The following is a 265097-nucleotide window of genomic DNA, read 5'->3' on the forward strand; positions in this document are numbered from 1 at the left end:
CCTTACCCATGTATGAGTGGCATCCAGGTGCTATCTGTGTAACACCCCCGGTCCCCTAAAGACCCGCAGTTTACGGACTACCCCCATGTGCAAACCTCAGTTTGAGGGATCAGGTAGCGGTCAGTGTTTTACACAAAAAGACGGTCCGACACAGCCACACTACAACCTGAAAAGCCTATGAAAGGGTTAATGCAGACTACTGGCAGATATGACAGTGTGCAACAAGTTAGCAAAATCACATTGGCTTAGGAGCCTAATGGGTACACATCTTATAACATAACGTTACAGAGGTAGATAGGCTACTCAGGGTAGCACGGTAGCAAATGTCTCTTTTCCTGCAAAGGAAAGGCATAAAAAGGTGCAAGCAGAATGTCCATACCTAAAAAGGAAGGCATTAAGTGCAAAATAATCATTTCAATAGCAACTTTTCCTTGGAGTATCTGGCAACAGTCTCTCAGAAGGTCTCTAATGACAAAGTCCATCTTCTGGGTACAGCCCTTGATGTGGGGAAAAGTGCAGTAGAAGCAAAGGGTCTCCTCTATTTGTGTAGAGGGACAGAGTCCTTTGAAGAAATTCTCTGCTGTGGCAGAGGAAGGGTGCTATCACAGCACATGACAGTGTATAATCTCTTGACTGAGATAAATAAGGGTAAGAGTCTCAGGACTGTCTCTGGCTCTTTGGGGAAAATGGAGAAATAAATACACAATATGTACATAGTGCAGTACCTGAAGTGGGCTACAGCCCTTCAGGGGTTAATCTTGCTGCTCAAGAGCAATGGCTGCAGGCATGGGAGCAGGAACTGCAGAAGGGACATCATCAGCCTGGGTGAAGAAAGCAGTGTTGAGATCTGTCACCTGAAGACATCTGGTGGTAGACACTGGAACTGCTGACATGGAACACCCAGAAGCTGGAGCTGGAACAGCAGGGAGGTCATCTGCGGTGGCAGGCATCTCAGCAAAGGAAGGAGACAGGCACTTCTCTGGCTGACCTTCTGTAGCTGGGGGCGCTGTGGAGCGCATGATGATGACCGCAGGAGCTGTAACTTCTCCATTGCTGACAGCTGAAGGATTGTTGTTCCTGGACTGACCTGTAGCTCTTGGGGGCGCTGTTGCGCTGGCGGTGGTAACCTCTGTAGCTGGCAGGGCGTTCTCACCGGACAGCCTGGGCCTCTTAGCAGGTGGTCCTGGATACTCCGCAGGACGATCAGCAGCATTAGATAAGGGGTCAGGCCCCTTTAAGAGAGTCCCTTTTGTAGCCGGGCCTCCTATGGGGAGATGTTGACCCTCTGCAGGGAGGCCGGACTGTACCCCAGCCGGGGTTAAGGGAGATATAGTCACAGTCACTGTGATATAGGCCCTGGGGGCCATGGTACTCACATCCGCGGTGGTCCTCAGGAGGTCCGTCATCGGAGGAGGCAGCCGCTGTGGAGAATCCGCCATTGAAGACTGCGTACGGGAGACAGCAGTAAGCGGTGCAGCAGCTGAAGGTGCCCGAGGCTCGTGGGCAAGCCATGCGACACTTGGTTCCTCATTTCGGCGGCTGTACGGCATGTCGGCAGGACAGGAGACAGCACGTGGAGAAATCCAAGATGGCCGATTAACCTCTCTGATGCTGGATGGCGGCTGCGCTGACTCTGAGGTACCTTGTGGGCTCTCACTGGGGTTGCAGCGCGGGAGAGTTTCGCGCCAGAGGGCGGAGCTTAAGTCCTTCCCGCCAAGAGCTGTGGCGGGCTCTAATTTTTCCTGCGCCACAGGAGGCGGGGTTCGCGCCATTCGCGCGTGGGTGGAGCTTGGTGCGTCATCTGGGTTTCCCGCCAGTGAAGGTTTTGGCGGGCTTGAATTATTGGCTGCGCCACAGTTTCTGAGGTAAAATCTTCAGGCGCGGCAGCGCCGGATGTAGCAGAGCTGGTACAGTTCTTGCAAGGATTAACCTCTTGAGTGCTGGAGCGGCGCTCGACAGCACGTGGCAGCAGTATAACACAGTTCAATCCAGAAACACACAATTACTTGGGCCTAAACCCGGATGGCAGCAGGGTTAGGCAGTACAATCGTTTCTTAATAAAGTACAGTCTTTAGTGCCAGGATAAGGCACAGAAGTAAATATCCTGTTCGTGACGCCACTTGCAACATCCCCCACCGGGGCCTAGCCTTAAAGGTGAGGCCTGGAGACAGCCGGGGCCCGCGGTACCGGAGTGGCTGGCGGTTGCGGCCTAAGCACGCTATTGTCACGGTGCTTGGTACGGGGAACCGGAGGGCTGTCCTACAGCCTGGCAGGTCTCCAGCAGGGTGGTGTTGGCAAGAAATGATGAGGGAGCGGCTGCTATAGCGGATCTCCCTGGGGCAACCCCTTAATGTCCCGAGTGTGAGTCTCTGGGTGATGGGCAGGGTGCCCGGTGATGAAGGCAGCCGTATTAGCAGGGACCAGACGGAGGCAGAAGTTGAAGCAAACAACTTACAGTTTATTGCAACCGGCAGGAACTGCAGAAAACGAGCCTTTAACAGGTAGATGGAGTGCCGAGATGTGATTTGGAGGGAGCCTCAGGAGATAGTTCACCAGCCTGGATGTAGAGGGCAGGCTGGGTGGCAGCTGTGTCCTTATAGGAAGCTTCAGCTTGTCCTGTAGAGCTTCAGGTATCACCCTTGAAGGTAGGAATGATACCCCTTTCCTCACTACACTACTCTAGTCTAATAGCTCCACTCTTCAGAGGCAGGGGCTAGGCTCTTCCTGCTCTGGTATGGGCTAGACAGAGATTTACTCACTCACTCACTACATAGACTGAGAGACTTCTCTCAGTCTAACTCTCTAAGAGTGCTTGCTGAAAGAACTCTGGAAAGACCCAGAACATTCCTGGGCCAGAGGTTTTATTACCTCCCTTTGGTCAGGTGGTGGCTGCTCCTCCAATCACATCTCAGCTACAGAGCACAGGATGTAACACATACATTGGTTGACATAATTACATCATACATTAACATCTGCCTTGCCAGGCAGGATTAACCACTGCAATTTCCCTTTGATCCTATAAGGACCATGTAGTGTAATGTGATGTTACCTACAGGTGGGACGTATTCGCAAGCACTACCTCGCCATTGCATCGGCGAGGGTGTTGCACATTGCCAGTGCTTTATCTGCTGACATGCTCTCTACTCCCATACACATATGAAAGACACAGACATCAGCTAGACAAGGACCTGACCTGCTCTCTTCTCCTATACACATGTGAGAGATACACATATCTGCATTCTTTAGCAGTTGAATCTCTTATACACACAAGTTGCAAGATGCAGGGGCTGCAGTAGCTAGAACCAGGAAGCACATAGAGGAGCCATCACCAGGAGTGTCACATCATTATACAGGATGTCAGTAATGTGTATCGGAGTATCTCATTTACACAGGCTACATTGGGTGAGGCCACCAGAACCAGGAAGTACATAGAGGAGCCAGCACCAGGAGTGTCTCATCATTATACAGGATGTCAGTCATGTGTATAGGAGTATCTCATACACACACAGGCACAAGGAAGCACAAAGAGGCAGAACCAAGAGTGTCACATGATTATGCAGGATACCAGTCATGTGTATAGGACTATCTCATACACACACAGGTTGCAGGGGGCATGGCCGCCAGGAGCAGGAAGCACACAGAAGAGCCAGCACCAGGAGTGTCACATCATTATACATGCTGCGAGTCATGTATATTGGAGTATCTCATACACACACAGGTTGCAGGGGGCGTGGCCAACAAAAGCACATAGAGGATCCAGCACCAGGAGTGTCACATGATTATATAGCCAGATGGTGAACCTTTTAGACACAGAGTGCCCGAACTACAAAAACCCACTTATTTATTGTAAAATGCCAACATTGCAATTAAAGCAGTAGCTTTTTTTAATCTGTCCTGCCTCACCTTTAAATCGTATTAGAGCCCTGGCGATGCCAATACGTTGAAAGAAAGAGGGGAAATTTGAAATATCATTGTAGCATTGAAGGGAAGAATTCAACTGGCTCACAGTAGGTAACCAGCATGGCCACACCTCCTCTCACATCCTGCAGTCTGTTGAATATTTTGTGACTGGGAGTGCAGGAGGAGGCCATGAGTCCTGTCAGTCTGTGCTGGGGCATGGCCTGGGTGCCCACAGAAAGGGCTCTGGGTGCTGTTTCTGGCACCCATGCCATAGGTTCACCACCACTGTTATATAAGCTATTAGTCATGTGTATAGGAGTTTCTCATAAACAGAGGCTGCAGGTGGTGACAGCACCAAGAAGCACATAGAGGAGCCAGCACATCATTATACAGGCAGTCTGTCAAGCACTAAGGGTTGTGGCTGTGCCTCACACTCATGAATAAGCTGGACCGCTGAATATGATAATGGATTTTTGGACCCACCACAGGTCATTTGCATACAACTTAAGGACCTGATTGTTTAAGTTTACAGGCATGAAGAGGGACAATGTAGGGATGGGGCCAATGCTTTCTGATGGCAGTTTATGAAAATATATTAAGTTTTGGGTGGGGGGGTTAATTTGCCTGACAGGTTCTTTTAAAGCAATAACATCACAGGCTTAAATGCACATTGTTTCAAGGCTACGACTTAGGGGTGTCCACACAGCGTGTCCCATCGATGGTAATTTTGCATAACTATTGTATAATACAAATTTCCAAATTTCACTAGTGGAAATTCATAGACATTTACCTCTGAAAAACAGGTTGTGTAGGACATAATAATATGTTATATGGCACCTAAATGTTGTCTTTTAACCTAATAAATATTTTTGCTGTAAAAAGAAGACATGGAAGAAAGATTAGGAAATAAATGCTGGGAATCGTTTAAACACACAAAATGTGGAATCCTGCTAAAATGATTCCCAAGCCAAGCATAGTTATCGTAAATTAACAAAATAAGTCACCAAACAAGAATCCAAACAAAAAGTAAAATGGTGAACTACAAACAATAAAATGTAACATTTAATAAATACATCTAAAATTAATCAAACATATAGTGATATCATATACAAAGTAAAAATGCTGCCTCATGTCCTCTCTCTTCTCGAAATGTGAAATGTAATCTTTCTAATACTGAATTTCTTATCTTTCCACCATCTACTAACCTTGACCTGTCCATTTCTGTCTGCGATATTATCATAACTAGAGATGGGCGAATTTGTTGAAATTTGGTTTGACCCGATTCGCCGAATTTTTAGAAAAAATTTGATTTGACCCGAATCATGACGAATCACATTAAAAAACAGGTATTTGCTGGCTGCGAAGAGCCTGTAGCCTCTTAGAATCGCTTCACTCTTCAATTCCATGTGCACTTACAGAGGCCTACTTTACCAAATATGTAAAGCAGGAACGCAGCCTGACAAGGGAACGTCTGTGCCAGCTCGAAAGGACTAAGCTGAGGGCCAAGATCCCACTATAACATCAAAGAGTGCACTCTTTTTACACTGACATCAGATGACTCCATAGATTACGAGAGAACCTGTTCTGTTAAATGCAGATACATGTAGAAACCCCCCTAAAGAATGCAGAGGGTGTCGGCAGTAATTTTGCATTGACGTCACTGATCATTTTGCCCATCATTTCATCCGTCAGTGTCCACTTTCAATCAGTCAATAATCCATCAGTATTGCTAAAGCCAAAAACAAACAGGAGTGGATCTAAAACAGAGATGACCAGTAAATGGGATATTTGCATGTTCTCTGTGTTCTGTATCCAATCCTGCTTTTGACTGTCAATCCTCAGGCTTTTCATTCCTTCTGACAGATGAAATGAAGGGGAAAACTAAACATGGTGGCAACGTCATAGAGCGGTGGAGGGTGAAAACAGCATTATGGAAATCACAGGGTGTTCCAGGGAGACAACGGTCAGTTGGCAGCAGCATGAGTGGCACAATGGCAAATTATAGAGGTGGCCGAAACATGGTAGGCCACAGAGTGGCACAATGACAGAGCGTGGAGGTGGCGGCTGCAGCAGCAGGAAGCCACAGAATGGCACAATGACAATGTGGAGGTAGCAGCAACCTGCTAGGCCACAGAGTGGCACAATGACAGTGTGGAGGTGGCGGCAACATGGTAGGCCACAGAGTGGCAGAATGATAGAGTGTGAAGGTGGCGGCAGCAGCATCAGGATCCCATAGATTGTCACAATGACAAAGTGTGGAGGAGGCAGCAACTTGGTAAGCCACAGAGTGGCACAATGATAGAGTGTGGAGGTGGCGGCAGCAGCATCAGGAGCTCACAGATTGTCACAATGACAAAGTTTGGAGGTGGCGGCAACCTGGTAAGCCACAGAGTGGCACAATGATAGAGTGTGGAGGCAGTGTCAGCAGCAGGAGCCCACAGAATGGCACAATGATAGAGTTTGGAGGTGGCGGCAGCAGCAGCAGAAGCCCACAGAGTGTCACAATGACAAAGGGTTGAGGTAGCAGCAACCTGCTAGGCCACAGAGTGGCACAATGATAGAATGGAGGTGGCGGCAACCTGGCAAGCCACAGAGTGGCACAATGACTTAATGTGGAGGTGGCGGAAGCAGCAAGAGCCCACAGAGTGGCAAAATGACAGAGTGGAGGTGGCAGCAACATGGTAAGCCACAGAGTGGCACAATGACAGATTGTTGAGGTGGCGGACAATTCCAGTCCCTGGTAAAGATGGTGGGAGGCAGGTGGAGCAACTGGCAGCAGATGTGTGGCATCAGGCAGGTGGCAGCATCAGAATAGTGGCTGAGGCAGGTAGTTAGAATCCAGACTCATTTCTCAATGTTTGGGGGAGGCATCATGGCTGATCTAATCTGATGCATAAGGCATTGGTGTGTTGAAATCATGGCCGATCCAAGCCTGATTCTTCTTGACAAAGGTCAGTCTCTCCATATTACCGAGTTCTCTTTGGGGTAACGATGGCCCCCGCTGCACTGGACAGCAAACTCTGCATGTTGCAGCATCAAGTTTGGCTGCCCAGTAGTCCAGGGGATCCTCTACCTGGGGTGGTAAAGTGCTGTCCAAATCGGCAACGACCTGCTGGCACAGGGTCTGCCTCATGTCCTGCTGCTGCTGGCGGCGGCTACCCTCCTCACTAGGCGGGTGAAGGAAGTTGCTCATTAAGGACTCCAGACTTAAGCTTCTGCTGATGGAACTGCTACTGCTTCTATCCCCCATCTCCCCACAGCAGTCTTGGCAGTAGTATGTGAGCAATCACTGCCAGGAATCCCTTGGTCAGATTTTGTTCGCCCTGGCAAACTAGATGTAGAACTGCATGGCACCGCTGTGCTCTGCACATTTGGTATGATGGAGCAGCACTTAGACTTGTGGAGGCTGAGGTGGTGGTGGAGAGGGAGGAGGCGGACACTGGCGCAGGAGCAGCAATTTGACAATGTGGAGGTGAAAGCGGCGTCTCTTGTTCAAGTTGTTGGCTGGGTGTGGCTGGGTGGGAATCACATTCACCCAGTGCCCTGTAAAAGACATGTACGGGCCCTGACCGTAGTTACAGCTCCACACGTCTGCACTGCCATGCACCTTGTCAGAAACCGATAGGCTCAAGGACTGGCCCACCTTCTGTTCTACATATTTGTAAAGGGCTGAAATTGCCTTTTTGGAAAAAAAATTGCGGCTTGGAACTCTCCACCTCAGTTCGGCATAAGCCATTAGTTCTCTGAAGGCTGCAGAGTCCACGACTTGGATAGGGATGGACTGAGTACCAACAACTTGGAAAAGAGCACGGTTAGCTTCTGCACCTTTGGATGGCTGGACACATACAGTTGTCTCCTTGTAATCGCCTCTTTCAACGACTGCTGGCGCCATGCATAGCGTGGTGCAGGAGCATCTGGACCTGGAGATGTTGTCAAAAGCAAACAACTTTCTTTGGCAGAGGTGCTGGAGCCTTGTCTGGTTGAAATGGCATGTGTGCCACTAGATTCTGCTGCTGCTGTTGCTGCAGTGGCAGGATGGACCTCCATATCTGTTCCACGTTTCTCCCAGGACATTGGATGGCTATGCTGCATGTGTTGACGCAGGGCCGTGGTGCCAACGTTAGCTCCCTGGCCACACTTCACTTTCGCCCCACAGATTCTACATATACACAAGCCCTCTGGTGTCTTAACAAAAAACTGGCACACTGCCGAGGTGGTGATTTTACTGCCAACACAGCACTGAGTGACTACTAATGCCACTGCCTCGCTGAGCCCCTGTACCACAGCTTACCACAGTCACCCCTGCTGCGAAGTCCCCTTACTGTGCTGCGACCTGTGCCTGCTCCACCTACCACCTCTCTGTCTGACATAGTGGTTAATCAACTACGCGGATTTGACACTTATTTCTTGCTCTCAACTTTAGCAACACAAAAGTATGGGAATATGTGTTATACAGATACCCCACAATGGATACTGTGTAATTGGAGCAAAAATCACTCTATAATCTATGTGGATTTGACATGTATTTCTTGCTCTCAACTTTAGCAACGAAAAAGTATAAGAATATGCGTTATACAGATACCCCACAACGGACACCCTGTAATTGGAACAAAAATCACTCTATAAACTACGTGGATTTGACACATATTTCTTGCTCTCAACTTAAGCAGCAAAAACTATTATAATATGTGTTTTACAGATGCCCCAAAATGCACACCCTTGGAGAGGAGCAGAAATCACTACAGCAGCTGTGTGGATATGACACAGATGTCTTCCTAGTCGCTTCAGTAACAAAAAAGAACTGCTATTTGGGGTATACAGATCCCCCTAAATGCACACCCTGGGATTGGAGCAGAAATCGCTACAGCACAGTACAGTAAAAGCAGCAAGATGCTACAGACAGCACATGCAGTGTGAAATGCCGAGATTGCAAATGGCTGACAGTTTTTATAGGACTGTGACATCACATATGCCTGCCGGTCGCTGATTTGTTTACAGGTCTGCAGATTTACCTTATATTCAATCACTTGCACGCTCCTGCTGCATGCATCAAAAACATCTCTAGATTCTGCTCAATTCTTACAATTGAAATCTCTAAAATGATAATTGTTTCTCTGATTCACTCTCGTTTAGACTACCGTAACTCTCTACTAATCAGTCTTCCACTCACTAAACTCTTTCATCTTCAATCTATCTTTAATGCAGCAGCCAGGCTTGTCTTTCAGACCAAACGCTACATGGATGCCGCCAGTCTGTACCAGTCACTGCACTGTTTGCTCATCTGCTTCCAAATACAGATTAAAAATTATCACCACCATCCACAAAGATTTGCATAATGCTGCACCTGTCTACCTCACCGCTCTCATATACGTCTATGACTCAATCGTGCTCTTCACTCTGTCAGCCATCTTAGATTATTCTCTTCCTTAGATTGAACCTCACGTCTCCAGGTCTTCTACTAAGCTGCACCAATTCTCTCAAATTCCCTCAAACCTATCAGTCTAATAATCAACATCCAAAGCTTTAACTTGCTCTTAAAACCATCTCATTAGGCAAACCTATCACATAACCGAATTGCATGAAACTTCATCTCTCTTTACTAGCCTATACTGAGCACTCCCGTCTGTTATCCGGTAGACACCAAATGCCGAGTTAAAGGCTTCTCTGCAGTTCTACTGATCTTAGACTCTGTATATAAGATGGCGGCTGTTAACTGGTTCAAGTAGCAGCATTTTATTTATTAAATGTTTATTCTGTTTCCTTATGAAGAATGGCTGTGTCACGGGTGCTTCCGCGATCCATGCCCCTCTTGGTGGCGTGGCCCCTGCTGCTGCTGCTGGTCCCGCTTCTGCAGTCCCGTTCCCAGGCCTATACTTACCACTCCATGCTCCAGATCCGTCTAGGCCGTGTGCGTTACCGCTCCTAGGGCACCTGCGCACCGCCTCTTCAAGGTATAAAGGGCCAGCCTCCTCCTGATTCATGCTGGTTAATCTGGCGTTGCAGTCTAATCCGGCACCTCCCTTCCTGCCTCGCTGGATGTTCAGCATCAATTCCTGCTAAGTAAAAGCCCTCCAGTGTTCCCTGTGATTTCAGTGTTCTTCCGTGTTCCTGTTATTCCCGTGCCTGCTGTTTTCCCATCATCCTTCCCTGCCTGCCTGTTTGTGTGCCAGTCCGTACCTGCATTCCAGTACCAGTACACCTTGGGTCCCATGGCAGCTTCTATGGATGCTATAAAGGTCGTTATGCCCTTGGACAAATCAGTCAATCTTTTTGACTGCCTGACTGTGTTTTGAGTATGCTCTATCAGTTTTTAATATTTAAGCTTTATACAAGGATATAAAAATGTGATGTGACCATATGATGCATGTGTACTGGAATTTAAAAACCAAATTGTGCCGCAAGATCAGCACCAGGAAGAAGAAGGTGAACTCTGGCGGACCTCAGCGGGGGAAGCGACACATGCAGGAAATTGGAAGCACGATCTTAGTGAATCGCGACAGCTCCGTATCCTCGTCGGACATTCCGGATTGGCGGCGTAAGCAGGATGTGTAAGTAAATGTGCCCCACAGACCTTTAAGGCAATGCAGTTGCACAATGACTGGAGAATGGGAGATATTTTTCAAACAATGTTATCTTGAGAACCTAATGTGTATTATGGATGCATCTGATATGTTTGCATAAAACTGATGTGTCTTAAATATCTGATAAACATTATTCATCAACAACACTTACATGACAAATATAAAAGTAACATGCTCCTGCCAGTGGCATTTTTCCTCACCGATAATGCCTATAAACTGGCTATCAGTGGGCATCTACAACACTCGTTTTTGCTGTTGCTCAACTACTTTTTGTATTTCTCCCACTGAGCAACCACAGCGTCTTTTCAATATTATCTGGTGACTCAGCTAGTGATATGTCTTCGCTAATCTGTTTCTGAGGCACCTCGACCATAGCTTACCCATCCCTAATATCTCTTTCCACAGGGCAATAGCAAACCATAACCCAACCAACATTCCACACAAACCTAGACATTCAAGCACTCAATACCAGTTTGGCCTGTACAACAGTGGCAAGGTCACATGCACCATGCAACACCAATCTCAGCACCATCTCTAACCATACAGACATCAGAGATCAGAAAACATACCAAGCCGGAATGTATAATCACAATCAGCTCTGCCAGCTTAACAGAGCACAAAGAATTGTCAACAGAAAGAATGACTTTAACCACCAGACCCCAACCCATAAAAGCAGCGATTTCAGTGAAGATTTTTATCATCTTCAAACACTTTACCAATGCACATTGATGTTTCAGGACCAAAGATCATTCTCATATGGTTGCATTGCTGTCCCCTCAGATGCCTAATATTTGTATGAATACATATTTGTATTATAATACCCCAGAAAATGTCTAAATATTAAAATCTGCTTCCTGTACTAGCAGGACAGGCCTAATACCTCCATCCGCCCCTTTTTCAAAGAATGCATCTTGAACTCTTCTGCCTCCAAACTCAGTGACCACAAGAACCATTTGAGCAGGGCTTTCATTTCTAGATAATGTGGTCTAATGTTTATTCAACCAGAACACCCTACCTGACTAGCTGTGCCAGTTTAACTGGGCCTCCTTTCCCTAGATGTAAATAGTGCTTGATGTGACAAGAAAAGGACAGTCAAAATGTAATACTGGAAGGTTAGTTCAGATTAAAGCTGCTCACGCATGATTCCAGGACACAGTCAGCACCGTGAGATGATGTTATCACCCTGCATGTTTAGTTCTGCTGGACCCTGGGCAGCAGGGGCGCATATGGATGCTGCAGGAGCCATTCAGGCAAGTTCTGTTTATTAGAACAGATGCCTGTACATATTATCTTAGGAAAGATGATGCCATGAATCTCATAGGAGCGTGGCATAGCCCCTATGTCTCATTAGGGGGACTTTATAGCAATATATAATTTTTCTGGGAAGGAATGATATTGAGGTTGTCACTGTATATAATTTATTAGAAGATTCCATGTATGTTATTGGGAGCACCCCACATCTTACGAGAGGGAACTGCACACATTTGTATTGGGGAGTGTGCTAATAATTTCTTTGGGTAGCTCATTGGGAAGCCTCATATTATATTAGACGCCACTGTGTACCATTTATTATTAAAAGAAAGGAACAGTATATATCAGTAAAAGAGTGAATTGATATCCAGGAGGCTATATAGGCAGGATGGCAGAATATAGGGTCCAACACCTGCAGCATATGTTTTTGTTTGTTGAACAGTTTAAATTTTATCGAACCCAATGTTACATAGAATAATATTGTGGAATTTAGGCACTCACGGTTAGTTGATTAAAAGTTGGAACCACCATAACTATATCAGTATTCATTTCAGGGTTTAATACACATATAAATAATAATGTTAACCCCTTAACGCTCTGCGCCGTAGAGCTACGGCGCAGAGGTATAAGGGATGTATGAAGAGGGCTCACGGGCTGAGTCCTCTTCATACAGAGGTGGGGGTTTTTGCATTTTGCACAAAACCCCCACCGATAATAACCCCGGTCGGTGCTTGCACCGATCGCGGCTATTAACTCTCTAAACACCGCCGGCAAAGTCGCCGACGCGGGCGCCGCCATCTTTTTTTCGATCGCCATGCCCCCGAACGTCATCGGGGGGCGGCGATCAGTTACCATGGTAGCCTCGGGTCTTCTTTTGACACGAGGCTACATGGTTTATGCAGGTTCGTTACAATGAGCCAGTGGCTCATTGTAATGTATGACCTTCAAAAATGCCATATATTGCAATACTGTAGTATTGCAGTATATGGTAGGAGCAATCTGACCATCTAGGGTTAATGTACCCTAGATGGTCTAAAAAATAGTGGAAAAAAAAAGAAAAAAAAAGTTTAAAAAAATAAAAAAAATTAATAAAATATTAAAAGTTCAAATCACCCCCCTTTCCCTAGAACGGATATAAAACATAACAAACAGTAAAAATCACAGACATATTAGGTATCGCCGCGTCCCAAAATGCCCGATATATCAAAATATAAAAACGGTTACGGCCGGCGGTGACCTCCGAGGCGGGAAATGGCACCCAAATGTCCGAAATGCGACTTTTACACCTTTTTACATAACATAAAAAATGAAATAAAAAATGATCAAAATGTCGCACAGACCTCAGAATGGTAGCAATGAAAACGTCGCCTCTTTTTGCAAAAAATGACCCCTCACACATCTCCGTGCGCCAAAGTATGAAAAAGTTATTAGCGTCAGAAGATGGCAAAAAATTTTTTTCTTTTTTGTACACATTCGTTTAATTTTTGAAAATGTATTAAAACACAATAAAACTTATATAAATTTGGTATCACCGCGATCGCACCGAACCAAAGAATAAAGTAGGCATGTTATTTGGAGCGAAGAGTGAAAGTCGTAAAAACTGAGCCCACAAGAACGTGGCACGCGTTTTTTTTTCAATTTTTCCACATTTGGAATTTTTTTTCAGCTTTGCAGTACACGGCATGTTAAAATAAATAACATCACGGGAAAGTAAAATTTGTTACGCACAAAATAAGCCCTCACACAGGTCTGTACACGTTAAAATGAAAAAGTTATGGATTTTTGAAGTTGGAGAGCGAGAAATCAGCCGAAAAACCCTGCGTCCTTAAGGGGTTAAATACACCCGCCCACACAGATTGCATTCATTATATATTTATAACTTAAACCATATTAAGCTCCCACATGAAGTCAATCAGATATGCCCATTCTTTTTTATTGAAAAGCAGGCAAAATGTAATATATTTAACTGATTCAGGACACAATATTCATTCTTGCTACTTTTTTAAGTAGCTCTGACTTTCATTTTTGCAGGATTTTTTCTGGAATAAAAAATGGATTCTTATTTTTTAAAAATTGTGTTTTTATTTTCTGAAAAAATGTGCTACCCTGAAACAGAAAATTCAATAGGGTTTGACAGTTAATGCTGCACATTTTTGATATATCACATGTCTGTTTTAGGATAATGGGCTGTTGTATATGGTGAGTGGGGGGTTTTTTTTCAAAATTTTTTATTTTTACTTTACGTCCTTCAAAGTAAAAAAAAAAAAAAAGAAACCATTTATAAAAATTAGAGTCACCTCCTTTCCCTTAACACATATAAAAATAAAAAATAAAATCATAAACATGTTAGGTATCCCCACAAAATGATCTATCTGATCTATCAAAATCTAAGTGGTATAATCAGAAGGCGGGCAGGAACGGGAATGGCCTCTGGCCCACCTTGTGTACTTTAATCTCCGCCAGTCTTAATACTTTCCCCCCATTGATTTAGAGTAATTAAACTTGACTTTTTTTTATAAAATGAAAAACAATGAAACTGAATACCAATATGAACTTAGGGCTTATTCCGACGCCAGTTCTGAGGCCAGTGATCTGGTCACGTAATTTGCGGCCACATAGACTCCCACGTCTCTTGGTCATGATGCTTTGAGAGACACTAGCACTCATATATATTGTAGATAGTTATGTAGAAAGATAGAAAGATAGATACTACAAATATTGCCCTATATATGTTAGTATACTGTACCTAGTCCACAAAATACAAAAAATGTGGGCATTCTCACCATTCAGATATATGGGCTAGTAATTTAAAGGATCAATGCTATTATAGTCATAACAAATTATTTATAGAAGTCACCTTTTGAACAAATAGTCAAATTAAGTAAAATTGCCTGACAGCAGTTGTTTGTTTTACGTCAACTGTAAAGATGAGCGAGCACTAAAATGCTCGGGTACTCGTTATTCGAGACGAACTTTTCCCGATGCTCGAGTGCTCGTTTCGAGTAACGAGCCCCATTGAAGTCAATGGGAGACTCGAGCATTTTTCAAGGGGACCAAGGCTCTGCACAGGGAAGCTTGGCCAAACACCTGGGAACCTCAGAAAAGGATGGAAACACCACGGAAATGGACAGGAAACAGCAGGGGCAGCATGCATGGATGCCTCTGAGGCTGCTTAAATGCACCATTATGCCAAAATTATGGCCAACAGCATGGCCATGACAGAGTGACAGAATGAAGCTAGATAGCATCTAAAACATCCAATAATTGACCCTGACACTATAGGGGACGGCATGCAGAGGCAGCGGCAGCAGCGGAAGGCTAGAGAGTGGCATGGCGACATACCCTAAATGGACTCAGGCTTCAAACCAATGGGTAGCAGAGAGGAACCAAAGGAGGTGAGCAAGAAGCGCTCAAATAATATTGGTACATGATAAAAGTTTGCCAGTATATTTTGTGGATTACACAGCAGGGTGGCGACAAAGTTAACATGGAAGCCATGAAAACAATCCAAAATTCTGCCTGACACAGCTCGTTTGATAAGGGGACGATGTATGGAGGCAGTGAACTAGTAGTAGATTAAAGGTGCTGCAGTTAAAACTATGTTAGTTGGTTCTTGGCATGGAGCTGGCGCTCCGCTGCCAGGCGAGCTTTCGCCAATCCAAGCCCCTGTCTCTAGGCTACTCCCCAAACAGCACTTCTAAGAACCTTTCGGATAAGATCAAGTGTAGTAGCGTTCTTATAAGTTTGGGATATGGCGGGTGAGGGGAATGTAAACATCTGCGCAAGAAGCGCTGAAATAATATCTGTAAATGAAAAAAGTTTTCCAGTATATTTTGTGGCTTACACAGCAGGGTGGCGACAAAGTTAACAAGTTTGATGTGGAATGCCCTGCAATAGCTCTTGGGCGGTGTGCCTTTTATCACCTAGGCTCAGCAGTTTGAGCACCGCCTGCTGTCGCTAAGCAACGGCACTGCTGCTGTGCCTAGAGCTACCGACTGATGGCGCCATGCCCACGGATGGTAATTCGGAGGAGGAGGAGGTGGAGGAGGGGTGGGAGGATTTGGAGGTATAGTAGGCCTTTGCGACCTGGACCGAGGTAGGCCCCGCAATCCTCTGCGTCGGCAGTATATGACCAGCCCCAGGGTCAGACTCGGTCCCAGCCTGCACCAAGTTAAGTGTAGTAGCGTTCTTATAAGTTTGGGATATGGCGGGTGAGGGGAATGTAAACAGATGCGCAAGAAGCGCATGATGCGCATGGAGCTGGCGCTCCGCTGCTAGGCGAGCTTTCGCCAATCCAAGCCCCTGTCTCTAGGCTACTCCCCAAACAGCACTTCTAAGAACCTTTTGTATAAGATCAAGTGTAGTAGCGTTCTTAAAAGTTTAGGATATGGCGGGTGAGGGGAATGTAAACAGATGCGCAAGAAGCGCTGAAATAATATCCGTAAATGGTAAAAGTTTGCCAGTGTATTTTGTGGATAACACAGCAGGGTGGCGACAAAGTTAACAACTTTGATGTGGAATCCATGAAAACAACCCAAATTTCGGCCTGACAAACCTCGTTTGATAAAGGGACGATGTATGGAGGCAGCTATATGGACGACTTTTGGAGGTAGCAATGGAGACAACGTGTGGAGGCTGCTATGGAGACAATTCAATTTGGATAGTGCCTGTATGTGGCAGTCCAAAAAATGTTTCAAACCAGAGGAGCAGGTAGGTGGCCCTCCAGAAAAATGGAATAGATTGAGTGCCTGTATGGGGCAGTCCAAAAAATTTTTCAAACCAGAGGAGCAGGTAGGTGGCCCTCCAGAAAAATGGAATAGATTGAGTGCCTGTATGTGGCAGTCCAAAAAAGTTTTCAAACCAGAGGAGCAGGTAGGTGGCCCTCCAGAAAAATGGAATAGATTGAGTGCCTGTATGTGGCAGTCCAAAAAAGTTTTTAAACCAGAGGAGCAGGTAGGTGGCCCTCCAGAAAAATGGAATAGATTGAGTGCCTGTATGTGGCAGTCCCAAAAAATTGTTTAAAACAGAGGACCGGAAAGGTGGCCCTCCAGAAAAATTGAATAGATTGAGTGCCTGTATGTGGCACTCCCAAAAATTGTTTAAAACAGAGGACCGTGTCGGTGGCCCTCCAGAAAAATTAAATGCATAAAGTACTATACCTAGAGCCAGTGGGCCCTGTCAAAAAACAGCCAGTTTCCTCTGCTTTACTGTAGAAAGAGGAGGAGAAGGAGGAAAATGAGGAGGAGGAGGAGTGGATAAATTATTCAGGTTGAGCTTCCTTCACCTGCTGGAGATTTGAAATTAGGAGAAATCCATGCTTTATTCATCTTGATAAGCGTCAGCCTGTCAGCGCTGTCAGTCGACAGGCGTGTACGCTTATCGGTGATGATGTCACCAGCTGCACTGAAAACCCGCTCTGACAAGACGCTAGCGGCAGGGCAGGCAAGAACCTCCAAGGCGTAGAGCGCCAGTTCGTGCCACATGTCCAGCTTTGAAACCCAGTAGTTGTAGGGAGCTGTGTGATCATTTAGGACGATGGTATGGTCAGCTACGTACTCCCTCACCATCTTTCTGTAAAGATCAGCCCTACTCTGCCGAGACTGGGGACAGGTGACAGTGTCTTGCTGGGGTGACATAAAGCTGGCAAAAGCCTTGTAAAGCGTACCCTTGCCAGTGCTGGACAAGCTGCCTGCTCGCCTACTCTCCCTCGCTACTTGTCCCGCAGAACTACGCACTCTGCCGCTAGCGCTGTCAGAAGGGAAATACTGTTTCAGCTTGTGCACCAGGGCCTGCTGGTATTCATGCATTCTCACACTCCTTTCCTCTCCAGGGATGAGAGTGGAAAGATTTTGCTTGTACCGTGGGTCCAGGAGAGTGAACACCCAGTAATCGGTGCTGGAATAAATTCTTTGAACGCGAGGGTCACGGGATAGGCAGCCTAGCATGAAATCTGCCATATGCGCCAGAGTACCAACGCGTAAGAATTCACTCCCCTCACTGGCCTGACTGTCCATTTCCTCCTCCTCCAACTCCTCCAACTCCTCTTCTTCTGCCCATACACGCTCAACAGTGTAGGACTCAACAATGGTCCCCTCTTGTGTCTCGCCAACATTCTCCTCCTCTTCCTCCTCATCCTCCTCCACCTCCACCTCCTCCGATATGCGCTGAGAAACAGACCTAAGGGTGCTTTGGCTATCAACAAGGGAATCTTCTTCCCCTGTCTCTTGTGAGGAGCGCAAAGCTTCCGACTTCATGCTGACCAGAGAGTTTTTCAACAGGCCAAGCAGCGGGATGGTGAGGCTGATGATGGCGGCATCGCCACTGACCATCTGTGTTGACTCCTCAAAGTTACTCAGCACCTGACAGATATCAGACATCCACGTCCACTCCTCATTGTAGACTTGAGGAAGCTGACTGACCTGACTACCAGTTCTGGTGGAAGTTGACATCTGGCAGTCTACAATCGCTCGGCGCTGCTGGTAAACTCTGGATAACATGGTCAGTGTTGAATTCCACCTCGTGGGCACGTCGCACAACAGTCGGTGAGCGGGCAGTTGGAGGCGGCGCTGCGCTGCCCTGAGAGTGGCAGCATCTGTGCTGGACTTCCTGAAATGCGCACAGATGCGGCGCACCTTCGTGAGCAAATCAGACAGATTGGGGTATGTCTTGAGGAAACGCTGAACTATCAGATTTAACACATGGGCCAGGCATGGCACATGTGTCAGTCTGCCGAGTTGCAGAGCCGCCACCAGGTTACGGCCGTTGTCACACACAACCATGCCTGGCTTCAGGTTCAGCGGTGCCAGCCACAGATCAGTCTGCGCCGTGATGCCCTGTAATAGTTCTTGGGCGGTGTGCCTTTTATCGCCTAGGCTCAGCAGTTTGAGCACCGCCTGCTGTCGCTTAGCGACGGCACTGCTGCTGTGCCTAGAGCTACCGACTGATGGCGCCATGCCCACGGATGGTCGTTCGGAGGAGGAGGTGGAGGAGGGGTGGGAGGAGGAGGAGGCATAGTAGGCCTCAAACACCTGGACCGAGGTAGGCCCCGCAATCCTCGGCGTCGGCAGTATATGACCAGCCGCAGGGTCACACTCGGTCCCAGCCTCCACCAAGTTAACCCAATGTGCCGTCAGAGATATATAGTGGCCCTGCCCAGCAGCACTCGTCCACGTGTCCGTGGTCAGGTGGACCTTGTCAGAAACGGCGTTGGTCAGGGCACGGATTATGTTGTCTGACACGTGCTGGTGCAGGGCTGGGACGGCACATCGGGAAAAGTAGTGGCGGCTGGGGACCGAATACCGAGGGGCGGCCGCCGCCATGAGGCTGCGAAAGGCCTCGGTCTCTACTAGCCTATAGGGCAGCATCTCCAGGCTTAGCAATCTGGAGATGTGCACATTAAGGGCTTGGGCGTGCGGGTGGGTTGCACTATATTTGCGTTTCCGCTCCAGCGTCTGGGGTATGGAGAGCTGAACGCTGGTGGATGCTGTGGAGGATCGTGGAGGTGACGATGGGGTTTTTGTGGCAGGGTCCTGGGCAGGGGGCTGACTATCAGCTGACACAGGGGAAGGAGCAGTGGTGTGCACGGCCAGAGGTGAACGCGCTTGTTGCCACTGAGTGGGGTGTTTAGCATTCATATGCCTGCGCATACTGGTGGTAGTTAAGCTAGTAGTGGTGGAACCCCTGCTGATCCTGGTTTGGCAAATGTGGCACACCACAGTCCGTCGGTCATCCGGTGTTTCCTTAAAGAACCTCCAGACTTCTGAAAATCTAGCCCTCGCCGCAGGAGCCCTCGCCACGGGAGCTTCACTAGTTGACACATTTGGCGCTGATGCACCAGCTCTGGCCCTGCCTCTCCGTCTGGCCCCACCACTGCCTCTTCCAACCTGTTCTGGTCGAGGACTCTCCTCCGTCTCAGAAGCACTGTGTTCACCCGGCCTCTCAACCCAGCTTGGGTCTGTCACCTCATCATCCTCCGATCCCTCAGTCTGCTCCCCCCTCGGACTTCCTGCCCTGACAACAACTTCCCCACTGTCTGACAACCGTGTCTCCTCATCGTCGGACACCTCTTTACACACTTCTTCCACTACGTCAACAAGGTCATCATCACCCACAGACTGCGACTGGTGGAAAACCTGGGCATCGGAAAATTGCTCATCAGCAACCGGACAAGTGGTTTGTGACTGTGGGAAGGGTCCAGAAAACAGTTCCTCAGAGTATGCCGGTTCAAATGGCAAATTTTGCTGGGAGGGGGCAGACTGGGGGGGAGGAGGCTGAGGTGCAGGAGCTGGAGGAGTGCCGATTTCGGTGACATGGGTGGACTGCGTGGAAGACTGACTGGTGGACAAATTGCTCGAAGCATTGTCGGCAATCCACGACATCACCTGTTCGCACTGTTCTGGCCTCAAAAGTGCTCTACCACGATTCCCAGTAACTTCAGACATGAACCTAGGGAGTGTAGCTCTGCGGCGTTCCCCTGCTCCCTCATAAGCAGGTGGTGTCTCACCCCGCCCAGGACCACGGCCTCTGACCCCTGCAGTAGTTGGACGCCCACGTCCCCGCCCTCGTCCTCTACCCCTAGCCCTCGGGTTAAACATTTTGAAAATGAGAGTTATAACTTGTATTTTTTTTTTACCTTTTTTTTTTTTTTTTTTGTGTTTTTTTTGTGTTTTTTAGTTTTTAAAACCAAACGATGCTATCCTATTGCTATGGCTATTTTCTAGCCAAGTATTACAGCACACTACTATGCCAGATGAGATGACGCTGAGTTATGAAAAAAATAAACGTAAAATAAAAAAGGAAATGGCAGACTGTGCCTATTTGAAATACAACCCCGGGCCCTAATAAATTTTCCCACTTCGGTCTTTGCGATGGATATGTGCGTCACTAAAACACAGTGGTCGCAAGTCTGACTCCAAATTGCTCCCAATTTGATAGTAGATGCACTGCAGCAAGTACAGCCACCAGCAGATCAACCAGAAATCAAATATATATAACGCTACTGTAGGCGTAATTAAGACGTTTGTATTCTCCTATGGCTATTTTCTAGCCAAGTATTACAGCACACTACTATGCCAGATGAGATGACGCTGAGTTATGAAAAAAATAAACGTAAAATAAAAAGAAACTGGCAGACTGTGCCTAATTGAAATACAACCCCGGGCCCTAATAAATTTTCCCACTTCGGTCTTTGCGATGGATATGTGCGTCACTAAAACACAGTGGTCGCAAGTCTGACTCCAAATTGCTCCCAATTTGATAGTAGATGCACTGCAGCAAGTACAGCCACCAGCAGATCAACCAGAAATCAAATATATATAACGCTACTGCAGGCGTAATTAAGACGTTTGTATTCTCCTATGGCTATTTTCTAGCCAAGTATTACAGCACACTACTATGCCAGATGAGATGACGCTGAGTTATGGAAAAAATAAACGTAAAATAAAAAGAAACTGGCAGACTGTGCCTAATTGAAATACAACCCCGGGCCCTAATAAATTTTCCCACTTCGGTCTTTGCGATGGATATGTGCGTCACTAAAACACAGTGGTCGCAAGTCTGACTCCAAATTGCTCCCAATTTGATAGTAGATGCACTGCAGCAAGTACAGCCACCAGCAGATCAACCAGAAATCAAATATATATAACGCTACTGTAGGCGTAATTAAGACGTTTGTATTCTCCTATGGCTATTTTCTAGCCAAGTATTACAGCACACTACTATGCCAGATGAGATGACGCTGAAATAAACGTAAAATAAAAAGAAACTGGCAGACTGTGCCTAATTCTACTCAAACCCCTAATAAATTTTCCCACTTTGGTGTTTGAGGTGGATATGTGTGTCACTAAGAGCTAAACACAACGGTAGCAAGTCCCCCTGCTAATTCCTCACAATATGGTACTAGCTGCAAATAAAAAAAAAAAAAAATTATAACGTTATTGTAGCCCTAAGAAGGGCTGTTGGGTTCTTTTAGAATCACTCCTGCCTAACAGTAAGCTAATAGAACACCCTAACGCTTTCCCTGAGCAGCAGCAGCTCTCTCCCTAGCGGCATCCAGACAGAGAATGATCCGAGCAGCGCGGGCAGCGGCTAGTCTATCCCAGGGTCACCTGATCTGGCCAGCCAACCACTGCTATCTACGTGTAAGGGTACCACGTCATGCTGGGTGGAGTGCAGAGTTTCCTGGCTTGTGATTGGCTCTGTTTCTGGCCGCCAAAAAGCAAAACGGCGGGAGCTGCCATTTTCTCGAGCGGGCGAAATACTCGTCCGAGCAACGAGCAGTTACGAGTACGCTAATGCTCGATCGAGCATCAAGCTCGGACGAGTATGTTCGCTCATCTCTAGTCAACTGTTTTTGTTTTTGAAACTTTTGGGCCTAGTAGCAACTGAGCTTATCGTAGACAATAGTTTGCATAACAAAGAGCAAGTGATGCACCCTGTGATATGTTAAGTGAACAGTGCTTGGATATCTGTTAAAGATATTCTGTTGGTCAACACTATGAAAGCAGATAAACAGGATAACTACAAAACAATTCTAATAATGTTGCAATCATCATGTGCCATTTTCCTGACATAAACTAAGCCAACAAATAAGAGGTGTCAGTTTAGACTAGGCAGGTTTAATTTAGACAAATGTATCGTCCAGACACTTTAATCATGATGAAGGATCATCTTGGTCAGAGACTTGTAAAGCAAACACAGAAGGTGATATAACCTAATTTTTAATTATACTCTGATTTGAAGGATAAAGCTGTACAAATATTATTGGAATGAGTGTTAGATCTGAGAATTTTTTTTCGCTCATATTCTAAAATCAGAATCTGAGACTTTTTATATTCCAAGAACCCGGCAGGTGACTGATGTCATACTTAACAAGCTAGGATTCCAATTACTAACAGTGATAGACAAAGGATGAGCCTCCATGTCTTCTAGCACACTGTTATTACCACAGCACATTTATTGCATTGTCTGCAAGGGAAATTCCTTCAAAGTAATGATTATTGCTGTTTGAAGTGTCACGTAGGCCCATGCAGGATAATATAACATTTATACAATGAAGTGGTACTGCTCGGCATATATATAAAGTGTCCTTACCTCCGCTGGCTCGGTTTGTGACTAGCGGTCAGTAATGAGGCACATATTTTAATATTTGTCCCTGGGATATTTTTCTGTCCTGGGGAAATTTTCTGTCCCGAGAACCAGTTTTTATTCTGCTAGGCCATTTTTCTTTTTGTCTACTCTCCACCACTTTCAGTGGACAAAAATATATTCATTTTGTGGGAGTCTCCACAACAGAAAAACCTCTTTTCGGAGAGGAGTAGAAAATCATATATTTTCTGGCGCCGACCACTAATAAATGGTTTTTAAGGGAGAAAAGGCGGTGGAAGCACCACATAAAAGGTATAAACCGCATAATAAATGTCCTCCAATATCTTCAGCTACCCATTAATGCTATTGCAATCCAGGCCAACTGTTGACCTGACTGAATATTTAGTAAAGCACCAGCAGTACTATAAGAGTTGTTATGTGTTTCCAGGAGTCTGAAATGGGAGGTGGGGTGGGGCGGACTTAAAAACAGTCCTATTGTCCCTCCTCTATTATTCACATGTAGCTTTTTCAACACTCTTGTCGATCACTTCTATCGAGATATCACCTCTGAACACTACTATGCTGGGTACCAAACACTTTTAAACATGGGAATGATATTCAGGATTTATTTGCTGATCTCTGTCTGGTATTTGGAAAAAGCAGTTTCACAAGGTAAGGATAAAATTTTATGTAAACTTGAATTTAGCTTCACGCTGTTATTTTCTATAATGTATATTTCATCTAATTTTTATCATAATCACTAATTCTACTTAGGATTTCTAGTCGCTTTAATAAAAATGATCTGATTTATAATAAAAAAGAAGACACATGGTATTTCATACATAACAACATAACAACAAGAATTCACTTCTTAAAATGCTTGATGTAACAATTTAGTGACACACAGTTCTACAGAAAATAATCTTTTCTAAATAAATGGTGACCATGTGATAAATAAGGTCACATCTAACCCTGAAGTGCAGCATGTGATGGCAATACGTGTAACTTACTAACTGGTTTATTGTACAAATGATGAAATGTTTGTATCTTGTTATATTAGCTAGATAACATCTAGAGCTGTTGTAGGACCTCTCAATGTCACGTCATCAATAGATTATCTGTCAGTCTGTGACCTGGGGCATCTAACAGTGATGATGCAGGTGATCACCAAGGAAACAGACACATAAACATAGGAAACTGTACACAGAAAGAACTGTGACAATTGTAACCACATATGCATATGAAGCTACTGTGTATCCATAATGCAAAGTACCCGACTCAATGTGTTAAGCAGTAGAGTGATAGTTTAATTCAAACATTTGTGATGGATGTTTTAAAATAGCTTTCTACATTGTTCTGCAGTGAAAATATCTATATGTTAGCAGGGCCTTTCAAATCAAAAGTTTCAGGTACTTCATAAGTATCTTTTAAAATTATGATTAGTTAGATGTATTTTCTGCCACATTGACCAATATTTTTTAGGCAGCTAATGTCCTTACTGTATCTTTTTGTGAAAAGTTGTATTATATTGTGTTCCATTTTTACACATTTTAGGTTTTGTGAATATCTAGGTTACTATTTATAACTGCTTTATATATGATAAAATATTCCTTTTTTCCTATGTACTGTTAAAGACTTCTAGTTCAGCCACCAATTTTTATGGTGTCTCTAAAATCTTCAATACTTTGCTCCCTTAACTTGGATCAGGATGGGGATCACAGTACTGGAGTAATGCATAGCCACTTTCAAGCCCCAGTTTGTTCAGTTGCAACACAGAAAATCCTGGCGTTTATTGAAAAGTGACCCAAATTACAGACCTGAAAATAGCATTTTTATTTTCTAACAATTCCCTTTAATTTTTTTGAACCCACCTATAAAAATCTATAACATTTGTATTTTTTCCATTTACAGAGATCTATGAGGCCACAAGGGGTGTAAAACGTAACCTTTATTGGCATATAAATAGAAAACTCCTTGCCAGACTGAAATAGTAGAGACAGTTTTTCGCTCTATAAGTAGTAGCGCTATTCTCGTCACAGCTACTATATAGAATTGTTTAATAGACGATACCAATTGTAAAAGCTCAGCTCCTCTATCAGTATTTGAGTATTGATCAGTATATGCCCGGATAAACAGTTTAATTCATTATAAAACTTAAAGCCTCATGCACACAGACATATGTACAATATGAGGTGATTTTGGATTATATTGCGCAGGTGGACATTGACATAAGAGCACCGATCACCCCACCCATGTCCATAGGAATTGAGCAGCCCCAACGTGGTCATGCACAATAGACTTCTATGGGGGCCGAGAGCTAGCTGCAATTTGAGCGGTTATCTCACAGTCCCCATATACAGTTGTGTGGATGAGACCTTATTGACTTGAGCAGAGTGTACAATGGCCACTTTATCGGTTACTGACTGGTACTGTGGGTCCACTAGGGTTTTCCTTGAAACAATTCTAGAAAACAGTACACAAGCTACTTAATAAACAAATATATCCTGGTGTAAACTGACCAATTATTTCCAAATTTCTACAGAACACACTAGAAAACTGTGTCTGCATAATATTCAAATTTACTAGCTGCTGCTAGAATTGAATTGGAGAAAACCAAATGCTAAACCGTAGCCAATAAAGTGGACTATTGTACCCTCTGCCCAAGTCAGTAAAAACTGAAGCCACAAAAATGAAAAAGGGCTGCAGCAGCAAGGGGTTCAAAATTCTTAATGCGTGGGAGAGATTAAATATTATCTATGGGGGTCATTTTGGCCTTTCAAATGGAAAACTGGCAATCTTTTTCCTTTCTGCACCTCTTGTGCTTTAATTGAATATGAAGTGTCAGCGCCACAATATTGGTGTTTTCCGACACTCTCGACTAGTTCTATTTTTGGGCACAAAATTGTGGTGCTGCTTGTGAATCCAACAGTTTTCTGGTGCTTCTATTTTTATGATTAGTTTTTTGGTGCAATTTGTGGTAGAAAAAGAGAACAACTTAAAGCTGATCTAGGGAATTCTAAACCTTTTAGTCCGTGCGCCAATACTTCAATCCCTTGCATCAAAAACGTACATTCCTCTGAAAGATATAGCACGGTTCTAGTGCTACCCTGCATCAAAATTAATAAATGTCCCTCTATATGTCACATGTTGAGAATTTACCATTATGTTCTATGCATTTTAAGGCTTCTACTTCAACCACAGATTTTCATTAAATGCTTGAATCCATTCCGATATTCTGACCATTTTCAGACACCAAAATTAGGATGTGAATATTTTCTGAATAACTTGGGATGAATCTTGCATATTTGATAATAACAGAAATCTAACGAATCCTTCACTGTGTCAATTGATTTCAATGGATTTATGAAGGTTTCTGTTATAGTCCATTTGCACTACTTCCTCTAGGCTAGGTGCGTTGTCCGACGAGGATGAAGTCTGCCGCAATTCACTAAGATCGTGCGCCAGAGATCCTGCATGTGTTGCTTCCCCGCCCAGGGGAATGTGGCCCAAAAAGGAAATAGTCCGGAAATAGTAGGGAAACCCGACAGAAATGTGGTCTGCGGACCCTTAGTAATTGTGCCCCATAGTATTATGTTGCACAAAAATAACTATTTATGAGGACTAGAAAGGGATAAATAGAAATTTTTGGTATAATTAGAGTAACATTGGTTCAGACCAATAGATTATGAAAAAATTAGTTAAGCTTTGGCAAAGCAAATCTTGAAAGATTCCCTCACTTCTTAATTTTATAAATAAATTGGGTCTCCAATTAATATCTTTAAAGGGTTTTTCTCATGGAGAGGAGCAGTTTGGACATCTCTATGGAGCTGCTGGAGATTGCTGAGTACGGCATAACGATTAATGGGGCAGCCCGACCATGCGTGGACGGCTGCTCCGCTCATCTCGGGAATTGACAAGGGGTCCGACTGGGGTTCACGGTTTTCGTGATCTGTGGGTGTCTCATCACTGAGACCCCCACCGATCAGCAAGTTAGGCCCTATCCTGTGGATTTCCATGTATAATGCAGCGTGTGGCGATTCACTAAGATCATGCGCCAGAAATAATAAATGTGTCGATTCCCTGCACTGGCCCAACCATCTTTTTTGCTGTGCATATTTAACAAAGGGCTTGCAGCACAATTTGCAAGTTAAATACGGTGCTCGGTCCGAATCAGTCTGACGGACCAAAGGCACGTCCCCAAATTCGTGTTGCATGGAAGCCAGCGCAGTTGCACCACAAAAAGGTCACATGCAACTCAACAGCGGCACAGACACTTAAAGGGGTATTCCAGGAATCAGCATAATTCATATACAAGTGGGCACTCAAAATATAAGCTAATGTGTAATTAGTTGTTATTTAAAATTTTGCTCCCCTTAGCAGAAAATGCTGGTGACATAGACTGCAATGAAGAATTAAAATGCTACCGGCCCTTTAATCAGTCCGTTAATTTCCTCCGCGCGGTCCGTCGCAGAAAAGAAGATGGCTGTGGTCACATGTCCACATCACATGTCCTGTACCTGCCTGGGCAGGGTCATGTGATCACCACTATGTTTGGCTGTAGTCGGTTGGTTGCAGTGCATCCAGTATGATCAGTGTTGTGGTGATGGCAGTTACACATCATTACTATGGTAACAGAGCAAGAAAACCTGTTATATCATCACTGGGACCAGAGCATAAGTGGTAGGAGGAGTTACTGAGAACTAAAGGATCATGGAACTTGTAGTTTCCAGTGGCGGCCATCTTAGTGATAACTCCACCTACTTTAGAGAGGCCATACATTTTGTAAATCATAAAATCATATTATTTTAGCTCCGTTTTGTGACTAATGATATTGAGTATTGTTGTATTCATTTACTTATATCATCAAAGGTTTTTGTGTCAGACGTTCATATTCCCGGAATACCCCTTTAAGTTTTACCCTAGAAGAACATGCATGGTCTGTCAAAAGTGTGGCGCAAAGCCCTTAGTAAATATGCCCCATTACTTAATTGCCCATGACTGCCACATAACCACAAAGAATAAAATAACTTCAACTTGTGCTTTGCAATGGCAAGAGTTTTCCTTTTTAACCTTAAGGACGCAGGGTTTTTCGGCTCATTTCTCGCTCTCCAACTTCAAAAATCCATAACTTTTTCATTTTTACATGTACAGACCTGTGTGAGGGCTTATTTTGTGCGTAACAAATTTTACTTTCCCGTGATGTTATTTATTTTAACATGCCGTGTACTGCGAAGCTGAAAAAAAATTCCAAATGTGGAAAAATAGCCCGTTCTTGTGGGCTCAGTTTTTACGACTTTCACTCTTCGTTCCAAATAACACACCTACTTTATTCTTTGGTTCGGTGCGATCGCGGTGATACCAAATTTATATAGGTTTTATTGTGTTTTAATACATTTAAAAAAATTAAACGAATGTGTACAAAAAAGAAAAAAATTTTTTTGCCATCTTCTGATGTTAATAACTTTTTCATACTTTAGCGCATGGGGATGTTTGAGGGGTCATTTTTTGTGAAATGAGGCAACGTTTTCATTGCTACCATTTTGAGGTCTGTGCGACATTTTGATCATTTTTTATTTCATTTTTTATGTTATGTAAAAAGGTGTAAAAGTCGCATTTCGGACATTTGGGCGCCATTTCCCGCCTCGGAGGTCACTGCCGCCCATAACCGTTTTTATATTTTGATAGATCGGGCATTTTGGGACGCGGCGATACCTAATATGTTTGTGATTTTTACTGTTTATTATGTTTTATATCCGTTCTAGGGAAAGGGGGGTGATTTGAACTTTTAATATTTTATTAAATTTTTTTATTTTTTAAACTTTTTTTTTCTTTTTTTTTTCACTATTTTTTAGACCATCTAGGGTACATTAACCCTAGATAGTCAGATCGCTCCTACCATATACTGCAATACTTCTGCATTGCAATATATAGCATTTTTGCAGCACATTCATTACAATGAGCCACTGGCTCATTGTAACGAATCTGCAGATGCCAGATAGTCTCGGGTCAAACGAAGACCCGAGGCTACCATGGCAACCGATCACTGCCCCCCGATGACGGCGGCGTTGAAAGGGTTAGTAGCCGCGATCGGTGCAAGCACCGACCGCGGTTATTAGCGGTGGGGGTTTGCTGCAATATGCGACAACCCCCACCTCTGTATGAAGAGGACTCAGCCCGTGAGCCCTCTTCATACATCCCTTATACCTCTGCTCCGTAGAGCTACGGCGCAGAGCGTTAAGGGGTTAATGGTTTATTTTTAAAGATACGTTTAGAAAGTTGAGTCAAACAGGATCTATCTTTTTTTAATGAAAATGTTGAATGGGCTCTGTACTGTATCCACTATCCCATCCACTATCCTGCTTGTGTACCTCACCGGACCTCAGACAATTCCAATACAGCCAACCCACCCATCCCTGGCTTTTTTAAGGTTGTTTATCATTTTATTAAAATTATATGACGGAGGCATTTGATTGATTTCTTGTTATAGTATATACTGTAAGGGAGAAATATTTTTTATGTGTATAGACATATTTTAAGGTCTTTTTTTTTTTTTAAAAAGGAGGTGATTGATTCAAATTTTTATCTCAGAGAGTAAAAGAATTTGGCTTGTTCAAATCCAGATACACGATCCGTCACACGTCTGCTGTTAGTGGAGTCAGAAGAACACAATTCAATTTAAACAGTTAATGCAGATAAATATAGCAACATTTTTATACTGAAAACTTGTGTCACTATTCTGTGGGTTGAACAGGTGAATTAAATGTCCACTGTGTCCATATGTTTATACTGTATGCTGAGATGTACCAAACTTATATCTATTGCATACCATGATGCCACAACTATTATTCCATTACAAATACACATGTTAATGTTTGCTTCTCTATGCTATATAACACATTAAAAGTATGTTTAAAGTTTGAATGCATATTAATAATGACTAAAATATCACAATTTCTTGATATTTGTCAGATGTCAATAAATGTCCACTTCAATGTGGTACTAATGCGGATTGTGTGAACAACAATGGAACATATACATGTGTCTGCAATGCAGGTTATAAAGGTGATGGATATGTCTGTAAAGGTAAGACTCCTGTATGGACAGCACATTGCATAAACCCTTAAATAATGTTATTATCTGAAATAACTCAGTTTATTTTCATATCCAGAAATAAATTATTGCAAGAAATCTCCCTGCTTATATGGAAAATGCAGGAGTACTCGCAAAGGATTTGAATGCTTATGTCAGCCTGGATGGGACGGAGTGACCTGTAGTAAAGGTATTCTGATTCTGATTGTATATAGGTGTTCTAATTATGTAGAAGAAGGATACTATTTAGCCTAGAACATAAAAGCAACATAACGCAATCTTCTTATCACTATTAGGCTATATTCACACTGCCGTTGCCCATCGTACCTCAGCACGGCGGGTAGCGGCAGCACGCGGGAAGAGGAGGTGAGCACTGCTCACCCCCATCCCTCTCCATAGGGATATATGGATATATATCTTTTCACAGGGTACGGAGTGGTACGGTGCCACACGTCCTCCATGCGACACTGTGAATGTAGCCTTAATTGGAGATAAAAAACTTTACCATTTTAGTTACACATTTGAGTTGCTGAACTATATGGGGGTAATTTATCATTAGGCCATCCCCTTACGACTGTTATATGTATGTTTTTGGAGCTTCACTGCCATCAGATTCATTAAGTGGCTTTTGGCCCCTGATAATTCTGCTGCCAGTGTTCTTATACTATGGGAGTTGTATGCGACAGTCCCATTAAAAGTCATTAAATACTATTAAAAGCCGCAGCACATAGACAATAGTCAGTTTGAGGGAAAATTTGCACCTAAATGGAAACTTGTGCAATTGTATTCGGTTTTGGTTCTTTCAATTTTACACAAAAGGGAAAAATAAATAATTTACTGTATCAGAATACACCAGGACTGTTTGTAGTCCTATATCTTTTTTTTAATGTACAAATAAAGTACTACAAAAATGTAAACTGTGTTAGAGATTTTATTGGATATTTCTATTTTTAATGACAGATGTTGATGAATGCCAGACTGGCCTGAGTATGTGTCACCCTAAAGCCACCTGTTTGAACACTGAGGGTTCCTATTACTGTGTGTGTATAGCAGGATATAGAGGAGACGGATTTACATGTCTTGGTAAGTTAAAAAGATATAATCGGGTTTACTTTTTACAAATATTTTTCCATGACAGCCTCGAGTCTTCGTCAGACCTGAGGCTGCATGACATCTGCAGTTTCGTATCAATGGTCATTGTGATGAATACTGTGTAAAAATGCCATATACTGCAATATAGTTGTATTGCAGTATATGGTAGGAACAATCAGACCTTCTAAGGTTAAAGTACCCTAGTGCAGTGATTTTCAACCTTTTTTGAGCCCTGTTTTTAGTATATGGTGCTGATTATGTGGCTCATATACTGCAAAATAAAGGGGTACAATGAGAAGTACTATGGCCATGAGGCCAGAGTACAAGTACCAGCTCATATACTCAGCATATGAGCTGGTACTTGTAGTACTCCAGCCTCATGACTATAGTATTTCTCATTTTACATTTCTCATTGTTATATGCAGTATACTGCTGGAGTACTAAAAGTACCAGCTCATATGCTGAGTATTCTGCCAACAGTTCATATACTCAGGCAAAAGCTCATATAGTCAGCATTATTGGTGGGCATTACCTTGGCGCTGGGCAAATGCGAGAGTCTCTCCGCTCTCATGATGATGCGCCGGCCTCGGTGCCGTCATTTTGTCGCACGAGGTTCAAAGTGAAGCAAGTGAAGCCTCCTGGTGTGTTTCAATAGATGGGCAACTAGAGTGTGGGTAGCTAACTCCCCAGGCTTTCGATTGTAGAATAATAATAGCTTTATAGTATAACCAATTATTATGAACTCCCATCTCTCCTTTTAACTTTGGAGTTCGAAGGACTACATGTGACACCCTTGGTTTGTGCCCATTCCAGATAAATACAGTCATTTGTTTTTTGAACTTGAGCAACAACGTTTGGGGATTGGAATAACCGATGGTCTCAGAAAATATAAAATTTAGCATCCCTCCCCACACTGAGGCCCTTTTAAAAGGTGAGTTGAGCCCCTTGGTATTTACATACATCACTTTAACTGACATAGGTCACGTTAGGGAGGCACTAGCACCACAGATTTATCTGTACCCAATGTACTAGTCAGGATATCCTGTTGAAAAAGATAATCTAGGCTCCTGCTGCCATCGACTGAGAAACGCTAGGAGAACAGCAGAAATAAAAAGGTTGAAATGTATCAGAATTACAGGAAATATCAAGCCATCTTGGTACATTGGTACATTGGGGGGTTATAGTCTACATGCTGCCTTTGGACCTGTTTCACTTAGGTTACACATGAAGTGTATTTCTCTTGTAGAACAGCAGTTACGCCGTTTCCCAGGCTCATAGGTTTTATTGTTGACGAGAATGTTGCTGTTGCTGTGACAGGTCCGACTCTCCTAAGCCTTATCCAGCTAACAGTGGCAGACTTTCATCGGGGTTCAGCAGGACATGTGTTGCTCCTTCTTTACAGATCAATAGTTTCAGAGGGAAACCTCATTTGTTGCTGTGATCACGCAAAATCATTTCCTAGCTTGTAGACGCACATCTGTGTAGGGTTCCAGAGGAGAGATAGCTTTCCTTGACACAAACATGAGGGCCTCTTTAACATGAAAGTTATGAAGCCTAGCAATGACGTCACGTGGTAGATTCCCAGGCAGAACCTTCGGTTTTGGGAGCCCTGTCAATGATGTGTGCTCTGTCAATCAGGCATTCAGCAGGTGGTTTCTCTGGTAGCACTGCTGTTAGTATTTGGGTCATGTAGGCTCTCAATTCGACCAGAGGGAACGATTCAGTGATTCTGCTGAATTTTACATTATTTTATCTTCCCCTGTGCTCCATATCAGCCATTTTTAATTTAATTCCCTTTACCTTCTCTTCCAGGCTATAATGTGCATCTATAAGCTCATTCTGAGAGCTAGTCATTTCTGAAATCAATTGATACATGCATAGCAGATGTGAGTTGAGAGAGGTGTCTCTACATGCATCCTTTAAGGGGCAGTATCAGGTGCTTTTATAAAGGATTCTGAGGCCACCTGGTCAGAAGAAGGGAGATCTTCAATAGTGACCTCCTGGCCTGGAGTTAGCTTGAATTCCTGAATAGCTATACCTTCTGTGTCTCCAGATAGCTTATACTTCTGTTTATTTGTGCTTTGGTATGAGGTGCACGGGGCTCTTGATCTGATGAGCACATCTTTGGTGTACACTTACTAACGAAGTTCCGACCTGAAGACATGTTAGAAAGAGAAGCCCAAGTGGCATCCTGTGCCTCTGTTCCGCGGTCAGTAGCTGACACTTCTCTTGGAGAGGATGGAGAGGCAGAAGAGTGCCTCCCGGACTGTGGAGAGGTTGAGGTGGGACAATGTCCGTGACCATCTTGGAAAGGCCACGGGTCTTGCACTCGGGAAACAAAGAAGTCTTTAAGGCCCACTTTTTGCTCTACTTCACTCCGGTGAGCACTGGGACTCATGGTAGTTACTAGGAGATAGTTGCTGGCAGGTCTAGAGATGGAGCTCACTTACATGTGTCTGTCTCAGAGATCAGCTGGGCTATGCTCCCTAGAGTTGGTATTCTTAGGAGTGGAGAACTTGACTTAACTCTACATCATCTTGACCTTATACAACCAATTTACATCTCCCTCTAAAGTTGATATTCTAGATGATGCTACAAAAGAAACATGATGGGGCAGATTTATCAAGTGTCTGAAAGTCTTAATATTTCCAGTTGCCCATGACAACAAATCACAGGTCAGCTTTCATTTTACCAGTGCTCATGATATTTTAAAGGGGAGCTGTGATTGGTTGCCATGGGCAACTGGAAATATTCAGACTTTCAGACACTTGATAAATCTGCCGCAATGTGGATGGTGTTAATTGTAGTGGTTAATTGGGTGAATTTCTGCTGACAAGTTCACTTTAATATGATACAAAACAGTACAATGTATTCAGATGAATACCCTGCTCATTGTTAGCCCAGCCTAAAGTGAATTAACCAATTATAAATGTTTTTTGTAATTTCATTTGCAGAAACGAATTATTGTAAAACATCTCCATGCAGAAATGGGCATTGTCGAAGCCTTTCTGGGGGATTTGAATGTTTATGCAATCCAGGCTGGGAAGGAATTACCTGTGACCGAGGTATGCTGATATTTCATTTCAAACAAACATTATAACAATACAGTGCTTACAGTACTAGTAAAAACTAAATCTGCAATCACTCAGTGCTCTGTTCGTGGAAATTGGACAGTGTGCTGGACGGATTCCATGGACTGCGCAAAGTGCTAGAGATGGGAGTCCTTGTTGCTGAGCAGTCAGAGACTCCATGCATCATATTTAACTATAATGCAAGAACTCCTGTCCAAAGACTGGCTAGTCTAATTTTAATCTTTCTTCGTATTTGCTTCTCCAGTATACTTATATCTATAATACTGTACCAAAGTTTTAGTCATGCCCCTATTCCAGGAAACGTACACCACTTTAAACGCAGATAGTTTATGCTTAGTTGTAAAAGTAAACAGGCTAAAACACTTGACAAATCAGTGTACATAGGTGGGTTGAATCATCCGTGAACATCTTCCCATAACTTAGTTAAGAGAAGCTCTTTTCCATAAAGATTGTATGGTTTTAGAAGATGCCTTCTTAGATCTGCATAAATTTACATCTATATGTACAAATAGATGTTTAGCAGCATTTACATAGCTTTAACACAGCCTTAAAGGGGTTTGCCCATGAAAGTAAATTCTCAAATTTTAATCCCCTAGTGATGTTTACACAATAAAGATAATTTTTAACCCCTTGCTTTGGAATGTAACTCAGTTTTATTGCTGTTTTAGTTCCTATCACTCAGTGATGGTCAGTGTAAAATTCCAGAATGTGGGCAGGACTCTCTAAGCAGACACATTATAATCCTTGTAGTTCTGTGTGTTGACAATGTGGTTAGATTATCAGAGTATAGGGTTTATATACATTTTCTACTGGCTTCTGAACATTGTACTAGTATCTGACACATAGAAAGAGAGATGAGATAGATGAGAGATGATGAGATACGTGAGATGCATATTACACATGACTTTCTCCTCTCTGCTATGGCAGCCATTACATACTGTCAGCTATACAGTATACCTCCCTCCCTCCCTCTGCCCTGGATAAAAAAAATGTGCCTGTGGCTTGTCTCTTTCCTCACGTTGCTGTCGGCAGGAAGTTAGTGTCTGTGTCTGTGTGTGAGAGCTGCTCCTGGACTGCAAGGGGAGGGGCCCCTGCAGGTAGAGAAAAGATCCATTAAACCTTAGGCAAGATGGATGCAAATCCTAAATTCAGAAGATACAGGATCGGAAACCAGGGTCAACTGAAATTGTGTACAGCAGGACTGATAGAGACAGGTTGGAATTATATCTGCTAAATGCTGTATTTTTGTTGATTACAGTGAATCGGATAATGTGTTATCTTGTTATGCTGAGTACATTGAATAAACTTGTCTTCATGAGAATACCTCTTTAAAACACAATGAGGTGGTTGTCTTTCATTCGACAATAAAGAAGATTGGGTCAACAAGTCATTTTAAGTCACTTAAAGGCATTTACATTTCTTTAGATATAACCCTTTTTCTTAATGTTACAGATGTGAATGAATGTAGTTCTGGTCAGAGCATGTGCCATTCTAAAGCAACATGTGTAAATACTGTGGGATCTTACACATGTTCTTGTAACCCAGGATACAAGGGAGATGGATTCTCATGTACAGGTGATGTATAAACCAAATAATTTTATTTTAACCATTATTAAAACACTTATACACCATTTATATCTCTGCTGGGCAGCAGCGTATACCAATGTATTCTCATATAGTGGGATACATTCCTCCAATCCCGCTCCTCATCCTGAAAGTGGAATCTAGGAAAGCGGAGGCAGCAGACAGTGTGACAGGGGCGCATAGAGAGATCATACTGTGAATGTACACAGCTGCTTCTTTGACTATGCTGCTGATTGGATAATGTGAAAGAAGCTCATAATAATACACTCCTCCCTCCTTCACTATTTTTTCAAAGTATGTCGCTGGTTGAGGGCTTGTACATATGGGGTTTCTATAATTTATTGATTGAATTTTATTTACTGTGAGCCATTTGGCATGAATAACATGTTATCTTTATTTTACGGGTCAAGATGATTCAGACGATACCTCATTTATGTGTATATATATATATATTGCTAGCATTATACAATGAAAACACTATTCTTAAAAAATAATTTGTATTTGCATCGCCATCCTCCTGAAGTGGGCACTTTCTTTTGCGTGACATGCTGTAATTTTTATTGGTACCATTTGGGGGTTTGCGCTATTCTTTGATTAATTTTTGTAACATCATTTTTTAAAATCTAGGTAACAAAAACACTACTTTTTTGCATAATTTTGGGCAGATTTTTACGGAGCTCACTAAGTGGGTGCTCATTTAAGTGGATTAAATTAAAGATTCGATTTATAGATCGGAGTGTTACAAACGTAGATAAAAAGTGAAGAATGCTGCGGCATGTCCAGTAAAAAAAATTAGCACTTATTTAGACTTCCATAAAAGCAGCTTGGATAAACATATTGGTCTGAGATGACCAGACCTAAGCATTTCAAAGCATGCGGTTCTTAGTCATGGTGTTACAAACACAGCAATACCAAATATGGGGGGATTTTAATAAATTATTTATGTTTTTTATTATAATGAAATAGACTGAATGAAATAGAGGGGATTTCTTGATTTATTTTATTATTTTTCTATTTTGAACATTTTTTTTAGCTTTTTTATTTTGTCCCATGGGGGAACTAGAAAGTGTGGTACCTTGATCACTCCTTTATTACACTGCAATACAATGATGCAGTGTATTCAGTATATTACAGGTTCCTGCTGTGATCGCACAGGTCCTGCTTTTGAGCCCATGTGATCTCTACAATGGTATAGTACGTTGTGGTGGTTTAAAGCATCCCTCACCATGACATACTGTAGTGTTGTGGTATGGCTAGGGGTTAATCTCCACATGTGTGACAGGGATGATGATTTTAATCTCAAAAAGATCACAGACAAATTTTTTTGGTTAAATTACAGTATTGAAACCTGAGTATTCATGCCTGCAACTTCTTAGGCCTATTGCCCATGAGTGAATTTGATGAGTGCAACTTGCATTGTTTGCTGACTGGAATGTCTGGCCCGAACACTCAGAAACCAGAACTGAACTGACATGCTGAGTTTAGTTCCGGTTAATAAGCCTTCGGGTTGCTCATTCCATCAAACTTGCTCACAGGCAATAGGCCTTACAGGTTTTGTAAATCAGGAAGTATTTTTATATCCTTGCAGGAAAGAATTTTTGCAAGAAATCACCATGCAAGAATGGTCAATGTCGAAATGGTGACATAGAGTTTGAATGTGTCTGTAATCCTGGATGGAAAGGAGCCACTTGCAATGAAGGTAACTACAGTGCGTCAAAATTAGCTTATTCATGCTCAACTAGGATTACAGACAGACTTATACAGACTTTTCACATTGAAATCTGGAGTAAAATAACCAGCACCACCACAGATAAGCTCTTCTCAGTGTAGTAGCTGAAGTGAGTCGCTGCAGTCCATCTTCTATTCAAATAATCCGCAATAACCACAACACCTAAAACAAAGCTGTCTGCTTTCTATTTCATTCTCGGTTTATCGGCTACAAATAACAGCTGATCTGTAGGGGTGCTGAACCCCCAGCAATCTGATATTAAGTACCTATCCTATTAATATTTTTACATTATAAGAAAATCAACGCAATGCCATTCAGTTTACGCCCAAATACAAGGTGTCAAGTAATAAGGAACTAGTAACTTATCATCTCCTGCACTGCACGGTCCTGTAGGATCACAACTATATTGTGATGACCCAATTCTGGTCTTTCTTAGCAGTTTTCCATTATGATGTCTGTAACATACAGCAAGCATACATGTCTCTTTTAGAAATGAGAACATGTGACAGGAAGTTAAGGGGTGTGGTTTGCTGGGAGCTAGGAGAAGAAATGATGGATGTCTGATTGCACATGTTATAATAAAAGAAGTTTCTGATGGAATTCATCTGTGCCTGCTGCTATTACATGGAGACATTACAACTGGCGACGAGGATGGGATGGGTGTCCTGCTGCAGTGAGTACTGACTGTATTCTACATGTGCTGAATGCCAAGGTGTGTGAGATAAACACCTACAGACACAGATAGAAGATCTGCCTCCCTGACACTACAGCACAGCTACCTCCTGCACTACTCTACTGAGCAGAGCTAAGATGGCAGATGGCTATCAGCTACATGTGTTCCCCAAATTTGATACTACTGATACCAACAACCTAGCTCACAACTGGAGAAAATGGATAAGCAGATTTGAGAACTTTCTGGAAGCCATAGACATCAAAGATGATAAAAGGAAAAGAGCTTTATTGTTGCACCATGCAGGATCAGAAGTGTATGACATATACTGCACACTGCCTGCTGCAGACACTGACACCTACAGCAGCTGCTGCAAAGCTCTGACAGATTACTTCAACCCTAAACAAAACATCAGATATGAGAGATACAAGTTTAGGATTGCCAAGCAGCTTCCAGAAGAATCCATGGATGCCTATGTGACACGGTTAAGGGAATTAGCACAAGGCTGTGCTTTTGCTGATAATGATGATGAAATTTTAACACAAGTAATTGTTTCTTGCACATCTTCTACAATAAGACGCAAAGCGCTGCAGCAAGACTGCTCTCTACATGATTTTCTCAAAATGGCCCGTGCCATAGAAATAGCAGATCATCAGGCCACTACAATGGAAAAAGGCGACGTCTCCCAGATACATCACATAAAATTTAAAGCTACAGCAGACAACAGAACTCAGAAACAAAAGAAATGTTACAGATGTGGAAAAGACTTTCCTCACATAAATAAATGTCCAGCATTAGGGCAAACATGCAGCAAATGTGGTAAAGAGAACCATTATGCATCTGTATGCAAATCAGCACTTACCAAGCCCCCTCCAAATCCAGCAAAACAGGCCAATGTACAAGTATTACACCAGGATGAAGAGGAGACATCCGCCACAACCAATGACTATGTCTTTATTACCTCTGCACCCAAACCACTGCAGTCTCCGAGCGTAATAATCACTGTTTTCAGTACTGATATTACATTTACAATTGATACTGGAGCATCTGTGAACATCATAGACAACAATACATATGAACAGATGAAGACAAAACCAGTGCTCAGGACTGTTAACACAAAAATCTTCCCATATGGATCTCAGATTCCGCTACCTACTGTGGGAACATTTGATGCTGAAATCAATTACAAAGACAAAACACAGAAAACAAGCTTCTACATCCTACAAGGCTCTGGAGGTTGTCTTCTTAGCTACCATACAGCTATGAATCTTGGTCTCATTCAGATCATTCACACAATAACTGATCCAGCTGACAAGGAAATTCAAACTATGCTTAATTAATTCTCTTCCCTATTTAGTGGATTGGGAAAATTGAAAGATTTTCAAGTGCACCTTCATGTGGATGAAAGTGTCCGCCCAGTTGCACAAGCTCATAGACGCATTCCTTTTCACCTAAGAAAAAAGGTGGAAGAAGAGCTTCAATCCTTAGAGGATCAGGATATTGTTGAAACAGTCACTGGTCCTACCCCATGGGTTTCTCCAATTGTGGTGGTTCCAAAACCAAAGGATTCTGACAAGGTAAGAATTTGTGTTGATATGCGCCTTCCAAATGTTGCTATTCAGAGAGAAAGACATATCTCTCCAACAATGAATGACATCATTCATCTACTAAATGGAGCAGCTATTTTTTCAAAATTAGACCTCATTAAAGGCTACCATCAGCTGGAACTGAGCCCAGAGTCAAGATATTTGACAACATTTTCTACACATTTGGGCCTAAGAAGGTACAAGCGCTTAACCTTTGGCGTCTGTGCTGCAGCAGAAATTTTCCAAGATGCCATTCGAGGTGTAATCCAGCACATTCCCAATGCTTTCAATTATAGTGATGACATAATGGTATTTGGAAAAACCCAGAAGGAACACAATTGTGCATTGCATGCTGTTTTTGAGTGCTTATCAGCTCATGGACTCACATTAAACAAAGAGAAATGTGAATTTAACAAAACTTCTCTAGAGTTTTATGGTCATATTTTTTCTGCTGCAGGAATACAGCCTGATCCTAAAAAGGTAGAGGCAATAAAAATGGCCTCTGTTCCTGAGAATGTCAGTGAAGTTCGTTCCTTCCTTGGGATGTCCAGCTACTGTGCTAGATACATTCAAAATTTATCAACAATTAGCGCGCCACTAAGGGACCTCACCAAACAAGGTTGTGAATTCAAGTGGTCTCCAGAATGTCAAACCTCGTTTGAGACTATTAAAAATGAACTGTGTTCAACTACAACAATGTGCTATTTTGATCCAGCTTTACGCACTGAACTGATTGTGGATGCGAGTCCAGTGGGACTGGGAGCTATTCTAGCACAATACAAACCCAACAGTTCAGATCCAAGTATAATTTCATATGCGAGTAAAGGGTTAACAAATACAGAAAGAAAATACTCTCAGCCTGAAAAAGAGAGTTTAGCTGTTGTCTGGGGATGTGAGCATTTTCATCTGTTTCTGTATGGAGCTCCTTTTACCATTGTCACAGACCACCAGGCTCTCCTAACTATCTTTGGAAACCCAAGAGCCAAGATGCCAGCTAGAATTGAACGATGGGGTCTACGACTTCAAGGATATAATTACAAAATTATTCACAAACCTGGCAAATACAGCAATCCAGCCGACTACATTTCAAGGCATCCTACAGAAGTGGATCAAACTACTCAGTGGTCAACTGAAGAATATATCAATTTTGTTACTGCTCATACAATTCCTAAGGCCCTTTCAGCTGATCAGTTTGTGACAGCAACCGCACATGACAAGACACTCTGTGCCCTGTTACACATTATTCAGAATGGTAAATGGCATGAGATTCAGAGAGCAAAATTTCCAGACCCTGAAATAAGTCTCAAGGAGCTCAAATCCTTCTCATGTGTGAGAGCAGAACTGTCAGTCACAGAGGCCCACCTTATTCTTAGAGGCACCAAACTGGTTGTTCCCAAAACATTGCGTCGCTCCGTAATACAGATTGCTCATGAAGGACACCTGGGAATAGTTGGCACAAAGAAACTTCTACGTGAAAAAGTGTGGTTCCCAAACATGGATCAGCTGGTAGAAGACATGATAAAGCATTGCTCCACATGTCAGCTGGTGACTCATTCATCAAAACCTGAGCCCTTACAAATGTCTCCTTTACCTACAGCTGTCTGGGAAGAAATAGCAGTTGATATCTATGGCCCACTGCCTAATGGGCAATACATTCTGGTAGCAATTGATGAATATTCAAGATACCCTGCAATTGCATTTATTTCTTCGACTTCAGCAAACAGTGTAATTCCAGAGTTGGACAACATTTTCTCAGCATATGGTATTCCCAGAGTAGTCAAAACAGATAATGGACCTCCATTTAATGGCCATACATTTGTACAGTTCTCTGAATATCTGGGGTTCACACACAGAAAGATAACACCGTGCTGGCCACAAGCAAATGGAATGGTGGAAAGATTCATGCGCACTTTAGGGAAGAGAGTTAAAGCCTCTTACTTGGAGCACATACCACTGAAACAGGCGCTCTACAGATTTCTACGCAACTATAGGAGTACACCTCATTCAACTACTAATGCTGCTCCTGCCCACCTACTATTCAACAGAACCCCTCGTATCCGTATTCCTGATGTTACCAGTCACGTCATTCCTGATGATTCTACTGTGAGACCCGCAGATTTTAACAACAAGCAGAAAATGCAACAGTATGCAGACAAGAGACGTCATGCTCAGCCATCTTTTATAAAGAGGGGTGACAAAGTGGTTGTACGTCACAAACAGAACAACAAGACCTGTCCAACGTATGACCCAGCAGAATACCATGTAATAGCCCAGAAAGGAAGTATGATCACAGCTGAGCGAGATGGACATTCTATTACCCGGAATGCCTCACACTTCAAAGTGTTACCAGAAAATAGGTTACCTGACAATGGATTACCAGAAAATGATGCTGGTGAAGCCTCTCAGACCCACATAGAAGTTACTGAGAGTGACAGTTCTCAACAGGACATAGCCAGCTCTTCAGGTAACAGTGTTCTTCAACAACCAAGACGCTATCCAGTGAGAGAAAGAAGAGCCCCATCTAGACTTATTGAGGAGGCGTAATTTGGGGTTTATATTCTGCTTATCTAGAAATGGACCATTAATGACTGTTAAATTGCAACATTCAAGATTCAGTTGTTTTTTTCCGTTAGCAGTTTTAATTTATGTTGTTTCATTTTTTGATTATTATTCATTTAAAAAAAGGGGGGTGATGTAACATACAGCAAGCATACATGTCTCTTTTAGAAATGAGAACATGTGACAGGAAGTTAAGGGGTGTGGTTTGCTGGGAGCTAGGAGAAGAAATGATGGATGTCTGATTGCACATGTTATAATAAAAGAAGTTTCTGATGGAATTCATCTGTGCCTGCTGCTATTACATGGAGACATTACAATGTCCAAATTCTAACCATTGTAAAGAATATTCAGTATGTACATATTATTTCTTCATCTTTATAGTAGATATATCTGACAATTGTTCACTCTTTACTTTCTTATCCATAAATATAATATTGTTTGTTTAGAAATCAATGAATGCCTGAGCAACTCGTGCAGCAATGGTGCCACTTGCATTGATTTGGTAAATAATTTCTCATGCTCCTGTCTCCCTGGATACACTGGAATAACATGTGCTGAAGGTAAGACCTTAAAGGACATCTACCACCAACACCAAGGATTGTAAACCAAGCACACTTACATGCTGGTGTGTACCCCCTTTGCCAGGCTCTGCTCTTCTTTAAGTTTATTATGCCCTTGTTTTTAAGAAAAAAAAAAGCTTTAAATTATGCAAATGAGCATGAGGGGCTCCATGCTCTATTAGGACCTATAGATCCCCTCTGGCTAATTTTCATAATTTAAACTTGGTTTAAATCCTTGTGGTAGATTTTAATGCAAGTCAGCATCTGCTCATTTGAAGTATATTTTATGTCCCGCGGCGTGGTCCGTCTCCTCTGTGCACCGGTTTGATTACAAGGGCGCACAGGGAGCTTCCGGCCGGAAGCTCCCATCTGACACCATCTCCGGGCGCTTACAACGCTGAGAGATAGGGACGCATGGGAGGAGCCGGCCACATCCCGGAGCGGAAGCCCCCTGTGCACGGCTTCTGTGCCCCTATAATCAAACAGGGGCATGGATCGAAGGGAACGCGGTGCGGGACATCGGCGGCGCTGGAGGAGGTAAGTGGATGTTTATTATTTTTAAATAGCCCGCCCTCGCCCGGCCCTCTTTAATTTTTAAAACCTGGATAACCCCTTTAAGACATGCAAAGAACCCACAAATATAAATATTGTTTGTATGATGACCAGTTGCACAATTTTATAATATACTTTCTGTATTGATTCCTCAGGGTTTTCTGATCCCTGCTCATCTGTCATTCTATAGAAATCTTCTTTGTTTACTTCCCATGGACAGAAATCTGATCATGGTCACACAAGTGCAACATAATTTATGTCCACTGTAAGTAAACATAGAAGCTTTCAATAGGACAACAAGCAGAGATCTAGAAAACCATGAGGAATTGATGCAGAAAGTATATTGGTTAGTTGTTTAAAGGGAACATGTCACCAGGGACCTCATTTTCACTAAAGACAGATTGTAAAAGCCCATGACACCTGCAGTACAAATCTGCCTCTCTGCCTTTTCTAAACATTTGCATTACAATATAATTGTGTGTTATAACTTACTCTTGCATCCTGACAAAATCCTGGGGAAGTCACAGAGGCTGGGCTTAGGTTTAGATGCATTTCAAAAAACAACATGTGACTTGTCTGAGCTGCAGGCTGCCTCCGACTTTGTGCTCCTGTACAGCTTGTCCCTCCCCCGCTGATGTCATCTCACCAGGCTGTGACCTCTGAGAAGGAGCAGGAGGTGGAGCTGTACAGGAGCGAGTAACTCAGACAAGTCACATGTTGTTTTTTGAAATGCATCCAAACCAAACCGAAGCCCAACCCCTGTGACTACCCCAGGATTTTGTTAGGGTGCAAGAGTAAGTTATAACACACAATTATATTGTAATGCAAATGCTTAGAAAAGGCAGATTTGCACTGCAGCTGTAATGGGCTTCTGCAACCAGTCTTTAGTGAAAATGCGGTCCCTGGTGACAGGTTCCCTTTAATGTTTCATTAAAGAGACAATAGTATTTCTTTGTCTGAAATGGGAACACCCCTTTAACTTTTTTTACTTGTGGTCTTTGGAAACTCAACAGTAATAAAGCTCTTCTCTGCCAGATATAAATGAGTGTTGGAGCAATCCTTGCTTTAACAGCGGTACCTGCAATGATTTGGTCAATGGTTTCAGCTGCTCCTGTACTTCAGGATTCAGTGGTGGATTATGTGACACTGGTAAGTTTTGAGTAATTTACTTATACATATTTACAAAGATCAGGAAGATTCAGTAAATTGGTAAATTTATAAATATAGACTATGGGGCATAGTCTGAAGCAGTTGGATCATCCGAAGGTATGACACCTGTTAAATACGTTTCCAAGAGTATATAGGATGAGCCCACTCAACTGTAGTTATGATGCTGCTAAATAATAAAAATATTGCTGCTACTTTTTCCTACTTTCTACTTTCATAAATGCTATTGTAGCAGGTGTCATTTTTTCTTTTTCATATCCTCAGAAATTGATGAATGCCTGAGCAACCCCTGTAAAAATGGTGGAACATGCAATGATTTGGTCAATGGATTTTCATGTTCATGTCCTCCAGGGCACTCTGGAATAATGTGTGAAAACGGTAAGTTATTGATCAATATATCACCAGAGCTCGCAGCAAAGCGGGTTGGACTTGCTGCGGTGGGACACCACCTGGTCACTCCACAGTTGCTTGTGGTAGTGGCCAAGGTGAGGCACAGAAATGGCAGAGAGAATCAGAGTCGTAGTCAGGCAGGAGGTTAGGACAGACGGCAGGTCAGGAAATGATGCAGAAGCTCCAAAGGTTAATCACAAGAGTCACAATAACACGCTATCTCAATAGACCAAGGCACAAAGATCCATCAGGGGTCACACGAAGAGGCAGGCAATATATCAGGTCAATTATTGGTGCGCTGGCCCTTTAAATTTTACAGAGGGGGCAGGTACTTGTGCGCCGGATCCATTGCTGGATCTCGGACAGGTAAGAGTGGCTACCGTGCTGGGGTGCCACTACAAGGGGGCACACGGGTGCCTGCATACCTTCAAACCGAGATGTGAGTTGCAGGGCACCCATGACATAAACACACTCCTAAAGGGGTTTCACCATGAAAGAAAGTTCGAAAATTTCTGTCTCCTAAAACATAAGACAAAATGATAATAAGATAATTTTTACTTACTCTACAATTTTACTCAGTCTTATTGCTATTTTAGCTCCTATCACTCAGTGTGGGTCAGTGTTCAGAGATTCCAGAGTGTGGGTGGGGACTCTCTAAGCAGACATTATCCCTCTAGTACTGTGAGATGCTATGTGCTGACAAAGTGGTTAGATATCAGGATCCGGGTTTACGTACAATTTTATTTAGCTTCTGAACATTCACTAATATCTGACACATAGAAAAAGAGAGAAGAGACAGATCAGAGATGATAGATGATGAGATCCATGATATGCATATAACACACAATGACACACTTCATCTCTGCTATCTCAGCTATATCACATATACTGTCAGCTCTGTTACATATCTCCTTCCCCTGCTATAAAGATATTATTTTGCCTGTAGCCTGTAGAGTAAATCTGTGCAGACTGCTTTCTAGAAGGAAGTGTCTGTGTGTGAGATGCTCTAGTAATGCAGGTGGAAGGGGCTAGAGTGCAGAAAAGAGCTCACTGCAGCGTCAGACAGGAGAATCTATTCATGAGAAGAATCTGTTCTGTCTGACCCTAAGTGAGAATACTTACAGTTAGATCCCAGGGAACCCAAAATTGTATACACCAGGACTGATAAAGACAGGGTGGAATTAAATCTGTGAAATGCTGGATTTGTGTTAATAAATTGAAGTAAATTACAGAATGTGTTATTTCCTTATCCTGAGAATATTTAAGAATCCTTTCTTCATGGAAATACCCCTTTAAGGGTTTTGTAACCATTTTCAAAACTTTGGAGTAACAGAGTGCAGGCCGTAACTTTTAGCGTCAAATCATCTGGACAAGATATTTATGAACTATTTTATTTATTGTTATTTCATGTATTATACTGTATGTTTGTTTGTAATCTTTGTGACTTATGTGTACCCTCAGATAGTACGGGTTGTGTGAGTAACCCCTGTTGGAACGGTGCAACTTGCAGTGACTCAGGCAGTGGCTTTTCCTGCTCTTGTGTTCAAGGTTATACTGGTAGATTCTGTGAGATAGGTAAGAAACTTCATGATGCTGGGTTCCACCTGAAGCTAAAAACTAAGGGTGGTTTGAGAAAGAGAAGTGTTGTATTTCCTTTATTAGTAGACTCCTTTATTAGTAGACTATGAAATTATCATTTGCACCAACATACTTTTTTTATTGATAAGATGTTGTTCGCAACACAGATTTGTAATATAATAAAAAAATATTGGTATCATAAATAAGTCTTCCATCTTCTTTGTTGACAGGCATGAAATGTTCTCCCTGCTGACAGTCTCCTGTCAGCACTAATGTTGCTCATGATATGCCTTTAAATATTACAATACATTTACATAATGGCACATTTACTAAGGTCCGAATCACGTTTTTCTCCTGGGTTTTCGAAATTTACCGTTTTGTGCTGAATTGCCCCAGGTTTTTGTTGCACGCGATCGGATTTTGTTGCAAAGGTGCCGGCTTGCATGTAACGAAAAACGGGGGGCGTGGCCGTCTGAAAAATCACACTATTTTTTTTTTTTAAAAAGTGTCACCTGACACACACTTACATGCACCACGGATAGGTTGGTGAACTCTGGCGGACCTCGGCGCAGGAGCGGCTCCTGGTGGACATCGGACGCATGACCTTAGTGAATCGCCAGAAGACCCGAATCCTTGCCGGAAAACGCGCCGCTGGATTATGACAGAACCGGGTAAGTAAATCTGCCCCAATGTGTCTAACAGAATTCAGACTCATGACCATTAGTGTCAGAGGCACCAAACTAGTGTGGTGAGCCACAGAGTTCAAAATGTTCTTCACCAAAGCCTGATACAATCTTCTTTATTACAGGCACAAAATATATGTTACTACTACTGTTAATATGTCTCCATAGTTCTTTATATATTAGTCAATATACTAGTAGTATGTTCATGTAACAGAGAATTGTATAAGTCTTAAAGATTAAGACACTCTTTAGTCTTATTGTGGCTCACCAAACTATGTTACTGATACCAAGGGTCCTGATTTCAAATCCTGTCAAAGACACTGTATAACATAGTCTGTGATATTTATAGCAGAGCCCCCATTAATAATATACCCATAGCAGAGACCCCATTAAAAAAAATTCCACAGAAGAGCCAACATTAATAAAATGGCGGCGCACAAACAATGATGTCAGCAGGTGGCGACAATGTCACGTCATAGTTTGTGTGCTGGCAGATTGCATAGACTTGCTTCTACCATAGATAGTTGAGTATAAACCAAGTGGGGCTTTTTCTAGCACAAAAATTTTGCTGAAAAACTTGGTTTATACTCGAGTATACATGGTAAGATATAAAGTTCCTGTCAACAAAAAGGCGGAAACACACAATGGGGCTTATTTACTAAGGATGGATTGCTTTTCCATCGGACTTCCCAATGTTTTCAGGTATTGCATGGCTGGGACAGGTATTTATAAGGGGATTGTATCGCATGCAATCAGATTTTGGCACAATCGTGCCGGCTTTCATGCAACAGAAATCGGGGGGTGGACCATCGGACGATCCAATGGATTCGGACTGAGCTCGGGATTTAACTTTAAAATTGTGTCCCAAGACATGCTCTTACATACACCGGGAAGAAGAAGGTGGACCTGAGTGGGGAAGCGACAGATGCAGGACATTGGGCACACAATCTTAGTAAATTGCAGCGGAGTGCATTATTGTCGGAACAATGCAGTTAGGGTGAACTCCTCGGACAGGTAAGTAAATGTGCCCCAATATGTCAAAATGTTTATAAAATTACAGGAGAAAAAGTATATTTATTTTTACGTTGTTTTAATTGCTGATATGTTTTCTATAAATTGTAAAGTATATCCATTGAAATAAAATGCAATAACACTCTCTCCATTTTCTTGTTACAGACCTCAACAACTGCAGCAGTACTACTTGTCAGAATGGTGGTGTATGTGTAGACAGGATGAATGATTTCTTCTGCAAGTGTCCAGTGAATTGGAAAGGAAAGACATGTTCCACTGGTATGAAAGACCAAACTATTTTAATAGTAACAGTGACATAATGAAGATGCTGTTGATATCATTATAGGATGTGTTTAAAGGGATTCTGTCATTCCCTCCAGACTCACAGCACCCTCATGTAGGGTATGATATATAATTTTTGTTCAATTGATCAGGTCAGAAGGACTATTATTTTTAGTTAAAAATTAAAGTATTGTTAATTGTTCTCCTGCTAGGTGTACACCACCAAAGAATGCTTATATCTTAGTGTAGGGGAAGGGGACAGAAGAGGGAAGAGTGGCAGTAAAATTTAACTTTTATTTTTTTATATTAAAAATGATACTTTGTATTCAGTGTGGAAGTGATTTAAAAGAATTTAAATCAATTCAAAAACCGTTAGGGAAAGTTTTGGGGATATTATTCCCCTACATGCAAATATAGACCCCTATCGTTGATTTTGCATGTAATACCAAAACATTGAGGGATTGATAAGAGGGTTAGATTGTGTTCTTTCTTTATTACAGTCTTAACTCATGTGCTATTCGGCTTAGGCTTTATTTTTTTTTTCAAATTGTTACACAGTTTTATTGTTAGTATCTCCTTATTTATTTTGGAGATTTAATCAAGTATACTATGTATCATTGAAGAGACAATGTTGCATCACAGTAAACGAAATGTATCCATTAGAACAGAAGCAAGCCAGGTTGCGTGTACAGCTTCCCCGGTAATGCCACCTTGTTCCACGGGGATGCGTGCACAGCGATATATTTTCTTTTGAAAAGCTGTGCAGGAGGTGCATATATGTTAATCTTGTGATGTGGTCTCTTTCATCATTTAGTGATCGCCACTTTTAACCGCTATTTGTAATGCGGGGTTAAATTTATATTAGTCCTGTTTACGCGAGTCCACGCGGTCTTGTTCAATTGTATGCCGCAGGACTCTAATATAAGGTCCGCGAATCGGCACAACGCCGTGCACGGACACATTGGGGGTCATTTACTAAAGGCCCGATTCGCGTTTTCCCGACGTGTTACGCGAATATTTCCGATTTGCGCCGATTGTACCTGAATTGCCCCGGGATTGTGGCGCACGCGATCGGATTGTGGCGCATCGGCGCCGGCATGCGCGCGACGGAAATCGGGGGGCGTGGCCGAACGAAAACCCGACGTATTCGGAAAAACCGCCGCATTTAAAAACCGAAAAAGTGTCGCTTGGGGACCGCTTACCTTCACTTGGTCCGAGGTGGTGAATTCCGGCGCGATGAGATGACTTTCAGCGCAGCAGCGCCACCTGGTGGACGGCGGAAGAACTACATTCATAAATCCCGTCCGGACCCGAATGCAGAGCAGAGAACGCGCCGCTGGATCGCGACTGGACCGGGTAAGTAAATGTGCCCCTGTGTGTGCAGGGAGACGCTCACACACTGGGGCACATTTACTTACCCGGTCCAGTCGCGATCCAGCGGCGCGTTCTCTGCACTGGATTCGGGTCCGGCCGGGATTTAATAAGGTAGTTCCTCCGCCGTCCACCAGGTGGCGCTGCTGCGCTGAAAAGCATTTTAACGCGCCGGAATTCACCGAGGCCGTCTGAGTGAAGGTAAGCGGGTCCCGAGCGACACATTTTCGGTTCTTAAATGCGGCGGTTTTTCCGAATACGTCGGGTTTTCGTTCGGCCACGCCCCCCGATTTCCGTCGCGCGCATGCCGGCGCCGATGCGCCACAATCCGATCGCGTGCGCCAAAATCCCGGGGCAATTCAGGTACAATCGGCGCAAATCGGAAATATTCGGGTAACACGTCGGGAAAACGCGAATCGGGCCCTTAGTAAATGACCCCCACTATCTGTAGTGTGGAGTGCTATGGGTTACTCTTCGCTATTTCCCTGAACTAATAGCGGACTGTGTATCTATTCTTTATGTCCTATCTTAGTAGTGGCTCATAAATTTGAGTTATCTGGCTGTCTTTTCCCTCGATTACAATGTTAGGAACTTTCCCTACTGCTACCCTACGGCCGTTTTACCGCCATGATGCGGCTTCATCATGGAATTTTTGTTCCATCTCTTTTAATCTAATCTTACCTAATTAATGATAAAAAAGGTAAAATAAGCAAACAAAAATTCAGGTTTCCCTGGTGAGAAATGGCAGGTTTAGACCTCCCTATCTAGGGCTCTGGTTCTATAGCATACAGAACTAAAATTTTGATGGCTGATTCTAGTTGCCATAGATAGGGGAGTCTGAACTTCTGCCCGCTTAACAGCTTTAGATTTTTTAGGAAGCATAGGACTAGGTGCTAAAGGTAACAATAAACAGCGTACCTGGAAAGGATGTATCATACCCTACCTGGGAGTCTCTTAAGTTTACTGTTCTAAAAGTTAGTTACAGACTCAAGGAATTCTCCTGTTCACTCTCCTAATCTTAGGTCATTTTATCTTTGCGATTGCTATCAATTATCTTAGTGGCTTGATGTTGCGGATTCGCCCCTTTTTCTCTCTCTACGGTTGGCTGCTTGTTGCCTAATATTTAGGATTCTGGTGCCATATAGCAGCAATGGCTTGACAATCCCTCCACCTCCTATGTGCCTGTAAACAGGATTGTGAGAGCACACATGCATGCAGTGTGGGCACCACTGTTACTGCACATAGAAAAAAACATGGCTCAGTCCTGGGTACCAACTTTGATGACAGCTACTGTTAGGATCAGCTCCAGGTTTCAGTAGACCCCTGGGCAACAGAGCCTCAGTGAACCCCTTTGTAGTGAACTCATGTGGCAGGCTGGCAGCATTAAAAATTCAGAAACTAACTAAAATGTTTCCTAGTTTATCATTCACAAACAGGCCTCTCATGTTTACTTTATAAAATGCACCCCATGGAGTTAAATATATACAGCCCCCCTCACCAGGCAGACACTGCCAGGGGCCCTGGCCCTTGCCCAGGAACGCCTGGTGCTGGCACCAGCCCTGGCTACTGTGGTAATAAAGAAGGATGAATAAGAAATAAATGTTGAAATCAATCTTGTGTGTACTCCCAGTAGGAAAGGATCTCGTCCAACCAGGAGCAAAGTCAAATTAGCAATGATAATACATCTTTATGCTTTATCTTTATGCAGATCTTTACAGATTATTGGATACATATTGAACAAAATAAGACATTGCAGAGTGATAACATGGTCATATAAAACAATAGGATCTTATCATCTATGAGTTCAATAATGAAACAAGCTGACAGTTAAAATTACAAGATGGGAAAGCCCTTAAAGTATTGTGCACAATGCAGCTTTAATTGGTCTGTTTTTTTATCTTTATAAATCGTTACTTGTAATGGTTTCCTCAATGACTATGTATTGTAGGTATTGTTGTCTTTTCTCCTTTACAGATGTGGATGAATGTGAGACTGGACTAAGCAGATGTCACCCCAGAGCAATATGTGTGAATACAAATGGATCCTACTCTTGTGTTTGCACACTAGGTTACAAGGGAGATGGATTTATTTGCAAAGGTATCATACTGTTCTTTAAATGGTGAAATGCATAAGTTTTGCTTTATGTCTTTTTTTATGGTCATCTCTTACTTCTTAGGAGGAGATTTATAAACGATACAAATATGTGCTTCAAAGAATTTATAAAACCCAATTTACAATACACCCATTGAAGTGAACAAGTTTAAGAAAAATAATTGCTCAAATACAGGCTAAAATTCATATTTGAGATGAATACCAATTCAAACATGCAGGGCATAATTATCACAACATCATAACTCCAAAGTTGAAAAAATCTATTCCAATCTTTATTTAAACATAGCAAGGGAATCACAGAAGACTTAAAACAACCAATAAAATCCACAAGAACTAAAGGTGTGGTGGTGGTCTTATAAATCAAATTCATATACATGCACTGTGGCTGTCCAAACATGTAAAAAATGTTACTTATACAATATAACCTGTAAGTTTACCCACCCGGGTGTTGCATGGTAAGACCAAGGTTATCTTGATAAAGGTAGCTAACCTGTGAACTGTTACTGTTAACCGGAAGTCCAGGCCTGCCGCCAGAGGTGAAATTCATCTTTGACGATCTTGGCCCACAAATGACATGACACAAATGACATTTATAGTCTTACACTACTAAATAATTACATAAATGCAATACAATTAACTAAAAGAGGCAATGACTCTCTATGTGTCACTAATTACTAACACTTAAAGGAAACCTACCATCAAAATCCAGCATGATAAAACATGGACACTCACTCATAGGTCCAGGCACTGTGACTGTGGTAATCTTCTTATATTTCTTATATTTCTTATCCATGGCCTGTTAAAATTATGCTAATGAAGCTCTACAGGGGCAGCTCCCAGAGCCCCTCCAAGCTGCAAATTCTCAGGCTGTTACAGTGTGCATGGAGCCCCCCTCCCATTGTGTGATTGAATTCCATCTGCAGCAGTGAAATTACATCAGAGGGATGGGGGAAGTGCTAAGATAGCAGTGGGGGTGGGTGATGCAGTTTAACAGCCTTTGAAGCTACCGTATGGAGGAGTTCATTACCAAAGGTTAATTTTCGAAGGAAGGAGGCCATGGATAACAAATATAAGATGATTACCAATCACAGTGCCTGGATCTATGATTAAAGGGGTTGTGCCACCATAGCGTATAGCTCTAATTGGGTCCAATGCATTGTTAAAAGTACTTTCAGCATTTACTCTTATTAAAAAATCTGCAGCCTTACTGAGATAACTCCTTTTGTTCTGGTTGCTGGTGCCCCCTGGTGGTAGCTGTGTCCCGTCCTCAGTTACAGCTGATTTGGCCGAGTCTGCGCACAAGAATTCACCAGCTGCTCTGCACTACAAATCACTTTGTGGGCTCACAGCTCCTCTCCACACTGAGAGATCAGCTGACACACTGCAGCCAATAGGAAGTGAGAGAGGAGGAGGGGCAGAGATTGTGCTGTGATGGCCACTGCTTACCAACTTCACAGGTGCTTACAGCAGCAGATACAAGGTAACTGCCGCCAGACATGACTAGCTGCTGCACAGAGGAGTCCTCCCCTAACATGAGTTATAGCAGCCATCTCCTCCCTCCACCATTAGTCAGGTCACACTGGAGGCTGCAGAGATAAAAACAAGCAACGGGCTGAGCTCTGACCTCTCCTGAGCTCCAACATGTCTTGCAGTCCTCCTCCTGTATTCTCCACCATTCACTGTCCCTCCATGCTACACTGCTGTCCTGCAGTCCTCCTGTACTCTCCACTATACACTGTCCCTCCATGCTACACTGCTGTCCTGCAGTCCTCCTCCTGTACTCTCCACCATTCACTGTCCCTCCATGCTACACTGCTGTCCTGCAGTCCTCCTCCTGTACTCTCCACCATTCACTGTCCCTAGATGCTACACTGCTGTCCCGCAGTCCTCCTCCTGTACTCTCCACCATTCACTGTCCCTCCATGCTACACTGCTGTCCTGCAAACCTCCTCCTGTACTCTCCACCAAACACTGTCCCTCCATGCTACACTGCTGTCCTGCAGTCCTCCTCCTGTACTCTCCACCATTCACTGTCCCTCCATGCTACACTGCTGTCCTGCAGTCCTCCTGTACTCTCCACCATTCACTGTCCCACCATGCTACACTGCTGTCCTGCAGTCCTCCTCCTGTACTCTCCACCATAAACTGTCCCTCCATACTACACTGCTGTCCTGCAGTCCTCCTGTAGTCTCCACCATTCGCAGTCCCTCCATGCTACACTGCTGTCCTGCAGTGACAGTTTTAGAATATGTTATGGAATATATAGGTGTTCGTGTATATATATATATAATTAATTTTCTTATTCAAGTATACAGTGACAAAGATTAAAAGGAAAAGGAAGTAGTGTCATGGCTTTGGTAGCCCTATAGCATCTATAGCAAATTCCTGCTATGCTAGGGTTCAGTATGTGCAGGGGCTATTTGAACACAGCAGGTGGAAGGAGACTCTGAAGGCTGAGCACTCTGTAGCGCCGTGGTTTGGCCAATGAGTTGTGGAATAACTGCCGCTGTCAGTGCTGTGCATGTGCATGGCTAGGCCCCTCCCACATCTGCTTCTGTGTGGAGCAGAATAGAGGCTTAACACGCATCATAATAACAAATAGAAAGGTATCTTTAATTCCAGGTAACCATTACAAATAGATTTTTGAAATATTTTAACCTCTTTGACAGTTTTTTGGAGTAATTTGTTTTGTGGTATAACGCCTTTAAGTGTCCCTGATTTATCTATCCTTGATTTTGATGGTATTTTTATTCCAATAAGCATACCTTCCAAGTATTAATTCCTGTATAATGGTAGTATAGACAACGGGATCCTGGGACGTTGTCTTAAAACTTCTCTCTTTATTAAAACCGCATAAATGCCACCATTAGAATTCTGCTTACACGTTTATGACTGAGTCTCCAGTTGTCATACACTGCCAGAGACCCTCGAGAGAAGGTAGAAGCAGTTCATTACCACTCCTGCCTTCTCCTACCTTTACTGCATAGCACTATGTCAGAGCTGGCACTACTGCCGCTTCTTTAGATCCAGCAGTCATATGATCTCCAGGTCTGCAGGGATTAATCAGAACTGATGAGTCAGATCAGCCCTGGTACAGCTGTGGTAAGACATCAGCCCCCTTATGGGGTTAGTTTCCCCTGTAAGTAGGACTAGATGCCCCAGTAATCACCAGGTCTGCAATTCAAACAGCTTGCATCTCGATGCACAGTATGATACACATTGGAGGGTTGGTACACTGTATTGGTTTCTGTTCATCTCACCTAGCTCTAGTAATTATTTTAACATTATTTCATTTTATTTTTATGATTTATAAGGAAAGCTAAATTTACTTCTCTTCTAGCACCACTAGGGGGAGCTTTGAGTATTGTTTATACAGTCCTCACTAATCCCAAACAATATAACAAGCTAAACAAGGTAATGGGGAGAAAATAATATAAGAAATATTAAAAAATAAAATTAGGTTTTACTTAAAAAAAAAGAAAACATTAAATTCACAGATATTTTGTAGTTTCCCATCTGTAACAATCCAGGCTAGAAAATTATAGCAGCATTTATCACATACCTACATTCATTTAAGAAAATAAAGGAAAGCCCATCAAAATTAGATTAATTGCAATCAAAAAGCTTTATGAACCCCAAGTATGTATGTACAGGTCTCCCCCTAAAAATTTGCCCTTTTTGGTACAAAACGCTTTTCTTCCGAGCTTCATGCAAATGAAGGCCATTTTTAAACAGAACCCTATAAATTTGGTATCACTGTATTTATATTGACACATAGAAAAAAGTTTTTGTGTTATTTAGGGTCCACAATAAATGTAGACATGCTCAAAAGAATCTAGGAGGGAGGGGGGGGGAGCATTCTATATCATGATGGTAGTGGTCAGTTTACCATCAATAACAATAACCACTATTGATTTGTACACTTATTGTATGAGGAAAATACAGTTTATGTATTTGTGGGAGCTGGTCAGCCAGTCCCCTATAAGTAAGCCATTAGTCCCATACCTTGTTGTAGCTGCTTGTTGAACCCTGAATTTCTCTAATGATAGCCTGAACAGCTGGGATTTCTTGAAATTTCTATGGAGTAGCAATACTGAAGTCCAACTCTGGTGGTAGTAAGAAAAGAAAGAGATCTGTCAAACCTTAGAAAGGGGACACAAAGAAGCAAGGGAGCCACATAAGGGAGAGAATTGAAGAGCTGATGATATCAAAGTTTTATTAGAATAAGGCTGAACAAGCTCACCATACATGTAAGAAAGAACCAATTTCAGATTTGCATCTCCAGCATAGATTGGACAATGAAAAAATTAATTTTGGGGAGGTTTCCATGTGATGTGTGCATTTAGAGGCCTTAGCACTTGCCACGGGGTGTCAGAGAAGGTTTGCCCAACGCCAGATTCCCATTTGGAGTAAATTGTCAAAGGGGGTTGGGGTGTAGAAGGAAAAGCAGCTGAAATAACCTTTCTCCTTACTTTGGGAGCGTAAAAAAGAAAATCTTGTATGTGGTGTACTTTGGATTGGTTATTTTGCATTCTTATATTTGCATTTATTTTTAAAATATATCTACCACTAGGATAATGGATTGTAAACCCAGTCTTAAACCAAACAATGTGAAGCGTGATCTCATACACAGAGATAAATATCGCAGTAGCCAACACACTTATAAACAATATTAAACCAAAACAGAGAAGAGAAAGCAATTGTGTAAAGGCTAGAAGGTCAAACTTTATTACAATTCATGAGCAAAGAAGATCCTACATACATGGTTAAAAACATTTAAAAGTGTACAAAAACACATAAACACAACAAGGTGGGTCAAGATAAGGTAAGCGAGACCCACACACGGCCACAGGTCTACACAAAAAGTATGTGGATGCAATACCCTCACAATGATAAGATGCGGCTAAAGCCCTGTAAACTATATCTGATCACTGTCCTGAGAAGATATAAAGATAAGTCAGATAATAAAAGTTCATCAGTATGACATATGCAACCTAAAATTGTACTATTAAAAAATACATTTTGTCCCAAAAAAGACCCCACAAAGCTAAATGGACAGAAAATAAAAAGTTATAGCTTTTTGTTATAACTACCCCTGAAAAATGTTGTTTGTGCAACGATAAGCTCGGGGAGCCTACCACGCCAGTCAGTGTCTGGATAAGTTGTCTGCCTTGTCAGGTCTTTTTTATTGATCATGCACTTGGTCCTTGGTATTTATGTGTTTATATGCTCGGCCCATGTGGCCAGGTCCCTTAGGACTTTAAAGGTTACACCTTATAAAGGAATTTTATCTGTTATCTCATGTTATGTCTGGTTCCTGACTGAATTGTTTTAGCGCTCTTGAGACTGTTTATGTGGCTACTTATCTAAAAGGTGATCTTTTTGCTGCATACCAGGGACAAGTACATCCTATACAATTAAGGTACAAATAACAAAGCAAAAAATGCAGTGGTATATGCTCACCCCTGAGTTTGTAGTAAGCTCGTGTATGCCGTGCACAGATGGTTTGGTTGCTGGTCCGGTTCCAAGCACATGAGATGAGAATGAATGAAAAAGTGATGTCCATCGGCAACAGGCGAAAAAAGTCAGTGGCTGGTAAAAAAAGGCTTTATTGAAAAAACAATGGTTAAAACAAGGATACCATGGTAGCAGGTTACGCGTTTCAGACCCTAGAGAGCGGGTCCTTAGTCATACCTAGGAGGTAAAGCAATGAACTGGTATTTAAAGGAAAAGGAAGTAAACCATTGAGGGTTACGCCTCTTCAATACTCAGTAACAGGTGATATTTCCCTATATTCTGATACACTTGCTTCCAACTGACCTGCACCTACCAGACTGCTTTATCTCTAGGGCTAGGGGTGGTGGGTTCAGGGGTGTTACCAGGCCCACTGTTTCTGTTTTTGTTGGGTGCATGTTTGTACTTTTTAATTGTGTTATGTCTCTGTATTTGATACAGAGAACTACTAATAATACAGTTGTTTTATTTTTTTCAGAGCAACGTTTATTTGAGTATAAAAATGATATCCGGATTACTCAGCTTACTAAAGATTTCACCTCTCCTTTGATAAATGTCCCCATTGGATTCCCGTTTGACTCCAAGTTTTATTATAACCTATACGTAAGTAGCAAATATCAGGAATCAGGAGTTAAAACCTACATTGAAAAAGAAATTGCTCATTTAAAGTCTGCTGATTTCTGACTGCCAGGAACTAGTGAACACTAAAATAGGGGGTTTCGATTAGGTAGTGGACAAGCAATCATGCTACTACTCCATTCTGATTAGATTAACAGTATTCAGAGTCCAAACAATCAAAAATTACGTTCCCTGTCAGGTAAATAGTTAAAAAATATTTCACCTTTTAGATATTAAAGGAGTTGTCCACTTTACCTCATGTTTTTTGTGTAATGCATGTGTGTACGTGTGGGGTGCAGGATATTACTGGTAGGTAATTTACCAATATACATCTATTAATAGTTCTGCTAGTACCGGCAGATGGAGGGTCATGTGATCTCTTACTGTTCATGCAATCGCCAGTTAGAGATCACATGACTCTCCATCTGCAGCCATGTTATGGACAGGAATGTCTGGCTGATGAGGTAAAAGACTGAGGTAAAAGACATTTAAAATAGATGTATTTTAGTAAATTACTTAATATCCTGTTCCCAACACATACACACACACATAAAAACATGAGGCAAAGTGGCCAACCCCTTTTATAGTCCATCTATAGACTATAACTGCAGCTAGGCATCATATCTTTATCAATCTTACATTAATAACTGGTCTTGTTTAAAGGTCATTAAAGGAAATATACCACCAGGATGAAGGATGTAAACCAAGCACACTGATAAACTGGTGTATGTCCCTCTGTTCTTCTTTCAGCATCTTGTGCCCTTGTTTTTTATGGAAAAGGGCTTTAAGAATTATGGAAAAAGTAACGGGGAGCTCCAAGCTCAATCAACAACCATGGAGCGTATGTCAGCATGTTTGTTTTACAGTCCTTCATCCTGGTGGTAGATTTCCTTGATATCTCATTGACTTACTATAATATTGTTATAGTCCCATAGCAATTCCTTAATTTACCATTGTGCTCTGAACAGAAACATTTCCTACTGCAGAGCTATACACTCACCGGCCACTTTATTAGGTACACCTGTCCAACTGCTCGTTAACACTTAATTTCTAATCAGCCAATCACATGGCGGCAACTCAGTGCATTTAGGCATGTAGACATGGTCAAGACAATCTCCTGCAGTTCAAACCGAGCATCAGTATGGGGAAGAAAGGTGATTTGAGTGCCTTTGAACGTGGCATGGTTGTTGGTGCCAGAAGGGCTGGTCTGAGTATTTCAGAAACTGCTGATCTACTGGGATTTTCACGCTCAACCATCTCTAGGGTTTACAGAGAATGGTCCGAAAAAGAAAAACATCCAGTGAGCGGCAGTTCTGTGGGCGGAAATGCCTTGTTGATGTCAGAGGTCAGAGGAGAATGGGCAGACTGGTTCGAGCTGATAGAAAGGCAACAGTGACTCAAATCGCCACCCGTTACAACCAAGGTAGGCAGAAGAGCATCTCTGAACGCACAGTACGTCGAACTTTGAGGCAGATGGGCTACAGCAGCAGAAGACCACACCGGGTGCCACTCCTTTCAGCTAAGAACAGGAAATTGAGGCTACAATTTGCACAAGCTCAGAAAAATTGGACAGTAGAAGATTGGAAAAATGCCGCAATTTCTGCTGCGACATTCGGATGGTAGGGTCAGAATTTGCCGTCAACAACATGAAACCATGGATCCATCCTGCCTTGTATCAACGGTTCAGGCTGGTGGTGGTGGTGGTGTCATGGTGTGGGGAATATTTTCTTGGCACTCTTTGGGCCCCTTGGTACCAATTAAGCATCGTTGCAACGCCACAGCCTACCTGAGTATTGTTGTTGACCATGTCCATCTCTTTATGACCACAATGTTCCCAACATCTGATGGCTACTTTCAGCAGGATAATGCGCCATGTCATAAAGCTGGAATCATCTCAGACTGGTTTCTTGAACATGACAATGAGTTCACTGTACTCAAATGGCCTCCACAGTCACCAGATCTCAATCCAATAGAGCATCTTTGGGATGTGGTGGAACGGGACATTCGCATCATGGATGTGCAGCCGACAAATCTGCGGCAACTGTGTGATGCCATCATGTCAATATGGACCAAAATCTCTGAGGAATGCTTCCAGCACCTTGTTGAATCTATGCCATGAAGAATTGAGGCAGTTCTGAAGGCAAAAGGAGGTCCAACCCGTTACTAGCATGGTTTACCTAATAAAGTGGCCGGTGAGTGTATATATATAGATACATATATATATATATATACCACATATGTTTAAAATTAGAGATGAGCGAACATAGTCGTCCGAGCTTGATGCTCGTTCGAGCATTAGCGTACTCGAAACTGCTCGTTGCTCGGACGAATACTTCGCCCGCTCGAGAAAATGGCAGCTCCCGCCGTTTTGCTTTTTGGCGTCCAGAAACAGAGCCAATCACAAGCCAGGAGACTCTGCACTCCACCCAGCATGACGTGGTACCCTTACACGTCGATAGCAGTGGTTGGCTGGCCAGATCAGGTGACCCTGGGATAGACTAGCCGCTGCCCGCGCTGCTCGGATCATTCTGTGTCTGGATGCCGCTAGGGAGAGAGCTGCTGCTGGTCAGGGAAAGCGTTAGGGTGTTCTATTAGAATAGTGTTAGGCAGGAGTGATTCAACAAGAACCCAACAGCCCTTCTTAGGGCTACAATAACGTTATACTTTTTTTTTTTTGTTTGCTTGTGGCTGGGCTTGCTGGCACAAGTAGGAATTGTGAGGAATTGGCAGGGGGACTTGCTACCGTTGTGTTTAGCTCTTAGTCAGGGCCGGTTCTAGACAAAGTGGGGCCCTGGGCAAAACTAAAAGTGGGGCCCCAAAATAAAACTATTTTATGACCAGTCACAGTCAGCAAGAGGCTCCTTTAGTATGGTAAAACAAACTGTAATATGGGAGAATTTTAAAGGAGATAGATAGATGATAGGGAGATTTATGGGCAGCATGGTGGCTCCGTGATTAGCACTACAGCCTTGCAGCGCTGGTCAACATCTGCAAAGATTTTGTATGTTCTCTCTGTGTCTGCGTGGGTTTCCTCCGGGTCCTCCGGTTTCCTCCCACACTCCAAAAAATTTGAGGAGGGGAACCGATATTTTCTGAAAGCAGACACTTGCCCCATTTTCAAAATTGCATCAAAGATTTTATAGACATAGGCGCCTTCATGCAATTTTGATTCAAATTGAAACATTTTATTAAAAATACTTAAAATTTGACTTTGATGGCAAAAAATTTGATCCAAACAGAAAATATTTACCTTCACATCTCCTAAATGTAATACATGGACATTTGTAGAGTTCACAAATGTGCCCTATTGATATGTTCACATGAATAAATCCACATAATATCATTAACACTGTAATAACTAGATATCTGCTTTTCAGCTAGACATTTTTAGACAGTCACAACCTGCAAAATATATCAATAAAACAGAATAAAAAGTAAAGGCGCCATAAAACCTATAGAATTTTGAAAGCAGACAACTAGGTGATGCATTTGGCAATTAACATTCAAAATGTCCTCTAAAATATGTACAAATCCAGAATACTCTACTTTCCTAAAACAGTAAGATGTGAGGAGATCATACAGACCCCACATGTGTATATTCACCAAAACATGCAGCAAAGGGAACTGCAGAAAATTCACACAGATCTATCATTGTCTGTTCCTTACACAATGGTTACCCAAATAAATAACTATATATCCATAAACCTCTCTAATGAGATAATAAAAGTCACGTTTAGATGTCGCCATTGTATTATCACAATAACAGAACCCTCCCCGCTTCATAAGAATGAAAGTGAGAATGTCATAACATAGGTGTAAATAATGGAGGATGATGGGAAATAAAAACTTTATACCAGGACATGTGTGTGTTTTTGGTGTTACATATAACTTTATGGACATGTTCTGGTCGCGGTGTAGTCACATTAGGCGAAGAGGATTGAATGTTCATCGTATCAGTCAATTTTCCCAACAAAAAATAACTATCACAAAATAAAAGGGAATAAGAGAGAATGGGCCACATTTATCACTTTTGTGCGCCTAAGTGTAGTAGTTGTGCCTAAATTCTGATGCACTGTTTTCCAGAATTATCACAAGCTACAACCATCTGTGATAAGGTAATTTCCTGCCTCTTATTAATCACTTTACTTTAACACAGTTTAGGCACAATTTTGGCACAGTTTCGGCGTAATGTTAGATTCAGGCACTTACATGTGATCCTGCTACAAGCTCCTCTCTGCTTCTCCCACAGCCCAGAATGAAGATAACACTCACAGCAGCACCCAGGTGTGTGACACCCTGCACCCAGTGACCTCCTCAGCAGGGGCTTCTCCTGGAGGGGATCCCCCAGGGCTGGTCTCCTGCTGCACCCCTGTAATTCTGCACAGTATCCCCCTCCACTGGTGATACTGTGCAGAATGACATGGGGGACACCTGTCAGTACTATGTGCAACATTCTGTAACGTTCTCTTCTCTCTTGCTGTGAGCTCAGGATTCTGCAGAATGTTTTGTAAATAGAAGGTGATGAAGTGTAAATAGAGTCTGCAGCTCCTGTCTGCAGAGTATCTAATGACTGTATTATCTGTACTAGTGTCTGCAGAGTATCTCATGTCTGTATGATCTGTTCTAGTGTCTGCAGTGTCTGGATGAGCTTTTCTGCTAGAAATGAGCTGTTCTGCAAAGGGGCTCAGTGCTTTCTTCTCAGTTAACGCCAGCTCCGGCCTGGAGTGTTTTTGCGCCCGTTTTTGCGCCTAAATGAAAAGTCGCAAGTGATGAATATCATTAGGCGCATCAAAACATCTGGATTGCTAGGATAAATGAGGGAAAGCTGGTTATTTTTTGCTGCCCAGCTAGCATTTAGTCACATTTAGTCGCAAAAATGGCACAAAAAATGGTGCGCCTGAATGAAAAGGCGCAAAAACAACAGAAAAAAACGATTGATACATGTGGCCCAAAGTGTGTTCTTAGATTTGCATAGAGAAGGGTTAAAAACATGAGTATTAGTTGATATTATCCCATCTCAAAATGTAGTACTAGTAACATATAAAGTGAATATTTCCATTATCTCTGAGGTGCAGCAGCTCCTGTGTGCAGCTAATGCTCCCTGCAGCCTGATGGCTAAGAATCTGGAGATAGGGGAGACACTTCAGGGGGCTGTATCTCTGGTTCTGTGACTCATAGAACCTCACTTCTTTTTTCCTATGAAAGAAGAGAGTCTCCTCTTTTATATGAATCTAAATTTGTGTTTCTAAAATGCAGAAAAACTGAGATATTAACTGTTAAACTGCCGTCGGAAGTGATATTTATATATAAAATATGGCACCTGATATTCTCACTTTAAAGGAAACCTACCACTTCTGACGGTAGGTATGAGATACAAACACCGGGCACCAGCTCAGGGTGAGCTGGTGCCGGTGCTTAGTCTCGTTAGTGTTAAAACCGCGGTATCGCGGTTTTAACACTTTTGAAACTTTCTAGCAGAAACTGCTTCGGCGCTGCGCGCGATCGTGCGCGCGCAACGCCTGCGGCGTTTCCAATGTAGGCGCGCGCACGATCGTGTGCACGAAGCGCCGAAGCAGTTTCTGCTAGAAAGTTTCAAAAGTGTTAAAACCGCGATACCGCGGTTTTAACACTAACGAGACTAAGCACCGGCACCAGCTCACCCTGAGCTGGTGCCCGGTGTTTGTATCTCATACCTACCGTCAGAAGTGGTAGGTTTCCTTTAAACCTGAATATCTCTGGATCCAGAGCACCTAGAAACACAATTCAAGATTCATTTGAAAGAAGAGATTCTCCCCTTTCTCCCTGGGGGCCCTGGGCAATTGCCACCTTTGCCTACCCATAGCGCCGGCCCTGCTCTTAGTGACACACATATCCACCTCAAACACCAAAGTGGGAAAATTTATTAGGGGTTTGATTTCAATTAGGCACAGTCTGCCATTTACTTTTTATTTTACGTTTATTTTTTCATAACTCAGCGTCATCTCATCAGTGTGCTTTCATACTTGGCTAGAAAATAGCCATAGGAGAATCCAAACGGCTTACTTACGCCTACAGTAGCGTTATATATATTTGATTTCTGGTTGATCTGCTGGTGGATGTCCTTGCTGCAGTGCATCTACTAGCAAATTGTGAGCAATTTGTAGAGAGAGTTGCGACCGCTGTGTTTTGCGCTTAGTGACGCACATATCCATCGCAAAGACCGAAGTGGGAAAATTTATTAGGGGTTGGATTTCAATTAGGCACAGTCTGCCATTTCCTTTTTTATTTTACGTTTATTTTTTTAATAACTCAGCGTCATCTCATCTGGCATAGCATTGTGCTTTCATACTTGGCTAGAAAATAGCCATAGGAGAATCCAAACGGCTTACTTACGCCTACAGTAGCGTTATATATATTTGATTTCTGGTTGATCTGCAGGTGGCTGTCCTTGCTGCAGTGCATCTACTAGCAAATTGTGAGCAATTTGTAGTGAGACTTGCGACCGCTGTGTTTTGCGCTTAGTGACGCACATATCCATCGCAAAGACCGAAGTGGGAAAATTTATTAGGGGTTGGATTTCAATTAGGCACAGTCTGCCATTTCCTTTTTTATTTTACGTTTATTTTTTTAATAACTCAGCGTCATCTCATCTGGCATAGCAGTGTGCTTTCATACTTGGCTAGAAAATAGCCATAGGAGAATCCAAACGGCTTACTTACGCCTACAGTAGCGTTATATATATTTGATTTCTGGTTGATCTGCTGGTGGCTGTCCTTGCTGCAGTGCATCTACTAGCAAATTGTGAGCAATTTGTAGTGAGACTTGCGACCGCTGTGTTTTGCGCTTAGTGACGCACATATCCATCGCAAAGACCGAAGTGGGAAAATTTATTAGGGGTTGGATTTCAATTAGGCACAGTCTGCCATTTCCTTTTTTATTTTACGTTTATTTTTTTAATAACTCAGCGTCATCTCATCTGGCATAGCATTGTGCTTTCATACTTGGCTAGAAAATAGCCATAGGAGAATCCAAACGGCTTACTTACGCCTACAGTAGCGTTATATATATTTGATTTCTGGTTGATCTGCTGGTGGCTGTCCTTGCTGCAGTGCATCTACTAGCAAATTGTGAGCAATTTGTAGTGAGACTTGCGACCGCTGTGTTTTGCGCTTAGTTACGCACATATCCATCGCAAAGACCGAAGTGGGAAAATTTATTAGGGGTTGGATTTCAATTAGGCACAGTCTGCCATTTCCTTTTTTATTTTACGTTTATTTTTTTAATAACTCAGCGTCATCTCATCTGGCATAGCATTGTGCTTTCATACTTGGCTAGAAAATAGCCATAGGAGAATCCAAACGGCTTACTTACGCCTACAGTAGCGTTATATATATTTGATTTCTGGTTGATCTGCTGGTGGCTGTCCTTGCTGCAGTGCATCTACTAGCAAATTGTGAGCAATTTGTAGTGAGACTTGCGACCGCTGTGTTTTGCGCTTAGTGACGCACATATCCATCGCAAAGACCGAAGTGGGAAAATTTATTAGGGGTTGGATTTCAATTAGGCACAGTCTGCCATTTCCTTTTTTATTTTACGTTTATTTTTTTAATAACTCAGCGTCATCTCATCTGGCATAGCAGTGTGCTTTCATACTTGGCTAGAAAATAGCCATAGGAGAATCCAAACGGCTTACTTACGCCTACAGTAGCGTTATATATATTTGATTTCTGGTTGATCTGCTGGTGGCTGTCCTTGCTGCAGTGCATCTACTAGCAAATTGTGAGCAATGTGTAGTGAGACTTGCGACCGCTGTGTTTTGCGCTTAGTGACGCACATATCCATCGCAAAGACCGAAGTGGGAAAATTTATTAGGGGTTGGATTTCAATTAGGCACAGTCTGCCATTTCCTTTTTTATTTTACGTTTATTTTTTTAATAACTCAGCGTCATCTCATTTGGCATAGCAGTGTGCTTTCATACTTGGCTACAAAATAGCCATAGGAGAATCCAAACGGCTTACTTACGCCTACAGTAGCGTTATATATATTTGATTTCTGGTTGATCTGCTGGTGGCTGTCCTTGCTGCAGTGCATCTACTAGCAAATTGTGAGCAATTTGTAGTGAGACTTGCGACCGCTGTGTTTTGCGCTTAGTGACGCACATATCTATCGCAAAGACCGAAGTGGGAAAATTTATTAGGGGTTGGATTTCAATTAGGCACAGTCTGGCAGTTTCTTTTTATTTTACGTTTATTTTTTCATAACTCAGCGTCATCTCATCAGTGTGCTTTCATACTTGGCTAGAAAATAGCCAAAGGAGAATCCAAACGGCTTACTTACGCCTACAATAGCGTTATATATATTTTATTTCTGGTTGATCTGCTGGTGGCTGTCCTTGCTGCAGTGCATATACTAGCCAATTGTCAGGAATTTGGAGTGAGACTTGCGACCGCTGTGTTTAGCGCTTAGTGACGCACATATCCATCGCAAAGACCGAAGTGGGAAAATTTATTAGGGGTTGGATTTCAATTAGGCACAGTCTGCCATTTCCTTTTTATTTTACGTTTATTTTTTCATAACTCAGCGTCATCTCATCAGTGTGCTTTCATACTTGGCTAGAAAATAGCCAAAGGAGAATCCAACGGCTTACTTACGCCTACAATAGCGTTATATATATTTTATTTCTGGTTGATCTGCTGGTGGCTGTCCTTGCTGCAGTGCATATACTAGCCAATTGTCAGGAATTTGGAGTGAGACTTGCGACCGCTGTGTTTAGCGCTTAGTGACGCACATATCCATCGCAAAGACCGAAGTGGGAAAATTTATTAGGGGTTGGATTTCAATTAGGCACAGTCTGCCATTTCCTTTTTATTTTACGTTTATTTTTTCATAACTCAGCGTCATCTCATCTGGCATAGCAGTGTGCTTTCATACTTGGCTAGAAAATATCCATAGCAATAGGATAGCATTGTTTGGTTTTAAAAACTAAAAAACACAAAAAAAAACTAAAAAACACAAAAAAACACAACAAAAAAGTTAAAAAAAAATTAAAGTTATAACTTTCATTTTCAAAATGTTTAACCCGAGGGCTAGGGGTAGAGGACGAGGGCGGGGACGTGGGCGTCCAACTACTGCAGGAATCAGAGGCCGTGGTCCTGGGCGGGGTGAGACACCACCTGCTGATGAGGGAGCAGGGGAACGCCGCAGAGCTACACTCCCTAGGTTCATGTCTGAAGTTACTGGGACTCGTGGTAGAGCACTGTTGAGGCCAGAACAGTGCGAACAGGTGATGTCGTGGATTGCCGACAATGCTTCGAGCAATTTGTCCACCAGTCAGTCTTCCACGCAGTCCACCCATGTCACCGAAATCGGCACTCCTCCAGCTCCTGCACCTCAGCCTCCTCCCCCCCAGTCTGCCCCCTCCCAGGAAAATTTGGCATTTGAACCGGCATACTTTGAGGAACTGTTTTCTGGACCCTTCCCACAGTCACAAACCACTTGTCCGGTTGCTGCTGAGCAATTTTCCGATGCCCAGGTTTTCCACCAGTCGCAGTCTGTGGGTGATGATTACCTTCTTGACGTAGTGGAAGAAGTGTGTAAAGAGGTGTCCGACGATGAGGAGACACGGTTGCCAGACAGTGGGGAAGTTGTTGTCAGGGCAGGAAGTCCGAGGGGGGAGCAGACTGAGGGATCGGAGGATGATGAGGTGACAGACCCAAGCTGGGTTGATAGGCCGGGTGAACACAGTGCTTCTGAGACGGAGGAGAGTCCTCGACCAGAACAGGTTGGAAGAGGCAGTGGTGGGGCCAGACGGAGAGGCAGGGCCAGACCTGGTGCATCAGCGCCAAATGTGTCAACTAGTGAAGCTCCCGTGGCGAGGGCTCCTGCGGCGAGGGCTAGATTTTCAGAAGTCTGGAGGTTCTTTAAGGAAACACCGGATGACCGACGGACTGTGGTGTGCAACATTTGCCAAACCAGGATCAGCAGGGGTTCCACCACTAATAGCTTAACTACCACCAGTATGCGCAGACATATAAATGCTAAACACCCCACTCAGTGGCAACAAGCCCGTTCACCTCCGGCCGTGCACACCACTGCTCCTTCCCCTGTGTCAGCTGATAGTCAGCCCCCTGCCCAGGACCCTGCCAAAAAAACCCCATCGTCGCCTCCACGATCCTCCACAGCATCCTCCAGCGTTCAGCTCTCCATACCCCAGACGCTGGAGCGGAAACGCAAATATAGTGCAACCCACCCGCACGCCCAAGCCCTTAATGTCCACATCTCCACATTGCTCAGCCTGGAGATGCTGCCCTATAGGCTAGTAGAGACCGAGGCCTTTTGCAACCTCATGGCGGCGGCCGCCCCTCGGTATTCGGTCCCCAGCCGCCACTACTTTTCCCGATGTGCCGTCCCAGCCCTGCACCAGCACGTGTCAGACAACATCATCCGTGCCCTGACCAACTCCGTTTCTGACAAGGTCCACCTGACCACGGACACGTGGACGAGTGCTGCCGGGCAGGGCCACTATATATCGCTGACGGCACATTGGGTTAACTTGGTGGAGGCTGGGACCGAGACTGACCCTGCGGCTGGTCATATACTGCCGACGCCGAGGATTGCGGGGCCTACCTCGGTCCAGGTGTTTCAGGCCTACTATGCCTCCTCCTCCTCCCACCCCTCCTCCACCTCCTCCTCCGAACTACCATCCGTGGGCATGGCGCCATCAGTCGGTAGCTCTAGGCACAGCAGCAGTGCCGTCGCTAAGCGACAGCAGGCGGTGCTCAAACTGCTGAGCCTAGGCGATAAAAGGCACACCGCCCAAGAACTATTACAGGGCATCACGGCACAGACTGATCTGTGGCTGGCACCGCTGAACCTGAAGCCAGGCATGGTTGTGTGTGACAATGGCCGTAACCTGGTGGCGGCTCTGCAACTCGGCAGACTGACACATGTGCCATGCCTGGCCCATGTGTTAAATCTGATAGTTCAGCGTTTCCTCAAGACATACCCCAATCTGTCTGATTTGCTCACGAAGGTGCGCCGCATCTGTGCGCATTTCAGGAAGTCCAGCACAGATGCTGCCACTCTCAGGGCAGCGCAGCGCCGCCTCCAACTGCCCGCTCACCGACTGTTGTGCGATGTGCCCACGAGGTGGAATTCAACACTGACCATGTTATCCAGAGTTTACCAGCAGCGCCGAGCGATTGTAGACTGCCAGATGTCAACTTCCACCAGAACTGGTAGTCAGGTCAGTCAGCTTCCTCAAGTCTACAATGAGGAGTGGACGTGGATGTCTGATATCTGTCAGGTGCTGAGTAACTTTGAGGGTCAACACAGATGGTCAGTGGCGATGCCGCCATCATCAGCCTCACCATCCCGCTGCTTGGCCTGTTGAAAAAATCTCTGATCAGCATGAAGTCGGAAGCTTTGCGCTCGTCACAAGAGACGGGGGAAGAAGATTCCCTTGTTGATAGCCAAAGCACCCTTAGGTCTGTTTCTCAGCGCATATCGGAGGAGGTGGAGGAGGATGAGGAGGAAGAGGAGGAGAATGTTGGCGAGACACAAGAGGGGACCATTGTTGAGTCCTTCACTGTTCAGCGTGTATGGACAGAAGAAGAGGAGTTGGAGGAGGAGGAAATGGACAGTCAGGCCAGAGAGGGGAGTGAATTCTTACGCGTTGGTACTCTGGCGCATATGGCAGATTTCATGCTAGGCTGCCTATCCCGTGACCCTCGCGTTCAAAGAATTTATTCCAGCACCGATTACTGGGTGTTCACTCTCCTGGACCCACGGTACAAGCAAAATCTTTCCTGGTGCACAAGCTGAAACAGTATTTCCCTTCTGACAGCGCTAGCGGCAGAGTGCGTAGTTCTGCGGGACAAGTAGCGAGGGAGAGTAGGCGAGCAGGCAGCTTGTCCAGCACTGGCAAGGGTACGCTTTACAAGGCTTTTGCCAGCTTTATGTCACCCCAGCAAGACACTGTCACCTGTCCCCAGTCTCGGCAGAGTAGGGCTGATCTTTACAGAAAGATGGTGAGGGAGTACGTAGCTGACCATACCATCGTCCTAAATGATCACACAGCTCCCTACAACTACTGGGTTTCAAAGCTGGACATGTGGCACGAACTGGCGCTGTACGCCTTGGAGGTTCTTGCCTGCCCTGCCGCTAGCGTCTTGTCCGAGCGGGTTTTCAGTGCAGCTGGTGGCATCATCACCGATAAGCGTACACGCCTGTCGACTGACAGCGCTGACAGGCTGACGCTTATTAAGATGAATAAAGCCTGGATTTCTCATAATTTCCAATCTCCACCAGGTGAAGGAAGCTCAACCTGAATAATTTATCCACTCCTCCTCCTCCTCATTTTCCTCCTTCTCCTCCTCTTTGTACAGTAAAGCAGAGGAAACTGGCTATTTTTTGACAGGGCCCACTGGCTCTAGCTATAATACTTTATGCATTTAATTTTTCTGGAGGGCCACCGACCCGGTCCTCTGTTTTAAACAATTTTTGGGAGTGCCACATACAGGCACTCAATCTATTCAATTTTTCTGGAGGGCCACCTACCTGCTCCTCTGGTTTGAAAACTTTTTTGGACTGCCACATACAGGCACTCAATCTATTCCATTTTTCTGGAGGGCCACCTACCTGCTCCTCTGGTTTGAAAACTTTTTTGGACTGCCACATACAGGCACTCAATCTATTCCATTTTTCTGGAGGGCCACCTACCTGCTCCTCTGGTTTGAAAACTTTTTTGGACTGCCACATACAGGCACTATCCAAATTAAATTGTCTCCATAGCAGCCTCCACACGTTGTCTCCATTGCTACCTCCAAAAGTCGTCCATATAGCTGCCTCCATACATCGTCCCTTTATCAAACGAGGTGTGTCAGGCAGAAATTTGGGTTGTTTTCATGGATTCCACATCAAAGTTGTTAACTTTGTCGCCACCCTGCTGTGTAATCCACAAAAGATACTGGCAAACTTTTATCATTTACCGATATTATTTCAGCGCTTCTTGCGCATCTGTTTACATTCCCCTCTCTCGCCATATCCCAAACTTATAAGAACGCTACTACACTTGATCTTATACAAAAGGTTCTTAGAAGTGCTGTTTGGGGAGTAGCCTAGAGACAGGGGCTTGGATTGGCGAAAGCTCGCCTGGAAGCGGAGCGCCAGCTCCATCCCAAGATACAACTAACATAGTTTTAAGTGCAGCACCTTTAATCTACTACTAGTTCACTGCCTCCATAATAATAATAATAATAATAATCTTTATTTATATAGCGCCATCATATTCCGTAGCGCTTTACAAATCATAGGAAACAAATACAAATGTAATGTAACAGAGCACAACATTTGTATGGAACAACAGGAGTGAGGTCCCTGCTCGCCAGAGCTTACGGTTTATGAAGATGATGGGGTAACACGAGGTAAAAGAATTTTTAATGGTCAAGCCATTCTTCTTAGGGAATAGAACAAAATATAATAAATGGAATTGCTGTCGCTTGAACCACTCAGCCGTCACCAGGTCCAGGGTGAATGGGACTGCATAGAAGTCTGGTGCCTGTTGGTTGCTGGATAACAGATGGGAGGACGACACAGGACGGGTTAGTAGGAGAGTTAAAACTTCATGCAGTTAATGAGTGTTATAGGCTTGCCTAAAGAAATGGGTTTTAAGAGCACGTTTGAAACTTTGGAGGTTAGGTATTAGTCTGATAGTCCGGGGCAGAGCATTCCATAGAATTGGTGCAGCTCTAGAGAAGTCTTGGAGACGCGAGTGGGAGGTCCGCACTAGGGTAGAGGTTGATCTAAGATCACTGGCGGATCTAAGAGCACGGGTTGGGCGATAGACTGAGATAAGAGAGGAGAGGTAGGGGGGTGCAGCATTATACAGAGCTTTATGGATGAGGGTTATTATTTTAAACTGTATTCGAAAGGAGACTGGCAGCCAGAGCAGCGACTGGCATGAACTGTAGGCATACATGGTCCCCTTATCAAACGAGCTGTGTCAGGCAGAATTTTGGGTTGTTTTCATGGCTTCCACAACAAACTTGTTAACTTTGTCGCCACCCTGCTGTGTAATCCACAAAATATACTGGCAAACTTTTATCATTTACCAATATTATTTCAGCGCTTCTTGCGCATCTGTTTCCATTCCCCTCACCCGCCATATCCTAAACTTATAAGAACGCTATTACACTTGATCTTATACAAAAGGTTCTTAGAAGTGCTGTTTGGGGAGTAGCCTAGAGACACGGGCTTGGATTGGCGAAAGCTCGCCTGGCAGCGGAGCGCCAGCTCCATGCCAAGATCCAACTAACATAGTTTTAACTGCAGCACCTTTAATCTACTACTAGTTCACTGCCTCCATACATGGTCCCCTTATCAAACGAGCTGTGTCAGGCAGAATTTTGGGTTGTTTTCATGGCTTCCATGTTAACTTTGTCGCCACCCTGCTGTGTAATCCACAAAATATACTGGCAAACTTTTATCATGTACCGATATTATTTGAGCGCTTCTTGCTCACCTCCTTTGGTTCCTCTCTGCCACCCATTGGTTTGAAGCCTGAGTCCATTTAGGGTATGTCGCCATGCCACTCTCTAGCCTGCCGCTGCCTCTGCATGAAGTCCCCTATAGTGTCAGGGTCAATTATTGGATGTTTTAGATGCTATCTAGCTTCATTATGTCACTCTGTCATGGCCATGCTGTTGCCCATAATTTTGGCATAATGGTGCGATTAAGCAGCCTCAGAGGCATGCTGCCCCTGCTGTTTCCTGTCCATTTCCGTGGTGTTTCCATCCTTTTCTGAGGTTCCCAGGTGTTTGGCCAAGCTTCCCTGTGCAGAGCCTTGGTCCCCTTGAAAAATTGACTTCAATGGGGCTCGTTATTCGAGACGAGCACTCGAGCATCGGGAAAAGTTCGTCTCGAATAATGAGTACCCGAGCATTTTAGTGCTCGCTCATCTCTATTTAAAATCTAAAACAAGGATCCATATTTCACCTCCTACTATGCTTGGGCTCCTTGCACATAACCTTAGGGTTAGAGTAACCCATTGAGGTCTATTACATCCTGTCATAGTGCAGTGAGCACAAAGTGTCTTCCCGCGTTGTGACAGACCTGTGCAGCCGCAGTCCAAAATATTGAGCAGGTCATATCTGTGGACCAATTTGCAGTTTGAGACTTTTTAGGTGCAGAATCAAGCAGTGTACCAAAGTTAGCTGCCTTAAGGTTGTAATGCAGTGGCCAGATTTATCTTTGTAGCCCAGATGTTTGTTCAACTTGTGAGACTTTTGGGCTCTAGAATTGTCCCATTCTTGCACCTATAAGTTCTAAAACAGAGCATGCTAGACCCAGACCCACAAAAAGTTGCAAAAGTGAGACTAAACAGGCAACCCATCACATGTATCACAACGGGAAGAAGTTAAGATAAATTGCAATGATTAAGTAGCCAAGTTCAGGAAAATTCACAGAAAAAGGCAGCCTAAAAACTATGATACATGTGCCCCCCTGCGTCTTTTGCTCAAATCCATTGGACTTTAGCATTCACTTATTCTTACATGTTGACTTCTTGAATACCTTTTGTTCTTATTTCAGTTTTCTGACAATGGCATCATTGCTTTCCAAAGAAATTCTTATGATCCTCTCTACACAATGAGGTACCCCTATAGTTATTTTAACAGCAGTGCCTCGCATACGACACCCATGATAGCTGCATTCTGGGCCGATGCTGATCTCTCCATGGGAGTTGGTGACATATATTACCAGGTAAGGCACAATTTCAGTATGGTAGGGATCATAGAGTCTATGAAGATACTTTTAGTGAATATAAAACTAATATAATAATTTCATAAAATACATATATTTTCATACTGTAAATTATACTGTAAATATGCTGTGTTGAACGCATATTAACACACTTTTTTTTACTCAGGTTTATAATTTTATAGAATTTCCACTAATAAATGCAACATTCAGGAATGAAATTGAAAATGAAGTCAAGAACTATTTTGACATACCTCCATCGTTCCGAGCTCTATGGGTGATCAAGATAACATGGGAAAATGTACCTCCATATCCAGCTGTATACTTTACCAAAGCAGATGTAAGTACCTTAGTTTAAGGTACTAAAATGTGGTTAATTCAACAATGCACATCATTATTTATATAGTGGCTTTACTTCAGGCTTCTTTTGGCATATTTCATAATCATAGCTAAAAACCTGTCTGGTTTTAACCTATTCATTACAATGTGTGATTTGCCCATTGTAAGGAATGATGAGGAAAATCCCCATATACTGTCATACTGTAGTATGGCAGTATATGGTAGGATCAATCAGACAACCTATGGTTAAAGTACCCTAGGGGGTATGAAAAATAGTAAAAAATAAAATAAAAATAGTGTTAAAAATTGCATTAAAAAAAACCTAAAAATTAAATTCGCCCCCTTTTCCCTAGAACTTATATAAATAAAAATAAACATTAAAAATCATTAACAGGTTAGGTATCGCCACGTACCAAAATGTCCGATTTATCAAAATTTAATAACGGTTATTCCCACTTTCTCATGGTTTTTTTCTTTTGCAACTGGTCCAACAGTTTTCAAACATATTGGCCCACATTTATTATAGCGTTTGTGCCAGTTTTCTGTCTGACTTTGCACTGAAAAGAACATACAAACCATTTGCACTTGTAGTTATAAAGTATCTGCAGCAGTATTGTGTTTCCACAAAAGTCTGCACCTAAGGAGTCGGACCACACACCACATTTATTATAGCAATTCAACAGAATTGTGTTGCACACTACCGTGTTTCCCTGAAAGTAAGACAGTGGGGCACATTTACTAAGGGTCCGCAGCCGCGAATCCATCGAGTTTTTCCCGAATATTTCCTCTATGCGCTGTATTTCACGGAATTGTGGCGCACGCGATCGATTTTTGGCGCAATCGCGCCGACTTTCGCACGACAGAAATCGGGGGGCGTGGTCACCGGACAACCCGAAGGATTCGGAAAAACCGCAGAATTTAAAAAGCCATTTGTGTCGCAAGATCAAGCACTCACATACACCAGAAAAAAGCAGGTGAACTCCAGCGGACCTCGGCGCAGCAGCCACACCTGGTGAATATCAGCGCACGGACCTTAGTGAATCCCAGCAGAACCTGAATCAGCGTCGGAGAACCCGCCGCTGGATCGCGACTAGACCGGGTAAGTAAATGTGCCCCAGTGTCTTACATTCTTTTTACCCTCAAAAGTCCCACTATGTCTTACTTTCGGGGTATGTCTTATATTGGGAAAAAATGTTGATTTTTGTTTTAACCATAAAATTAACATTTATTAACAACCACCTGAACAGTACGGTATTCACCACAAAACAGTTTTATAAAAGCAAGTGCCAAAAATTATACAGTGTAGGGGGTGGTTATACAGTGTGAGAAGGGGCATTATACAGTGCAGGGAGGTTATACAAAATTGGGGCTTTATACAGTGCAGGGAGGTTATACAGGGTAGGGGCATTATACAGTGTGGGTGGGTTATACAGTGCAGGGGGGATGGTTGTTTTAACACAAATCATAGAACTGTGCAAGCAAACACACTGCCACACACTACATTCATACATTATACATGTGAATAAACATGCACACTATGTTCACATATAGATCAGACATCACACCTACATACAAAATACAAATAAACATACATACTTTTCAATGTTCCTGATGGGCACTGACTGCAGGGCTGAGTAGAGGCTGATCCAAGCTGACATGTGCTCCCTTGCCCCTTCCCCTCCTGCTCCGACTGATGTAGCAGAGTTTAGCAGCTACACAGGCGGGGGAGGAGCTGCTGCAGTAACACAGACGGCAGCACAGAGCAGGAAGCTGCTGCAGAGTGCACAGTGTGCAGCCCTGTCTCCTCTGTCATGTGATCGGAGCCTGTACGGAGGAGCTGAGCTCCGATCTTATAGTCTTCTATCGGGCCAGGAGCTACAGCAGTGACATGAAGAGGCTGCAGTTCCCGGCTCTGTCCGCATCCGTCGGAGTACCGCTCTAACTATGTCTTACTTTTGGGGTACGTTTTACATTAGCCGACCCCCCTAAAACACCCACTACGTCTTACTATCTGGGGTGTTTTACTATTAAGGAAACACGGTATATGCACCAAAAAAGTTGCAGTGCAGCGTGTACCAAATTAATGAAGAATGCGTTCATGGTGAACCTTGTAGAGACCGAGTGCCCAACCTACAACAAAAATCCACTTATTTACTGTAAAGTGCCAGCATAGAATTTAAAGCAGCAACTTATTGCTATCGTATTGGCCCCCTGAGGACACAAATACAGTTGAAAGAAGAAGGGCAAATAAAGACTATCATTGTAGCTTCTCTCCAGGGTCTCTCTGTACAGGAAGAATGGTCGGGTCCAGCATGATGACCTCCAAAGATAATGCAGTTCTGTCAACACCTTCTCACTTTTCCTACAGTTCCAGTCAATGATTTGTCGCTTTAAAATAGCGCTGAGAGCAGCATCTCTTAAATTGCATGGGATTGCAGGAAGATTTAGTGTTTAGTGAACTCTGTCCTGGGGCGATGGCCTGAGTGCCCGCAGAAAGGGCTCCGAGTGCCACCTCTGGCACCTGTGCCATAGGTTCGCCACCACTTTTATAGAGTCTGTTATAAAACTGCACATTTTTGCACAGGTTTTTGTGGCACCAACATTGACCCACACTTTTACACTTTTAATGTATGTGGGCCATTGTCGGTGCCATAAAAGAACTTTCAGTTTCTCAATACATGTGTTACCACAAATTTGTTCGACATTTAGAACAAGAAAAATCAAGCCTAGCAATTTCTAAACCCCTCCCTGAAAGTGGAAAGTAATTTCTGACTCCCTTTTTTTCTTCTTGCAAAGCCCCCCCACCTTCCCCATCCACCAGGGCTCACTACACACTGCTGGGAGGGAGTCAGATACATGACAATGGCATGTTTTAAATCAATATTTTAAACTTGTCATCATGTAATGACCTCCCTGACGACAGTTTCCCTTTAATGCGTTCCTCCCATTGTATCACTGTTATGTTTCACAACTGATGGTATTTCTCTTTCCTGCAGACCAATACTTTTCAAGCCATTTTACTGACGGATGGAATTTACTCCTTCTGCCTGTTAAGATTTGAAGATGGAGGGATGAACTGGAAATATTATGCTCTTCCTACAAATCACTTGCCAATAATGGGTTATTTCAGGTAAATTAATACTTATTGACTAATAAGTAATTACAGTACATGCCTGGACAAGTTGGGGCAGATATATCATTAGGCAAGATCTTACTCCAGCTTTAAGACTCTGGTAGGATCCATGGGGGAGATTAATCAGAACTGAGGGGAACTAATCAGAGCTTAGCTTTCATTTTATAAACAACTGTGGGAAAATGAAAGCTGAGCTCTGATTGGGTGCCATGGGCAACTAGAACAGTTCTGCTCTCATACACTTCTGATAAATCTCCACTTATGTGAATGTGTTGGATATGCAACGTTAAAAAGTTAAACAAAAATCTCAAATTTAAGGACTAGAGTCTAAATTTACATCACATATGGGTTAACATAAATGTGAATTTATCTGAAGAGAAAATGGATTGGGTTATTTGCTATTTAGTATTAGCAATATTTGGCGCATGATAGACCAGGAAAAAATTGGTCAGATAGCAAAATTAAGGCGCACTCCATGTAAGATTTTGGCGCACATCTCATTGATGTCGGCATTTTTATGGCGCCCGACTGATCAGTTCCATCTACCCATTAATTACTAACAGCCTTGCCCCACTTAAATAAATCGGGCTGTGCTTTGCAAAGACTGGTCTCCGATTGCCGACAGACGTTCTTACACCACAATTAGTAAATCCCCCCATCGTGACAGATGATAATGGTTCTGTCATATCTATTTTATATCTACCATAGATAGAAGCCAGAATCCCAGTATGAGCAAAATTACACACTTCTACAGACTTTCTGCACTTCAAATTCATGCTTAGAACTTATAACCCGTCCTCCATCTCGGCAAACAGGTCTATTTGACTTATCTAATATCCTCTCTCTCTAACAATCCTAAAAGGCTCTTCGATACTCTTCATTCTATACTAATATCAAAGTTTAGGCCACCTGTTACAAACCTTTTAAAGGAAACCTACTAGTTCAAATGGTAGGTGTAAGCTGTAAGTACCGAGCACCAGCGGTTTTAACACTTTTTAAAGTTTATAGCTGTAGCAGCTTCAGCTATAAACTTTAAAAAGTGTTAAAACCACGATACAGCGGTTAATAACACTAATGAAAGTAAGCACCGGCACCAACTCACCCTGAGCTGGTGGTCGGTATTTACAGCTTACCCTTACCATTTGAACTGGTAGGTTTCCTTTAAAGATAAAATTGACTGCATTATCCAGGAAATAATATCGCAATCCACTCCCCCCACTAATCACCTTCCCTCTGGTACCTTACTTTGTTCACTCTCTTCCTTTGAGCCAGTCACAGAGGACGTCCAGGCTCCTCTCCTCTGCTCGACTCATTACCTGCACTAGTAACTCCATCCCTTCACATCACGTACAGTCTCTCTCACCAGTGGTCACTTCTTACCTCACTGAAATCTCCAACCTCTCTCTCTCTCTTCTGGTGTCTATCCCTCTTCCTTCAAGCATGCTGTTGTCACCCCATTACTAAATAAAGCTTCCCTGGACCCATCCAGTGCTGCTAACTACAGACCAGTCTCTAATCTCCCTTTCGTATCCAAACTCCTGAAATGCCAGGTCTATCTCTCAGCTAACTCTCTCTTTGACCCCTATAATCTGGTTTCTACTCTATGCATTCCACTGAAACTGCTGTTTCTTAAGTCTCCAATTATCTCCTCACTGCCAAATGCAAAGGGCACTATTCTCTTCTCATCTTCTGGATCTCTTAGCAGCGTTTGATACTGTGGACCACCAGCTCTTCCGCGGGATGCTTAGCTCCATTGGCCTTAAGGACACAGCACTCTCTTGCCTACTCTCTGACCCTTAGTGTCTCCTTCTCTGAATCTCTCTTTTCTTCTCTTCCTCTCACTGTCGGGGTTTCTCAGGGCTCAGTTCTAGGTCCTCTTCTCTTTGACCCTCCATTCTTTCCCCATCGGACAAACCATCAGCAGATTTGGTTTTCAGTATGGTATTCATGATGATGATATCCAGCTAAATAAGTCTGTATGTAATATCACTCCTGCCTTACTGCAGAACACCAGTGACTGTCTCTCTGCCATCTCTAACATCATGTCCTCTCTCTTCTCGAAACGTAATTCTTCCAAAATGGAACTTCTTGTCGTTCCACCGTCTACTAACTAACCTTACACTGATCTCTCCATTTCTGTCAGTGATATCATCATAACCCCGAGGCCCCAGGCCTGCTGTCTTAGTGTAGTCCTGAACTCCAACCTCACCTTAAAAGCATATTTAGATAATTTCAATTGAAACCTCTAAAACTCTAATTGTTGCTCTGATCCACTCTCGTCTAGGCTACTGTAACTCCCTATTAATCGGTCTTCCACTTACTAAACTCTCTCCTCTACAATCCATTTTCAATGCAGCAGTGAGGCTTGTCTTTGAGACCAAACGTTAAACGGAATCCTCCAGTCTTTGCCAGTCACTGCACTGGTTGCCCATCTCCTTCCGAATACAGTTTAATCACCCTCATCCACAAAGATCAACATAATCCTGTACTTCCCTACCTATCCTCTCTTATCTCACTCTATCGTCCAACCTGTGCTCTTCGATTTGCCAGTGACCTTAGATTATTCTTGTCTTTTATTCAAACCTCCCACAATTCGAATACCCAACCCCAAAGCTTTAAGTGTGCTATTGAAACCCATTTATTTACACAGCCCTATCACACTCACTAACTCTTTGTAGTCCCACTGACTTTGGACTTTGTATGTGAGATTGTGGCTGATGGCTGGTTCAAGCAGCAGCATTTTTATTTATTAAATCATTTTTATTCCACTCCCTTTTAAAATGTCTGGGCCATTATGCAAGCTTTCATACCTCTAGTGTCACCCCCTTCATCCTGAAATTGTAAGCTCTTGTGAGCAGAACTCTTACTCCTATTTTTTCATATGACTGTCATTATTGTAATTACTGTAATGTCTTATTTCATTTGTACATGTTCCCCAGTATCTGTAAAGCACTACAGAATTTAATGGCGCTATATAAATAGAGATTATTATTAATATTAAAGAAGTAACAATTGTAGGATGTTTTCCATTGTTTTTGCTCTTTGATTATTTCCAGCGGAAATTCAGCTACATCCAGTATGAAACCTGGTTTTCCAGCTTTCAATGACCCTCAAACAGAGCCCTCAGTAAGCCTTCAGCAGAGATACACTCCTGACCAGTACGAGGGATACAACACACGTAAGACACATCCATTTTTTAGCAGTGTTAAGAATGCAATGTATATTATTGCAAGAATTTGGACAAACACTGGAGCTATTTTATGTTATCATAATTTTGGGGTTGGTTAATGTTATTTATATAATCTTCCATGGTAATGTAATGTAATATTTGCTGTAAATGTATTTCTAACAAATCCATAAATAATGCAGCTTCCAGTTTTAAAATTGAAAACTAATCTTGTTTATTGAAGGGACAGTACTTTTTCTTATGAAGATAACAGGCTGGCTTCAACTAGGCGTAACTTAAGGAAACGCAGAGTGTACAGTCTCACCCAGGCACAGGAATCTACAGAGCCTATAAAATAAGGCCTAGCAGTTGTGCCTCTTGTTGGATCGTATGATGTTTCATTTTAAATTGCAAATTTTAAAATTTTATCTTTCAATTATATTTTCTGAGCATTATTTAATACAATCCTCAGGTGTCACTTAGTTATACATTGTGCTATGCAAATATATTGCTCTAAAATATGTTTTACAGCACAAATAGTTATTAATGCAGTTTATAAAGTTCTAAAAGGCATTAAACCTTAATTATGTTGTGTAAGTAGGTGTTTTGTGCACTTTTATAGATAAAAAAGGCTTATGGGCATATCGACTAGAAACCAACTCTCAGAACATCACTAATGCTCGTCGGCAATGCCTGATTTGGTACTACAATGAACCATATCCGTCATGGGCATCAGTAACTCCTCCTTGTCCGTGTTCTTGGGGTCAAGCCTCATATGATTGTTCATTTACATCATCAACCAGACTGCAAGGATATGGTTTCCAGTTGAAAATTGCAGGTAACTTCTCCAAAATTATTCTTTATCACTGTGGGTCTTATACTATATACCATATACCATATACCATACTATATACCATATACCATGTGCATAGTGTTTATTTTGTCTTGTAGATTTTTCCTTCTCTGTGCAGAGTGCATATGCTTCTTCAAAGGGTGGTGGAACAAGGTGTTATTATAACAGCAATGGCTCCCTGAAATATGGAGAGAAGGAGAGGTACCTGCCGCTTCCATGGACATCTGAAAATGTTTCTTCAGTCAGAAAGCAATATCAAGGTAAGGTTTCACATAACTTTTGATGAAATATTTACATTGATGTAGTTTTTACTATATTACATAAAAAATGTAAATAACGGTATAGGACTAAACATATTATTGTAACCCTCGAACCCACAGTATGGACAGGTTTAGTTTAACTTTTTGGAAGATCACAGCTACATTTTAATAATCTTGCACTATACAATTTAAATGACATTTTATTTTGATTTTAAGTTAATGAATTAGATCCATACAACAACTGCTGCAGGGATTCTGGGTCGGTTTCTCTTTGTTCCAAGTTTAAAGAAAAAAGGCCAGTGGACAACTGTCAAGGCTATGTCCCACCACATACAGGTAAATATCATCAGATCCTGTTTATATGATCCTAGACTGTTAGAAATGCATATCTCGTAAGTCCAATAGGTTCTTTTTAAAGGGAACCAATGACTGCTGTTGATGACCTAAGGGCACCATATTTTTAACTAACACGATGGTCTTAAATGGTGGATAAGGCACTAGGCAGGAGGTTTCACTTTATCAAGAAAGCAAAGAAAAACTTTTAATAGATGTATATTGATAAATTACTTAATATCCTGCTCTCTCCACACTTGCACACATTACAAAAAACAGGAGGTAAAGGGGCCAACACCTTTAAGTTTCAACACTGTGCCTATTCAACACTCCTATTGTTCCATATGACTGTTTGTCCTCTGTTATATAATATTTTATTTGCATATGTTCCCTATGATTTGTAAAGCGCTATGGAATATGCGCTACATAAATAAAAATGCAGTTGAGTACCTTGATTGTTGCAAGACTTGTCTGCCCCAATCTTTTCTTACCTATTCTGTAGACTAGGTGAAGTAAATGAACCTGTAAAGATCATTCCTTTGCATGGTTAGGGAATTTCTGTGCCCCTGTGTCACAGTGAGGATACCGCTGTCTCGTCACATGACTTGGGTTGCAACTGTACGGGTTAATTTAGCCTACTCAAACTTGCACTCATCTTTCACTCAGGACACAAAATAAGTATAAATCACACCACATGCAGCTCCAGCACCCCAATTATTAAACTGCCGCCAACACTTATTGCATTTATACTGGGACCAATAAGTATATCACATACTACATCCACTCTTGCTTCTCAAGCAGTCACCTTGTTACACCAGTGGATATGCACCCTCAGCACTCTAGCAGTCATACAGCTAACCAGACTTTACAAGGCAATGAGTTCATACAGGGAGCAAAATTAAAGTAAACGCTTTAATTACAGGTGATCAGTGCGTAATTAAAAGATGTTAAAAACAAAAGAATTACAAAATAAAATGACACACAACACGGCAAAACAGTTATAAAATAAAAAGGGAGAAAAATAACAGAAACTTACAACTTAAATACATTTCTGATTCCCTGGAGGTGGGAGAAATATGGAACACACTCAGCTTGTCAAGCAGACCCCAAAGAGTGAACACTGTTTCCTGAATCTCATATTGTGTTATATGTTCTCTGTTTAGTTCAGGTTTCAGAACCTCCCATTGATTAATTAGTCCACAGGGTCATTTAGGATTGGAGTGTTAATGAGGGAAAGAGTCCAGGAATATTTAAACAGTTCTTTGTTTCCAAGTCCTGATGCTGGAAGGGGGGTGAACCAATGTCCTTTGGGGTCTGCACAGACCAATCTTCACGTCTTAAAACGCTGCCTGGACACTTCAAAGATGCCAATTGTCATATAGGTCAACAAAGTTAGTAATTGTCCTATAGTTAAACAAATCTTACACCTTCAAGAATAATATTTCCTTGGTACCACAATAATTATTCTGTCCATTGACATGATGGCTATTTAGATCTGCTATTATTATACACTGTTTAAAAAGGGACATGATATTTTTATGGCCCTATAGTAATAAACAGATTTCTGAACTATTATCATACTACTAAAAACTTTATATGTCTATATTCTTTTAAGGATTTCTATATGGTGACCCCCACATTAACACTCTAGATGGTATTCGGTACACATTTAATGGTTTGGGTGAGTTTATTCTGGCCAATATAAAGGATGAAAATGGACTTGACCTCTTCAAGCTTCAAGGACGCACAGCCATCATTAGAAACAGTACTGCAACTAACTTTGTGAGTCTAGCAGCAGAACTTACAAACATAATTAAGGTAAGCTTTTGTTTTTACATAATTAACTTTGGGAAACTCCTATCTGCGATGTAATAGACTTAAAATAAATCATAAACTCTGAATTATCTAGACGCATCTTCAGGTGGTTGGATTGGTCAACATGGTGACAGGAAATGGGAACTATTTCCATTTACTAGCACATATTTATTAGAAAAACAAAAGAGAGATAGTAATGAAAGGCTCCTAAAATCTGTAATGAGTAATTAAGAAATTTTATAGCTAGACTTTCATGATTATAAATCCTTGTATTATACCTACAGACTACCATGATGTTGCCATTATATTTCCATTTGCAGGTGGAGTGGATAGTGTCTGAAATGACTAATATAGTTGTGAAGGTTAATGGAAGTGCTATTACTTTGACTGGTGAGATATTTGATATATATTTCATAAACCAAGCCACCTCAGATATATTTCTTTAATATATACCTAACATTTCATTTTTTCATTCAGAAGATTCTACATATGTCAACAAGGTCACATTAGAGAAGACAAGTTTGAATGAAGTCAAGGCCACTTTTGATGGTGGAATATCCATCACAGTATCTGCAAGATTAGGATATTTAAGCTTTGTAACAACTCTGCTTTCATCATTCCAGAATAAAACACAGGGGCTTCTTGGTAAGAATATTAATAAAATAATTTATTGCTGTGACCTGCAGTGAAAGTAGACACATCTATATGATTTTCAGCAAATTAAATGTGAGATAACAAAAGGAATATTACATCCACCATCTGTCCCAGATATAATTTGCATAGATTTGTATTGTACGGAAAGAATTTGTCACTGATTCCATTGTAGTTTAGGCATAGCCAATTAACCATAAATAAAATTTAGGGTTGCCCTCAAGAACTCCTTCTCTCCCAGACAGGTGATGAGCAAATGGTGGAAAAAACAAAAAATGCAATTTCACGTCCGGAGTAGTGCATTGACTTTTTTTAATCTAATAGGCCTTTTTTATATATACCTTTGCGAGTATATTTTTATTCAATAAATTGGTGAATTACCTTTGGATAACTGCATGTTGCTGCCTATGATTTTCATCTAGTGGATACGGACAAAGTATTTTTGTCCACATGGGAGACTTGTGTGCATATAGAAAGTAATCCGTTTAAGGGCATGAACATAGAAGTATTTTATCCTCTCAACTATCCTCCAGACGTTAAATTGCCTTTTCGTTTTTTTTCCACCATTTCCCCATCACCTGTCTGGGAGTGAAGGAGTTCGAGTATAACCCCTCATTTCATTTGTGAACTTACTGTATATTGAGGCATTATTGGGTCAATCTCCGGGTGTGCAGCTCCTCCGATAAGTATCCCCTCTTTTTAGTCAGAAAATTGTAAAGTTTTATTGCATAGATCAATGCCATGCCATATTTCTTTTTAAAATATAATTCCTCTAAGGCAGTGATGGCTAACATATGGCACTAGTGCCAGAGGTGGCACTCAGGGCCCTTTCTGTGGGCGCTCAGGCCATCACCAGAGATGACTCCAGGTATATTCCTACAGTCCCAGACAGCCCAGGACTTGCTGTGCACAGAGCTATTTTAAAGTGACAGCTGTACCTGGGAGCATTTTCTCCTTTATTGGTGTCCTCAGGGGCTGCTATCAAAACTGTGACACAGAAGGGAGTATAAATCACTAATTACATTTCTGTGTTGGCACTTTGCGACAAATAAGCGGATCTTTGTTGAAGTTTGGGCACTCGGCCTCTAAAAGGTTTGCCATCACTGCTCTAAGGTCTCCCTTAGATGAAAATAGACTACTGGAAAATGCTAGAGCAAATGTTACAATTTAGGTCTATGAACACACAGCTGTCACCCTGTTGAAACAAAAACTTTATTACTTTTAGGAAGTTTGATAACCTAAGTAGACCTAATATTCATGTTCTCTCTTTGTAGGTGTCTTCAATGGGGACATATCTGATGATCTCATGTCTATAAATGGATCGAAATTGTCTTTCAATGGAGAACATCCAGCTGAATCACTGATATATGAGACTGCAATGACATGTACAATTCCTATATTACTATGAGCATAATAGAATCTGCTTTCAGTATGAAACACAGAGGCTAATCTTGAGTTTTTCTGTAAAACCCAGTTCACACCTGTGTCTGGACTTGCCTTCACCCTAATATGGAAGATGAGTGGAATGTCTTCCATTCACGTTATGTTACTCATAGACTAAATGGACCTTCCATCATGGATAGCGAGAAATAAAATGTGGGCTGTTGATATTTTTTTGCAGCCATTAAACACTGGAGTGAACTTGCCAACTTGACGGCTGTAAAGTCCAGGGCTGTGAATCAATTTGAATGAATTGAGCGGGTTCATTCCCGTCATAAAAATAGGTTGATGACCACAAGTAACACTTTTATTGCAGGAACTCCTGAAAGCTCATTGAGACACTTTTGATAGTAGGCCAAACAACTTTAGTAACCCAGATTGCTAGTAAAGATAGCCTACTTCGGCTGATTTATCCAAAAATGTGGCATTTCTCCTATCTTTAAATTTTACAATAAATCCTACAATAAGCAGCATCTAGCATTTCTTGCGCTTTCACAACCTAATAATAGCAGCTTGCGCCCCCCCCCCCCCCACTAACTGTTCAGCTCTAGATGTTCAAGTAGAAGATGGTAGGCAACTCTTTTTATTACCCTTGTTGGTGGTGGGTACTAGAGTAAGGCAGTCAGTGTTAACCTTTTTAAAACTAAGCCATAAACTTAAAAACAGATGCTATCAGACAGCTCTAAACTAAGATACTAAGAGAGTAAGGATGTATATAAACAAAACATTTGTTCAAGTATTTTAGAAAAGTATTTATTCCCTGCCAAGCCCTGCTAGATTATTTTAGCTTATATTTACCTTATAAAAGGTAAAAAGAAATGTAATAAATAACAAACTGGTCAGGATTATTAACGTTTACATAAAGTAGAACAAAAACATTAGCAACTTTGACCGTTTCTGGTGCAAGAGAGACCCAAGATTGTGCCACATTTTTGAGCCTTATGCAACATTTCCTGACTTTTGAATGCATATATGGTTAGCAACAACTACTTGTTTTAGGCATATTGCAGGGACTCCCTTAGGGAATGGAGGAATCGGTCATCCTCATAGAGTTTATTTTTTTTGAAACATTTGTCCAGTTTACCTTGTGCTTTGCATTTATGAGGCACATAAAGGATTTGCTCTCCAAGATCACAGGCAGCTTCTGTTTGTTGATTCTGTAATGTATCCATGTTAAATAGCTTTTAACTGAATTTTTCAGACATTATTTTGTAAGGAAATGAAACTACTGTATTACCTTATGCTGTATATTTTATATGAACAGCAAACTGATAAGTCATTGTCTTTTCACAGGGAAAACCACTGCAGAAAACAGTATATTTACTTACAATTCCTCAGCGGGGGAATCCTGGGATACCTACAACAACAACAGCTTTGTACCCAGATTCTATGATGAGCTGCTCCTAACCAGTGACCCCAGCATGGTCCAGAGAGCAAATGAAACTTGTAAAGGGATTGACGAATGTATTTTTGATATTCTGAGCACTAGAGATTTTTCAGTGGGAGAAGCTACACTTGAAAGTATAACATCATTAAAGTATCAAATGGATCTAATGGGTAATGCTCCTTATTATTGTTCTGACATTTACAGATGTAATTATTATTCTTAACATGGAGTAAAATATAGAAATAGTTGCAGACATACCATATGTGTAGGGAGTCTTAATATCACCATAACAGCAGATAGGATATTCCCAATGTATATTAGAATTAGATGCAAACCTCATGCCTCACAGGAACTAGTGGTTAATTTGTAAAATAATGGGGTTGCTATACAAAGAGCTTTCAGATATGTTTATAGATAAAGGAAACAGATGCAGCCAGGAGATTCCCAAATAACTATACTACTCCCATCTACTTTTACTAGAAACAACTGCATGTTATGCTGCCACTGCATTAAAATTATTTTAAAGGACACCTGTCATCAGGTCTCTGCCACTTGTCCTGTTACTACTACCTGTTGGAGCAGCTCACAAGGATCCCATCCCAGCCTTTATCTAGTTATTTCATACATTATTCATTGTAAAATCATCTATTTTTTATCATGTAAATGAGGCTGGTCACATGGTCAGAGGCAGTGATGTCACCCCTTTTACCCCTCCCCCTGCTCATGTCTGTGTGTAATGTATAGTAAAGCATTGCTAGTGTGTGTATGTCATCTGCTGACATGCTGCATCCTCCTAATATACAGGTGAGAGACACAGACATCAGCTACACATGAATCTGACATGTTCTGCTGTAACATGGCTGCCTGGAGCTGCTGTATCTCTCCTAAACACACACACACATGCACACACAGGCTGCAGGGGGCGCCAGCACCAGGAAGCACATCATTATACAGCCTCACATCATTATACAGCCTCACATCATTATACAGCCTCACATCATTATACAGGCTGTCAGTCATGCACTGGGGGTGTGGCTGTGCCTCCCACTCATGAATAGAGTGGACAACTTGAATATGCTAATGCTTCATTGGACATTTCACAGGTCATTTGCATACAGCTTTAGGACCTCATTGCTTAGGTTTACAGGCATGTAGAGGGACAATGAAGGGATAGAGGCAATGCTCTCTAATGGCAGTTTATGAAAATATATTTAGTTTAGGGGGGTTATTTTGCATGACGGGTTCTCTTTAATAATATTTTAGAGTAAGCTAATTTAAATAAATGATATTATAAATTTATTTTTTTTAGGGAACTACCCGCCTAATATTTCAGGTCCTACTGTCATTAGCACAAAAGTGAACCAATCAGTGACAGTGAGTTACACAGCAACTGACCAAAACAATGACACTGTGATCTTCTCTCTGCAGACAGATTCCCAGGATATAAACATAACAGGTAAAGATGTGCCAACGTTGTTGTGAAAATTCTTTGTCAAACTGCAGTCTACAAAGAATTAAGACTGATAACAAAGTGGAACAAATCATTTCATGTTCTGCTTTTAGAATATATCTGTTAGGATTGGGTAACACAGAAGACAGGGGATAGTGTGCCCTGAGCTTGCCCCAACCTCTGTCCTTTCCTATAGCCCCCCCCCCCCCCCCACGCTAAACTGAGGGGCAACTACTTGAAGACTCGAAATACACTGGATAAGTGTGGGAAGGGAAAACACGAACAGACTGACAAACATAAAACACAAAAGAATGGTAAACTAGCCGGAGTCACAACGAGAGGGTACGTCAATAGCAAAATCAGTAAGCAAAGAGTCAGTGTAAAAAAACTAGCCGAGATCACAACAATACAGACACAGAGCAATACAACCTAATGCAGAGAGCAAGTGGAGAAAGGGATTTCAAACACTGGCACAGGTGACTAGTGAAGCTGCAATTTATTCAGCCAGAACCCCACCTCCAGAACCTGATAGGAACTGGACAACTTCTGGGAATCAACCCCTCATGGTGCAGAATAAGCAAGCACAATAACAGGCACCATGCAGAGGTACCACAAGTCCCAGCAGTTCAGGACACAACCCCTAGATAGCGCAAGGTCTTAGCAGCCGCTGCCCGGGGCACACGCCAGAGACCACTGGTAGCAGACGAGAGGTGGAGTTTGCGCGGATACGCACCAGAGGTCGGAGAACCCTGCTAGCACCACCAGAAGAACCAGAAGTCCCAGCATTCTCCCCAGCGAACCTGACAATATCATAACTGTGATTGAGGCTATAGCTTGAGAGCAGCTTGTAGCTGGCCAAGTTCCCCTAAAATCCCACTTAACTTGGGTTTGGCATGTGGGGGGGGGGGGGTAAAATTCATGGCTGTGCTTGGGGAATTGTTCCTATTTCAAGGTTCTTATGTCAGATTTCAGACATCAAAGCCCCGATAAATCTGCCCAATTTCCCAAATAAGCTGGTGGAAGAGGCAAGGCAGAGATCTACTTGCTTGCTTTGGTTTGCTAATTCCAGACCATATATTAATTGACACTTTTGCCTGGAATAGTGGTGTCAGCAGTCAGAAATTACACAAGCACCAATATTCCAATATTTCAGGGCCAGCGGAGTGTTAACAGATAAACTAGACTGTGTTGCTGGTAAAGGGAGCCCTAGCAGATTAGGTAGCTTTAATTGTTTTTTCTCCCTTCTATCCAGCCAGGGGGTTTCCAAATAAGATGGAAGACCCCTTTTAATGACTCATTTTTAATTGTCAGTACTTTTACATGAGGTTCTTAAGCTGTTTGAGTTCTCTAAATGGAAACCCCCACCAAGGTGTATGCTCTGCACAGGGCTGGTTGATTGACAATTTAATAGCCTCTATTAGCTGGGATTGTGTTTCCATTCTCTGCTTTCATTCTGTACTGTACGTTTGTCTGTGCCTTGACTAGTCTTCTGCCTTAAGATTTTGTATCTCACTGCCATATTGGTTTTGACTTGGTTTGCCTGACTTTTTTTTCTTGTCTGTCTTGTCTCTTTTGTTTGTCTGTTTATTGTTCAGGTATACAGGGTAGGGACCGCCGCCCAATTGTCACAGGTGGTTTAGCACGGACCGGCAAGTAGGCAGGAACAGAGGTTGCAGAAAGCACAGGGCTCACACTTCTTCCCTGTCTTGGCATAAATATATTTAAACTTGATATTTGTTATACCACAGAAATGCAGACATTTCACAGTTTGGTAATATAATTATTTGGGTAATTATAGTTCTGTGGACAATGAGTATAGTTATTATTTTTATGTTATATATATAATAAGATATATAATAAGATAATAAGATATATTTCAGGGCAAAGCTTTCCTTTTTATATCCAGGAAAACATAGTTGCATATTTTTATCCTAATGCATTAAAGTTTAGTAAACTAACGCTCACTTCGCACTTAGTTTCCATAATTTAAATTAGACTCATATGAAATATTGATAATGAACAGTGTACTGTATATATTATTTGATTTCTGTTCTAAAGATTGGGGCGTCCTCATATGGAATCCACGAAGTTCCACACCAGTTATGGCCATTATTCAAGCTAATGACTCAAAAACTGTTTTTGAAATGCCCCTGACTTTGGTGTTGTGCAACTGCACAAACAATGGACAGTGCCTGTATGAAAATCCAACAAATGCTGAAAATAGTACAAACTTCATGGTAAGTGATGTTTAGAGAAACTTTTTACAGAAAAAGTATAATTTAAGATACCTGTTATATCACATTCACTAAGGGGAGTTGGTTTACAGCTTTGAATATGTTCACATCAGATGGGATCTCAGCAGATTACCTTTTTCACTGTGGATTAAATCCTTTTCAAGATATAGGGCCAAGCCCACAGCATACCTGCAGAAATGATACTATAAGTTCTGCAAAAGTACACGTTTATCAGGGAAACTCGCAGCTCATTTCTCATAAACCATTCCCATGTGAACATTCCCATGTGAAGGTTCTGTGTTTTTAGAGGAAGTTTCCCTGGCGGGGAGTTGTCGGAAATGGGAAAAATAAATGCAAGTGCTTCCAAGTTTCTTGGTGCAAAAGCCCTGATAGCCCCGACGTGCTTTTCGCCTATTGCTTCCTCAGGAGGCAATAGGCGAAACGCGCGTCGGGGCGAGGGGCAGATGGCAGCCACTGCAGTAAGGTAACTATCAGCCTAATCTTTATCATGGAAAGAAACTGCGTTTATCAACCAATGGGGATGCCAACATTTGATACTGTAATGTAATGTAAGATTGACTTCTTACAGCTGGGTTGCCGGCTCCAACTTATTCTTGGGATCATTTTAAAATCTATGTAACTGTTAACGTATGTCTTCATTTTAATATTGATGCAATAAAAAGAAAAAAAATTTTATAAATACATTTTGTAAGTTCCCCTATTTTTTAGGGTGTTGTGATTTAGGCAGGCAGGGGGGGAAGTTACCCTTACTCCTATGTAGGACGTAGCTAATTTGGGTTATACTATATATATATTGAAATATAAATGTTTAACCAATGTAAAAATAAAAGCGTGTACTTATTAGGCTCATTTCAGATTGCAAGTTGTGCTTGTAATGATTCATGGACGGGGAGCTACTGTGATCAAAATATTGATGCATGCATAGAAAACCCATGTTTCACAGACACTTGTTCTGATAACTTGGCTCCTGAGGATGGCTATACTTGTGGTTCATGTCCAGAAGGATTAGTTGGAGATGGTGAAAACTGTTATGGTAGGTTATTTAACTGATCCATGGAAAATGAATAATTGACATTAATTTCTTGTATGTGGTAATATCTACTGTATAAATAAACATAAAATCCATGATTATAAATTTGCACACTTTATTATTGTGTATGTACTCTACCTTTACGTGGAAAGCTTAAAGCAAGTCCTTAATTTTTAGCAATGGATATATAATATAGAATTATCCATACTTTTGCTTGAGATAATTATTAATATTGTGTCAGGAAAGGTGGGAACATTCTCCCCCATGGTTACATGTTGTCTGCCTGATGATAAGAAAATCCTGCTTTGTATAATGTCTGCAATATGTGTATGCTTATCCTCTCTGCCTGGCCATTGTCTTCTATGTCTTCTAACATATCAGTTTACTTCTCCCTGCTTATCTCTTACATTCATTTTGCTCTTCATAAGAAGGGATATACTGAGCAGGGAAAGTCTTCTTTTAGTTACCTTATGAGGCAGCTCCCTTGACATCAAGCATGATCTTCAAGAGACCTTTTGACATGATGCGGGATTAAAACCAAACCAGTATATTTATTCCAGAAGGAACAGACTCCCAACTGTAGACCGCACTGTTTCGACCTGATTGCTTGATGTCAAGGGAGCTGCCTTACAAGGTAGCTAAAAGTTTTCACATCTTGGAAAACCTTGCATATTTTCCTAGAATCCTCCTAGTGGAGCATCCATGACTATAAGACTCCACACGCCTACATGGTGGCCTTAATTGTCATTCTCCGTAAGCATCTTACTTCCCGACCCCAGGGAAAGTCTTAGAAGATAGTGATTGTAGAAAACTATAGCCAGGTAGAGGGCAGAAAGGGTTAAATGAACTCGCCCATGCTCTATAAACAAACATCGTTAGGGAAGCTCTATGTGCACAGATATACAGGCTTAAATACAAGATTTCTTTAACAGAGAGATATAAGCTGCCTGGGGCATTTAGTACTATGAAATCTGAAACGACTATTACATTAGAAAGTATTTTCTGTTCTCCATAGATTACAATGAGTGCTATTTCAATACGTCAAGTTGTAAGCAAATTTGCATCAATGTCCTGGGTGGATACAACTGCAGCTGTATACCAGGATATATAGTAAATCCTATGAATACCTCCAGCTGTGATGGTATGTATATATTGATTGTACAAACAACATTGATGTAAGATGGATAAAAAGGTTGATCTAGACCAGTGATGGCTAACCTATGGCACTAGTGCCAGAGGTGGCACTCAGAGCCCTTTCTGTGGGCACTCAGACCATCACCAGAGATGACTCCAGGTACCTTCCTGCAGTCCCAGACAGCCCAGGACTTGCTGTGCACAGAGCTATTTTAAAGTGACAGCTCTACCTGGGACTATTTTGTGCTTTATTGGTGTCCTCAGGGGCTGGTATCAATGAAAACTGTGACAGAGAAGCGAGTATAAATCTTAAATTAAATTTCTGTGTTGGCACTTTGCGACAAATAAGCGGGTCTTTGTTGTAGTTTGGGCACTCGGCCTCTAAAAGGTTTGCCATCACTGATCTAGACCATTTTCTGTCTATACCATCAGTTTTTGCCCCAAATGTCAACCTTCACAGTAACACCTTGAATGTGGAGTCATAATTCAGATGTCTCCTAAACGCTTCTAATAAGTTCTTACTTTTTTAGATATTGATGAGTGTGCACATATAACCTCTCCATGTGCGGAAAATGCTATATGCATAAATGGTCCTGGAAATTTCACTTGCATGTGTAAACCTGGCTATGGTGGGGATCCATACCTCTTGTGTACTGGTGAGTGTTTGCAGCATGCTTTAGAATTTATGCAGAACCATTTCAAACAATTGTGGCTGTCAAATATAAACTTTATGTACAGCTACAGAGTGATCTTCTTCCATTAACATTTGCATAAATTTGCTCAGCTACCCCTGCTCTATCAATTTTCCATGTGAAATGTCCTTTAATGTATGAGGAAATGTCTCTTGAAATCACAGTATCATTGCATTTGAACAAATGAATGAAAACATAAATTTTTTGTCTGAAAGCATCTTGCTGTTACTAAGCATGAAAAATATATTATACTACTCCTCTTCGCACAAGTCAAATAGCCGTTTGTAACTTGGCTCTTGTGTATTGCTTAGATGAAAATGAATGCGCTGCATCTGAACCAGCAAAATGTCCTGCTCAGTCTATTTGCATCAACACAGCTGGATCATACAAATGTGAATGCCTCCAGGGGTACAGCGGAGTCAACTGTACAGGTAGGAAGAATAACTTGTAGGGTATGTAGGGTTCCTAAGGCATACTTAGCACAAGGAAAACTTCCTCATGTGGAAATTCGATTCTTGGTGCAGATTTTAGATTGTAGGGAATCCCCACACAGTTTATGTAGCTTATAACACCCATGAGCAAAAAAAATGGAAAGGCAGATTCAAGGTGCTTTAATTCAGGATTAGATTGTTTAACTGGGTATAAAAATACTTTTTGGATATGCTGCTGGCTAATGCAAACTATATGGGGATGCATGATTATATGAATGTAATTTTCGCATTAACAACATCCATGACATACCCACATAGTGGGTGAAGTCGGTATTTGAACAAACCACCATTTCTAAAGATGCTATTGACTTGAAATACTCACCAACCCAATCCAATCCACACTGGCAAGAAAAGGTCAAATCACAGAGGAGAATTTTATGTCCGTAGCACCTTAAGAAATGTATTTACTTGGTGACATGTTCATTATTTGTTTCACCTACTGTAAATAAATGAGAGCTTTTTCTGTTAATGCCTTAAATGTTTTTCAACAGAAATTGGGAAAGGGAAACTATCACCGCATTTCAAAAATAGGTGATGATGGCAGGTTTTCATAGAGCCCCATTAACTAACTGACACCTTCCATATAGCTAAAAATTGTTCCCCTACATCCCCATAAATCAACTATCTTATATTATCTTGCATCTGCTTGGCCAGCCCCTCCCATCTACTCCTCTCTATGTCCAATGCCTCTTCTCAGCATGCCATGTGACCAGGGTGATGTCATCTAAGGTCCTTTGCCCAATATCTACCCAACGTATGTATCTGATCACATGAAATCACCATGCTTCCATGGACTTCTTGTCCTCCCCATGCCTCTGTAGAGGCCTGCTTTGATCAGATACATACACAGGGTAGATGTTGGAAATCTTACTGGGTAAAAGACCTTAAATGACATCACTGTGGTCACATGGCATGAACTGGTAATTGATGTAACAGAGCTCTTTCTCAATGTTCTATACAGCAGCATGTCGTAGTAGTGAGACCTGTCATGCAAAAGGAGGAAAAATAATACGCAAGACTCAGTGTAATTTGACTCACAAGTGATTTGTACTATATATTTATTTAGAAAATGTTTTTTTCCTGTTGCAGCCATGGAAAGGAATTGTTTAGGGATATTTAAAGGCTATGCTTTTTAATCATAGTTTTTAATTATTTATTTGGGATGGGTTAATTTAAATGGCAGGTACTTTAACTCTCATTTATCCCCATGCTAATGATCATTGCTAAATATAAACACCATTTAACAAGGAGCTATCAAAATGCTGTGCTGTGCTGATGTCAGGAAGGCATTTTTTAAGGTATTTGTTTAAAAGAGAGATATAAAGAGACCATTTTGCATATTGGGTCCATTTACACAGGTCAGATCAGGGTAATTCTTGGGAACAGTGCTATGAACTATAAATCCAAAGAAGTAAATTGTGCAAAAGGGTTGCGTGTTTGCTACAAACACAGACACATTTTTCTTTTATCGATAATCAGCTGCAATTGCTACAAACTTGGTTATACTTGTCATCTTTGAATCTGCATTTCATCTTGTTTCAGAAACTAAATCAGAGTTATTAAGTACTACATCTTCATCATTTGGCCAGGCTACATCTGAAATCATGAATAATGGATTTTCAACAACAGTTTCAGAACTAGGAACTGCAACAAGCTCACCTTTTCACATTACAGCATTAAGAACATCTTCCAAAAAAGTTCCTGAATATTCCATAACACATGCTTACAACTACATATCTACTGCATTGAAAGAAGACCCTACTTCTGACACAGGTCCTTCTTCAACATACACAACAACAGACAATCAAACCCAGATAACATTTCAAACTGAACATACAGCTGCAACTACAGGACATAGCATTAACAGTAACATGCCTGAAATCACCTATTCATCTACTTCAAATACGGAAACATCGAATCCCAACACACTAAATGAACAGAAAAGTTCTAGCTTAGTAACTGAAAATGTACATGATGTTACACGTGTGGTAATTACATCATTATCTTCGGAGATACTATCTTCAATCATTTTGACAACTAGCAATTTGGAAACAAGCCACCTTGGTTCATCAGCAAACACTGTCACGTATGCATTCCCTAATAGTCCATCATCCGTAACACCATCAGAGACAATAGAAAACGGTAAAGGAACTTCCACACTGGATGTGAGAAGATCTGACAGAGAGCCAATGACTAGTTCAAGAATATCAGAATCTGAAGAACCTATAAGGTCTTCTGTAAGTGTGGCACCATCTGGCCAAAACAGCATTTCTTTTAATGTTTCTCCTGTAAACACAGTGTTTCTGACCTCGAAAAAAGTAGACTTATCAACTGTCTCTGACACATCACTGAAAAGTAGTACTGATAGTGTAACATCATCCAACTATGAGACATCAAGTGATTTTAAAGCTTTAACATCAGAAAATCGAACCATTACAAACACTAAAACTTTGAACCATACCATCTCTGAGACACTAAAAACTAAAATTACCTCCTTATACCAAACTACATTACATTCATTTGACACATCTGAAACACAAGATAAGTCATCTTTTGTAATGCAAACAACTAGTACTTTATCAGAAAGTCAGAAAAAAATTACCTCCCAAGAACAAGATCAATTAACAACATTCAAAGGCATCAGTAACAATTCTGAAGTGAATACATACAGAAATTCAGTCAAATCAATAACTGCAGAAGTAACTACAGCATCTCCTGAAGTTGTCTCTGAAGTTTCACTGGCATCCCTGCATGGCTCCACAGATATTTCTTCAATTTCATTCAATGAGATATTTTCTCACACCACTAGCAGTAGAACTGGACAGTCAACATACAAAGATCAGAATACAGTATTTACCCCCGCATCACCAACATCACTTCATGACATATCTCTAACACGTGTCAAACCTGAAGAAAGTTCAACTTCTGTAGACAAGACTCTCTCAGCAAGTAAAGTTCTAATTACTACAGGGTTAAGTGAACATAGTGAATTTACTGTTGCCACAAGTTCAACAAAGAATATTACAGGACAATCACGTTTTGAACCATCTGCCATAAGTACTTCTGGCTCTTCTGAAAATGATATTGTATCCCTACCAACATTGGATATCTTGGTCCACACACAGAAAAGTTCTAGTACATCGGGTTCAGAAGTCATTGAAAATTCCAGTAAACCCTCAACAAAGAACCTTATTTCTGAGCCTACAAATACAGACATTATCCCTACAACAGAAACACCATATAGTTGGTCTAGCAGAAACATAAATTCTACTTTCAAAGGAACCTATGCGTCAAGAAGCTCATTCCCTGTCACAGAGCATTATGAAGAGCATTCCACTTATAAAAACAAAAACACAATTTCAGAAATGGATACAAGCATTTTTCTACTGACATCTCCAATTCACACAGAGACAAACACAGAACCTGATACCACAAATTCCAAAGAAGTCATGACTTCTGTACCAGTTACCAGTGCCACTATTTCTACTTCATTCGTTTCTTCAAAAACCAAAATCTTTAGCTCAGCAGAATCCAGCACTGTAACATCTGCTACAACAGAAACGGACACTAAACAGAATGTCACTACAGATAATTTTGTAAATAATAATAGTTTGGGAAATTCTGCAAAAATCCCAAGCACGATGAGTGACAGTCTAGCTACATTAAGTAGATCAAAAACATTAAGCTCTACTTTAGAAGATGTTAACCATGTGCCAACAACAGAATCTGATCTCCAAAAAGTTGAAAGTCAAAGCACATCACCATTGTACTCTACCACTAGTACTTCAGAAATAATCACAGATATTCCATCTAGTTCCTTTTCTGGAACCAACCAATTTATGCCATCACTGATAACTAAAATAAACACATCTTCCATTACAAGAACAGTTTCATCCCTTCCTTTCCTTAGCCAAATGATGACTACATCAAAGAATTTAGGAGTAGAAAGCACCACAAGTCCCAAAATTAGTTATCTAATCACTGATTCCAAAAGAGGGACAACAGAATCTAGAGGAGTGCAAGGTACACATTTAGTTCCAACTGAAACAGTGACTGGAAGCAGATCTACTGTTTATGAAACAGAAACATACTTATCTTCTTTTACAGACAATTCCCCTGTTTCTTCAAGAACTTCAGCTTATTCAGATGATAAAGAGTTGGAACCTTGGACCAACAGTTATATAAAGTTTTCAAACCATACAACGTTAAATACACTGCTAACTACAAATTTGACAACTAACACTCCACAAAATCAGTTAAACAGTACAACTCAAAATGCAGCAAGTTCACCTAGAACATATTCAGATAGTAGAAGTACTGGTGTTACAAACCCAGAACAAGAAACTAGAAATGTTTCAAGTTCAGGTGAAGTTTTAAAATCCTATTCTACAAACAAAGAAGCAAATGGTATAACAAAGTCTCTGGCAACAAACATAAGTATGGCTGATATATTCTTCGAAGGTACACAAAGTAAAAATCCACTTATTTCATATTCTGAGGATACAAAAATTGATAGACCTTATGTCACATACTCAGATGTAACAACAAATAAAACACTAAAAATTACAAGAAGTTTAGAGGAAACAAGAAACACTCAAGATTTTACACATTTGATAAGTAAAATAAATACAGGAGAAACAACCAACAGCATCGATTATGTGACATATTCAAATGAAAAAAGTGCAGTTCCAGTTATTACCTATTCTAAAGAAACAGGAAGTGACATATTAAATTCTACAAATTCTATGAAAACATTAAATACAAATGTTACACAAACTACAATTACCCTATTACATACAGCAGCAAGTGGAAGACATAGTAATACACAAATATCAAATACATTGCCTGAAGAAATATTAAGCAGCAGTCCAAATGTAGCATACCTTGGTTTAGTTAGTACAAGTCCAAACACTAATGATCCAGAACAAAAAACAACTATTAAAACAGAAGTCTCATATTCTGAAGTAACCCATACAGATTCTATAAGTAAGGTAGAAGCAACAAACAAAGCTGTAACAAAGTCAGATGAGGCAGAAACTACAAGACAAGGCACCACATACTTAACTAAGGATCCTGGCATTACAGCTAAAGAAATGACAAGCATACATAGTATATTCTCAGGAATAGTTTCAAATAAAGGAGCAACATTTACTTCATCTGAAAATATAAGTAAAGTTCAAGATTTTACATACACCACAATAAAGGCATCTAAATGGACAGATAATTCATTGTCATCAGATAGGTCACAAAAAAGTTACTTGGGTAAAACAAATGATATTCCAAGTGTAACTAACCCAGAAGAAACAATGAGAAAATCATCAGATAAATATTCAGAAGGAATAGTGACTGAAAGGATAAATGTTACACATTTGGATGAAGTTTTAAGTACACCCACAAATATTCCATATGCTGAAGAAACTGCAACTAAACAGACAGATGTTGCAAAGGAAAGAAGCAGTTCCTCAGCTGTTGTTACATTATTAGAAGAAAGAAGAAGTAAGGAGCCAGATCTAACACTTACAAGTAGATATGTCACTCAGTCAGAAAAGACATCAAATGAAATTCCACACATTACAATCTTATCAACCGATAGAAATCCAGGTGGTACATACACATCAAGCAGATTAAGTACAAGCTTGGATATTACGTACAAAGAAGAAAGAAGTGAAAGCCAAACAGAAGACACAACAAGTAGACGTACAGATACTACTAAACGAGAAGAAAAGAGCAATACAAAGACATACCTGACAGTACCACAAGAGACAAGTATACAAATAGGTGGCACACAATCAGAAGAAACCAAAAGTAGAACAACTGATGTGACAGAAAAATCTATTGAAACAAGCAGTAGCGGGACAGTTGGCATGCCCTCAAGTGCTGCCAAACCTGGGGTTACCAATTCCGAAAACACAACAAGTAAAGTGATTGATCTTACAAACTCAGGAGGAAGTAGGTCTACTAGCCCTGATCTTTTATTCTCAGAAGAAACAACCACTAAACATGCAAATACTGTAAACGCTCTGGAAACAAGTAAAATACTAGATTACACACAAATTCAGGAAACAAGCAAAATTGATTATGTCACTGGGTCAGAGAAAACATCAAGAACAAAGCAAGATGGTACACTGACAGTTCCAGATGACAAATTGTTGACAACAATTAACAAAACAGATAGGGCATATATAGATGAAACCAGGGGAACTAAAGACATAACATACTCTGCGGGGACAATCAGGCCAGGTGATGGAACAATAAGTGAAAGTGCAGATGTTCATAACCTCAGTTCAAGGCCATACATCACACTACTTCAAAGAACAAGTAGCATGTTGGAGGCTACACAGTCAGAAATTACAAGAAGTCATCAGCAAGCTACACAATTACAAAAAACAAGTAAAAGCAAAGATGTCACACAACTAGAAATAACATCAAGTAAAACTTTATTGGATCTTTCATATAGTAAAAGTCAACATCCCACTTTCTCAGCATCCACAACAAGCCACACACTGGATCTTACATTCTCAGAAGAAACAAGTACAAGGTTCGATATAACACAGTTAGAAAATAAAAGTAGAATAAAAAGTGTTAGCGGGCTAGATGACAAGACCAGTGCAGGGTCATTGGTTACACAACTACTAGTAACAAGCCAACAGATAGGTGGCACAGAGTCAGATGTAATACAAGGAAAACCTACGGATGTCACAAACTCAGAGCCTTCAAGGAACAATCGGAATGTGACATACATAGGAAAAACAGTGGATAGAAGGTCAGAGGGCATATATTCAGAAGGCCTAACAAGTGAAATGCCGGTTGTTAAATACTCTGAAGATGCAGTGGGCAAAACTCCCCATAGCATACACCCAGAAGTAACTCCAAGTAATCCTATTGTAACGAACATGAGAATAACAGTAACCACAAAGCCAGATGGTATATATTCAGGAGGAATAACAAGTGATGTACGGATTCTTACATACTCTGAAGACAGAATAAGCACAACTCCAGATGCCACATACTCAGAAGTAACCGCAAATAACAATACTAATGTAACAAACACACAAATAACAGTGAGTAAAAGACCAGATCATATTCACTCAGGAGGAATAACAAGTGATGTGCCAATTAAAACATATTCTGAAGACAGAATAAACAGAACTCCAGATGCCACATACTCAGAAGTAACCGCTAGCAACAAAACCAATGTAACTAACACACAAATAACAGCGATTAAAAGGCCAGATGACATTTACTCGAGAGGAATAACAAGTAATGTGCCGATTATTACATACTCTCAAGACAGAATAAGCACAACTCCAGATGCCACATACTCTGAAGTAACCGCAAATAACAATACCAATGTAACAAACACACAGATAACAGTGAGTAAAAGACCCAATAATATTTACTCGGGAGGAATAACAAGTGATGTGCCGATTATTACATACTCTGAAGACAGAATAAGCACAACTCTAGATGCCACATACTCAGAAGTAACCGCAAATAACAATACCAATGTAACTAACACGCAAATAACAGTGAGTACAAAGCCAGGTGACATTTACTCGGGAGGAATAACAAGTAATGTGCCGATTATTACATACTCTCAAGACAGAATAAGCACAACTCCAGATGCCACATACTCAGAAGTAACCGCAAATAACAATACTAATGTAACAAACACCCAGATAACAGTGAGTAAAACGCCCAATAATATTTACTCGGGAGGAATAACAAGTGATGTACGGATTCTTACATACTCTGAAGACAGAATAAGCACAGCTCCAGATGCCACATACTCAGAAGTAACCGCTAGTAACAATACCAATGTAACTAACACGCAAATAACAGTGAGTACAAAGCCAGGTGACATTTACTCGGGAGGAATAACAAGTGATGTGGCAATTAAAACATATTCTGAAGACAGAATAAGCACAACTCTAGATGCTACATACTCAGAAGTAACCGCTAGTAACAATAACAATCTAACTAACACACAAATAACAGTGAGTACAAAGCCAGGTGACATTTACTCGGGAGGAATAACAAGTGATGTGCCAATTAAAACATATTCTGAAGACAGAATAAACAGAACTCCAGATGCCACATACTCAGAAGTAACCGCTAGCAACAAAACCAATGTAACTAACACACAAATAACAGCGAGTAAAAGGCCAGATGACATTTACTCGAGAGGAATAACAAGTAATGTGCCGATTATTACATACTCTGAAGACAGAATAAGCACAACTCCAGATGCCACATACTCAGAAGTAACAGCAAGTAACAATAGCAATGTAACAAACACGCAAATAATAGTGAGTAAAAGGCCAGTTCTTACATATTCAGAAAACACATTTAGCAAAACTTCAGGTATCACATACTCAGAAGTAACTGCAAGTAACCTTCCTAAAGTAACAGAAAAAGAAATAACAGTCAGCACAAGACCAGACGGTATATACTCAGGAGGCATAACAAGTGATTTGTCAGTTTTTACAAACTCAGGAGACACATTGAGAAGAACTTCAGATATCACATTTACAGATGTAACGGCAAGTAACCATCCTAATGTAACAGACAAAGTAACAGTGAGTACAGGATCCCATACAATATACTCAGAAGATAAAACAAGTGATAAGCTAGTTCTTACATTTTCAGAAGACATGTTGAGCAAATCTCCCACTGTCACAAACTCAGATGTAGATGCAAGCAAAAATGCTAATATTACAAACATAAAAAGTGAGTTCCCTTCTGTTACATACTCTGCAGTTACAGTGAGTAATACTCCACAAGTTTCATACTCAGCGGTAACTACAAGTAAGACTCCTAATGTTACAAACACAGAAAAAACTATGAGTATGAGCACAGAAGGTAATTTTTTGGGAGGCATAACAAGTGAGGTGCCGGTTGTTACATACTCAGAAGAAAAGATGAGCAAGACTCCTGAAGACATATACACGGAAGAAACTGCAAGTAAAGATCCTAATGTTACAAATATAGAAATAACAGACTCAAAGGTAGTAAGTAACACATCAAATGTGACACAAAAGACAGCAAGTACTCAGTCAGAGGAGTCAACTAGGGATCAAGTGACGACCTCAGAAAAATTAATAAGAACATTCACAGGATTTAAACCAGTTGCAAGTGTAGATATTACATACTCAGGAGAAACACATAATACCCAAAATGTTACCTACTCTAAAGAAACGATGAACAACTCGGAAGGAACAAGTAAATGGTTATATATCACACCCACTGACAAATCAGCAAGTGTATATACAGATGTGCCAGATACCACAGATATATCGGAAACAGCAGTGAGTGGGTCATATATCATACAAGTAGAAACTACAACCGGCAAGTCACAATTAGAAACATTCAGTAAAAGGCAAGATGCTGCCAATTCAGCAAGCATGTTAAATAAAAGTCCTGATGTAACCCATTTAGTAGCAAACAATACGTGGCCACCTATTACACATGGACAGGTAGCAATCACTCAAGTTACCGAGGCCAGAAGATCAACTGCTATAAAGGGGATTGATACAAAATCAGAGAAAACAACAAGCAGTGGGCAAGATGTTGCATATTCGGAAGGAACAACGGCAGATACAGTATCACATGGTACTTTAAGCAGAAGTATATCTACAAATTTAAATGTTACAAAAAGTGTTGTTTTATCTGATGGAACAAGGACAACAGATGTCACATATCCAGAAGAAATTGCTAATAATCAAAATGTTACTACAAATGGTTCAGCAAATGTTTCACTTCCCAAAACATCTACAATTAGTTCATTAATTTTTACATACTCAATGGAAGCAACTAGCATGGGACAAGATGATACATCTTCAAAAACAAGTAGACAACCAATTGTTACACATAGCAGAACAACCAATGATACAGACTTAGCATTTACTAATGGCACCACTAAACTTTCTACTTATATGAACACTCACGAGTTTACCACGTTAGTACCACACATAACATCTGAGAAAACTCTTACCAATACGGCTGATGATGCTGTGGTTAGTAAGGAAATCTCTTCCAAGTCTCCAATGAATTTTGAGGGAAGTACATTAACCACCAATTATAATAATACCACAACATATCTACCTTTATATACCTTACATGTATTATCAAAAGTGACAAGTTCTGCAACTACACCTAGTCTACCCATCTACCAATACACTACATCTGAGACATCCAATGTGCCCTATAGAACTCTAACCACCACACAACGAAGCAGTTCACATAAGCAAAGTGTCACCGGCACAGAGACAGAAGGTCACATATCAGTTCCTACAACTGCAGCGGACACAGTTTCTGTTCATACTACGGCTCATACAAGTAATAAATCTTCATCATATGGTACGGCTTCAAGAAGCACTATACTTAGCTCCGTGGCAGAAACTACTACAACCACCCAAGGTAAGTTATATTTTTAGTATCTTTTTATATTTAATGTCTCCAATTCAGAAACTGTGGACTGTGGGACATTTCAGCCCTATTCAATTGAATAGGATTGAGTTGCAATATCAGACACAACCCATGGACAAAAGTGTTGCTAATTCTGGAAAGAGAATACCTATTTTTCTGTTCACAGACAGTGTTTCTATTAATTTATGATCAATGGTTTGAATACATAACATGTTGTATATATTTTATGTTTCAGCTGTTTCTTTGTTTGCTTATGGAGAAAGTGCTGGTGACATACCTTATGTCCTGAGAAGAACAGATTTCACTTCTCCTCTCTTCCAACCAGTTATGGGATTTCCATTTGGGAACAAGCTGAGAAACTTTTTGTATGTAAGTACAGTACTACAAACTGACATGCATTAATGAACCAAAATTATTGTTTTATAGGAACAACTGGCAAAGCAAATACACTGGGCCAGATTTACTACCCCAAGGCAGATATTTCTGTGGCTAGTTCAACAAGGGAGTATTTCTTAGAGAAAAGTGGGCTTGGATAATTAAAAGTTTTAAGTGGCTAAGTTTTAAAGGATATCTACAATCAAAATCCAGCATGGATAAATCAGGGACACTTACTAACAGATCCAGGCATAGTGACTGTGATAATCTTCTTATGTGGTAATATTCTTCTGTTATCCATGGCCTCCTTCCTTCTGAAATCAACTTTTAAAATTATGCTAATGAGATTGAAAGGCTACTGGGGTTGTTACCAGAGCCACTACTTGCTGTAGCTTCACAGGCTGTTGTCTCTCCTCCCTTTCTGCTCTCTCAGCACTTTAACTCCCCCCTGTTAAGTAATCTCACCTGAGGCTCTCACCGATCATGGATGTTAACCCTGTAAATGCCTCCAGAAAAGTTATTAGAGCCAGAACATGGCAAAGTGAAGAATTTTTTTTGTACTGGAGGTTTTAATTTTTGTAAATACATGATAACATTACAAAACTATATAAATTTGCTATCCCCGTAATCATACCAACCCAAGGAATAAAGTAGACATGTTAATTGGGGCGCAGAGTGAAAACTGTAAATTCCAAGCCCACAAGAAAATGTTGTAAATGCATTTTTTCAGCATTTGGAATTTTTTATCCTGCTTCCCAGTACATGCCATGAAATATTTAGTACCATCACTATGAAGTGTAATGTAATTTGTTATGCAGAAAACAAGCCCTCACACTGTTCTCTAAATGGAAAAATAAAAAGTTATGGATTTTTGAAGGCGGTGAGGGAAAAATGAAAACGCTAAATCGAAAAAGGGCCTGGTTATTAAGGGGTTAAAAGACAAATAATAATCCTCTTCTTTCAATCATCTTTTGATTTTGGCTTGCAATTCTAAATAAAAATCTAAACATGTGACCATACCCATACATTGCTATGTATCCTGTATCATAGTGTACATGATACCATCATATAGTGCCTAATACAGTATCTAAATGCAGATGGTAAGTTAATTATGGGGGTTTTCCTTCCTTTAGTGGACCACAAGTAATTTACCAACAATTATCTCCTTAAACCAGACTTTACTAATCCTTATTTTAAAATTGAACAATATATGGTAAGAATATAAATGCATGAGATAAAATTATTTTAAAAAAAAAGTATCAAGGAAGGAGTCAAATCACTATAATTATTCATTAAGCACAAACTATGTCTTGTCACAGAATATAACAATAAATGATCCATACAGATGATTAAAATACTAAAATGATGTATTCCTTTGATTTTTCTAGTACACAGACAATGGACAAATCATATTTCCACTATCCAGAAGTAGTGTCTTCTCCTACACTAATCCACCTGCCAATGGGTTTAAAGCAGATTATAATGTGGCTACAATTGCAGTTTTTTGGGATGACGCTGACTTCTCCAAAAATGTGGGAACAACTTACTACAAGGTAAAGAAGAGTAATAATATAGCAAAATGTTGAGCAGAAAACATGATATATGTAGTATATGCATATATGCTTTGCAGTCTAGATATACCATAATATCATGAAACAACTGGTGCCCTAATGACTGACTTATAGTGATGTAGCTGTTGCCTCCATTGGAGCACCTCCAAGTTGCACAGTACCTATTCTAAATCTGAATGTTAATGTGAAGTATACAAGGTGTGCTATCTTGTGCAAACAGAAATGTTATAGACTATATTTTTAGTTATACTTAGAACTAATATTTTCCCATATTACTAAAATAACAGGAATACATGAAGAGCACCTCAGCCAAGGACAGCTTTATAACGGAAGTAGAGGAAATGATAAGGAGATACATGAACACTTCATATACTGCTCAATGGACACTGAAGATCACCTGGGACAATGCTCCTTCATATCCAGCCAAGGACAACGATAACCAGGTAGAATCATGGAATTTTATGATTTATGTAGTATTTATGGATGGTTTTATGAAGCATCTTCTGCCAGGATTAGAAATGCTTATAGTTTTTTATTTAGTGTAAAGCTCATAATAGGACGGATATTTTAAGAGCCATGCTTTACACACCAGTCTTAATTACTGTAGATTTCAGCTATAGCTTTTACAACCATAGCCTCCTGATGTTGCATGGGAGGGGGGTTCTGTAGCAGGGAGTACATCATGCACTATACACTCACCGGCCACTTTATTAGGTACACCATGCTAGTAACGGGTTGGACCCCCTTTTGCCTTCAGAACTGCCTCAATTCTTCGTGGCACAGATGCAACAAGGTGCTGGAAGCATTCCTCAGAGATTTTGGTCCATATTGACATGATGGCATCACACAGTTGCCGCAGATTTGTCGGCTGTACATCCATGATGCGAATCTCCCGTTCCACCACATCCCAAAGATGCTCTATTGGATTGAGATCTGGTGACTGTGGAGGCCATTTGAGTACAGTGAACTCATTGTCATGTTCAAGAAACCAGTCTGAGATGATTCCAGCTTTATGACATGGCGCATTATCCTGCTGAAAGTAGCCATCAGATGTTGGGAACATTGTGGTCATAAAGGGATGGACATGGTCAGCAACAATACTCAGGTAGGCTCTGGCGTTGCAACGATGCTCAATTGGTACCAAGGGGCCCAAAGAGTGCCAAGAAAATATTCCCCACACCATGACACCACCACCACCATCCTGAACCGTTGATACAAGGCAGGATGGATCCATGCTTTCATGTTGTTGACGCCAAATTCTGACCCTACCATCTGAACGTCGCAGCAGAAATCAAGACTCATCAGACCAGGCAACATTTTTCCAATCTTCTACTGTCCAATTTCGATGAGCTTGTGCAAATTGTAGCCTCAGTTTCCTGTTCTTAGCTGAAAGGAGTGGCACCCGGTGTGGTCTTCTGCTGCTGTAGCCCATCTGCCTCAAAGTTCAACGTACTGTGCGTTCAGAGATGCTCTTCTGCTCGGTTTGAACTGCAGGAGATTGTCTTGACCATGTCTACATGCCTAAATGCACTGAGTTGCTGCCATGTGATTGGCTGATTAGAAATTAAGTGTTAACGAGCAGTTGGACAGGTGTACCTAATAAAGTGGCCAGTGAGTGTATAGTGATGCTTAATATCATTCTTTACTAATTGATCTGCTTGTAGTTGAATTATTTTTATTTTATTGATTTTATATTAGTTAAAGGACATCTACCACCAGGATGAAGGACTGTAAACCAAGCACACTGACATACTGGTGTGTGCTGCCCCTTCTGGCAGGATCTGCTCTTCTTTTAACTTCCTATGTCCTTTTTTTAAGGCTTTTAAATTATACAAATGAGCCTGAGGGGTGTTAATAAAAAAACCTGGAGCCCCTCATGCTCATTTGCATAATTGTTAAGGCCTTTTTTGCTTAAAAACAAGGGCATAAGAAGCTAACAGAAGATCAGATCCTGCCAGAGGGAGCACATACCAGTATGTCAGTGTGCCTGGTTTACAATCCTTGATACTGAATCCATTACTGAATATCATGGACTCAATCGAAAATGAAAAGGTCCTTCTAGGACACCATTCCAGGCCTAGGAGTGTCTGATATTTACATACTAAGTTATGTGGATGTGATTTAATGTTATCTCAATAAAATCATATGCTTTACATTTGTTTAGACCAACACATACCAAGCAGTGCTGACTACTGATGGATTTGTTTCATATATCCTGATGCTGTATAAAGATGCGAAAATGAATTGGAATTTGTCAAATCGTCTTTCTCGAGTTGTTATTGGATATTCTAGGTAACAATATCTTACAGTAGACATAAAACTATATTTCACCTAAAGCTAAGAAGGTGAATTAAAATGGTTTATTGTCTCACATATAAGTTAGAATAATTTTTTGTATATTTAACCCTTTAACAGCAAGCTGTTTAACAGCTGTATCACATGCCCTGGTTCCTGCTCTATCTGCCCTTAATCAATAAAGCTCAGTTCTGGCAGAGATTAACCTCCTAACTGAAAGGCAAAAGATTGGAAACAAAGGCGCAAATAGGCACTCAATATAGCGAGTTTGGTAAGAAAGTTTCCAATGAAAATGTATTCATACTGATTTTAATATTCATACTGATTTTTATATTGATGATTGCTATATGCATTTTTTAAAGAATACATTTTATTGGAACCTTTTTTACCAAACTTGCTATATTGAGTTTCTATAAGCGCTATTGTTGCCATTCACTTAGTTTTTTATGCATGTGATTTTCTGGCCAGTATTGTTGGTGGCTCTGAGTTATAGATGGCAGGCTGCACTTTGGCACCAAGAACTTGTTGTTTTGGTATATTGTGTCATGGATCTAACTGACATCTGTTCACCCCTGATGGGGTTATTTGCATCCAGGGCCGGATTAAGGTTGGTGGGGGCCCCTGGGCACAAAATCTGGTGGAGGCCCCCGACTTATCATTTTAATTTCTTTAAGACATTGATGTGCGTTTCTGGAATTCGTTTACAAACGCATCCAAAATTGCAAGGCTTCGTAGAATGTGTTTGCGCCCCGTACTTGCAGAAAAATATAGAGCAAGCTCTTTTTCCCGTGGACAGCATGGTACAATGACACATGTTGTGTTCACCATACCATAGGTGTCTATGGGGACAGATATTGTACGGGCAGATACACATCCCCATAACGTTCGTGTAAAAGAGGCCCAAGGATGCTGTCACATGTTTGCGTTTTGAGAATATAATACTATAATACTGTGTACAAGAATATAACTACTATAATATTGCCCCCTATGTACAAGAATATAACTACATTAATACTGCCCCCTATGTACAAGAATATAACTGCTATAATACTGCCCCCTATGTACAAGAATATAACTACTATAATACTGCCCCCTATGTACAAGAATATAACTATAATACTGCCCCCTGTGTACACGAATATAACTACTATAATACTGCCCCCTATGTACACGAATATAACTACTATAATACTGCCCCCTATGTACAGGAATATAACTACTATAATACTGCCCCCTGTGTACAAGAATATAACTACTATAATACTGCCCCCTATGTACAAGAATATAACTACTATAATACTGCCCCCTATGTACAAGACTATAACTACTATAATACTGCCCCTATGTACAAGAATACAACTACTATAATACTGCCCCCTGTGTACAAGAATACAACTACTATAATACTGCCCCCTGTGTACAAGACTATAACTACTATAATACTGCCCCCTATGTACAAGAATATAACTACTATAATACTGCCCCCTATGTACAAGAATATAACTACTATAATACTGCCCCCTGTGTACAGGAATATAACTACTATAATACTGCCCCCTATGAACAAGAATATAACTACTATAATACTGCCCCCTATATACAGGAATATAACTACTATAATACTGCCCCTATGTACAGGAATATAACTACTATAATACTGCCCCCTATGTACAAGAATATAACTACTATAATACTGCCCCCTATGTACAAGAATATAACTACTATAATAATGCCCCTATGTACAAGAATATAACTACTGTAATACTGCCCCCTATGTACAAGAATATAGCTACTATAATACTGCCCCCTATGTACAGGAATATAACTACTATAATACTGCCCTCTATGTACAAGAATATAACTACTATAATACTGCCCCCTATGTACAAGAATATAACTACTATACTACTGCCCCCTATGTACAAGAATATAACTATAATACTGCCCCCTATGTACAGGAATTATAACTACTATAATACTGCCCCCTATGTACAGGAATATAGCTACTATAATCCTGCCCCCTGTGTACAAGAATATAACTACTATAATACTGCCCCCTATGTACAAGAATATAACTACTATAATACTGCCCCCTATGTACAAGAATATAACTACTATAATACTGTCTCCTATGTACAGGAATATAACTACTATAATACTGTCCCCTATGTACAGGAATAAAACTACTATAATACTGCCCCCTATGTACAGGGTTATAATCACTATAATACTGCCCCTATGTCCAGGGATATAACCACTATAATACTGCCCCCTATTTACAGGGATATAACTACTATAATACTGCCCCCTATGTACAAGAATATAACTACTATAATACTGCCCCCTATGTACAGGAGTTATAGCTACTATAATACTGCCCCCTATGTACAGGAATTATAACTACTATAATACTGCCCCCTATGTACAGGAATTATAACTACTATAATACTGCCCCCTATGTACAGGAATATAGCTATTATAATACTGCCCCCTGTGTACAAGACTATAACTCTTATAATACTGCCCCCTATGTACAAGAATATAACTACTATAATACTGCCCCCTATGTACAAGACTATAACTACTATAATACTGCCCCCTATGTACAAGAATATAACTACTATAATACTGCCCCTATGTACAAGAATATAACTACTATAATACTGCCCCCTATGTACAAGAATATAACTACTATAATACTGCCCCCTATGTACAAGAATATAACTACTATAATACTGCCCCCTGTGTACAAGACTATAACTACTATAATACTGCCCCCTATGTACAAGAATATAACTACTATAATACTGCCCCCTATGTACAGGAATATAACTACTATAATACTGCCCCCTATGTACAGGAATATAACTACTATAATACTGCCCCCTATGTACAATAATATAACTACTATAATACTGCCCCCTATGTACAAGAATATAACGACTATAATACTGCCCGCTATGTACAGGAATATAACTACTATAATACTGCCCCTATGTACAGGAATATAACTACTATAATACTGCCCCCTATGTACAAGAATATAACTACTATAATACTGCCCCCTATGTACAGGAATATAACTACTATAATACTGCCCCCTATGTACAGGAATATAACTACTATAATACTGCCCCCTATGTACAAGAATATAACTACTATAATACTGCCCCCTATGTACAAGAATATAACTACTATAATACCGCCGCCTATGTACAAGAATATAACTACTATAATACCGCCGCCTATGTACAAGAATATAACTACTATAATACTGCCCCCTATGTACAAGAATATAACTATTATAATACTGCCCCCTATGTACAGGAATATAACTACTATAATACTGCCCCCTATGTACAGGAATATAACTACTATAATACTGCCCCCTATGTACAAGAATATAACTACTATAGGAATACAATATGCATAACACAAATATCTGCACCACCACTGCAGGAGTGGTGTGTAAGATATGGCATTACACAAAGGACTGCTGCAACCTGTAGCCCTGTACATTACAAAGTTCTGCCCTGTGTACTAGAATACAACAATGTTACACCTGTGCGCTTCACATAGAGGGAATGGCAGCAGTCCTGTCATAACATAGGAGGTCAGGCTGCAGGAGACCATTGTAAAATATGGACCTATGGGGTGCAGCAGACCTTCCACAGGAATTATGCTGCTACCTTGTGTGAAGCAGAAAGTGACATTTAGCAACTCACAGGTGATGATCTGCTCCATCAGGTATGGAAGTGCATAAAGATTCTCCAGGCCATCACTTGTCGATGAAGAATTCACACTCGGCTGTAGTTGGCTCCTTGCATCACCTCTGTGATCCTAAAGACACTACAGTCACTTACACTATAGGGTCACCTGAATAACACCGTGCTCCTAAATTATATAATATATACCCCTCACACCACAACTGACCACACTGTGCCCTAGGATGTGTGTACTAAATTAATAATTATATTTACATTGCCCCTTTTAATTTGCTATAATACATTCAGCTCCCAACTACATTAAAATAACTACAATCTACATGAAAAATGATATATACTGTACTGTGAATACAGAATTATATTCTGTAATGTTTCCAGTGGCACATTGTAATAGATTATGTGTAGAGATGAGCGAACACTAAAATGCTCGGGTACTCGTTATTCGAGACGAACTTTTCCCGATGCTCGAGTGCTCGTCTCGAATAACGAACCCCATTGAAGTCAATGGGAGACTCGAGCATTTTTCAAGGGGACCAAGGCTCTGCACAGGGAAGCTTGGCCAAACACCTGGGAACCTCAGAAAAGGATGGAAACACCACGGAAATGGACAGGAAACAGCAGGGGCAGCATGCATGGATGCCTCTGAGGCTGCTTAAACGCACCATTATGCCAAAATTATGGGCAACAGCATGGCCATGACAGAGTGACAGAATGAAGCTAGATAGCATCTAAAACATGCAATAATTGACCCTGACACTATAGGGGACGGCATGCAGAGGCAGCGGCAGCAGGCTAGAGAGTGTCATGGCGACATACCCTAAATGGACTCAGGCTTCAAACCAATGGGTGGCAGAGAGGAACCAAAGGAGGTGAGCAAGAAGTGCTCAAATAATATCGGTACATGATAAAAGTTTGCCAGTATATTTTGTGGATTACACAGCAGGGTGGCGACAAAGTTAACATGGAAGCCATGAAAACAACCCAAAATTCTGCCTGACACAGCTCGTTTGATAAGGGGACCATGTATGGAGGCAGTGAACTAGTAGTAGATTAAAGGTGCTGCAGTTAAAACTATGTTAGTTGGATCTTGGCATGGAGCTGGCGCTCCGCTGCCAGGCGAGCTTTCGCCAATCCAAGCCCCTGTCTCTAGGCTACTCCCCAAACAGCACTTCTAAGAACCTTTTGTATAAGATCAAGTGTAGTAGCGTTCTTATAAGTTTAGGATATGCCGGGTGAGGGGAATGTAAACAGATGCGCAAGAAGCGCATGATGCGCATGGAGCTGGCGCTCCGCTGCCAGGCGAGCTTTCGCAAATCCAAGCCCCTGTCTCTAGGCTACTCCCCAAACAGCACTTTTGTATAAGATCAAGTGTAGTAGCGTTCTTATAAGTTTAGGATATGGCGGGTGAGGGGAATGTAAACAGATGCGCAAGAAGCGCTGAAATAATATCCCTAAATGGTAAAAGTTTGCAAGTATATTTTGTGGATTACACAGCAGGGTGGCGACAAAGTTAACAACTTTGATGTGGAATCCATGAAAACAACCCAAATTTCTGCCTGACACACCTCGTTTGATAAAGGGACGATGTATGGAGGCAGCTATATGGACGACTTTTGGAGGTAGGAATGGAGACAACGTGTGGAGGCTGCTATGGAGACAATTTAATTTGGATAGTGCCTGTATGTGGCAGTCCCAAACATTTTTCAAACCAGAGGAGCAGGTAGGTGGCCCTCCAGTAAAATGGGATAGATTGAGTGCCTGTATGTGGCAGTCCCAAAAATTGTTCAAACCAGAGGAGCAGGTAGGTGGCCCTCCAGTAAAATGGAATAGATTGAGTGCCTGTATGTGGCAGTCCCAAAAATTGTTCAAACCAGAGGAGCAGGTAGGTGGCCCTGCAGTAAAATGGAATAGATTGAGTGCCTGTATGTGGCAGTCCCAAAAATGTTTCAAACCAGAGGAGCAGGTAGGTGGCCCTCCAGTAAAATGGGATAGATTGAGTGCCTGTATGTGGCAGTCCCAAAAATGTTTCAAACCAGAGGAGCAGGTAGGTGGCCCTCCAGTAAAATGGGATAGATTGAGTGCCTGTATGTGGCAGTCCCAAAAATGTTTCAAACCAGAGGAGCAGGTAGGTGGCCCTCCAGTAAAATGGAATAGATTGAGTGCCTGTATGTGGCAGTCCCAAAAATTCTTCAAACCAGAGGAGCAGGTAGGTGGCCCTCCAGTAAAATGGGATAGATTGAGTGCCTGTATGTGGCAGTCCCAAAAATGTTTCAAACCAGAGGAGCAGGTAGGTGGCCCTCCAGTAAAATGGAATAGATTGAGTGCCTGTATGTGGCAGTCCCAAAAATTCTTCAAACCAGAGGAGCAGGTAGGTGGCCCTCCAGTAAAATGGAATAGATTGAGTGCCTGTATGTGGCAGTCCCAAAAATTGTTCAAACCAGAGGACCGGGTAGGTGGCCCTCCAGAAAAATGGAATAGATTGAGTGCCTGTATGTGGCACTCACAAAAATTGTTTCAAACAGAGGACCGGGTAGGTGGCCCTCCAGAAAAATTAAATGCATGAAGTATAGCAAGAGCCAGTGGGCCCTGTCAAAAAATAGCCATTTTCCTCTGCTTTACTGTACAAAGAGGAGGAGAAGGAGGAAAATGAGGAGGAGGAGGAGCAGTGGATCAATTATTCAGGTTGAGCTTCCTTCACCTGGTGGAGATTGGAAATTCTGAGAAATCCAGCCTTTATTCATTTTAATAAGCGTCAGCCTGTCAGCGCTGTCAGTCGACAGGCGTGTACGCTTATCGGTGATGATGCCACCAGCTGCACTGAAAACCCGCTCGGACAAGACGCTAGCGGCAGGGCAGGCAAGAACCTCCAAGGCGTACAGCGCCAGTTCGTGCCACATGTCCAGCTTTGAAACCCAGTAGTTGTAGGGAGCTGTGTGATCATTTAGGACGATGGTATGGTCAGCTACGTACTCCCTCACCATCTTTCTGTAAAGATCAGCCCTACTCTGCCGAGACTGGGGACAGGTGACAGTGTCTTGCTGGGGTGACATAAAGCTGGCAAAAGCCTTGTAAAGCGTACCCTTGCCAGTGCTGGACAAGCTGCCTGCTCGCCTACTCTCCCTCGCTACTTGTCCCGCAGAACTACGCACTCTGCCGCTAGCGCTGTCAGAAGGGAAATACTGTTTCAGCTTGTGCACCAGGGCCTGCTGGTATTCATGCATTCTCACACTCCTTTCCTCTGCAGGGATGAGAGTGGCAAGATTTTGCTTGTACCGTGGGTCCAGGAGAGTGAACACCCAGTAATCGGTGCTGGAATAAATTCTTTGAACGCGAGGGTCACGGGATAGGCAGCCTAGCATGAAATCTGCCATATGCGCCAGAGTACCAACGCGTAAGAATTCACTCCCCTCACTGGCCTGACTGTCCATTTCCTCCTCCTCCAACTCCTCCAACTCCTCTTCTTCTGCCCATACACGCTGAACAGTGAAGGACTCAACAATGGTCCCCTCTTGTGTCTCGCCAACATTCTCCTCCTCTTCCTCCTCATCCTCCTCCACCTCCACCTCCTCCGATATGCGCTGAGAAACAGACCTCAGGGTGCTTTGGCTATCAACAAGGGAATATTCTTCCCCCGTCTCTTGTGACGAGCGCAAAGCTTCCGACTTCATGCTGACCAGAGAGTTTTTCAACAGGCCAAGCAGCGGGATGGTGAGGCTGATGATGGCGGCATCGCCACTGACCATCTGTGTTGACTCCTCAAAGTTACTCAGCACCTGACAGATATCAGACATCCACGTCCACTCCTCATTGTAGACTTGAGGAAGCTGACTGACCTGACTACCAGTTCTGGTGGAAGTTGACATCTGGCAGTCTACAATCGCTCTGCGCTGCTGGTAAACTCTGGATAACATGGTCAGTGTTGAATTCCACCTCGTGGGCACGTCGCACAACAGTCGGTGAGCGGGCAGTTGGAGGCGGCGCTGCGCTGCCCTGAGAGTGGCAGCATCTGGGCTGGACTTCCTGAAATGCGCACAGATGCGGCGCACCTTCGTGAGCAAATCAGACAGATTGGGGTATGTCTTGAGGAAACGCTGCACTATCAGATTTAACACATGGGCCAGGCATGGCACATGTGTCAGTCTGCCGAGTTGCAGAGCCGCCACCAGGTTACGGCCGTTGTCACACACAACCATTCCCGGCTTGAGGTTCAGCGGTGCCAGCCACAGTTCAGTCTGCGCCGTGATGCCCTGTAATAGCTCTTGGGCGGTGTGCCTTTTGTCGCCTAGGCTCAGCAGTTTGAGCACCGCCTGCTGTCGCTTAGCGACGGCACTGCTGCTGTGCCTAGAGCTACCGACTGATGGCGCCGTGCCCACGGATGGTAGTTCGGAGGAGGAGGTGGAGGAGGGGTGGGAGGAGGAGGAGGCATAGTAGGCCTGAAACACCTGGACCGAGGTAGGCCCCGCAATCCTCGGCGTCGGCAGTATATGAGCAGCCCCAGGGTCAGTCTCGGTCCCAGCCTCCACCAAGTTAACCCAATGTGCCGTCAGCGATATATAGTGGCCCTGCCCGGCAGCACTCGTCCACGTGTCCGTGGTCAGGTGGACCTTGTCAGAAACGGCGTTGGTCAGGGCACGGATGATGTTGTCTGACACGTGCTGGTGCAGGGCTGGGACGGCACATCGGGAAAAGTAGTGGCGGCTGGGGACCGAATACCGAGGGGCGGCCGCCGCCATGAGGTTGCGAAAGGCCTCGGTCTCTACTAGCCTATAGGGCAGCATCTCCAGGCTAAGCAATCTGGAGATGTGCACATTAAGGGCTTGGGCGTGCGGGTGGGTTGCACTATATTTGCGTTTCCGCTCCAGCGTCTGGGGTATGGAGAGCTGAACGCTGGTGGATGCTGTGGAGGATCGTGGAGGCGACGATGGGGTTTTTGGGCCAGGGTCCTGGGCAGGGGGCTGACTAGCAGCTGACACAGGGGAAGGAGCAGTGGTGTGCACGGCCGGAGGTGAACGGGCTTGTTGCCACTGAGTGGGGTGCTTAGCATTCATATGCCTGCGCATACTGGTGGTAGTTAAGCTAGTAGTGGTGGAACCCCTGCTGAGCCTGGTTTGGCAAATGTTGCACACCACAGTCCGTCGGTCATCCGGTGTTTCCTTAAAGAACCTCCACACTTCTGAAGATCTAGCCCTCGCCGCAAGAGCCCTCACCACGGGAGCTTCACTAGTTGACAGTGGCGCTGATGCACCAGCTCTGGCCCTGCCTCTCCGTCTGGCCCCACCACTGCCTCTTCCAACCTGTTCAGGTCGAGGACTCTCCTCCGTCTCAGAAGCACTGTGTTCACCCGGCCTCTCAACCCAGCTTGGGTCTGTCACCTCATCATCCTCCGATCCCTCAGTCTGCTCCCCCCTCGGACTTCCTGCCCTGACAACAACTTCCCCACTGTCTGACAACCGTGTCTCCTCATCGTCGGACACCTCTTTACACACTTCCACTACGTCAAGAAGGTCATCATCACCCACAGACTGTGACTGGTGGAAAACCTGGGCATCGGAAAATTGCTCAGCAGCAACCGGACAAGTGGTTTGTGACTGTGGGAAGGGTCCAGAAAACAGTTCCTCAGAGTATGCCGGTTCAAATGGCAAATTTTCCTGGGAGGGGGCAGACTGGGGGGGAGGAGGCTGAGGTGCAGGAGCTGGAGGAGTGGGGATTTCGGTGACATGGGTGGACTGCGTGGAAGACTGACTGGTGGTGGACAAATTGCTCGAAGCATTGTCAGCAATCCACGACATCACCTGTTCGCACTGTTCTGGCCTCAACAGTGCTCTACCACGAGTCCCAGTAACTTCAGACATGAACCTAGGGAGTGTAGCTCTGCGGCGTTCCCCTGCTCCCTCATCAGCAGGTGGTGTCTCACCCCGCCCAGGACCACGGCCTCTGACCCCTGCAGTAGTTGGACGCCCACGTCCCCGCCCTCGTCCTCTACCCCTAGCCCTGGGGTTAAACATTTTTAAAATGAGAGTTATAACTTTTTTTTTTTTTTTACTTTTTTTTTTTTTTTTGTGTGTTTTTTTTGTGTTTTTTGTTTTTTTTTGTGTTTTTTGTTTTTTTTTGAGTTTTTAGAACCAAACAATCCTATCCTATTGCTATGGCTATTTTCTAGCCAAGTATCAAAGGAAGCACACTACTATGCCAGATGAGATGACACTGAGTTATTGCCTAATAGAAATCCAACCCCTACTGAATTTTGCCACTTCAGCCTTTGCTATGGATATGTGCGCCACTAAGCGCAGAACACAGCGGTCGCAAGTCTCACTACAAATTGCTCAGAATTGGCAAGTACATGCACTGCAGAAACTACAGCCACCAGCAGATCAACCAGAAATCAAATATATAGAACGCTACTGTAGGCTTCAAGAAGCTATTTGTATTCTCCTATGGCTATTTTCTAGCCAAGTATCAAAGGAAGCACACTACTATGCCAGATGAGATGACACTGAGTTATTGCCTAATAGAAATCCAACCCCTACTGAATTTTGCCACTTCAGCCTTTGCTATGGATATGTGCGCCACTAAGCGCAGAACACAGCGGTCGCAAGTCTCACTACAAATTGCTCAGAATTGGCAAGTACATGCACTGCAGAAACTACAGCCACCAGCAGATCAACCAGAAATCAAATATATAGAACGCTACTGTAGGCTTCAAGAAGCTATTTGTATTCTCCTATGGCTATTTTCTAGCCAAGTATCAAAGGAAGCACACTACTATGCCAGATGAGATGACACTGAGTTATTGCCTAATAGAAATCCAACCCCTACTGAATTTTCCCACTTCAGCCTTTGCTATGGATATGTGCGCCACTAAGCGCAGAACACAGCGGTCGCAAGTCTCACTACAAATTGCTCAGAATTGGCAAGTACATGCACTGCAGAAACTACAGCCACCAGCAGATCAACCAGAAATCAAATATATAGAACGCTACTGTAGGCTTCAAGAAGCTATTTGTATTCTCCTATGGCTATTTTCTAGCCAAGTATCAAAGGAAGCACACTACTATGCCAGATGAGATGACACTGAGTTATTGCCTAATAGAAATCCAACCCCTACTGAATTTTCCCACTTCAGCCTTTGCTATGGATATGTGCGCCACTAAGCGCAGAACACAGCGGTCGCAAGTCTCACTACAAATTGCTCAGAATTGGCAAGTACATGCACTGCAGAAACTACAGCCACCAGCAGATCAACCAGAAATCAAATATATAGAACGCTACTGTAGGCTTCAAGAAGCTATTTGTATTCTCCTATGGCTATTTTCTAGCCAAGTATCAAAGGAAGCACACTACTATGCCAGATGAGATGACACTGAGTTATTGCCTAATAGAAATCCAACCCCTACTGAATTTTCCCACTTCAGCCTTTGCTATGGATATGTGCGCCACTAAGCGCAGAACACAGCGGTCGCAAGTCTCACTACAAATTGCTCAGAATTGGCAAGTACATGCACTGCAGAAACTACAGCCACCAGCAGATCAACCAGAAATCAAATATATAGAACGCTACTGTAGGCTTCAAGAAGCTATTTGTATTCTCCTATGGCTATTTTCTAGCCAAGTATCAAAGGAAGCACACTACTATGCCAGATGAGATGACACTGAGTTATTGCCTAATAGAAATCCAACCCCTACTGAATTTTCCCACTTCAGCCTTTGCTATGGATATGTGCGCCACTAAGCGCAGAACACAGCGGTCGCAAGTCTCACTACAAATTGCTCAGAATTGGCAAGTACATGCACTGCAGAAACTACAGCCACCAGCAGATCAACCAGAAATCAAATATATAGAACGCTACTGTAGGCTTCAAGAAGCTATTTGTATTCTCCTATGGCTATTTTCTAGCCAAGTATCAAAGGAAGCACACTACTATGCCAGATGAGATGACACTGAGTTATTGCCTAATAGAAATCCAACCCCTACTGAATTTTCCCACTTCGGTCTTTGCTATGGATATGTGTGCCACTAAGAGCTAAACACAACGGTAGCAAGTCCCCCTGCTAATTCCTCACAAAATGGTAAAAGATGCAAATTAAAATAAAAAAAGTAGAACGTTATTGTAGCCCTAAGAAGGGCTGTTGGGTTCTTTGAGAATCACTCCTGCCTAACAGTAAGCTAATAGAACACCCTAACGCTTTCCCTGACCAGCAGCAGCTCTCTCCCTAGCGGCATCCAGAGACAGAATGATCCGAGCAGCGCGGCCAGCGGCTAGTCTATCCCAGGGTCACCTGATCTGGCCAGCCAACCACTGCTATCGACGTGTAAGGGTACCACGTCATGCTGGGTGGAGTGCAGAGTCTCCTGGCTTGTGATTGGCTCTGTTTCTGGCCGCCAAAAAGCAAAACGGCGGGAGCTGCCATTTTCTCGAGCGGGCAAAGTATTCGTCCGAGCAACGAGCAGTTTCGAGTACCCTAATGCTCGACCGAGCATCAAGCTCGGACGAGCATGTTCGCTCATCTCTAATTATGTGTTAAATCCACATATACTGCCATACTGTAGTAGGGCAGTGTATTGTAGGATCAATCAGACAACCCAGGGGTGTGAAAAATAGTAAAAAAAAAATGTTATTATAAAAACAACAAAAAAATTTAAATCACAAATCCTCTAGAACTGATATAAAAATAAAAAACAGTAAAAATCATAAACATATTAGGCATCCCTGAATCACAAAATGTCTGATCTATCAAAATATAATAATGGTTATTCTCGGCATTGGACCCAGTAACGCAAAATGGCGGCCAACTGTTCAAAAGCCACTTTTTTGCCATTTTGCAACATAAAAAATGTAATAACAAGTGATCAGCAGGTCATACAGTTCCCAAAATGGTTTCAAAGAAAACATCGGCTCATCTTACAATATTTCACCTCTCACATATCTCCATATACCAAAGTATGAAAAATGTATTTGCGCCAAAACATAGCGAAATAGAGAATTTTCTTTTTGTACAATTTTTGTGTTTTAATTTTTTCAAATTTATTAAAACACAATAAACTAATACCAATACCAATTAATTTGGTATCCCAGTGATCGTACTAAGACGAAGAATAAAGGAAATTGCCTTGAAAACCAAGCTAAGTAGAAAATGCAAATTCTAACACAAATGCGTTTTTTCACCAATTTCACTGCATTTGGGATTTTTTTTTTCCCGCTTCCCAGTACACAGCATGGAATATTAAATATCGTCACTATGAAGTGCAATTTGTTACGCAGAAAACAAGCCGTCACACAGCTCTGTATATGGAAAAATAAAAAAGTTACAGATTTTTAAGTTTGGGAGTGAAAAATGGAATTCAAAAAAATGAAAAAGGGCTGCGGTGTTAAGGAGTTAATAACAATAGATCTAGTGACAACCTAATACTACACAACAACAATAAAGTGCTCACTTTAATTAGTATTTGAATAATTAGTGCTCAGCCCTCCTAATAATAATCTAATGTAGTTTTACTTACAAATAGTGAGTTCCTCGTCTGCCCCAGCAGTGCCCCCTCCCCCACCTACACTTAAAGTCTCACAGGGATAGATAACCTCTGCTGCCCAATTGTTTATGTTATTTAATACATTACCCTCCTGCCTTTAAAGCTGCTGTCACCTCTGGCCTTCTCCACACTGTTAATGTTACTGGAGTCCTTGGCCCTATCATTCACTCTACAGCTGGGGGCGGCCGGGCCCGCGCTTCGGAGCGCAGCACACATCGTAAGTGCCGACACTCCTCCACGCTACACAGGTCGCGCAGTGACGTCACTAGCGCGACCTGTGTAGCTGATATACGTCCTCCCTTGCTTGGAGGGATCGATGCTCTGCAGTCAGAGGACTGTCACTCACAGTTAACTGTTCAAGGACTGGACCGGGTATCCTCAGTTGCGAGCCGGCGCCATGTCACTGAGCTGTTTTTCACATGAGTGGGAGCGATGCAGAGCTGTCACTCATGTCTCACAGCTTGGCTGACAGGAAGCATCGGCGCCAGTGTGCGGCGCGGAAGCATATAAAACTACAGGACCCGATACTTAATGTCTGTGCCGGCAGACATAGTCAGCTGGTGGTGGCCCCCTGGGGGGGGCAAGGTGGTGGGGGCCCCGGGGCTCGAGCCCCGGGAGCCCCGCCTATGATCCGGCCCTGTTTGCATCCCATCAAGTGGTATTCAGGTGAGCACCCAATTTGGGGTTTTACAATGGGATAACTTTCTGAGATTACCCGATTATGTTTTTATGTTTTGATTATCTTTGAGACATGCAGAGGGAAGGGGGTTTCCTCTGTTGCCCCCATTGCCCCTAGTGACAAGATCATGATCGTGGGGTGCTGTTTGGTTGCTTTAACACCTTGTGCTGTAACAATGGCTTCTGAGACTGACATCTATGGCAGCCTATTAATCTAATCTTATAGGCTTTCCAGGGTTACAGTAGTATTGCCATGTATTATAAAAGCGCTCATGGTAAGTCCACTAGTGGGACATTTTGAAAAAAGTAAATAATGTTAAAAATTTTAAAAATAAATAAAAAGGAAGTCAAAAAATAAAATAGCATTTCCCTTACATAAACATATCTGAATAAAGTCCCACATAATGAGAATTATTGCATTAGTAAAAAGGCAGACTAAAATAAAATGCTATTACTAATATTTTGCCTATACAATGAAAATATTTTTGTGCAAAAGTAGTATAATGTAAAAAATAAAACTATTTGATATCTTTGCAATTATAAGGGCCCACAGAAAATTGTTGGCATATTATTTATATGATAAAAACAAGCATCAGAAATACATCAGAAATACATCAGAAATGCTTCAGAAATACATCAGAAATACAATAACAGTTAATCAATGTTGTTTATTGTGGAAACTTTAATCTAAAAGCTGCACTTTTGAAAAATACAACTCTCTGATAAAATTTACTGAATGAATACTGCCATTTTAAATGTCAGTCTTAAAATTGCTCTTGTATCTTCTAAGATGCTCTAGCCTCTTAGAAAACTGATACAGAAGGCATAATAAACCTACCCCATTGTGTCTCCAAACCACAATCTCCCTTACATCATCTTCTAACTTCTTAATAACTATCATAATGATTGTTATAAAACTTTTAAAGCAAACTATACATAATAGGCAAGTCATTAATGAGAATAATTATCAAGACTGGCCTTTTTTGTACTGACTTTATCATCAGGCCTCCAGTAAAATATATGAAATACTGTATATACCAGCTCATAGCAGTCATATGTTTCAGTTATCATTTTCAACAGAAAAAAAGGAAAATTAAGATTTAGTGAATAAGCACATCAGCATGATATAAAGACAATTAAAATAAAACATTTTTATGCCATTGGAGTAGCCTAAAAGCCAACTAATTGATTTCTTTCCTTTTGGCTAGTGGAGCATCGAACAACTTTTTCAAAAATGATGACATCATGGGGAGACCAATATATGAGAAATATCGTCCATCAAGATATATTGGTTATAATTCAGGTATGGCCTATTCCACTTTTTCTTTCTAATTACAGATATAAAACATTTGGTCAATTTTTTAATTTAAAGTATTAAGTATTGAGATGTGTTTATAATCTTATTCTCATGTTCTAGATATGAAAGGTCTCTGGATATATACACTGAATAGTAATCCTGTAAACAACAGTCAAATGAAATGTCTCAGTTGGTACATTGCCCAACCATCATCATCTCAGTGGAATTCCGGTTTATTGTCCTGTCCATGCTTATATCAGCAGGGGCTTGCTGACTTCCGATACAGAGCAACCAAAGCAGGTAGGATAAGATTTTGTTTTGAAAATGAAACTACATATAGACTACACAAACATTTGTTCGCAAGCCTAAATGTGTGTCTTTAACCGAAAAAAAGCCCCACATATATACCAATAATTAGAGTCAAAGGGCTATGTATTGACAGTATTATTTCTCATACTGAGTCTAAGGCTTCATGCACACAAATAGATGCTCACCCAGGCTACGGCATCCAGCTGTGTGCAGGGAAAACATGTGAGCGCTCATTACCTCCCCCATCTCCATTGAAACCCAAACCGCAGGTGCCGTAATATGGCAAAATATATGACATGTGGGACAGCATGCTCACAGCACCGCGACTGGGCACTGTAGAAAGCCTTCCATTTATGTGCATGAGGACTGAGACTGTAAAATTTGTACACATACTTGGAGTCAATAATGTCTACGTTTTATTATTATTTTACTATTAGGTTACAAAGTTTGTGCTGACTCTTTTATTAAAGTATCTTGATAGTGGTTGAAGCTATATGTACAATAAAACAAGCTGCATAGGCATAGAATAAATTACAGACGGTCCCCTACTTAAGAACACTCGACTTACATACGACCCCAGGTTACAAACGGACCACTGGATATTGGTAATTTATTGTACTTTAGTCCTAGGCTACAATGATCAGCTATAACAGTTATCACAGGTGTCTGTAATGAAGCTTTATTATTAATCCTGATTCTTATGACAACCCAACATTTTTAAAATCCAATTGTCACAGAGACCAAAAAAGTTCTGGCTGGGATTACAATAATAAAGTATACAGTTCCGACTTACATACAAATTCAACTTAAGAACAAACCTACAGACCCCATCTTGTATGTAACCCGGGGACTGCCTGTACTTTGGTATGCCTTTAGCCACCACCACAGGGTGCTTAAACTTAATGTGGGAGGTTTGAGAAAGTGTAGCTGAATAGACTAATGTGGATATCAATTGGTCCGCATGACCAGGAGTGAATCTTGTGCCTCAGTCTAGAGATCCAACCCCAAATTCATCAGTGAAGACTGAGTATAAATTAAATAATGTTTTTTTTCTCTTTAATTACAGTGTAAAGTTGTACAAACAATGTATCACTGTGACAAACCAGCCTGCATAAAACACAGTTCCATGTATATGTAAGTTTATGCGCTACGTAATGTGCATCTGCACTCCGAGTAACAAGCAGCCGCACATAACCTAGTGCTGAAACATACATATAAACGACACTATGATTGATGAAGGTGATACATTGTTTGGGAAACTTTATGCCGCAATAAGAGAAAAAAAAGCATCTCCCAGTGGCTGGACAGACTAGTACACATCCCATTAGCCTCTGTGATTGATTTACATATTTCTAAAATTAAAATAAAGTTTTTAAGTAAATTAGGTTACGATTCAGGATTATTAAATTATCGATTATGGCAAAAGCAGCGAGGAGGAATCTACCATCAGATCTACTTCCTTTCCTTTAAATGGATTTGCACATGAAAGAAAGCTCTCAAATTTTTAATCCCGTAGTTATGTTTACACAATATAGCTCATTTTTAATCCCCTACTTTACAATTTTACTTTTATTGCTTTTGTAGCTCGTATAACTTAGTGCTGGTCAGTGTAAGATTCCAGGGTGTCGGCGGGGGCTCTCTAAGCAGAAACTTCATGATCCCTCTAGTGCTGTGAGATACTATATGCTGACAATGTGCTTAGATTGCCAGGGTCCAGGGTTTATCTACACTTTTATGTAGCTTCTGAACATTGTACTAGTATCTGACAAATAGAAAAAAAAATGAGACTGATCAGAGAGGAGAGATGAGAGATCCATTAGATGGATATAACACACAATGATACACTTCCATTCTGCTGCATCTCAGCTATAACACAAACTGTGTTCTGCTACATCTCAGTTATTGAGTTAGAGAGTTTTAATCATTTATCATTCAGCATTAGACTAAATGTGGTGCAGCAGAAAAAGGAATATTACAAAGGAATAAAATAAGAGCCTCATTGTATATGTTATATATCTGAAGCGAGACCTTTCACATTACCACCTTAATTTGTGGTTCTAGCTCAATCTCCTACAATAAGGATGCTCCGGACAACATTCCCCAGTAACTATAAGGCTGGTGTGAGGTGTTTGTACAACTTGAAAAGACAGTTTCAAGAAGGTTTTCAAGAACGGACATGGACATTTGTACCTGCTACCCCTGGTAAGCAACCTTTTCATCTTGGAACCAGGCTTTTGAAATACCTTTTTAATTATTAATTATTATTTGTGGATATTTTATACTTTCTTTGGACCGTGTAAAACCATATACAGTGTTAATGACTAGTCATGGGGAGTATGTCACAATATTAATCTGTGAAGGTGATGAAAGTGTATTAAGCTGAACAAACACATTGGGGCCTATGTATTAACACTGGCCCTTTGTGCGTTATACTTATTGATCACCTACACCAGTTTTCTATCGCAGCGTATAGTAAATTTGATACTTGTACTAAGAATGCATCATCGGCCCAATCTCGTTATCTGTTGATTCTCCAAAACTTAAATATCTAAATAAATCCACATCTAACATCTCTACAAGTGACTGAAAATAATCTCTATAATACAGCTAGATTTACTCAGAAAATTTGTATTTGTCCAGAAATGTCGATAATAATTACGTTTTTATCCGGTGTAATATTTTAATAAGTATCTTTTACAAACATGTACTTTTTTACATTCTGTAGATATAGAAATCCAGGCTAAGGAATGGTGCTGCAATGAGGTTGACAATCCTAAATTCTGTCAAATGTACAGTGAAAAAAGACCCATGGTGAATTGCTGGGATTACAAATCCTTGTTTCCAGGTGCGCATGGTTTACTTGCATATATTAAAGTCTAGTAGTGTCACAGTGATGTGCAGACAGCTGGGTGAATTTTTCAATGTTTTACTGATATTTTCACACCTATAAAAGGTATTAGCAAAAGTATTAACAATAGTCATTGTGAGCTTCAAGGGTCTGTAATTCATGCTTGGGTGGCAAAACAGACCAGAATTTGCACAAAACTCACTGGGGTGAATTCATTATCGTTTGAAAGGCACTTTTCTCATACTCTCCCTACCCCCTTTGCTACTTCAATGCCAAGTGAGTGGGGAGGGGTGCATTTGCACTTTTAGTAGAATGTTGTCACAGGCTGTAGCAGAATTTGAGAGTTCTACAATAGGCCGGGATGGATACGCATGCACTATATATATATATATATATATATATATATATATATATATATATATATATATAATATATGTGTCAGGTTTATAGCATAATATCTCTCTCTGTGGAGACCTGTAGAAAAACTTTTTGTGGGGCAGGACCTGGGCTTGGTTAGTTATGGATAAAGAGGTAATGCCGATAGTTCATTGGCTAGAAAATTATCACATGGGAATCACTTTCCTTGGAATAGGTATCCGTAAATCACTGGTGGCATATGTAAAACATCAGCCCGGGAGTTTTGCATGCTTCGGTACAGAAGAGGGCCCTGTGATCTGCTTTCATCCACAGTCGAGCATCCTCTTAATTTCAGCATATTCGGCAAGCATATAAAAATAAAAGCAGTTTCATTAAGCAAACAGCAATGCTATATATGTGTGTGTGTATATGTGTGTTACTTAACTTATTTTATCATCATACAATAATTATGCATTGATTATACAATAAGAATACATTAAAAGTTATTTTTGTCTTTTACAGGATGGATGTACGGAGATCCTCACATTACAACTTTAGATGGATTAAACTACACTTTTAATGGACTTGGAGATTTCATCCTGCTTAATGCATCAGATTCAGACTCCTCTTTAGTCTTACAAGGCCGTACAGTTCAAACTGGAACAGCAATGGCTACCAACTTCCAGGCATTCGCAGTGCAGTACATATCGAATAGCACTAATGTTAAAGTGAGTAAAATACAACCTTAAAAGTCTAATATGCAGTTCAGTGCTCTTTCATAAATAATACATTGTACACACGAGACAATGACACATTTGTATTTATAAACAACAGGCACAACAACAATAAGCTGTGGCAAATATACAGTTTCCCAAAAATTTCAACAAACAGGTAGTGCCCGATCACTAAAATTGATCGAATGGTAATAGCTCCTAAATTGTATATTGCTGGTGCATAGAACTGAAAGTAATATTGCTTTCCACAACAGAAACATTGTCCCCTTGCCTGACCCTTAAATAAATGAATACAGTGGACCCTGAATTAAACAGATCCCAAACCATTTCCTTGAATACATAAATTGGAACCCTAATGGCAGAACTGTACACACCAAATGAGCTTACACAGGGCACACTATGAAAATGGATATACATCCCAAAAAGATACATAAGTTAGACCAGACTAGAGACTAATACAAACCCTGGAAAAAACTGAGATCATAGAATGGATAAAAAGACCCAAAAGTAACCATTATAATTAAAGGACATGGCAGTGTACCTTAACCTAAGCCTCTGAAGAGATCACTGAATACATAGATTCCTTAGAATATGTACAGAACTATATCAGTGACATTATACAGCTGAATACCATCTGTAAAAAACATTGGGGCACATTTACTTACCTGGTCCGCGGAGTTCTCCAAAAATGCATTGTCTGACAATCATGCACTCTGCCACTATTCACTAAGATCATGCGCCAATATCCTGCATGTGTCGCTTCCCCGATCAGGTTCGACAGAGTTCATCTTCTTCTTCCTGGTGCATTTAAGTGCATTGTCTTGCAACACAATTCGAAAGTTAAATCCCGCGCCCAGTCCGAATCAGTCGGATCGTCTGATGGCCTGCCCCCGATTTCTGTCACATGAAAGCCGGCACAGCTGCACCAAAATCCAATCACGTGCAACCCAATCCCCAGCTGAATACCCTTCACAGAGGCACGTAGGAAAGTCAACTAAAAGTGCGATCCGCGGACCCTTAGTAAATAAGCCCCATTATGTAATCATTTTGAAAGTAATTTGTGAATATGTTTAAACAATATATGTCTGATCCACATGGTACCCTGCTTGTTACCTTGCAGTATACTTGGGCAGCATGAAGATGAGACAAGACCTTTCAATTAATTGCTTGTAGAGACACTTACATAAATGTAGATCTATCTTATTTTTTGCCTATTATGTTAGAATCAAAAACTTGCAAATTTTGGAGCAGTGAGACTTATTAAAAAGTTGCAAAACAATATGCAGAAGCTTGCCCATACTCAGCCTATGAACTTGGCTGTAAGAAACAGAACAAACCCTTGCAACTTTTTTTGTACAAAAATTGACACCAAAACATGTTTTAATAACAAGCTGAAGTTGTGTTGAACAAAAGGTAAAAGACCAATATTTTAGACCAATATTAGACCAAGAAACAAGCCAAAAAAGAAACTGGTGTGACAGGAAAAGTAGTAAGAGAAAGATACATTTACACCTTAGTCTTAACGCCAATGCTTTCTGCAAAAAGGGTATGCACATTTTTTTATACATTTTGTTCTTCATTGTATTTTGTTCTTCATTTTGTTCTTCAATATATTTGGGGGATATTTGGCCAATAACACATGGTAAGCAAACCAGGGACAACAAGCTTGTTGTCTACAGCACACAAACAGCTTATCACCATGACACCTTGTTATGTCGATGAAAAATTAAGAATAGTATAAGACTGTGGAATCGTACTTTTCTCAACTATTAGTTGTTTTTTGTACTCTAGAAAACTGTCCCAAAATTGCAGAGTTGCATAATTTTTGGCATATTAAATTTTTGACACAAAGCCATGCCACATCTTTTTTGTAAGACAGAAACCTTTAATAAATGTGGCGCAAGGTCTTCCAGACAATTTTGTCACAGACAGCTGGATAATTCTCCCACAATGCGTTGTTCATTTACAGGTTTTACACTGTTCACATTGCATGTGCTTTCTATTCTTTCAGGTGGAGTGGTATATAAGTAACAATATAATAAATACTTACATTAATGGCCAAGTAGCCGGCTTCAGTTACTCAGAAGGTAATCCCATAGAAATGCTTACACTATATTATGTTACATAATTAAACATAATTGACTGATAATATTGTCCTACATTGTAGATATGGATGCACTGATTAATAACAGCTATTCCAGTGTCTTCCTAATAAATGATGGCTCCATCACTGCAACCTTTGAAGGACTAATATCTATATCTGTCTCAGCTTACTCTGGAATACTGAATGCAATAACCAGCCTTCCCAACCAGTTCTTTAACAAAACTCAAGGTCTTCTAGGTGAGTATCTTTATAACTAATGGTATTCATTTGTGAATAGTTTGTATTTTATAACTGTATTACCATTAGAATTATGATGTCTGTATCTTACAAAAATCATATCTAACATTGCAATCTTTGCTTAAAGGTGTTTGGAATCAGAATATGAATGATGAATTTATGAGGCCAGATGGTTCTTATATTTCCATCAAGAGTACAGCAGATGACATCTATCATTTTGGGAAGACATGTAGGTGCTTTAGAAAGATACTTTTAATACATTTTCAATCTATGTTTATTTCCTATACATTTAAATTATATACTTACTCGTATAGATAGACAAATAGATATGTAGATAGATAGATAGGCAAATATATATGTAGATAGATAGATAGACACATAGATATGTAGAGAGATAGATAGATAGATAGACAAATAGATAGATATATAGATAGATAGACAAATAGATATGTAGATAGATAGATAGATAGATAGACAAATAGATATGTAGATAGATAGATAGATAGACAAATAGATATGTAGATAGATATGTAGATAGATAGATAGATAGATAGATAGATAGATAGATAGATAGATAGATAGATAGATAGACACATAGATATGTAGATAGATAGATAGACAAATAGATATGTAGATAGATAGATAGATAGATAGACAAATAGATATGTAGATAGATAGATAGATAGATAGATAGATAGACAAATAGATATGTAGATAGATAGATTGGCAAAGAACTGTCATTTCTTAATTATCTACTACATAATCTACTCCAGTGATCTTGTCCTACTGGAATGTTGTACACCAAGAAAAGCAGGGCCAAGTGTCTGGACCGAGTTATCAATGCAATCAATTAACAAAGGGATTGAGAGAGTAATTGTCCTGTGTGAAAGAGCAAAACCATCATATCTACAAAAACTGTCCTTATCTTTTGTTAAGTTGGATGATGTGAATTTTTGTCATAAATAGCTGCATGTATAGGAAAATTGTAATGAGGGTTATGTCATCCAATCCAATCCTTCTTTCAACACAAACAGACTTTTGAATGTGGCTTAAAGAACTGCCTCAAGGCAACCCCTCTAACCTGCACAATTAGCTAACACAATTGTGGAAAAAAAAACATTGGGGGACATTTTCTTATCCTGTCCAATATTTAGACAACATTAACAGATGAAGCAGTCTACAGTTGTTCCTGATTTATTAGAGTTGCTCATACTTTGGTTCATCTTGTCTTACCACCTCGTAATGGTTGTCTTATTTTTACACAATTTAGATTCTTCCCATTGCCTTTTTCTTTCCTACTAATCCATACCCCTTGTCAAATTACATTCTTCTTTTTCTTGTGTACCAGGGGAAGTAACTCAGGATACTTTATTCACTTTAAATCAATCAACACCCAAACCAAACAACTTTACTCCAATATTTTACAATGATCTTATATCATCAAATATGGCAAAGTACCTGGAATTGTCATCTATCTGTGCCAACAAGACAGAGTGCATTTATGATGCCCTCAGCACTGGAAATCAGACAATTGGATTATTAACTCAGAAAGTGGTCACAGAGTTTCAAAGCTTAAACACCAGCCTCAGTAAGTTATCTAATAAGCAATTATGTGTTCTTTATGTTATGTTACCTCTCAAACTATAGGAATGCGGTCATTGTAAAGATATTGGCCCACATTTATCAGTACTAGTGTTGTATGTACTATATGCAGTTTACCTGTAGAGTGTGCAGAGTGCACCAGATTCATCAAAACTCTGGCATGCTCTTCACTAATATGGCGCCCCCTCCACTGCTCTGGAAGTGAGCACAATGCTGCACTGTACATGCTGCAAAATTGGGGCACAAACAGAATTATGGCACATGTCAATAAGAAATGTAGTGCAAACTTCAACTAAGCACTAACATGACCCTTAAGATCCACATTTTTTTTATCTTGATGGACACAGTGCAGCCACAAAACAAAAAAACTGGTGCAGACACTTTATAAATAAGCGGTTTGCACGTTCTTTCTAGTGCAAAGTCAGACAGGAAACTGGTGCAAATGCTTAAATAAATTTGGGCCATTGTTATCATTAAGTTTTTGGAGTATATAAGGAAACCTACATAAGTGTGGGGTAAACATACTAAGCCTAACAAACCTTCCTGCTCAGATTTAAACCCAGAAACCAAGTACTGAAGCGGTTGTTCAGAGGTTGAAAAACCTGGATGATTTCTTCCAAAAACAGCGTCTCACCTAACAATGGGTAGTGTTTGGTAACAGATGAGCTGCAATATCAGCACTAACCATAGTCCGTAGACTAGCTGACTTTGGAATAAAAATCATATTTTTTTCAACCTGTGGACAACCCCTTTAATGACAGTTACTTAGACCTTCTGCGTTTTCTCTAGCCAGCAACACTTCATTCATCATTCACCACTGCATTCTACCCTCTCAAATGAATAGAATGCTTAATATGCGCATGTGCTTATAGTATTATATTTTTTGCCATTCATTTCTGTAAGCCAGCATTTAGCATTCTGGCACAGAGTTATAATAGCTGAACATAGATGAGTTACAGGACCTGCACTGCATTTTCCAGTCTCTTTAGTCTCTTTGCTCAGTGATCTAAGGCAGTGGTCCCCAACCTTTTTTTGCCCAGGGACTGGCTGTAAACATATATTTCCTCCAGGGACCAGTAGGTGGGGGGGATACAGTCTGGTTTTTGTTTCATAGCCAAAAATGTAAGTTTGCATGCCCCACATAACTCCCTGTGTGCCTAGCTTATATTGTCCAATTTCCTGAAGAAGCCCCCCCCACTCTCTATTTTCCCAGCTGAACTAAAAACAAAAAAAATACTCACCTTCCTTGTTCCCCTGCAGCAGTCTTCTCTTCGCTCACTGTCAATAGAACAGCACATTTACATGGAAATTAAGTAATGGGACAGAAGACTGCTGCAGGGGAATGGGGAAGGTGAGTATATTTTCTTTTGTTTGTTTTTACAGAGGTCCAACGCGGCCTGGAACCAGGTGTTCCATGGCCCGCTCTTGGGCCATGGACCGGTGGTTGGGGAACACTGATCTAAGGGGTCTTAGTTGTGAGTCCCCATGATTAGATAGTATTTTTATATCTAACTAATTGGGTAAAACTTGCTCTTCAGGGCATTGGGAAAAGCATTAGCGCTCTTCAGAGATGTTTAGCGTACATGTAACAGAATGTAGGAGCTCTGTTTCACCAAACTGACATGCATTATTGCTATTATGTACAGGTGTGTATTATATCCTATGCTTTTTTTCAGGATTGATGCCTCCTAAGATCATTGGAGACAGCAATATTCAGACATTTAAGATGGAGAGAGTTCAGAGGCTGTATGATGCCACTGGAGCAGGAGTTCAGTTTACTGTATATACATCCAGTGATCTCAATGTTACAGGTCATTATTTTAGAACGTAAACATATGTACTGTACATACAATTATATATATATATATATGTAAATATATATATAAAAATATTGTCTTCCCTCATTATTACCTGTTAACCTTATTATCTAATGGTTTTACATTTTGGTATCATTTAGAGACGGGACTCTTGACCTGGATCCCTTCTAGCACTGATGGCTTTACTTTCCAGTTAGAGGCTATAGATACATATAATCTCTCCAGTATCTTCTCCATAAAGTTTACTGTCTGCAATTGTCGGGTCAGTAGCGAGTGTGACTACACACAGATTATACGAGTAAATACCAGCTCCCTTTATGTAAGTTAAAGACAATTTGTATTTTACTAATAATACATAGTATCAAATAGTTGGTATGATATAGGAATGTCCCGAATATGAATAAGTGAATATGATGTTTTCTGTAAAAATTAGGTGGCAGGCTGCAATTGTACAGATAATTACACAGATATCTACTGCCACGAACCTATAAATCCTTGCACTCAAGGTTGCTACATGAATGTAAGTTGTGACCCAGTGAATGGCTGCGGACCATGCCCTGCAGGACTATCTGGAGATGGCCTTCATTGTTCAGGTATGGACCAATAAATAGGCAACAATAAATAAAAAGACGCTTATCCATTGATACCTTAATATTAGAAAACACATTTTAGTAACAGATATTGTTTATTTAACTAACAACTTTTAAGTAAAATTGTAAACATGCCTAATAATGGATCAAGTTCCCTAATGTCTGTTATGTTGGAAAATTATAAACTCGTCCATATACCAATCCCCCTTGGAAATTGTCCTGCACCTACCATACAGCAAGGGGAAAGAGGGAACTTCAATCTTAAAGTGCTAATGATATTTTCTTTTCAGATATTGATGAATGTTCTCATAACGTATGTTCTCCTAATGCTGTCTGTACAAATACATGGCAAAGTTATAACTGTACCTGCATGCCGGGATTTATTGGTAAGATGAAATGATGACTACTGTCCATAAGATAGAGATATAGTTATAGAGATAACTTTAATTATATCCACTAAGTAGCCAACAATTTTAATATTTGGTTAAGACAACTCCATAATTAATAATGTTCAAAGTATTACCCATGTCAAAATGTTTAAAAAACAATTTAATATAAATGTATCAGTAATATACCCGATTCAGTTTTCTAAAATTCGAAAACCACAGCAAAGGCATTTTATGGTAAATATGGTCAATGGCATTCTTTTTACAACTTATGACACCTCAAATTGACCTCTCTATTTTTGTGGATCATATGGTAGATTGGGAGGAATTTATTAAGAGTTAAGAAATAATTAATAATTAAGGTCCAGCCTCCTAGTAAATCTGGATGTGTGCTTGGCCGCAGGATTGAAATTTCTTTCAGAGTTTCTGGAGGAGATTTCAGATGTAGTCTCTGCCCATTATAATAAGTACAGCATAGTATTGTCCCCCATTGTCTTTGGTCACAAGTCTCCATTTTCTATTTCGACTATGTATTATTTCTAACAGTGTATTACATATTGTGAATATGGAAATTATTGTTGTTCTTACTGAATTTCATGTATATTAGGTAATGGTACCCACTGTGAAGATTTGAATGAATGCTTGACTAGTCCATGTTCTCCTTATGCAACGTGTACAAACACCATAGGAAGCTATATATGTTCATGCAAAAAAGGTTTCACAGGTAATTAATACTACTTTATAGAGACACCATTCTAAAAATATGCAATTTTTTGTAAATACACAAAATTGTAAGATATGCAGTATTTTATCAAGGTTAGATCTCTATATAGAGTGACATTATATCACGCCACTTCTACAAAATTACCTCAAGTACTCATCTTATTTCCATGTCTACCATAATGGAAAGCTGCAGTTTAGGGAATTTTAATTATTGAAGCAGTTGCCACATTAAATCTTTAATGCCTTTAAATCTCACCTCAAACAGTTATCAAGATTGTCTAATAATATATTGCAATAAGTGTACCCGGATATTAATTTTAACCTTCCGGTCAGTGAGACACCATTATGAAAATAGAGCATTCTTTTTGTATTACATAGCATGAAATTTAGCACCTATATAGAGACTCAACAAGTTTTATCGGAAGGTAAGTTATATGTTTTGCATTCCAAGGCAGTGGCAATTGTTGCCCCATTGTTGTCATCCAGACTTTATGAGAAACTGGTGCTAAAGCTTTGCCTTTACTGTATACTATTTAAAGTAGTCTCTTTTGCATTATTTTGTTAAATTGTAGACATAAAACATATCTGAGATGTCAGAAGACTGAAGTGGCACAGACTTAACAATGCTTATTTGAAGTGTTTTATGTAGATATATGATGTATGTTTTTGTTTCAGGTGATGGAACATATTGTAATGATGAGAATGAGTGTCTGAACAATCCATGTGCTTCCAATGCATACTGCTCCAATACATTAGGCAGCTTTGTGTGCTCATGTAATGTTGGCTATACAGGTAATATGGACAAAGAATACATACCGAGCATTTATTATGTTATACTCAAAAATAATAGAACATATTTTAGATTTCCTTGAAATAAGGGGTAAGACTGTATTCACACTGTAACTAGGGTGTAACAGAGATACAAAAAAGCTATACATCAGCTATAAAAGCATGATGTAATAATCAAATATCTAAAAGTCAATTATGACCTTAAGAGGGGCACAAAGTGAAAAAAACCTGTATGAATAAAAAAATAACACCGCCAATAAATTACATCATGGAGAATTCTAAAAACAAAACTAATTTGAAAAATTATGTTAGCAGCATTTTGTGTTTAAAAAAAAAAAATTTGTAAATACAAAATAAAGTATTACTTAAAAATAAAACTACACACATCACTGGAAAAAAACGCACACTTTTCTCAATCACATGTATCATATATACTCAATTATAAGATACGTTTTTCAGAAAAAAAACAACAACTCAGTACTCACCTTTCCGATGCCCCCCTGCAGGTCCTCTACTTTCTTCTGGCTGCGGCAGTTAGGTGCGCCATGGCCCTTCACATACTATGATGTCCGGTGCTGCTGACATCATAGTGTGTGCATGGCCAGCACGCACAAACAAGTTGCTGCCAGAGCACAGGTAGTGAGAAGAGGATCTGCAGGGGGCCATATTGTTAATTATGGTTAAGTTAATTTTTTGACATACTGGGGGCTGGCTTGATGTATACTGGGGACTGGTTGGCTATATACTAGGGACTGGCTGGATATATACTGGTAACTGGCTGGCTATGTACTTGGGGCTGGCTGGCTATATGCTGGGGACTGTCTGGCTATGTACTGGGGGCTGGCTATATACTGGGGACTAGCTGGCTATGAACTGGGGCTGGCTGTCTGTCTGTTCGGGGCTGGCTATATATTGTGAGCTGGCTATATACTGTGGGATGATTGGCTATACACTGGGGGTTTCCTAAATACTGTGGGCTGACTGGTTATATACTGGGTGCTGGCTATAAAGTGGGGGCTGGATATATCCCAGGGCCTGGCTGGCTATACACTGGGGTGGGCTGGCTATATACTGGGGACTGGCTGGTTATTTACTTGGGGCTGGCTGGCTATTTACTGGGGGCTGGCTGGATATTTACTGGGGGCTGGCTGGATATATACTGAAGGCAGGCTGGCTTTATTCTGGGAGCTGGCTTGCTATATACTACTGGGGGCTTCCTGACTATATACTGCAGGCTGGCTGACTTTATACTATTGGGGCTGACTGGCTATGTACTGGGGGCTGGCTGACTATGTCCTGGGGACTGTATGGATATATATTGGGGAATATGTGCTGGCTGGCAATATACAGGGGTAGAGGCTGGCTATATCCTGGGGGCTGGCTGGCTATATACTAGGAGCAGGGATATGGCTGGTTATATATTGTGGGAGGAGGCTGGCCTCCTGTATACTAGGATGGGGAAGGGGGCTGAATAGCTATAAACTGGGGGTTGGCTGTCTTGCATGCTATATACTGGGTGGAGACTGTGACCAATACATTTCCTACCCTAGGCTTTTCTTCTAATCAATAGGTTTTCCCAGTTTTTTGTGGGAAAATGAGGTACCTTGGCTTATACTTGGGTTTCCTTATACTCAATATATATGGTACTAAAAAAAATTAAAAAATGGCATCCGCACAAACTGGTTAAGTTTGCCCTGGTCATTGCTGATCAAATTCTTTCAGTTGATTACAAGCTGCAGTAATGTATATTGAGGAAATTCCAGTGTAGCAAACTTTAGCAAATAGCTGTATTACAGTGCTAGCACAATTTTAATATGTGTTTTCAGAAAATTTGTAGTACCGTACTTGAAAGTCTTAACTAATTCTCACAAAAATATTTGCAAACATGTTTGCCGTACATTTTTATTCCAGGGTCACAATTTTAAATTCCATTTGTGTCATTTGCAGGGAATGGCTTTGACTGCACTATTTCATGTGGACAATGTATTCCAAATTACTGTGGAAATGGGCAGCTGTGTAGTAGGGAGGGCAGCACGTGTGCACAGAAATGTAGCTGCCATCCAATGTTTTCTGATGATCGATGCATAGAAGCTGGTAACAGTTACATTCCAGAAGCTGCTGAGAGTAAGTTATGAGTAACTTCTCCCTTAATGTAGGATGCAGAAAAGATAACAGTTCTAGCCTACCAAGAAATTCACAGTTGTAGCCTACTGAGAAAAAGGAAGACAGTTACAGTTGAGGTTACAGCAATACACCTAACAATGTTCTATCCACAGTAAATTAAATTGTTAAATTAGCATACTAGATGTAGCCTATGAACTGTATATTACACCACTGGAGAAAACAATGGGGGCAATGTATCAATGTTATCTTTTATCTATGTTTGGCATTGTTTTGGCACAGTTGTGGTACAAATGCGGAATTCATGATTTTGCAACTTTCCGTTTAGGCACAATTTTTGGCATAAATTGACTCCAGTTTTGTACAACTTTAAATATTTTGTGACTTTTTATGCAACTGTTCCAAGCAATCCCTATAGCATAAAACACTGCCAACAGATTTATCAGGGGCCAAAGACACTTTAATGAATTCACAGTACCAATGGAGAACTGTAACAATTAAATTATTTTTGGCATATCCTATGAATATTCCCGAATGTTTCTGAGATGTTGCTATTAAATGGTTTTAAGGTTTTAAAGTCGATTGGGGTAATTTATCGTAAAGCCAACTCCATGCAACAGTTCTATGTCTGTTTTTGGAGCTCTGCTGCTGTCAGATTTATGAAAGTGGCTTTGGCCCCTGGTAAATCTGCTGGCAGTGTATTCTGCTATCTGGGTTGTTTCTATCGCTCAAAATATAGCAAAAAAAACATCAAAAGTCACAGAACATAGACTAGGATAGGGACTGGAGTCAATTTGTGCCAAAACTTGCACCTAAACGGAACATCACAAATCATGAATTCAGTCCTAATGAGAAAACTATGCAAATAATGAATTTGGTAAAGCAGGGTCTATGTCAAAGGGATTTTCATATGTTTATTCGGTGCAATGGAAAGTCACAAACAGCATTTGCACCACAAGTGCACCAAAACAACAGCACACATAATCAATGATACATCACCCCCCTTGAATTTTTACTTTTTTGTGAAATATGTTTTGTGACACCTGATGATAATGACTACCAGAAAAACTATTTTAAAATCAAGATGTAACTATTCAACATTTAACCAAATACATCCATGAATGATGTTGTACATAGTTAATCTTCATTATATTAAAGTGTTTTTGGTACCAGTGTAACCTCTGTGTTTACAATTGTCAGATACACCACAACGAACTATACACTTAAGAATGAGTTCAAGTATAAATATTACAGCCGAAGAAGCTAACAGAACAGTAAGTAGATAGTACATTATTTTCATTCTCTACTTCGGATGAGTAGACCTTAACCTGATTCACCCCCAGGGCCGGCGTTAAGGCCCGTAAACTTGCCATTTGCCCAGGGCCCCTGTATGTGAACTTTTGCGGGCAGAGGATTTATTGCTCCTTTAATACCCCTTGGTTGAATGGCCATCATCTATATGTTGTCTATATATCTATCTGTCTACTTATCTACTTCCTATTATTTGTCTATTTCCGATCTATATATCTGTCTATGTAACTATTTATTCATCTAGCTTTGTGTCTATCTATTTATCAATATATCTTCTATCTACCTATCTATTTTCTATCATATCTATCTCCTATTTAGCCATCTATCCATCGATCAATCTTCTATCTCTCTTCTACTGTATCTATCTCTCATATCTATCTTCTATCCTCTATCTAGCTATCTATATACAATCTACTTTATATTTCTGCAATTAGAAATCTATCTATGAATCTATCCTATTTCATATTTATCTTCTATCATCAATCTACCTATCATCTGTCTATCTCCTGTAAAATTCTATAAAAGTTTGCAAACTACAAAGATTATTATTGTGCAGGGCTAAAGGGAGCCTCTTACTGAAAGTGACTGTTTATAAAATAGTTTTATTTTGGGGCCCCAGTTTTAGTTTTGCCCAAGGCCCCACTTTGTCCAAAACCGTCCCTGATCACCCCCATCGGTAACACCAATGATCTTGTTGGTATTTACATTTAAACATTGTTAGGCCAGATGCAATGCTAATTTGCTAACGATTGTCTCTCCCTTTGATGTCATCAAGGAGCGATGCTCCTACAATGAGTGGCGGCATGCCACCACCAATCACGGTGGTTACTAATGGATGGGGTGAGCCAAACATTGAACCTGAACTTCTGGCTGAAATCTGAGTACATGGATCTGAAACCGCAAGCTTCAGGAGAGACCCAAAAACTGGAAATTGTAGTGTAGATAATCATGAAGTTGTTTGGCTGTTTGTGTGGCGTATCCACCCTCAAATGTTCCTCAAATGTGTCATATGACCAACCCAAAATACTCTTCAACTTTCAATGAGTGAAGAGGAAGTAAGCTTCTCTATAAGACACATTCAGGCTCTCCTAGCGAGGTATAAGGAAGCTGACTTTACGGCCACACAAAAAACTCATAAGACCCAGCTGAGGACCTGCAGAGAATGGATAACACAAATACAGCCCCCCATAAAAAGATCATCTTCAATTTTTTATCACGTGTCTTCTAACAGAAGACGATGTGGCACTATCTCCGCCTGGAGAAATCAAGGTTTAATCACCAGAGGCGACAGGCCTTTTTTACTATGAGAACTGTCAATCTGTGGAATAACCTGCCTCAGGCGCTGGTCACAGCAGGGACAGGAGAGAGCTTCAAGAAGGGTCTAGATGCCTTTTTACACCTAAATAACATTGATCATTATGTTATATAGAATTGTTTCCCCTAAATACCTTCTTCATGCACTCCCTTCCCTTCCGTGGTTGAACTTGATATGCAAGTGTCTTTTTTCAACTGTATAAACTATGATAGATGAGGAAATACAAAATGCTTCTAAGGCTAAATTCAATTCCTATATTCCAGACAGCCTAGGTTAACAGTGACGGGAACAGTTACTTTTCCCTGTGTTTTAATATAATTCAATCTAAAGAATGCACCTCACTAAATGCATTTAATCATATAAGCCACTGTATAAAGGAATTATCAAGGAATTTCAGTCCTAAATCGCCTAACTTATAAATGCAGCTCCGTGTCGTATAGTCTCTAACACAGTAATAATACTAATGTAATACTGAAACAAAATCCATCAGAATAATCTAGGTTGATCTCTATAGCTGAGCAATAACATTTTGGTATTTTGATCTTGTAGGTAACAGAGTTTATGAGACTGATGCAAGTGAACCAATTTGTGAATACCAGTAATTTTATAATATAGTAAGTACACATTGCCCATTTTTTTGGAGTAAATAGGATTTGTGCTCTATTTTTAATTATATAATAATCAATATAAATAAAAGACAAGTCATTTTATAATTTCTATTAAAGTTAATTGTGCAAAATAATTAAATTCAATGTGATGCAGAGTTGAAATAATGCATATACAAGGGCAGTAAAATTCCATCTGACTGATATTATTTATAGAAACAGGCTCTGAATGCTTCAAAAATTTTACTTATTTCCTGTCTCTCCCATTTTAATGCTGCACCGGTCCCCCAGTGTTGTCTGCTCCCTGACCTTTGTGGACACAGAGGAAATGCTGCTTAGTCAATCACTGGCCTTGGCGGTTTCTGTTAGGAAAAGTTATACAACTTTCCAGTATACTTTATGTATCAATTCCACAAAGTTTTCTAGATCTCCGCTTGCTGTCCTTCTATAGAAATCTTCTATGTTTACTTCCTGTGGATATAATCTGTCCATGGTATTGTTATAGACATGCAGGAGCATGAGCCGCTATTATCACAGAGAGTATTAAGAGCCATGTGATAACAGCTCATGGACAGATCCCGAGCATGGGGGATCCGATGTCCCCCGCCTGACCCCTTGTAGCTCCCCGAGATGAGCGGAGCAGCCAGTCGTGCATGGCCATGCTTCCCCATTCATCTCTTTGGAGCTGACAGAGATTGCCGAGTGCTGTACATTGGGTACATCGGACCCCATCAGACCTCCCGTTTTAACGTGTTTGTGGGAAAACCCCTTTAAGTGATCTTCTGCAGTGTTGTACACTGGTGCAGAACCCTAATGTACTAGTATTCCTAGCATTGTCAGATGTAGGTGCCCACAGTACAGTCACGGTGGTTGAATAAATATATGAAATATAGTTTCTTATAACTCCCTAAAATAGGGTTTACGCTGGCACCAAAGTAAAATTTACTCAAATGTATCTTATATTACAGTTTGCATCACTTTCGATGTTGGTGTACAGAAGACCAAAAAATTTATATAAATTCCCCAATGTTTGATGTACAATATGTAATTGTCACGGCGAAGACGCCGCCGCCTCGTCACGTGACGTGGGGTGCAACTGTACGGGTTAATTTAGCCTACTCAAACTTGCGCTCACCTTTCACTCAGGACACAAATTGAGCATAAATCACACCTCATACAGCTCCAGCACCAGAACCAGACCCGCTGCCACCACTTATTGCATTTATACTGGGACCAATAAGTATCCCACTCTACAACAACTCTTGCTTCTCAGGCAGTCACCTTGTCACACCACTACACATGCACACTCAGCACTCTAGTAGTCACACAGCTAACCACACTTTACAAGGCTATGAGTTCGCAGAGCATACAGGGACCAAAATTAAAGTGAAAAGCTTTAATTACAAAAAGTTGATCAGTGCATAAAAAGATATTAAAAACAAAAGAATTACAAAATAAAATGACACACAACACGGCAAAACAGTTATAAAATAAAAAGGGAGAAAAATAACAGAAACTTACAAACTTAAAGTAAATCCTGATCCCTGGAGGTGGGAGAAATAAGGGACACATTCAGCTTGTCAAGCAGCCCCCAAAATGTGAACCAATTCTTGGATTTCATATTGTTTTATAACTTCTCAGGTTGGTTCAGATTTCAGAGCCTCCCATTCATTAATTAGTCCAGAGGGTCATTCACGATTGGGCAAAGTGTTAATGAGGGGGGAGAGTCCAGGAATAATTAAACAGTTCTTTGTTTCCAAATTGCTAGATGCAGGGGTGGGGGTAGGTGCAGAGGAGAGGTGACCAAATGGCTTTTGAGGTCACCACAGAACATTCTGCAGGTCAGAGTTTATCAGGTTGTAAGGATCTCCAGGATGTTGTAAAAGAGGCCTGGATGCTTCAATGGATGCCACATATTTCAACCAAGTTTGTAATTGCCCAATAGTTCAACAAATCTTACACATTCAAGAATAGTATTTCCTTGACACCTCCCCCTTTCAAGATTGGGCAAATTTGAAATGACCCACGCCATTTTAAATTTTCCCAAGCCAATTACCAATAATACATTGCAGAAGTTCAGTACCATAAAAATCATTGCCATAAGATGTGATTACCTGGGCACATCAACCATCTGGTCCTTTGTCCTGTGTATAAGGCCAAGTACTATCTCCCCTGGTCACTAGTACACTGCTGTGCTGGGACCCCCTGCTGACTTTATGGCTTTGTGCTGCAGAAACACTAAGTTCTGTGTCCCCTCTCCCAAGTGTGAAACGTTTAACCCTCTCCCTGCTGGATGAAATACCAATGTAGTTAAGTGTAGGACTACTGTACCCAATTACATTATGCTTTGGTTTTCCAGCTGTACAGCTATTAGGGTTCCTCTCGTTACCATTTATACTACAGGGATTAGGTTGGACCACTGACTGAACGCTCTCCTGAGAGTCCCTATGCCCCTGCTCCCCTTTCTGATCGCTCCCCAAAACTGCACTGGTAACACTCATCACTGGGAACCCGACCTCACTGTGGACCCCAGTCTCCTCTCTCAGCACTGGTTCTAATGTACACGCTGTCTGTGGCTCATAGACACACTGCATCTCCCCAGTCTCCTCTCTCAGCACTGGTTCTAGTGTACACGCTGTCTGTGGCTCATAGACACACTGCATCTCCCCAGTCTCCTCTCTCAGTACTGGTTCTAGTGTACACGCTGTCTGTGGCTCATAGACACACTGCATCTCCCCAGTCTCCTCTCTCAGTACTGGTTCTAGGGTACACGCTGTCTTTGGCTCATAGACACACTGCATCTCCCCAGTCTCCTCTCTCAGCACTGGTTCTAGTGTACACGCTGTCTTTGGCTCATAGACACACTGCATCTCCCCAGTCTGAGTAGAGGCATCTTTGTGGCTCATGCTCTGAGCCTTATTCATCTTGACACCTCTTGTCTGCTCTAGGACCTCTCCTTGAGTAATGGCCTCCGCCAGATCCACACTCAGGACCTTAGAGCTTTGAGGTGCAGATTCAGAGACTCCATCTTGGCAGCCTCTCACACCCTTCACCATATCTGCTGACTGCAGGGTTATCTCTGGAGGCCCATTCACCACCCCCTCCCCCGTAGCTTCCTCATACTGGGACACCTCTGGTTCTGGAGCAGGCATAGCCTTGCTCTTGCTATCCTGTCCTCCCTCCCAGACCAGTCCCCTTGGGCTGCTGCCCATTTTCTCATATGATTGTTGTACATCAGGCACATACACAGTTGTCATTTTTCCCAAATAATTTCCCAACAATACATCCACAGGCAATTCTTGTGACACTCCCACTTGTCTGATACCTCTACCAGAACCCCAGTCCATAAAAACCTTGGCAACGGGCACTCCTGGATGGCATCCGGTTATCCCCTTCACAGGCAAAGTCTTTTCTGGAATGATGTCCTCAGGGTTTATAACCTCAGGGCGAACCAATGAATAACTTGCCCCTGAGTCTCTTAATCCCTGGGTGACTCTATCACCCACTATCACAGTCTGCATGTGGTGCTGTAACTTGTCCATATCACCAGAAAGCAGCATGACTACTGGTGCTGTAGAGTAGACAGTCACCCCTCTCTCTGGGCACGCAGACCTCAGATGACCCACTTTGTTACAATTAAAACATTTGCGCATATCCCCCTGATTTATGGACTCCCTCAGTGTAATGTTCTCACCCACTTTGGAGACAGAAGGTTGTGATGTTGTCCTGGCTTGTTTCTCCTTGCAGCTGGTGGACCTTTGGGGGGAAGTTTCCCTCTTTGCTTCAGGCATCCGGTTGGCGGTGTAGGAGTCTGCAATCTGCGCAGCTTCATCCGCAGTTTTAGGCTCCCTGTCACAAACAAACTGTCGTACATCCACAGGACAAATGTGCAGAAAATGATCTTTTATCATGAGATCCTCCAGGTCCTCACGGCTGTTGACAAAAAGTCCTCGGGTCCACTGTAGAAAGGTAGTCCGTAAGTTGCCTACTGTATCAGCGTAGCTCTCAGTTGTTTCTCGCTTTACACTCCGGAATTTCTTGCGATACACCTCTGGAGTTAAGTTGTACTTTTTAATCAAAGCAGCTTTTATAGCATCATAGTCCTCATCAAGCTCAAGAGGAAGGTCAGCAAATACTTCCAGGGCTTTGCCTCTTAGCCCTGGGCTTAAATACTGTGCCCACTGCTCACGGGGCAGATGGTATTGTCTGCAGGTCTTTTCAAACGACCGCAGAAAAATGTCCAAGTCCCCATCCTTGTCCAGTACTGGAAAACGTTCTTGACAAGGTCTTTTGGGGTCTACATCTTGGGATTGGGGTTGCACAGAATTGATACCCCTTTCAATACGCGCCATTTCCAGCCTGAATTCTCTATCAGCCTGGCGCTCACGCTCTGCGGCCTCTCTCTCTTTCTCTCGCTCTGCGGCCGCCTGATTAAACTGAAGGATAAGCTGCATACGCAGGCTAGGATCACATTCACCTAGCTGCTGTAGGGCCATTTGTAGAGACACATCCATGCCTACCTGAGGGCTCCTGCTGTGGGTTGCCTCAGGGGAAACTCTTCCAGGATTAATGTCCATATCTTGGCTCCCTTGAGCCGTGCCAGATCCTTGCTCTGCATCTTGCTCCATCAAAGCACAAACCAGCAGCTCTTTGGACTTGTCAGCCGGGTCGATGCCTCTCTGCTCACAGAGGTGGACTAGATCCTCCTTGCTCTTTCTCTTGTAGATGGTTGCCATCACTGAGTGCAACCTTTGCCAAATAAAAGATAGAAAAGGAAAACGGGAAAGGGAAACTGTTTGCACGTGTGTCTTAGAACAGCACTGATTTGGTCCGTGTAAAACTAGGGTACTCCTCGCAAGGATTCCACTAGTCCTTAAGTGCAGGGGTTAGTTACTTAATCCCAACACTTAATGCTCTGACAAAAATGAATTTATCCCACCGCTGCCACCAATTTGTCACGGCGAGGACGCCGCCGCCTCGTCACGTGACGTGGGGTGCAACTGTACGGGTTAATTTAGCCTACTCAAACTTGCGCTCACCTTTCACTCAGGACACAAATTGAGCATAAATCACACCTCATACAGCTCCAGCACCAGAACCAGACCCGCTGCCACCACTTATTGCATTTATACTGGGACCAATAAGTATCCCACTCTACAACAACTCTTGCTTCTCAGGCAGTCACCTTGTCACACCACTACACATGCACACTCAGCACTCTAGTAGTCACACAGCTAACCACACTTTACAAGGCTATGAGTTCGCAGAGCATACAGGGACCAAAATTAAAGTGAAAAGCTTTAATTACAAAAAGTTGATCAGTGCATAAAAAGATATTAAAAACAAAAGAATTACAAAATAAAATGACACACAACACGGCAAAACAGTTATAAAATAAAAAGGGAGAAAAATAACAGAAACTTACAAACTTAAAGTAAATCCTGATCCCTGGAGGTGGGAGAAATAAGGGACACATTCAGCTTGTCAAGCAGCCCCCAAAATGTGAACCAATTCTTGGATTTCATATTGTTTTATAACTTCTCAGTTTGGTTCAGATTTCAGAGCCTCCCATTCATTAATTAGTCCAGAGGGTCATTCACGATTGGGCAAAGTGTTAATGAGGGGGGAGAGTCCAGGAATAATTAAACAGTTCTTTGTTTCCAAATTGCTAGATGCAGGGGTGGGGGTAGGTGCAGAGGAGAGGTGACCAAATGGCTTTTGAGGTCACCACAGAACATTCTGCAGGTCAGAGTTTATCAGGTTGTAAGGATCTCCAGGATGTTGTAAAAGAGGCCTGGATGCTTCAATGGATGCCACATATTTCAACCAAGTTTGTAATTGCCCAATAGTTCAACAAATCTTACACATTCAAGAATAGTATTTCCTTGACAGTAATGAATGCAGAGTATATAATCAAATTTTACTTTCTTTCTTTAGCCCATATATCAACGCCATGTTTCATATAAAACTGACATCTATGTTCACCTACACGGGAAACATTACCATCATAAAGTTCCTGAATGAAAAGTTGATAACCACTATCAGAAGTATGATCTCCAGTAACAGCACAATGGCCCTCCGAGCAGCAGTGATCGGCAACATTACATTTCAAAGAGTCCGAGATGGACAATATTGTGAGTTAATACTTTGATTTTAAAACACAGGGGTGACAGAGATGTAACTTTTGCAGGCCACCTTTGTAGGTGTAACTGTTATAACAGATCGCAGGGGCAGGAGACCCCTGGATGAGGATAGAAGCTGTTTATTACCCCTTCTGCCTTCTCTTTCCTCACTACATAGCAATAAAGTAGCCAATAGAGAAGGTGGCATTGCTGTCAGCTCTGCAAACCCAGCAGTCACATGATCATTGGGTTAACCAGTGCTGTTGATCAGACCCAGTACAGCTCTGTCTGTGAAATCTGCCCCTTAGGTGGCCATTGCCCCCTGTAACTGTTGAATTTTGTTGTATGTGTGTATGTATGTATGTATGTGTGTATGTTTGTATGTATGTCCACTAAAGGAATCTACACCATCCCGTTTACAAACACCTACTCATAGATCCAGGCACTGTGACTGTGATAATGTTCTTATATTTATTATTCATGGCCTTCTTCCTTCTATAAACAACTTTTAAAATGATGCTAAGAAGCCTGAAGGGTTTTTGGAGCGTTACCAGAGCCACTCGGTGCTGAATATTCACAGGCTGTTACAATGAGCAGGACATATCTTATGCAACACCTTGATCTCTCCCTTTTTCCCCTGCTTGTATAATCTAGTAGCAGCAGGAAGTTCAGGGGGAGGGGAGACCTGCTATGCTCATTGTAACAGCCTGTAAAGCTTCAGTACTGAGGGGCTCTGGTAACACCCTACAGAGCCCTTTTTGATTATTAGCATAATTTTAAAAGTAGATTTTAGAAGGGAAGAGTCCATGTAACAAATATAAGAAGATTACCACAGTCATGCCTGGATGTATGAGTAAGTGTGCCTGGTTTATCATGCTTGTTTTCGATGGTAGATTTTCTGCAACAGTGTTGAATTGTAGATATAATAATAAAAAATGTTATTCCATGCAACATGGTCATGGGGCTCTTTAAGTTGCAGGGCCTACAAGCTTCCCTGTATGGTTATACTGTATTAGGAACAATATTTATGTGTCATTGCCTTATGTTGCAGTGTGGCTGATAGAAATAAAACATATATGTATCTTTAGTAACTGTTGATATTTCTTCTTTCTTTGTTAGACACTGTGGACCAGTTAGCACCCTACTTTACATGCTCTTTATATGGCTACTCAGAATACACTCTTAATAAAGAAACCTTTACATGTGACTCTAATTGTAAAAACACCTGTCAGAATAATGCAACCTGTGTCCATATGAAGGATGAACTTATATGTAGGTGAGTACATAAATTGCTGGGTAAAAAATAGCTGATTTCTGATGTAATTCGAGCAAATACGCAGGCTAATATGTATGACCTTTTTTATTTATTTTTTTTCACTGCAAATAAGAAATCGGGTCAGAACCATATTTGGGCCACTATTTGCAATCTTATATGTAAAGCTGAGTGTATGTGTATGTATGTATGTGGTATGTCCGCGAAAAGAATCTGTACCATTGCGTTTACAATCACGTTTACAATCACCAAAATTTGCACAACCATTCTCTGTGACTTAGGGAACGTCATAGACTAGGTGCTGAGATGAAATTTTCACCCTGTGCTTTCCAAAATCCCTTTTAACCACCATATAGAGGAGTCAATGTTGGCTGCTGTGGCAGTTAGAAGCTGAGCCATGATTGTTGCTATTCTGCCACAGGTCATTAATATGAACTCTGAGCTTTGATTTGTTACTATAGGCAATGAGCATAAAACAGCTTATGTGTGAGGTAAGATGGATACGGATACAGAAAAAGAGACAGGCAGAGAGAGTGAGTGAGAGAGAGAGAGAAAGGCAGAGAGAAAGAGAATAAGAGACAGGCAGGGAGAGTGAGTGACAGATAGACAGTCAGGGAGAATGAGAGACAGAGAGACAGCCAGGGAGAGTGAGTGAAAGACAGAGAGACAGGCCAGGAAAGTGAGTGAAAGACACGCTGGGAAAGTGAGTGACAGAGAGACACGCAGGGAGAATGAGAGAGACAGTCAGGGAGACAGAGTGAGAGCCAGAGAGACAGGCACGGAGAGTGAGTGAGAGACAGGAAATAAAGTGAGTGAAGGAGAGACAGTCAGGAAGAGTGAGTGATAGAGAGACAGTCAGGGAGAGTAATTGTCAGAGAGACAGTTAGGGAAAGAGAGGGACAGTCAGGGAGAGTGAGTGACAGAGAGACAGGCAGGAAGATTGAGTGACAGAGACAGTCAGGGAGAGTGAGTGACAGAGAGACAGCCAGGGAGAGTGAGTGACAGAGAGACATTCAGGGAGAGTGGATGAGAGACAGGCATGGAAAGTGAGTGTCAGAGAGATAGGCAGGAAGAGTGAGTGAGAGACAGGCAGGGAGAGTGAGGGAGAAACAGAGACCAGGCACAGAGAGTGAGTGAGAGAAAGAAAGGGAAAGTTTGTGAGAGACAGACAGGGAAAGTGAGTGACAGAGAGACATACACAGAAAATGAGGGACAGAGGGACAGTCCGAGAGAGTGAGTGACAGAGAGACAGTCAGAGAGACAGAGTGAGAGACAGGTACAGAGAGAGTGAGTGAGAGACATTCAGAGAGCGTGAGTGACAGAGGGACAGTAAGTGAGAGTGAGTGACAGAGAGACAGGCAGGGAGAGTGAGTGAGTGACAGAGGGACAGTCAGGGAGAGCGAGAAACAGAGAGACGGGCATGTTATGTGAGTGAGAGACAGGCAGGGAAAGTGAGTGACAGAGACAGTCAGAGAGACAGAGTGACAGAAACAGAGAGACAGGCACAGAGAGAGAGAGACAGTCAGGGACAGTGAGTGAGAGACAGAGAGACAGGCACGGTAAGTGAGTGAGAGACAGGCAGGAAAAGTGAGTGACAGATAGACATTCAGGGAGAGTGAGGGACAGAGGAACAGTCCGAGAGAGTGAGTGACTTTACTATTACAACCTGGCAGACAGGCTTTAGAGGTGATGTATGAATGACAGCCATGGGAGCCTTAGCTCCTAGCAGTTAAAGCCTTAATTAATTCCCCTGATGATGTCATTGTGGGAGGGCCAATGATTGTCTCCAAGTTGGGGGTGGGCTGGTTACTAAAAATGCAGACACCTGCCCTGTATGGAGTGACCTCAGCCTGAGAGTGCTTGCACAGCATTAAAAGGTTAAAGGAATTGTCACACAGACATAAAAGAAGAAAGTAGATTTTTTTCAGAGAAGCCATAGCTAGTAGGTAATTTGAAATAGGAACTGCAGTGGTGAATCCACTAGAGTAGGAGATGGTTCTTGGAGTTAACCTACATATGTACTATTAGGGCATGCAGTTATTGTAATTATATCATAAACCATATTCTTGTGAGTTAAAGGGGTTATCCGGGTTTAAAAAATTTTTTATGTCCGGGCTGGGGAGGGCTATTTAAACATAATAAACATCTACTTACCTCCTCCGGTGCTGCCGATGTCCCGCGCCGCGGCCCGTCTTCTGTGTGCGCCGGTTTCATTACACCGGCGCACAGGGAGCTTCCGGCCGGCCGGAAGCTCCCATGCGCACCATCTCCCAGCGCTTACAACGCTCCCTGTGCGCGGCTTCCGTGCCCCTGTTTGTTTACAGGGGCATGGATCGAAGTGACCGCGGCGCGGGACATCGGCGGCGCCGGAGGGGGTAAGTCCATGTTTATTATGTTTAACTAGCCCTCCCCAGCCCGGCCATAAAAAAAAATTTAAACCCGGATAACCCCTTTAATAGCAGAACAATACAAAACATTATAGAAAATGTTGGTCCAGTTTTACATTAAAATGAATTTCTCTCTCAGATGCAATCAGTTCAGCATATACAGTACATCAGGGACACATTGTGAGAACCTCTCTATGAATCTGAATGCTTTCTTTGGAATATTATTCGGTGCTCTCGCGTTCCTTGCTCTACTTCTCCTGGGCATTGGACTGTGTGTCTGTTATTGCAATAAAAGACGTGGTCAAGAAAAAGATGCTGAAAGGTAAGTAGGAATTTGACTTAATTTCATTTCTTCATGAAAAATAAACCCATAAAACAAAAAATCTATGTAGAAATAACGCTGCCAAATGAGTTTTCCCATAATGACACTCAAACCGTATTCACGGGATTAGAGTGTCAAATTGCAAGCAGTTTTCTTTGGGAAATTTTAAAAAATTGGAAACATATTAAAAATTCCTTTTTAAATAGGATGGACCCATTGGAATTTCTGTGGATATCACGTTATATTCATGATATCATTTCCATGATTATATCCATGATTTAACTTTATGCTACAGGTCCTTATTGCAGCATTTAGATGGTATTTATATAACCTGCAGACAACCCACCCCAAATGTCCATTGCCCAAAGAGGTTCCCTGGGTTCTAAAAATTAATGACTTGCCTGTCAGCCAGCTAAATCCATCGTATAGAGGCCATCCTGGTTCACAGTATTATGTCAATCAGCTGATTAGCAAGGATTAGTACTCTCAGCAATACCCTATTGAAGGTCTGGTAATAGCTAGACCCTTGAAAATCTATTTCATTATATTTTCCATGTTCATTTTCTTTGTAAAATGTTACTAAACTGGAACAACAAAAATGGTATTTATCTTTCTTTACAGATGCATTAAAGACAATATTTTCCAGAAGAAAAACATCTTGTCTAGTAAGTATTGGTATTGAAGTTTTTACATTATATTGCTCCTAACATATATGTGTATTATTAACAGCTTTTCTTTTAGCTTTCTAATATTTTTTAATTGCCACGTTTATTTTTAGAGTTCACACCTGCTATTGTTGGATTTCAGTTGTTATTTTTCCTTATTTATAAAAGGAAAATATCAATATCAAGCAAATCAATTCACCCATTATAATTAATGTAAGCTTCTCTTCCATAAATGTAACTGTGTGAGGATGTAAGGTGAACAGAAGATCTTCTGTATCTAGCTCTTGATATATTCTCTAACAGTAAATCCCAGCGCAAAGTGCAAATGTAATTAAAAAAAATAACTGCTTTCAAGATTTCTTATAATATTGAATATGGTATAACAATAGTTTTAAATTATTAGTAGGAAGTAAAAAAAACATCAAATTTAAAGGGGTGTTCCTATTTCAGCAAATTCTTGTTATTGTTTGTATTTTAAAAAGTTATACAATTTTCCAATATACTTTCTGTATTAAATCCTTGTTGTTTTTTAGTTCTCTGCTTGCTGTCATTGTATAGAAAGCTTCTATGTTTACCTGTGGACAAAAATTTGACCACGGTCACACAGGTAGAAAGCTTGTTAGTATCACAGACAGTAATCAGAGCTGTGTGTTATAACGAGCTGTGCACCTGTGTGATCATGGTCAGATTCCTATACACTGGAAGTACGTAAACATAAAAACTTTCCATAGAATGACAGTAAGAAGAAAATCTAGAAAATCTTTAGTAATTCATACAGAAAGTATATTGGAAAATTGTATAACTTTTTATAACACAAACAATATTATTTTTTGAAATGGGAATACCCCTTTTAAGGCATATTTTCAGTAGTAAATGTGCTCCACTGTTATTTTTACTGCGTTTCATCATCATGTCCATGTGCTTTCCACTACTACAGGCAATTTTTGCAAGCTTCATGTGAAATATGTTCTGATCAAAATTAAGAAAGCATGTCTAATGTCATATGTAACAAATAAATACACAACAATATAATGTAAATATGGAATACAGTTTTATAAAAAATATTAAAGCATTTTGCAAACATAAGAAAATACAATGCATGAAGTAAATGGAATCTTACATATTTTTAAGTTTCTAAAATTCGGAGGCCAACAATCCCAGCTGTAGTGGTTCCACCTGAAGAGCCAAGTCTGGTGAAATGGAGTCCAAATTTGAATCAGCATTCAGGGGTAAATACATTTCATTAATTTAACCAAACATGAAACAGGTAGGCAGCACAGTGAGAAGTAGAAGGGGATTCAATCCGTGTGGGTGCCTGCTACATTGGTCTGACCCAAGACCCAATTGTATGCAGGTTATAGAAGAAATAGCGGCACTCCGACTTCCTATTCCAGGATATATTTATTCACATGTGGAAAACCAAGCTACGTTTCGGCTAGCTCAATGTAGCCATTTTCAAGCTGTGAAAATGGCTACATTGAGCTAGCCGAAACGTAGCTTTGTTTTCCACATGTGAATAAATATATCCTGGAATAGGAAGTCGGAGTGCCGCTATTTCTTCTATTACCCTCATTAACTTAACCTGTACTATATTGTGAGCAAGTCAGTCTCCTATTCTTTCTACACTAGATTTTTCATTAGATATTTAATAGGTTGATTTTTAGTGATTAATAATGTTTAGCAATTTGTGCACATAAAATTGTCACGGGCAGTCTCTTTCATTGTCTGTTGCTGTCAGTCTTTCAGTTACTGTATGTCACTGTCAGTCTTTCAGTGACTGTATGTCGCTGGCAGTCTCTTTCAGTGAGTGTCTGTCACTGGCAGTTTCTTTCAGTGATTGTTTGTCGACAGTAGTCTCTTTCAGTGACTGTCTGTCGACTGACTGTCTCTTTCAGTGACTGTCTGTCGACTGACTGTCTCTTTCAGTGACTGTCTGTCGACTGACTGTCTCAGAGCTCAAGTTTCATTTTTGCACAGCTGTTTTTAAAATTACAGCTGATCTCTGATTGGTCTTCATGGGCATCTGGAACAGTTTTACCTCAGGCATTTCTGCTAAATCTCCCCCTATCTCTGTATCCCTATTTATCTTACCTCACAAATAAGAGTCTTCTACTCATTGCCTATAGTAATCAATGAAACTTTATAAATGTCTTTTGAGCAAAACCACTATGTTTCTGCATCAGTGTAGCCACAGCATTTCTTCATGATTCATAAAAATAAATGGTAGATTTCCTTTAACCCCTTCACGCTCCGTGGCGGATATATCCGCCACGGAGCGCAGTGACTTAGCGCTCAGTGGCGGATATATCCGCCACGGCGCTTATGCCGGCTCGGCTCTGGATCAGAGCCGAACCGGCATCGGGAGACACGGGGTGCCGGCTGTAACTAATAGCCGGCACCCCAGTGTAACACCCGCGATCGGAGTTGTCTCCGATCGCGGGTGCTTAACCCGTTAAATGCCGCGGTCAGCGCGACCGCGGCATCTAACATGCAGCTGGGGGATCTTTCCCCCACGATCGGCACCCCCGAACCGTTTTCGGGGGGCGCCGATCGTTGCTATAGTAACTCTGGGGTCCGATCTGGACCCCAGAGTTACCTGCAAGAACTGCCAGTAAGATGGCGTCTGTGACGTCATCTTACTGGCACAGTGCCAGCCTATGCAAGTGTATAGGCTGACACTGATAATACTCTGCAATACATGAGTATTGCAGAATATTATCATGAAGAAGCAATCAGATGATTGCTTCTTCATGTCCCATGGTATAAAAGTGAAAAAGTTAAAAAAAAAAAGTTATTCAATAAAAAAATAAAGTCATAAATCACTAAAAATGCCCCAAACTCCCATAACATATAAAGAGACATATAACCCCAAAAAAGTCTAAATCATAACACAAACCCCACATATATAGTATCACCGCGTCCGTAACAACCCGTAGAATAAAAGTAAATCATTATTGAACCCCCACGATAAACGCCGTAAAAAAAAACTGCTATAAACCTTCCAAAAATTATGATTTTTACCTTTTCAATCCCACAAAAAATGCTATAAAATGCGATCAAAAAACCATATGTACTCAGACATGATACTGGTGCAAAGTACAACATGTCCCGCAAAAAACAAGCCATCAACCAGCTCCGTAGCCAAAAATGTAACAATGTTATGCCACTTGGAAGACGGCAATACATAAATGATAGATTTTTCCCCACATTAGGGTTTTGTTTGACAAATTTAGTAAAACGTAAGAAAATATATTCATGTCTGGTATCCCCGTAATCGTATCGACCCATAGAATAAAGATAACATGATTATTAGTCTATACGGTGAACACCAAAAAAAAAAAAAGTAAAAAATCCAGTACAGAATTGATGCTTTTCTACTCCTGCCCTCAAAAAAAGTTCCTAAATTTTCAACAATAGGTGATACCAACCCCAAAATGGTAACAATGGAAAAAGCATCTCGTCCCGCAAAAAAAATGCCGTCACATGGCCCCAATAACGAAAAAGCGAAAATTTTATAGCCTTCAAAAGGGGCCAATGAGGAAACTAAAATCCTGGCAGCTGCAGCGCCCTCCTTCCCTTCTGCGCCTCGCTGTGCCCCCATAACACAAGTCACAGCCACATGTGGGGGGTCTTTGTACTCAGGAGAAATTGCAGAACAAATTGTATGGTGGGTTTTCTCTTTTTATATTTTGGAAATGTGTAAATTTTAGTGCTAAATGAACGTATAAGGGAACAATATGACCATTCTAAATTTCACCTCCATTTTGATTCAATTACTATGAAGATCTCAAGGGGTTAACAATCTTCGTAAAAGCTGTTTCTGATAGTTTGAGGGGTGCAGATTTGAAAATGGGTAGATTATATAGGGGGTTTTGATGCTAAATATGTAAAATTTCATTCAAAACTGTATTTATCCCCAAAATAGTCAATTCTGAAAATCCGGAAAAGCGATATTCTATTTGCAAGCCGCGTGACATCAAAATAAATTATCCAAACATTTCAGAAATTATGAAAATGTAAAGTAGACAAATGGGAAATGTTATTCAGCAACTTATTTAGGTGGTAAATCGTTCTGCCTGAAAACGCAATGACTTAGAATTTCGAAAATGGCAAATTTTTCTAAAAATTTATCATATTTTCTTTTTTTTGGTAAATAAACGCAAAACTTATCTGCCAAAATTTACCACTAAAATGAAGTACAACATGTGGGGAAAAAACAATCTCAGAATCGCTTTGATAAGTAACAGTGTTCAAAAGTTATAACCATATAAAGAGACGCAGGTCAGAATCCAAAAATCGGGCTGAGCCTTAAGCTACAAAATGGCTGCGTCCTTAAGGGGTTAAACAACTTCTTAAGTGGTATTTAAAGTCAACTATGAGCTGTCTGCATTCAGTGCATAATTGGAGAAATGTAGAAGTCCCATGAAATAATCTAAAGTTAATAATGAAGGAGTAAGACAAGGAGATGCATTGTGAGCAGGATACACTAAAATGTTTGGTTGCTGTGTTTGTGGAGCCAAATGTGTTATCCCTAGAAATGAAAAAGTTTCTGCAAAGAAAGTGGTCAACTACAGTATGTTTGCAGAGGACATGGGACAAACGCAAAAAGATCTCATGAAGTTTTACCAGTTTGTCCCCAAAAAACCGCATAATTCTTGTCTGTGTCTAGTATAGTATCTTATAGCATAGCGCTATTGATATTTTCATTTGACATCTCTCTTTGCACTTGCTATATGTCAAGACAAAAATCAATTAATAAAGTACATTTTCTCTTTTATTTTAGCTACACATGTCAAGACCAAATGGAACAAACATATATGAGCCATATACAGCAAACTGTGAAGTGATCAGAAATTTCAACTGACAACTCTGATATTGATGATATTGATTATACAATTCATAAGTGTATTTATTTTGTACTCAGATTTGGCACATATTATATTTACAGTGTTATTTTTAAAATATGGGGAACATCTATTTTCCTAATTTTGAAGCCGTATCTAACATTATAAAAGTGCTGCTGGAAAACATATGTGCTACTTGTATAGAAAAGAATATTAAATAGTGCAATATCTACTCAATGTAGATAAAATTATTTGTTTTATCTTTTTTTGTTAAACTGAAGATATGTCATTTCATAGCCTATATATTCTCTTCTTCCCTCCACATGTATACCTAGAAAACTCTCTAAAGACCTTAAAGAGTATTCAGTTTTAAGTCTATTTGTGCCATGAGGCTGCTGTAAAGCATATCAAAATATGCTGTTAAAAGAACAGATAAGGAGCCCCCTCATAATAATATTATAAATGTATATAAAATTTAGTATATATATATGTAGTCTGAAAAAATTATATATTTAGACTGGCCTCACATCTTTGGTGCCTTTTCAATTGTTTAGTTTTGTCATGTATTGTAACGTAGAAATGGATCTCCTCTATGTCAGACAAAAAACCTGGGAAGGTCAAAAATGAAACCTGGGAAGTTACTGGGATGCCCCTGAGGTTTCTGTTAATAAATAAAATATAGACGGACACCACAAGTAGATGGATAAAGATATCCGTAAAATAGGTATTTCTTAACTGTAAAATGTTAAAAAGTTCAACTTTCTTTCACAAAAGAGATTATTGGTATTTGAATCTCCAAAATATGTCCAATATGCACAAAGGATATGATGTAGCCAAATGTTGTATTAACTCAGTTCATAAGAAAAGAATAAAATAACTCGATTGATACGAAAAGATGTCCATACATTTGTGAAATGGGTACTGGTAAAGTCTTATATACAGTATTTCCATTGTGGTGGATTATTAATCAAATCTGGTAAGCTTCAATTAAAAAATATTGTTAGTATAGTAGGATAGCCACATTGATTGGTAGAACACAAGCATAAAACCCTTAATTCTAGTTCTTTCTCTAATTAATTGTGCGTTGCAGCATCCCGGAGCAAGTGAGATCCAGGAGATACTGGCACACATGCTTATTGCTCACATGTGTAGTAAATACTATAGACGCACCACAGGTCACAGTGGATCTAGCTAGAACGGCGGTCCCCAACCACTGAGCCATGGAACACTCAGTCCCGCGCCAAGGCCTAAGAACTTACACTTAAAATAAACTTGGTGCTTAACTCCGGTGCTCCCTGCATCTTCATCTATTTTCTCAAACACATAGCACTCTGCTACAACCATTCCCTCAACCACTTATTGGATTTGGTGAAACTCCCTGCTGTGCTGGAGTTGCCTTCCTAAATGTAATTCTGGTGCAGAATGTGAACGCAGCCGGAGGACGCATTCTGATGATACATTTGCAATTCAAATGCATCAGGCAAAGCAAAGCGCATCAAATGCATATGTGATTTGTAAGTAGTAACATGTGTTTTTCCTTTTATAATTAATAGTGATATTGTGACTAACAATGTCATACATCGCACGCTGCTGCTACAAAGAAAATGTATTTACATGTGATGAAGTATTTTGCCTAATGCATGTCAAAACACAAGGCAAACTCATAGTGTGAACAAAGCCTGAAGTAGTTTTTTAATCTAATGCTTACAGTGTATCATTGGAGAGACTGGGTCATTTTTTTCCGTACAGAACAGCTGCAACCAGTTGTTGTTAAATATGAGTGAATCAATGCAGGCAAAGTGGAATTTAATCCAAACTTCAGGAAAAGTTTATCATGAATATGAATTTCTTGGTGATTTGTGGTTACAAAGTTTTTCCTAGAATGGTGACTATCATGCTTTACTTTACAGGTTATGATCTGTAGTGATATAGAAGACTTTACAGCCACTATAAATGCCTAATCCCACACAGTCTCTGCTATTTGATTGCTGCTTGAGACTAGGGACTATCAGGGCTGAGAGAAGGGGAAAAAAAAGTTTATGCAGTGCAGGGAGCACCAGATTCATAAAGAACATTCAGGATTTCTGGCGCACCCTGCACTATACACATTTTCCAGGAAAATGCATTTAGTGCAGTTTGCACTACTCTTAGTAAATGTCCCCCAAAATCCATTCTGTACCGGGTACCCAGCATGCCCCATTGGTGTGCAAGATTTTCTTTCAAATGATGTATCCTCCTTTCCATTTTTTGGTGTCCTAGTAACAAGACTTCCCCATACCTACACATATTGTTTATCCCTATCCTGTGTGACCCACATAAGTTAAATGTATGAAAAGTTTCTAGTAATTACAGATCACACTTTGTAGCACATTTTGTATCCAGCATTGAACAATAGGTGCATACACAATGAATTCTCGGTTAAAAAGGTCAAGTTATTTATGTGTGATCCATAAAAGGGTAGAAAATAGTTCACAGTCTCAAAGTTCAAAATATGATGACACCTGTACACGATGGGGGGCATGGATCATAGTTTTTTAAACAGTTTATGCAGTTTTTTTTGCACTTAGTGGTTTTGAGTGTCTGCACCTTATCTGACATAGTGAGTGGCTGTTATACAGATGTTTGCGCGGCATCTATTACAATTTTGCGCCTAAAAAGTCGCAAAAATACACCTACTCTGAGGCAGCGTTCTGGAAAGAAAACACAATTTTCATTGCTGAAAACAAAGGAAAAAACAACTCTATGCAACATGAAAAATACTTCAGCGCAGTTTAAAAATGTAAAATTTCTCCAGTAACGACTTCATAATTTTCTATAGGATGATCTCTCTTAGTGGATTATTGTCTATGTTAATGTGCAGATCTAAAAATGTCATCAAACTCCATTTCCTATACTTTATAATAAAAAAGGCAAAGACTCATTTGAGCAAGAATTCTTTTTTTTATATATATTTATATCTGTAACGTTTAGTCTCTGCTCTAACAACACAATGTAGTCTGGACATTGTACAGTTCATTTTATGCGCAAAAATGAAGCCGTGAACATTTGGTCACTTTTTCTCAGTCTCCTTTCAGTATTGGTCACAAATGAGATCTACTTTGTATGGAAATAATTTGACATAAATTTTGTAGCAAATGAATCGGACATGCAACAATTCCAAAACACATTTACTAAGGCAAAACTAGATCATTCATAGTTGGGAAAAAAACTTGACGTGTTTGGTCACTGTCGCTTGAGACAGATTGTGGACAATAGAAAGACAGGAGAGAGGACAAAAAAGTGCTCATAGGGGGACATTTATCATTATTTTTCTTCCTGTTTTTTCTTTCTTCTCTGAGCCTTTTTTGGGACATTTTGAAATGTCTGCCAGACATTTGTTTTTCGTCAGTATGATACATTTATTTTCTATTCCGGATATGCTAAATGTCGTACATGACATTTATCATATCAAATTGTCTAATATTTTCAACAGTTTTTGACGCAAAAAACACCTGACCAAACCATACTTAAGGAAAACTAAGAAAATGGGAAGAAGTAACTCGCAACATTTGTGCAACATTTTTGCGACATTTGTAACAAATGTCTCAAAAAGAGATTGGAAAAAAAAAACATTTAGCACAAGGAAAAAGTGAGATTGATAAATTACCAAAGAAGCAGACAGAAAAATGACAGGCAAAAACTAGCAAGATAAATGATCCACATAGAGTGTTAATGTTGAACAAGTCAGGATACTAAAGGAAAAAGTAGGAGTGAGGCTCACTGGAATGAGTTTTGCTAAAATTAGGGACAACGCTAGTTTTTCCACTAATGGTGATACTGATAGGTGCTGCCTTTGGACAGGCTTATACGGTCACAGTCACCACAGTTCTCCGGATCAAACCTCAATGGATACAATCGAGTTGTCAGAGGTATTCAGGAGGTCAAAGGTTTTTCTTAACAAGGAACCATTTTATTAATTTCTCAATAACACAATGCAGTCATATAAGACCACTTTTTCAAGGGCAAAAGACTGATGCTTGGGTAACATTGGAGCTTTGGGTCCTCCAAACGTTACCCGAGCATCAGTCACTGAAGGGGTCTTATTTGACTCTGTTGTGTTAATGAGATATTACTAAAATGGTTCCTTGTTATGAAAATCCTATGACCTCCAAATTACCTGTGTGCACCAAAAAGACAACCCCATTGTATCACTTGAGGCAGATTGGAATCTGAGCTGCTGCCCAATGGTTTGTATAACCAAATTTACATTAACTACAATCTATGACATCGAGCAGCAAGACGCAAGACGATGAACACTCCATCGCAGTTCTTACAAGTGATGGTGATTGCCTTCAACTCCCTTATAATATCCCTACTACGGGGTATCATATGGGCATCTATGATTCTGACAAATGCTGCAAATTCCAGGATGGAAGGGTGAATCTATACCATTGTATGTGGGACTGCTCGATTATTTAATCATTCTGGGACAAAATGATTGCTCTCACCATTAATGATTTTATTTATTACATTAAAAGAACCACCTGTGGACACTTCTTGGCTACTGTGATCCAGATGTAAGTCTCTTTGGATATTTAAAACCACGAACGGTACTTCCTAAACATAATAATAATAATTCTTTATTTATATAGCGCACACAGATTACGCAGCGCTGCAAAAAGCATTTCAAATTGGTCCCTGTCCCCATGGGGCTCACAATCTAAACAACCTACCAGTACGTTTTGGAGTGTGGGAGGAAACCAGAGTACCCGGAGGAAACCCACGCAAACATGGAGAGAACATACAAACTCTTTGCAGATGTTGACCTGGGTGGGATTTGAACCCAGAACTCCCGTGCTGCAAGGCAGAAGTGCTACTTACTCAGCCACCATGCTGCAAACAAATGACAATAATTGCTGATAAATAAATATGTATGACCCAGCAACTTGCATTTTTAAAGAAAGCTGTATGTATGACATGAATTGCAGATCCAAGATGGTAAAATTAGTAAACAAATGTAGCAGCAATCTAAGGGTGAGGGTGAGACTTGTTGCACAGGTTTCAGATTCAGATCAGGACGGTTGCTGGGGCATGGAGTTCGGAGATGAGTTGTTCTCCATTTATTAATTTCCCTTCCTTTTTCCCTCATTGTACCTGTACTATCCACCTCACAATAACAGGACTCTGGGGTTTGGATCTTCCTGACCTCCAATCATGTTTGATTTGGAAGGGGGATTATACAGGGATGAGTGTCATATAAAGAGTGGATTTATATGGGGGCAACTAAGAAGGGCTTTATACAGTGTGGAGGTCACTGAGTTGGAAGAATAGTGTGCATACACTAGGGGGGGCATAAATTAATACATAAACTTCTTTATGACATCTTTTTTCTTGGTATCAATTTCAAAAACAGAATCACAATTTCTCTTACCATAACTCCTTAACACTGCAACATTTTTAGGTTTTAATTTTTTATCTCAATGAGGGTCATTTATCATAGTTATTTCTCTTTTGTTCTGGTTTCTTCTTTTTTTTCCTGTTTGTGCTTTGTACATGCGCATGTGTTAACATTGCGTCTACATAGTATTTTGTAAACAAAATGTTAACAGTAATGTAATTAGGCAAATCATCTCTCCTCAGCTGTTCTAATGTGTTTCAAAATACCAAATCTGACCTTACCCTTAGACGTAACCAATAACTTAAAAAAAATGTTAATGCAAATTAACTTAAGTATGAATTTAAAAAAAACAGGTTAATGTGCAAAATTTTAAAGCAACATTTAAAGCATGTAAAATAATTACATTTAAATATTAAAACAGGGTCCTTGCTTTTCACCTGCCCAGGTGCAGATTTGCTCCTAAAAAGTCGCAAAAATAAGCATCTCGGAAAGCGACAAGTGGTCCAACTGGGGTACATTGGACCCCCGGTCTCGTGATCTGTGGGGGTCCTATTACTAAGACACCCACCGATCAGCAAGTTAGGCCCTATCCTGTGGTTTGTAATAGAAATAATACCATACCATCCCTATTACCCTAAAGGTGGTGGAGAAATTTTGAGTGCCAAAATAACCTTACTTTCCTAGATGACCAAAATAGATAAATAGTATACAAAGAACGTGTAAATTTGAGTATATCATGCAATTAATCGTATAGCCAACACACCCTATACAACATCAAATCAAAACAAAAAAAAAACAAGTTGGTGTGTAAAGGCTAAATGGTATACAAATTTTATTTATTTAGAAAATATGGGACACACATGTGAAAAATGCCATGCATCACATTGCATAAAAATGTAAAGTTAAGAAAAATATATAGCCAACAATAAATACAAAATGGCACAATGGTCTATCAAGTATTTGAAGAAATAGGCAAACTCCTAAATAGAGACATGAAACCCAGGAAATGGACAAAAAAAGGGGGAGTAAGCCAATAAATGGTAACTGGACCAGCCAAAAGATAATTGAATGACTAAAAAGATACGAAGTAAACCATGGGGGGACAAAGGTGAAAAAAGGCGAAGGACGAGTGGCCGGAGGCACCCCACGCGTTACGTCGCGAGCCTGCGACTTCCTCAGGGGTCTGTGCACAGGCCTATTGGCTATATATTTTTCTTAACTTTACATGGGGGCTACCCTTCTTATTCAATGGTGACTGGTGGCCGTGTGTGGATCGGTTGGATTGGCACCGTTCCACTTGTTATGTATATTTTATACACTTTTTAAATGTTTTTATGCAATGTGAAGCATGCATTTTTCACATGAGTGTCCCATATTTTCTAAATAAATAAAATTTGTATACCATTTAGCCTTTACACACCAACTTGTTTTTTTTGGTTTTGATTCAAAATAGATACAACATTTATGAATATTAGGATCTCTAATTTACAAAAACTTGTATTATATAAAAATTAAAAATAAAGATTTGTGCTAAAAAAGTGTTTCTTATTACTTAAATAACATACTATAGATCAGTGGTGGCGAACCTATGGCACGGGTGCCAGAGGCGGCACTCGGAGCCCTCTCTGTGGGCACTTAGGCCATCACCCCAGCATGAAGTTCACCAGACAGGACTGAAAGAATCTTCCTACAATGATAGGCAAATTTGCCCTCCTCCTTTCAACTGCGTTGGTGTCTTTAGGAGGCTGAATGATTAAAAGTTGTCAAAGAACAAGGAGAAAAAAATTGCTGCTTAAATTGCTGTGCTGGCACTTTACAATAAATAAGCGGCTTTTGGTGGAAGTTTGGGCACTCAGGCTCTAAAAGGTTCGCCATCACTGCTATAGATGATATGTGTAATGACACTTAGTGCATACTATCACATTCTCCCGATCTTGATGCCAACCTGTAAGGTACGTTTGGATTAAATGCTTCTACCAGTGCTGAGAGTGGTCAGATGGTAAATGCTTCTAATTTGTGGGGGTGGGCAGTGGTTAAACCCAGCTGCCATTGTGGAGGCTTGGAAGAAGTGAATGCTGCTGCCCCTGTAGGGGTAAAGTGGAGCTGCACTGGCATTTTCTCTGTATTTGTAGTGAAATATTTTATGCTGAATGCAGATGTGCTTCCTGCTGGTATTAGGTTTGGGGCTGGTATGGAAATATTTGTTCTACATGAAAGAATTGGCAATTCTAGAGCCACCTTTAGTGTTGTACTGTGGTATTATGGGGAAGAACTTTTGACTGTGCTGATTACTGTTAAATATGAAGAGGGGTATTCATATCTTTGTAAATGATGGAAGGGTAATCAGTCTTCCATAAAATATGGAGGGAGTTAATAAAATATAAAAATGTGAACTCTTTTCTAATTTCTGATGTGGGCTTCGGTAACCCATTTTATTGGTCATGCACCCACCATTACATAACACATTTTCATCCCTCACTCCATAAATGTTCTGGCACATAATACAGAAGTATAAGAATATGACACTCTGTTCCCTAGTGTATGCTTGCCTGGACTATACAGCATGGTCATGCACTGTTTAACATGACTATATGATAAAAATAATTTAGAACAATAACAATATTGCAGTGACTTTTATGTTTCTGGTATAACCGGATATATATGTTAAAGTATGTTTTGTTAGCAGAATTCTTTACCTAGCAACCTTTGTTACATTATAACTGTAAATGTAAGCTACATACATCTCAGTGGGTAAAGGCATCAAATGCATCAGTGAAAGTTTTGTGTTGTTCAAATATTTCCTGAATAGGTACAAAGTGTTTGACTTGTGTTTTTTTTATTTATAAATTTTTAATCTTTTAAAATACTTATCCATACAGCAACAGAAAGAATATGAGTAAGAGGCATTCCAACAAAGAAGCAGGTTCCATAAGCAAATCAATACAATATCTGATCTACACAAGCACCTTCACACGGGGTAGATATGCCCATGCAGGGCACTGCCATCCTCTACAGTAAGACCGACTCATAGAAGCCAAAGGAATAGTAGGCGAACCTTAGTTTCCAGGTGTGTGTATTGTAGTAAGCCTATGTTAGTGGAGTTACAGTGGTTGAAGACATAGGGGGAATGGGGGTAAAACTTCCAAAATGTGCGTTTCTACTCAGGGGTGGAGCCTGAATCTTGTGGTGCAGCCATGGGGCCCATATTTTGAGAAAGGTCGAGTGCTTCCTGAAAATCTTACTTAGGAGTTTCCCTTCGGCTACAGATTTCATTCACTTTGGTAATCCATCTTGCAGGTGTGGGAGCATTTTGGGACCTCCACAGTTGTGGGATTAATGAATTAGCTGTTGCCAAAAGGAATGCTGTCAGATTAGTCTTATTAGGAGCAAAAGTGGAGCTTGGTCTAGCTAGTATTACTACGTCCGACGACAAATTAATAGGTTTAGAGGTTACCACCCTAATGGTAGCTTCTACTTTCTTCCAATATGTGATTAATTTTGGGCACAACTACCAGATATGTGAGCATGTGCCTACTTTTGTTTGACACCAGGACAGGTTTAAATCAACAAGCCTATGGAAATGTAGGAATTAAGGTGTTCTGTACCACCATGTGGTTTTCCTGCAGTTGAACAAATGTAGAGAAACCATGTGATGCAGAATACCTTTCTTCCTAATACTTTCCTAATTTCTGTTTCCACTTGGAAATAAGGGGTGAGATGTCTGTTTGGGGGAAACAAAGGCCTTACAGATGCTTCCTTGGTCCATCACTCAGTGGCCCAAGCAATTTTTCAAACTCTGTGGGAGCTTTAGAGTTTCTGTGAGCCACAGCCACAGGAAGAGTGAATTTACTGGAAATGATGCAGATGAAGGGAGGTGAGGTTTAGATGGGAGAGGTATGTATCAAAAATGTATTGAGCTGTTTTTTTCCTGGGATTGAATAAGGTAGCTCCCGCAATGTCACCTATAGCAACTCTTTGCCCAAGATAATGTGTGGGAGGCGTCTTGTAGGTACCCAAGGTAGGTGCTAAGGATCTCCAAGTATCCTGGGCTCCTGAGAGTAGCAGGTCTTTTTGGGGCCATACACAGACGAGGTCAGGGCCCTTCATCTCCCAATTTTTATGTGGGTTTACCAAAGAAAGCCATCTATTCAATTGTATTGCTTTGTTGTAGAAGTGTAGGAGGTCAGATAATCCCATACCCCCTAGGTTTTCAACTTACTTAATAAAGAGTGAGCCACTTGTGGTCTTTTTTGTTGCCACATGAATTTTGAGAGGATAGATTTCATTTTGGTGAAAAAGGCAGCCAGTAAAGCAATAGGAATCATTTGCATGACATATAAAATTTTTGTCAGAATGTAAGCCTTTATTAGATCACTCAGTACCATCCATGAGATAAGTGCAGTGTCGGACTGGGGTACCTTGGGCCCACCAGAGAAATAAATTCAAAAGGGCCCACCATTCACTGTTATTCATTTGATACTTAGAAACTTAGATATGATACTTGCTATGGTGCAGAAAAAGAACTTCTATACACTTCTATGGGCTCATGGCCCTGTACGGGAGCGGTACGCTTCAGCACACGTCTGGCACCGTACCACTCCTTAGCACGTAGAAAGCTAGCCATGGACTCATCCCCTGCTCCTCTCCGCAGCGCCAATGTATGCCTGCCGCCTTAGACTGGTTTCAAGTTAAAGTTGGAAGTTTCACTTATTCTGTCCTATGAAGGGAGCAGATAAAAAATCCTAACATAAAAGACCAAATGCTAAGTACAAGCGGTCCAATACTTAAGGACACACAACCCCTAGTTACAGACGGACCCCTCTGCCCACTGTGACCTCTGGTTAAAATCTCTGCATGCTTTACTATAGTCCAAGGCTGCAATGATCAGCTGTAAGGAGTCTGTAATGAAGCTTCATTCATAATACTTGGTCCCATTACAGAAAATAATTTGAAAATCCAATTCGCTTGGGCAAAAATTTATTTTGTCTGGATCTACACTGATAAAATATACAGTTCTGACTTGAGTAAAAATTCTACTTAAGTACAAACCTAAGGAACCTATTTTGTATGTAACCCTGGGACTGCCTGTATGTGCCAATGCTTCCAATGTACCCATGAAGCACTACTACTGTATTAGCCAAATATGTTAGTGCCATTTGGACTAATTCTAGTGTTATTCTCTTTCTGCCATTTTTAAATTCAGGGCCAACTCCACATCTATGTGGACCCTTAGGCAGCAGATTTTGTTACTGCCACAGAAAAAAATTTGTGTTACAACAAAGTATATATCACAATGTAATGTATGTAATGGAGCATTTTACAGAGGTGATACAATATTACTATCTAGCACGAATTCACATTCACATGCCCGGCCATACCCAAGCTTAGTAAATACAAAATCAGACATATGCATAATGTACAGTATGCTGTCAATCAACTTGGGACTCTAAACCACCCACATCTGTTATGGACTAGTGGTTTGGCACCCCAAATCGCTGTGTTCTATCCGTTATAAAAAACCAAACATTTATACCAACAGTTAGCCCAGAGGTCTCAGCACCCGGCTTAGTGCACTCTGTCTTCAATGGACTCACATCTGGGGGGGGGCAGAGCAGTGATTCCTGACAGTCATAGTATACAGTAGCATATGTACAGGTATATACTTATGTATGTACAAATATATTCTCATAACACATACATAAGCACACACAAATCTACTTACAAGCAATTTATTACACTTTGCATACTACACACTTGTGTTTTACACAGATACTTGCATTCCAGCAGGATGGTTGGGTGTAGCTGAGGCTGACCAGAGGCTGCAGAGCTTCTCACTATTCCTCCGGACTCTGAGGAGGTGGGGGAGGGGAGCTTGCAGCAGCTTAGTGAAGTGGACACGATGTTTAGCCCATCTTGCAGTCTGCTGTCTATGCTTTGCTGGGGGTGATGTGCCACTTGCACGATGCAACTATGTGATGAATGGGAGCTACTGACTCCGCTCCTATTTTCTCACCTGGGCTCCTACTTCATACCAGCCTGAATTCCGGGAACTGGAAGTTATGCAGTGCTAAATAATAAGATGAATCAGTGGAGCGCTGAGACGCCCCAACATTCACACATCCTGCAGTGAAGCGACGGGGCCTCTAAACAGATCGTACAAAGCTTCCTGCTCCGAAGCTTTTACACCTTGAGCAGTGGGGCCTACCGGAGGATGCTCCGGTGCTCCGCTGGGCCAGTCCGATGCTGGATAAGTGGAAGGTCATACGTATTAAGTAGCTTCTCAGTTTCACCAAATGTATGACTTGGCTATGGCTATGCATAGGTCAAGGAATCAAACTATTTGGTCTGACTACAGAATTACAAAGTACTGGGTCTCCATTGAGTTACATCATAATTAGATGGTGGTCACAGCAGGAGATCCTACAAGGACTTTGAAATTTGTTGTGGAATACATGAATGCATTTTGAAGCACGACATTTCTTCATAAATGTGTAAGCATTGTTATATCGTGTTACTTTTCCAGTTAGGGTGTACCACAATCTCCATCATACATGATAATCTTATTATTCACAGCTGCAGTGGTGTTATAATCATAAAACAAAATCCTATTCTAGACATCCATATATACTGTCGCAATTTACAATGTACCAGATACTACTATAGCACTACCTCTACATGGAGGGCATCCATACTATAAAGCCACCTATATTCTATATGGCATTGATCTTATTTTTTAATTCCTACGGTAAATCAATCAAAACCTTTATGTAAAAGCTTACTACGTAGTGCAAAACAATGACCGATTCCCCTATTGTTTTATAGTCCTTGGTACTAAAAAGTCACTTAGCAGAAAAACATGTCTGTCTACATTCAACAGAAATGACTCATAATAACAAGAGATGTGCAAGCGAAAATGAAAAATGCTTCCAAACATCTAGGTAACCGTATAGCACAATGTGCTATCAGATGTCTACCATCACAATGTAAATAAATATAACCATAGATTATATTACTAGCATTTCAATGTATGGCAAAGTGCCTAGTTCCTGTTTTTAGTAATCTGTTGTTATCAATGTAACCATCGATTGCAGCCACAAAGAACCCACTTCATCAGTTTTAATTTAAGATAGTTATAAGAGGAACTCCATCATAAAATAAGCTACTCAGAGGTGATCAGGAAAATGCTGTGTGTCAGACTGGTAAAAAGATTCAAGAAATTGCATGTTAATTATTTGTGGCACAATCCTCCACACCAGGAGAATCTTATCATACAAATAGTTATTTTATTGTAGTAAAACACATGAATAGTAAAATAGCACTATATGGCGTACAAAACAAAATTAGACGGGCATATCACAGACCACATCTTGTAATATGAAAGAATGCACCTGTTACATTATACTGTATATAATATGTAAAGAACAAATGATTCCAAACTAACACGTGTATGTCAGATGAATAGTACATATAATGAGTATATATATATATAATGAGTACATATAATAGTACATATATTATTACTATGTAGCAGCAGATCTTGCAACAACGGTGGTCATTTATCATCGCCTTTCAAATAGAAAACTGGGGGGGGGGGTATTTTTTTTCATTTGCGGCTCTTCTAGCACCTTATTTTTGAAGTATCGGCGTCACAACTTTGGTGGTTTTTGAACACTCACAACTTCCTGTTTTTGGACAAAATTGTGTCCCCGCTTGTGAATCCAAAACTTTTTCGGTGCAACTTTTTATTTGTGACACAATTTTTGCCACACAAATAGAGCACCTAAAAAGCTGGTCTAGGGAGTTCTATTCCTGACTAGGGAGACAGTTGTAAACCTTATTGTTTGTGTCCAAAATCATTAAGCTCTTGAGCCAAAAACTTACATCCCACTGAAAATTGTAGCACACTTCCAGCGCCACCCTGCGCCCAAATTAATAAATGCCCCCTAATATGTTGTTATAATATTATCAATATATTTATATATAACTAACAACTATACTGTTATTTAACCCTCCCCCCCAGTGACTACCCATTCAGGTTTTTACATCAGTCACTAAGGGACCTTAGGCTAGTCCATTGGGCTTCTCCGTCAGCCTAGCCTAAGTTCTGGGTGGAGTGACCCAGCTGTCATATGACAGCCAGCCCCTGCTCTAACAGTCCGGATCAGAATGACATCCGATCTGACTGTTAAGCCATTAGATCCCGCAGTCACAGTATTGACTGTAGGATCTACGTACCTGGTGACGGAGGGGACTCCCTCCCTCGTCCTTCCGGCACCCCAAGACTGCATTGCAGGGTGCTGTCTTGTCAAATGGACAGCCGGGGACCTAGGCAGGATCAAGCAGTCTGCATGACAGCCTATGTAAATGTATAGGCTGACATTTGTAATGCACTGCAATACACAGTTGAGTAAATAAAGTGTAGTAATTGGTCACATGACACATCCACAGCATATAAAAAAATCCAATGCATGAATTGAATAAACATGAATAAACATGGCATTATTTTTTTTTATTTGACAGTATTTATCCTAGAGAAATTATTACATTGCCTTACAGTCAGTTTTCAATAGTTAAAAGAATTACTATTTATCTGCAGAAAGTTAAAGAAAACATAAACACAATAAGGAAAATTTATCTTTAGGCAGGCTCCTTGCGATAGTTTTATATCTGCTTTTGGAGTTCCGCTGCTTTCAGATTTATTAACCCCTTAAGGACTAAGCCACTTTAGGGCTTTCAGACCATGCCCAATTTTTAAATCTGCCTTGTGTCACTATGAGTGGTTAGAACCTTTGAACACTTTAACATATCCAGGGGATTTTGAGATTGATTTCTCATGACACATTGGGGGATATTTATCACACTCCAGTGCTCATGCGCCCTGCCTGGCGCAGAAATAAACGCAACCGGCACCTTTTTCTTTTTTGAAAAGTCAACGGCTGCAGCGAGTGGGCAGGCGCTGGGACAGTAACACCCCACTCTGGCCCAATACTGGCTGGCCATGCCCTTCTCTCGGCCAGCCGTGCCCCCCCCTTCGCGCCCCACTGGCATGAAGGTGGCGAGAGGGCTAAATAATCACAAGTGCTAGCAATAAGCTAGCATTTGCAATTATTTTAGGGCTTCTACGCCACTGATGTGGCACAGAGGCCCTGATAAATATGCATCATTGTATTTAAATTAGTTGAAACATTTGGATGATATCTTTGGCGTTTAGTTATGAAAAATCTTAAATTTTGCAAAAAATTTGAAAAATTCTAAATGCTTTGCTTTTCAGGCAGATAGTGATACCACCCAAATAACGTCATAACTAATATTTCCCTGATGACTGCTTACGTTATGTTAGCATGGTTTCTTATGCATCCTCTCATTTTTCTAGGATCTTAGGTGTGCAATTTTTCACATCATCAAACCATATATTTTGAGGGACCTGCTCAGCTTTGAGTAACTTTGAGACCCTTTAGGTGTTAAATAAATAAAATAAAACATTCACAATTGATTAAATGACTAAAAGTTCCACAAAGTTTGATATACAATTTCTCCCGAGTTTGCAAATACCCCATATGTGTTCATAAGTTGCTGTATGGGCAAAAGACCAGGCATAGAATGGAAGCAACGCCATTCAGATCAGATCTGATCCTTTTTACACCTAAATAAAATAACATTGATGGTTATGTTATATAGAATTGTTTCCCCTAAATCCCTTCCTCATCCAATCCCTTCCTTGGTTGAACTTGATGGACAAGTGTCTTTTTTCAACCGTATAAACTATGAAACTATCTGCATTGCCACATTTTACTGGATATAAAATGTTAATTTTTTTGTAATGTGGATATATGGGGGTATATTTTTTTCAGGATGAAATCCACTTTTTGGAACTTCATTTAGGGTGGTTAAATAGCTAATTTATGAGATTTTATTAACTCTTTCTTGGTGGGGATATTCAAATTCTGAATTCTGATTTAGGGTTTTTAGTTTTCCTTTTGTTGGTCATAAAAATAATATGTTATCTTTATACTCTGTGTCATCACGATTACGTGGATACCACATTTATTATACCACTGTTAGGATCAGTGGATCCTCTGGACCACCGCGGGAGATGTAACTAACCAACACCCGGAACCGGAGCCTAGCGGCACCTGGTGTTCACCAGAGCCCGCCGCAAAGCGGGTTGGACTTGCTGCGGCAGGATACCACTAGGTCGTTCCCAGGTGTGACTAGCCCACGGTGGCAGCCGAGGTCAAGGTACCTTAGCGGATGACAATCTCGTAGACAGGTCCAGGCACAGGGTCAGGGCAGGCGGCAGAGATGCAACGTCAGGTCCAAGTCCGGGGTCAGCAACAGGAGGTCCAGGCAGGTGGGAACGGGAACACAGGCACACGGAACACAGCAACACGGAGGAACTCGGGTAACACAGGACACAGGAGCGGGAACACACAGGAATACACGGGAACGCAGGAATACACAGGAACGCAGGAATACACAGGAACGCAGGAATAATCGCTAGTAAGCTTTCTCTAAGGCTATGAGGCACAAAGATCCGGCAAGGGTAACAGGAAGAGGCAGGCTTATAAAGATTTGGGCAATATGGCCAGCGCCAATTAATGGCGCGCTGGCCCTTTAAATTTGGAGAAGGTGCCGTCAGGGACGCGCGCGCACAGCGGAGGGGAGCGAGCCAGGAGCCGGGACGGGTAATATGCGCTGGCGGCGCGCTGGCGGGGGCAGGGCGGCACGGGTGAGCCCGCGACCCGCGATGTGGGTCGCGGGACCACCCGTGACAACCACATTATATAGCTTTATTATGGTTTACATATTTTGCAGAATATATAACTCATTTGTTGAGAAATTGACTGTATGGGTTCAGTAACAATTTTATTTCATTGTACGGGCTGTTATTGACAGGGCAATGGCAATTATGTAGTGGTTCTGTGGTGATATTCACTTTTCTATGAAATATGTTTTTAAACACTGTACTGGGGAATTTTGGGACTTTTATTGATTTAGTGATTTTTTTATTGGTAAGTTTTTTTTTAACTTTTTTACCTGTTGTCCCAGTGTGGGACATGACTTGATCACTTGTTCAATGTAATATACTGCAATAGGCTTACTGGAGCACTGTTACATGGTCCTGAAAGCACCAACTAACAGCAATCTACTGAAGGCAAGCTGGGGTCCGTGATAGGAGCCGCTTCAGGGTTGCCATGGAAGCAGTCAGCATGGCCGTGTATGTACCCCGTACTGCCCGATAGGCGCCCTGATCATGTTGTCCGCAGCATTTATGGGGCAATACTGGATACTTATAGGGTTAAACAGCACAGATCGCAAGTATGGCACACGGTCTGGCTCCCACAGCGATCGCGCAGGCTCTGCTTCTAAGCCCGGGCAATTGCTAAGACGAACATATACAATGGGCTGCGGAAATAGACTGCATTTCCAAAAATATATGCATGTATTATTGCACTATGTGGTTAAAGAGGTGTTGTCTCTGGGATTTTTAAAAAATTATTATAAAATAATTGCAAGAAAAGTAAAATAATCACTACAGCAAATATGCCAGGAAGGAAGTTGCGTGACATTGTTACTTTTTTGTAATTGTTTTTAAAAAATTGCGATAAATCTTGCTTTACACAGCATTGCACTAGCAGTTCAAGCCACTATTTCTAAGTGGCAGGGAAAAGCCCTTGCAATTTTTTTTTACTCAAATCACAAAAAAAAAAAAACCTTTGTATATGGATTTTCCCCCCACTTTTTTACACAAAAAAGTTATTGATGAATAACCCCCATTGTCAGATAAATTTGTCACACAAGGTTACCCTAAAAGTATAGAATGAAACAATGTAGAGAAATCAGACAGGATGGACAGGAAAGACCTATTGTATCCTAAAAAAAGAAAAAACTTCTCTTACCATTCTTATCTAAACTACTATATTGAGGAAGCATTGGTCAAAATTAACGGGTGGACAAAATATTATTCCTGAATTTCAGAGCCCACCTATATTTTCCTACTGAAATTCATTAAGTATAAGAGACAGGTTAGTACTGGACTGGACTAATTTGGAATGGATGTTTCACGTGCTGTAATTGTATCAGTTGCAACCAGATGGACAAATGTAGCACATTCACCCATAATGGTGTTACATATCCTATCAAATACTTTCTTACATTTACCAGCCATTTTGTTGTATAAATCTTGAGTGGCCCTTGTTGGAGAGACCAAATTGAAATTCAAGACAAGGTTTAATCAGCATTGTTATAGTATTAGAATCAAACGCCAAGATCCAAGCGCCCAAAGACTGCCAGTGCCCAAATATTTCATAGAAGCTTGTCATCTTTAGAAACAAAGGTTCAAAATAATTCACCATGCACCATTACCAAGTAGGGGAGGAGATAGAGATTGCATCTTTAAGCATAAGAAATTATTTTGGATCTTTAACCTGGAGACTCGTAAACCTAATTCCTTAATGTAGATTATAAACTCAATGCTATGTAAACTGGAATTGGTTCTTCATGATGTATTTCCTATGATTTCTGCAACAGCACTGAAAGTGGAATCTTTTACATTTTTTTTGTTATTAAACATAGATTTTTTTCTTCTTTTCTGACTATAGAATATATGGTCTCACAGAAGCTTAGATTGATTTGTTCTGTTGCTCTTTCTACATTAAACCTCTGTTCAGACTTCTACATCTTCCCTGCAATCATGCAGCTATTATGAATTTTACTGCTTTGGTCAAGGGACATTCATGTTAAAATGCATTCTTGTTCATCCTGGTCCTTATACAGTTGGTATATACCGTTGTTGTGGTTATGTTTTGTGACATTAGAAAAACGTACTCGTTTATTCACACATGTGTCAAGGCTACGTTTCGGCTCCTTAGATCTGGAGCCTTTCTCAAGCAAAGGTGCATGTAACACAGTGAAAGATTTATATAAAATACACAGGAAGTGACATCATCTTACAAGTCATGTGATCACAGAAATACCAAGTTTAAATCACATATTTGAATACAAAAAGGACTTCACAATTACATATAAACATTAAGTTAGAGACCTAGTGCAGTCATGTGCATAATAAAAAGGAAGATCTAGCGCCTACCTAAGGATCAGTAGCTGTCAGGATGTGGAATAGTAGCATGCCCCCATGGAGCACCGCGTCTGACACAATCATGTGACTCATATATATAGAGCTGGCAGTCACGTGAGCACGTCAGCCCGTGCACATGCGCACTCGGCAGCTGAGGTCCGTGACGCCATCTTGTGAAAGGGAGAACTATGCAGTATATAGTAAATGCGAGATTATTGTCTCAAAACGGGTGCCGGGTCTCAATGGGTCCACAGAATGCCATGCACAGACATCAGTCACATTATCGTGACTGAGTTATCAGCACGGCCCAATCCGTAGCTACCCTTTCAGGACCGGAGTTCAGCGGGTGCATAATGCGGGTCAGGTTATCACTCTATATCTGGCCCATAATAGAGACCATTTGCAACCCAAAATAAGTGCAGTCTCCCTATATATTAATAAAGGTTACTGAAAGAGGTGAATCATGTAGTGTCTGATCCTTAGGATAATCAGCGGAGATCACATCTGCAGAGTGAAGAGAACAGTGGGGTGCCTCTAATGAAGTGTTTACGAGATCTAAAAAAGAAGAAAAAGTGGTATGTATATGGCTTGGTAGGAAATAATAATTATAAATATACAATATCATACACCAATGTTTCACTTATTTAGATAAGGTGACCAAGATTCCAACTTACATAGGTTTACGCCCATTATAGAGCAACCTCCGTGGTTCTAAATTCAATATTGAGACCCTTAGGTTTCAGAGTGTCCAATCTATGGATCCTCTCTAATTCCTTCCTACGAAGTCTATGTAGCCTATTTCCCCCTAATCTATGAGGTGGGACATGGTCAATAATTCTGACTCGTAGCTGGAATTCCGTATGTTTGGCCTCCACAAAATGTTTTGAGACTGGTAAGTCAACTCTCCTGTCCCTGATGGACTGCCTATGATTATTCAATCGAACTTCAGTTCTGTGCTCGTTTCCCCAACATACCAAAAGCCACAAGGGCATTCCAAAAGGTATATAACATAAGATGAGGAACAAGTGAGATAGTGTCTGATAAAGAACTCCTTGCCAGTATGCCGGTTGGTGAAAGTATTCCCTTTAACATTGGTTTTGCAATTAACGCAATTCAAGCATTGAAAACATCCCTTCTTCCTAGTGGTTAAGAAGGATTGTACGATTTTTTTCTTTGGGCCAATGTCAGATCTTACTAACTCGTCCTGTAAGTTCCTCACTCGTCTGTATGCGAATACAGGAGGTTGGTCAAAGATGGTAGGAGTACCTAAACCATCTCTCAAGATGGGCCAGTGTTTTCTAACAATGTTAGAAATAAGTGGGCTGGTCTCAGTGTAGGCAGTGACAAATGTGAGTCTGTCAGTCTCCGATCTGTGGGATGTACTACTTAGGAGTTTTTTTTCGATACATATCTGTCACCTTCTTCTTATGGGTGTTTAGAATGTGCGAAGGATAACCTCTCTGGCGAAATTTATCTGCCATGTCATCTAGTCTGTTTTGTATTGGGGGTCCCCATCAACAATCCTCTTCACCCGTAGCAACTGACTGTAAGGCAAAGATTTAATCATCCGTCTCGGATGGCAACTATGAAAGTCTAAAATGTTGTTCCTGTCCGTTTCTTTTGTGTACAGATCTGTGTTAAGTATATTATTCTCAAGTGACACTTTGACATCCAAGAATTGAATCTCCTTCTTGGAGTGAATGTAGGTGAATTTCACAGTGGGATCAATACAGTTCAGGAAGTCAAAGAATGTATGTAGTTGTGTCTCATCTCCAGACCAGATGATGAATGTGTCATCTATATAACGCCACCAACATGAGACCTGTCTAAAGTGGTGCGAACCATAAATATGATGTTCCTCCAAAAAACGCACATACATATTTGTGTAAGTGGGCGCCACATTCGACCTCATGGCAGTTCCTTGGGTTTGCATAAAGAACTGATCTCTGAATAGAAAATAATTGCAAGTCAGTATAGCCTCCAAGAGCGCCAAAATGAATGTATTGCACTCCTCCGAGTATTCAGAAGACTCAATGAGGAAGTGTTTCACTGCTGCAATACCCCTAGCGTGGTCTATTGAAGTGTATAAGCTCACTACATCAAAGCTTATACACTTCAATACACCACGCTAGGGGTATTGCAGCAGTGAAGCAGTGAACCTTTATTAATCTATAGGGAGACTGCACTTATTTTGGGTTGCAAATGGTCTCTATTATGGGCCAGATATAGAGTGATAACCTGACCCGCATTATGCACCCGCTGGACTCCGGTCCTGAAAGGGTAGCTACGGATTGGGCCGTGCTGATAACTCAGTCACGATAATGTGACTGATGTCTGTGCATGGCATTCTGTGGACCCATTGAGACCCGGCACCCGTTTTGAGACAATAATCTCGCATTTACTATATACTGCATAGTTCTCCCTTTCACAAGATGGCGTCACGGACCTCAGCTGCCGAGTGCGCATGCGCACGGGCTGACGCGCTCGCGTGACTGCCAGCTCTATATATATGAGTCACATGATTGTGTCAGACGCGGTGCTCCATGGGGGCAAGCTACTATTCCACATCCTGCCAGCTACTGATCCTTAGGTAGGCGCTAGATCTTCCTTTTATTATGCACATGACTGCACTAGGTCTCTAACTTAATGTTTATATGTAATTGTGAAGTCCTTTTTGTATTCAAATATGTGATTTAAACTTGGTATTGCTGTGATCACATGACCTGTAAGATGATGTCACTTTCTGTGTATTTTATATAAATCTTTCACTGTGTTACATGCACCTTTGCTTGAGAAAGGCTCCAGATCTAAGGAGCCGAAATGTAGCCTTGACACATGTGTGAATAAACGAGTACGTTTTTCTGATTTCCACAAACCTCGGAGTGCTGCCGCTTTTTTGCTGTTCTATGTTTGGATGGACCTTGGTTCAGGTCCTGGGAATTGCACCCGAGTTCACAACTTTTGCCGAGTGCTGCCTCACCTCTTTGCATTTTTACATATATATATATATATTACACATACATGAGGGGCATACATTCAAGATTTCCCCTGACCCACTTCTATTTATTGCAGGATGCTGAATTGACAATTGTGTGATGATATAAGATATAAGTCTCTATAGGTTATGTGCCAATTGATAACAGTGTTGATTTCACAGGTACTGAAGTGGTGTGAGGTCTGCTACAGAGCAGTCATCAAGTTCCTTTACTTCAAAGGCCACACTCTAAAGGAGAAGTTTGATGAGATTTATAGTGACGATACCTCATCATATTGAACTGTCACATCAATTTAAATGTGGTCAGTTTTCAGTGCAAACAGCACAAATTCCAGGGAGACCCCACTCTGCCAAGTAGCAGTCGCCATTTTGGAAAATTGCCTGGTAACCATTTGTCACCTAGTCCAAAATGTCAAGATTAATGTGGGGTTCATGGAAAAAAATCATCCAAGACCATCTTCACATACATAAGGTATCCGCTCCATGGGTTCTCCAGCTGCTCACACCTTTCCAGAAGCAGGATTAAGTTGAATACTCTCAGTCACTATTGGCAATGTGCACTGTATACCAGGAGGACTTTTTCAACAGACAGACCACATAGCATGAAAGCTTGGTCAAGCACTATGATCCTGCTGATGATCGATGTGAATGGATGCATCCACCCCCTCCAAAAAAGGCAAGTGCCCAAACCTTGGCAGGCAAGGTCATGCTCACAGTATTTTGGGAGCAGTATGGAGTTGTATTGATGGACTTCCTAGAAAAATGCCCCATAATTATTGGGACATACTATGCTTCACTACTGCAGAAATTGTGGGAGGCCATCAAAACCAGGAGGTGTAGCACGCTCACCAAAGGTATCTTCCATCTGCAAGACATTGCATCAGTTCACATCTCACATGTTGCCCGAATGGACAGACGCACCAGTGGATTTGAAATTCTAACACGTCTACTTTATTCACCTGACCTCGCACCATTGGACTTCTACCTCTTTATGACAATTAAGTTATTTTTGAAAGGAAAGCATTTTCCAGATTATTAGACTCTGAAGTCACAACATGGCTTTTGAAACAACCTGTCAATTTCTACAAGAGAGGTGTTTACAGCTACTTAACAAGATGGGAGAAGTGAGTGTCCCTAAGTGGCACCTATGTAGAGAAGGACTTATAACTGTGACAAGTTTCATTGCCCTCAGTCCACAAGAAGTGGTTCGGGGGAAATCCTTGATGAAAACCCCTTGTACTTACACGATTTCCCTGAAAATAAGATCCTGCTCGTACATTAGACCTAATGCATTTTTTTCCAAACTTAAATATACTATACATATACTATATACTAAATATACGGCCTCCCCTGAAAATAAGACTTGGTGAAAGTTACTGCTACAGTTACCTGCATGCCGTAGATTAGGATTAGCAGATTATTTAGATGCTGCAAGAGGTGGTAACATGGCTGAAGAATTCATGGGAATTCCAAATTGAGCAAAGATTAATGCACTAACTTCCTCTCTTCTTCTCTCTTGACGTAAACCTGTTTTTGCACATTTACATTGAAAATCTGTGAGAAAGGTAGAAAATAGGACCTAATATAATTACTAGTTAAAGCTCTTGTCATTTGTCTACTCACGTAGACAACACATTTCCGATAAGTCTCTTGACAAATGTCTTTTTAAGTACAGCATCTACAAAGCTCCCTGTTGTGTAATCCTCTATGGAAATACTATAGAAATAGTGATATCTTAAACACATATAATTTTTAGTGGTAGTTTTAACACAACTTACCCTGTTTCCCCTAAAATAAGACACCCCCGAAAATAAGACCTAGTACAATTTTGTTCAGGGTAAGAAATATAAGGCCTCCCCTGAAAATAAGACCTAGCGGCAGTCATTGCAGCAGTTCCGCCCAAGCCGTTACATTACTATTAGGAAATCCTTATAGATGCTGCAGAAGGATGTAACATGGGGAAGAATTCATAGAATTAAATCACTGACTGTTGTGCTGCAAATGTGATCCCAGCAGCTACCAGGATAAGAAGGGTTCATTTATGGAAAGGGAAAGTGAGACGGGGGCCAATGAATCTAATAGAAATGGAGTCACAAGAAATACAGCATGAAATTTAGAGTTTGGAGAGTCATAAGGATGTTAGAGAAGTTGATTTTTTGTTCAATGATAAATGTAAATTCTTGATCATGGAAAAATAAGACATCCCCTGAAAATAAGACCTAGCGCCTCTTTAGGAGCAAAAATTAATATAAGACACTGTCTTATTTTCGGGGAAACAGGGTATTTAGGTTATTCTTTTGCTTGGTTGGCTAAAGAAGCTAAAGAAGCTAAAGAATTAAGGACCAAAACATAGAACAAAAACTGTGGCCTCGATCAGTAAAGCTGTTCTAAAAAAAAAAATAACAAATTTAGAGATGCCTTAAAATGGTTGGCTCATCTTAACAACCTCTTTTCATATGTCAACAGAAACCTCTTCAAGATTGGTTTATGGAGAGTGGTTTGTAGACATCCATGTATTTCATGCATGACTATTTGTTTGAATATTCCAGTGTAAAACTATTTGTGTCCACTGTCGGTGAAGCGAGGAGCCAATATAACTTTCCAATGAATGGCAATTGTTGAGGAAACTGTCTGCCCCCATTGATGAGACTTGGCAATTTTATCAGCTCAGTTACTATAGAATAGGACAGAGCTGTTTAAATGTAGTGCATTCAGGGAGCCTGGGACATACCCTTCTAATTGCCAAACTGTAATGCACAGATTACTAATTCATAATTGTAAAGAGAAGGTTTTACGGTTACTGACACAAATACTTAAGAAAATGAGAATTTATTAAATGGGCAGGTATCGGAAGGGAACAAGCGCCAAAGAACAATGCACCATGGTTATTTTGATTGGGCTAAAGAGCTTTCCTGTGAACAATCATTCTTCATGTACACAGGGAACCTAAAACATACTTTAAGATATTCTGTAATTAGCTTGTCCCTCAAGGGTGTATGGTTGTTGTTGACATACACTTTAATCATATTGATCTACAAGACAACAAACAAGAAATTCCTCCTCTATTAGGACACAGTGCACCATATAGCTACCTGGTTCCATTTTGTTTCTATGTCATTTAAAGCTTTATTTGACTATTGTTCAAAGTAACTGATTAAAAATTCCCAGCTTTTAGAATTATTAATAATTATACATATATGATGATAGAACATGTAATTTTGTATATAAAAAAATATGTTAGACATAGTTATAAATGCTATCTTAACTCAAAAGAAGACACACACACATTTGGTTATGAAAGTGGTGCCATATATAGTAGTGACAGGGTGCTGCTGTTCAATCGGTCAATTAATGAGGGGATGCAGTATCTGAATATTATTCTGATAATAGAAGAACCTTGTTTAAGCTGTTGTGCTCCCAACTTTCTGCTACACACATGGGAAAGACAGTTAATGCCCGAATGTGTGCCAACATGGATTATACAGATTTGCACTAATGGTTTAGCACCTATTTAATGATGCAGAGAGTAGTCGTTGATGGAGATGGTGAAAGATCCTTTTTAGGGAAAATCCAAACACTCTTTTGACCACACAAAGCTGCAGGAATAGGAAGCAGCCCTAGAGAATCGTACAGTCGTACCTTTGTGTCTGTTGTTACTAGCAGCAGGACTGTGCGACTATAAAATGCATTTATATTATTCCCTTACAGACATGTGACATACTATTACTTCACATGCCGGCTGTGGGTGTACAGAGAGGGCTCACAGGCTTTGCTTTCACCATACAAGGTGGGCGTTTGCTGCATATCGAAACAAATACCCACCGGTAACAGATGTTGGCGTGCAAGACTGTCTGGTTTTAATCTATTTATTACAATGTGTGATTTTCACATTGTTATGAATGATGTGGTAAATCCCCATATATTGAAATACATGGAATATTAAATACCGTCACTATGAGGTGCAGTTTGTCATGCAAATAAACAAGCCATCACAGAGCTCTTTCCATGAGAATTTTAAAAGTTATAGATTTTTGAAGGTGGGGAATAAAAAATGGAAACGCAAAAACGAAAAATGGCCTCAGCGTTAAGGGGTTAAAGGATTGTAGTTGGAATTGGAGCACTCCGGCGCACTGGTGTGTGTTCTCTTCACTAAACACCCACTATAAGTCAGAGCTGTAGCAGGGTTCTGTTTGAATTCTAGTTCAGTTGGGGGGGGGGCAGTCTCTACTGTGTTCAGTGAAGAGATTGAACTTTTGACTGATTCCCTTGACTACATTATTTATTAAATCTGAAATGGTTATTCTGAATTCCTTTAAGATGTTTTTATAACATGTATACAATAACGTTTATTGCATTTTATATTGTACCTTGGCTTTAATTCTTTCCCAAAATTGGGATATATTTGGTATCAATGGTTATTCTGAACCAAAGGTTATGAGTATATTCTCACGCAGATTTTTCTGGCTGTTAGGCCGTTACAATCTAATACAATGTTGCACATGGAAACATTTGGGCACCAAAGCTCCAGCTCCGAATGACTTAACTTTATCCAATATTCACCTTCTATTGTTTATGTTACTGAAGTAGTCATATTATCTTTCCTTCCCTGATAGTTTGTTTCATGTATACGTCCTGTGTGGCAATCTATTAGTTGCCATTGTATGTTATGTAATTTGTGTTGGGGTAAACACGTTTTAGGAAATGCAGCTGAATATTTAGCAAACCTTCTTAATGTAATAGACAGGACAGTACAGGGATTGAGATTTCTTGGCTGTAAATGTGTGGTGCTTTCAGTTGGTAACCCACGGTGATGACAATAAAAGTAACAAGTCATTAGGTCTGTTGAGAAAGCAGCCAGATTCAACAGAAATCAGAGAAATTGTAGATTGAAGGTAAAACTGATATGGTGGTTTGTATATGATACAGTGTAATTGTGCACTGTACACATGAAAAATTTACTTTGTGTTAAAGAGAAATAAAGAAAAAAACAAAACAAGATAAAAGAAAATAAACTTTTGATTGTAATATTGTGAAAAATACAGCTGAAAGAACTCTCTTAGTAAGGTATCGCTACAGATACCTTGCTGCAAAACACTTTAGTAAACTTCTGTTTGTTTGCTTAATAATGGGACAGATCCTGCAGAGTAGAGTCTTGGAAACACCCCTCCTCCCTCTCTCACACCCTCAGTTACAAATTGTGTAGCATGCATAGCATCAGTGCTATTGTGATACACCTCCACCTGTGGACACCTTACTGGCTTTTGTGAATTACAATTTTTTATGTAACTTCAGAGAAAATAGTGCGAGCTGGGTAGCACACATACGTTTCTGCAATGAAGAAAAAACATAAAAATTCTCCATTTTGGCTTCTATTATTATGTATTTGGGCTATTCCAACCATTCAAGAAACATCAACAGGTAGGACTGAATAATTTGATCTTTATTAGCCAATGAAATATGTTTCAGTTATGTGCATGTACATAAACTAAACCATCGTAATTAGCATTTGTGCATTTTTAATTTATTGTTTTTAATTAGGATAGATAAATGGTCATCTGTAGTACCGCAACTGATTTTGAGAGTAGACATAGATCATAGGTGATGCTAAAATGTAAAATAGTTGTAAATTTCTTTAACTTAAAATATAAAAGATTCTGATTAAAAGGTCACTATATTTCAGGAGATTTCACTGCAAAAACATATCACAGAGCTCACGCACTGAAATCTTTCATAGTGTCGTGACCTCTTCATTTATACTGTATGTACTGGGACATACATTTATAAATTTATGTTCTGTAATGGTGTTATATTTGTAGGATATTATTGTGACATAGACAATAAAATGATGATAATATATAGCTGTTTATTACATATTATTACAGTGATAGTGTCTCGCTATCACATACTTTTGATTGAAAACAAAAGAACAAGATTCTGCTCTTCTTTTTCCTCCAGGATAAGCATGTTGTCAGCCCTACCAGCCAACAGTAATGCCCCTTTATCACTGACGCTTGTTTTTCAGATTAATGACCAGTCTAGATTTTTAGAATCTGACATGTGTCACGATAATTGGTTATAACTTCGGAATGCTTTAACATATCCTGGTGATTTTGAGAATGTTTTCTCATGACACATTTTACTTCATGTTAGTTATAAAATTAAAGTGATAAGTTCCGCGTTTCATTCTGAAAATTTGGCAAAAATTCGGAAAAATTCTTTATTTTCAAAGTTTGAAATGTTCTGGTTTCCAAACTACCCAAAAAGCTTGATAACTAACATTTCTGGAATGTCTGCTTCATGATGATATGTTTTTTAACTGTCCTCTCATTTTTTTAAGATGTTATGAGGCGCAGAACTTTAGATGTGATTTTTCTCAATTTCATGAAACTTGCCAAAACCCCAGTTTTGAGGGAGAACTCAGCTTTCAAGTGACTTTGAAAGGCCTAAATAATAGTACAGCCCCATAAATTACCCCACTATAGAAACACTTCTATTAAGTCTTTTAACCCTTGTGTTTTACATGGGTTAAAACAAAATGGAAGTGCAACTTTTTAATTTTTTTTGGAAAATACATTCATTTAGGCTAAAAATGACACTTTTATAATGGATTACATGTAAATGGATTACTCTGCAAAATTTGATGCCCAATTTCTCCCAAGTGTAATGATACCCCAAATGTGGTAGTAAACTGCTGTTTGGGCACATGGGCGGGAATGGAATAAAAGCAGCGCCATTTACAGCAGATTGTTTTGTTTGCACAGGCTATAAAATTTTTATTTTTTTGGTAATGCGAACATATGAGGCTTAATATTAGCAGGGTGAGAGACTATATAGATAATTCATTTTGGGGGTCTATAGCATATTCATGAGATTTCAATAACTATTTCAAGGGGGACACAAACAAAATCATCAATTTTTATTTTGGAGTTTTAGCACTTTTTTTGCCCACTCGCCATAACATAAAAATAATATTTTACCTTTATTCTCTGGTTCACTTCAAATAAGGTGATATCTCATTTATATAGTTTCACTTATCTTTGCTCAATTTTACTGAGGAAAACCAATATTGGAGAAAATAATTTTTTTTTAGTATTGACTACTTTTCAGGGACTTAAAGGGAACCTGTCACCAGGGACCTCATTTTCACTAAAGACAGGTTACAGAAGTCTATCACACCTACACTGCAAAATGCCTCTCTGCCTTTTATAAAAATTTGCATTACAATATAATTGTGTGTTATAACTTACCTTGCACCCTGACAAAAAATCCTGGGGTAGTCACAGGGGTTGGGCTTTGGTTTGGATGCATTTAAAAAAACATGGGACTTGTATGTTTTACTCACTTCTCAGATCTAAGCCCCCACCTTTCTGCTCCTGTACAGCGTTGTTGTTCTGTGGTGGTGATCACTGATCAATTGCTTACTATGCAACATTCTGGTTGGTAGATCGCTTTTGGTATTTGGTTTGTACCGTGAGTATTTGGCTATGTGAACTAGGTCTATATGGGGGTCCATTGAACACTTAATATTTGGATATTTCTGACGCTATGTATGGTAAGGCCTGTTGTGTTATAGGTCTGTTACAAGAACCATCTGTTTCTAATCTACTCTAAGTATATTTTATGTTTTATATTTTTGTATTCAGATCAATACTAATGTGACCACCACCACATGTCTAGATGTCCAGTTGATTTTATATTGTGTATCAATAAAGAAAGTTACAATTTCTTTTATTGTAATGCTGCTGTATTACCTTGCATTTTGAGGATTATTGATATCCAGTTTTAATGTTGGAATTTATTCACGGTTTAATATAGTTGTAACTGGACACTGTAATAGCTTGTTTTGGGCTCATGTTCTATTTTACGTTTTGAGTTTCTGAAGAATAGATAATCCATATATGGTCTTCAGCACAGAATACATTTCAGAATGATCAATCATTTTGTTTCAATGTTGAGACCCTCCAGTAAGTAGTGTTCCAGGATGAACTTCTGTCCCACAACAGACTTGCTCAATTCTATACATTTTTGCTTTATGTGTAATGCTACCACAAAGTCTGGAAACATTGGACTTTTTTATAAGGTTTTGTGCTTGCCTGATTTATCTTGATAGTAGTTAATAAATGAGTCATGTCAGTCTGTTGGTTCTTTGAGACTTTCGTTTTTTTGAGACTCAATGACACCAAAAATTGCAACCTTTTCAGACATCCTCATATGGATTTTTATGGTAAATCAGGTGCAGCAGTCTAAAACTCTGTGACAGTGAGCCTGCAAAACAGGTGTAAAAATCACAAATTTAGCTGCAATGAAACTAAAACGTTGCTAAAAAAAGAGCTTGGTAAATGACGTTTTGATATTTTTGAGATCATTATATTTTAGGTATAGTTCTCTGAACAAGGCCTGATGGATTATATTTTCTTAAAAAGCGTGTGGTGAGATAATTGCTGTAAATTTCTATTGGTAAAGACTTGTGTTAAAACTTTTGTCACCTTAAAGGACATCTACCATCAGATTTACTGATGGTAGAGGTCCCAAACTTACTTGCTCGTCCCCCTATCATGGGATTGTCTCACTTTTAAGTCCTGGGACAAGGGCATTGTTTTAAAAAAGACTTTATAAAGATATTCAAATGAGCTGGAGGTTCTGCTAATATATGCATGCCCCCATCCATGTTCATGGCGCCTGGTGCAATCTACCATCAGTAAATCTGTATTACTGATTAAAGCAGTATTCCTCAACCACCGGGCTGTGGCCCAAGCCCGGGCTGCGGATTACCTGATCCCGGGCTGCGGCCCAACACAGAAAGGAGAAAAGTCCAATACTCACCTTCCCTGTTCCCCTGCATCATTTCATGCTACAGGAAAGGATCGTTGGAGGGGGGCAGCTGTAGGGGAGGCATTGAACAGGAAAGGGTAAAATGAAAGCTATACATTTTTGGCTAGATACCACCTACCTACCCATGTCCATCGCTCCATGGAAAAAATGTATGCTCACAGCTGGTCCCTAGGCAAAGAAAGGTTGGGGACCTGTCAGCACCTGTCCAGCAAATGCACAACCACAACCAGGCTTGGCGCTAGCTGTCAGACTAGGTAAGTGGTGGCGAACTCATCCTGCGACATCCCTGCATGCTAAGGCCCTGCCTAAAGCAGATAAACCGCCCTGATAAGGGCGAACCCACTATCAGGAACCTAAGTGATGGTCCTTGAGCGACCCTCCAAGATGACAGGGAAAACTTACTTCGTCTGGCAGCTGCTGGATGGTGGAGCGGACAGGAAACCAGAATACAGGAATAGACCAGTGTTCACACTGGTGCACAGAATACTAACACAGGTCTAAGACAGGGAAAGCTGGATAACACTAGGAGGTAAATGATACTTGAAGGAAATCTATTAGTTTCCTAGTATTGTCAGAGGCCTGTCTACCTGGGGTGAATCCTGATTGATCATGGCTAATAAGTGTGGGGATTACACTTTTTAATCTGTTTGCTAGGATTCGGGCATATATATTAATGTCTTTGTTTAACAAAGAAATAGGGCGATAGTTAGCTGGATTTGTCTGTGGCTTTTTTTTGGCTTTGAAAGGGTTACTATTATGGAGGAGAGCATGGCTTCAGGGAATTCTCCTCGAGAGGATGCAGCTTCAAAAACTCTTGTTAGGTAAGGGGCAATTGTGCAAGAAAATTTTTTGTAATATTCCCCTGGGAGGCCATCTGGACCAGGCACTTTATTGGCAGGTGACAATTGTATGGTCTTCATTACTTCGTCACTTCATTTAGGAGAGTTAAGTTTTGGAGCTGTTCCGGAGAGAATTTTGTGAGGGAAAGGGAATCTAGATAATTCTGCATTTGCTCAAGGGTTTAATAGTAAGGGTATCTTGTTTTAGGTTAGATAATTTCTCATAAAATCCCATAAACGTACTAGCTAAGTCTCTTGGGTTCATTCTTTTTTTTTGCCTGTCTGAGGATGTTTTATATATGGAATGTTTTAAATATTTCTGAATTCCCTAGCGTGTGACAGCCATTTTGATAGGAAATATGTATAGCCTCAGGCAAATGGGGCGACTATGGTGATGTTCTTTACAGTGTAGCGAGAGATTTTTAACATTCTCATTGGGAAATATTAATGTATATTTCTATATAGTAATTCATATTTTATGTATGTGCTTTTTATTTGAGGTCATAAAAGACAAGGGGAAATTTTTACCAGTTTTATTTATTTATGCCCCAGTTACAGGGGTAAACTTGTAAGAAAAAAAATGATGAGGGGCAAATGACCCCTGTGGGGGCAGCTATATTAACCAGAGCTGTACTGGGCCAGCAGCTCTAAAGAACTCTTTCAGACCTAGAAATCACTTAACCACTGGGTCCATGGAATCGGTGGCTAGCCGGCTTCTATTTTCACTACATCATTACTTCAGCACTATGAAGTGAGGAAATGAGAAAGTAAGAACAGTAATAAAACACTTCTAGCTTCTATGCGTGAGCAGGAGAAACAGCATGCGATGTTAACAAAAAGCATTACTGCAGATTCAGGACCTGCGCCAGTTGATCTCAAAAGACGGTGGAGGGGCGGCAGTTATCTGGGTCAATCATTCTTACACTATTGGCGCCTTGCGCAGTAAAATAATAAAGAAATTATACTTGCCTCTACTTCCATGCTTTTGTTACTACTGGTAGTGGATGGTAGGCGCATTGTTTGATAAAGTATGTATAAGTTATAAATTATTTTTACATTGCTTGGAACAGGGGAACAATGCCCAAATTTTGCCCAAGTCCTTCCATACAGAACATAAATATAAAAAAGCATTGTGTTTCTGATAATTATTTGCAAGTTTTCTTAGCATTTTTCCATTTAATTTCCATCTTCTCTACAATGGAAAATTCCTATATTACAACACTGGGAAATTTGTCAAGGTTATTAGGTTTCAGGTAATTGTCAGGTTTGTGTTTTGTACCCATATAGAATTGTAATGTTTGACGTTATTATTTGTGGTATAGAATTTAGCTTTCAGTCTATACGATAATGCTTTGGTGTTCTGCCTTCACTTCTTCCTCAGGAGAAACTTTATGCTGGTGAAATGGTTTGCAGTTTAAGGGCACTGACATACCCAATTGTTTTGCTTTGTCCTTTACAACTAGAAGAACTATGTGTACTAATTGTTGGTAGCCGAGATACCTGTAAATATACAGTGAATTGTTTTAGACATTTCTAGCAACTACTAGAAACTACTAAACTGGTGACTTGAAGTTCCTTTGTCAATCAGATGTTGACTAACTCACTGAAGAGCATAAAGGGAAATTATCAGGAAGATTTGCGACATTTAACCACCCACAGTTCCTTATGGACCGGTGATTAAGTGTCCCAAATTGTCTAGTATCATTCCCTTGTTGTCAACAGCAAAACAAATGAAATCTTGTATATATTTATATTGTTCCAGAGTTATTGGCACCTGCACAGTGATGCAAAGGCAGACCATTAGAGATGTGCGAATCGATTCTAATGATTTTAAATTCGCTTAGAATTTCTGGAAAACTTTGATTGAATGAATTAATTTTGAATTTGCCCCCCACTCCCCCGTTTATTAGCAAAACGACCATGGCGGTAGGGATACTAAATTTGTATAGGTTTTATAATGTATTCATACATTAACAAAAATTAAAACCTCCTGTACAAAAACAATAAATTATTTTGCCATCTTCTGGCACTAATAACTCTTTTATACTTTACGGAGCTGTGGGTTGTGTCATTTTGTACGAATTTTGATGATGTTTTCATTACTATCATTTTAAAGACTGTGCGACCTTTTGGTCACTTTTTATAGAATTTTTTTATTTCTTTCAAAAGTGCCATTTTCAACTTTTTTTTCCGTTACGGGGCTAAACGCAATGAAAAAACGTTATTATATTTTGATAGATCTGGCATTTTCGGACTTGGTGATAGCTAATATGTTTATGATTTTTACTGTTTATTTATTTTTATATCAGTTCTAGGGAAAGGTGGGTGATTTGAATTTAATTTTTTTTAATCTTATTTTAAATTTTTATTTTTACTATGGTACTCCCTATGGTACTTTAACCCTAGGTTGTCTGATTTATCTTATCATATACTGCCATACTACATGGCACTATATGGGAATTTCCCTCCTCATTCATTACAATGTGCTGATCGTACATTGTAATGAATGGGTTAAACCGAGGCAGCTTCGGGTCTTTGTCATGATAACAAATCGCCGCTCCCCGTTGACGTCACCGGAAACAACGATCTTCGACAGCAATAATAGAAGGCAATTTGGGACACTAAACCACAGGTCCACAAGGACTTGTAGTTGGTTAAGTGTCCGAAATCGCTTACGCTGATCACTTTCTGCCAACAAACACATCATCATCATCAGAGAAGCTGCAAACTACAAACTACAATGGAGATCCGGGGGAAGAGGGCGAACAGAGATGTAGAAGAGCTGACAGTGTTAAAGTCTGTCAGTCTCTGTCTGTCATGCCTCTATGTAATAGGTATCTTGTCCATCTTATCATCTCTCATCTGTCTCATCTCTCTTTCTATGTGTCAGTGTGTTTGTACAATGTCAGAAGCCAGATGAAAGTGAATATACACCTGTACCCTGATAATCTAACCACATTGTCACCCCACAGAAGTAGAGGGATAATAATGTGTCTGCTTAGAGAGTCCCTGCCCAAACCCTGGGATCTTTTGTGGAAAAACCCCTTTAACCATTTATCTAATTAAATAAAATGCGCTGCTGTCAACACCATTCAAGAACATAAAACATATGTTTTTTTCATAAAATATGCCTCAACTATGAAGAGTATGTAAAGTGTGACATAAACTTTTCATATTTGATATCTGAAAATTTGTAATGATCTTTAGAATAAAGTAATCATATTATTTTTAAGAGCACAGTGATTATATATGAAAACCATACCACAACTATAGGAGGTTTACTTTTTTAATAATGCATTAAAAAAATTAAAGTTAAAGCGTAATCAGCAATTCAGATAATTTTTAATATTGTGTGTGTGTGGGGAGGGGGTGTTGTGAATGATTTCCTACTAAAATGTCTTAAGAAATTTAGCTTAGATTGTAAAAAACATGCACCAATGCTCCCTTCCTAAGGTACCCTCATTCCAGCCCATATAGTGAATGTCTATAGAGAGTGACAATAAGCTTACACCTAATCAACCTTTGTATGTCTACACAGCTGTGAGCAGTGAGAATTAACCCCTTCACTTTCAACTTTAATTTGAAAATAATTTGAAAATAATGCTCTCTGTAGAAAGAGAGCAGAAAGGGTTAACACTCTCTGAGTTGTGTAAATAAGCAAGAGAAGAGAAAAGTAATCCTGTCTTCAATCTGCTAGACAGACATCCCTTCACAATGAAGGAGTAAAGCTGGTACAAAGGGGCACTTTACAAACTAAGCAGAATTTGTTTATGAAGTACAGGCAGTCCCTGGGTTATGTGCAAGATAGGTTCTGTAATCCCAAAATGTTTTTGGTCTCTATGACGATTGGATTTAAACCCCTTCCCGCTCTGCGACAGATTTATCCGCCGCATGGCTATGAAGGGTGTATGAAGAGGGCTCACGGGCTGAGCCCTCTTCATACAGAGTTGGGCTTTGCTGCATATTGCAGCAAAGACCCGTCGCTAACACCCGCATAGTTTCTCCAGATTCATTACAATGAGCCAGTGGCTCATTGTAACGTATACTGTGCAAAAATGCCATATACTGCAATACAGTAGCATTGCACTATATGGTAGGAACGACCTGACTACCTAGGGTTAATGTACCCTAGAGGGTCTAAGAAATAGTGAAAAAAAAGAAAGAAAAAAGTTTAAAAAAGGTAAAAAATGTATAAAATATTAAAACTTCAAATCACCCCCCTTTCCCTAGAACTGATATAAAATATAAAAAATCTGTAAAAATCACAAACACATCAGGTACCGTCGCGTCCCAAAATTCCCAATATATCAAAATATAAAAATGGTTCTAACCAGCGGTGACCTCCGAGACGGGAAATGGCAACATCCAAAAGGTCATCACATTTTCCACAAATGCAGCTAGTGGCAGGTTCCCATAGAGCCCCAGTAACTAATTTACATCCTTCTTTTAGCTAAAAATTGTTCCCCTCAGATTCCCATGTATGCAAATCAGGGGCGTAACCAGCAGAGGCTGGGCCCCATAGCAGACCTTTGAATGGGGCCCCCTTCTTTACACAAGTGCAATCATTTTTACACACGTGTCTACAAATTCATACATTTATACACACATATAGTATATAGTCATCAAATTTACAACATATACAACATACACACAGATATACAGCACATATACACGCAGATCCAGTATATACTTACAGATATAGAGCATATATACACACACACACATTCAGTATATACAACATACACACACATATACAGCAAATACACACACGCATCCAGTATATACAACACATACATACAGATATACAGCATATATACACACACATCCAGTATATACAACATACACACAGATATACAGCATATATACACACATCCAGTATATACAACATACACACACATATACAGCAAATACACACACGCATCCAGTATATACAACACATACACACAGATATACAGCATATATACACACGCATCTAGTATATACAACACATACACACAGATATACAGCATATATACATACACGCATCCAGTATATACAACACATACACACACATATACAGCTTACACACATTTCCAGTATATACAGCACATACACACAGATATACAGCATATATACACACGCATCCAGTATATACAACACACACATATACAGCACATATAAACACAAATCCAGTATATACAACACATACACACAGATATACAGCATATATACACACACATCCAGTATATACAACACATACACACAGATATACAGCACATATAAACACAAATCCAGTATATACAACACACAGATATACAGCACATATAAACACAAATCCAGTATATACAACACACACATATACAGCACATATAAACACAAATCCAGCATATACAACACATACACACAGATATACAGCATATATACACACGCATCCAGTATATACAACATATATACACACACATCCAGTATATACAGCATATACACACACATCCAGTATATACAGCATATACACACACATCCAGTATATACAGCATATACACACATCCAGTATATACAGCATATACACACATCCAGTATATACAGCATATACACACACACATCCAGTATATACAGCATACATACACACATCCAGTATATACAGCATACATACACACATCCAGTATATACAGCATATATACACACGCATCCAGTATATACAGCATATACACACATCCAGTATATACAGCATATACACACACATCCAGTATATACAGCATATACACACACATCCAGTATATACAGCATATACACACATCCAGTATATACAGCATATACACACACACATCCAGTATATACAGCATACATACACACATCCAGTATATACAGCATACATACACACATCCAGTATATACAGCATATATACACACATCCAGTATATACAGCATATATACACACGCATCCAGTATGTACAACATACACACAGATATACAGCATATATACACACACATCCAGTATATACAGCATATATACACACACATCCAGTATATACAGCATATATACACACACATCCAGTATATACAGCATATATACACACACATCCAGTATATACAGCATATATACACACACATCCAGTATATACATACACACATCCAGTATATACAGCATATATACACACGCATCCAGTATATACAGCATATACACACATCCAGTATATACAGCATATACACACACATCCAGTATATACAGCATATACACACACATCCAGTATATACAGCATATACACACATCCAGTATATACAGCATATACACACACACATCCAGTATATACAGCATACATACACACATCCAGTATATACAGCATACATACACACATCCAGTATATACAGCATATATACACACATCCAGTATATACAGCATATATACACACGCATCCAGTATATACAACATACACACACATCCAGTATATACAGCATATATACACACACATCCAGTATATACAGCATATATACACACACATCCAGTATATACATACACACATCCAGTATTTACAACATACACACAGATATACAGCATATATACACACACATCCAGTATATACAGCATATACATACACACATCCAGTATATACAACATACATCCAGTATATACAGCATATATACACACACATCCAGTATATACAGCATATATACACACACATCCAGTATATACAGCATATATACACACACATCCAGTATATACACACACAAATATTCACACACACATCCAGTACATACAACATACACACAGATATACAATATATATACACATCCAATCAGTATATACAATATACACACACATATACAACATATATACACATCCAATCAGTATATACAATATACACACACATATACAACATATATACACATCCAATCAGTATATACAATATACACACACATATATACACATCCAATCAGTATATACAATATACACACACATATATACACGTCCAATCAGTATATACAATATACACACACATATATACACGTCCAATCAGTATATACAATATACACACACATATATACACATCCAATCAGTATATACAATATACACACACATATATACACATCCAATCAGTATATACAATATACACACACATATATACACATCCAATCAGTATATACAATATACACACACATATATACACATCCAATCAGTATATACAATATACACACACATATACAACATATATACAAATAAACACATATACATGCATTTACAGTTTACATATGTATTAATTATACTTACCCACGGTCATCGCGTCGCGCCTGGAAAGTGGGTCGGGACGTGGTGGCGGGGTCACAAAGCAGACGAGGTGGGCGGGCCGCGGGTGATGGGGGCGGGCCGTGGGTGAGGGAGGCGGGCCGCGGGTGAAGTGGGCGGCCACAGGAGAGGCAGGTGGGCGGGAAGCCATAGGAGAAGCGAGCGGGCCAGGCCGCAGGAGAGCCGCAAGTGACGAGGGCGGTACGGACCGGTTGTGAGCTGGGCATGTCATATGTTAGGTGGGCGGGGCAGGCACCAGTTTCAGCAGCAGAGGTAGTGGGGAGGCTCCTGAGCCCGGGATGGACAGCCAAATTATAATTTATTAATGTGTCCCCGGGCCCGTCCCACTGCCTCTCCGCCCACTTCATATGCGGCCTGCATGGCAGTGGAGGCAGTGGCACGGGCCCGGGGGCACATCCATAACAAATTATAATTCGGATGTCGGTCCCGAGCTTCCTGCCCGTCCATCACGGGCCCCCCATGAGCCTGGGCCCCGTAGCAGCTGCTACGTCTGCTACGGTGGTTGTTACGCCACTGATGCAAATGTATAATTTTACCTGGTATCCAAGGATGTCTACAGCAAGTCAAAGTGGGTGTGGCTTCCTAAGGCTGAATTGAGCAGATCCTACCTTTGCTTTCTATTCATGCAGCAGTCATGTCATGTGACCAGGGTGACATCACTGCAGATCCTTCAGCCTTAAAACATTAGCAAACTATACACTAAGCATATATCTCATGAAATCACAGCATATCACATTAAATCACAACAGCCTGCATGGAGAGAAGTAGAAGTCTTCACAGGCATGCTGTGATTTTTTATGTAGTTAGATGTGCATGGAGTACAATTTGCTAATGTTAAAAGGTTGAAGGACCTGTGATGATCTCACCCTGGTCACATGACATTAGGCCACTCCCCTTGACTAGCTCTATAGATCCCTAGATACCAGGCAAGTTTATAACTCTGATTTTATGGGGGTATGAGGAAACCAATTTTTAGCTAAAAGAAGTTTGTCAGATAGTTACTAGGTCTCTAGCTACTAGGCCCCTTCCGGGGACCGCCTGGAATTAGAACAATGTTTATAACACTTGTCCACACAATATCAAAAATTACCTGAAGTGACAATTACACTTTACTAAATGAAAGCACATGGGCTCTGTGGTTTCTCTGGATGCATGTGTGAGAAGATTGTGTTTGGAGTTTGGGCAGTCTTTTCTATTGTCATCGGCAAGTGAATGGACATCACACACACCAAAAACAAAGGGGCCACGGAAAATGGACAATTGATCCCCCGTTGTGGTTTGAGAAAGCACACATACGTTTGCAGGTAGCCTTAGGTCCAAAATTACCAGATGCCTTAGTAATTGTATCTTGTGTTGAAAAAAAAATCACAGATAATATCTGCATGAACAGTTGGACTATTGGGAGCAGTTCTGATGTTGTATGCCCAGGGTACACTAGTCTGACACTAGTGTTTCCAGCTAACAGTGACTTTTGTCTGACAAAGCTCTCATGGACAGAATGATTCAAGTTCAAACTGTGCATTTATTACAGGAAAACACCAGTATCAAACACTATACATTCGGCGGCCCTCACTAGCCACTGGAGGCTTCTCCCTGCCAGCATAGAAAATACGTTCAGTAACCCCGTGTCACTCACGTGTGGCTCTCACACAGTCCAGCTTCTGTGTCTCCACGTAGAGAGTCCCTTCTGGCTGCTCCACATCCTTCTTTAAGGAATTGCACACCTGGTGCATTGTTAGACCCATTAGAATCTGGAATCTTTGGTCTGGAGTGGTGATCACACAGAGTCCTGTACCAGGTCTTCCAAGAGACAAACACATGGAAAACAGCTTCCAGTGTGACCTAATTCACATTCTGGTCGCTGTAATACACATATACACACACATATATATATATATATATATATATATTTATATATATATGTATATGTGGAGGATGGTAGGGTGCACTCTATGAATTAAAAGGGAGGACTACATGTATTCATTCATTACTAGAGGGCTCTGCACATTAGTAAAATCATTTAGAATACTGTATATATGTACGTAAATCGCTATTATAATAATTCATAACACTACACTATAATCCATGTCTCTAATGTTTTAAATTTTGTGGTGGAGCTGTTTATGCTAAAATCAGGGCCCATTGTGTATATTTTAGTGATCTCTGGTGGTGGTGGGGGGTGAACAAAGTATCTAGAAGGTGCCATGTGACCATGGTATGATTGTTCTCCTTGCAATGTAAGATAATGTAAGCAGCTGTAGAATGGGGCTTCTATGGGGCCTGTGGATTCAGGTGGGGTCTGGCCTGCAGGAGCTTGTGAGGGGAGGGCTGTCATAAAGCTCCAATAATTATCTCTCCTCTGTTTTGGAGGAGAGATAATTACTGTGTCCAGCAGGTGGCAGCATCGATCAGTCATGCTACTTCCTGCTGGAACTGAAGAACTACAACATGGAGCCACATGGAGGGGGAGTGGAGAAGGGTGAGGAGGGAAAAGAACAGTATTCCTCCCTCAGCCAGGACATGGAGAAGGAGCTGCTCCTCTAGATATGGTCAGTTACTGCAGTATAATGGAAAGATTTTGCTCCTGCTTACCTACACACAATGCTGTAGCTTCAGTACAAAGCTATATTTATTCCATACCTCCCAACTTTTGAGTGAGAGAAAGAGGGACAAAAAGCCCCCCCCCCCCCCCTTTTCTAAACCATGCCCATTATCCCACCTGCAAGCATAGTATAATATGAACCATAATGTCCCCTACATAGTATAATGCCCCTTACTTTGGCCAACACCCCCTATGGACTCGTATAATACTAATGTAACTCTGCAACATATAAAACCCCTCTTTAATTTTATTCTCCCTTTACATTTAGTTTTCCACTTTTATTTATCTGCCCAAACTCACACATAATGCTATCTGTTCTCCTAACCCTTACCCCTACTTACATGGTGTGGCCTCCTGTCCTCTATCCTCCTCTACATGTGACCTCCTGTCCACCATCCTCTTCATACTGTGGCCTCCTGTCCACCATCCTTCTGTCCTCCAGCCTTCTCCTTTCCTCCAGCCTCCTCCTTCCCTGTATCCTCCTCCTGTCCTCCAACCTCCTCCTGTCCTCTATTTTCATCCTGTCCTCCGGCCTTCTCCAGTCCTCTATCCTACTCCTGTCCTCAGCCTCCTCCAGTCCCATAGCCTCCTCCTGTGCCCCAGCTTCCATCTGTAACACAGCCTCCTTCTGTCCTTCTCCAGCAGCCTCCTGTCCTCTATCCTCCTCTTGTCCTCCAGCCTCCTCCTTCTGTCCTCTATCCTCTTCCTTTCCTCCAGCCTCCTCCTGTCTTCTCTCCTCTTCCTGTTCTCTAGCCTCCTCCTGTCTTCTATCCTCTTCCTGTCCTCCAGCCTCCTCCTGTCTTCTATCCTCTTCCTGTCCTCCAACCTCCTCCTGTCCTCTAGTCTCCCCCTGTCCTCCAGCCTCCTCCTGTCCTTCAGCCTTTTCCTGTACTCCAGCCTCCTTCTGTCCTCCTCCAGCCTCCTCCTCCTGTCCTCCAGCTTCCTCCTGTCCTCCATCTTCATCCTGTCCTCCAGATTCCTCCTGTCCTCCAGCATCTTCCTGTCCTCTATCTTCCTGTCCTCCAGCCTCCTCCTTCTGTACTCTATCCTCTTTCTGTTCTCCAGCCTCCTCCTGTTTTCTATACTCTTCCTGTTCTCCAGTCTCCTCCTGCTTCCCAGCCTCCTGCTGTCCTCCTTCAGCCCGCTCCTCCTGTCCTCCAGCCTCCTCCTGGCCTCCAGCCTACTTCTGTCCTCAAGCCTCCTCCTGTCCTCCAGCCTTCTACAGCATTCTTCTGTCCTCCAGTCTCCTTCTTTCTTCCAGCCTCCTCCTGTCCTCCTCCAGCCTCCTTCTCCTGTACCCCAGCCTCCTCCCCTGTCCTCCAGCAGTCTCCTGTCCTCAATCCTCCTCCTGTCCATCAGCCTCCTCCTGACCTCTATCCTCCTCCTGTCCTCCAGCCTCCTTCTGTCCTCAAGCAGCACCTTGTCCTTAAGCAGCACCCTGTCCTCTATCCACCTCCTGTCCTCTAGCAGCACCCTGTCCTCTATCCTCCTCCTATTCCTGTGGCCCCATGTAAACAAAAAAAACCCCTTTTTCTTACCTTCTGTCGTTCCCCCGCAGTCATTCTATCTTCTCCCGGGTTCCGAGCCTCTGACTGACTTGCGGAGGGGGCGGGGCCAGATGAGGGAGTGAGCACGACCGCAGCATTTAATTTGCCTTTGGGGGGTCTTTCCTCCATGATTGCCCCCCCCCCCCCCGAGCCGTTTTCGAGGGGAACTGACGTCATCTTAAAGGCACAGTGTCAGCCTATGAATGTGCATAGGCTGACACTGCTAATACTTTGCAATACAATCAGTATTGCAGGATATTATCATGAACCAGTAATCAGATGATTGCTTGTTCATGCCCCATGGTGGAAATAGTAAAAAAGTTAAAAAAAAATATTTTTCAATAAGAAATAGTCATAAATCAATAAAAATGTCCATAAAATCTAAAGAGACATATAACGCAAAAAAAAAATCTAAATCTAAATCAAACCCCACATATATTGTATCACCGCATCCATAACAACCCATAGAATAAAATTAAATAATTATTGAACCCGTACAATGAATGCTGTAAAAAAAAACGCCAAAAATTATTATTTTTACCTATTTAATCCCACAGAAAATGCAAGAAAAAGTGATCAACAAACCAGAACGATACTGTTGCAAAGTACAACATGCCCCACAAAAAATAAGCCATCAACCAGCTCTGTAGCCAAAAAATGTTAAAAATGTTATGCCACTTAGAGGATGGCGATGCAAAAATGATAGATTTTTCCACACATTAGGGTTTTATTTGGCGAATTTAGTAAAATATAAGAAAATTTTTTTAAGTCTGGTATCACCCTAATCGTACTGACCCATAGAATAAAGATAACATGATTATTAGGCTATACGGTGAACACCAAAAAAAAAAGTAAAAAATCCAGTACAGAATTGATGCTTTTCTACTCCTGACCTCAAAAGAAAGTTCATATATTTTCAACAATAGGGGATACCAACCCCAAATTGGTAACACTGGAAAAGCATCTCGTCCCTCAAAAAAATGCCATCACATGACCACAATAACAAAAAAAGCTAAAATTTTATAGCTTGCAAAATGGGCCAATGAGGAAACAGGGCTGCAGGGCGCTCCTTCCCTTTTGCACCTCGCTGTGTGCCCATAAAACAAGTAATAGCCACATGTGGGGGGTCTCTGTACTCAGGAGAAATTGCATAACAAATTTTAAGATGAGTTTTCTATTTTTATCTTTTGGAAATGTGTAAATTTTAGGGCTAAATAAATGTATAACCGACAAAACTTGACCATTCTAAATTTCACCCCCATTTTGATTCAATTACTATGAAGATCTCAAGGGGTTAACAATCTTTATAAAAGCTGTTTCTGATAGTTTGAGGGTGCATATTTGAAAATGGGTTGCTTATGTAGAGTGGTTTCAATGCTGAATATTTAAAATTTCATTCAAAACCATAATTATCCCCAAAATAGTCAATTCTGAAAATACGGAAAATCGATAATCTTTTTGTAAGCTGCGTGACATCAAAATAAATTATCCAGACATTTCGAAAATAATGAAAATGTAAACTAGACATATGGGAAATGTTATTCAGCAAGTTATTTAGGTGGTAAATCTATCTGCCTGAAAACGTGATGGTTTTGAATTTTGAAAATGGCAAATTTTTCAAAAAATTTCAAAACTTATCAGCCAAACTTTACCACTAAAATGAAGTACAACATGTGGGGAAAAAAACAATTTCAGAATCGCTTTGATAACTAACTGTGTTAAAAAGTTCTAACTATATAAAGTGACCCATGTCAGAATACAAAAAATGGTCTAAAGCTGTAAAATGGCTGCATCCATAAGGGGTTAAACCAGCGTTTCTCTGATTGCTGCTTCAAGGCTTAGACACGGCACTACAATACTGCATCAGGCAGCCCCAAAGCACTTGGCAGACCTTGGGGCTGCCCTGTAGAGGATCGGATCATGTGGTTAGCATGGGGGATTAGATCCCTAGGGGGAAGACGCTTACACACTGCGGTTATGCAGTTCTTAGTATACGATGTCAGCTGTGATATACCCTCTGCTTCTGATGTTCCCAGGTGTGGAAAGGGGTATTCTTTTTATTTTTCATAATTTTTTTTCCTGTGAATCTTATTGAAATTAAGTTTAAAGCCTGGAATATAAAGGGTATAAGAGAACGCACTAAAAGTTGTATTATTTTTGATTATAGCTCTAAACAACTTACAGCAATTGTGATATTGCTGTAAACTCATTTAAATAGGGATTAATTCCCTCACCATTCAGATTTGATGTGCGTAAAAAAAATGTTGCAGTTCCTGAACAAGGTGGGAGAATGTCCAGTGGCTAACTTTAAGGTTTGATAGATCAAGGGTAACTTGTTACCTGCCAGTCAAAAAGAACACATTTTGTTAAATTGTGCAATGAAATTGGTTTTGTTGACAGATAGAGGAAGTTAACCCCTACGGGCACCAGGACGTTATAGTATGTCCCTACGGGAAGACACTTCCTGCACAGGGACACTCTATAACATCCCGCTTCTGTCACCGGCTCATGAACAGAGCCGGCGCCAGAAGCAGCAGTTGTCAGCTATATATTACAGATGACACCGCGCTCTAATACCTGCGATCGGAACGAGTTTTAACCCCATACACACCGCGGTCAAGCATGACCGCTGCATGTAAGGGCCTTTCCCCTATGAATCGGATCCCCCGTGCCGCTTACTGGGGGATACGATCCGTACAAAACAACTCCAAAAAACTCCTACTCGTACAAAAAAAACATCATTTTTAATTAATACCCTTTAAAAAATGCTGTTAAAGGTGATTAAAAAAGTTATGCACTCTAAAATAAGACCACTAAAAATAACAACTCTTCTCACAAAAAATAAGCCCTTAACCAGATTTGTCAGCCGAAAATATATGCTTATGCATATGAAAGACGGTGATGCTAAAATTAACAACATTTTCGCCACATTACTTTTTATTCAGTAAAAATAAAAAAAGCTTTATAAATGAGGTATTTTCCATAGAATATGACCCATAGAATAAAAATAATATACTATTTTTATGGTATGGTAAACGGCCCAAAAAAACCCCAAAAAAATCTTCCTAAACATGACTGATTTTCATTTTCTCCACCAACAAAGAGTTAATAAAATCTCACCAATTAGCTATAGATGCCTCAAAATTATGTATCAGAAAAGTGCATCTCCTGTGGCAAAAAAAGTAAGCCCCTATAGGTCCGCATTAAAAAAAGAAAAAAAAATTTGACAAAGCAAATCTGCTCTGGATGGCGCTCCTTCTATTCTATGCCCGGCCGTGCGCCCATACAGCAGGTTACCACCACATATGGGGTATCAGTGTACTTGGGAAAAAATGGATATCAAACTTTGTGGAGCCTTTTTTCATTTAATCCATTGAAAATGTTTGATTTTCCACCCAGAATGAGTGTATTGTCAAAAATATTACAATTTGTAGACGCCACTTCCATTTTGTTTTAACCCGTATATAACACTCAAAAGTGCTTTGTCATACGTTGAGGGGTGTAGTTTCCATAATGGGGTAATTTACGAGTCAATTACGCTATTATTCACAGTCAATTAAAAGTTGAGCAGGTCCATATAAATACGGCTTGTGGTGATTTTCAAAAAAAATTGAAAAATGACACTTAAATTATAAGCCTCATAACATTCTAGTAAAATATGTGGAAACTTAAAAAACCATTCCAACATAAAGCAGACATTTGATAAATGTAATTTATGAATTTATTTGGGTGCTATGACTATCTGCATCAAAAGTAGAGAACTTTGTTTTCTTTCATAACTAAACACAAAAGATATCATCCAAATTTTCAAACTAATTTAAAGTACAATGTGTCGCGAGAAAACAATCTCAAAATCCCTTTGATATCTCATAGCGTTCCAAAGATATAAGCCCTTATAGTGACACAGGGCAGATTATGGGGCTGGGATGGGATTAAAGGGGGACTCCCAGACTTACTATTGCTACAATTTTACACATAAATCCCTTTCAAGAATTGGTTTAGCACTTGCTAATGAATCAGCTGGCAGTTGGGTACACAAAATTCTCTATGATAGCCGCATAGTATCAGATCCTTCTCCTATGATTGTAAAGTTATCCCTAAGATACATGAACCCCTTAACTCTTAACTTTTCTGCATCTCTTTATATGGTTATAACTTTTAAACACTGTTACTTATCAAAGTAACTTCATTTCAGTGGTAAATTTTGGCTGATAAGTTTTATGTTTATTTACAAAAAAAAAAGAAAAAAATTAGGAATTTTTAGCAAAATTTGCCATTTTCGAAATTCGAAATCACCGCATTTTCAGGCAGATCGATTTACCACCTAAATAACTTGCCGAATAACATTTCCCATATGTCTACTTTACATTTTCATAATTTTTGAAATTTTTGGATAATTTATTTTGATGTCACGCGGCTTACAAATCGAATAGCGATTTTACGTATTTTCAGAATTTACTATTTTGGGGATAAATACTGTTTGAAATTTAATTTTACATATTTAGCAATAAAACCGCCTATATAACCAACCCATTTTCAAATCTGCACCCCTCAAGCTATCAGAAATAGCATTTACAAAGATTGTTAACCCCTTGAGATCTTCATAGTAATTGAATCAAAATGGCGGTGAAATTTAGAATGGTCAAATTTTGTCGGTTATATGTGCATTTAGCCCTAAAATTTATACATTTCCAAAAGATAAAAAGAGAAAACCCACCATAAAATTTGTTCTACAATATCTCCTAAATGCATAGATCCCGCACATGTGGACATTACTTGTGTTATACGTGCACAGCAAGGCGCAGAAGGTAAGGAGCAGCCTGCAGCTGCCAGGATTTTAGTTTTCTCGTTGCCCCCTTTTAAAGGCTATAAAATTTTCACTTTTCCGTTATTTGGACCATGTGACGGCATTTTTGCAGGATGAGATGCTTTTTCCAGTGTTACCATTTTAGGGTTGGTATCACCTATTGTTGGAAATTTAGGAACTTTTTTTGAGGTCATGAGTAGAAAAGCATCAATTCTGTACTGGATTTTTAACTTCTTTTTTTTTTTTCGTGTTCATCGTATTGCCTAATAATCATGTTATCTTTATTCTATGGGTCAGTACGATTACAGGGATACCAGATATGAATATTTTTTCTTATGTTTTACTAAATTTACCAAATAAGACCCTAATGTGGGGAAAAATCTATCATTTTTGGATCACCGTCTTCCAAGTGGCATAACATTGTTTGGTTTTTGGCTACAGAGCTGGTTGATGTCTTGTTTTTTGTGGGACATGTTGTACTTTGCAACAGTATCATTCTGGAGTACATATGTTTTGTTGATCACTTTTTATAGCATTTTTAGTGGGATATGATAGGTAAAAATCATAATTTTGGCGGGTTTTATAAGTTTTTTTTTACGGCGTTCATCATATGGGTTCAATAGTTATTTCCTTTTATTCTATGGATTATTACGGACGCGGTGATACTATATATGTGGGGTTTGTGTTATGATTTAGACTTTTTTGAGCGTAATATATGTCTCTTTATATGTTTTGGGGCTTATGGGCCTTTTTAGTGATTTATAAAGTTATTTTTTATTGAAAAACATTTTTTTTTTTACATTTTTTATTTGATCCGCCATAGGACATGAACAAGCAATCATCTGATTGCTTGTTCATGGTAATGCTCTGCAATTCTGATAAGCATGCGTGCACATCATAAGAAAGTAATTCAGACACATTTGCTGATTTAAATCTCACTCATGCGATCATGGCCATGGCAAATCTGCACTGCTAGAACTTTATTTGGTTTCACAAAACTATATAGAAATTATGGAAGAAGCAGAAGGGGCGGAGAATTCCCAGCTCATGTGGTCTCTTGATTGGAGAACTTCCTTGCTGTTGCTAAGTGACGTCAGGATTGAAGTCTTGTTGACATTCTTTAGCCTTAATTGTTTTCAATATGATCACGATGCCGGCGCCATCTTATAATGAAGTCTCTGTTACAATGATTTTAGGAAAATAGGACAAGTAGAAATGACAGGATTTGATCTATCAGCAGGTTTACCTTAACAGTCCCCCCTAAATCCTGGAATTTCTCTCAGCTACTCTTAGTCTAGAAGGACCTACAGATCTGCCCATATGTGCTTCGTTCTCCTCTTCACCAGTTGGATGACAGCAGACCCCTTGTGGAGTGTGCCCCCATTTAGTGGACTTTCACATATGGGAATCAAATCTCTACTCTACCTCTCCCTACTCCAGGGGGCTGTTTGATATGTTTCAGGGGTGGTTGATCTTAGAGGGATATCTTCATTATGCAAATTTAGGTAACTTGAGTAAGGGGTCTTTGGCTTGTCTAACTACTGATACCCATGATACTTGGTGGACTTGATGGGGGGGACCACATAACACACAATAAGTGACAAGAGCAAAATCACAATCCCCAATATCACCCGCACTTAAAGGAAACCCTTCCAATCCCCCATCCACAAAGTGAAGGATATAGCGTCCACTTCTGAGTTTCTTTTGAGTTCCCTGGACAGTCCTTCAATCTTTTCAAGAGCATGGGTAATCGATCCATAGGGGGCGATGTCATCCGGGATGTACATGCAACAAGCCACTCCCACCATCTTACAGACTCCTCCCTTCTCAGCAAAGATCATGTCCAAAGCCATGCGGGTCTGGAAGCTTCTCTGATATAATTCACAAATCTCTGTTGATTTCAATAAAAACAGTTAACCCAACCAACATCTTTGCTCATAGCTATCTGGGTAATAATGGACTCTAGACCTGCCCATATCTGATTGTGGGCCTTTTACACATCTGGGACCCCCTTGGTGCTCCCACTGTATCTATATAAACATTGTCATCTAGGTGCTTCTCAGACCTTCAGAATCCTTTGGGATTCTCTACCTTTTCTTATGTGTCTTATCAACCTTATCCCTGGGGATCACGAGGAAGGAATGCACAAGTGTTATCACCGTACACTCACCTTCCCAACCTCTAGGCTGACCTGACTCTCCTATCCCCACAAATCCTGTACACATCAGACACTGCTAATACAGGGTTACCTGTGGTGTCAATGTTAAAGAAGGTCATTGTCCTGGTCAGCCCTATAGATACAGTGATAGTCATGGTTGGGGTGTCCCTGAAAATACAGTCAGTCAGAAGAGACCAGCTAGCAAGAAGAATAAGTAAGTTTGCAATAGAAAGCGTGGAAGCAGGCTGACTTCCATCTAGCTTCACAGACGTGGCACTGGTCAGCAGGACTTGGAAAGGACCGTCGTTGCAAGGCTCCAGACTCTCTCTCTCTGGTGTCTCTTTACCACCACGTAGTCTCCAGGCTTTAGGTTATGCGTCCTGAGGTCTCTGTCTGGATCTGAAAAAAGGAATCAGAAACACTTTTGCTGACCTTTTCCATGGCCTGGCTTAACTGTGTGACATGTTCCACCTGATTTCCTGCCATCAGTTATAGGGTCTATGGGAAGTAGGGGTTTAGTCTGGGTGCACAGCCAAAAAAATACTTCAAAGGGAGGCAATCCCATCTTTCTGTTGGGGGTGGTCCTAACTGAATGGCCTCATGGATCTCTAACTTAAGAGTGCCATTTAGTCTTTTAATCCCACCACTAACTTGGGAATGGCAAGGGGTAGGCAGGGCCTGTTCTACACCCAGGAGGAACAAGGCTTCAGGTCTTTACCTGTCCAGTGAAGTGGGTTCTGCGACCGGACTCTATGGTTTCTGGAAGTCCAAACCTGCAGAAAAATCTCACTCACCAACTTCTTGGCTGCAGCTCTGGCAGTAGCCTTGGTCATGGGAGAAGCTTCCGGCCACCCTGGAAAGAGATCAATGCACACAGGCACGTATTCCTACGTACCACTTTTTGGTAGCTGGATAAAATCCATCTGCAGTCTTTGGAAGGGATACAGCAGCTTGGGTGTCACCTTCTGTGGGGTCTTTACCACCTTACCCGGGTTGTGGCGGGCACAGACTATAAAGGCTTTCACTAGTCTAGTGACGGGGGAAGTAACGCCCGCGGCAAACCACTTGCGGTTTATGAGCGCTAGCATGGCCATCTTGGATATGTGTGTGTGTCCGTGGGCTACTTGACTTACTGTCGGGTGCAGGGCTCTGGGCAGGCACACCCTCTCTCCCAGCATCCTGGTCCCATTGGCATCTGGGCTACAGCTTTCCTCCACACTTCCTTCACCTCTGATGACACTCGGGCCACCAGGGACTGGAACACCTGTGGATCAAACTTTCAGCTCAGAACTCACTGCTGAGACTTCAGGACAGTCTCTGGGTTCCATCTGTGCAGCTGCCTTCGCCATCCCGTCAGCCACATACTTGCCCTTGGCTTGTGGAGTTACCAAATTGTGTGTGCTTTTACTTTTACTATCCCCACCTCTTTAACCAGCGTGCCAAAAGGTGGTCCCTGCAGAGGTGAAGAAATATCTAGTCTTCCATATGGGTTCATAGTCATGTTTAGACCCCAGGACTATACCTTGAGTATAGATATTTGCCCTTTTACGTTCCACCAGCTGTAGCACTTTCCTGAGTGCCGTCACTTCACCTCCTGCGCTGACCTGTGTAAAGGGAGTGGTTCTGCTTGTACTACCTCATGTGCGCCACTGACCACTGTATATCCAGTGTAGAACCGTCTGTCTTCTCCGGCAGACCTGTAGCCATTTATGAGAAAAATTTAACATCTGGGTTAATCACTCTTCTCTCCCCCCCTCTCTGAATCCGGGAAGACTGGCGATAGAATGAAGGATTCAGAGCTGTGCACCTTATCAGTGTATCTTGGGGCATCAGGAGTGCACACTGGAGTCTGAGCTGTCTGGCCTTTGCTCAGATGCTTGGGCTGTACTTGGGTGAGGACACTGTGCAAGGTATGTGGGGTTCACACTAACTGAGTGATCTAGGGTCTAGGATCAGCTCACTGGCCTTGCTGAGCAGATTGGTGGCTGCAGCTACTGACACATGAGGGGCTCCCCTCAAGACTGAGTCTTACCGGGCCTAATAGTGGGCCACTGGGGAGGCCACCACGTTCCTGGGCTAAGACCTGTGGCCTAGATACTCAGTGCAAAATAAAATAAAAGGTCTGGTTCAATAGGATGAGCTTAGGGCCGGGGCAGACAGGATTTACCAGCTTAAGGATATGGAATGCATCAATTGCCTCCTGACTAAGGGCAAATGGGGAAGAGGCAATGCAGTCAGAAAGGGGCAACATCAGGTTGGGGGCAGCAGACCTTTATCCCAGGCCTGCAGGAGCTGGCCAGTCCTAGAATCATGTGAAGAGGCGTAAAGCCTCAGGGCAGGGGCACATTCTGGACTGCCAGCTTTCTTTCCTCTGTCAGATATCTGCCTGTGGCTGAGAAGTAATGGCCTAGGAAGACCACCTTCTCCTGGCAGTACCGGAGTTTGTCTCTGGAAACTTTGCAACCCTTCTGGAACAGAAAACACATAAGGTCAATAAATGCATCCTGGCAAACAAAAACAGTAGGTCCTCTGCATACTGAAAAGGAGAACATCCAGTAAGGGGCAGTCTGTCAGGCTACTCCCTGTAGGGCCGTGGGGTATTGGCTGGATGAGTTTTACCCCCCCTTGTGGGAATCTACATCAGGTATACTGGAATACTGAACTGGTAAAGGCAAATAGGTACTGGCAATCTTCATGTAGGGGCGCAGAGAGGAAAACATTTGCCAAATAAATAACAGTGAATAATATGTCACTCTCAGGGATTGCTGCCAGTTTGGGCTAGGGGCCACTGGGCTTCAGTACACTCATTGGCAACTTGGAGATCATGGACCATGCTACATGTGTCCGGCTGTTCTTTCTGGGTCTTTTCTTGACCTGAAATGGGTTAAAATCATCTTCGGGCTAGCAGGGGAGGGGCCGTCTCCGCCACTCACTATAGTAATGTTTCCGCTTTTTCTCATCCAGACATATAGGATTCTCTTAACTATCTATAAACTTCTGGCCAGACTCCAACATCTCAACAAAATCCAGGTACACTTGGTTTTTTAGTCATAAAAGGAATAAAAGTCAGTCCTAGTCTCTGTAATACAGTTGGGGGGCTCGTTCTTGCTTAGTCTGTTCGTGGGGTACACAGGAGGACATCACATCATACTGTATTCTTGTTCCACAATCAAATTCCTTCGAGCCTCTTTTTTTTTTTAGATTGTCAGGGAGAACTATAAACGCAGCCATCTGCCCCTGCCAATTGAAAATATTAGCACTAGCCTGTGAACCACAAGATAACAGAACACAGATTCCAGGCAACTCAATATGGAGAAATTCAGTTTTCCGTGAACATCAAGGTCACTGTCTCTCTCGTAGATAAGACAGACACAGCATTCAGGCAAAGCCCTAGACTTACATGTCAGTCCTTTACAAAACAAAACGCAGCTCCAACAGCCCCCACCCTTTTGTTAACCCCTTAAACGCCAGAAAGCATGTACCGAACACATTGCAACACTTTTTATAGTAATTTTTCTCTAATAAATTTTAATAATACTCAAACAAACAACATCCCACACTCCAGGACCCTTAGCAGACGCCCGAAACGGTGAAATATCACCAGCCGGCATTTTTTTTCGAACGTCTACTCAGAATCCAGTGTGGGGGGGGGAGGTTCAGCTACTATCCTCAACCACTTTCAGGGACTTGAAGGGAATATAACTTAAGATGGCCGCCACTGAAAAATAAACTGTCTTGAGATGGACGCCACTGAAGGATGGTAGGGCGTGTCATCTTTTCTAACCACCAGATACAGGGGTGGAGTCTGCATTACAGAGGCAATTTTTCTCTCCCTAAAAAATATAATAAAATCTCTTTTTCTCAAATTCTCTCCACATCAAAAACTTTGAAATGTCCCTTATCACCTGTCTCTTTCTTCAATGGGCACTCTGAAGGATCCCTGTCACTCTGTCCTGGTCCGTCAGTCAAAGTTAGAGGTTCTCAGAGTCTGTTTGCATGTTTACAAGTTGTACAATCATCAGATCCTCTAACACATCCCAAAACTCTCAAACCTTCATTATTACTTTTTATTTCACCGCAAACCTACCAGCGCTTCTGTTCCATTATATCAAATTGCACTTTTCCAACAGTCCTACTTAATTCATCCTTCTTGACTCAACAACCTTCTCTCTACTTACATCAAGCCAATCTTCTGTCTACCTCATTTTTCACTTCTTTGCACTGAACTATCGCTAGCGCACCAGTGGTTCCCTCTGGGAGGACGTCCTTTCTATTCCGAAACCGCAGCATAATTTGTCCGAGACCCTTACCGTGCAGCTGCTCACGGCTTAAGGGCTGACCTTCAAGCTCCCCGATCACCAGTTACAGAGACTTAGCTCACTGCGTTTCGGTTAGAGGTTTATCAGAAGGTCCCCGCTTAACGATCTCCCTTTTTCTCCTAATTCCTGTCAAATCCCCAGACACCCGTTCTTTACCCATTCTCCTATTCTGGCGGCCTATGTTTGGCGGGCAAACATCCGTCCTTTTTCTCCTTATTCTGGCGGCCTATGTCTGATGTGCAGACATCCGTCCTTTTTCTCCTAATTCTAACGGCCCATATGTCTGATCTTTACTGCGGCTTCGCTACACTCCTCTCTATATGAACTTCGAACGTCCTCCCCCCTCCCTTTCTGTTCTGGCTCAGCAAAGCGCATACACACAGCAGCCAAGGAACTTCTCATACAGTGCTATATAACAATTCAGACCCCGATGAAGGACACCAGGTGGCTATACACATTTACCCTCCAATCCCAGCCGTCTACAGCCACAGGTATCACCATTCCCCGAGTCACAGGCAAGTAGCAGAATATATGTAATCTGAAACCTACCGTGATCATGGGCTGATCAGACCCAGTCGGGAAATGGTGACCCCAAGACTGCAAATAGTGCTGGAACGAGGGGGCGTCCTGGTCGTCCTGATCGCAAAATCTCAGCAGTGCCTCCAATGTTAGGGTAGGATTCAAGACATCCTCTTTTAGTGTGCGTTGGCTGCGTGTTTCTAATCAATAAGCATGCGTGCACATCATAAGAAATTAATTCAGACACATTTGCTGATTTAAATCTCACTCATGCGATCATGGCCATGGCAAATCTGCACTGCTAGAACTTTATTTGGTTTTACAAAACTATATAGAAATTATGGAAGAAGCAGAAGGGGCGGAGAATTCCCAGCTCGTGTAGTCTCTTGATTGGAGAACTTCCTTGCTGTTGCTTATTGACGTCAGGATTGAAGTCTTGTTGACATTCTTTAGCCTTAATTGTTTTCATTATGATCACGATGCCGGCGCCATCTTATAATGAAGTCTCTGTTACAATGCTTTTAGGAAAATAGGACAAGTAGAAATGACAGGATTTGATCTATCAGCAGGTTTACCTTAACAACGCCATCTTAAAGACACTGCCTTCAGGCTTCTCTGGGGTCCCGATCGGACCCCAGAGGTGCCATAGCAGCTATCGGCGCCCCCGAAAACGGCGCAGGGGGGGGGGGCGATTGTGGGGTAAAGACCCCCGGAAGGCATGTTAAATGCCGCGGTCGCGTTGACCGTGGCATTTAACAGGTTAAACACCCGCGATCGGAGCCCACTCTGTGTATAGCTGAAGCGGCATCGTCTCTGCGCAGTAGCTGTACTGTGCTGAGCGCTATTCGCGGGACTCAGCGCAGTACAGCTACGGCGCAGAGGGGGTTAGGACTAGAGATGAGCGAGTATACTCGTCCGAGTATACTGCTCGGTCGAGTATTAGCATACTCGGACCGGCTCGTTACTCGGACGAGTATCTCGCCGGCTCGAGATCGAGCAGTAAATTAATAAAATAAATTGAATAAAAGTATTTTTATTGTAAAAAAAAATATTACACATGTTTGCAGATGTTTTACTTGTAAGAACACATTGAAATAACACTATTCTTCACTTTCCAGGTGTTCGCGCGTGTCTCCCGCTAGGTTCGGAGATGTTCGGAACATCTGGAATGTGAAGAATATTGTTCTTTCAATGTGTTCTGCACTTAAATGGTCCTGTATTCACTGTTTTTAATGTTTTAATTCTATTCTTCACTTTGCAGCTGTGCGCGCGTATCTCCGAAACTATGGGGAGACACGGGCGAACACCTGCAATGTGAAGAATAGAATTAAAACATTAAAAACAGTGAACACCGGAGCATTTAAGTGCAGAACACTTTGAAAGAACACTATTCTTCACATTCCAGATGTTCGTGCACATCTCCTAACTTAGCGGGAGACACGCGCGAACACCTGCAAAGTGAAGAATAGTGTTATTTCAATGTGTTCTTACAAGTAAAACATCTGCAAACATCTGGAATTTTTTTTTTTGCACTGTTCTTTTACTGTTCAGTTTTATTAAAAAAAATGCTCGGGTCTCCCATTGACTTCAATGGGGCTCGTTATTCGAGACGAGCACTCGAGCATCTGGAAAAGTTCGTCTCGAATAACGAGCACCCGAGCATTTTAGTGCTCGCTCATCTCTAGTTAGGACGCAGGGTGTTTTCGTTGTTTTTTTGCTCTCCACCTTCAAAAGTTCATAACTTTTTCATTTTTCTATGTACAGAGATGTGTGAGGGCTTATTTTCTGCATAACAAATTTTACTCCTCAGTAATGTTAAAAATTCCAAATGTGGAACTGATTTGCCTCACTTTATTGTGGGCAGACTGCAACACTTCTGCTTTACTCTTTGGTTCAGTACGATCAGGGTGATACGAAATTTATGCAGGTATTATTGTGTTTTAATACATTTTCAAAAATCTTCCAACTTCTGACGCTAATAACTTTCATACTTTCATGTGTATGGAGCTATGTGAGGTGTAATTTTTTCTAAAAAGAGCTGACATTTTGATCACTTTTTCTTGCATTTTTTAAATGATGTTAACAGGTGTAAATGTAGCATTTCCGAAATTTGGCCATTACGTTCTGTTATTGGGTTTACCGGCGGCAACAACCGGTTTTATATTTAACTAGATCGGGCAATTTGAGACGCCGCAGTACCAAACATGTTTGTGATTTTACTGTTAATTGCGTTTTATATCAGTTCTAGGCAAACGGGGGTATTCGAATTTTTAGCTGGTTAAAAAAAATAACTATTTTTTAGACCCTCTACTATATTGCAGTATATTGCATTTTTACACAGTATTCATCACAATGATCATTGATACGAAACTGCAGATGCCATGCAGCCTCAGGTCTGAAGAAGACTCGAGGCTGTCATGGAAACTTATTGCTGCTCCCCGATGATGTCCCAGAGAGCAACGATGCAATGCTGTCTGTTACATACCGCCGGCAGCATTGGAAGGGTTGATACCCGCAATCGGTGCCAGCACTGATCACGGGTACTAGGGGTGGGTGTTTGCTGCAGTATGCAGCAAACCTTGACTCTGTATGAAGAGGGCTAAGCCCATAAAATAACACATTCCCATGCAAACACTTAATAAAGTTTAAATAACACAAATACAAATAAAAACACATATTTGGTATTGTTACTCCCCCGTAATAATCTGTATAATAAAATAGAATCATTATTGGACCTGCACAGTGAACACTGTAAAAAAAAAACTTAAAAACAGAAAAAAAGAAATTTTTTTATTAATACCCTTGAAAAATGCTTTGAAATGTGTTAGAAAATTTTACGTGATCCAAAGTAAGACTGCTAATAAGAACAATTCTTCTTGCAAAAAAAGCATATAATTAGATTTGTCGTCCAAATTAACAAGATTTTATCCAAATTAGTTTTTATTCAGCAAAATTGGGAAAAAACAAAAAAATCCATATAATTGACGTTTTTTGTAATAGTGGCAGCCCATAGAATACAAATAACATTTTATATTGGGCACTGCTTTGCTTTGGCATAGTGTAAACCACTGCATATGGTTTTCACTATTCGCTCCGAATGTCACCTCCCCTTTATTCTGTGAGGTGGTATGATCACGAATATATTAAACATTTATATGTTTTATCAGGTTTTCAGAAATTCAAGACATGAAAACTTTTTTTGTGAAAGAAAAAAAAATTCATCCTTTTGCCATATTCGGAGGCCAACTTTTTCATACTTTGGTGCATGGAGCTGTATGATTTTTTTGGTGACAAGCTGACCGTTTAAATACTTTTACTCCAATATTTACGTGTGCAGAAAAAACAAAAAAGATGCAATTTGGAAATTTGAGCTCTACAGGGTTCACCGTCGGGAATAATCTTTTTTATGTTTTGATAGATTGGGACGTTTGGGGACGTTTCAAAACCTAATATTCTTATGGGTTTTTTTTTAAAGTGAATATTGGTTCTAATTAAAGGGAGTGATTTAAAACATTTAAATAATGAATCATAACCTGTTTCCACAGAGCCAACAACAGAAGAAACAACTGAATCTTCAACTGTAACATCAGTAACACCAGATAAATCTACAACATCACCAGACATTACATTAGCAATGTTGGAATCTGTCCACAGTTCCATAATGTTAACTGCATTTGAAATTAATACTACAGTAAATGACAGCACAAAGATTTCTTCAACAGAAGAAACAACAGTTGTGACTTCATGGAAAACTACTGAGATGCAATCGTCAACAAACACTGGAGCTACTATCCCAGAAGAACTAAACCAGACATCCTTTGAGACAAGGTCTACCAAAGAGTCGTCCACCACACAACTTTTACAGTCATACAGCACACCTTTGGAACCTGCAGGCACAAATTCTAATACCTTGTCAACTGGAAGTATTGGTGAATCAAAATCATCATCTTCAGGATTGTTGACAGAACAAACATCTGAATTTACGTTTGTAACATCAAGAATGCCAGACAATTCTGAAACATCCTCAAACATTGAAACCTCTACATTACTCTCATTGCACAGTTCAGATACCACAACAACTGAACGTTCAACAGAATTTGGGATAAATACTAGCAAATTACAAAGCACATTATTTTCATCCGCAATGGAAACAACCTCAGTCACTACACCAGAAATTACTGTGGTAAATTCATCCACTGATAGCTCATCAACCACAACATCTGCAATTTACAAGACTGAAGATTTCAGTGTAACTGCTTCTTCTATTTCTGGTACTGCAACTGCTACATCTAATGAGTCAAAACCTAGTGAGGTCCTTTCTTCTACACAATTTTCCCACTCACCTAGTACTCCAATGGAACTTGCGTTCACAACTTCTAATGAAATATCAACTGTCCATCCTAGTGAATCGCAACCGGTTTCTACAGAGCAGACAACAGAACAAGCTTCTAAATCTTCTACTGTAACATCAGGAACACAAGAGAAATCAGTAACCTCAACATTTACTGAACCAGCAACTTTGGAATCTTTCCACAGTTCCATTATATCAACATCTGAATATTCAACTACATTTGAAATTAACACTAAAGTAAGTGACAGCACAAAGATTTCTTCTACAGAAGAAACAACATTTCTGAATTCATGGAAAACTACTGAGATGCAATCGTCAACAAACACTGGAACTACTATGCCAGAAGAACTAAACCAGACATCCTTTGAGACAAGGTCCACCAAAGAGTCCTACACCACACAAATTTCACAGTCATACAGCACACCTTTGGAACCTGCAGGCACAAATTCTAATACCTTGTCAACTGGAAGTATTGGTGAATCAAAATCATCATCTTCAGGATTGTTGACAGAACAAACATCTGAATCTACGTTTGTAACATCAAGAATGCCAGACAATTCTGAAACATTCTCAAACATTGAAACCTCTACATTACTCTCATTGCACGGTTCAGATACCACAACAACAGAACGTTCAACAGAATTTGGGATAAATACTAGCAAATTACATAGCACCCTATTTTCATCCACAATGGAAACAACCTCATTCACTACACCAGAAATTACTGTGGTTAATTCATCCACTGATAGCTCATCAACCACAACATCAGCAATTTACAAGACTGAAGATTTCACTGTAACTGCTTCTTCTATTTCTGGTACTGCAACTGCTACATCTAATGAGTCAAAACCTAGTGAGGTAATTTCTTCTACACAATTTTCCCACTCACCTAGTACTCCAATGGAACTTGAGTTCACAACTTCTAATGAAATATCAACTGTCCATCCTAGTGAATCGCAACCTCTTTCTACAGAGAAGACAACAGAACAAGCTTCTAAATCTTCTACTGTAACATTAGGAACACAAGAGAAATCAGTAACCTCAACATTCACTGTACCAGCAACTTTGGACTCTTTCCACAGTTCCATTATGTCAACTTCTGAATATTCAACTGCATTTGAAATTAACACTACAGTAAGTGACAGCACAAAGATTTCTTCTACAGAAGAAACAACTGTTCTATATTCATGGAAAACTACTGAGATGCAATCTTCAACAAACACTGGAACTACTATGCCAGAAGAACTAAACCAGACATCCTTTGAGACAAGGTCCACCAAAGAGTCGTCCACCACACAACTTTCACAGTCATACAGCACACCTTTGGAACCTGCAGCCACAAATTCTAATACCTTGTCAACTGGAAGTATTGGTGAATCACAACCATCATCTTCAGGATTGTCGACAGAACAAACATCTGAATCTACGTTTGTAACATCAAAAATGCCAGACAATTCTGAAACATCCTCAAACATTGAAACCTCTACATTACTCTCATTGCACAGTTCAGATACCACAACAACTGAACGTTCAACAGAATTTGGGATAAATACTAGCAAATTACATAGCACCCCATTTTCATCCACAATGGAAACAACCTCATTCACTACACCAGAAATTACTGTGGTAAATTCATCCACTGATAGCTCATCAACCACAACATCAGCAATTTACAAGACTGAAGATTTCACTGTAACTGCTTCTTCTATTTCTGGTACTGCAACTGCTACATCTAATGAGTCAAAACCTAGTAAGGTCATTTCTTCCACACAATTTTCCCACTCACCTAGTACTCCAATGGAACTTGCGTTCACAACTTCTAATGAAATTTTAACTGTCCATCCTAGTGAATCGCAACCGGTTTCTACAGAGCAGACAACAGAACAAGCTTCTAAATCTTCTAATGTAACATCAGGAACACAAGAGAAATCAGTAACCTCAACATTTACTGAACCAGCAACTTTGGAATCTTTCCACAGTTCCACTATGTCAACATCTGAATATTCAACTGCATTTGAAATTAACACTAAAGTAAGTGACATCACAAAGATTTCTTCTACGGAAGAAACAACAGTTCTGAATTCATGGAAAACTACTGAGATGCAATCGTCAACAAACACTGGAACTACTATACCAGAAGAACTAAACCAGACATCCTTTGAGACAAGGTCCACCAAAGAGTCCTACACCACACAAATTTCACAGTCATACAGCACACCTTTGGAACCTGCAGGCACAAATTCTAATACCTTGTCAACTGGAAGTATTGGTGAATCAAAATCATCATCTTCAGGATTGTTGACAGAACAAACATCTGAATCTACGTTTGTAACATCAAGAATGCCAGACAATTCTGAAACATTCTCAAACATTGAAACCTCTACATTACTCTCATTGCACAGTTCAGATACCACAACAACAGAACATTCAACAGAATTTGGGATAAATACTAGCAAATTACATAGCACCCTATTTTCATCCACAATGGAAACAACCTCATTCACTACACCAGAAATTACTGTGGTTAATTCATCCACTGATAGCTCATCAACCACAACATCAGCAATTTACAAGACTGAAGATTTCACTGTAACTGCTTCTTCTATTTCTGGTACTGCAACTGCTACATCTAATGAGTCAAAACCTAGTGAGGTAATTTCTTCTACACAATTTTCCCACTCACCTAGTACTCCAATGGAACTTGAGTTCACAACTTCTAATGAAATATCAACTGTCCATCCTAGTGAATCGCAACCTCTTTCTATAGAGCAGACAACAGAACAAGCATCTGAATCTTCTACTGTAACATTAGGAACACAAGAGAAATCACCAACCTCAACATTCACTGTACCAGCAACTTTGGACTCTTTCCACAGTTCCATGATGTCAACTTCTGAATATTCAACTGCATTTGAAATTAACACTACAGTAAGTGACAGCACAAAGATTTCTTCTACAGAAGAAACAACAGTTCTGAATTCATGGAAAACTACTGAGATGCAATCGTCAACAACTACTGGAGCTACTATACCAGAAGAACTAAACCAGACATCCTTTGAGACAAGGTCCACCAGAGAGTCCTACACCACACAACTTTTACAGTCATACAGCACACCTTTGGAACCTGCAGGCACAAATTCTAATACCTTGTCTACTGGAAGTATTGGTGAATCACAACCATCATCTTCAGGATTGTCAACAGAACAAACATCTGAATCTACGTTTGTAACATCAAAAATGCCAGACAATTCTGAAACATCCTCAAACATTGAAACCTCTACATTACTCTCATTGCACAGTTCAGATACCACAACAACTGAACGTTCAACAGAATTTGGGATAAATACTAGCAAATTACATAGCACCCCATTTTCATCCACAATGGAAACAACCTCAGTCACTACACCAGAAATTACTGTGGTAAATTCATCCACTGATAGCTCATCAACCACAACATCAGCAATTTACAAGACTGAAGATTTCACTGTAACTGCTTCTTCTATTTCTGGTACTGCAACTGCTACATCTAAAGAGTCAAAACCTAGTGAGGTCCTTTCTTCTACACAATTTTCCCACTCACCTAGTACTCCAATGGAACTTGCGTTCACAACTTCTAATGAAATATCAACTGTCCATCCTAGTGAATCGCAACCGGTTTCTACAGAGCAGACAACAGAACAAGCTTCTAAATCTTCTACTGTAACATCAGGAACACAAGAGAAATCAGTAACCTCATCATTCACTGAACCAGCAACTTTGGACTCTTTCCATAGTTCCATTATGTCAACTTCTGAATATTCAACTGCATTTGAAATTAACACTAAAGTAAGTGACATCACAAAGATTTCTTCTACGGAAGAAACAACAGTTCTGAATTCATGGAAAACTACTGAGATGCAATCGTCAACAAACACTGGTACTACTATGCCAGAAGAACTAAACCAGACATCCTTTGAGACAAGGTCCACCAAAGAGTCCTACACCACACAAATTTCACAGTCATACAGCACACCTTTGGAACCTGCAGGCACAAATTCTAATACCTTGTCAACTGGAAGTATTGGTGAATCAAAATCATCATCTTCAGGATTGTTGACAGAACAAACATCTGAATCTACGTTTGTAACATCAAGAATGCCAGACAATTCTGAAACATTCTCAAACATTGAAACCTCTACATTACTCTCATTGCACAGTTCAGATACCACAACAACAGAACGTTCAACAGAATTTGGGATAAATACTAGCAAATTACATAGCACCCCATTTTCATCCACAATGGAAACAACCTCAGTTACTACACCAGAAATTACTGTGGTAAATTCATCCACTGATAGCTCATCAACCACAACATCAGCAATTTACAAGACTGAAGATTTCAGTGTAACTGCTTCTTCTATTTCTGGTACTGCAACTGCTACATCTAATGAGTCAAAACCTAGTGAGGTAATTTCTTCTACACAATTTTCCCACTCACCTAGTACTCCAATGGAACTTGAGTTCACAACTTCTAATGAAATATCAACTGTCCATCCTAGTGAATCGCAACCTCTTTCTACAGAGAAGACAACAGAACAAGCTTCTAAATCTTCTACTGTAACATTAGGAACACAAGAGAATTCAGCAACCTCAACATTCACTGTACCAGCAACTTTGGACTCTTTCCACAGTTCCATTATGTCAACTTCTGAATATTCAACTGCATTTGAAATTAACACTACAGTAAGTGACAGCACAAAGATTTCTTCTACAGAAGAAACAACAGTTCTGAATTCATGGAAAACTACTGAGATGCAATCGTCAACAACTACTGGAGCTACTATACCAGAAGAACTAAACCAGACATCCTTTGAGACAAGGTCCACCAGAGAGTCCTACACCACACAACTTTTACAGTCATACAGCACACCTTTGGAACCTGCAGGCACAAATTCTAATACCTTGTCTACTGGAAGTATTGGTGAATCACAACCATCATCTTCAGGATTGTCGACAGAACAAACATCTGAATCTACGTTTGTAACATCAAAAATGCCAGACAATTCTGAAACATCCTCAAACATTGAAACCTCTACATTACTCTCATTGCACAGTTCAGATACCACAACAACTGAACGTTCAACAGAATTTGGGATAAATACTAGCAAATTACATAGCACCCCATTTTCATCCACAATGGAAACATCCTCAGTCACTACACCAGAAATTACTGTGGTAAATTCATCCACTGATAGCTCATCAACCACAACATCAGCAATTTACAAGACTGAAGATTTCACTGTAACTGCTTCTTCTATTTCTGGTACTGCAACTGCTACATCTAATGAGTCAAAACCTAGTGAGGTAATTTCTTCTACACAATTTTCCCACTCACCTAGTACTCCAATGGAACTTGAGTTCACAACTTCTAATGAAATATCAACTGTCCATCCTAGTGAATCGCAACCTCTTTCTATAGAGCAGACAACAGAACAAGCATCTGAATCTTCTACTGTAACATTAGGAACACAAGAGAAATCACCAACCTCAACATTCACTGTACCAGCAACTTTGGACTCTTTCCACAGTTCCATGATGTCAACTTCTGAATATTCAACTGCATTTGAAATTAACACTACAGTAAGTGACAGCACAAAGATTTCTTCTACAGAAGAAACAACAGTTCTGAATTCATGGAAAACTACTGAGATGCAATCGTCAACAAACACTGGTACTACTATGCCAGAAGAACTAAACCAGACATCCTTTGAGACAAGGTCCACCAAAGAGTCCTACACCACACAAATTTCACAGTCATACAGCACACCTTTGGAACCTGCAGGCACAAATTCTAATACCTTGTCAACTGGAAGTATTGGTGAATCAAAATCATCATCTTCAGGATTGTTGACAGAACAAACATCTGAATCTACGTTTGTAACATCAAGAATGCCAGACAATTCTGAAACATTCTCAAACATTGAAACCTCTACATTACTCTCATTGCACAGTTCAGATACCACAACAACAGAACGTTCAACAGAATTTGGGATAAATACTAGCAAATTACATAGCACCCCATTTTCATCCACAATGGAAACAACCTCAGTTACTACACCAGAAATTACTGTGGTAAATTCATCCACTGATAGCTCATCAACCACAACATCAGCAATTTACAAGACTGAAGATTTCAGTGTAACTGCTTCTTCTATTTCTGGTACTGCAACTGCTACATCTAATGAGTCAAAACCTAGTGAGGTAATTTCTTCTACACAATTTTCCCACTCACCTAGTACTCCAATGGAACTTGAGTTCACAACTTCTAATGAAATATCAACTGTCCATCCTAGTGAATCGCAACCGGTTTCTACAGAGCAGACAACAGAACAAGCTTCTAAATCTTCTACTGTAACATCAGGAACACAAGAGAAATCAGTAACCTCATCATTCACTGAACCAGCAACTTTGGACTCTTTCCACAGTTCCATTATGTCAACTTCTGAATATTCAACTGCATTTGAAATTAACACTAAAGTAAGTGATAGCACAAAGATTTCTTCTACAGAAGAAACAACAGTTCTGAATTCATGGAAAACTACTGAGATGCAATCGTCAACAACTACTGGAGCTACTATACCAGAAGAACTAAACCAGACATCCTTTGAGACAAGGTCCACCAGAGAGTCCTACACCACACAACTTTTACAGTCATACAGCACACCTTTGGAACCTGCAGGCACAAATTCTAATACCTTGTCAACTGGAAGTATTGGTGAATCAAAATCATCATCTTCAGGATTGTTGACAGAACAAACATCTGAATCTACGTTTGTAACATCAAGAATGCCAGACAATTCTGAAACATTCTCAAACATTGAAACCTCTACATTACTCTCATTGCACAGTTCAGATACCACAACAACAGAACGTTCAACAGAATTTGGGATAAATACTAGCAAATTACATAGCACCCCATTTTCATCCACAATGGAAACAACCTCAGTTACTACACCAGAAATTACTGTGGTAAATTCATCCACTGATAGCTCATCAACCACAACATCAGCAATTTACAAGACTGAAGATTTTACTGTAACTGCTTCTTCTATTTCTGGTACTGCAACTGCTACATCTAATGAGTCAAAACCTAGTGGGGTCCTTTCTTCTACACAATTTTCCCACTCACCTAGTACTCCAATGGAACTTGCGTTCACAACTTCTAATGAAATATCAACTGTCCATCCTAGTGAATCACAACCGGTTTCTACAGAGCAGACAACAGAACAAGCTTCTAAATCTTCTACTGTAACATCGGTAACACAAGAGAAATCAGTAACCTCAACATTTACTGAACCAGCAACTTTGGAATCTTTCCACAGTTCCATTATGTCAACATCTGAATATTCAACTGCATTTGAAATTAACACTAAAGTAAGTGACATCACAAAGATTTCTTCTATGGAAGAAACAACAGTTCTGAATTCATGGAAAACTACTAAGATGCAATCGTCAACAAACACTGGAACTACTATGCCAGAAGAACTAAACCAGACATCCTTTGAGACAAGGTCCACCAAAGAGTCCTACACCACACAAATTTCACAGTCATACAGCACACCTTTGGAACCTGCAGGCACAAATTCTAATACCTTGTCTACTGGAAGTATTGGTGAATCACAACCATCATCTTCAGGATTGTCGACAGAACAAACATCTGAATCTACGTTTGTAACATCAAGAATGCCAGACAATTCTGAAACATCCTCAAACATTGAAACCTCTACATTACGCTCATTGCACAGTTCAGATACCACAACAACAGAACGTTCAACAGAATTTGGCATAAATACTAGCAAATTACATAGCACCCCATTTTCATCCACAATGGAAACAACCTCGGTTACTACACCAGAAATTACTGTGGTAAATTCATCCACTGATAGCTCTTCAACCACAACATCTGCAATTTACAAGACTGAAGATTTTACTGTAACTGCTTCTTCTATTTCTGGTACTGCAACTGCTACATCTAATGAGTCAAAACCTAGTGAGGTCCTTTCTTCTACACAATTTTCCCACTCACCTAGTACTCCAATGGAACTTGCGTTCACAACTTCTAATGAAATATCAACTGTCCATCCTAGTGAATCGCAACCGGTTTCTACAGAGCAGACAACAGAACAAGCTTCTAAATCTTCTACTGTAACATCAGGAACACAAGAGAAATCAGTAACCTCAACATTTACTGAACCAGCAACTTTGGAATCTTTCCACAGTTCCATTATGTCAACATCTGAATATTCAACTGCATTTGAAATTAACACTAAAGTAAGTGACATCACAAAGATTTCTTCTGCGGAAGAAACAACAGTTCTGAATTCATGGAAAACTACTGAGATGCAATCGTCAACAAACACTGGAACTACTATGCCAGAAGAACTAAACCAGAAATCCTTTGAGACAAGGTCCACCAAAGAGTCCTACACCACACAAATTTCACAGTCATACAGCACACCTTTGGAACCTGCAGGCACAAATTCTAATACCTTGTCAACTGGAAGTATTGGTGAATCAAAATCATCATCTTCAGGATTGTTGACAGAACAAACATCTGAATTTACGTTTGTAACATCAAGAATGCCAGACAATTCTGAAACATCCTCAAACATTGAAACCTCTACATTACTCTCATTGCACAGTTCAGATACCACAACAACAGAACATTCAACAGAATTTGGGATAAATACTAGCAAATTACATAGCACCCTATTTTCATCCACAATGGAAACAACCTCATTCACTACACCAGAAATTACTGTGGTTAATTCATCCACTGATAGCTCATCAACCACAACATCAGCAATTTACAAGACTGAAGATTTCACTGTAACTGCTTCTTCTATTTCTGGTACTGCAACTGCTACATCTAATGAGTCAAAACCTAGTGAGGTAATTTCTTCTACACAATTTTCCCACTCACCTAGTACTCCAATGGAACTTGAGTTCACAACTTCTAATGAAATATCAACTGTCCATCCTAGTGAATCGCAACCTCTTTCTACAGAGAAGACAACAGAACAAGCTTCTAAATCTTCTACTGTAACATTAGGAACACAAGAGAAATCAGCAACCTCAACATTCACTGTACCAGCAACTTTGGACTCTTTCCACAGTTCCATTATGTCAACTTCTGAATATTCAACTGCATTTGAAATTAACACTAAAGTAAGTGACATCACAAAGATTTCTTCTATGGAAGAAACAACAGTTCTGAATTCATGGAAAACTACTGAGATGCAATCGTCAACAAACACTGGAACTACTATGCCAGAAGAACTAAACCAGACATCCTTTGAGACAAGGTCCACCAAAGAGTCCTACACCACACAAATTTCACAGTCATACAGCACACCTTTGGAACCTGCAGGCACAAATTCTAATACCTTGTCTACTGGAAGTATTGGTGAATCACAACCATCATCTTCAGGATTGTCGACAGAACAAACATCTGAATCTACGTTTGTAACATCAAGAATGCCAGACAATTCTGAAACATCCTCAAACATTGAAACCTCTACATTACGCTCATTGCACAGTTCAGATACCACAACAACAGAACGTTCAACAGAATTTGGCATAAATACTAGCAAATTACATAGCACCCCATTTTCATCCACAATGGAAACAACCTCGGTTACTACACCAGAAATTACTGTGGTAAATTCATCCACTGATAGCTCTTCAACCACAACATCTGCAATTTACAAGACTGAAGATTTTACTGTAACTGCTTCTTCTATTTCTGGTACTGCAACTGCTACATCTAATGAGTCAAAACCTAGTGAGGTCCTTTCTTCTACACAATTTTCCCACTCACCTAGTACTCCAATGGAACTTGCGTTCACAACTTCTAATGAAATATCAACTGTCCATCCTAGTGAATCGCAACCGGTTTCTACAGAGCAGACAACAGAACAAGCTTCTAAATCTTCTACTGTAACATCAGGAACACAAGAGAAATCAGTAACCTCAACATTTACTGAACCAGCAACTTTGGAATCTTTCCACAGTTCCATTATGTCAACATCTGAATATTCAACTGCATTTGAAATTAACACTAAAGTAAGTGACATCACAAAGATTTCTTCTGCGGAAGAAACAACAGTTCTGAATTCATGGAAAACTACTGAGATGCAATCGTCAACAAACACTGGAACTACTATGCCAGAAGAACTAAACCAGAAATCCTTTGAGACAAGGTCCACCAAAGAGTCCTACACCACACAAATTTCACAGTCATACAGCACACCTTTGGAACCTGCAGGCACAAATTCTAATACCTTGTCAACTGGAAGTATTGGTGAATCAAAATCATCATCTTCAGGATTGTTGACAGAACAAACATCTGAATTTACGTTTGTAACATCAAGAATGCCAGACAATTCTGAAACATCCTCAAACATTGAAACCTCTACATTACTCTCATTGCACAGTTCAGATACCACAACAACAGAACATTCAACAGAATTTGGGATAAATACTAGCAAATTACATAGCACCCTATTTTCATCCACAATGGAAACAACCTCATTCACTACACCAGAAATTACTGTGGTTAATTCATCCACTGATAGCTCATCAACCACAACATCAGCAATTTACAAGACTGAAGATTTCACTGTAACTGCTTCTTCTATTTCTGGTACTGCAACTGCTACATCTAATGAGTCAAAACCTAGTGAGGTAATTTCTTCTACACAATTTTCCCACTCACCTAGTACTCCAATGGAACTTGAGTTCACAACTTCTAATGAAATATCAACTGTCCATCCTAGTGAATCGCAACCTCTTTCTACAGAGAAGACAACAGAACAAGCTTCTAAATCTTCTACTGTAACATTAGGAACACAAGAGAATTCAGCAACCTCAACATTCACTGTACCAGCAACTTTGGACTCTTTCCACAGTTCCATTATGTCAACTTCTGAATATTCAACTGCATTTGAAATTAACACTACAGTAAGTGACAGCACAAAGATTTCTTCTATGGAAGAAACAACAGTTCTGAATTCATGGAAAACTACTGAGATGCAATCGTCAACAACTACTGGAGCTACTATACCAGAAGAACTAAACCAGACATCCTTTGAGACAAGGTCCACCAGAGAGTCCTACACCACACAACTTTTACAGTCATACAGCACACCTTTGGAACCTGCAGGCACAAATTCTAATACCTTGTCTACTGGAAGTATTGGTGAATCACAACCATCATCTTCAGGATTGTCGACAGAACAAACATCTGAATCTATGTTTGTAACATCAAAAATGCCAGACAATTCTGAAACATCCTCAAACATTGAAACCTCTACATTACTCTCATTGCACAGTTCATATACCACAACAACAGAACGTTCAACAGAATTTGGGATAAATACTAGCAAATTACATAGCACCCCATTTTCATCCACAATGGAAACAACCTCAGTTACTACACCAGAAATTACTGTGGTAAATTCATCCACTGATAGCCCATCAACCACAACATCAGCAATTTACAAGACTGAAGATTTCAGTGTAACTGCTTCTTCTATTTCTGGTACTGCAACTGCTACATCTAATGAGTCAAAACCTAGTGAGGTAATTTCTTCTACACAATTTTCCCACTCACCTAGTACTCCAATGGAACTTGAGTTCACAACTTCTAATGAAATATCAACTGTCCATCCTAGTGAATCGCAACCTCTTTCTACAGAGAAGACAACAGAACAAGCTTCTAAATCTTCTACTGTAACATTAGGAACACAAGAGAAATCAGCAACCTCAACATTCACTGTACCAGCAACTTTGGACTCTTTCCACAGTTCCATTATGTCAACTTCTGAATATTCAACTGCATTTGAAATTAACACTACAGTAAGTGACAGCACAAAGATTTCTTCTACAGAAGAAACAACAGTTCTGAATTCATGGAAAACTACTGAGATGCAATCGTCAACAACTACTGGGGCTACTATGCCAGAAGAACTAAACCAGACATCCTTTGAGACAAGGTCCACCAGAGAGTCCTACACCACACAACTTTTACAGTCATACAGCACACCTTTGGAACCTGCAGGCACAAATTCTAATACCTTGTCTACTGGAAGTATTGGTGAATCAAAATCATCATCTTCAGGATTGTTGACAGAACAAACATCTGAATCTACGTTTGTAACATCAAGAATGCCAGACAATTCTGAAACATTCTCAAACATTGAAACCTCTACATTACTCTCATTGCACAGTTCAGATACCACAACAACAGAACGTTCAACAGAATTTGGGATAAATACTAGCAAATTACATAGCACCCCATTTTCATCCACAATGGAAACAACCTCAGTTACTACACCAGAAATTACTGTGGTAAATTCATCCACTGATAGCTCATCAACCACAACATCAGCAATTTACAAGACTGAAGATTTTACTGTAACTGCTTCTTCTATTTCTGGTACTGCAACTGCTACATCTAATGAGTCAAAACCTAGTGGGGTCCTTTCTTCTACACAATTTTCCCACTCACCTAGTACTCCAATGGAACTTGCGTTCACAACTTCTAATGAAATATCAACTGTCCATCCTAGTGAATCACAACCGGTTTCTACAGAGCAGACAACAGAACAAGCTTCTAAATCTTCTACTGTAACATCGGTAACACAAGAGAAATCAGTAACCTCAACATTTACTGAACCAGCAACTTTGGAATCTTTCCACAGTTCCATTATGTCAACATCTGAATATTCAACTGCATTTGAAATTAACACTAAAGTAAGTGACATCACAAAGATTTCTTCTATGGAAGAAACAACAGTTCTGAATTCATGGAAAACTACTGAGATGCAATCGTCAACAAACACTGGAACTGCTTTGCCAGAAGAACTAAACCAGACATCCTTTGAGACAAGGTCCACCAAAGAGTCCTACACCACACAAATTTCACAGTCATACAGCACACCTTTGGAACCTGCAGGCACAAATTCTAATACCTTGTCTACTGGAAGTATTGGTGAATCACAACCATCATCTTCAGGATTGTCGACAGAACAAACATCTGAATCTACGTTTGTAACATCAAGAATGCCAGACAATTCTGAAACATCCTCAAACATTGAAACCTCTACATTACGCTCATTGCACAGTTCAGATACCACAACAACAGAACGTTCAACAGAATTTGGGATAAATACTAGCAAATTACATAGCACCCCATTTTCATCCACAATGGAAACAACCTCGGTTACAACACCAGAAATTACTGTGGTAAATTCATCCACTGATAGCTCATCAACCACAACATCTGCAATTTACAAGACTGAAGATTTTACTGTAACTGCTTCTTCTATTTCTGGTACTGCAACTGCTACATCTAATGAGTCAAAACCTAGTGAGGTCCTTTCTTCTACACAATTTTCCCACTCACCTAGTACTCCAATGGAACTTGAGTTCACAACTTCTAATGAAATATCAACTGTCCATCCTAGTGAATCGCAACCGGTTTCTACAGAGCAGACAACAGAACAAGCTTCTAAATCTTCTACTGTAACATCAGGAACACAAGAGAAATCAGTAACCTCAACATTTACTGAACCAGCAACTTTGGAATCTTTCCACAGTTCCATTATGTCAACATCTGAATATTCAACTGCATTTGAAATTAACACTAAAGTAAGTGACATCACAAAGATTTCTTCTGCGGAAGAAACAACAGGTCTGAATTCATGGAAAACTACTGAGATGCAATCGTCAACAAACACTGGAACTACTATTGCAGAAGAACTAAACCAGAAATCCTTTGAGACAAGGTCCACCAAAGAGTCCTACACCACACAAATTTCACAGTCATACAGCACACCTTTGGAACCTGCAGGCACAAATTCTAATACCTTGTCAACTGGAAGTATTGGTGAATCAAAATCATCATCTTCAGGATTGTTGACAGAACAAACATCTGAATTTACGTTTGTAACATCAAGAATGCCAGACAATTCTGAAACATCCTCAAACATTGAAACCTCTACATTACTCTCATTGCACAGTTCAGATACCACAACAACAGAACATTCAACAGAATTTGGGATAAATACTAGCAAATTACATAGCACCCTATTTTCATCCACAATGGAAACAACCTCATTCACTACACCAGAAATTACTGTGGTTAATTCATCCACTGATAGCTCATCAACCACAACATCAGCAATTTACAAGACTGAAGATTTCACTGTAACTGCTTCTTCTATTTCTGGTACTGCAACTGCTACATCTAATGAGTCAAAACCTAGTGAGGTAATTTCTTCTACACAATTTTCCCACTCACCTAGTACTCCAATGGAACTTGAGTTCACAACTTCTAATGAAATATCAACTGTCCATCCTAGTGAATCGCAACCTCTTTCTACAGAGAAGACAACAGAACAAGCTTCTAAATCTTCTACTGTAACATTAGGAACACAAGAGAATTCAGCAACCTCAACATTCACTGTACCAGCAACTTTGGACTCTTTCCACAGTTCCATTATGTCAACATCTGAATATTCAACTGCATTTGAAATTAACACTACAGTAAGTGACAGCACAAAGATTTCTTCTACAGAAGAAACAACAGTTCTGAATTCATGGAAAACTACTGAGATGCAATCGTCAACAACTACTGGAGCTACTATACCAGAAGAACTAAACCAGACATCCTTTGAGACAAGGTCCACCAGAGAGTCCTACACCACACAACTTTTACAGTCATACAGCACACCTTTGGAACCTGCAGGCACAAATTCTAATACCTTGTCTACTGGAAGTATTGGTGAATCACAACCATCATCTTCAGGATTGTCGACAGAACAAACATCTGAATCTACGTTTGTAACATCAAAAATGCCAGACAATCCTGAAACATCCTCAAACATTGAAACCTCTACATTACTCTCATTGCACAGTTCAGATACCACAACAACTGAACGTTCAACAGAATTTGGGATAAATACTAGCAAAATACATAGCACCCCATTTTCATCCACAATGGAAACATCCTCAGTCACTACACCAGAAATTACTGTGGTAAATTCATCCACTGATAGCTCATCAACCACAACATCAGCAATTTACAAGACTGAAGATTTCACTGTAACTGCTTCTTCTATTTCTGGTACTGCAACTGCTACATCTAATGAGTCAAAACCTAGTGAGGTCCTTTCTTCTACACAATTTTCCCACTCACCTAGTACTCCAATGGAACTTGCGTTCACAACTTCTAATGAAATATCAACTGTCCATCCTAGTGAATCGCAACCAGTTTCTACAGAGCAGACAACAGAACAAGCTTCTAAATCTTCTACTGTAACATCAGGAACACAAGAGAAATCAGTAACCTCATCATTCACTGAACCAGCAACTTTGGACTCTTTCCACAGTTCCATTATGTCAACTTCTGAATATTCAACTGCATTTGAAATTAACACTAAAGTAAGTGACATCACAAAGATTTCTTCTACGGAAGAAACAACAGTTCTGAATTCATGGAAAACTACTGAGATGCAATCGTCAACAAACACTGGTACTACTATGCCAGAAGAACTAAACCAGACATCCTTTGAGACAAGGTCCACCAAAGAGTCCTACACCACACAAATTTCACAGTCATACAGCACACCTTTGGAACCTGCAGGCACAAATTCTAATACCTTGTCAACTGGAAGTATTGGTGAATCAAAATCATCATCTTCAGGATTGTTGACAGAACAAACATCTGAATCTACGTTTGTAACATCAAGAAAGCCAGACAATTCTGAAACATTCTCAAACATTGAAACCTCTACATTACTCTCATTGCACAGTTCAGATACCACAACAACAGAACGTTCAACAGAATTTGGGATAAATACTAGCAAATTACATAGCACCCCATTTTCATCCACAATGGAAACAACCTCAGTTACTACACCAGAAATTACTGTGGTAAATTCATCCACTGATAGCTCATCAACCACAACATCAGCAATTTACAAGACTGAAGATTTCACTGTAACTGCTTCTTCTATTTCTGGTACTGCAACTGCTACATCTAATGAGTCAAAACCTAGTGAGGTCCTTTCTTCTACACAATTTTCCCACTCACCTAGTACTCCAATGGAACTTGCGTTCACAACTTCTAATGAAATATCAACTGTCCATCCTAGTGAATCGCAACCGGTTTCTACAGAGCAGACAACAGAACAAGCTTCTAAATCTTCTACTGTAACATCGGTAACACAAGAGAAATCAGTAACCTCAACATTTACTGAACCAGCAACTTTGGAATCTTTCCACAGTTCCATTATGTCAACATCTGAATATTCAACTGCATTTGAAATTAACACTAAAGTAAGTGACATCACAAAGATTTCTTCTACGGAAGAAACAACAGTTCCGAATTCATGGAAAACTACTGAGATGCAATCGTCAACAAACACTGGAACTACTATGCCAGAAGAACTAAACCAGACATCCTTTGAGACAAGGTCCACCAAAGAGTCCTACACCACACAAATTTCACAGTCATACAGCACACCTTTGGAACCTGCAGGCACAAATTCTAATACCTTGTCAACTGGAAGTATTGGTGAATCAAAATCATCATCTTCAGGATTGTTGACAGAACAAACATCTGAATCTACGTTTGTAACATCAAGAATGCCAGACAATTCTGAAACATTCTCAAACATTGAAACCTCTACATTACTCTCATTGCACAGTTCAGATACCACAACAACAGAACGTTCAACAGAATTTGGGATAAATACTAGCAAATTACATAGCACCCTATTTTCATCCACAATGGAAACAACCTCAGTTACTACACCAGAAATTACTGTGGTAAATTCATCCACTGATAGCTCATCAACCACAACATCAGCAATTTACAAGACTGAAGATTTTACTGTAACTGCTTCTTCTATTTCTGGTACTCTAACTGCTACATCTAATGAGTCAAAACCTAGTGAGGTCCTGTCTTCTACACAATTTTCCCACTCACCTAGTACTCCAATGGAACTTGCGTTCACAACTTCTAATGAAATATCAACTGTCCATCCTAGTGAATCGCAACCGGTTTCTACAGAGAAGACAACAGAACAAGCTTCTAAATCTTCTACTGTAACATCAGGAACACAAGAGAAATCAGTAACCTCAACATTTACTGAACCAGCAACTTTGGAATCTTTCCACAGTTCCATTATGTCAACATCTGAATATTCAACTGCATTTGAAATTAACACTAAAGTAAGTGACATCACAAAGATTTCTTCTACGGAAGAAACAACAGTTCTGAATTCATGGAAAACTACTGAGATGCAATCGTCAACAAACACTGGAACCACTATGCCAGAAGAACTAAACCAGACATCCTTTGAGACAAGGTCCACCAAAGAGTCCTACACCACACAAATTTCACAGTCATACAGCACACCTTTGGAACCTGCAGGCACAAATTCTAATACCTTGTCTACTGGAAGTATTGGTGAATCACAACCATCATCTTCAGGATTGTCGACAGAACAAACATCTGAATCTACGTTTGTAACATCAAGAATGCCAGACAATTCTGAAACATCCTCAAACATTGAAACCTCTACATTACGCTCATTGCACAGTTCAGATACCACAACAACAGAACGTTCAACAGAATTTGGGATAAATACTAGCAAATTACATAGCACCCCATTTTCATCCACAATGGAAACAACCTCAGTTACTACACCAGAAATTACTGTGGTAAATTCATCCACTGATAGCTCATCAACCACAACATCTGCAATTTACAAGACTGAAGATTTTACTGTAACTGCTTCTTCTATTTCTGGTACTGCAACTGCTACATCTAATGAGTCAAAACCTAGTGAGGTCCTTTCTTCTACACAATTTTCCCACTCACCTAGTACTCCAATGGAACTTGCGTTCACAACTTCTAATGAAATATCAACTGTCCATCCTAGTGAATCGCAACCGGTTTCTACAGAGCAGACAACAGAACAAGCTTCTAAATCTTCTACTGTAACATCAGGAACACAAGGGAAATCAGTAACCTCAACATTTACTGAACCAGCAACTTTGGAATCTTTCCACAGTTCCATTATGTCAACATCTGAATATTCAACTGCATTTGAAATTAACACTAAAGTAAGTGACATCACAAAGATTTCTTCTACGGAAGAAACAACAGTTCTGAATTCATGGAAAACTACTGAGATGCAATCGTCAACAAACACTGGAACTACTATGCCAGAAGAACTAAACCAGACATCCTTTGAGACAAGGTCCACCAAAGAGTCCTACACCACACAAATTTCACAGTCATACAGCACACCTTTGGAACCTGCAGGCACAAATTCTAATACCTTGTCAACTGGAAGTATTGGTGAATCAAAATCATCATCTTCAGGATTGTTGACAGAACAAACATCTGAATCTACGTTTGTAACATCAAGAAAGCCAGACAATTCTGAAACATTCTCAAACATTGAAACCTCTACATTACTCTCATTGCACAGTTCAGATACCACAACAACAGAACGTTCAACAGAATTTGGGATAAATACTAGCAAATTACATAGCACCCTATTTTCATCCACAATGGAAACAACCTCAGTTACTACACCAGATATTACTGTGGTAAATTCATCCACTGATAGCTCATCAACCACAACATCAGCAATTTACAAGACTGAAGATTTTACTGTAACTGCTTCTTCTATTTCTGGTACTGCAACTGCTACATCTAATGAGTCAAAACCTAGTGAGGTCCTGTCTTCTACACAATTTTCCCACTCACCTAGTACTCCAATGGAACTTGCGTTCACAACTTCTAATGAAATATCAACTGTCCATCCTAGTGAATCGCAACCGGTTTCTACAGAGCAGACAACAGAACAAGCTTCTAAATCTTCTACTGTAACATCAGGAACACAAGAGAAATCAGTAACCTCAACATTTACTGAACCAGCAACTTTTGAATCTTTCCACAGTTCCATTATGTCAACATCTGAATATTCAACTGCATTTGAAATTAACACTAAAGTAAGTGACATCACAAAGATTTCTTCTACGGAAGAAACAACAGTTCTGAATTCATGGAAAACTACTGAGATGCAATCGTCAACAACTACTGGAGCCACTATGCCAGAAGAACTAAACCAGACATCCTTTGAGACAAGGTCCACCAAAGAGTCCTACACCACACAAATTTCACAGTCATACAGCACACCTTTGGAACCTGCAGGCACAAATTCTAATACCTTGTCAACTGGAAGTATTGGTGAATCAAAATCATCATCTTCAGGATTGTTGACAGAACAAACATCTGAATCTACGTTTGTAACATCAAGAATGCCAGACAATTCTGAAACATTCTCAAACATTGAAACCTCTACATTACTCTCATTGCACAGTTCAGATACCACAACAACAGAACGTTCAACAGAATTTGGGATAAATACTAGCAAATTACATAGCACCCTATTTTCATCCACAATGGAAACAACCTCAGTTACTACACCAGATATTACTGTGGTAAATTCATCCACTGATAGCTCATCAACCACAACATCAGCAATTTACAAGACTGAAGATTTTACTGTAACTGCTTCTTCTATTTCTGGTACTGCAACTGCTACATCTAATGAGTCAAAACCTAGTGAGGTCCTGTCTTCTACACAATTTTCCCACTCACCTAGTACTCCAATGGAACTTGCGTTCACAACTTCTAATGAAATATCAACTGTCCATCCTAGTGAATCGCAACCGGTTTCTACAGAGCAGACAACAGAACAAGCTTCTAAATCTTCTACTGTAACATCAGGAACACAAGAGAAATCAGTAACCTCAACATTTACTGAACCAGCAACTTTGGAATCTTTCCACAGTTCCATTATGTCAACATCTGAATATTCAACTGCATTTGAAATTAACACTAAAGTAAGTGACATCACAAAGATTTCTTCTACGGAAGAAACAACAGTTCTGAATTCATGGAAAACTACTGAGATGCAATCGTCAACAACTACTGGAGCCACTATGCCAGAAGAACTAAACCAGACATCCTTTGAGACAAGGTCCACCAAAGAGTCCTACACCACACAAATTTCACAGTCATACAGCACACCTTTGGAACCTGCAGGCACAAATTCTAATACCTTGTCAACTGGAAGTATTGGTGAATCAAAACCATCATCTTCAGGATTGTTGACAGAACAAACATCTGAATCTACGTTTGTAACATCAAGAATGCCAGACAATTCTGAAACATCCTCAAACATTGAAACCTCTACATTACTCTCATTGCACAGTTCAGATACCACAACAACAGAACGTTCAACAGAATTTGGGATAAATACTAGCAAATTACATAGCACCCCATTTTCATCCACAATGGAAACAACCTCAGTTACTACACCAGAAATTACTGTGGTAAATTCATCCACTGATAGCTCATCAACCACAACATCTGCAATTTACAAGACTGAAGATTTCACTGTAACTGCTTCTTCTATTTCTGGTACTGCAACTGCTACATCTAATGAGTCAAAACCTAGTGAGGTAATTTCTTCTACACAATTTTCCCACTCACCTAGTACTCCAATGGAACTTGAGTTCACAACTTCTAATGAAATATCAACTGTCCATCCTAGTGAATCGCAACCTCTTTCTACAGAGAAGACAACAGAACAAGCTTCTAAATCTTCTACTGTAACATTAGGAACACAAGAGAAATCAGCAACCTCAACATTCACTGTACCAGCAACTTTGGACTCTTTCCACAGTTCCATTATGTCAACTTCTGAATATTCAACTGCATTTGAAATTAACACTACAGTAAGTGACAGCACAAAGATTTCTTCTACAGAAGAAACAACAGTTCTGAATTCATGGAAAACTACTGAGATGCAATCGTCAACAACTACTGGAGCTACTATGCCAGAAGAACTAAACCAGACATCCTTTGAGACAAGGTCCACCAGAGAGTCCTACACCACACAACTTTTACAGTCATACAGCACACCTTTGGAACCTGCAGGCACAAATTATAATACCTTGTCTACTGGAAGTATTGGTGAATCACAACCATCATCTTCAGGATTGTCGACAGAACAAACATCTGAATCTACGTTTGTAACATCAAAAATGCCAGACAATTCTGAAACATCCTCAAACATTGAAACCTCTACATTACTCTCATTGCACAGTTCAGATACCACAACAACTGAACGTTCAACAGAATTTGGGATAAATACTAGCAAATTACATAGCACCCCATTTTCATCCACAATGGAAACAACCTCAGTCACTACACCAGAAATTACTGTGGTAAATTCATCCACTGATAGCTCATCAACCACAACATCAGCAATTTACAAGACTGAAGATTTCACTATAACTGCTTCTTCTATTTCTGGTACTGCAACTGCTACATCTAATGAGTCAAAACCTAGTGAGGTCCTTTCTTCTACACAATTTTCCCACTCACCTAGTACTCCAATGGAACTTGAGTTCACAACTTCTAATGAAATATCAACTGTCCATCCTAGTGAATCGCAACCTCTTTCTACAGAGAAGACAACAGAACAAGCTTCTAAATCTTCTACTGTAACATTAGGAACACAAGAGAAATCAGCAACCTCAACATTCACTGTACCAGCAACTTTGGACTCTTTCCACAGTTCCATTATGTCAACTTCTGAATATTCAACTGCATTTGAAATTAACACTACAGTAAGTGACAGCACAAAGATTTCTTCTACAGAAGAAACAACAGTTCTGAATTCATGGAAAACTACTGAGATGCAATCGTCAACAACTACTGGGGCTACTATGCCAGAAGAACTAAACCAGACATCCTTTGAGACAAGGTCCACCAGAGAGTCCTACACCACACAACTTTTACAGTCATACAGCACACCTTTGGAACCTGCAGGCACAAATTCTAATACCTTGTCTACTGGAAGTATTGGTGAATCACAACCATCATCTTCAGGATTGTCGACAGAACAAACATCTGAATCTACGTTTGTAACATCAAGAATGCCAGACAATTCTGAAACATCCTCAAACATTGAATCCTCTACATTACTCTCATTGCACAGTTCAGATACCACAACAACTGAACGTTCAACAGAATTTGGGATAAATACTAGCAAATTACATAGCACCCCATTTTCATCCACAATGAAAACAACCTTAGTCACTACACCAGAAATTACTGTGGTAAATTCATCCACTGATAGCTCATCAACCACAACATCAGCAATTTACAAGACTGAAGATTTCACTGTAATTGCTTCTTCTATTTCTGGTACTGCAACTGCTACATCTAATGAGTCAAAACCTAGTGAGGTCCTTACTTCTACACAATTTTCCCACTCACCTAGTACTCCAATGGAACTTGCGTTCACAACTTCTAATGAAATATCAACTGTCCATCCTAGTGAATCGCAACCGGTTTCTACAGAGCAGACAACAGAACAAGCTTCTAAATCTTCTACTGTAACATCAGGAACACAAGAGAAATCAGTAACCTCATCATTTACTGAACCAGCAACTTTGGAATCTTTCCACAGTTCCATTATGTCAACATCTGAATATTCAACTGCATTTGAAATTAACACTAAAGTAAGTGACAGCACAAAGATTTCTTCTACAGAAGAAACAACAGTTCTGAATTCATGGAAGACTACTGAGATGCAATCGTCAACAAACACTGGAACTACTATGCCAGAAGAACTAAACCAGACATCCTTTGAGACAAGGTCCACCAAAGAGTCCTACACCACACAAATTTCACAGTCATACAGCACACCTTTGGAACCTGCAGGCACAATTTCTAATACCTTGTCAACTGGAAGTATTGGTGAATCAAAACCATCATCTTCAGGATTGTTGACAGAACAAACATCTGAATCTACGTTTGTAACATCAAGAATGCCAGACAATTCTGAAACATCCTCAAACATTGAAACCTCTACATTACTCTCATTGCACAGTTCAGATACCACAACAACAGAACATTCAACAGAATTTGGGATAAATACTAGCAAATTACATAGCACGTTATTTTCATCCACAATGGAAACAACCTCATTCACTACACCAGAAATTACTGTGGTTAATTCATCCACTGATAGCTCATCAACCACAACATCTGCAATTTACAAGACTCAAGATTTCACTGTAACTGCTTCTTCTATTTCTGGTACTGCAACTGCTACATCTAATGAGTCAAAACCTAGTGAGGTAATTTCTTCTACACAATTTTCCCACTCACCTAGTACTCCAATGGAACTTGAGTTCACAACTTCTAATGAAATATCAACTGTCCATCCTAGTGAATCGCAACCTCTTTCTGCAGAGAAGACAACAGAACAAGCTTCTAAATCTTCTACTGTAACATTAGGAACACAAGAGAAATCAGCAACCTCAACATTCACTGTACCAGCAACTTTGGACTCTTTCCACAGTTCCATTATGTCAACTTCTGAATATTCAACTGCATTTGAAATTAACACTACAGTAAGTGACAGCACAAAGATTTCTTCTACAGAAGAAACAACAGTTCTGAATTCATGGAAAACTACTGAGATGCAATCGTCAACAACTACTGGAGCTACTATGCCAGAAGAACTTAACCAGACATCCTTTGAGACAAGGTCCACCAGAGAGTCCTACACCACACAACTTTTACAGTCATACAGCACACCTTTGGAACCTGCAGGCACAAATTCTAATACCTTGTCTACTGGAAGTATTGGTGAATCACAACCATCATCTTCAGGATTGTCGACAGAACAAACATCTGAATCTACGTTTGTAACATCAAAAATGCCAGACAATTCTGAAACATCCTCAAACATTGAAACCTCTACATTACTCTCATTGCACAGTTCAGATACCACAACAACTGAACGTTCAACAGAATTTGGGATAAATACTAGCAAATTACATAGCACCCCATTTTCATCCACAATGGAAACAGCCTTAGTCACTACACCAGAAATTACTGTGGTAAATTCATCCACTGATAGCTCATCAACCACAACATCAGCAATTTACAAGACTGAAGATTTCACTGTAACTGCTTCTTCTATTTCTGGTACTGCAACTGCTACATCTAATGAGTCAAAACCTAGTGAGGTCCTTTCTTCTACACAATTTTCCCACTCACCTAGTACTCCAATGGAACTTGCGTTCACAACATCTAATGAAATATCAACTGTCCATCCTAGTGAATTGCAACCGGTTTCTACAGAGCAGACAACAGAACAAGCTTCTAAATCTTCTACTGTAACATCAGGAACACAAGAGAAATCAGTAACCTCAACATTCACTGAACCAGCAACTTTGGAATCTTTCCACAGTTCCATTATGTCAACATCTGAATATTCAACTGCATTTGAAATTAACACTAAAGTAAGTGACAGCACAAAGATTTCTTCTACAGAAGAAATAACAGTTCTGAATTCATGGAAAACTACTGAGATGCAATCGTCAACAAACACTGGAACTACTATGCCAGAAGAACTAAACCAGACATCCTTTGAGACAAGGTCCACCAAAAAGTCCTACACCACACAAATTTCACAGTCATACAGCACACCTTTGGAACCTGCAGGCACAAATTCTAATACCTTGTCAACTGGAAGTATTGGTGAATCAAAACCATCATCTTCAGGATTGTTGACAGAACAAACATCTGAATCTACGTTTGTAACATCAAGAATGCCAGACAATTCTGAAACATCCTCAAACATTGAAACCTCTACATTACTCTCATTGCACAGTTCAGATACCACAACAACAGAACGTTCAACAGAATTTGGGATAAATACTAGCAAATTACATAGCACCCCATTTTCATCCACAATGGAAATAACCTCAGTTACTACACCAGAAATTACTGTGGTAAATTCATCCACTGATAGCTCATCAACCACAACATCTGCAATTTACAAGACTGAAGATTTCACTGTAACTGCTTCTTCTATTTCTGGTACTGCAACTGCTACATCTAATGAGTCAAAACCTAGTGAGGTCCTTTCTTCTACACAATTTTCCCACTCACCTAGTACTCCAATGGAACTTGCGTTCACAACTTCTAATGAAATATCAACTGTCCATCCTAGTGAATCGCAACTTGTTTCTACAGAGCAGACAACAGAACAAGCACCTGAATCTTCTACTGTAACATTAGGAACACAAGAGAAATCAGCAACCTCAACATTTACTGAACCAGCAACTATGGAATCTTTCCACAGTTCCATTATGTCAACATCTGAATATTCAACTGCATTTGAAATTAATACTACAGTAAGTGACAGCACAAAGATTTCTTCTACAGAAGAAACAACTGTTCTGAATTCATGGAAAACTACTGAGATGCAGTCGTCAACAAACACTGGAACTACTATCCCAGAAGAACTAAACCAGACATCCTTTGAGACAAGTTCCACCAAAGAGATGTCCACCACACAATTTTTACAGTCATACAGCACACCTTTGGAACCTGCAGGCACAAATTCTAATACCTTGTCAACTGGAAGTATTGGTGAATCACAACCATCATCTTCAGGATTGTCGACAGAACAAACATCTGAATCTACGTTTGTGACATCAAAAATGCCAGACAATTCTGAAACATCCTCAAACATTGAAACCTCTACATTACTCTCATTGCACAGTTCAGATACCACAACAACTGAACGTTCAACAGAATTTGGGATGAATACTAGCAAATTACATAGCACCCCATTTTCATCCACAATGGAAACAACCTCATTCACTACACCAGATATTACTTTGGTAAATTCATCCACTGATAGCACATCAACCACTATGTCAGCAATTTACAAGACTGAAGATTTCACTGTAACTGCTTCTTCTATTTCTGGTACTGCAACTGCTACATCTAATGAGTCAAAACCTAGTGAGGTCCTTTCTTCTACACAATTTTCCCACTCACCTAGTACTCCAATGGAACTTGAGTTCACAACTTCTAATGAAATATCAACTGTCCATCCTAGTGAATCACAACCTCTTTCTACAGAGAAGACAACAGAACAAGCTTCTAAATCTTCTACTGTAACATCAGGAACACAAGAGAAATCAGCAACCTCAACATTCACTGTACCAGCAACTTTGGACTATTTCCACAGTTCTATTATGTCAACTTCTGAATATTCAACTACATTTGAAATTAACACTACAGTAAGTGACAGCACAAAGATTTCTTCTACAGAAGAAACAACTGTTCTGAATTCATGGAAAACTACCGAGATGCAATTGTCAACAACTACTGGAGCTACTATGCCAGAAGAACTAAACCAGACATCCTTTGAGACAAGGTCCACCAGAGAGTCCTACACCACACAAATTTCACAGTCATACAGCACACCTTTGGAACCTGCAGGCACAAATTCTAATACCTTGTCAACTGGAAGTATTGGTCAAGCACAACCATCATCTTCAGGATTGTCGACAGAACAAACATCTGAATCTACGTTTGTAACATCAAGAATGCCAGACAATTCTGAAACATCCTCAAACATTGAAACCTCTACATTACTCTCATTGCACAGTTTAGATACCACAACAACTGAACTTTCAACAGAATTTGGGATAAATACTAGCAAATTACATAGCACTCCATTTTCATCCACAATGGAAACAACCTTGGTCACTACACCAGAAATTACTGTGGTAAATTCATCAACTGATAGCTCATCAACCACAACATCAGCAATTTACAAGCCTGAAGATTTCACTGTAACTGCTTCTTCTATTTCTGGTACTGCAACTGCTACATCTAATGAGTCAAAACCTAGTGAGGTCCTTTCTACTACACAATTTTCCCACTCACCTAATACTCCAATGGAACTTGTGTTCACAACTTCTAATGAAATATCAACTGCCCATCCTAGTAAATCGCAACCGGTTTCTACAGAGCAGACAACAGAACAAGCTTCTAAATCTTCTACTGTAACATCAGGAACACAAGAGAAATCAGTAACCTCATCATTCACTGAACCAGCAACTTTGGAATCTTTCCACAGTTCCATTATGTCAACTTCTGAATATTCAACTGCATTTGAAATTAACACTAAAGTAAGTGGCATCACAAAGATTTCTTCTACAGAAGAAACAACAGTTCTGAATTCATGGAAAACTACTGAGATGCAATCGTCAACAAACACTGGAATTACTATGCCAGAAGAACTAAACCAGACATCCTTTGAGACAAGGTCCACCAGAGAGTCCTACACCACACAACTTTTACAGTCATACAGCACACCTTTGGAACCTGCAGGCACAAATTCTAATACCTTGTCTACTGGAAGTATTGGTGAATCAAAACCATCATCTTCAGGATTGTTGACAGAACAAACATCTAAATCTACGTTTGTAACATCAAGAATGCTGGACAATTCTGAAACATCCTCAAACATTGAAACCTCTACATTACTCTCATTGCACAGTTCAGATACCACAACAACAGAACATTCAACAGAATTTGGGATAAATACTAGCAAATTACATAGCACCCTATTTTCATCCACAATGGAAACAACCTCATTCACTACACCAGAAATTACTGTGGTAAATTCATCCACTGATAGCTCATCAACCACAACATCTGCAATTTACAAGACTGAAGATTTCACTGTAACTGCTTCTTCTATTTCTGGTACTGCAACTGCTACATCTAATGAGTCAAAACCTAGTGAGGTCCTTTCTTCTACACAATTTTCCCACTCACCTAGTACTCCAATGGAACTTGCGTTCACAACTTCTAATGAAATATCAACTGTCCATCCTAGTGAATCGCAACCGGTTTCTACAGAGCAGACAACAGAACAAGCTTCTAAATCTTCTACTGTAACATCAGGAACACAAGAGAAATCAGTAACCTCAACATTCACTGAACCAGCAGCTTTGGAATCTTTCCACAGTTCCATTATGTCAACATCTGAATATTCAACTGCATTTGAAATTAACACTAAAGTAAGTGACATCACAAAGATTTCTTCTACGGAAGAAACAACAGTTCTGAATTCATGGAAAACTACTGAGATGCAATCGTCAACAAACACTGGAACTACTATGCCAGAAGAACTAAACCAGACATCCTTTGAGACAAGGTCCACCAAAGAGTCCTACACCACACAAATTTCACAGTCATACAGCACACCTTTGGAACCTGCAGGCACAAATTCTAATACCTTGTCAACTGGAAGTATTGGTGAATCAAAATCATCATCTTCAGGATTGTTGACAGAACAAACATCTGAATCTACGTTTGTAACATCAAGAATGCCAGACAATTCTGAAACATTCTCAAACATTGAAACCTCTACATTACTCTCATTGCACAGTTCAGATACCACAACAACAGAACGTTCAACAGAATTTGGGATAAATACTAGCAAATTACATAGCACCCTATTTTCATCCACAATGGAAACAACCTCAGTTACTACACCAGAAATTACTGTGGTAAATTCATCCACTGATAGCTCATCAACCACAACATCAGCAATTTACAAGACTGAAGATTTCACTGTAACTGCTTCTTCTATTTCTGGTACTGCAACTGCTACATCTAATGAGTCAAAACCTAGTGAGGTCCTGTCTTCTACACAATTTTCCCACTCACCTAGTACTCCAATGGAACTTGCGTTCACAACTTCTAATGAAATATCAACTGTCCATCCTAGTGAATCGCAACCGGTTTCTACAGAGCAGACAACAGAACAAGCTTCTAAATCTTCTACTGTAACATTAGGAACACAAGAGAAATCAGCAACCTCAACATTTACTGAACCAGCAACTTTGGAATCTTTCCACAGTTCCATTATGTCAACATCTGAATATTCAACTGCATTTGAAATTAACACTAAAGTAAGTGACATCACAAAGATTTCTTCTACGGAAGAAACAACAGTTCTGAATTCATGGAAAACTACTGAGATGCAATCGTCAACAACTACTGGAGCTACTATGCCAGAAGAACTAAACCAGACATCCTTTGAGACAAGGTCCACCAGAGAGTCCTACACCACACAACTTTTACAGTCATACAGCACACCTTTGGAACCTGCAGGCACAAATTATAATACCTTGTCTACTGGAAGTATTGGTGAATCACAACCATCATCTTCAGGATTGTCGACAGAACAAACATCTGAATCTACGTTTGTAACATCAAAAATGCCAGACAATTCTGAAACATCCTCAAACATTGAAACCTCTACATTACTCTCATTGCACAGTTCAGATACCACAACAACTGAACGTTCAACAGAATTTGGGATAAATACTAGCAAATTACATAGCACCCCATTTTCATCCACAATGGAAACAACCTCAGTCACTACACCAGAAATTACTGTGGTAAATTCATCCACTGATAGCTCATCAACCACAACATCAGCAATTTACAAGACTGAAGATTTCACTATAACTGCTTCTTCTATTTCTGGTACTGCAACTGCTACATCTAATGAGTCAAAACCTAGTGAGGTCCTTTCTTCTACACAATTTTCCCACTCACCTAGTACTCCAATGGAACTTGAGTTCACAACTTCTAATGAAATATCAACTGTCCATCCTAGTGAATCGCAACCTCTTTCTACAGAGAAGACAACAGAACAAGCTTCTAAATCTTCTACTGTAACATTAGGAACACAAGAGAAATCAGCAACCTCAACATTCACTGTACCAGCAACTTTGGACTCTTTCCACAGTTCCATTTTGTCAACTTCTGAATATTCAACTGCATTTGAAATTAACACTACAGTAAGTGACAGCACAAAGATTTCTTCTACAGAAGAAACAACAGTTCTGAATTCATGGAAAACTACTGAGATGCAATCGTCAACAACTACTGGGGCTACTATGCCAGAAGAACTAAACCAGACATCCTTTGAGACAAGGTCCACCAGAGAGTCCTACACCACACAACTTTTACAGTCATACAGCACACCTTTGGAACCTGCAGGCACAAATTCTAATACCTTGTCTACTGGAAGTATTGGTGAATCACAACCATCATCTTCAGGATTGTCGACAGAACAAACATCTGAATCTACGTTTGTAACATCAAAAATGCCAGACAATTCTGAAACATCCTCAAACATTGAATCCTCTACATTACTCTCATTGCACAGTTCAGATACCACAACAACTGAACGTTCAACAGAATTTGGGATAAATACTAGCAAATTACATAGCACCCCATTTTCATCCACAATGAAAACAACCTTAGTCACTACACCAGAAATTAATGTGGTAAATTCATCCACTGATAGCTCATCAACCACAACATCAGCAATTTACAAGACTGAAGATTTCACTGTAATTGCTTCTTCTATTTCTGGTACTGCAACTGCTACATCTAATGAGTCAAAACCTAGTGAGGTCCTTACTTCTACACAATTTTCCCACTCACCTAGTACTCCAATGGAACTTGCGTTCACAACTTCTAATGAAATATCAACTGTCCATCCTAGTGAATCGCAACCGGTTTCTACAGAGCAGACAACAGAACAAGCTTCTAAATCTTCTACTGTAACATCAGGAACACAAGAGAAATCAGTAACCTCATCATTTACTGAACCAGCAACTTTGGAATCTTTCCACAGTTCCATTATGTCAACATCTGAATATTCAACTGCATTTGAAATTAACACTAAAGTAAGTGACAGCACAAAGATTTCTTCTACAGAAGAAACAACAGTTCTGAATTCATGGAAGACTACTGAGATGCAATCGTCAACAAACACTGGAACTACTATGCCAGAAGAACTAAACCAGACATCCTTTGAGACAAGGTCCACCAAAGAGTCCTACACCACACAAATTTCACAGTCATACAGCACACCTTTGGAACCTGCAGGCACAATTTCTAATACCTTGTCAACTGGAAGTATTGGTGAATCAAAACCATCATCTTCAGGATTGTTGACAGAACAAACATCTGAATCTACGTTTGTAACATCAAGAATGCCAGACAATTCTGAAACATCCTCAAACATTGAAACCTCTACATTACTCTCATTGCACAGTTCAGATACCACAACAACAGAACATTCAACAGAATTTGGGATAAATACTAGCAAATTACATAGCACGTTATTTTCATCCACAATGGAAACAACCTCATTCACTACACCAGAAATTACTGTGGTTAATTCATCCACTGATAGCTCATCAACCACAACATCTGCAATTTACAAGACTCAAGATTTCACTGTAACTGCTTCTTCTATTTCTGGTACTGCAACTGCTACATCTAATGAGTCAAAACCTAGTGAGGTAATTTCTTCTACACAATTTTCCCACTCACCTAGTACTCCAATGGAACTTGAGTTCACAACTTCTAATGAAATATCAACTGTCCATCCTAGTGAATCGCAACCTCTTTCTGCAGAGAAGACAACAGAACAAGCTTCTAAATCTTCTACTGTAACATTAGGAACACAAGAGAAATCAGCAACCTCAACATTCACTGTACCAGCAACTTTGGACTCTTTCCACAGTTCCATTATGTCAACTTCTGAATATTCAACTGCATTTGAAATTAACACTACAGTAAGTGACAGCACAAAGATTTCTTCTACAGAAGAAACAACAGTTCTGAATTCATGGAAAACTACTGAGATGCAATCGTCAACAACTACTGGAGCTACTATGCCAGAAGAACTTAACCAGACATCCTTTGAGACAAGGTCCACCAGAGAGTCCTACACCACACAACTTTTACAGTCATACAGCACACCTTTGGAACCTGCAGGCACAAATTCTAATACCTTGTCTACTGGAAGTATTGGTGAATCACAACCATCATCTTCAGGATTGTCGACAGAACAAACATCTGAATCTACGTTTGTAACATCAAAAATGCCAGACAATTCTGAAACATCCTCAAACATTGAAACCTCTACATTACTCTCATTGCACAGTTCAGATACCACAACAACTGAACGTTCAACAGAATTTGGGATAAATACTAGCAAATTACATAGCACCCCATTTTCATCCACAATGGAAACAGCCTTAGTCACTACACCAGAAATTACTGTGGTAAATTCATCCACTGATAGCTCATCAACCACAACATCAGCAATTTACAAGACTCAAGATTTCACTGTAACTGCTTCTTCTATTTCTGGTACTGCAACTGCTACATCTAATGAGTCAAAACCTAGTGAGGTCCTTTCTTCTACACAATTTTCCCACTCACCTAGTACTCCAATGGAACTTGCGTTCACAACATCTAATGAAATATCAACTGTCCATCCTAGTGAATTGCAACCGGTTTCTACAGAGCAGACAACAGAACAAGCTTCTAAATCTTCTACTGTAACATCAGGAACACAAGAGAAATCAGTAACCTCAACATTCACTGAACCAGCAACTTTGGAATCTTTCCACAGTTCCATTATGTCAACATCTGAATATTCAACTGCATTTGAAATTAACACTAAAGTAAGTGACAGCACAAAGATTTCTTCTACAGAAGAAATAACAGTTCTGAATTCATGGAAAACTACTGAGATGCAATCGTCAACAAACACTGGAACTACTATGCCAGAAGAACTAAACCAGACATCCTTTGAGACAAGGTCCACCAAAAAGTCCTACACCACACAAATTTCACAGTCATACAGCACACCTTTGGAACCTGCAGGCACAAATTCTAATACCTTGTCAACTGGAAGTATTGGTGAATCAAAACCATCATCTTCAGGATTGTTGACAGAACAAACATCTGAATCTACGTTTGTAACATCAAGAATGCCAGACAATTCTGAAACATCCTCAAACATTGAAACCTCTACATTACTCTCATTGCACAGTTCAGATACCACAACAACAGAACGTTCAACAGAATTTGGGATAAATACTAGCAAATTACATAGCACCCCATTTTCATCCACAATGGAAATAACCTCAGTTACTACACCAGAAATTACTGTGGTAAATTCATCCACTGATAGCTCATCAACCACAACATCTGCAATTTACAAGACTGAAGATTTCACTGTAACTGCTTCTTCTATTTCTGGTACTGCAACTGCTACATCTAATGAGTCAAAACCTAGTGAGGTCCTTTCTTCTACACAATTTTCCCACTCACCTAGTACTCCAATGGAACTTGCGTTCACAACTTCTAATGAAATATCAACTGTCCATCCTAGTGAATCGCAACTTGTTTCTACAGAGCAGACAACAGAACAAGCACCTGAATCTTCTACTGTAACATTAGGAACACAAGAGAAATCAGCAACCTCAACATTTACTGAACCAGCAACTATGGAATCTTTCCACAGTTCCATTATGTCAACATCTGAATATTCAACTGCATTTGAAATTAATACTACAGTAAGTGACAGCACAAAGATTTCTTCTACAGAAGAAACAACTGTTCTGAATTCATGGAAAACTACTGAGATGCAGTCGTCAACAAACACTGGAACTACTATCCCAGAAGAACTAAACCAGACATCCTTTGAGACAAGTTCCACCAAAGAGATGTCCACCACACAATTTTTACAGTCATACAGCACACCTTTGGAACCTGCAGGCACAAATTCTAATACCTTGTCAACTGGAAGTATTGGTGAATCACAACCATCATCTTCAGGATTGTCGACAGAACAAACATCTGAATCTACGTTTGTGACATCAAAAATGCCAGACAATTCTGAAACATCCTCAAACATTGAAACCTCTACATTACTCTCATTGCACAGTTCAGATACCACAACAACTGAACGTTCAACAGAATTTGGGATGAATACTAGCAAATTACATAGCACCCCATTTTCATCCACAATGGAAACAACCTCATTCACTACACCAGATATTACTTTGGTAAATTCATCCACTGATAGCACATCAACCACTATGTCAGCAATTTACAAGACTGAAGATTTCACTGTAACTGCTTCTTCTATTTCTGGTACTGCAACTGCTACATCTAATGAGTCAAAACCCAGTGAGGTCCTTTCTTCTACACAATTTTCCCACTCACCTAGTACTCCAATGGAACTTGAGTTCACAACTTCTAATGAAATATCAACTGTCCATCCTAGTGAATCACAACCTCTTTCTACAGAGAAGACAACAGAACAAGCTTCTAAATCTTCTACTGTAACATCAGGAACACAAGAGAAATCAGCAACCTCAACATTCACTGTACCAGCAACTTTGGACTATTTCCACAGTTCTATTATGTCAACTTCTGAATATTCAACTACATTTGAAATTAACACTACAGTAAGTGACAGCACAAAGATTTCTTCTACAGAAGAAACAACTGTTCTGAATTCATGGAAAACTACCGAGATGCAATTGTCAACAACTACTGGAGCTACTATGCCAGAAGAACTAAACCAGACATCCTTTGAGACAAGGTCCACCAGAGAGTCCTACACCACACAAATTTCACAGTCATACAGCACACCTTTGGAACCTGCAGGCACAAATTCTAATACCTTGTCAACTGGAAGTATTGGTCAAGCACAACCATCATCTTCAGGATTGTCGACAGAACAAACATCTGAATCTACGTTTGTAACATCAAGAATGCCAGACAATTCTGAAACATCCTCAAACATTGAAACCTCTACATTACTCTCATTGCACAGTTTAGATACCACAACAACTGAACTTTCAACAGAATTTGGGATAAATACTAGCAAATTACATAGCACTCCATTTTCATCCACAATGCAAACAACCTTGGTCACTACACCAGAAATTACTGTGGTAAATTCATCAACTGATAGCTCATCAACCACAACATCAGCAATTTACAAGCCTGAAGATTTCACTGTAACTGCTTCTTCTATTTCTGGTACTGCAACTGCTACATCTAATGAGTCAAAACCTAGTGAGGTCCTTTCTACTACACAATTTTCCCACTCACCTAATACTCCAATGGAACTTGTGTTCACAACTTCTAATGAAATATCAACTGCCCATCCTAGTAAATCGCAACCGGTTTCTACAGAGCAGACAACAGAACAAGCTTCTAAATCTTCTACTGTAACATCAGGAACACAAGAGAAATCAGTAACCTCATCATTCACTGAACCAGCAACTTTGGAATCTTTCCACAGTTCCATTATGTCAACTTCTGAATATTCAACTGCATTTGAAATTAACACTAAAGTAAGTGGCATCACAAAGATTTCTTCTACAGAAGAAACAACAGTTCTGAATTCATGGAAAACTACTGAGATGCAATCGTCAACAAACACTGGAATTACTATGCCAGAAGAACTAAACCAGACATCCTTTGAGACAAGGTCCACCAGAGAGTCCTACACCACACAACTTTTACAGTCATACAGCACACCTTTGGAACCTGCAGGCACAAATTCTAATACCTTGTCTACTGGAAGTATTGGTGAATCAAAACCATCATCTTCAGGATTGTTGACAGAACAAACATCTGAATCTACGTTTGTAACATCAAGAATGCCGGACAATTCTGAAACATCCTCAAACATTGAAACCTCTACATTACTCTCATTGCACAGTTCAGATACCACAACAACAGAACATTCAACAGAATTTGGGATAAATACTAGCAAATTACATAGCACCCTATTTTCATCCACAATGGAAACAACCTCATTCACTACACCAGAAATTACTGTGGTAAATTCATCCACTGATAGCTCATCAACCACAACATCTGCAATTTACAAGACTGAAGATTTCACTGTAACTGCTTCTTCTATTTCTGGTACTGCAACTGCTACATCTAATGAGTCAAAACCTAGTGAGGTCCTTTCTTCTACACAATTTTCCCACTCACCTAGTACTCCAATGGAACTTGCGTTCACAACTTCTAATGAAATATCAACTGTCCATCCTAGTGAATCGCAACCGGTTTCTACAGAGCAGACAACAGAACAAGCTTCTAAATCTTCTACTGTAACATCAGGAACACAAGAGAAATCAGTAACCTCAACATTCACTGAACCAGCAGCTTTGGAATCTTTCCACAGTTCCATTATGTCAACATCTGAATATTCAACTGCATTTGAAATTAACACTAAAGTAAGTGACAGCACAAAGATTTCTTCTACAGAAGAAATAACAGTTCTGAATTCATGGAAAACTACTGAGATGCAATCGTCAACAAACACTGGAACTACTATGCCAGAAGAACTAAACCAGACATCCTTTGAGACAAGGTCTACCAAAAAGTCCTACACCACACAAATTTCACAGTCATACAGCACACCTTTGGAACCTGCAGGCACAAATTCTAATACCTTGTCAACTGGAAGTATTGGTGAATCAAAACCATCATCTTCAGGATTGTTGACAGAACAAACATCTGAATCTACGTTTGTAACATCAAGAATGCCAGACAATTCTGAAACATCCTCAAACATTGAAACCTCTACATTACTCTCATTGCACAGTTCAGATACCACAACAACAGAACGTTCAACAGAATTTGGGATAAATACTAGCAAATTACATAGCACCCCATTTTCATCCACAATGGAAATAACCTCAGTTACTACACCAGAAATTACTGTGGTAAATTCATCCACTGATAGCTCATCAACCACAACATCTGCAATTTACAAGACTGAAGATTTCACTGTAACTGCTTCTTCTATTTCTGGTACTGCAACTGCTACATCTAATGAGTCAAAACCTAGTGAGGTCCTTTCTTCTACACAATTTTCCCACTCACCTAGTACTCCAATGGAACTTGCGTTCACAACTTCTAATGAAATATCAACTGTCCATCCTAGTGAATCGCAACTTGTTTCTACAGAGCAGACAACAGAACAAGCACCTGAATCTTCTACTGTAACATTAGGAACACAAGAGAAATCAGCAACCTCAACATTTACTGAACCAGCAACTATGGAATCTTTCCACAGTTCCATTATGTCAACATCTGAATATTCAACTGCATTTGAAATTAATACTACAGTAAGTGACAGCACAAAGATTTCTTCTACAGAAGAAACAACTGTTCTGAATTCATGGAAAACTACTGAGATGCAATCGTCAACAAACACTGGAACTACTATCCCAGAAGAACTAAACCAGACATCCTTTGAGACAAGTTCCACCAAAGAGATGTCCACCACACAATTTTTACAGTCATACAGCACACCTTTGGAACCTGCAGGCACAAATTCTAATACCTTGTCAACTGGAAGTATTGGTGAATCACAACCACCATCTTCAGGATTGTCGACAGAACAAACATCTGAATCTACGTTTGTGACATCAAAAATGCCAGACAATTCTGAAACATCCTCAAACATTGAAACCTCTACATTACTCTCATTGCACAGTTCAGATACCACAACAACTGAACGTTCAACAGAATTTGGGATGAATACTAGCAAATTACATAGCACCCCATTTTCATCCACAATGGAAACAACCTCATTCACTACACCAGATATTACTTTGGTAAATTCATCCACTGATAGCACATCAACCACTATGTCAGCAATTTACAAGACTGAAGATTTCACTGTAACTGCTTCTTCTATTTCTGGAACTGCAACTGCTACATCTAATGAGTCAAAACCTAGTGAGGTCCTTTCTTCTACACAATTTTCCCACTCACCTAGTACTCCAATGGAACTTGAGTTCACAACTTCTAATGAAATATCAACTGTCCATCCTAGTGAATCACAACCTCTTTCTACAGAGAAGACAACAGAACAAGCTTCTAAATCTTCTACTGTAACATCAGAAACACAAGAGAAATCAGCAACCTCAACATTCACTGTACCAGCAACTTTGGACTCTTTCCACAGTTCTATTATGTCAACTTCTGAATATTCAACTACATTTGAAATTAACACTACAGTAAGTGACAGCACAAAGATTTCTTCTACAGAAGAAACAACTGTTCTGAATTCATGGAAAACTACCGAGATGCAATTGTCAACAACTACTGGAGCTACTATGCCAGAAGAACTAAACCAGACATCCTTTGAGACAAGGTCCACCAGAGAGTCCTACACCACACAAATTTCACAGTCATACAGCACACCTTTGGAACCTGCAGGCACAAATTCTAATACCTTGTCAACTGGAAGTATTGGTCAAGCACAACCATCATCTTCAGGATTGTCGACAGAACAAACATCTGAATCTACGTTTGTAACATCAAGAATGCCAGACAATTCTGAAACATCCTCAAACATTGAAACCTCTACATTACTCTCATTGCACAGTTTAGATACCACAACAACTGAACTTTCAACAGAATTTGGGATAAATACTAGCAAATTACATAGCACTCCATTTTCATCCACAATGGAAACAACCTTGTTCACTACACCAGAAATTACTGTGGTAAATTCATCAACTGATAGCTCATCAACCACAACATCAGCAATTTACAAGCCTGAAGATTTCACTGTAACTGCTTCTTCTATTTCTGGTACTGTAACTGCTACATCTAATGAGTCAAAACCTAGTGAGGTCCTTTCTACTACACAATTTTCCCACTCACCTAATACTCCAATGGAACTTGTGTTCACAACTTCTAATGAAATATCAACTGCCCATCCTAGTAAATCGCAACCGGTTTCTACAGAGCAGACAACAGAACAAGCTTCTAAATCTTCTACTGTAACATCAGGAACACAAGAGAAATCAGTAACCTCAACATTTACTGAACCCGCAACTATGGAATCTTTCCACAGTTCCATTATGTCAACTTCTGAATATTCAACTGCATTTGAAATTAACACTAAAGTAAGTGGCATCACAAAGATTTCTTCTACAGAAGAAACAACAGTTCTGAATTCATGGAAAACTACTGAGATGCAATCGTCAACAAACACTGGAACTACTATGTTAGAAGAACTAAACCAGACATCCTTTGAGACAAGGTCCACCAAAGTGTCGTCCACCACACAACTTTCACAGTCATACAGCACACCTTTGGAACCTGCAGCCACAAATTCTAATACCTTGTCAACTGGAAGTATTGGTGAATCACAACCATCATCTTTAGGATTGTCGACAGAACAAACATCTGAATCTACGTTTGTAACATCAAAAATGCCAGACAATTCTGAAACATCCTCAAACATTGAAACCTCTACATTACTCTCATTGCACAGTTCAGATACCACAACAACTGAACGTTCAACAGAATTTGGGATAAATACTAGCAAATTACATAGCACCCTATTTTCATCCACAATGGAAACAACCTCAGTCACTACACCAGAAATTACTGTGGTAAATTCATCCACTGATAGCTCATCAACCACAACATCAGCAATTTACAAGACTGAAGATTTCACTGTAACTGCTTCTTCTATTTCTGGTACTGCAACTGCTACATCTAATGAGTCAAAACCTAGTGAGGTCCTTTCTTCTACACAATTTTCCCACTCACCTAGTACTCCAATGGAACTTGAGTTCACAACTTCTAATGAAATATCAACTGCCCATCCTAGTGAATCGCAACCTCTTTCTACAGAGAAGACAACAGAACAAGCTTCTAAATCTTCTACTGTAACATTAGGAACACAAGAGAAATCAGCAACCTCAACATTTACTGTACCAGCAACTTTGGACTCTTTCCATAGTTCCATTATGTCAACATCTGAATATTCAACTGCATTTGAAATGAATACTACAGTAAGTGACAGCACACTGATTTCTTCCACAAAACAAACAACAGTTCTGATTTCATGGCAAACAAGTGAGATACAATCATCAGTGTACACTTCTTCAACTTTCCATGATGAAGTAGACAAGACCTCCACCGAGTTCATCTCCACCAATGAGCTTTCCACAGGTACATTAGTTTATAGATATTATGAATCCCTTCGCTAAATGGACTTACTCTATAAATCTTTTACAACTATAAACTTCCATATGTCATCATGATTTTGGCACTCTTTAAAAGAAACCCTTCTCTTTCTCCAACCCACACTAACTAACTAAACTTATTTTTTAAACCTGCTACTATTTTGATGTGCAACTATCTATATATGTACTGGTCATTCTCATGTCTGTTAGGTTCCATAGTCAGTAGGTAAATTTTACCATCTGTTTATAATAATATTTTTCCCACACAGCCATGCCTCTAGCATTATGATTCAGCCATGACTAGGCTTATTTACCTTATCACTCCCTTCCGCTGGAACGAGGAAAGAGAAACGTTGGCTGTGTGTGATTTTCTGAAGAGAAATCAATCCCCTTATTCCCCCCTCTGTTTTTAATTTTCTTTAGAAAATTCTTTCTCAACTCACTCTTGTGACACTCAGACATTGAGGCTAGAATAGGTATAAGTTTTTCTTTTAACCTTATTTAGAGTCCATCTGTTGAAGTGCTTTGAAAATTATTTAACATTTTATTTTATTGAGTTGTTTTGAATGACAAATTCCTCACTGTTGCATTACCAGTCATCTATTTGGTCAGGTATAACCAACAAAGGGCTTTCATTAAATATTTTGGAATGTTTAGTATATATATATCGAATATAGAGATTTTAAACTCGTGTATAAGCCGAGTTTTTCAGCACAAAAAATGTGCTGAGAAACCTTATCTCGGCTTATACACGAGTCAATAATAATAAAAAAATTAATACTCACCCTCTGGCTCCCGGTCCTCTGCGGCGGCTCCCGGTCCTCGGCGGCGGCTCCTGGTCCTCGGCGGCAGCTCCCAATCCTCTGCGGCGGCTTCTATCTTCTATCTTCACGTGCCGGCAGTCGCGTCTATGCGCACAATATGATGTAGCGGTGTCGCCGCTGATGATGTCATCTGCGGCGACACCGCCGCATCGCACTGTGCGCCTGCCGGCAAGTCGCATGGACGCGACTGCCGGCACGTGAAGATAGAAGAGAGAAGCCACCGCAGAGGATCGGGAGCTGCCGCCAAGGACCAGGAGCCGCCGCCGAGGACCGGGAGCCGCCGCCGAGGACCAGGAGCCCTCGCCGAGGACCGGGAGCCGCCACTAAGAATCAAAGGTGAGTATCGTCGGAGGGTGAGTGTTAAGTTTATTTTTTTATTATTCGCTAGCCATACTGAGGGCAGGCTGTATACTTTTTGGGGCAGGCTGTATACTTTTTGGGGCAGGCTGTATACTTTTTGGGGGCAGGCTGTATAATTCATGGGGGCAGGCTGTATACTTCATGGGGGCAGGCTGTATACTTCATGGGGGCAGGCTGATTGTATACTACTTGGGACAGGCTGTATACTACAGGGGCTGGCTGGTTGTATACTACAGGGGGCTAGCTGGCTGTATACTACACCCTTGGCTTATACTCGAGTCAATAGGTTTTCCCTTTTTTTTGTGGTAAAATTAGGGGTCTCGGCTTATACTCGGGTCGGCTTATACACGAGTATATACGGTATGTATTATTTGCATAACGCAGGCCCTGATACCTATTCATACTATACTGCGCACTGCATAGCCTTTTAAAAGATCTTCTCTTTCTCTTGTTCGTTATTGTTTCTGTAATGAACTCTACTATTATATGTAATTATAGTAAAATAACTGAAACTTTGATCACACTGTGTTTTAGATAAGGGTCTGTTTAATCTTGAGTTTTTTAAGGTTTTCTTTTCTTAAAAATATACAAGGTATTCCAGAAGGAACGATAAACACCATTATTTTTTTATTTAAAAAGAAAAACATGATATACTTTTTAACATGATTAATATGTGTAATTGCTAAATTATTGGATTTCATAGGAAGAAAATCTACATCTTATCACCTTGAAACAGAGGCTCAAATTTCCACCACAACAGAATTCAGTAGAGCTCAAAGTTCAACTGAGAAAATTACGACTACAACATTGGGTATTCTTTAAATCTACTTTATAAAATAACATGTACTGCTTTGCTTAACATCTTTATGCACTCAGTTCAACAAAAAAATCCAAGTGGGCATCCAACCCAGTCATACCAAGATTACATCAGTCAATTATTATAGTATATGCCAGTTCTACACAGAGTTCTACCTAAGATGCAAATTGGACAAATTCATGTCCTATACTTTGCCCATTAATAAATAGGGAACTGAGCATTTATGACCTCAGCATAGCCATTACACATTGGGCTGAGACAGCTGTTTCTAGCTCTCTCTACTCACTACTGGCAGCAGCGTCAGACAGCTTATTGGTGTTGGGGCCAAAATTATGTGTGACCGGGAAACAGTTGCCTAACTGAGTGAGTCCCTTCCCACCATAAGCCCTCAACTGTATAAATGGCAGAGTCAAAACTGCCCGCAAAACACTTAAATTGTGGAACGGGTCACCACCCACCATAAACTGATCTCTGCGAGTCTCCGAGGTCTGTCATTCTACAGGATTTGTAATGGTCTACCTCCAGCAGACTAATACAAACCAGCTGAAAATTACCATAGACTGCAATACAGTTGTATTGTAGTGTGTGGTATGAGCCATCAGACCTCCTTAAGTACATTGAAGGGTCTAAACATACAGTAAAAATGTTTTTTTTTTAGTTCCAAAAATTTCAAAAAGTTCAAATCACCCACCTTTACTAGATCAGAATTATATACATTATTAAATAAAACAATATAAGATACCCAAGTGTCCCAATATATTGTTATAGTTAGGACAATGCCCACAAAGAAATGTCACATTTTGTGGGCATTGTATTTAGCTACATTTGCATTTTTTTTTCAAGCTTCCTTTTACATTCTGTGCGATATTAAATACAGACACTAGGAAATGCAATGGGGTACATTTACTAAGGGCTTTGTGTCAGTTTTCTGTCGGATGTTGCACGTTCTTTCTAGTGTAAATAATGCTAATAGTTGCTAATAATGATCTGATAAAATAAACATCATACGGATATTAATATCAGTATGGTTAAAAATATAATAATCAATAATTATGTGATAACATTTGAGATGGGGAGTACACAGAAGTCATACTTTTTATATTAGGAAAAGTTTATAATTAAGCAGCGTATTTTACTATGTTACTTAGCATAAATTTTATGTAAATCATATGATCATGAAAGTAAATTTGTGATTGTGCAGTTTTTATGTTCCTTTTCAGATGTGGATGATTGTGTTTCTAGCCCATGTGAAAATGGAGGCACTTGTATTGATGGAGTTCATCATTTTTCTTGCCGTTGTCCAAGTAATTGGCAAGGAAACACATGCACTGAAGGTAAAAAATCACTTAGGCCTACAGCAATTTTAGCCATTTTTAAAATGATGGCATAAAGTATAAGTAGAGTCATGCTCTGTAAAGGCATAGGAAGTGTTCTGTTAGTTGGTTCTTCTGTACTGGGCTTCACACCCAGAGATTGGCCTCAGACTCTTACATGAGCTGCCATTACACATGTCCCTTTTCTAGTGCACACTACCAACATGTTGCCACATCTTACCGTAATTGTACACAGACAGAAGTACAGTGACCCTTACAGGCCAGAACAGTGTATAACATATTGCTACAGGAAGTAAGACTGTACCTCAAGCAAGATTGACCTTTTTTCTCACTTGCCATATGCTATATTTTACTTTCAGATGTGAATGAGTGTTCTCAGGGATTGGCAAAATGTGACTCTAATGCTACATGCACTAATACACAAGGTTCTTATATATGTAATTGCAAAGAAGGTTACAGAGGAAATGGATTGAGCTGTGAATGTAAGTTATTATTCTAATCTTTGTATGATCATAGAAATATTTATTATATTCTTAAGAGGGGGAAGTATGAGAGGTGCAAGGGCAAACACCTAAAGACTTTATTCCCATTATCCATTGACTTGACCAACTCCTTTCAGCCCTCAGGCACACAGCTTTTACTTCAATGGTAAGAACACAGACAAATGTGTGAGCCTTCTGGGCCAAAAAACTTAGTGCAAGTCCAGTGGCGTAATTAAAAGCTGATGGGCCCTAGTGCAAAGTCTGTGCCAGGCCCCTCGACTATAATGTATGGTTTATAGTAATAGTCTTCTCATATGGGAAAGTGAGACCACAAGGGCCCCCTAAACCTCTTGGGCCCAGGTGCGACCACAACCCCCTCCAGTTACGCTCCTGTGCAAGTCCTATTGCTGCCTATGTTTGCGGCTTGATGTCTATTCTTATGTCATCAGCATGTGATCGGACGTCACATATTGATGACACGCAGCCTACAAACAACTCTGAAGCCATCGTTTGCGCCCTGTGAAATGCAGGAAGCCTTATTCTGTGTCACCTAAAAAAAGGGTTTCTTCGCAAAAAACAAACCCTTTGCCACAAATTTTCATTTACATTTCTTCTCCCCCCTTTAAAAATCTATTTACCTTTGCATTTTTCTGTGTTCAGGGCTGCATGAGGGCTTGTTTTCTGTGTAACACATTTTACTTACTAGTTTCAGTAATTAATAACCCATGCAATGCACTGGGAATCTGGTAAAAATTCCAAATACATTTTCTTGTGGGCTCTTTAACTGTAAGCATGTTCCAAATGAAACCTCCCCTTTGTTCTATCATGGACATACCAAATTTATATAGGTTTTATTATGTTTTAATAGATTTAAAAAAAAATAAACTCTCTCAGTTTCACCCTATTTTGAGGTCAATAACTTATTCATACTTATTCAATTAAGGGACAATTAAGGGGCTGTAAAGAGTTGCTAAATGGCAACATTTAGACACTATTTTCTGTCATGAGGTTCTCAACTGGGAATACTCGTTTTTTTGTGTATTGCTCTATATGGGGATTTTGGTGCTGATCTATAACTCTCTGCCTTCATCTAATAACAATGAGATCACTAAATGATGATCTAGCCTAATCTCCTATGCAATTTCTCTGTTCTAAAATATGACGTTTTGTGTAAACCTGCATCATGATGTAAATTCTGAATATGATTATAAAGATGATTATGAGCTCTTATTTATATAAGTGGATTCTATGATTTACAGATATTAATCAATGCAACAGTAGTCCTTGTCGGAATGGAGCATCCTGCATAAGCACTCCAAACTCATTTTCCTGTTCATGCAAGGTTGGATACAGTGGAAAAGTGTGTGAAATTGGTGAGTTACTATGATCATCATACAGCCTATATTTTACACAAAATATTCAAAGTTTTTAAAATATGTTGTTGTTGTTTTTCCCCGTTTATACAACTTCAGGTTCTCTATTATACATGATTATACATTATTGCATATTTCTAATGGGGCAGGACCTGGGCTTGGTTAGTTAGGATTGAAGAAGTAATGTCCGTAGTTCCTTGGTAAGTAAATTATCACATGGGCATTGCATAAGCAAAAGGTGTCACTTTCCCTGCAACAGGTAGCATCCGTAAAATCATGTATGTAAAACGGCAGCCCAGGGAGTCTTGCATTTTTGGTGCAGAGGAGGGCACTGAGATAATAATAATATAATAATAATAATAATCTTTATTTATATAGCGCCATCAAATTCTGTAGCGCTTAACAAATCAGAGGCGACATATACAAATATAATATTACATTACACGAATACGGAATGAGACAGACAGCCAGTGCAGTGATTGGCCAAACTGGAGGCATCCGTGTAGCGTTTGGTCTGAAAGACTAGCCTGGCTGCTGCATTAAGATTAGATTGTAGAGGAGAGAGTGTGATCAACTTTCATCCACAGTCTGGCATCATCTTAGTTTCAGCATATTCGGAAAGCATATAATAATAAAAGCATTTATATGTTTATTAGCTGTTCTTTTAGACTAGTTTTTGACACTTTGATACAATTGGAAGCTAAAACTAACAAAATGTAAATGTCTGATTTTTTTTTAATGAAAGTCAAACCTAAAGGTCAAGTTTTATTAAACAGGTTCTCCCCAGGAGGAGCAGAAAGTGAAACTTAGTTGTTGTATTTAAGATAAATTAAGCAGCATAGTTTTCTTTTTAAAAACTTCATTCAGGCCATTTTGTGTCTTTAGATATAGATGATTGTGCCAGTGGTCCTTGTAAGAATGGAGCGGTGTGTGTAGACAAAGTAAATGCTTACCAGTGTGTATGCCAAAAAGGCTGGCAAGGAACCAACTGCAGCACCGGTAAGCTAACTAATATTGCAAATGCTTAATAATTCAAACCGCTTGAAAAAAGAAAAACATTGTTCTGCATATAGTGTATAGTAATGTTTGGACATGCTTGTTTTAGATGTAGATGAATGTTTGCAAGGCCTGAGCAACTGCAATGAAAACGCACTTTGTCTTAACACATTGGGCTCTTACACATGCACGTGTTCCAGTGGTTATAAGGGAGATGGTTTCATTTGCAAGGGTAAGTATATTTGTATAAGGTGTGACTTTATTCAATCTATTCAGATATTTTAAACTTCAATATATAGTACAAGCTTAATGTACGCAAGCAAACATGTACCAAGAAGAGCCATGTTCCCAGAGGATGACACACAGCAGTGAGATGTGGACACCCTTTTTGCTGCTGTCTAGTTTACCCTGTTGTGTTGTTTTTTTATATTATATTCAAAAATACATTATGAGCTCTTCGTGCAACCTTATAAAATTTCTCTGTAGAAGTACTGTATAAAACCTCTGTTCAACCCAGAGAAGGTACAGAGATGTAATATACAGTAATATGAAGTTATTTTAGTTTTTTTTAATACATTTTTAATACATGATTCCACGAATAAGAAATTTCAGTTCTGGTCAGTATTTTTTTTTATTGAATTATGTTTATAATTATTATAGGATATAGGTGTATCACACATAGATGTATCTAATGCACTTCAAATAAAGAGCTTTGTATACAGCACAATTACTCTAAACTACCAATTTAGCATAGGAGTGTAAGTATATTACAAAAACTGATTCTGTATCTACCTTATACTTGGTTCTAGAAATACGCCTATTCAACTACGGTCCTTCAGTTGGAGACAAAAAAGCTACAAAACGATCTGTGGACTTCATGTCTCCGTTAATTAATATTCCTTTAGGTTTCCCATTTGACTCTGCATTCTATAACAACCTGTATGTAAGTATGTTTAGGAAGTTGTCTAATACCATTTCTTATTCCTTTGTGTCTATTATGAGGGAGTACAATAGGTGGGTAACGTTTGTTCCCAACCTCATCCACCTAGTAGGAAAATGAAGAAGTACAAATGGCGGAGAACTATAACTTTAAAAGGTATATTTTTATTGGAAATTCAAACAAAGAAAAAAAAAACAAAGAAAAAGACAATGCTCATGGTCAAGGGTGTATTAGACCAGAGCAGTGCACCGACAGTTGAAAAAGAGTGGGCCTCTCTTTAGTGGACGGAGCGGGGCTTGGGTTCCCTCCAGAGAGACTAGGGGTCCCTGTTGTACCCTAGCGGGGATATGAGAGACCTGTAAAGCCCTGATAGGACCTAAATTTGGGGTTGCAGCCCTAGGAGACTGCTCCCCGACTGGAACATTGCCCTATTCTGGGTCGCCTATCTCTATGTCTAGAAGGGACGGGAGAGAAAGGGGAGGGTTCAGAGACGGAGACAAGGTATTGCGTCTGTAAAGGTCACAGTCACGTGTCCTGATGAGAGGGCAGGTGAAAAGGGTTAAGTGCAATGAATAGCACTCGGAATTAAGTGCTGATTCATAGGCCAGTCTGTGTGGTGGCAGTACCCGTCAAAGTGTCATGGTAACATTTGTTGGGTTCAATAAGACAGTACGGTATGTGTATTGTTTTGCTATGTCAAAATTCCACAATGAGCGGATAAGACGTATGCATACTAGTTAGTGAGTATACCATAGAAATCATGAATGCTAGAAAAAGAAGTGAAGGGAAGTCCAAACGGAGTGAATAAGTGCTTACCGATGAGTTAGGGTATCCTCGGATGGGATGGTAAACCTATGAGAGGTCTGTGCTAGTGATGGCTGGGCAAAAAGGAAAGGCCCTGGTTGAGAATGTATACAGACATTTCAAAGAGTGGCAGTTGGCCTGATGGGGTCGGAAGGAGAACATGTCTTACCTTCCTAAAAACATCCGAGGCCCAACTGGAGAAGAACCTGCAACTTCCACCCCCCCCCCCCCCGCAGGCATCCCGCTCACGGGAGATCAAGCATAACAGGTGGGGAAGTCCCATTATACTACACACCAAAGGTAAGGTGGAGAAGGGGTAGGGAACCTGGGGTTTGGAGCATGGGTAGTGTGGTCGCTAAGGTCACTGAGGACCAAGCGGTGATAGAGAGTGGTCCCTGCCCATGTATGTTATGGGGGGGGCTACAGGATTTTGTCTGGTCTGAGGAGACAGGGCGAGGGACACCGGTTTGGTGTGAATGCCAAAGTGGGTGAGGATTCGGTTTATCGGGAGAGGAGAGAGTAAGTCTGAGTACACAAGTAGAATCAAAAACGGTATGGTGTCAATATACCCCTACATTGTAAAGGTTAAAGAAGCAAATAAGACTTTGATGAGATGCATTAGTCACTGTGGGACAGAAGCAACTGGGTAGTGGAGGTGTATAAGCATCACATGAAGCAGGTAAAATTAAGTTGTTCATTTAGACCTGAGGGGGTGATAGTCTTCAAACGATATATCCATTGGGCTTCTTTCTGAAGAAGAATGCGGTCCCAATCACCCCCCTGCTTGGGGGATCAATCAAGTCAATCCCTATAAAGCTAAGGCCACTGATATTGCCGTTATGGGTCTAATTGATGTGTCGGGATAATGGTTTGCCATGACCATTCCTAATATCTCACAAGTGTTCGCCGACGCGTCGGCGAAACTCCCTGAAGGATTTGCTGACATATTCTTACTTTGCAGGCGATACACCCACTGCAATGAAAGCAGCCTTTGATTTCTCTGTTAATC

At 40.4% G+C, this 265097-nt stretch overlaps 1 protein-coding gene and 1 long non-coding RNA gene across 2 annotated transcripts; both read left to right on the plus strand.

The window, feature by feature from the left end:
- Nucleotides 1-29989: 29989 nt before the first annotated feature.
- Nucleotides 29990-34060, plus strand: LOC140120576 (uncharacterized). The gene is made up of 3 exons (XR_011853882.1): nt 29990-30096; nt 30867-30989; nt 33953-34060. It is a non-coding gene; the product is annotated as an uncharacterized lncRNA (long non-coding RNA).
- A 10311-nt stretch (nt 34061-44371) lies between these two features.
- LOC140122877 (uncharacterized) lies at nt 44372-157888 on the plus strand. The gene is made up of 54 exons (XM_072144122.1): nt 44372-44479; nt 44572-44596; nt 44762-44875; nt 46349-46462; nt 48325-48438; nt 51787-51909; nt 57917-58041; nt 73625-73795; nt 73962-74132; nt 77128-77261; nt 80321-80442; nt 81053-81268; nt 81382-81543; nt 81760-81879; nt 83492-83694; nt 84012-84081; nt 84169-84336; nt 85617-85727; nt 87076-87339; nt 88479-88625; nt 90678-90856; nt 91730-91907; nt 92920-93045; nt 93569-93694; nt 94042-94161; nt 95764-104640; nt 104885-105018; nt 106413-106577; nt 106883-107038; nt 108760-108887; nt 124028-124122; nt 124237-124416; nt 126487-126627; nt 127151-127270; nt 128153-128358; nt 130376-130451; nt 130532-130705; nt 130833-130934; nt 132054-132293; nt 133984-134118; nt 134265-134443; nt 134558-134717; nt 135005-135100; nt 135708-135824; nt 136499-136615; nt 138560-138736; nt 139934-140007; nt 141909-141973; nt 147902-148098; nt 149206-149362; nt 151886-152068; nt 152690-152733; nt 153865-153962; nt 157517-157888. The coding sequence occupies exons 1-54, from the start codon at nt 44372-44374 to the stop codon at nt 157595-157597; spliced, it is 16185 nt and encodes a 5394-aa protein (XP_072000223.1). The 3' UTR covers nt 157598-157888.
- Nucleotides 157889-265097: the final 107209 nt, after the last annotated feature.

Source organism: Engystomops pustulosus, chromosome 3 (genome assembly GCF_040894005.1).
Source record: "Engystomops pustulosus chromosome 3, aEngPut4.maternal, whole genome shotgun sequence".
Classification (NCBI taxonomy): Eukaryota; Metazoa; Chordata; class Amphibia; order Anura; family Leptodactylidae; genus Engystomops; species Engystomops pustulosus.

Excerpts from the sequence above, each read along its gene's own strand:
- LOC140122877 (XM_072144122.1), top strand. The coding sequence starts at position 44,372 with ATGAGTGTTGGAGCAATCCTTGCTTTAACAGCGGTACCTGCAATGATT. Across the intron at positions 48,439-51,786 it reads AGGAAAGACATGTTCCACTG|ATGTGGATGAATGTGAGACT; the intron begins GTATGAAAGACC and ends TCTCCTTTACAG. Across the intron at positions 127,271-128,152 it reads TTACAAATCCTTGTTTCCAG|GATGGATGTACGGAGATCCT; the intron begins GTGCGCATGGTT and ends TGTCTTTTACAG.